General features: G+C 38.9%; 11 protein-coding genes, 3 long non-coding RNA genes and 2 pseudogenes across 26 annotated transcripts in view; 15 read left to right on the forward strand and 1 right to left on the reverse strand.

Annotated features, from left to right (window-relative positions):
- The window catches only part of LOC116330675 (myelin-associated glycoprotein-like), a 9,700-nt gene extending 1,594 nt beyond the window's left edge, over nt 1–8,106 (forward strand). The window contains exons 3-9 of one of the 3 annotated variants that reach the window (XM_039619424.1): nt 1–65; nt 155–448; nt 613–712; nt 820–855; nt 950–982; nt 1,329–1,343; nt 7,562–8,106. The exon at nt 1–65 is cut by the window's left edge and continues 343 nt beyond it. In XM_039619424.1, coding sequence (XP_039475358.1) covers nt 1–65; nt 155–448; nt 613–712; nt 820–855; nt 950–982; nt 1,329–1,341 — 541 coding nt within the window. In that variant the 3' untranslated portion in view covers nt 1,342–1,343; nt 7,562–8,106. Of the gene's footprint in view, nt 66–154; nt 449–612; nt 713–819; nt 856–949; nt 983–1,328; nt 1,344–2,494; nt 2,843–7,561 lie in introns of those variants that run through there. The other 2 variants (XM_039619423.1, XM_039619425.1) reach the window with 2 other exon arrangements.
- A 7,005-nt stretch (nt 8,107–15,111) lies between these two features.
- On the forward strand, nt 15,112–59,722 carry LOC116330676 (myelin-associated glycoprotein-like). Of its 8 annotated transcripts, none has more exons than XM_039619414.1 (10): nt 15,116–15,328; nt 16,422–16,471; nt 17,506–17,575; nt 17,689–18,084; nt 18,180–18,473; nt 18,645–18,744; nt 38,633–38,668; nt 38,763–38,795; nt 53,012–53,026; nt 59,178–59,298. In XM_039619414.1, exons 3-9 carry the CDS (start codon nt 17,530–17,532, stop codon nt 53,022–53,024), a joined length of 918 nt encoding a protein of 305 aa, XP_039475348.1. In that variant the 5' UTR covers nt 15,116–15,328; nt 16,422–16,471; nt 17,506–17,529; the 3' UTR covers nt 53,025–53,026; nt 59,178–59,298. The 8 variants fall into 8 exon arrangements, with proteins under 8 accessions (XP_039475345.1, XP_039475346.1, XP_039475348.1 ...); XM_039619416.1 differs by having other exon boundaries at nt 38,775–38,795; nt 59,178–59,297; XM_039619415.1 differs by lacking the exon at nt 59,178–59,298 and adding an exon at nt 54,178–54,549 and having other exon boundaries at nt 38,775–38,795.
- On the forward strand, nt 24,396–25,437 carry LOC120442612. Its single transcript, XR_005614819.1, has 3 exons — nt 24,396–24,441; nt 24,724–24,760; nt 25,341–25,437. It is a non-coding gene; the product is annotated as an uncharacterized LOC120442612 (long non-coding RNA).
- On the forward strand, nt 28,817–148,272 carry LOC120442609 (sialic acid-binding Ig-like lectin 12). The gene is made up of 6 exons (XM_039619429.1): nt 28,817–28,963; nt 36,199–36,329; nt 147,031–147,100; nt 147,214–147,609; nt 147,704–147,997; nt 148,169–148,272. Exons 3-6 carry the CDS (start codon nt 147,055–147,057, stop codon nt 148,270–148,272), a joined length of 840 nt encoding a protein of 279 aa, XP_039475363.1. The 5' UTR covers nt 28,817–28,963; nt 36,199–36,329; nt 147,031–147,054.
- Nucleotides 77,228–85,493, forward strand: LOC120442608 (myelin-associated glycoprotein-like). Of its 2 annotated transcripts, none has more exons than XM_039619428.1 (9): nt 77,228–77,388; nt 78,474–78,523; nt 79,587–79,656; nt 79,770–80,165; nt 80,261–80,551; nt 80,725–80,824; nt 80,934–80,969; nt 81,465–81,479; nt 84,960–85,493. In XM_039619428.1, the coding sequence occupies exons 3-8, from the start codon at nt 79,611–79,613 to the stop codon at nt 81,475–81,477; spliced, it is 882 nt and encodes a 293-aa protein (XP_039475362.1). In that variant the 5' UTR covers nt 77,228–77,388; nt 78,474–78,523; nt 79,587–79,610; the 3' UTR covers nt 81,478–81,479; nt 84,960–85,493. The 2 variants fall into 2 exon arrangements, with proteins under 2 accessions (XP_039475362.1, XP_039475360.1); XM_039619426.1 differs by lacking the exon at nt 84,960–85,493 and adding an exon at nt 82,198–84,297 and having other exon boundaries at nt 77,229–77,388.
- Nucleotides 100,190–107,285, reverse strand: LOC120442611. The gene is made up of 4 exons (XR_005614818.1): nt 107,205–107,285; nt 105,394–105,426; nt 100,905–101,064; nt 100,190–100,530 (listed from the first exon to the last, which is right to left on the reverse strand). It is a non-coding gene; the product is annotated as an uncharacterized LOC120442611 (long non-coding RNA).
- On the forward strand, nt 115,863–119,633 carry LOC120442610 (myeloid cell surface antigen CD33-like). The gene is made up of 8 exons (XM_039619430.1): nt 115,863–115,906; nt 116,947–117,016; nt 117,130–117,525; nt 117,621–117,914; nt 118,088–118,187; nt 118,297–118,332; nt 118,846–118,860; nt 119,321–119,633. Exons 2-7 carry the CDS (start codon nt 116,971–116,973, stop codon nt 118,856–118,858), a joined length of 885 nt encoding a protein of 294 aa, XP_039475364.1. The 5' UTR covers nt 115,863–115,906; nt 116,947–116,970; the 3' UTR covers nt 118,859–118,860; nt 119,321–119,633.
- Nucleotides 148,273–155,689: 7,417 nt separating the features above from the next.
- LOC116335420 (myelin-associated glycoprotein-like) lies at nt 155,690–167,422 on the forward strand. Of its 3 annotated transcripts, none has more exons than XM_039619420.1 (6): nt 155,690–155,841; nt 162,722–162,852; nt 163,975–164,382; nt 164,483–164,776; nt 164,921–165,020; nt 165,130–167,422. In XM_039619420.1, the coding sequence occupies exons 2-6, from the start codon at nt 162,753–162,755 to the stop codon at nt 165,167–165,169; spliced, it is 942 nt and encodes a 313-aa protein (XP_039475354.1). In that variant the 5' UTR covers nt 155,690–155,841; nt 162,722–162,752; the 3' UTR covers nt 165,170–167,422. The 3 variants fall into 3 exon arrangements, with proteins under 3 accessions (XP_039475354.1, XP_039475355.1, XP_039475356.1); XM_039619421.1 differs by having other exon boundaries at nt 155,696–155,841; nt 162,725–162,852; XM_039619422.1 differs by lacking the exon at nt 155,690–155,841 and adding an exon at nt 163,792–163,861 and having other exon boundaries at nt 162,720–162,852.
- Nucleotides 167,423–177,468: 10,046 nt separating this feature from the next.
- On the forward strand, nt 177,469–179,093 carry LOC116335421 (annotated as a pseudogene).
- Nucleotides 179,094–186,129: 7,036 nt separating this feature from the next.
- LOC116335481 lies at nt 186,130–191,275 on the forward strand (annotated as a pseudogene).
- An 11,227-nt stretch (nt 191,276–202,502) lies between these two features.
- Nucleotides 202,503–205,375, forward strand: LOC120442643 (myelin-associated glycoprotein-like). Its single transcript, XM_039619512.1, has 6 exons — nt 202,503–202,532; nt 202,655–202,724; nt 202,952–203,320; nt 204,150–204,440; nt 204,923–205,183; nt 205,284–205,375. Exons 1-6 carry the CDS (start codon nt 202,503–202,505, stop codon nt 205,373–205,375), a joined length of 1,113 nt encoding a protein of 370 aa, XP_039475446.1.
- A 157-nt stretch (nt 205,376–205,532) lies between these two features.
- LOC120442603 lies at nt 205,533–206,184 on the forward strand. The gene is made up of 3 exons (XR_005614812.1): nt 205,533–205,626; nt 205,764–205,833; nt 205,917–206,184. It is a non-coding gene; the product is annotated as an uncharacterized LOC120442603 (long non-coding RNA).
- Nucleotides 206,185–220,650: 14,466 nt separating this feature from the next.
- Nucleotides 220,651–224,212, forward strand: LOC120442582 (sialic acid-binding Ig-like lectin 14). The gene is made up of 9 exons (XM_039619273.1): nt 220,651–220,699; nt 220,862–221,212; nt 221,823–222,113; nt 222,530–222,778; nt 222,894–223,154; nt 223,259–223,349; nt 223,558–223,650; nt 223,796–223,865; nt 223,949–224,212. The coding sequence occupies exons 1-9, from the start codon at nt 220,651–220,653 to the stop codon at nt 223,982–223,984; spliced, it is 1,491 nt and encodes a 496-aa protein (XP_039475207.1). The 3' UTR covers nt 223,985–224,212.
- A 9,782-nt stretch (nt 224,213–233,994) lies between these two features.
- LOC120442511 (serine/threonine-protein kinase pim-1-like) lies at nt 233,995–236,870 on the forward strand. Its single transcript, XM_039619077.1, has 7 exons — nt 233,995–234,087; nt 235,261–235,355; nt 235,431–235,478; nt 235,589–235,810; nt 235,977–236,154; nt 236,266–236,439; nt 236,562–236,870. The coding sequence occupies exons 2-7, from the start codon at nt 235,293–235,295 to the stop codon at nt 236,681–236,683; spliced, it is 807 nt and encodes a 268-aa protein (XP_039475011.1). The 5' UTR covers nt 233,995–234,087; nt 235,261–235,292; the 3' UTR covers nt 236,684–236,870.
- A 16,031-nt stretch (nt 236,871–252,901) lies between these two features.
- Nucleotides 252,902–256,498, forward strand: LOC116335475 (sialic acid-binding Ig-like lectin 14). The gene is made up of 9 exons (XM_039619156.1): nt 252,902–252,994; nt 253,157–253,507; nt 254,107–254,397; nt 254,814–255,062; nt 255,178–255,438; nt 255,543–255,633; nt 255,842–255,934; nt 256,082–256,151; nt 256,235–256,498. Exons 1-9 carry the CDS (start codon nt 252,946–252,948, stop codon nt 256,268–256,270), a joined length of 1,491 nt encoding a protein of 496 aa, XP_039475090.1. The 5' UTR covers nt 252,902–252,945; the 3' UTR covers nt 256,271–256,498.
- Nucleotides 256,499–281,567: 25,069 nt separating this feature from the next.
- Nucleotides 281,568–288,358, forward strand: part of LOC120442541 (myelin-associated glycoprotein-like) — a 7,457-nt gene continuing 666 nt past the window's right edge. Inside the window, exons 1-5 of the mRNA XM_039619157.1 lie at nt 281,568–281,911; nt 283,851–284,141; nt 287,606–287,854; nt 287,937–288,197; nt 288,287–288,358. The exon at nt 288,287–288,358 is cut by the window's right edge and continues 16 nt beyond it. Coding sequence (XP_039475091.1) covers nt 281,734–281,911; nt 283,851–284,141; nt 287,606–287,854; nt 287,937–288,197; nt 288,287–288,358 — 1,051 coding nt within the window. The 5' untranslated portion in view covers nt 281,568–281,733. The remainder of the gene's footprint in view (nt 281,912–283,850; nt 284,142–287,605; nt 287,855–287,936; nt 288,198–288,286) is intronic.

Raw genomic sequence — 288,358 nt, forward strand, 5'->3', positions numbered from 1 at the left:
AGGCAATGAACCCACCAAGGACATGTTCTCCTTTGTTGAAGACTGCGTCGAGTTGAACATGATCTGTATGTCACCAACTTTCCATGACTTCAAACATCTATACCAGTTTTCATCACTTTGCCTCTTACTTTATGTCTGCCTTTTTCATTTTCAGCTAAGCCTCCAAAGCCTACATTGATCCAACCAAAGACAGCCACTCAAGGAGAGCCCTACACTGTCACCTGTTCAGTCATCCACACCTGCCCAAATCACGTTCCTAAACTCACATGGAATCTGGATATTACAAACATCATTGTGCATCATAAAGATATTAAACAAGGAAACTGGGAGACACAGTCCATCCTGACATTTATTCCTGAGGAGAAGGATGATAACAGAGAGATAACCTGCACTGCTGAATTTAATGGAGGGCTGAAATCACCTGAAACTTTCACACTCCATGTAAAACGTGAGATCCTTTCAGTAGTTTACTTCCAATATATTTTTTAACCCTTAACTTTGATTAAGAAAATGTTAATATCACTATTAAAAGTATGTTTAGATGAATGTTGTCTGTATTCTAAAGAAACAACAAAAAAAAACCCAAACAAATACCAACTCTGTCTCTTCCAGGTATTGAGAACTATAATCACATCATCATTCCTGCTGTAGTGGGGATTGGTACAGCTCTGCTCTTTGGCATCTTCTGCATTTTCATGGCAAAAAAATACAAGTGAGTCATTTTATAGAGAATCAAGCTTTCTGTTAACAAGGAGACATTTTTCCTCTCATCAGTTCTACAGTACGCTCTTTAATGTACGTTTTTTTGTTCTGTTTAAGGAACCGTATTGCAGAGCTTCAAAATCAAGAAGGAACGTAAGTAGAAAAATATTTTGGATCAGATGCAGTTGGTTTCTGAGCCTGTCATCATATATGATAACAATATAATGATTGTTTTTATTTATCACAGCATGTGGAACAGGCTTTCCAGATTATCTCGCAGGTGAGAAAAAAAACATGTTTCTTTTCTTTTGTTTTTACAGTTTGGAGCATTAAGTACGCATGCATGTTTTTTTTAATGCAAAGTCTTTGGAATTGTACATCCACATGTCTTCAAGATTACATTTCTAATTAAATTAAATCATTCTAAGCCATTCTGATTAAAGGCCATAGGGATTTTAAGTTTTTGATTCTCCACTTACTTCACCTCTACCTTTCCGTGCACAAATGCCTCAGTGGTCTCACAGTCATTTTAAGCAACAGGGCAGATGTATTTTTGTTGGTGGTTTTGATATTAAATTTAAAATTATATCTTATTTTCTGTTCTTGTTTTTCTGTGGTTTCATCAGGGGAAGACGCTGAAGGTGAGATATGAAAAATGAATGCTTTTTTAAGACACATTTATTATGTTATTGCTTAATTACTTATGTTATTACTCTGAATTTCATTTCTCTTGAAGTTAAAGCTCTTTTCAGCATTATTTACAGTCGTCTAAGGAGCTTGGAAAGAAAAGCGTCTGGACTTCTTTAAGTTGCTTGAAGACGTTTCACCTCTCACCGCTTCAGTTCTAGGGTCAAATGGTGGAGAGTCCCAGATTTAAACCCCGTGGGAGTTTCCCCCCGAAGACGGACACAAGGACCCCCTGATGATCCTCTGCCAAATCACATGAGCCAAGGCGTGAAAACGGGTGTGGGTCACAATCAGGCAGGGTTTTGGGTGAGCTCACTGTGAAACCTAGATCCACCCTACATGTGATTTCCTGAGGTCAGATGGCCCAGAGTGTGAGTGGGCGTTAAAGCGTCTGGGAAGGGATCTCAAAACTCTCAAAAAGTCATTGTGAAACTTAGCCCCACCCATCATGTGATTTCCTGAGGTCAGATGTCCCGAAACCCTGGCTGATTGTGACCCACACCCGTTTTCACGCATTGGCTCATGTGATTAGGTAGGGGGGACACTCCCACTGGGTTTAAATCTGGGACTCTCCACCATTTGACCCTAGAACTGAAGAAGCTTCTTGGATGAGAGGTGAAACATCTTCAAGCAACTTAAAGAAGTCTAGACGCTTTTCTTTCCAAGCTCCTTAGACTACGATGACCTGGATGACTGAGAACCTTCACAGACATTATTTACAGTCCTGATTTTATCATATTTTTTAAAATTATAAAAATTAAATACAAGTAAAAGAGTCTGATGAAAAGAGTCGAATTAGGTTTGCAGGAGTCCTCTTCGCAGTGGTTGATTTCACTTCCCCCTCATTTTACAAAGTCTTAGAAACTGATGTAGAGTTAGAGACAGTCTACATCTTCTTCTCTACATTTTCTTCTTAGTTGTTTTTCACTTTTTGAAAGTTCCTTGTGTCTCATGCTTTGTTTTTCCTCACATCTTTGAAGGCTCCGACTGGATCAAAGGACAGAAACAGAATAGTCCTGTTCCCGTCTGTTTCTGTGTCTTGTTCCTTTGCTTGAATTTAAAATCGTACAAATATACTTCAAACCTGTATTTTCTTATTTTTCAGGCAATGAAATGAAATCAAGAAGGGGACCAAATTCAAATGGTTACATTCTTCTTTCCATTTGCATATCAGCTTCAGGAAAACATGTTAGAAAAATGTTTAAAAAAACACAAAAATGTAATATAAAAAAGCTTTTTCTTCAACAGATAGCTTCTACCCTTTTTTATTAACTAGTATGATCCTTTCTCTTTGTATTCATGCTTGAAAGGATGCGCTATCATGTGATAGATGATTTATGCCAGAAATGTTAACTGAGCATGTAGCAATGTAAGCCCACCACTTCCTGTTTTCTAAACAGATGTATCAATACTGTAAGCCTATTTTTGAAGAATAAATCTTCATTTGTCTTGAGACTGAATTCATTGCTTGAACGATAAAGACCTTCAGTATTCAGTAAAATTTTAATTTAATTTACTCTCCCGGATCACTCAAAGTACTTTATACAACATGACTTGCACACCCATTCACACCCATTCGCGCAAGCACCTTCTTCTAAGTGCTTTCTGTCTAGCATTCACGCACATTCATACTCCATTTCATTAATGAATATAATTAAGGGGAAAATTATGGAAAATGTTGGGAAACAAAGACACTCTAAAGTTAAAGATGGATTTTAATTCTAATTGTAGAGCTATTTAAAGCTTTTAAAGAGAATCAAAATGTGATCTGTCATATTTTAAGGTGAACAGTAATAACTAATTTTAATGTGGAGATTTTGATCAGCACAGGAGATTGAAAAGAAGATACTCAATTGTGAAGAGGGAAGGGTTACTGAAAACAGGCCCTGTGATGCCACTACAGCACAAGACAGAGACAATTGTTTGTCTCACTATAAGTCTGTTAGTGTCAACTTGTGTGGAGGAAGTGAGATTACTATAAAAATCTGATGTATTTAAAGATTGTCTGTAGTCTTAACAGAGTCGTGAGTAATGGAAAACTAACTACTTGAAACATAAACCTTAAACTGTTTAGACTGTAGTTACTTCATTATTGGTTGATCGGTGTTACCTGTATACAGACCCTCCTCTGCAGAATGCTCGTGATAAAACCTGCTCATGCTTTATATTCTGAGTGATGGCATTACTTGAGTTTTGTTAAAACTTTTCTAAAAAATTGATAATCATGGTAGTTTATAAACACTTATAATGTTTATAAAAATTTGTATTTACTTTGATGAAAAGTTGATTCTGTTCATCTGAATGCAGCGTTTTCAGTTGGAGAAACATTTCATCACTCATCCAAGTAGGGATGGGTATCGTTTAGGTTTTATCTGATACTGGTGCCAAATCGGTACTTTTGAAACGGTGCCGGTGCTTAAAGCGGTGCTCGAACCGGTGCTTAAAGAATGGAGAACACAAACTTCGTCCAAAACCTCTCATGTTTTTATTTTTAGCAGTCTCTTTTTTTTCTGCAAAATGATAAGAACCGTAACAACATATAAACATCATCTGTGCAAAGATTTATGTTTTTAAAGTGAAACAGTGAAAAATTACAGCGCTGTCAATACATGAATATCCAGACGTTGTACAAAAATGTCCAATTCTTGCACACAATTGGACACTATGCCAATTGATTTTTTTAGGTATTTAAGAGCAGTCATTAATTAATTTTATTAACATGCCTAAAAATGCTTTTTTTTTTAAATGCGTTTTTGAAGAATTAACCATACATTTACATGGTAATGGGCCTTTTCTGCCATGGAGGGCTTCATTGGCCTCTGGCCGTTTCTTTTGGTCAATTTGCATGATTGACACCTCTTTTTAATTGTTTGAGCCAATAGAGTCACAGTAACGATGCCACGTTCACGTTACGTCAACCAGTCAGACATTGTAATGCCAAAACCCACGTGGGCCCAAATTTACTGCATGTGACGTCTGTCCAGTCACGTGTCTATAGGTGGGTCTAAAATGGAGGTTGTTGACGGAAAACGACTCTGATGCCGCTAGGTAGGCGTGGTAACTGCTGATAATCACATGGCTACCGGCTACCGGCGAAAATAACGGAGGAAATCTGGACGGGAAGCCAATTTCTGTCTTAGCGCATTTGCGCCGTTGTGTGTTTTTGTGGTCTTCTTTTGCGGCTCATTCAGTGAATTTTGGTCAGAGTGTGGTGAAACTTGGTGTTTGGAATTGGTGATAGCTCTGGAAGATAACCAGCCTATCTTTAGCCGGTTACATGAAGTCTGGAGAATTTTTGGTTCGCCTTGTTTGTTTAGCGGACTTGTGCGCATTTACATAACTGCTCGTTTAATCATGGCTTATTTTCGTTGAGTTTGGTGGTTGTAGAAATGGTTTATATGACATTTTAGCTGAGATTCAGAGGTTTCTGTGGATACACACATGTCTGGACTTATATTTCTCACCCGTGTTATAACCAATTAAACGTGATCTCCTCCTTTTTGCTCGCGGTACCGGGGGCGTGGGGCTTAAAGCACTTGTTGCAGGCTGCTGAGTTTGCATCTTTTGCTGTGATGTACAGCCAGACTTTTGACCGCTTCGCCTTGGGCATTTTTAATCTGTAGCTCTGCTCGAAAAGAACGTACGTACCTGGGCCCGCCTACTATCCTTGTAAAGGTAAAATGATTGGCTAGAATCCAACGTGTATGACATCTCAAGAAAAGAAAAAAGCACCTAAATAAAGCACCGAAATGTGCGCTGCTTTTCGGTCTGGTTACTACCGTTTATGTCAGATGGCACCGGAAACCGGTACCCATCCCTACATCCAAGTGACTTCTTCAGTCTCAGCTGGCTACAGGTTTCCCCAACCTTATAAACGGTACATTTGCATAATGACTGAAACTAGGGATCAGTTCCTTGATCATTACTAGGCAAATTGTCATGTCCATTGATCAATGACCATTAAGGTGCCCTGAAGGTGTAAATAGACTGTGGAGTCCTGGCCTGACAAGTAAGAGTTTCTGTGTTGTGCCATCCACTTATCCAGAAGCTGTTTGGTGTGTATAAATCATGGCAATCCTCCTTGCACTTAACAGCACACACTACATTACTCTGTTTGTGTCAGGGGACCAGATCCTTGGGGTGGACCAATTTATGTTTTGGGGATTGAAAGGCACAGAGAACAGGTCTTTAGAGAAAATGCATCTCAGCTCTTCCGATACTCCTGACACATACAGGATCACTAAGAGTTTTGGCTAAGGCAGCAGTTATCCTTCTTCTCTCCTGGATCACCTGGAGCTTTCTTTAGGTGCCTTTCCAGCTTTGACAAAAGTCCAGGTGGGATAACCGCATATGATGGTTTTCTGCTTCCCCAGCCGCTGTATCTGTGGAGATGGTTTTCAGTCTGTGTTGTAGCATCCTGATAACACCCAGCTTGTAGTTTACTGGATGATGAGAGCTAAAATCTTAAATACCTTCATTGGTTTACAGTACACATTCTCCATTGCTGATGGAAATCTCACAGAAAGCTAGAAGAAGGCTAGCCTGGCATTTTTCATATCCTCCCAGGTGAACTCGATGTGTTTGTCCACCGAGTTAATGTGATCAGTGAATTGTGATACAGTGGTAGCTTAAATTACGAGTGTCCCAACTATCGACTTTGTCAAGATATGACCAATCTCCCAGACATTTTTTTTTGCTTTGAGAGCTAAAATTTAGGTTGCGAGCCAGCTTTGGCTAACCCATCACTAGCTGGGGCAGCGAACGCCACAGTGAATGCAATAATTAGCTGGAGCTAATAAGTAGGGTTTTTGCTCCAGTCTGTTTCTGGAGCAAAACCCAGAAACAGACTTTCTATAGTTTAAGGTGTTTATTTCCAGAAACAGTGGTTACACAGGACATAGCTGCAATGAGAGGATTTTGTCCAGAGACACAGGGAGATCACTGTCAGTTACTGGAATGTGTTTGCAGGAGACTGAGAGCCTACTTACTTGAGGGTGGTAGCAAGGAAACACTGGAGGGAGCCACTGAGTTAGTCTCTGTAAGAAAAGTGAGCAACTGAAGGGTGGACAGATAGATGTGTTGAATAAGTCTTTAAAGGAGAATATCCGGAGAAGGGAAGCCAGCTAGTAGGCAACAGGCAAGACCAATGGATGCACAGGAACAGCACAGGGGATTGCAAATGTATGCACTGGGATAATATGAGAAGACGTTAGCGCTACAAAAGAACCTGATAACCACACTGGAGTAGAGAAAATGAGATAACAGGCCCACAGAGGAGGACAGCTCCGAGGTGGACGAGGGACAGGTCTCAGGACGGTCCATCGGCAGTGGAGCTGGCCATCCTGGAGTCCCTGAAGAGGACTGTTAGCGATAACAGGAGTCTCAAACTGCAGTCCTCGAGGGCCGGTGTTCTGAGACTTTTCCATGTGTCCTTGTTGCAACAGACCTGAATACAATTAGTAGGTCATTAGCAAGTGTATAGAACTTGACTGCATGCTGAAGTGGCAACCCCTAACCTACTCAAGTAAATTTAAGTAAATGTAGGTGTTTAGAAAAATGTACTTCTGAAAGTACTTTTATTGCACCATGTTCATTCACTCATGAGCTGCTTTAACATGAATCAGCAGTAGTCCTTTATTCATACCCATGCTAATATATACTAAACTATCTGCTTATACACTGAAAACATGGCTGTGGTATGCTGTCAGTAAATGCCGTCGGTGTTTACTGATAGCAAACTGTGATATGGAGATGACTGATTATAATATTTCTGTGATACTCAAAAGGTCTCATCAAGTCCTGATTTAATTCGATTTATGCTGTTATCAGTGTTTGCAATGATAGCATGGCTGTGGTGTCATATCAATGTATGCTCTCGGTGTTTGCTGATATCAAACTGTGGAATGAGGACCACTGTTGATAATCTTTGTAGTGATACTCAGAAGGTCTATCTTATAAAGTCCTTTTTTTTTTCTTTTTTTTTAGACCTGGTTTAATTCTGGTATAGAACCAGTTGAATATTTGTATATAATCCCTGCAGCTGTCAGACTCTATAACAGGGGTCACCAGCCTTTTTTAAAACTGAGAGCTAGATAAAATTGTGAACAGTTTGGTTCATCTTTAGTTATATGATAATAACAATTCTATCTTGATATGCTATGTCTTATCACAGGTTAATTTTCAAAAAAGGCCTGGGTCGTGTAGCAGCCAACAACTCCTCCAGAGAGGCTGTCCTGGTGAAGAAGTTCATGGCCCACTTCTCGGCGGAGGGAGCAGCGTCTTGGCAGCCAAAAGAATAGCCCATTTGAAGTCCCAGCAACTTCCCCACAATGGCTCTGAGCCACCCACAAACCTCTAAAGAGCGTTCCTGCCTTTTTAAAAATTTTCTTAATAAATGGAGCTTGCCTCCAAAAGAAAATAACCTCTCTTTATTCTCTTAAATAATTGGTCTTCACTATGTTCCTATATATTAGTATATTTTGTCATTAGTATAATATGAAATGCTTTGTTTTATTCTTTGCTTCGAGCCCTGTGTACAGGAGCTGCATGCTAAAAGATCTTTTGTTAAAAGGGTTGGCGTAATAAGCATATGCTTCAGCCAATACCTTTTCATTAGCCTTGTCTCGTGCTTTCTTGCTTTGTGGTAATCTTTATTCTGTATTCACTGAGATATTTGAATCAAATCAAATCAAATGAAATAAATTCTACATATGTCAAGTTGTGTGCCAATATTTGCTGTGTAGTGGAACTGAGACATTAGTCATTACAAAAATTATTTCAAATAATATTAAAATTCTCAAACAGAATAACATTAAACATAAATATATAAAATATAACTATTTACAGAGAGACAGGAATAAAAAGGACCCAGCTTAAAGTGGAAGAGCCTCAGGGAGAAGGAGGAGAAAAATAAGAACATTGTTTCTGCCCTGGAGAGCCTGCTGCCTCATCAGAAAACTACTGATTTCTAGGGTCCAATGTTTCCAAAGTTAACACAGCTGTGCTGTTTTCAAAAACTAATTTATAAATTTGAAATTTCACTAATTCTCTCGTCTGAGGCGGCATGCTCTCCAGAGCAGGAACAAGGCTGAGGAGGAGATGCTCCGTTGGAGACTGGCGTGGCCTCTTCAGGGACTCCAGGATGGCCAGCTCCACCGCCGATGGACCGTCCTGGGACCCGTCCCTCGTCCACCTCGGAGCTGTCCTCCTCTGTGGGCCTGTAAAACACAGCACAAAACAACACAAAGAAATGAGAAGGCTGCAACTAAATTTTCATTTTCAACACTGAAAAAAAACCAGGATATAATCAGATTGGTTGTAGATATTTAGTAAAGGTAATCGCAAGGGAATTCAAGCGAGTAAAAAGCTATCAGTGCTTGCTGTACATCTGTTGCTACAATTACATACCTGTGGGTGCAGCAGCAGGAGCTGAGGGACCAGGGACTGGGGAGCCAGAAGAAGCAACAGGGGATGGCTCTGCTGCAGAATCAGTTGGCTCTGTCAAGACAATATTGAATGTTAACAGGTTGAAAACAATAGACATAGAGAAAGTATATGCAGTGGTCCCTCATTTATTGCAGCAGGGGTTCTCAGAATAACTAGCCCCTCACCACGCACTTTATACACTTTTCGTCACACACACATGAGCATTACTCACAGTTCTCACAAGTTGATTCTCAAAGTGCAAACCTTGTAGATTTTAAAATGTAAAAGTATTATTATGCCGCGTTTTGTCTTCGTCTGCGCACCACTTTTGTGCGCCTTTTTCCCTCGGTGCAGGTGTGTATTTCCGAATGAGGGTCATAGTTATGGTTGTTTTGTGCTGTTTTTTCTATTGGAAGTGATGGTTATCAAAACCAAACATGATAAATTTGGTAAGCGCAGGAGACACAACACGGAGGAAATTTGTCAATCAGGCTGCAGAATGCAGTGCACATTGTTGAAAGTTGTACTGTGCAATAAAAAATTCTGCGAAAAAGCGAGGCAGTGACGGATGAACAGCGGGACCACTGTATACTGTTTATAAATTAACAATAACATATATTCCTATATGACAACATGCATAGCAGTAGGCGGGCTTGCTAGCTTTAGCGCGGCTTTCCCGGGTCAGTCAAAAAATTCAAAAGAGAAATGAATGAACTTACCAGGTTGCCCGAGCTCTTTGCATATCTTCCTCCAAGCTAGGTCCTTTTTATTCCTGTCTCGGTACAGAAAGGACCTGGTGTCATACAGCTCCGGGTGGTTTGCAACCGCGTTTATTAGCCTTTCCTCCATATTGAATGAAGAATGAAGGGCTTTGGCTGGACCTGCCCCTTTGAACTAGGTCCGAGCCACGTTACCAGGCTCCTGAGTGGTTGTCGCGGCGCGAATTGACGCTGGAGTTCAGATTTTTCCAACTCGAGCAGTAGACGCGATATGCGCGAATGCACAAAATGCACCACACAAACTGACGTGCGTATTTCGCGTCAGTCGCACTACTTGGACGCGTGACAGACGCGTTGTTTTCACGACGCAAATCTGCTTCTGAATTTTCACGGGACCCCCAGTCGCGCGTCATCGCACTTCTCCATTGACTTTACATGTAAACCTGACGCTCTGGTCGCGTCTATCGCATTCGGTGTCAACACACTGTAACAGCTTTTCCCATCCAGCGTGTCGAATAGCTGACATGGCTGCACCACCAACATGTGCCAGATGCTGTTCCTGCCATCCATGTTTACATCACCAGAGACAACCCCTGCCAGAACAGAAACTAAAAATCTGCGCCTGTTTTTTGATGCATTCTATTTATTAATGATTATTAGGAGCAAACTATGACTTTTTGCATTCTGTCTTTATTTTTTTTTCTTAATAATAGCCACACTCTAATTCACACTCAAACAGCAAGTAAGAAACCAAACCTCTTGGAAATTGCTGATTCTGTGACTTTATAAAGTCCTTAAGTAATCCAGGTAAAGGTTAACTTCAATTCCTGATTTATTCTGTAATCTCTGGTCATATCGTATTCCCCTCAGTTTATTTGCTGCCATTGTCCATTCTTTGTAATTGATTGTAATTCAATGTTTATACTCAGCTGCTGACTCAGTATTTTGAAATTTTTATGGACTTATCATAAATTGTCTTGAAATTCAGAAATTATTTATGTTCTCGTTCCTGAGTATATCATGTTTGAGTGCCTCTGAGTTTGATAGTTGTAGCTCTTGATTTCTTGTTATATGTTGCTTCTTCTTTTTGTGTCCAGTCTGTCCTTGTCTCCATGTCCTGTCTTCAGTATCTTTGTGCTTGTTTACCTTCAGTCTCTCCAGTCTGTCATATCCCCTGTATGGTTTCTCTGGGTCTGTGAAATGTCAGTCTTTGTTTCACTGTTGACTTACCTTTGGTTTGTGTCTAGTTTACAGACTACAAACTAAACATGAAACTATAATCTCTTTATATCGTGATCTCTCCTTAGTTTGCAATATTTAGTTATTTTATCATTGGCTTTGGTCATGTCTCTATGGTTGTCTGGTCTTCCTCTTATTCACATGCCTGTGTTTACTCCTTCCCTCTGGGTTTAAGTTCATGTGTCTGGAATCTGGGTCTATCTCTGTTTGTGTCCTGTCTTCTTTTGGTAGTCCCTTGTCCTGTGTGCATTGTGTTTCAGTTTTGTTGCCCTAGTCTTGTTATTGTGATCTAATTCACCTGTGTTGCTGTGTTCTATCTCCCTGATTAACTAATGATTATTTAAGTCCTTAGTTTCCTTCTTTCTTTTTTGCAACCTCCCTATAGGTGTCTGTCCTGTCTGTTTGGTGGTTTCCTGTGTATTTCCTTAGTTAGCATTTCCAAGAATATGTCCAATTCTCATGGTAGTTTGCCTTTTTTGCCGTGTTATCTGCCTTTTTGCTTTGCCAAAAGCCAGATCACATGAAGACCCGTTCAACAGCTCATTTGGAAGTACTGACATCTGCTGGTTATTCAATGTACAGCAGCCCTGCTGTGATATTACATGTGGGCTACATGCCAGTCGATATATAAATATAAAGATGTACCAAATTGCAGAATACCCATATGATGTCCTGAATAAGCCTATCTGTGATTGATTAAAGATGTATGTTATCATTGTGACATACTGTGCCAAAATGCTCCCTAACAGCTGATGTTTTTTTGCCTTTTTTTCACCTCAGATCCAGTTTAAGCAAGAAATCGATTTCCCGCATTTTCAACAGATCGAATCACATAAAGAGTTCCCTCATTTCAGTGAAACGGAGCCTCATTTATATTTGGTCACGCCATATTTTGTAACCTGATAAGGGCCTCGACATGGACTTCATTTGGACATGCCCCCTATGCTCAACACAGGTCTTGGGGTTTCAGTGTCAGACGCAGTGTCACTAGTTCCTTGAACTTCCTTTCCTTTGATTTCCAGCAATAAAGCTGTGGTTTAACTCTACTTACTCACCTGAGTCCTGCAATATTGGCTCCACAACTCTGCCTTCCATGCATAGCGTAACATGACATTCCTTTTGTCACTTGCCACATTGCAAGTTTGGGGGGGTTTCACATAGTTTTACTATAGTGAGTTGTCATGTTTTCAACTTTTGTCAGCAGCATGTTTTGACAAAGGAAATTCACATTAATACATTGACTTTATAGTCAGAATTATCTTGACAGTGTTTTACTGCATATAAAAGATGTCTTGATGACTGATTTATTACCTTTCATGAGGGAAAGTTTTAAAGTTCTGTATTTCAAAGCTGTAACAATATGAGATTTGCATTTATTTGTAAAGTTATTTTAGAAAATCCAAAGAAAATATGCAATAAAAAATTGTGTTAGCTGAATTCATGCATAACTTTTATTATCTAACATGCGTTATTAGTCTAAGTCATCATATAGGTAATTATACAGCGATATCATACAGGGATTAGTGTGCTCTATTGGCCAACAAACTTGCCTGACCTGAACCCCATAGAGAATTTATGGGGAAAGATGAGACATGAGAAGGAACAGTGCAGAAGAGCTGAAGGCTGCTATTGACTCATCCTGGTCTTCCATAACACCTCAGCCGTGCCACAAGCTGATAGCATCCATACCACGCCGCATTGAGGCAGTAATTCATGCAAAGGGGACCCAAACCAAGTACTGAGTACATATGTATGATTATACTTTTCAGAGGTCTGACATTTTTCTATTTAAAATCCTTGTTTTATTGATTTAGAGACTAGATTAGATTAGATTAGATAAAACTTTATTAATCCCTCGGGTGGGTTCCTCTGGGAAATTCTGTTTCCAGTAGCACAGCACCGACAGAAGTTGCAAAAGAATGTAAGCAGAAATAGAAATATACCATACATACACATATACACATATATATAAACACAGAGGCATATATAAATACAGAGTATATAATAGCGATAAATAGGATAATAGGAATGACCAGGGAATTGCACATTTCAACTATTTTGAGTCTATTGCACCGCTGAATATGAAAAAATATTGCACAATTAAAAGGGCACTGCAGATTAGTTGTTCCCGCCCTCCTTTGTCCCCCTGTTTCTCCTCCCTCTTCCCTCCAGCGAGGAGTTAAACAGTTTCATGGCGTGTGGGACAAAGGAGTTTTTAAGCCTGTTGGTCCTTGACTTTGGGAGAAGCAACCTGTCACTGAACAGACTCCTCTGGTTGTTTATGACCGTGTGCAGATGATGCCCAGCATTGTTCATAATGTCCAACAGTTTCTTTAATGTCCTCTTCTCTGCCACTGTCACCAGAATGTCCAGCTTCATGCCAACCGCAGAGCCAGCCTCCTGAGGAAATACAGTCTGCTTTGGCCTTTTTTATACAGGTGCTGCGTGTTGCATGACCAGCCCAGTTTGTTGTCCACCCACAGCCCGAGGTACTTGTATGTGTTGACCACCTCCACCTCCTCTCCCTCTATCTGAACCAGCAGTGGACATGGTCTGGACCTCCCGAAGTTCACAACCAGTTCCTTGGTCTTTGAGGTGTTGATTTCATGTAATATTCTAATTTTCTGTGATTTTGAATTTGGGGTTTTCATAAGCTGTCAGCTGTAATCATCGAAATTGTAACAAATAAAGGCGTGAAATACCTCGCTTTGCATGTAATGAGTCTATATCATATATTAGTTTCACCTTTGAGTTGAATTACTGAAATAAATGAAATTTTACCTACACTCAAAAAAATGAAATTGGGTGGTTGCTACTTGTACAAGATTCAAATTTGTAATTTGAACTAAATAATTTCATGTTTTTATGGTGAACATAATTAAATCATGTAGCATCTGCATGAAATTCAGCAACTTAATTTGTTCTTATTGAGATGACATGATACAATCTAGTAAGAGTGGTTAGTTGCCTGGACTCACGAAATTCACAAGATCACATTAGATGTCAAACTGCAGGAAAATTGCTGGAGTTTTAAGAGGAAGACAGCTACACCCACACCGCATGTATCGCTATTTATTGTGGTTTAACCTGTCAAGGACAAAAATGTACAGAAAATTCTGCATCATGCCTTGTAATCATAGCTTTCCTAGTTTTGTTAAGCCTTAATTGATAGCTTGGTGGCGTGATGGTTAGTGCTGTTACCTCACAGCAAGAAGGACCTGGGTTCAAATCCATAATCTGGCTGGTTTGCAGTGTGTAATTAGAGTTAGGTTAATTGGTGATTCTAAATTACCCATGAATGTAAGTGCAAATGGTTGTTTGCCTCTATGAAACCATCAACCTGCATATTGGTTCATTAAGCAAGACTAGCAGTAATTGCCTTGATTAACAAAGTAGTTGTTCAAACAACAAGATTTCATTGCTTTTTCCTAAAGTTTTTAACGTGTGTAGAATGAATTAAAACAAATTTCACTCTACATACTTACATAAATCACTTCAAGTCAATGTAAGTATACTACGTTGATCCAACATAATCTGAATTACATCAAACCACCAAATGCCAAATGTGTTGGTTTGACATGGTCAAAAATGGGTTATTGTACTTGGTTAAATCACGTAGAAAAAGGTGCCATGATTAAATTGTATTCATCCAACAACAGATTCTTTTGAGTGTAGGGTTAGGTTTAGGAATTCAGACATATGTAATCCATATTACACTTGCCGAATCTTACATAGGAATTTGTGTTAAAAGTGGATTTCCATTTAATATTCATATTCAACATCAGTCATCTAATTATATAAACACTTATCCACTCAGCGTTTTGTTGGGGAGTGAACAGATGGACCGGTCTCCATTCTATCATGGTCAAATTTGAATTTGGTTCAATCATACAAATGGAAACTAAAATCAAACTAGCATTTCTGAGTAAAAATAAATAGATGACTGAGTATATTCAAGGCCTCTTCATTTTTCCCTTTTATACCACATATTTTAAAGGTTTTAGTGAAGTTACATTGTCATGGTGAGATAAAGTTTCAGCGGATGTAAATATATATATATGTGTGTGTGTGTGTGTGTGTGTGTGTTATAAACATCAATAGCAGGCCTTTTCTTAAAGTATAAAATAGGGTTTGAATTCAAGTTATAGCAGACTGTTGGCACTCTGAAATGAAATGCAGCCCCCCTTTGGCAGACAGCTTAAAACAGGAATTGTACACGCCAAGTTCACCCAAAACATTGTGATTGCTGTGGACCATGCATCCATAGCAACCACCACAGCAATGTCTTTAAGAGCTGGAACCCCCTGTGTAATGTTATAAAATAGAGTCTGCCAAACAGAATCTTGTATAGGGCCTCAAAAAAGTTAGAAACGGCCCTGTCCCATTTCCAGTGAAGGATTTTTTGTATCCGCCATTTTATCCTGATTATGTTTTTGTATGTTAGTAAGACTGCTGTCCTTCTTTCTAGGATTCCAGTGAAGTGGGTGGTTCCAGCTGAAAGATTTGAAAATCCTCCTGAAAGAGATTTGCAGAGACAAACAACTGAGTAGAAGCAGGTAAAACAGTACTGTAATGACAATAGAATAGATCAGAGTATGAACTGTGGGACGGTAGCTTTGCGTTTAAGTTTTGTGCTGAGGTTGAAAGTGACCACCTCGATCATGAGCAGTAGCGGTCTGTCGTGATGAAGCGAGAGTTGAGCCGAAAGGCGACACTTTCAGTCTACATGTTAACCATGCTCGGCCCGAGGCAGGGCTGGACTGGTAATCTGGTAAACCGGGCATTTTCCTGGTGGACAGGCGCACTTTCGGGCTTATGGAAGCACTGGCGCCAGCCCGTTTCTTCATTTTCATTACTGACACTGGATTGCCCAATCAAATTTCTTACGAAAAAAAGTAGGAAAAAGTTTAGTTTGGAAGAAGTGGCAAAACGATGGAGAGAAAGGTTTAGTGCGTATTAGGGAATATTTCACGTCACTGCGAGCTGATTTAAGCCTAAACAGTAAGACATGATCTGTCTTACTGTCCTGTTCGTTTATTGATCACCAGGGGATGTCGCATAAAAAGAGATCAAAGAGGCACAATCGTGTGCCATAGTCAGGGGTCAAAGTCGGTTTTGTTTGTTTGTTTGTTGCGGTTTCGGTAATTCAGCATCCGCACTCTGCTGATTTGCACACCTGTGATTTTTAACTTAAATTTATACTTGATTTTTAATTTTAGTTTCATTCTCGTGTCTTTTCGGAAATTGCTCAGCAATACGCATTTCACTGCATGTTGTACTGTGCATGATCGTGTATGTGACAAATAAAATTTGCATTTGAATTTGAGCTAGCGCTAAAAAAGAGTAGCGAACATAAAGGGACGTTAAACTCAAAGGATGTTTAAGATGCAGGTAACTTAAAATGCAACGTTTCAGCCCAACAAACATCAGCAAACACACAAACTGTGTGTGTGCTATGGTCCCTGGGTCGTTTCCACAGTGTTTGTTGTTAATAGAGTTTTGAGTCTTGTTTATTCATTATTATGTTGTTTGTGTTATGTTTACTAGTTCTGCTTGCTTGTGCTTTTAGTTTATCAGTATTTGTATTTTAGGTTGTCTTTGTTGTTAATTGGTCCCATTCATGTCTTTGTTTTGTCTGTTTCCTTAAAGGTAAGGACTCCTCGGTGGGATCTGATAAACTGGAAATTTCAAGCTTACATGTAAGTCCTCATGTTTATAAATCAGATATTGGGTCTGTACATGTGACATTATGTTTTTCATATTGTGAAACCTGCTGCAAAACAAACTGAGTTAAACTGTGTCAATTAAAGATTCCATGAAAATGATCTGCAGGTAATGCAGGATAAACAGGTTAGTATGCTGCACTGTGATGGATTTAAAGTAAAAAAAAACAAATGAAAAAAAAACAGTCTGTGACTGGTGCACAGTGCCAGTCTAGTATAAAAAGTATACTGTCGGTGTGGAAAATGGAAATCAGGCAGGACAACTAAAGAAACATTGGCTTACATCTGGTTGAATTCAGGTGTATAAATCCACAAAGAGCAGCAGGTCGGCTGATCACAGCCTCTATGTTATGAAAATCTACTGGAGCACTCAAATTATTGTAAGTTATGCTGAAGAACTATTGCTGAGAACTACTTAAAGAGATTTTAAGAAAGTTTGCCTAAGAGAGTTCAGGCTGTGTTGGAGAATAAAGATGGTCATACAAAATATCGACTTTGTCTGTTTTTGCCTTACTTATTGTAATTCCATTTTTATTTGTATATTTCAATAAACCACTATTTATTTCCCATTTTCCCGGCAACATGAAATGAATGGTGGCCCAACACTTTTGCACAGTATTGTAGCCTATGTAATTTGCCAAGAAATTCACTGGCTCTGGCATGAGCTTCTCTCTATTTTTTTTTAAGTCACTGTAATGAAGCCTGAGATATTGATTGGGGACTTTAGGAACCCCTGATACTTTCTTGCAGTACGATGGCAAAGACATTAAAGGTAAATATACAGGGAACCTGACAAGTCAGGGATTTGCTGCTTTCAGAGGCAAATAGTGCAGGCAAAATATAAACTGCAATATAATAGTCCATATGAGAATATTAATTATGCCTGTTTATTATAAATATATTTTTAAAGTTGTCTAACTTCTAAAACTGTGTTGTAATTTCCATGTATTGAAGTGATTTTGATGCATTTATTTATTTATTTGTATTTTTTTCATGGAAAAATCCTGCAGTGTTTTGCGAGACCCTCAAGAAACATGGACAACGAAACAAAGTTTATGATAACTTGTATGCTTTTTACAGGTAACATAATGAGTCACCTGTTGGTTTACAATTGCTTTACAAACACTGTATACCTTTATAAGAAATGGCAGAGAAGTCATTATTTCAGTGACATTCCCTTAATTCTCTTTCAGCCATCTGTAGCTCCGTGTCCAGTGATGAATGGAAGGCCACTGTTGTAAAAAGCATTGACGCTCTGGTTACATCCTGTGTTGTGGTACCGTGTTCATTCTCCCATACTGGAGGAAACCTGCCCTCCTCCAGACTCAGAGGAATCTGGCATGAAAAAGATGACAAAAAAAGCAACATCTATCATGAGGATTATACACTGATTAAGGACAGCTTTAAGGAACGAACACAGATGTTGGGACGTCTGGGCCAGAACAACTGCACCTTAGAAATAACTGGAGTTAAAGATCATGACAACGGTCCTTTCTGTTTCCAGGTTGAACTAGTGCGAACAGAAAACAATGACCCCACCAAGTACAAGTTCTCCTTTGTTGAAGACTGTGTCGAGTTGAACATGCTCAGTATGTCACCAACTTTCCATGACTTCAAACATCTATACCAGTTTTCTGTTAAATCACTTTGCCTCTTACTTTATGTCTGCCTTTTTCATTTTCAGCTGAGCCTCCAAAGCCTGCAGTGATTAAACCAAAGACAGCCACTCTAGGAGAGCCCTACACTGTCACCTGTTCAGTCATCCACACCTGCCCCACTCATGTTCCTAAACTCTCATGGAATCTGGATAGTACAAACATCATTGTGCATCATAAAGATATTAAACACGGAAACTGGGAGATGCAGTCCATCCTGACATTTATTCCTGAGGAGAAGGACGACAACAGAGAGATAACCTGCACTGCTGAATTTAATGGAGGCCTGAAATCATCTGAAACTTTCACACTCCATGTAAAACGTGAGATCCTTTCAGTAGTTTACTTCCAATATATTTTTTAACCCTAAACTTTGCATGATTAAGAAAATGTTAATATCACTATTAAAAGTATGTTTAGATGAAGGTTGTCTGTATTCTAAAGAAGCCACAACAAAAAAACCCCAAACAAATACCAACTCTGTCTCTTTCCAGGTATTGAGAACTATAATCACATCATCATTCCTGCTGTAGTGGGGATTGGTACAGCTCTGCTCTTTGGCATCTTCTGCATTTTCATGGCAAAAAAATACAAGTGAGTCATTTTATAGAGAATCAAGCTTTCTGTTAACAAGAAGGAGACATTTTTACTCTCATCAGTTTCCAGATTATCTTGCAGATAAGAAAAAAAATCTTTCTTTTTAAATTTACAGTTTGGTGCATTAAATCTGCTTGTATTTTGCGTGTATTTTATTTTATTTTGTTTTGTTTTTTGTTTGTTTATTTGTTTATTTTTAATCCAAAATCTTTGGAATTGTACATCCACACAGGTCTTTGAGATTACATTTCTGGTTAAATCACTTTAAGTCATTCTGATTAAAGGCCAAAGGGCATTTTAAGTTTTTGGTACTACACTTGCTTCATAGATGGGCTAACTTTCCGTGCACAAACGCCTCAATTGTCTAACAGTGACTTCATGTTTTTTTCATGTTTATTTTTGTTGTTGGTTTAGATATTACATTTAAAATTATATCTTATTTTCTGTTCTTGTTTTTCTGTGGTTTCATCAGGGGAAGACACTGAAGGTGAGATGAAAAATGAATGCTGCTTAAATATCCACATTATGTTATTGCTTCTCTCGAATTTCCAGTTGTAGCTCTTGTCAGAATTATCTACATTCACAATGTTATCATACTCTACATATTTTTAAACATTAGAAAAATTAAATACAAGTAAAAAAAAGTCAGATTGAACAAGTTGTGTTAGGTTTTCAGGAGTCCTTCTTGCAGTGGTTATTTCACTTCCCGCTTATTCCCTCTTAAAAATTAATGTAGATTAAGATACACATTATTCATCTTGTTTTTCTTCTTAGTAGTTTTTCACTTTTTGAAAGTTCCTTGTGTCTAATGTTTTGCTTTACTTCCAATTTTGAAGTTTTCCAGCCTATTGTGTTTTCTCACCTATTCCTGTTACTTTCTGTTTCTGTCCTTTGTTTCTTTGCTTGAATTTAAAATCATATATACTTCAAATCTGTATTTTCTTATTTTTCAGGCAATGAAATGAAATCAAGGGGACCAAAGTCAAATGGTTACATCCTTTTTTTCCATTCGCTTGCAAAATACAAAAATTGAATATGAAAAAGTATCAAAATATAAAGAGGGGAATGGCTTTTTTTTCAACAGTTAGCTTCTAGCATTTTTTAATCAACTAATATGATGCTTTCTCTTTGTTTTCATACTTTAAAGGTTGCACTATTGTGTTTCCCAGAAATGTTAACTGCGCATGTAGCAGTGCGAGCCCACCACTTCCTGTTTTCTAAATCGATTTATCAATACTGTAAAACTGTTTTTGAACATTAAATCTTCACTTATGCTGAGACTGAATTTATTGCTGCTTATTGCTTGAACGGCAAAGACCTTCAGTATTCAGTAAAATTTTAACATCAACTTTTAACTTACAACTGCATAATATTCAACAGCGAATAAGTTAACTTATCATTCAAATAGATTGTGAATACAGTGTGTGTTGCATGTTACTGTTAAATTGAGGAGGAGATCAAATAACAAGATACCTGCTCTGTTATACACATATGTGTAGCTCTTAACTGTGATTTAAGAACACGTCACAAAGGTCATAAAGCTTCATTTATGATTTATTAAAGATATTTAAAGACAAAATATATGAATATACATAAAATGTTTGAATGAATTGTTTGTTTGTCTCACTCGTATTTTATTATTCGTAAATGGTAAATGGACAATATAAGCACTTTATACACCCATTGACACAAGCATTTCCTTCTATGCTCAAGTGCTTTCTGTCTAGCATTCACACATGTTAATACTTCATTTGATTAATGGTTATTATGAAGGGAAAAATTACATGTAGTGATTACTTAATTTTTGGTTAATTGGTGCTACCTGTATACACACCCTCTGCAGATGGCTTATGATAACACCTGCTGTATATTCTGAGTGACACCATTACTTGAGCATTGTGAAGCTTTAAGTTTTATAAACACTGTTTATATTTTGTAACATGTTTTATAAATGTATGTTATAAACACATTTTTATAAAACCGTAATCTAATTTCCCAAAATGTTGATTCTGTTCATTTAGATGTAGCGTTTTCAGTGGGAGAAAAATGTTGTCACTCATCCAAGTGCCTTCTTTAGTCTCAGCTGGCTGCAGGGAGATTCCCCAACCCTTAAAAACAATATATTTGCATAATGACTGAAACTACCACCACTGACAAACAATCGGCTAAGGTCAGTTTCATGACCATCAATACGCAAATTGTCATAACCCCCTGACCAATGATCATCGATCAATGGTCAACGGTCGCATGACTAAAAAATTGTCTCAAAATGGGCCAAGTGTATGCCTATCTTACGATGGTGAAAGATGTACCCTTAGGCCCCCTCCTTGATTCAGAGATGGTCTTTCCCTTTTCCTTGACTCCTCGCTCAAACAGTGTCCATTCCTGTGCTGCTTTGCACAGCTGTTGCCATGTCCCCTTTCACTGTCCCATCACAGCTCCATCATCTCTCCGGCCAGGCGCTCTTGTTGGTCTTTGGTGGCCAAAAGACTCACTCTGATTGGTCAAGGGCAGAGTCCTTCCAGGGCATGAACTCTCATGGGTGAGACTATTCAATGGTTGTGTCCAAATTCAGGGGCTGCATCCTTGCTGCAAAGACCGGAAGTGTAAAGCAGTCTCTGTTGCCTAGCAACCACAACATAAGCAGGTACAACTGTGGTGGACAGTATGTTTGACAGAAATACAGAAAAATCTTTATTTTATGGCATTTTTTTGTTTTATCTGTGAAAATTTTGTTATTTCGTCTGCATGTGATGTATGTGGGAGAACACCACAGCATGTGCTAAGTCCCTTTAGCCATCAGTGATGCTCAGTTTAGCTAGTATAGCTCAAAGATTAGTCTCATTTCATTTTGATGGTACGAATGTAGTAGGATTTATATTATTGGTATTTTAATGTATACACCTTGTACATTTGAAAAGAAAATACTCAGTAGTTATCTCAAATATTACATTTCAGTTTAAATTCAAGTTATATATATCTATTTCATATCATTTATTCCTGTGTGACTGTCTAACAGACAAATATTAATATACAATGACCACTGTCTGAAAGATTTAGTTATATTTAAGGGCAATATCCCAAAATAAACTAAAAAGATTTGAACCTTGTATTTTTCAGATAAAATGTAAGGCAAGCTGGTGCAGTAAATATTCTTTTATTGATGAGAAAACTGCAATATAATAAAATATAAGATATAAATATAAGATATCGGAACACTAAACAGGATGATGTTTCGGGGTCTAACAGGAGAGAGATGATACAGAAACATGACATCCTTATAAAATAGAAGAATAAAATAATCCTTTAATTGTCCCTCAAGGTGACATTTGGTTGTAACAGCAGCAAGAAAAACACATATAGCAGTACACAGGACACAGAACAGAAACATTCACAGTTTTTTTTTTTTTTACATATTTACATCAAGGACAATAGTTACCAAAAATAGAGTACTGTACAGTTAATAAAATTACATAAAACTAAATACAGATGAGAGGCAAACCCAGGTTGTAGTGTGATACTGAAATACTGACACACTTCATGAACGAACTTTTCACAGGTCTTTGAACTTTTTATTTAAAAGAACTGCACACTTTTCCCACTGAAACCAGAACAATATTTTAACTAAATATATATTATGGATAAATCAAAGCATTATCACAGTTTTCCATATAATATACAATAGCAGGAGCTATTCGTAGCAGATCTGAAGCAAGACCGAAAAACAGACTTGCCAAACTTTAAGGTGTTTATTTTCAGAAACAGTGTTTCCACAGAAGATAACTGCAATGAGAAGATTTTGTCTGGAGACAAAGGGAGATCAGTGTCAGTTACTAGAATGTCTTTATAAGTAATAATAATAATAACAACAACAACAATAATAATAATAACTTTATTTATAAAGTGCTTTGAAACAAAGTGCTGCACAACTATTTGACGATAAAAAAAAGATAAGTAAATAAAAGCAATACAAAAAAAACAATACAATTTAAAAATTGAAAACAATATAAAAACAAAGTGGGTTTTAAACTTTGCTTTAAAAACCTCCATAGAACATGCCTAGCTAAAATCCTGAGGGTTAGGGGTTGTTCCACAAAAATGGGGCACAAAAAGAAAAAGCACACGTCCCAATAGTTTGCAGGAGACTGAGAGTCTTCTTATTTGAGGCTATAGCGAAGACGTACTGAAAGGAGTCACTGGTTAAGGCTCTTTAAGAAAAATAAGCATCTGAAGGAATTCAGAGAGGGGGAATTTTTTTTTTATATACATATATTTACATACATACTGAAGACATCAAATATGTCAAGCAAGATATTTTAATTTAACTTTAGATTCCTCAAAGTAGCCGCCTTTTGCTTTTTTGAAGTGCTACAAGTCCTTGGGTCTAAGGAGTTTGGAAAGAAAAGTGTCTGGACTTCTTCAAATTCTTCTTTAAATTTCTTAAAGACATTTCACCTTCATCCGAGAAGCTTCTTCAGTTGAAGTGAATAAACTTTTCTCAGATTAGCACCTCAGATTAGAGCCCAGATAAATGACACACATACTTCCAGTAGCAAACACATCTCTGCATCAACTGTTCAGAGGAGACTGTGCAAATCAGGCCTTTATGGCCAAGCTGCAAAGAGCTGCTAAGAAAGCACTACTAAGGAAAAACAACAAGCAGAAGAGATTGTTTGGGCCAAGAAACACAAGGAATGGACATTAGACCAGTGGAAATACGCGCTTTGGTCTGATGAGTCCAAATTTGAGATCTTTAGTTTCACCCACTGTGTCTTTGTTGTGAACAGATGATCTCCAAATGCATGATTCCCACACTGTAAACCCCAACAGTCTACCTGACTTATAAAGTTTGTGGATATAACAATTGAAATTCCTCACAAAGTTGAAACAACTTAAAACTTTTCTGTTCTGTTAACGATTCAAACAGTTATAATTGTACATGGCTTAGAAGTTAAGAGTAAATACTGCTTTCTTAATTATGATTTTTGAGTAAATGTTTTTTTTCCGAGCTCCGCATGTGTACGCATGTGTACGTCAACTACGTCATGACGTTTTCTCTCTAACCTGAACGACGTTGACAGAAAATTCTGTTCAATCTGTTCCAGTCGCCCTTCTCGAGCGACTGGAGAGCACATTTGGAGAAACTTGTAAGTAAAACGGAACCTTCGTTATGTTTATTTTTTCCGTAAAAAAGTATGTTGCAGCCAAGAACTTCTTTTCGAATGTGCTGTTGTGTTAAAAAGCACAGACCCAGGTGGTGAATAGTTGTTCCCTGTTGTTCGCGCTCTTTTTCAAACATAGATTATGTCGTCAGTTTTACAGTTTTAACCGATTAAAACACAGTTTTAATAAGAATCACACATAAAGAAAGGGTCTTAGTGATATTTTAACGACCCCTTGCCAACGCAAGAAAGTTGGCATTTTTACAACAGCAGCCTCATTGTTCGGCAGGTTTTTTTTTTTTCTTCTCATTAGCATCGTTCAAAAGTGACTTAGCTAGCAGTGGCAATTTCTATCTAAAACAATTAAAAGTAATACCCAGATTGAAACATAGCAAGGTGTTGTATATTTAGTGTGCTGATAAGGTTTTCAATATTTTTATTTTTTCTTCCAAGGCTGAAGACCGAAGACAAAAAGACCGAAGGAAAAAAAATTCAGACTGCAAGTAATTTCAGGTGGAGACAGTAAACACAGGTGAGTTGAAAGATCTATTGAAGAGTCCTTTCTTCGTGGCCATTAAAACATTTTTAGGTTAAAAGACCTGTTTTTTTAAATCATGCCCCTGCTTTGTCACACTGAATCATGTTGAAAAGATATATTTTCATGGCTCCCCCCATTACCATTACCTTGTACTTCTTTCTACCAGTCTATTTTATTTTGTGACATTAACATCTTAAATGTACCCCGCCAGTTTAATTATTAATAGCTGTGTTAGTATTTATAATGCATTTTTTTTTTTTTTTTTATCATGTGCAGATCTACCAAGGGTCAGTGGCACAGTTCACCTTTTATGGTAAGTTATAACACTTCATATGTGGTCACATAAGTAAGTTGTTTCATCAGTTGTTCAGTTTTTATAAAATAATGTTGTATAATTGTACCAAATCACTGAGGATGCATCCAATGTGTATCTCCATTATCTTGGTTACTGAGTTTCCATTTTTGTAGGGCCAAATTTGTATTAAAAATTAATATTTTCATATGATGTGAAATGACTCAATCATTTTTAATTTTTAGTAGAAACCATTCATTAAGTCCCTTAAGGTGCAGATTTCATATATTGATAATGATAAAATTAACACAAATTGAAGGTTTCACTGATAAACACTCAATTTTTCCTTGCTATGAACCCCATGTTCTATATAGATTACAGCTCTGATCTGGAGAAGACTATTTTAAAATACTGTGTAGGATTTTTGTCAAATGATTAAGAAACAGGCTCTTTGTCATAAGAGACAGAAAGATTGTGTCTTAAAAGAAATGTCTCCAAAATTTAGTAGAGTCTGATGTCATGCAGTTTCATAAACATGTATTCTCCCAAAGAATGACACCTGAAAACTTTGTGTTAAATGAACTTTTCTTTTCCCTTTTAGGAGGCGCCTGATATCAACGTGAAACGCACTGCAGTACTTTGTGCCCTTCCTGTATACCTGTGGGAGGAGGACCCAGAATTCTTTAAGACATGTAATGTAAGTGTATTTTTGCATCACTTAAATTCTGCCAGTGAGATAAAATGCCATGGATTTTTTTAAATACAATTTAATACCGTAACAGCTACCAAATTGTACAAGCAAAATACCCTCTCTTTAGAAAACCCTCACACACAAACACACACACACACACACAGGGTCAGGAGCAGAGCACAGGCGTATCACAGCACTATGGCTACGCTGCAGGTGGCCCCACAACCAGGCTGAAGTCAAGATTTAGTTTCTTTTTGAGATAAAGTCATGAAATAAACAATTACTTTTTTTAGAAAAATAACAAACATACAAATTATGTAATGCAAGAAGCTAACAAGTTAATGTACATTTTTCAAATAAGTAGAGTACCCTAACTCGTTACAAAGTAACCCACTACACTGCTGAATGTTTTGCTAGATTACAGGTCATGCTTGTCACATTCTCTCAAACCAACCTTACTTATTTAATTGGGGCGATCGTGGCTCAAGAGTTGGCAGTTTGTCTTGTAATCGGAAGGTTGCCGGTTCGAGCCCTGGCTCCAACAGTCTTGGTCGTTGTGTCCTTGGGCAAGACACTTCACCCGTTGCCTACTGGTGGTGGTCAGAGGGCCCGGTGGCGCCAGTGTCCAGCAGCCTCGCCTCTGTCAGTGCGCCCCAGGGTGGCTGTGGCTATAATGTAGCTTGCCATCACTAGTGTGTGAATGTGTGGATGACTGAATGTGTAAAGCGCTATACAAATACAGGCCATTTACAGTTGATACTGTGTCTATTCCAGGAGGATGCATTGGATGAGCCGACCCTCATTGACACTCCAATTGCCCTTCTTACAGTGGTTAAGGACGGCGCTTCCCAGTCCAGTCCATTTTACTTCCTCAAGCATGGCTGTTGTGGTGAAAGGCGACTAGGTGATGCGTGATATTCCCAGTTTTGCAGATGCATTTGCTTTATTGTTTAGCTTGATCTATGCTCTGCATTTAGACTACCCCAGGAAGCTCGTTCACACATTTACCTTTGTCCAAAATATCTTCATGGGGCTTGATGACGGCAAACCCCTGAAACCCCTGCCTACATGCTCTTAAGGAATATAAGGCAATGTTTGTTAGGACATGCACTCTGTTACTGAGCACTTTGTTTGAAGCACTTTATTTAAAGCACTTTAAGTTTACTACAGGCTTTGGGTGGATTTAACTCCATCAGTTTATCTAATTTTCCTATACTTGACTGCCTGTTCTGGTTATTTGGAAGCTGATCGTCTTTCTTTGTACCCACTTTAAAAAATTGTTTTTCATTTCTATTTAAAAAAAAAAAGTGATTAGTATTTGACTTTTTGTTTTGCATTTTTGTGTATTTTGGGAAAGATACAATTAGGACTGATGTCGTCCTTTGTGATTTTATAAAAAGATACATGTTCTACACTGAATTTATAATGCTCACTTTATGGTGCCCATGTCCATGTTAGTGGTTTTATAAAAACATTTGTGATGTTTTTAAATTTCCATGAAAAAATGTTAAATAAACAAAATGTAAAGTAACTAAATTTCTGTACTTTTTTAGTAGTCTACACTCAGACATTGAAACATAAATATCTTTTAATTAATAATCATAATTTGAGTTTAGGTTGTAATATAATTGCATTGTGTTGCATCAAAATAAACTACAACAAACACAAAAATATTGAAATTAAAGTATACAGTCCTTGAGTAAAGCTCAATTGATAAAATATAATTTTAAATTTTTAGGTTAACAATAAATACAAATTTTGAGTACCCCCATACTTAGAAGAGATGAGTTTGTGTACTTAAATCTTTTGAGGTAATCGGTTTCCACAAAAGTTTTAAGTTCAGTCAACTTGTTCGGGTTTACAGTGCACCATGAAGCATGGAGGAGGAGTTGTGATGGTGTGGGGGTGTTTTCCTGGTGACACTGTTGGGGATTCATTCCAAATTAAAGGTGCACTGAAGCAGCATGACTACCACAGCATCCTATTTTGAAGAATCTTAAATATAAAACATATTTTGAGTTATTTCACTTTTCTGTTTACTACTATGATTGCTGTGGACTGTGTGTTTATAGCAACCACCAAAGCAACATCGACAAAAGGACTTAGAAACCTATTATGCTATGAAATGATTTACAAGCAAGTTCAATAAGGTTTAAAAAAAATGTTTACTTTCTGTTGACCAACACCTCAAGTTCCATAATAATAATCAGTCCATATTATGAAGCCAAATAGTTAAATTAATGAGTATTAGAAAAGCAAATTACCTTAAAAAAACATCCATGAGTCTATCATAGGGGAAGAGGCAGGGTACACCCTGGACAGGTCACAGGGCCACCACATAGACAGACAACCATTTGCACCTATGGGCAATTTAGAATTAGCAGCTAACCTAACCCCATGTCTTTGGGAGTGTGGGAGTAAGCTGAAGTAGAATCCATACATACACAGGAAGAATATACCACACAGAAAGACCCTGGACTTGAACCCAGGACCTTCTTGCTATGAGGAAACAGCCCTTACCACTGCACCACCATGCTGCCCTATCTGGCATTATATTATGTCAATTTGGACAGGAGCACTTATCCCCTGCAAGTGTCTCTAAAGAACTTGTGGTGTTTAGGTGGAACTGAAAATGGAGCTTCTAGCTCGGGAGCACATCTGTGGCTAATGTTTAGTTGCTCATTTTAGTGTGCAAATAACCCCCACTAGTTAGCTTTGGTTCCTGTTTGGTGGTCCGGGTGGGTCTGTCAGACCAAAGTCTTATGATGATGAGAAAAAAAAACCCTTGTCAGTACACAGCCTCAAATATTTCTTCTCCCACGTCTTCTGAGTGCGACCAGCTTTGTCTGTTGGTTTAAGAGACAATAAACCACACAAGAAGAAGAGGATTTATTCATTTTATTTGCATCATGCAGATTGAACGTGTTGCATAATGAGGTTGAATAGCCACAGCTACATATAGCAAATAACATTTAAGTGTTAAACATGTGTTCAACATTAATAAACAATTCAGCTTACCTTCTGTTTCCATGTCATTCCTCTCCAGTGTCAGTATATCGTATAGCATCTAACTGATATGTGAAGAATACTTATGTACAGTAATATAGAAAACATCTGGTCTTAAATCATTAAAATATAAATAGCTGGACCGACAGACATTGACTTTACTGAATATCTGGATGAACATGCAAAATATTTATTAGAATTTTAGACTCACATATCCAGCTCAGTATCTTCTTAAAGTGTAACAGGTTGATGCATAGCCACAGATTATCTTTGAACTCCCCTGTGTAATGTTATAAAATAGGGCCTCAAAAAAGTTAGAAACGGCCCTGCCCTATTTTCAGTGAGGGATTTTTTTTATCCGCCATTTTATCCTGGTCATGTTTTTGTATGTTAATAAGACGGCTGTGCTTCTCTCTAGGATTCCAGTTAAGTGGGTGGTTCCAGCTGGAAAGATTTGAAAATCCTCCTGAAAGAGTCAGAGATGATGTCAAAGAGATTTGCAGAGACAAGCAACTGAGGAGAAGCAGGTAAAACAGTACTGTTATGATAATAGAATAGATAAGAGTATGAACTGTGGGACGATAGCTTTGTGTTTGAGTTTTTTGAAGCGAGAGTTGAGCCGAAAGGCGACACTTTCGATTTCGAAATGCCCCAGGCAGGGCTGAACTGGTAATCAAGAATAACTGGCATTTTCCCGATGGAGAGACGCATTTTGCCGTTGCGCAAGCATACAAGCATTGACAGGAGCCCATTTCTTTTCATTAGTGTGGAAGAAGTAGCGAAATGGTGGAGATAAAAGCTGAGAAAAAAATAAAACGAACCTAAAAACAGATGCAGCAACATGTGTCAAATTAACAAACATGCTGTCGGGGCTCTGAGGTGGAAAATAATGACGTATAAATACGTTGTTACTGTACTTAAATCGAATTTTCAAGTATCTGTACTTGAGCGTTTTTTTTTTCCTGAAAAAAACAGGCTCAAAACAGGCTTGTTACTATTGGGTTAAGGCATATTATGGTAGCTACTATTTCATCACTGCGAGCCTTCAAACATCAAACCGATTTAAGCCTAAACAGAAACACATGAAAGGCAGTCCTGTTCGTTTATTAATCACCAGGGGATGTCACATAAAAAGAGATAAAAAAAAAACCACAACCATAGTTAAAATGGGTTGTGTTTTTTTTCGGATTTTTTTCTTTTTTTGTGGCACAACAGGTGTCGATGAATTGCGTTTGCGGTGCTTCAGCAATTATAGCTAGAAGACCAGCAAGCATAAAGGGAGTAATATTTTTTAATTTGCTGGTAATTTCAAATACAACAATTCTGTCAGCTCAAGAAAAGCTATGGCCTCATGGTCAGAGTTGGTTACATCAAGTGTAGCAGAGATTAATATGATTTATAGCTGATGATACTTAGATTGATTGACTGAATTCCACCTACCAACTTTATAGTGTCTACAAAAACGACAGCATAGTGTATTGTCAGTGTAGAGGATGGAAATGAGCCAGGACAACACATGAAACATTTGCTGACATCTGGTTGAATTCAGTTGTGTACATCCACAAAGAGTAGCAGATCAGCTGATCACATCCTGTACACCAAGATAACCTACTGGAACTCAGAAAATATTGTGTTGTGTTATACTGTTTAGACCCAAAGTCACAATCTACAATGCTATGGAACGCCAGGACTGCCATAATGAATTAATTAAATACACCATTAAATAATTAATTAAATGTGGCAATAATTAATTACATAAATATTTATGACACATGTAATTAATTAATTATTGACACATTTAATTAATTATTGACATAGTTAATTAATTAATGACACATTTAATTAATTATTGACACATTTAATTAATTTTTTGACATATTTAATTAATTAATGACACATTTAAATAATTATTGACATTTTTAATTAATTATTTAATGATTTATTTATTTAATTCATTTTGGCACTTTTGTCCCCTTCATCTCTCTCCTTGAAATAATTTTATTTGTCAGCCTCATCCATCAAACTAAGTGGGCGGGGTTAACGCTGCCCATGCAGCTTCTCTAACATTTGATTGGTTGCCGTGCAAAGTAAGTCAAGACAGGTCGATCCTAGATAATCGATTGCTTGTGTGGACTTGGGACAGCCCACAATGCATCTCAAATCACAGGCAGCAATGGTGGTGGTGTAAAGTTTTGAAATACCCCGTTTTTCTGTCACCAACTACACTTTTAATAGTGTTTTAGCCGCGAATGTCGTGGCGTAATCTTCACGTCTGGTCAGGTTGTCAACATAGAACATGTTTGCAAAAGTGCTCAGATGTTTTCAGAGATGTCACTAGCTCTGCTAACAGTCAGCTGACAGCCCCCGGTGTTCCAGCTTAACTGTTTTGGGTTTTTTTTGGGGGGGGGGGGGGGGACGTTAACCGGTTTGTTTACATATTCCACTCTCCGTGTCCCACATGTTGCATTCGCAGATTCTCATTTTCACCGAACGATCGTCTCTTTCCGCCTGGTCTTCTGTCTCTGTGCTTCTATAACATAAAGAATGAGCTGACATTTTTCTAATGACACCAGCGATCAGCTCAACAGGCCCTCAGTTTACCTGCATGCATCCTCCTCACCTGTCAGCTGTTTAACACCTGCTGCTAATTCAAGAAACATGCCCACGTTACCTGGTGATAGCGCAGAGCTGCTGGAGCTTGTTTCCCAACAGAGCACTTTATAGGCCAACCAGCTTTATCAGCGGCTGATGTCCAATCACTGGCACACAGCTTTGAAACCTCACCTGAGTTTTAGCTCTCAGTGGTTAAACGCTCGACTTAATTCACTCAGGTTCTGTCTGTCGGGTCACGTTTACTTCGCTGTTTTATTTACAACTGAGCAAATCGGTTTGGCTGAGGTTAAAGTTACGTTTCATAACTGCATAGTTTTACTGAAGTTTAATGGTTCACTGTGTTAGACTAAACCATTCGCTTTTCTTTATCTGGTGTGTTTTGGATTTAACAGTGAATTTTGAGATTAAACTGACTTTTAAAAATGTTTTTATACAAAGAGGAAAGAGAAGGCGTATTTCCACCGAGAGGAGCAGAGTTTGCAACAGCATGTTCATCGTGAAGACTGCAACCTGGACAGAAATATTACATCATCTGTTTTTTAATAGTTATTCAACTGTATTCTAAGCACCAGCTGTCTGTTAGAATTTTTAGAGTTTACTTAACTAAAAATAAATGAGGTTAACATATAATTTGTGTGATTTTTTTCTTTCTTTTTTTTTCTTTGCTTTTTCGGTCATGTTATGTTTACCTGCTTGTTACAAACTATGAAACACATCGTGCAGACTTCTGGATGTTAGAAGAAAACTAATACTGCTCATGAATGAGACTAAAGGCAGGAAGGTGTCCTTTAAAACTAAACATGTTAATAGGACCTCCCTATTTATATCATAGTTTATGATATAGCATGTGTATTTCAGTAATAGCCTACTTATTTCAGTGTAGTGGTGAACAGTCACACAGCTCACGTGGGCGTTATCTGTGATACTCCTTAACTATAATTTATCCAAGTTAACTTCAGTTAACCATTCAGACAGTTCTTTTGCAATGACAAACATAAACACTCATGTCGCCAGTAGGTTTCCGCAATGCCAGCTGTTTAAATTACAGCTGCTTATGCAGTAACCATGGTAACCACGGACTCTGAGTGGGTCAGACAACAATTTTACATATATGATCTTAAAACAGGACACAGCCACTATACGTGCTGGCCTCATATCAAATGTGAACGCAGACTGTGTCTATGTTTGACGTTTGTTTTCTATCTAATCTTCGCTCTCAAACATTTAAGCAGCGAGTCTGCAGCTGAAGGAATACAAACTCAAATTGTCAGAACAGGTTTGATCGTTTCTTGCGTGTATTAATTTAGTGATTTATTAAATCACCAAAATGTTATTCTAATCTGCTGCTGAGTCTCTTACGCTGATGAAAACGCAGATAACGCAGATCACGAACACCTGTTCAACCAATCACTTTCATTCCACTTTGATCTGTGACAAACTGATGCGTTCATCTCTGTTACAGTGTTGCATTAGACTGCTATAGTTTTTTGTTCTTTATGCTGTAGATTTTCACATCTCTGGAATAGTTGGCAGTAATAAGGATGATTTTCTGTAAAATCATATTGATATGACTCGTGACATATTCGTAGATGACCGTTAGATTAGTCAGCTGGGAAACTGGGTTAACTCAGAGAGCTGAAGATATCATATCAGCCCAACATCATGAAGTCTGTATGTGTTTCATAGTGTCGAACCACCTTTGTAACGTTAAAGCCAGCAGTTACTACATGACGGAAACACCAACGTTATCTCTTTTATGCGTTTATACACAGGTCACGCTGATTACTGAACAAAAACCCAAAGATCAGCTGTTAATCGAATTTATTTGCTCTCTCTCCTCCTTAAACATGTTTTTAATGTTAGTTATAATTTAGAATTGGCGACTGAAACACGTAGGACACATAAGAACATCAGGAAATAAAAACCCGATAAATATAACCTCAGTAAATGAAGTCAGTGTCAGCGGGGGTTATTACAGCTGTGTACCGGAGCCTGCACTTTGTCGGTGGTAATAAAAGCTCGATTGCTTGCGAGGCGAGCAGGTCTATCCCACGCTTTGCCGTGAGACTGGGCTGGGCAGTCATCTCCGAAATCATCGAAGCACTTTTGCAAAGAGGCTGCATCTTGACAAACCGACCAGACATCTGAAGATTAAACCACTACATTCTCGGCTAAAAAAATACTAAAATGGTATTTGGTGACACACAAACAGGGTTTTTCCAAAGTTCAGTTCTGTTAGTTTCAACATGCCGGATGTTGTGTGCTAAAAACAATGGCCACCAGGCCAAAGCAATGGTTTTGACTCGATCAGCGTTAACCCCGCCCCCTGAGTTTGATGGGTGAGGCTGACAGATAAAATGATTTCATGGTGAGACCTGAAGGAGTCAACTGTGCCAAAATGAATTAATTAAATACACCATTAAATAATTATTTAAATGTGGCAATAATTAATTAAAATGTGAAATAAATAAATAATTAGTTAAATGTGTTAACAATTAATTAATGAAATGTGTAAAAACTTTTAATTAATTATTTCCCATTTTAATGAATTATTTCCAATTTTAATTAATTATTGCCACATTTAATTAATTATTTAATGGCGTATTTAATTAATTCATTATGGCAGTCCTGGCGTTCCAGACCATGCAGGCAGCAGAAAACAGTTTTTTTTTCCTTCTTTTGTTTCAGTTGAGTATAATCAGAATTTTTTAAAAAGAGTTTGTATTCCAATCTACTGATATTCTTTTATTATCATGTTAATATAGCACATGATGCTTGACAGGAGCTTCTGTGTGGTACCGTGAATCATGTCAGGGCTTGGTGCTGTCTTCATACTGGATGTCTGCCACTGTGATGATTACTGGATCGTGTTCAGAGAGGTTGCTGTGGTGAACTCTTAGATCCAATAGCCACTGAGCATTACTGAGCGTTCTTCTCCGATATGCTCCTCCAGTATTAATACGTATATATATATATATATATATACATATATACATATACATCAGGGGCGAATCTAGGATCTGAGCTTTGTGGGTGCTGAGCACCCAGAGAGCTTCCCAGCCAGGCAAGATAAACTTTAGTCGTCACGATGAGACTTCTTCTCTGTCTCTGTCAGTCCCTGCATCCCTAAATGTCTCCATTTCCATTCTCTCTGTCTCTTTGGTGCATTTAAACCCCTGTTCCTCCCTGTCCTCGTCGTCTCTTGTCTTCGTTTCCGTTATCAGTCATCATAACTTTACCATCTCTGTGCAAGTCTGCAAATTTCTATATTAAATCATAAGATTCTTAAATTCATCAAGTCTCTCTGTGCCTGGGTCCTCGTCACAAAACATGACATCACTGTTTTGTACATTTTAACACAATTTAATCCCCACATTTGTGAAAGAAAAGCAAAACACTTTTTCAAAGTCTGTAACAAAACCATCAAATCTGATAAAGGTTATTTAAATGCTGCAAAAGAAGAATGGATTGGAATAAAAAAAAATACATATCCTAACCTTAATTACTGGGGGAGAATAATGAATGATGCTGATAGTGAGTAAAAAGTAAACTGAGTGCATTTTTTGGACAGAGATTCATTTTTAATGTGTATGTATAATATAATACAGATACATAAAAATACACTCCAAAAACAGAGTCCTTGAAATGTTCAAAAGTACAAAATATTAATAAAAAAATTATAAAAATGGAGGCAACTTTGTCTATGGTACAATGTATACTATGTATGAAAAGATCTTTACTGCAGATACTACTACGGCTCTGCAGATTTTTTCTTTTATTTTAACCTATGTCGCTTCACTTTGAGGTTGGCAAATCAGTCTATCACTTTTTGGTGGTCAACTCTCTCAAGCAGTTTAATAGTTTCTGTTTTGCCTGTCACTATTCCCTGTCTGTTTACTTACCTGGTTCTTCCTGACCTCGTTCTTTCTCCTCACGTTCCCTCTTTCCTCTCGCACTCTTTGGACCGACAATCATACACAAATAGATTGTATTCAATTAGATGAAAAAGTTACATTAATATGAAAAAAAACTATTAAGATCACTAATGAAAATGTCCTCTCTCAGTGTACTTTCAACCAAAAGGCAAATAACCAAACCACATGTACATCTAATAAAAGATATAAATATTGAAACACTGATCCAACATTATCCTTTATTGACGGGTCATTTGATTTTACACTTTTACCTGAATGTGGCTCCTTTTTTTGAAAAAACTTCATTATATCCATTATGAACCTGGCTGTCTCTCTGTACACAAACACACACACACACACACAACAGGATTTATAAGGTTAATGGGCATCCAATCAGTTAGCTAGTTAGCTCATATCGGCACATGCACATATGACAAAATAACCAGCTTCTCTCGTTCCATTTCAAACAGGACAGTGGTAACAACAGTAGGCTAAGGACAATTTCAAGCTTTAGATTTTAAATAGGCTATATAAATTTCAATGGGAGCAACAGGACGGTCAAATGTCGCTTATTTTACTCAATTACTGTTGATTTTACTACAGAGCAGGACAGATTGTAGATAGGGTAGCAAACATCGTTGGAAAACATGTTTTCAACACTGTATGTTACCTGGGTGTAATGTTTTTCAGCTAAAAAGAAAAATGGTCTGACTCCTACCTAACTATATAAAGAGTAACTAAAGGTTAAATGGAGCTAACATGTCCTGTTTTAAGCCAGAAACTCACACCTCCGCTCCGCTGTGTCTCAGCCACAGCAAGAGTAGGGGCGAGGCGAGCTGGAACTAATCATTTTTGGGGGCGGGGGGGAGGGATATCTATACTTTTGTTGTTAAAATATTATGTCTCAACCAAGTACTGTATGCTTTTTATATTTTTAGTAGTGTGTCACACAAACACCAAATATTGTCAAAAAAAAGTAAGAAATCTTTGGGGGTGCTTTGATTCATTTTTGGGGGTGCTGAAGGACCCCCAAAAATGGGCTAAAAACGCCCCTGATATACATATATATGTATATATATATATATATATATATATGTATATAGAGAGAGAGAGAGAGAGAGAGAGAGAGAGAGAGAGCTACAGCTACTTTTTAATACTTATGTTTTTGGAAAAATGCTTGGAAAAATATGTTTATGTTTTTGGCATTTTTAATTTATTTTTCTTGTCATCTTTAGCAGCAGCAAATTTCTCTTTGATTTTAAGTGAATGAATAAACTAAAATCATCTGGAAAGCCGGAAAGAGTCGGACACAGTGTCAAAGTGTTTTGTAGTCACAAACAACTCAGCCAGACGGGAGCAAAAGCAGGTAAGATATTTATGATTATAACAGAGATTACAGATTACTGTGCAAAAGTCACCCCTCATTTCTTTATGTTTTGCTTCCAAGCAGACAAATGTTCTTGAGCAGTAGTTTGCCAAACTTTCTGAACGTCTTTCTAAATTTTTGTTTGGACATTGCCTGCTTGTGCATTGACAGAAAATGGAACAAATGTCACCCAACATCAAATTAAGAGCTTTTAAATGTCACTCAGGAAGCCTGGAGAACTATTGCTGAGTACTGCTAAAAGAGATTTCAAGAAAGCTTGCCTAAGAGAGTTCAGACGGTGTTGGAGAATAAAGATGCTCATACCAAATACCAACTTTAAATTTGTTACAATTGTACAACCCTGATTTTGCTTTGTGTATTATATTTTCATTTTTGTTTATATATTTCAATAAACCACTATTTATTTCCCATTTTCCCAGCAACAAATAATGAAATGAACGGTGGCCCAACACTTTTGCACAGTATTGTAGCCTATGTATTTTACCAAGAAATTCAGTGTCAAAGTATTTACATTACTTCTGGCATAAGCGTGGCTATAACATTTTTGTAAGTCACTGTAATGAAGCCTAAAATAGTGACTGTGGACTTTAAAAACCCATGATACTTCCTTGCAGTATCAATGCAAAGACATTAAAAGTAGAAATACAGGGAACCTGGGAAGTGAGAGATTTGCTGCTTTCAGAGACAAATGGTAAAATAGAATAAATAAAAAAATTATAAAATAAATAAATAAAATATAAATGACAGAGGCACTGACAAAATACCAACAGAGTATATAGCAGTATGTATGGGAATAATAATTTTGCCTTTATTTCATATGAATATATTTTTTAAGTTGTCTAACTTCTAAAACTGTGTTGTAATTTCCATGTATTGAAGTGATTTTGATGCATTTATTTATTTATTTGTATTTTTTTCATGTAAAAATGCTGCAGTGTTTTACAAGACCCTCAAGAAACATGGACAACGAAACAAAGTTTATGATAACTTGTCTGCTTTTTGCAGGTAACATAATGAGTCACCTCTTGGTTTACAGCTGCTTTACAAATAATGCATACCTTTATAAGAAATGGCAGAGAAGTCATTATTTCAGTGCCATTCCATTAATTCTCTTTCAGCCATCTGTAGCTCCGTGTCCAGTGATGAATGGAAGGCCACTGTTGTAAAAAGCATTGATGCTCTCGTTACATCCTGTGTTGTGGTACCATGTTCATTCTCCCATGCTGGAGGAAACCTGCCCTCCTCCAGACTCAGAGGAATCTGGCATGAAAAAGATGACAAAAAAAGCAACATCTATCATGAGGATTATACACTGATTACGGACAGCTTTAAGGACCGAACACAGCTGGTGGGACGTCTGGGCCAGAACAACTGCACCTTAGAAATAACTGGAGTTAAAGATCATGACAACGGTCCTTTCTGTTTTCGGGTTGAACTAGTGCGAACAGAAAACAATGAACCCACCAAGTACAAGTTCTCCTTTGTTGAGGACTGCGTTGAGTTGAACATGCTTAGTATGTCACCAACTTTCCATGACTTCAAACATCTATACCAGTTTTCTGTTAAATCACTTTGCCTCTTACTTTATGTCTGCCTTTTTCATTTTCAGCTGAGCCTCCAAAGCCTATATTGATCCAACCAAAGACAGCCACTCAAGGAGAGCCCTACACTGTCACCTGTTCAGTCATCCACACCTGCCCCACTCATGTTCCTAAACTCACATGGAATCTGGATAGTACAAAGGTCATTGTGCATTATAAAGATATTAAACAAGGAAACTGGGAGACACAGTCCATCCTGACATTTATTCCTGAGGAGGATGACAACAGAGAGATAACCTGCACTGCTGAATTTAATGGAGGCCTGAAATCATCTTATACTTTCACACTCCATGTAAAACGTGAGATCCTTTCAGTAGTTTACTTCCAATATATTTTTTAACCCTTAACTTTGCATGATTAAGAAAATGTTAATATCACTATTAAAAGTATGTTTAGATGAATGTTGTCTGTATTCTAAAGAAGTAACAAAAAAAAAAAAAACCAAACAAATACCAACTCTGTCTCTTTCCAGGTATTGAGAACTATAATCACATCATCATTCCTGCTGTAGTGGGGATTGGTACAGCTCTGCTCTTTGGCATCCCCTGCATTTTAATGGCAAAAAATACACGTGAGTCATTTTATAGAGAATCAAGCTTTCTGTTTACAAGCATGAGACATTTTTCCTCTCATCAGTTCTACAGTACGCTCTTTAATATATGTTTTTTTGTTCTGTTTAAGGAACCGTATTGCAGAGCTTCAAAATCAAGAAGGAACGTAAGTAGAAAAATATTTTGGATCAGATGCAGTTGGTTTCTGAGCCTGTCATCATATATGATAACAATATAATGATTGTTTTTATTTATCACATCATGTGGAACAGGCTTTCCAGATTATCTCGCAGGTGAGAAAAAAAATGTTTCTTTTCTTTTGTTTTTAAAGTTTGGAGCATTAAGTACGCATGCATGTTTTTTTTAATGGCAAAATCTTTGGAATTGTACATCCACACGTCTTCAAGATTACATTTTGTGGAAAAGAGGAAATTGCTTTATTGCTACAATACATTAGATAGCATATTAATCAGCATTAATTTTATCTCGTATAGCTTTAAGCTGGCCAGGGGACAGTTAATACACGAACACCATAGCAATCATTTAACACGCTGACACCATATTAATCCTTATTACAGGTGCAGCATAACCACTTTCAGTATTATTATGTCTTTATACACACATTGCAGTCCTGTGCTCATAAAGAGTTGAAGCTTTCCCAGGTAATTAAAGGTCTCAAGCTTCATTCAGCGTGACTGTCTGGGTGACACATTGGTTAAGAAGCCGGGAGCTTAAGAAATATTGCACACATGCTTACAAAACACATATATCACATATAACCTAGAACTAGATTTAAGCATAGGCCTGAATGTACTGAGCAAACATGTTGCACTGGAGCTTTCTTGACAACAGGTGACGAGTGAAGAGGACCAGCCCCTGGAGACTGCAGAGGCCTGAGCCCATTGCCTTTTTTGGAAGAAGATGCCAAAAAGAGGAACCTCTATGTTGCACTTTATGCTTAAAATACATGAATGTTCTGTACATGCAAATTATGTGCTTGTAAACGCTAGAAGGGGCGTCATAATACCCTGATGCTATAAAAGCAGTCTGAAGTATAATTTTGGTGAAGACCCTTGCTGACATGTGCAGTGACTGTCTTCCCGCGCGAATACTTCAATAAAAGATCGCTTTACCCCAAATCTTCTGGACTGTCTTGCCTTTGTACTCTCCACCAATTCTGAACTCTTAACAATTGGTGCATTGGCCGAGGTTGGTAGGGAGAGACGGTGTTGGCATTGTAGACGTCCAAGGGGGGTCTCATAGACAGGATCCGGTGGTCAATCTGAGTGGACAAACGGGCAGCCCATCGCAAAAGGTAGGCACTACCTGTTGAATTATTCCGAAGTGTGCCGAATTGGATGTTTAAATTACTGTCTACTCATTAGATTACTGGTGAATGTTTGTGTTATGATCATTTAAGAAGTTGACATTCTGGGTAGCATATGCATATGGAGCAGTACTGAATATAAGAGTAAAAGGATTAAGAGAAGTTACAAATGGTTGTGAAGAAGAAATAACTGTAAAGGAAAAGTGAATTAAGACAAGTTAATGCGTTTATAGTGATATAGAGAATTTAGAATAATAGGTAATTGGTGAAGTTTGTGACATTGAAGTCTCAATTGAATATAAAGCCGGGCTTGGACACCGATATGGTGGGTTTGTGATTTTCGAGGTGTCTGCAAAATAATTAAATTGTAGAGAACGGGACTCTGGGAGTCTAACAAGTGCATTGTTCGGAGGTGACGCTCCCAATTTCCTGGTGACGACCAGGATCTTCCGTTAGACGGGATAGTTCGATTGGCAATCGTGGACAACTGAGGACGGTCCAAAATAGCTACTGACTGGGTCAGTTTGCCGTCCGGGGCGGTGGTTTGCACTTTTTTGGTCAGTAGAAACCGGGTTTCGGGCGTTTAACTTTTAACTTAACACTTAGGAGAAGCCTGGGAGGTGGAGTGTCCGCGTAACAGGACTTTTCGGGTTGAGTTGATTGATGCTTTTAAATTGTGTAGGGTTTTAGGTATTTGACCACGGCCCGGGGCCGAGACTGGTTACAATTGATTACAAAAAACTCAGGGAGTTTGTCGGTCGGACTGTTATGGTAAATTCTTTCTAAATTTGGTAGGTTGTTCGCTTTCAGGCCTTGTATATATATTTTTCTTTGTGAGACGTCGTTCGGATATAATTTGATACTCTGTATAGGCTGTGTATGGTTCTGACTGAGACGAAATAAGGAAGTTCAGTTTCAGAGTGTGTCTGTGTCTATGTAAATGAGGTGCCTGTGACTGATTTAGACTGACATTTCCTGTTTACTAATGAGTGACTAATGACTGACTGCAGAGCCTGGGTTAAGCAAGACGTGTGTTGGGGTTATCAGGGAAGATTCCCTTTGATTTGCACTTTGTTACAAATGATGAATGATCTATGATGTGTGTTTTGCTTTACACATCCCTGAATGCTGTAATACTTGCTGAAATTCATATGACTTGCGTTTTTGATTGTCTGTACTGACACTCTTTTAATATTGTGTAAAAGCTTCTGTACATACACATGTCGGATTCGGGATATTGTTTACTTCAATACACACGGGCAGGGGAGTTTTATGTCGTAACCTGTCGATGTCGCGTTGTGGTTTCGGGATTCCATATGGCTTTTCAGTAACTGCCGTAACAGGGTCATCAGAGGAAACTTGGGTTGATTTTGCATGTAGTAGTCTTGTTATCTTTCGGCCTTGACATTATACTGTAGACAGCATAGAAATTTAAACCCCACGGACGCCGAACAGGACTTTTCGGCCTTTTGTGGAATTGCTTTCAGGGATTTTGATATTCTGTTCGAGTGGAGAGGATAAGTGGCTGTCTCATTTTGCTCGTATGTTCGACAACGGCTCTTGTGTGGTTGAGTGTACCAGGACAGGAGGCGTTAACGCCACTTGTCGCTGTAACGCTGAGTTTTCTAACATTGAGTATGGCTTCACAGTAACTGCGGTAGTAAGGCGTTCACCACAACTGTTATTAGACTTTACCGCTCGTAGTCTTATTATATTTCGGGTGCTGGATTTATACTGTCATCCCGACAGAGGTCCCACTCCCGCTGACGCCGAACGGGATTTTCCCGCCTTTTGTGCTTCTGCCTTTCGGGGCTTTGATATTGACTTTCAGTGGACCCGATAGATTGCATTGCTGTTCGGCTTGATTTTGATCGGGACAATATTGTCTTGCACATACACTCAGGTGCAACCATTTGTAGATTAGATGGCTGAAAGACACTATACAGTTTTGGGGGAAGGGCGCAGGGATGTCACCGGCTTTACTTTCAGTCTTGTGTTGACTCCAGTAACGGACGGTCAAACATGGTGGGTGGAAACAGAGGTGCGTGTTTGCTGTGAAGTAGGGCTCACTGAGCGTGACTACACTATAATTGTGAACTTGACTGAAACAGAATTCCCCCTGTTATTACATGAGTGTTTGCGCTTGGTAACCACACTACGTGAGATTGTGGAAGAAAATAGTGAGGAGGCCGCAGACCTGTAAACTGATAAACATTTTCTCTTATACATTTGTGCTACATTTCCCATTTCCTGTTTTGTACTTTATTGTATTTGCCTTTGGTGTGCCACATAGCTGTGGTGTGCATATATAAATTTGATCTTGTGTTTCAACTGATACAATCTTACTGCATAAAGCGCACACATTAACGCAGTGACATGCTGACTTTTGGGCACTGCAGAATACAAATTACTCCCCTGGGAGAGGGCCAGTTCAGAGCCAGTCGTGTGTTTCGTGGAGAACGGGCAGACGCACCAGATGACCCGATTGAAATTGAATTCGCCACCACTATTACAGAATCACAAATAGCATGGTGGTTGACCACGACCTTTGCATTATTTAGTACAATGGTAGACCTGTGTGAGGAGGTCGACACGGTACAATGGGCCTCTCCGGATGAGGGGAGTGGAGAAGACATTTAGGAATGTTCATGTTGTGTTCCAATAGCTATGCATTTGGGGTTACTTTATGCATGTTGGTTTTATTGCTTTATACAGTTCAGTTTGACTGTTAGACAGTGGTGACATGCTTGGTCCCTGGAGGGCTAGGGTGTGGTTCCTGTTTGCTCACTACAGTGTGACAGGCAGCAGTTCTGTTTCCTGACAGGCACACCAGGGTCCCTTGAGGGATGTTAAGGTTTTGTACATATTGTTAAACATGTAATTACAGGCATGAAACTAAAATAAAAGTTTGTAAGGTATTGGTGGGGATTATTATTTCTAGGTTTAGGTTGTTGACGGGATCTGGGTTGTTGCTCAGGGGTTGACGGGGCAGATAATATTGTGTGGTGAGGCCTGAGTTCACTGTTCTCTGTGTCACCAAGCAGAATTAAGAAAAAGGGAAGTGACTGTTAGAGCGGGGAGACCAGCTCTGAGGCGGAAAAGGGAAGTGCCGGAGGGTGACTGACAGGGAGGAGCCGACAGCAGCCATTTTGAAGAGGTACGTGCTGTCTTGCAGGAAATCACAAAATGGCGGACAGCTCGGCCAATGGACAGAGACGTTACAAAGCATTGAAGGATCAGGTACAGGAGCTGAAAAAGGCCATAAGGATGGCCTGTACAGGTACGTCTAAAGCAGCCGAAAAGGAGTGCAGAGCCATGGAAGTAGAGGTAAGCAAAATTTTTGAATTACAACACAAAGGGACAGACGAAAGGACAGCTCTGGAGGTTGTGCTTAGAACAGAGGGAGAGAGATGCGAGAAGAAACTACAAAACTTACAGGATGAATCAGGAGGCCGCTCAGCCAATCGGAAAACAAAAAAGGAAATGACTGCTTTGAAGGCAATGCATGGCAACTGCTGCAAGTGGATGATGATGTGCAATGCAGTGTCGTCCTGGATGAAAGACAAAGTGGAACAGCCTGAGCCAGCAAAGGAAGAGGACACGGTGAGTATGATGAAATTACTGCAGAAATTACAGGAAGACAATGAAAAGCTGGAGGACAAAATGGCAAAACTCACGTTGAAGGGAGAAGAAGTAAATAACCCTCACACACCAGCAATATACCCGTGGATCCCACAACTTCCCAGCGCCCCGCCACAGCTGGGTGGACCGGGGACTCCTCCCCCTTATGTGATGCCAGTGATGTCCTTAGACGGAGGACAGGTGCAGGGCCCTGATGGACAGACGGGCATTGTGATAGGAGGACTCGTAAATGTCGAGTACCCAGACATGACCAGGACAACCCAACATGGAGAAATGACGGTGGTGGGACCCCAGAACAGGGAGAATGCAGGGACGCAGACGGCCTGCGCCACAGGTCCCGGTTTGGCATCGTGTAGCCGGGCCTGGACGACGCGAGACTCACTAGGAGAAGCAGCAGGGCCGGGGGTGCCTCACACCGAAGCCTCACCTGATGTCCTGACGGAAGAGGTGCCCTCGCAAGATGAGGAAGAAAGGAGGTCAGAATTGGCCAAGCTGCAGAACCCAGAAGGACAGACACACCACCAAGAAAGCAAGCAGATTACTAAGAAGCAGAATAGGTGGGATGGGCAGGTTTATGGGCAAATGCACGAGGACCGAGACGCTCTACTGGCAGTAGTAGAGACGCTGACCGTTGTAAAGCAGAAAGCCCTGAAGGAACTTATGGAAGAGGAACTAAAGCACTTGAAGACTTCATCCAAGGGGCATAAGCCCCCGAAGACAATTGTGGAGGATGACATGAAAGAGTGCAAGACTTCATCGGAGGAGGACATGGATGACGAAGAGGAGGAAATTAAAGGAAAACACAGCTGTGACCCGGACAAAAACTTGAACTTGCGTAGTAGAACGGTGCACAGACATCAAACTACAAAACTGAAGTCCGACGCCAGAGTGGAACGCAAATCAGTGTTTGACGCCCCAATGACCGGGGGGAAGACCAGCAAGAGCAGGGAAGCGGACGTTGAGGATGCAGTCGACAGAGAAGAGTGGAATATGCCGCTGATAGTGGGCCCCAAACATGAACCGATCTATCGGGCGTACAAGATAAGGGACCTGGAAGCACTGGCCAGACAACTGCCACCTGTCACAGAAGGAGGGGCAAGATGGCTGAGGAAGCTGGATGCGCTGACGGAAGGAGAGGAGATCGCCATTGGTGACTTCCGCGCCCTAGCGGGGAGGGCGATGATTGCATGTGGACTGGCGGACGTGGAAGAAATGGCAGGAACAACCAGCTACGCCAACAACATGCCATACCGCCAAGTGCGAAATGCCCTAGCGAACGCAGTGCGTGAGAAGTACCCGACCCCAAATACTGGAGCCATTCCTAAAATACTTTGGGATCCACAACACACCCCCCTAGAGCTTCTAGCGAGAGCAAAAGAGCAGTGGATGTCAGAGACAGGGATACATCCTGGCCAAGAAGGAGAATCACGAGCTTGGTTTAGAGCTGCGGTGCTGGCAGGGCTGCCTAAGCAGGTGAGAACTGATTTAGAGAAGAATCCAGACTTTGCCGTCGCGGACTCCACCCAGTGGGAGCGGCATTTAACACACCGGCTGACGCTGGAGCGGGATGAGGTGAACAAACAGAAGAAGGAGCTAGAGGAAGCGCAGGCGGCGCTCTTAAAATATCAGCTGGCAGAGGCAAGAATTAAAGTGGAGGATAAAAAGAAAGAAGCCAAAGAAGCCACAAAGAAAATGATGGTGGCAAAGCCACAGCCTGATCCCGTGCCTGAGTGGCCAGATCTGGACCCCAACCTGTATCCTGATGACCGTTGGCCCGTCAATGCACCAAGGCAGAGACAACCCGCGGGAAATTGGGGGGCGGCTGGACCATACAGAGGGCGTGGTGGTCACGCCGGGAGGGGACAGCGGGCTTGGCAGCGAGGCTACCAAACCCAGGCACGTGGAGCTCCCAGAGGAAGAGGTGCATACAGAGGCGGACACCAAGCTCCCAACCCAGGCGCAGCGCCTGTTGCCCAGTATCCAGTGGCAGACTGGGGCTGGGAGGGAGAGCAATATTGACGGGGCCCTGAGAAACCGGACGGTGTGGGACTGGCAGATCCCATGCTGTCTATGACTGTGGAAGGAACACCACTGACCTTCCTGGTGGACACTGGAGCGACCTACTCAACGCTTAGATCCACACCAAACAGTGCAACACTCTCAGACCACACTGTGAGCGTGGTTGGTTTCTCTGGGGTTCCCATGACTCTGCCACTAACTGATCCAGCACTGACCAAGCTGGGGAAACAGACTTTGAAGCACAGATATGTAGTGTCACCACAAGTACCTGTAAACCTCATGGGCAGGGATCTGCTCGTGAAACTGGGAGCTACCATAATGTGTTCTACAGATGGACTCACAGTTACTCTTCCGGGAGGCAGACAGTTCCCGTGCCTGGGGACACATTCCAAGACTCAATATCTGATCCAAGACTCTGAACAAGCTACTGCTGATATTTACTGGGGAAGGCTGGTGGAAGACGGCATTCTCAGACAATATGAGCTGTGGAGACCCTGGATAATGAGCCTGGCCGTCTACACCCCGCCGCGTGACCCTTACCACGTCACTCTGTTTTATGATAGGGACGACGATGACACGTACCGAGATCAATTTGAATCTGACCTCGAAGGTCAAATCTGGAATGTGCGTTGCCACAACATTTATGTTGGGCCGGAAGGAGTAGCAGCTGCGGTGAAATTAACGGAAGAACAACTGCCTTGGTACGAGATGGGTTCCGATTCAGCTCCCCATGTCACATTGGCGGTCCACATAGGTCATCAGGCTAGAGAAATGGGACCGATGGTCAAGCGGGCCCTGGAAAACGGCTGGTGGCAAAGTACTCAAATTCCAAACGTTTGGTATGCACCCAAGTGCAAAACCTATCGCATCACCTGTCTGTCTAACGATGCGGTGGTTGTAGAACACAAAGAAATTTCAAGAACACACGGCAGGGAAAAAACAGACCACCCTGACGCAGTTGCAGCGCTTTCACAGCTCCCTGACAGTTTGTGGTCAACAGGGCCCACGGATGTTGGCCTGGCTAATTGTTCACCCGTCCTGTTTCAGCTAAAGTCGGAGGCACCAATTAACAGACCACAGTACAGACACAAACCAGAAGCGGAAGAGGGAATTGCAGAAACCATTGAAGGGCTGTTGACAGTAGGTGTGCTTGAACCTTCACAGTCATTTTGGAACACACCTATCTTGCCGGTGGAGAAGCAAGGGACAGGGAAATACAGGATGGCACATGACCTGAGGGCCATTAACGCCATACTGCGCACTGACACTGTGCCTGTGCCAAACCCATACACGGCTTTAACCGCCATCTCATGGGACCAAAAGTGGTTTACATGCATTGATCTTGCTAATGCCTTCTTTTGTCTCCCTTTACATGAGTCACTGAGGGACATTTTTTCATTCACATACAGAGGCCAGAAATACAGATACACACGCCTGCCACAAGGCTTTGCACTGTCCCCAGGCATTTTCAATCAGGTGCTGAAAGATGCATTGTCGCCATGCCACCTGCCTGAAGGTTGTACATTAATTCAGTATGTTGATGACCTTCTCATTGCAGCCCCGTCGGCATCGGCCTGTACAGCAGCCTCGCTCGTGGTTCTGAACCGATTGGCAGAATGTGGGTTCAAAGTAAGTAAAGAGAAACTTCAGTTGGTCCGACCGGAAGTAACATTTCTGGGCCGAGTCATTGCACACAGGTCAGTGGGTTTGATGAACACACACAGAGACCAGATTCTGACACACCCAAAACCACGAACTGTAAAAGAGCTCCTTTCCTTTCTGGGGCTGACAGGTTACAGCAGACAGTTCATTCCTAACTATGCAGGCAAAACGGCCCCTTTAAGGGACCTGATAAAAAAGGTGGGCGTTCGAAACCTTAAGGCTGAATTGCCCTGGACGCCAGCCACAGAAACAGCGTTCATTTCATTGAAACAAGATCTGTCAAGGGCCACAGACCTGGCCACGCCCAACTATGACGAACCATTTTACCTTGATGTTTCTGAAACAAGTGGGGTGGTGAATGGGGTGTTGTTTCAGAAAAAAGGAGGAGGCAGAGATGTGCTTATGTATGTTAGCATAAGATTAAACCCAACAGAGGCCAGGCATCCCACATGCACACAACACGCAGCTGGGGTAGCAAAATCATCCAGAAAACAGCACATGTAGTGAGAGAACATCCACTTAAAGTGCTCACACACATAGTGTAGTAGCATACGTGAACTCACAAGCCTTCACCATGACACCACTGACACAACAGAGGTTAAGCAAAGTCCTAGATGCTCCAAATCTGACATTTACACATGAGGGAATAAACATGGCGGACTTAATGGGGTCAGGGGAACCACACGACTGCGCCAAAAGAGCTGAAGCTGAAGAGAAAGTTAGAGAAGATCTGAAAGCGGAGCCCATCCCCGGAGCTGAAGACTGGTTTACAGATGGCTGCTGTCACCGTGATGAAGAAGGACTGAAAGCAGGCTACGCTGTGGTTTGCAGAAGAGGACAACACTATGAAGTGAAAGAAGCAGGAAGAATCGAGGGCCAACAGTCAGCACAGAGAGCTGAAGTAATAGCTCTGACTCGAGCCCTCAGACTGGCCAAGGACATGAAGGTGAACATTTACACGGATTCAGCTTATGCGTTTGGAGCAGCTCACGTGGAACTTGCTCAATGGAAGAGAGCAGGTTTCAGAACAGCAACTAATGCCCCAATATGCCATAAGAGGGAAATGGAAGAACTGGAAGAAGCTCTGAAGGACCCAGGCGAGGTAAGTATCATAAAATGCAAAGGACACTCTCAAGAAAACACAATGGTGGCCAAAGGGAACCAGAAAGCAGATGAAGCCGCAAAAAGAAGCCGAGAGGCTACAGAGGACGAAGGCAAATGGTGGAGGTCACTGCAGGCGAGGAACCAAACATTGATGTCTTAGAGGAAGCCAGACAGGCTCAAGAAGAAGCCACCCAGGAGGAAAAGGAGGTGTGGGAGAGCCGAGGAGCCGAAAAGAAAGAGGTCTGTGGCGAGGACCCCACGGGCGATCGGGTTCTGACAGCTAAGCTGGCTGAAAAGAAAGTAAGCGAGGCGCATGGACTTGGCCACGTGGGAGTGACACAGATGGGAGAAACTTGTGCCACTGGTGGCACCCGGATCTGAGAAACATGATAAAAGAGAGAGCCCGAACCTGTCTAATTTATGGGCACACAATCCAAAGCCAGCGGTGAAGCCAGAAATAGGCAAGTTTCTCCTGCCAGAGAGACCAGGAGAAGAAATTGTGATTGATTTCACCGACATGGTAGATCCAGGTCCAGGAGGGGTCAGGTATTTGTTGGTATGTGTGGATGCTCTGACTGGTTGGCCAGAGGCATGGGCGACCAAAAGAGAGGATGCAAAGAGTGTGATTAAATGTTTGATTAACCACTACATCCCAAGACATGGGTTTCCTAAAAGAATTAGATCAGATAATGGTACCCATTTCAGAAATCAGGATTTAGCAGAGGTGGAGAGAATGTTGGGGGTTCAGCATAAATTCGGGACAGTGTATCACCCTCAATCGCAAGGGAAAGTAGAAAGAATGAACCTAAATTTGAAGAACAAACTGGCTAAGATATGTGCACAGACAGGGTTGAATTGGCTGGCAGCCCTGCCCATTGCTTTGATGACCATAAGATGCTCTGTTAACCAATCCACAGGTTTCACGCCTTACGAGCTGCTGACAGGACGGCAGTTTCCGGCGCCCTGGACGGTGGTCCTGGTGGAGCAGCCCAGAAAAAGTAACCGGTCTCATGCTGAATATTTTAATGAGTTGAAAGCTCTTGTGTCCAGTTTCACAAAACAGGTTACCTCTGGAAGACCCACAGCAGGAGGGGAGGTCCCAGACGCAAAAGCAGTGTGGCTGAAAGTCATCAAACGGAAGTGGAAAGAGCCTCGCTGGACAGGTCCGTACGAGGTAACCGCCAGGACGAACACAGCGGTCCGACTGAACGGGAAAGGCGACACCTGGTTCCACTGGACGCAGTGTGCTGCAGCGGACGAGAGCTTGGTAGACAACGACCCAGCTCCACCGAACACGGGTGCTGACGACAGCCAGAGGCAAAATAAATCCTCTCACCCGTGCAACGGGCCGAACAGCAGTCTACCTGGGAGGCCGAAGCAAGAAGAACAGCAAAGGAGGAGATCCCCACGCCAACGCAAAGGAGTGGTAACAAGTTAAAAAAAAAAAAAAAAAGAAAAAAAGAAAAGAATTTTTATGTCAGCAGCACACATTTCACATGACACCATGCACACATTTGACTTACAGGCACGTAGCAAGAAGCGTGAGGAGAGGAAATTGGTAAAAATGCTTCTCACAATAACATGGCTTCTATATAAGATAGTATTAGTTTTGGGCATTTGTCTTTTTCTGTATTTTTGGCAGACAGCCCGGCGCAGCCCGCCTGAGCACGGAGGTCAACCCAGCCCAACACTGACAGAAAAACCGAACACCGAAATGTGGCCGCTGAAAAGACCCAAGCGTGAGGTGTCAGGTAAAGGGGATGATTGTCTCAGCGCATATAATGGCATGGAACTGGACTATGTTAAAGGGTCCGCAAGTTCATACACGTTTGATCTATGTGAAGTGATTAACTGTGAAGGAGCAAACAGCAGCTGGAGGGGATATGACGTGTGGGTTTGCAGCCACCCTAACATTTGTACAAGGGGAGGGAATCCTCACTCCAGCCGGGGAATCCGCCCTGTGCTGGCGTCATACACAGCGGCACAGTGGTGCGCCCCTGGTTGGGGGAACGTGGTAAGTTGGACCGGAGTAGGGTGGCAACCACAGGTGCCTGAGGGATTGAAGGGAATAGCAATTCAGAGGGATTTTTCTACTGCACAGAACCCTATCACACTCTCTCTGGGTCCCTGGAACACCCTGCCCAGGTCACAGAGCCCAGGAAATGTGTTCTACCTGGTAATCGGGGCAGACGTCTCGGGTACAGATCCTATAGGAATACTGAGGATAAACTTAGTGAATCCCAGGTCTAACAATGTCACAAATTTTGTTACGAACATTACAGGAAAAGGAGGGGACGGGTCGCCAACCGCTACACCAGAGGAACATGAACCAAAAGGTAGACGAGTGCTGACGGTCGATTACACTAGGCTGAAGCCGCAGGATTTAATCGAGCGTGCCACCGGTTTCAGTGACAGTAACCTCTGGCTGGACTGGGTGGCCCAAAATGCTAAAGAACAACAAGTATCTAACTGTGTTGCTTGTGCTTCGGCTAGGCCGCGTTTGTTTACAGAGCCCGCCCCACTGTATCCAGGGGACAAATGGGGGTACGATTGTATGCTGCGACTTACGAGAGAAGCAGTGAGTACAGGCAACTGTTCAATCCTGGCCAGCCTCTTCCCACCAATTGACAAGCAGACACAGGTAGGACCATTCAGACCCAGAAAGGACAACTACACGTGCTTTAAGTTCTCTACAGACAAAGTGAGATACACGCTGGGAGATATCGACCCTAGTTGGTGCTCTGTGACACTCACAGGGAGAACCACCAATATGAAAAACCATTCAAATACATTAATAGGCAATTGGGCAAGAAGTGGGCTATATTATTATTGTGGGGAGAGAACCCTCCTGGTCCGTGTTCCTCTGGGAAGTGTCGGGACGTGTGCAATGGTAAGGTTGGGAGCTCCACTGACATTAATCGGCAACAAAGTGAAAGTCATGCCCGAAAGAAACACACGCACATTGGCAGCCAGACGTAAGAGACACATATTGAGTAAAAGAAGCACTCAGGGAACACATGTATACGATCCCAGAATGGATTCACCCACATGGATTGACTGCATAGGAGTGCCCAGGGGGGTCCCGAACGAGTATAAACTGGTAGATCCAATAGCAGCCGGTTTTGAAAACTTACCAATAGTCTCTGCTCTTTTTCCAGTGACCCCAAACAAGAATGTGGACAGGATAAACTATGTTCATTATAATGTGCTGAGACTCTCAAACCTAACCAGGGATGCCTTTGTGGGAGTAGTAGAACAGTTGGGTCCGACCTCATTAATGGGGGTCCAAAACAGACTAGCTCTCGACATGGTCCTCGCGGAAAGGGGCGGAGTCTGTGCTATGTTTGGTGACATGTGCTGTACCTTCATCCCAAACAATACTGCCCCAGATGGCTCAGTTACTCGAGCTCTGGAGGGCCTTAAAACTTTGTCCAGGACCATGCATGAAGACTCAGGGATTGAAAATCCCTTTGAGGGTTGGCTGACGTCCATGTTCGGGCAGTGGAAAGGGTTAGTGATGTCTGCAATGCTTTCTATATCTGCTTTTTTAGGGATTTTGGTCACCTGTGGATGCTGTCTCATTCCTTGTGTCAGAGGATTGTTGGAAAAGGTAATTACGAGGGCAGTGGATCCCGGGGCAGTTACCCCGGTGTCTATGATGCCATTGATGGAGATGGAAACGACTGAGTGGGCCGAGGAGTGACACAGCACACGGTGTTGTGACCTCTTGTGGTCAAGAGGTCAAAAGGAGGATTGTGGAAAAGAGGAAATTGCTTTATTGCTACAATACATTAGATAGCATATTAATCAGCATTAATTTTATCTCGTATAGCTTTAAGCTGGCCAGGGGACAGTTAATACACGAACACCATAGCAATCATTTAACACGCTGACACCATATTAATCCTTATTACAGGTGCAGCATAACCACTTTCAGTATTATTATGTCTTTATACACACATTGCAGTCCTGTGCTCATAAAGAGTTGAAGCTTTCCCAGGTAATTAAAGGTCTCAAGCTTCATTCAGCGTGACTGTCTGGGTGACACATTGGTTAAGAAGCCGGGAGCTTAAGAAATATTGCACACATGCTTACAAAACACATATATCACATATAACCTAGAACTAGATTTAAGCATAGGCCTGAATGTACTGAGCAAACATGTTGCACTGGAGCTTTCTTGACAACAGGTGACGAGTGAAGAGGACCAGCCCCTGGAGACTGCAGAGGCCTGAGCCCATTGCCTTTTTTGGAAGAAGATGCCAAAAAGAGGAACCTCTATGTTGCACTTTATGCTTAAAATACATGAATGTTCTGTACATGCAAATTATGTGCTTGTAAACGCTAGAAGGGGCGTCATAATACCCTGATGCTATAAAAGCAGTCTGAAGTATAATTTTGGTGAAGACCCTTGCTGACATGTGCAGTGACTGTCTTCCCGCGCGAATACTTCAATAAAAGATCGCTTTACCCCAAATCTTCTGGACTGTCTTGCCTTTGTACTCTCCACCAATTCTGAACTCTTAACAATTTCTAATTAAATTAAATCATTCTAAGCCATTCTGATTAAAGGCCAAAGGGATTTTAAGTTTTTGATTCTCCACTTACTTCACTGCTAACTTTCCGTGCACAAATGCCTCAATGGTCTCACAGTCATTTTAAGCAACAGGGCAGATGTATTTTTGTTGGTGGTTTTGATATTAAATTTAAAATTATATCTTATTTTCTGTTCTTGTTTTTCTGTGGTTTCATCAGGGGAAGACGCTGAAGGTGAGATATGAAAAATGAATGCTTCTTTAAGACACATTTATCATGTTATTGCTTAATTACTTATGTTATTAATCCTGAATTTCATTTCTCTTGAAGTTAAAGCTCTTTTCAGCATTATTTACAGTTGTCTAAGGAGCTTGGAAAGAAAAGCGTCTGGACTTCTTTAAGTTGCTTGAAGACGTTTCACCTCTCACCGCTTCAGTTCTAGGGTCAAATGGTGGAGAGTCCCAGATTTAAACCCCGTGGGAGTTTCCCCTCGAAGACGGACAAAAGGACCCCCTGATGATCCTCTACCTAATCACATGAGCCAAGGCGTGAAAATGTGTGCGGGTCACAATCAGGCAGGGTTTCGGGTGAGCTCACTGTGAAACCTAGATCCACCCTACATGTGATTTCCTGAGGTCAGATGGCCCAGAGTGTGAGTGGGCGTTAAAGCGTCTGGGAAGGGATCTCAAAACTCTCAAAAAGTCATTGTGAAACCTAGCTCCACCCATCATGTGATTTCCTGAGGTCAGATGTCCCGAAACCCTGGCTGATTGTGACCCACACCCGTTTTCACACATTGGCTCATGTGATTAGGTAGGGGGGACACTCCCACGGGGTTTAAATCTGGGACTCTCCACCATTTGACCCTAGAACTGAAGAAGCTTCTCGGATGAGAGGTGAAACATCTTCAAGAAACTTAAAGAAGTCCAGACGCTTTTCTTTCCAAGCTCCTTAGACTACGATGACCTGGATGACTGAGAACCTTCACAGACATTGTTTACAGTCCTGATTTTATCATATTTTTTAAAATTATAAAAATTAAATACAAGTAAAAGAGTCTGATGAAAAGAGTCGAATTAGGTTTGCAGGAGTCCTCTTCGCAGTGGTTGATTTCACTTCCCCCTCATTTTACAAAGTCTTAGAAACTGATGTAGAGTTAGAGACACTCTACATCTTCTTCTCTACATTTTCTTCTTAGTTGTTTTTCACTTTTTGAAAGTTCCTTGTGTCTCATGCTTTGTTTTTCCTCACATCTTTGAAGGCTCCGACTGGATCAAAGGACAGAAACAGAATAGTCCTGTTCCCGTCTGTTTCTGTATCTTGTTCCTTTGCTTGAATTTAAAATCGTACAAATATACTTCAAACCTGTATTTTCTTTTTTTCAGGCAATGAAATGAAATCAAGAAGGGGACCAAATTCAAATGGTTACATTCTTCTTTCCATTTGCATATCAGCTTCAGGAAAACATGTTAGAAAAATGTTTTAAAAAACACAAAAATGTAATATAAAATGCTATAAAAAATGAAGAGATGAATAGCTTTTTCTTCAACAGATAGCTTCTACCCTTTTTTATTAACTAGTATGATCCTTTCTCTTTGTATTTATGCTTGAAAGGATGCGCTATCATGTGATAGATGATTTATGCCAGAAATGTTAACTGAGCATGTAGCAATGTAAGCCCACCACTTCCTGTTTTCTAAACAGATGTATCAATACTGTAAGCCTATTTCTGAAGAATAAATCTTCATTTGTCTTGAGACTGAATTCATTGCTTGAACGATAAAGACCTTCAGTATTCAGTAAAATTTTAATTTAATTTACTCTCTTAATTTACTCTCCTGGATCAAAGTACTTCATACAACATGACTTGCACACCCATTCACACCCATTCGCGCAAGCACCTTCTTCTAAGCGCTTTCTGTCTAGCATTCACGCACATTCATACTCCATTTCATTAATGAATATAATTAAGGGGAAAATTATGGAAAATGTTGGGAAACAAAGACACTCTAAAGTTAAAGATGGATTTTAATTCTAATTGTAGAGCTATTTAAAGCTTTTAAAGAGAATCAAAATGTGATCTGTCATATTTTAAGATGAACAGTAATAACTAATTTTAATGTGGAGATTTTGATCAGCACAGGAGATTGAAAAGAAGATACTCAATTGTGAAGAGGGAAGGGTTACTGAAAACAGGCCCTGTGATGCCACTACAGCACAAGACAGAGACAATTGTTTGTCTCACTATAAGTCTGTTAGTGTCAACTTGTGTGGAGGAAGTGAGATTACTATAAAAATCTGATGTATTTAAAGATTGTCTGTAGTCTTAACAGAGTCGTGAGTAATGGAAAACTAACTACTTGAAACACAAACCTTAAACTGTTTAGACTGTAGTTACTTCATTATTGGTTGATCGGTGTTACCTGTATACAGACCCTCTGCAGAATGCTCGTGATAAAACCTGCTCATGCTTTATATTCTGAGTGATGGCATTACTTGAGTTTTGTTAAAACTTTTCTAAAAAATTGATAATCATGGTAGTTTATAAACACTTATAATGTTTATAAAAATTTGTATTTACTTTGATGAAAAGTTGATTCTGTTCATCTGAATGCAGCGTTTTCAGTTGGAGAAACATTTCATCACTCATCCAAGTAGGGATGGGTATCGTTTAGGTTTTATCTGATACTGGTGCCAAATCGGTACTTTTGAAACGGTGCCGGTGCTTAAACGGTGCTCAAACCGGTGCTTAAAGAATGGAGAACACAAACTTCGTCCAAAAACCTCTCATGTTTTTATTTTTAGCAGTCTCTTTTTTTTCTGCAAAATGATAAGAACCGTAACAACATATAAACATCATCTGTGCAAAGATTTATGTTTTTAAAGTGAAACAGTGAAAAATTACAGCGCTGTCAATACATGAATATCCAGACGTTGTACAAAAATGTCCAATTCTTGCACACAATTGGACACTATGCCAATTGATATTTTTAGGTATTTAAGAGCAGTCATTAATTAATTTTATTAACATGCCTAAAAATGCTTTTTTTTTTAAAATGCGTTTTTGAAGAATTAACCATACATTTACATGGTAATGGGCCTTTTCTGCCATGGAGGGCTTCATTGGCCTCTGGCCGTTTCTTTTGGTCAATTTGCATGATTGACACCTCTTTTTAATTGTTTGAGCCAATAGAGTCACAGTAACGATGCCACGTTCACGTTACGTCAACCAATCAGACATTGTAATGCCAAAACCCACGTGGGCCCAAATTTACTGCATGTGACGTCTGTCCAGTCACGTGTCTATAGGTGGGTCTAAAATGGAGGTTGTTGACGGAAAACGACTCTGATGCCGCTAGGTAGGCGTGGTAACTGCTGATAATCACATGGCTACCGGCTACCGGCGAAAATAACGGAGGAAATCTGGACGGGAAGCCAATTTCTGTCTTAGCGCATTTGCGCCGTTGTGTGTTTTTGTGGTCTTCTTTTGCGGCTCATTCAGTGAATTTTGGTCAGAGTGTGGTGAAACTTGGTGTTTGGAATTGGTGATAGCTCTGGAAGATAATCAGCCTGTCTTTAGCCGGTTACATGAAGTCTGGAGAATTTCTGGTTCGCCTTGTTTGTTTAGCGGACTTGTGCGCATTTACATAACTGCTCGTTTAATCATGGCTTATTTTCGTTGAGTTTGGTGGTTGTAGAAATGGTTTATATGACATTTTAGCTGAGATTCAGAGGTTTCTGTGGATACCACACATGTCTGGACTTATATTTCTCACCCCGTGTTATAACCAATTAGACGTGATCTCCTCCTTTTTGCTCGCGGTACCGGGGGTGTGGGGCTTAAAGCACTTGTTGCAGGCTGCTGAGTTTGCATCTTTTGCTGTGATGTACAGCCAGACTTTTGACCGCTTCGCCTTGGGTGTTTTTAATCTGTAGCTCTGCTCGAAAAGAACGTACGTACCTGGGCCCGCCTACTATCCTTGTAAAGGTAAAATGATTGGCTAGAATCCAAAGTGTATGACATCTCAAGAAAAAAAAAAAGCACCTAAATAAAGCACCGAAATGTGCGCTGCTTTTCGGTCTGGTTACTACCGTTTATGTCAGATGGCACCGGAAACCGGTACCCATCCCTACATCCAAGTGACTTCAGTCTCAGCTGGCTACAGGTTTCCCCAACCTTATAAACGGTACATTTGCATAATGACTGAAACTAGGGATCAGTTCTTTGATCATTAATAGGCAAATTGGCATGTCCATTGATCAATGACCATTAAGGTGCCCTGAAGGTGTAAATAGACTGTGGAGTCCTGGCCTGACAAGTAAGAGCTTCTGTGTTGTGCCATCCACTTATCCAGAAGCTGTTTGGTGTGTATAAATCATGACAATCCTCCTGGCACTTAACAGCACACACTACATTACTCTGTTTGTGTCAGGGGACCAGATCCTTGGGGTGGACCAATTTATGTTTTGGGGATTGAAAGGCACAGAGAACAGGTCTTTAGAGAAAATGCATCTCAGCTCTTCCGATACTCCTGACACATACAGGATCACTAAGAGTTTTGGCTAAGGCAGCAGTTATCCTTCTTGTCTCCTGGATCACCTGGAGCTTTCTTTAGGTGCCTTTCCAGCTTTGACAAAAGTCCAGGTGGGATAACCGCATATGATGGTTTTCTGCTTCCCCAGTCGCTGTATCTGTGGAGATGGTTTTCAGTCTGTGTTGTAGCATCCTGATAACACCCAGCTTGTAGTTTACTGGATGATGAGAGCTAAAACCTTAAATACCTTCATTGGTTTACAGTACACATTCTCCATTGCTGATGGAAATCTCAAAGAAAGCTAGAAGAAGGCTAGCCTGGCATTTTTCATATCCTCCCAGGTGAACTCAATGTGTTTGTCCACCAAGTTAATGTGATCAGTGAATTGTGATACAGTGGTAGCTTAAATTACAAGTGTCCCAACTATTGACTTTGTCAAGATATGACCAATCTCCCAGACATTTTTTTTGCTTTGAGAGCTAAAATTTAGGTTGCGAGCCAGCTTTGGCTAACCCATCACTAGCTGGGGCAGCGAACGCCACAGTGAATGCAATAATTAGCTGGAGCTAATAAGTAGGGTTTTGCTCCAGTCTGTTTCTGGAGCAAAACCCAGAAACAGACTTTCTATAGTTTAAGGTGTTTATTTCCAGAAACAGTGGTTACACAGGACATAGCTGCAATGAGAGGATTTTGTCCAGCGACACAGGGAGATCACTGTCACTTACTGGAATGTGTTTGCAGGAGACTGAGAGCCTACTTACTTGAGGGTGGTAGCAAGGAAACACTGGAGGGAGCCACTGAGTTAGTCTCTGTAAGAAAAGTGAGCAACTGAAGGGTGGACAGATAGATGTGTTGAATAAGTCTTTGAAAGAGAATATCCGGAGAAGGGAAGCCAGCTAGTAGGCAACAGGCAAGACCAATGGATGCACAGGAACAGCACAGGGGATTGCAAATGTATGCACTGGGATAATATGAGAAGACACTAGCGCTACAAAAGAACCTGATAACCACACTGGAGTGGAGAAAATGAGAAATCTTAGCGATAACAGGAGTCTCAAACTGCAGTCCTCGAGGGCCGGTGTTCTGAGACTTTTCCATGTGTCCTTGTTGCAACAGACCTGAATACAATTAGTAGGTCATTAGCAAGTGTATAGAACTTGACTGCATGCTGAAGTGCCAACCCCTAACCCTACTCAAGTAAATTTAAGTAAATGTAGGTGTTTAGAAAAATGTACTTCTGAAAGTACTTTTATTGTACCATGTTCATTCACTCATGAGCTGCTTTAACATGAATCAGCAGTAGTCCTTTATTGATACCTGTGCTAATATATGCTAAACTATCTGTTTACACACTGAAAACATGGCTGTGGTATGCTGTCAGTAAATGCCGTCGGTGTTTACTGATAGCAAACTGTGGTATGGAGATGACTGATTATAATATTTCTAGTGATACTCGAAAGGTCTCATCAAGTCCTGATTTAATTCGATTTATGCTGTTATCAGTGTTTGCAATGATAGCATGGCTGTGGTGTCATATCAATGTATGCTCTCGGTGTTTGCTGATATCAAACTGTGGTATGAGGACCACTGTTGGTAATCTTTGTAGTGATACTCAGAAGGTCTATCTTCTAAAGTCCTTTTTTTTTTTTTCTTTTTTTTTAAGACCTGGTTTAATTCTGGTATAGAACCAGTTGAATATTTGTATATAATCCCTGCAGCTGTCAGACTCTCTAACAGGGGTCACCAGCCTTTTTTAAAACTGAGAGCTAGATAAAATTGTGAACAGTTTGGTTCATCTTTAGTTATATGATAATAACAATTCTATCTTGATATGCTATGTCTTATCACAGGTTAATTTTCAAAAAAGGCCTGGGTCGTGTAGCAGCCAACAACTCCTCCAGAGAGGCTGTCCTGGTGAAGAAGTTCATGGCCCACTTCTCGGCGGAGGGAGCAGCATCTTGGCAGCCAAAAGACTAGCCCATTTGAAGTCCCAGCAACTTCCCCACAATGGCTCTGAGCCACCCACAAACCTCTAAAGAGCGTTCCTGCCTTTTTAAAAATTTTCTTAATAAATGGAGCTTGCCTCCAAAAGAAAATAACCTCTCTTTATTCTCTTAAATAATTGGTCTTCACTATGTTCCTATATATTAGTATATTTTGTCATTAGTATAATATGAAATGCTTTGTTTTATTCTTTGCTTCGAGCCCTGTGTACAGGAGCTGCATGCTAAAAGATCTTTTGTTAAAAGGGTTGGCGTAATAAGCATATGCTTCAGCCAATACCTTTTCATTAGCCTTGTCTCGTGCTTTCTTGCTTTGTGGTAATCTTTATTCTGTATTCACTGAGATATTTGAATCAAATCAAATCAAATGAAATAAATTCTACATATGTCAAGTTGTGTGCCAATATTTGCTGTGTAGTGGAACTGAGACATTAGTCATTACAAAAAATTATTTCAAATAATATTAAAATTCTCAAACAGAATAACATTAAACATAAATATATAAAATATAACTATTTACAGAGAGACACGAATAAAAAGGACCCAGCTTAAAGTGGAAGAGCCTCAGGGAGAAGGAGGAGAAAAATAAGAACATTGTTTCTGCCCTGGAGAGCCTGCTGCCTCATCAGAAAACTACTGATTTCTAGGGTCCAATGTTTCCAAAGTTAACACAGCTGTGCTGTTTTCAAAAACTAATTTATAAATTTGAAATTTGACAAATTCTCTCGTCTGAGGCGGCATGCTCTCCAGAGCAGGAACAAGGCTGAGGAGGAGATGCTCCGTTGGAGACTAGCGTGGCCTCTTCAGAGACTCCAGGATGGCCAGCTCCACTGCCGATGGACCATCCTGAGACCTGTCCCTCGTCCACCTCGGAGCTGTCCTCCTCTGTGGGCCTGTAAAACACAGCACAAAACAACGCAAAGAAATGAGAAGGCTGCAACTAGATTTTCATTTTCAACATTGAGAAAAACAGGATATAATCAGATTGGTTGTAGATATTTAGTAAAGGTAATCGCAAGGGATTTCAAGCGAGTAAAAAGCTATCAGTGCTTGCTGTACATCTGTTGCTACAATTACATACCTGTGGGTGCAGCAGAGGGAGCTGAGGGACCAGGGACTGGGGAGCCAGAAGAAGCAACAGGGGATGGCTCTGCTGCAGAATCAGTTGGCTCTGTCAAGACCATATTGAATGTTAACAGGTTGAAAACAATAGTCATAGGGAAAGTATATACAGTGGTCCCTCATTTATTGCAGCAGGGGTTATCAGAATAACTAGCCCCTCACCACGCACTTTATACACTTTGTGTCACACACATGAGCATTACTCAAAGTTCTCACAAGTTGATTCTCAAAGTGCAAACCTTGTAGATTTTAAAACGTAAAAGTATTAATATGCCGTGTTTTTTCTTCGTCTGCGCGCCACTTTTGTGTGCCTTTTTCCCTCGGTGCAGGTGTGTATTTCCGAACGAGGGTCATAGTTATGGGTGTTTTGTGCTGTTTTTTCTATTGGACGTGATGGTTATCAAAACCAAACATGATAAATTTGGCAAGAGCAGGAGACACGACACGGAGGAAATTTGTCAATCAGGCTGCAGAATGCAGTGCACATTGTTGAAAGTTGTACTGTGCAATAAAAAATTCTGCGAAAAAGCGAGGCAGTGACGGATGAACAGCGGGACCACTGTATACTGTTTATAAATTAACAATAACATATATTCCTATATGACAACATGCATAGCAGTAGGCGGGCTTGCTAGCTTTAGCGCGGCTTTCCCGAGTCAGTCAAAAAATTCAAAAGAGAAATGAATGAACTTACCAGGTTGCCCGAGCTCTTTGCATATCTTCCTCCAAGCTAGGTCCTTTTTATTCCTGTCTCGGTACAGAAAGGACCTGGTGTCATACAGCTCCGCGTGGTTTGCAACCGCGTTTATTAGCCTTTCCTCCATATTGAATGAAGAATGAAGGGCTTTGGCTGGACCTGCCCCTTTGAACTAGGTCAGATCCACATCACTAGGCTCCTGATTGGTTGTTGCGGCGCGAATTGACGCTGGAGTTCAGATTTTTCCAACTCGAGCGGTAGACAACGATACGTGCGAATGCACAAAATGCACCACACAAACTGACGCGCGTGTCAAACGCGTCAGTCGCACTACTTGGATATGAAACCTGACACTCTGGTCGCGTCTATCGCGTTCAGTGTGAACACACCGTAACAGCTTTTCCCATCCAGCGTGTCAAATAGCTGACAAGGTTGCACCAGTGTACTGTGATGTTTCACCAACATGTGCCAGATGCTGTTCCTGCCATCCATGTGGACATCACCAGAGACAGCCCCTGCCAGAACAGAAACTAAGACTGTAAAAATCTGTGCCTGTTTTTTTGATGCGTTCTATTTATTAATGATTATTAGGAGCAAACTATGACTTTTTGCATTCTGTCTTTTTTTTTTTAATCTTTACTAGCCACTCTCTAATTCACACTCAAACAGCAAGTAAGAAACCAAACTTCTTGGAAATTGTTGATTCTGTGACTTTATAAAGTCCTTAAGTAATCCAGGTAAAGGTTAACTTCAATTCCTGATTTATTCTGTAATCTCTGGTCATATCGTATTCCCCTCAGTTTATTTGCTGCCATTGTCCCTCCTTTGTAATTGATTGTAATTCAATGTTTATACTCAGCTGCTGCCTTTGACTCAGTATTTTGAATTTTTTATGGACTTATCATAAATTGTCTTGAAATTCAGAAATTATTTATGTTCTCGTTCCTGAGTATGTTATGTTTGAGTGCCTCTGAGTTTGATAGTTATAGCTCTTGATTTCTTGTTATATGTTGGTTCTTCTTTTTGTGTCCAGTCTGTCCTTGGGTCCGTTCTTCGTACCTCGCTTACTACATCCAAGATCAAATCATCGCGCTAACTTTGAGCTCGCTAATCCGGTTCTCCGAACACACCTGTTGTTGACGATTAGTATAGCTGGATGAAGTAATCTGAGATCACTGGGTGGCTTAAAAGGGGCTACGCATAGATAGTAGAAACATTGATCGGCAACCCTGTGATTGGTCGGCGAAGATGTCGAAGGAGCGCGCTCAGTATTTGACGGCAGCAGAGCAAGAACTCTTTATTGAGGGATATCAGGAGTTTCAGAGTTTAATCAAAACGCAGGGGAACACTGCAAAGGCTGCAAAAGCAAGGAGAGAGGGCTGGCAGAATGTCGCTGACAAATGTCAGGAATAGAAATATTGTCCTGCTATTAGTTGCTGCTATTTTTATAATCATCATTAACATTTCAGTGTTAATAGTGATGTTGCTTTCCTAGATGCATTCAGATGTTCAAACATATTGGTATTATATTAGCCTTTATTACAGGTCCAAAGAAGAACCATTTTAAATGGTTGAGTTGAATCTATAATTTAAATGTTATTAATGCTTTTATGATCTCTGTGTAGAGGGCAGAGACAGGAAAATACTCTCTGTGCTAAAATGAGACAGGAAACTAAACGCGCTCTGCAGAGCATGTTTTGCAGAAGCGAAAACCGAAAGCAGAAAGAGCCAAAGAGTTAGTATGCATTTATCTTTGATTTAAGCTTTTAGTAGAGGCTTTTGATCAAAACATTAATTCAGTAGAGTACACATATATAGTCTTGGTTCGGACAGACACGTAACCACACGCACACTTAGTTAGAGGAATCACTGATAGGGGAAAGTTCAGTTTAAGGTCAACTAAGGTTCAGAAAAGCAGATGCAAACTCTGCACGCACAGACAGACAAATAGTGAGAGGTCATGACACGCACGCAGTACACAGCAGGCACGCTACCGCACGTACGCACAGACACACATACACACACACACACTGTTAGGGGTGTAGGTGAAGGTTGACTGATGAAGCAGTAGATGCACGATGCGAGAGCTGAGCTGGCTTACGGAAACCACCGGGAGAAGATGGAAGCCAGTGTACTTTTAATTGTGCCTTGAGTTGTCAAATAGAACATTTGTGGTTTTGAAGCTGATGTATGTGATGACGCAATGAGGGGGCGTCACTAAATATACTCTGATGCATATAAAACTGTATTTTGATGTTAGGAGGATGAGATTGTGGGGCTGTCTGCTTACGGAGTCCGCTCATTCTCCCACGCGCGTGTCATTTCATTAAAATCATCGTCTTTACCCTTTGGACCAGTGTGGTTACTTGCATTCCTCCTGTGTTTCCTTCCCTATATTTTTGAACCTTAACATTTGGGGGCTTCGTCCGAGGGGAAGTGAGACAGGACTTAGAAAGGTCCGAGGCGTCAGGCGCTCAGGCATTGGTCAGTGGTCAAAGTGAGTGACAAGTCGGCATATAACAAAAAGGTAGGCACCACCTGTTGATCTTATGAACCAAAGTGTGTCAAATTGGGCTGTGTAAATTGAAAGTCTACTCACTGAAACTACTGGTAGATGTCTGCTTTGATTTTGGTGAAAAGTTGAAGGTTGAAGTAATGATAATGATAAGGAAGTATAAGTGACAGTACTGAGTAATGAGAATAAAGGAATGAAAAGAGAATTAAAGCAGTTGGACTGCGAAGTGAACTTTAGAAGGATAGGAATTTGGTCATTTTGTGGGTTCAAGTCCCGTTGGTCATTTTGTCTCACGATGTGATGGTCATTTTTGTGGGTTCAAGTCCCCTATGTCCACAACGGGAGATCTGCCTCAATCTTATCCGGCTCCGGGTGTAGATTGTTGTTTCAAATTATTGTAAATTTTTCTAGGACGACAGCGGCGTCTGTTAAGAAGCGCATTTTCTCCTTGGTAACGCTATGCTAAGACAGGACGCTGATCTTAGACCTACTAGGACAGTAGGGATAGTACCGTCGACAGCGGGGGAGAGGTTGGGAAACTCCGAAATTGCTAGGGGTTCAAGTCCCCTATTCTTGCGCTTATTGGGTATGCTGGCAAATTATGTTAGGTTTAGAAATCTGGACAGGACAGTCTGGGACCGCCCTGGTGAATTGAGCACAAAAAGTCTGGGACTGATCGGTTGGAGCCGTTATGTTCTATTATCGAAATTACATAGGAGTTGAAAAGGCCTAAAAATCTGTGCAGTTGTAATTAATAAGACGTCTGTAATATAAAATATGAGATCTATGAGTAAGATCAGTCTCTGTGTCAGTCATGCACAGCCGGATGTGCACTGATTGTGTGTGTAAATGCAAATGAGCAGCAGTGACGCGCAGAGAGGGTGGTTTCAGTTCTCGAGAGGACTGAGCGCTTTGCTAAATGCCTGTATATAAGAGGTTGGTTTTGCTTATTATGAGAGTGTAAATACAGTTTGAAATATTAGTGTGGATGCATAGTAAATGACTGAATTTTGATAGATGTATATTTCGTGAGCCATAAATGTTGGTGTGGTTTATTTTCCAGTTATGTGTGTGTGGGGAGAAGCTGCGAGACGATGAGAGGTTTCAGTTTTTCTTTTCTTTTTCTTTTGACTTGCTCTTTCTGATCATGGAAGGCATGTCCAAAATACTCGTATGAAAGCGTATTTTGTGTGATTTTAACTGTGTGAAGGCTGTCAGTATTTGATTTGAGTGACTCTGCATGATTTGTCTGAGTGAGTGGAAAATGGAAGTTTGAGAGAGAGAAGGCAGTGTGTGTGAGACGAGTCATGGCGTCTGAAAGAGGTTAGAATATTTAAAAGTGTGTGTAAGAGGAAGGTGTGTGTGACTGATGATGTCAGGGGAGCACCCAGAGAAATAGACAGAGTTAAATTCTAAGAAGATGAAGCGAATGCATGTTTTAAGAAAAAGTAATAAAGTAATAAAATTATATTAATTACAGGTTTTAGAAAAGAGACAGACTGAGAGAAATAAATACAGGAACTAACAATTACATTAATGAATTGAAAACGACGTACACAAACTGTTACATGTGAAATTATTGTTGAAAGTTTAAGAAAGAAAGCAGTTTACACTCCTTTAATTTCCAGAACCAGTGTGTCCCCTAGATCTGATAACACTCTTGCCCAGTTGGCCCCTGTAGTAGGCGGGCATGGAAGGCTGGACAGCCCATGACGGGTAAGATCCCACCTCGAAACCCTGGGACAACCTAAGGCAAGGCGCAGTCACGATTGCTCGAACCTAAGTCCCGGAGTGACCTTGGAGTCACTGGAGGAGACGGGATTTAACAGGTAAGGCCACTGGGCACAGACGAAGGGGAAATGTCATTAATAAGGACCAGTGATGAACCAGAGAGAGAAAATACACCCTGTCAAAGGAGTTTGAAACACTGCAAAAGAAACATTTACAAGATCACAAAGATCGTAAAGAAACATTTATAAAAACCACACATACAAACAGAAAATGCACTAACCTTACAGAGATAAGCTCATGAAGATTAATGAACAGATAATGATTTAAAACTTGGCTAAGAACACAAACGTATGTAATTAAATCAGCCTGCTGATTTCATGAGGGTTAAAATGGTGTGAATGTTGAAGAAAATACACTTAAAACACACTTGGATAAAATAGAGTTGTTGTGGAATAACTCAAACGAAGCTGTATGACAAGGGAGTGAGTTATGGAAAAAAACAAAACAAAACAAAAGAGAAGTGATTACTTAGGAGTGCTCTTGCACTGAGTTATCAAAGTAAGTGATTAGTATAGAAAGAAAATGAAAATGATTCAATAATGTGATAAGGTTTAAACATGTATTCCTCTTGTTAAGTTGGCTGTTGAGCTGTGGGTTTATGCAAATTAGCTGGAGTGAGTGAGTGACAAAGACACTTCCTGTGTGCGTGTGTGTCGGAGGCTTTCAGTTCAAGAGAGATCGGGGCTGTTGAAGAGTATTGGGAGAAATATATAATGGTAAAGTATCAGGATATTTGATTACGGTGGTCAGGTCTGTTCAGAGGGGCAGATTTGGACAGGAAATTTATAATTTAAGGATGATATGTGGTTGAAGTTGGTTTTATCTTGTGCTGAATGAACACATGGTAAAGTGAGGAAGGGTGACATGGTGCAAACAGTCTTTGATCTTTTGACGAGGTTTTCGTGTGTTGAACGGGTGAAATTTAAGATTGTTTCAGATTTTTGAGGCTGTTGTTTTATTTCCAGAGAGGGTGTTTGATTAGACATGGATATGTCTGAGAGGGGCCCCAAAAATTTTTTTGTAGTAGTGCACTCAGGAAAAAACCTGTCAGGTGATTTTGTTTTGTACTTTGATGAGCTAATAATCAGCTCTCTTTTCATTTTGTTCTAAGCAGGCCTGGAAGAGAGTGAACCGACGGGCGCTGACAAAATTACCAAGTACGAAAATCAGGTGGGCTTTACAGAATTATAATTGATTACAATCAGAGACTGATTGGCGGCAAGTCTCTGTCTAAAAATGGATTGTATCGATTCAATCCAGTCAAAAGTATAGAGAACTATTTTCCTAAACAGGAAAACGAAATAAAACGAATGATTGAGCTCATTTTGCTGATGTGGAGCATCTGATGACGTGCGCAGAAGGCTGCAGATCAGCAAAAAAAAAAAAAAAAAAAAAAATATCATGTGTGAATGCATGGGAGTGAATGCGAGTGGTTGGACCAAGGGGGGAAATAAATAAAAGGTTGACAAACAGGACAAGTGGGAGACTTAAATCTGGGGATGCTGATTTTGGGATATTGATGTTTGTTTTGAGAAAATTATTTACTGGGGTTGGATTATGTTATTACACTATAGAATGCTAAATGCTAAAAGGGGAAACATTGTTTGATGAGATTCAAGTTACCATTAACTGAGGTAACTCAGGATTAATAACTGTTTTGTTTAAGGTTATTTTTGTCATGACACAGACTAGATCATAAAGGGAGAGTTGAGTATGAAATGTAAGGCACAGGTTTTGTTTCCAGGAAGTTCCAAGGATCCAGACTTTCCATGGAGCAACGATTTTGAGGAGATTTGACATGATGATTAAATTGATTTTGTTCTTTAAACACAGGTTTTCAGGGCTGGAGCAAAACACCGGAGAGGAGAATTGCTGAGCTGTTCTGAGAAATGAAATGACTAACCTTTTTTCCTTTTGATTTGTTAAGCTTGGGTGAAGCATGTTGAGTTTTTTGCCACATGAGATGTGTCAAAAAAAAGAGAGGGATTTAAGATTTAATTTGTTTAATTTGAAAGGGGTTTTACTAGGATTTTATAATGATTGGGGTTGTTTGATAATCTAGATATAGTAAAACTGAGGACTTGTTAAAAGAAAGGATTAAAGTGAACTGAATTAGGTTTAGAAGATAAATTGCTGGTGTTAATAAGAAGTTGTACACCAAACTTAAAGGGGAAATTGTGGGAATAAAGGATATGCTTTGGGGGAAAATAGTGAACATTTTATGAGTAGAAAATGTGGGATTTCTTTTTGATTTTTAGGATAAGTTGTAACAGTGACATAATGCTAGAATGTTGTTATAATGTAGGGTAGAGGAGAGCTTTTTATGAGGATGTTAAGAGTGGTACGGACTCGAATGAATAATATTGGAGATTATATATGTAGAAATGATTTTTCATACACATTGCATTTTTGTGCCTTTGACGGAGTTGTGGCTCAGAGAGTCGTCTCTTGAGGGTCATAAACTTTTGGTTAACGTTATGATTAGCCAATCTACTGTGAGAATGACCTGAGTTATTGAAGGATTGCACACGCTTACAGACATATAGAGTTCATTAAGACCTGACAGTATTGATTCCAGGCAAAAGGCCTGAAACCCATTTAGCATTTAACTGAATAGGAGTTTCGTTTGTAACTAAATTGGGTAACATGTAAAATATGGAGATAACACATGCAGTTCTAAATTAGTCCTCTTATATAAAATGCAGTTGCAGGATAACAAATACTTGTTGAAGGGATCAAGTTTTTGCTTTAAACCAGGTCCAAGGGGGGAAAAGCTTATGTATTTTGGTTAAAACTGATAAAATATAATGACTGATAAAATATAATTAGAATGTACCATTACATTAAAAGCAGCAAAATGAAATAAAATGATATATTCAAACAGGTTATCACCCAGGAAATGGGAGTTCAAAATACAGTTAGAGTTCAGCTTTTAGCTATGATGAAGTTTATCTAGGAGCAATTAACTATGTGCTTACACTGAGTGATTAAAGTGATTGTTTTTCTTTGATCCTTTTAGTAGAATAAGCCCTTATAATGATTTTATGATGATTTTGCTTGTGATAGGTGACTTTAGATGAGAGGCACTTGCAGCAGCAGGGACAGTTTTGTGCACAGGATGTTGATGATCAGATAAGGAAAAACAGGAAACGTATGTCAGCAGTGCTGTAAGACTGTTAGAAAGCTGTAGATTGAGATGAGTGATGTTTAAGATTATATAGGAATAAAAGTCAAAAAACCAAATACAAAATTAGGTTCATGTTTTGAGTAATATTAGCTGGAATCAGGTTTGAATAAAGTAGGGAGAAAGTGTTTTCTATCCTTTACAGGAGGAGATTTCCACGAGAGAGGGACCAAGGACGAACCTGACTTTATCCATGGAGTGTTCTTAGGGGGAGCTGGCATTTCTAGAGAGGGTCAGAGTAATGTTATAAGTGTATGGTGACCCTTTTTAAGGGTCACCAAGAGAGGGAGTGTCAGGAATAGAAATATTGTCCTGCTATTAGTTGCTGCTATTTTTATAATCATCATTAACATTTCAGTGTTAATAGTGATGTTGCTTTCCTAGATGCATTCAGATGTTCAAACATATTGGTATTATATTAGCCTTTATTACAGGTCCAAAGAAGAACCATTTTAAATGGTTGAGTTGAATCTATAATTTAAATGTTATTAATGCTTTTATGATCTCTGTGTAGAGGGCAGAGACAGGAAAATACTCTCTGTGCTAAAATGAGACAGGAAACGAAACGCGTCTGCAGAGCATGTTTTGCAGAAGCGAAACCGAAAGCAGAAAGAGCCAAAGAGTTAGTATGCATTTATCTTTGATTTAAGCTTTTAGTAGAGGCTTTTGATCAAAACATTAATTCAGTAGAGTACACATATATAGTCTTGGTTCGGACAGACACGTAACCACACGCACACTTAGTTAGAGGAATCACTGATAGGGGAAAGTTCAGTTTAAGGTCAACTAAGGTTCAGAAAAGCAGATGCAAACTCTGCACGCACAGACAGACAAATAGTGAGAGGTCATGACACGTACGCAGTACACAGCAGGCACGCGCCCTCGCACGTGTACGCACAGACACACATACACACACACACACTGTTAGGGTGTAGGTGAAGGTTGACTGATGAAGCAGTAGATGCACGATGCGAGAGCTGAGCTGGCTTACGGGAAACCACCGGGGAGAAGATGGAAGCCAGTGTACTTTTAATTGTGCCTTGAGTTGTCAAATAGAACATTTGTGGTTTTGAAGCTGATGTATGTGATGACGCAATGAGGGGGCGTCACTAAATATACTCTGATGCATATAAAACTGTATTTTGATGTTAGGAGGATGAGATTGTGGGGCTGTCTGCTTACGGAGTCCGCTCATTCTCCCACGCGTGTCATTTCATTAAAATCATCGTCTTTACCCTTTGGACCAGTGTGGTTACTTGCATTCCTCCTGTGTTTCCTTCCCTATATTTTTGAACCTTAACACAAATTAAACTCGTAAGTGATCCATGATATTACATTATATCATGTGATATTATATTATACCACATTATATTATATTACATCATATCCTCTTCCACATTAGAGCCACAACAGGACCCACTAGAACATGGGAAAAAGTAAAAGTGAAATATAAGAATATTCCACAGAATGGTAATATTTATCACTTATATTGCTTTTACTCTCTTGAAAAGAGACCCTGAAATAATCTGTTTGTTTGTTTATAACAGCAACCAAGAAAAGGGCAGAGCAAATAAAGACAGGTGGTGGTCCTGCACCCCCTCATCACAGCCCTTTTTGTACAGTGACATTTATTGACATTGTGGGGTTTTTTGTATGTAGTTTGACATAACACTCCATCACTTTTACCTGTTCCCATGCAAGGGGTGACTGAAGCATGCACAGTAAGTTGGGAAATATATATATATATATATATATATATATATATATATATATATATATATATATATATATATATATATATATATATCGAGAGAGAGAGAGACAGAGAGTTTGTTAAGTAAATAATACCCTCACGGGAGAATCGATATCTCTCTATGAGCACACTGTCGCGCTGAGCTAAAGGATCCTGTCTATCCCGCAATATACGCTAAATTCTGTAAACTCTCCTTATCAATCTTGCACCTTCCTTGCTCGCGTACAAACGGACAGGACATGGCTGCGACAGACTTCCCAAATCCACCTTCGCTTTTATAGCCGTGGTCTCTCATCTTGATTGCACGAAGTAATTTACTATTACTACTCTAAAATATGAATTACATCTGACATGATCTACTACATGTAATAGAATGATTAATAGTACATTTCCCTTTTTTTCGGAAATGACCTGTATGTATCTGTATGAAATCAATAAAAGAATCAAATGCTGCATTATCTTTAGTTACATTGATAATATTTATTTATGGCAAAACAGTGGAGAAATATCGCTCTTACTTTCATATAACTGCAGCGGACATACCTGAGTGGCCGCGATCTAATCCTGTTTACATAAAGTAAACCTGCTCCCGAGCAGGTTTACGCTTACGGATCTGTTGCTATGACAGCAAGTCCCAGATGAGCTTCGGAGAACCGAACGATCCAAGATCACGCGAAATCGTCAACATTCAAATCCGGCTAACTTACTTAGCGAGGTACGAAGAACGGGCCCCAGATCTCTCCTTAGTTTGCAATATTTAGGCTACGTTCACACTGCAGGCGAAAGCGCATCAAATCCGATTTTTTCGCCCCTATGCGACCCATATCCGATCATGGTATGACAGTGTGAACGGCACAAATCCGATATTTTCAAACCGATCTGGGTCACTTTCGTATGTGGTACTGAATCCGATACGTATCCGATGTTTTAGAAAGCGACTGCTGTGTGAACGGTCAAGTCGCATTAAATCCGTCTTTTACGTCACTGACACAAGACAGACGCCAATTATCAGCGCCGGAGAAGCTCCCGATAGGACATCGCGAACGATTTCTTACCATCCGGTGAAACTGTTGGGAAGACAATGCTGGAGAAATGTGAACATTTTATTTTTACTGTATTTTCTGCAGATTCTGACAGAAATCTGCAACTATCCTTTGAAGCACCGCTCCTCTAAAACAGCAAAAAGGATCATTATTAGGTTATCTACATTATTATGTAAATAACAAAATAACTTAAAGCAAAAATCTGGAAACATAAAGTCCGAAGTCTTTATATTAAGGGCAATCAGTCAAACAATATTGTTTGCTCTGGGTCTAAACAGAGCGCGTTGTGTGTGACATCTTCTTTTGCGCATGCGGGCCGCTTTGAGCGTTCACACTAGAGCGCGTTTGATGTCGCATTTTATGTGTAGTGTGAACAAGCAGACAAAAAAATCGGATTTGATCAAAAAATCGGAATTGAGCATTAAGACCTGCAGTGTGAACGTAGCCTTAGTTATCTTCATCATTGGCCCTGGTCATGTCTCCGTATCTACTCTGTGCCCTGTCTCTATGGTTGTCTGGTCTTCCTGTTATTCACATGTCTGTGTTTACTCCTTCCCTCTGTGTTTATGTGTCTGGAATCTGGGTCTATCTCTGTTTGTGTCCTGTCTCCTTTTGGTAGTCTATTGTCCTGTGTGCATTGTGTTTCAATTCTGTTGCCCTAGTCTTGTTATTGTGATCTAATTCACCTGTGTTGCCTGGTGTGTTCTATCTCCTAATAACTAATAACTAACTAATAACTAATGATTATTTAAGTCCTTAGTTTCCTTCTTTCTTTTTTGCAACCTCTCTATAGGTGTCTGTCCTGTCTGTTTGGTGGTTTCCTGTGTATTTCCTTAGTTAGCATTTCCAAGAATATGTCCAATTCTCATGGTAGTTTGCCTTTTTTGCCGTGTTATCTGCCTTTTTGCTTTGCCAAAAGCCAGATCACATGAAGACCCATTCAACAGCTCATTTGGAAGTACTGACATCTGCTGGTTATTCAATGTACAGCAGCCCTGCTGTGATATTACAAGTGGGCTACATGCCAGTCGATATATAAACATAAAGATGTACCAAATTGCAGAATACCCATATGATGTCCTGAATAAGCCTATCTGTGTTTGATTAAAGATGTATGTTATCATTGTGACATACTGTGCCAAAATGCTCCTTTGTCACTTGCCACATTGCAATTTTGGGGGGTTTCACATAGTTTTACTATAGTGAGTTGTCATGTTTTCAACTTTTGTCAGCAGCATGTTTTGACAAAGGAAATTCACATTAATACATTGACTTTATAGTCAGAATTATCTTGACAGTCATTTACTGCATATAAAAGATGTCTTGATGACTGATTTATTACCTTTCATGAGGGAAAGTTTTAAAGTTCTGTATTTCAAAGCTGTAACAATATGAGATTTGCATTTATTTGTAAAGTTATTTTAGAAAATCCAAAGAAAATATGCAATACATAATTGTGTTAGCTGAATTCATGTAGAACTTTTGTTATCTAACATGCGTTATTAGTCTAAGTCATCATATAGGTAATTATACAGCAATATCATACAGGGATTAGTGTGCTCAACTGGCCAACAAACTTGCCTGACCTGAACCCCATAGAGAATTTATGGAGCATTGCCAAGAGAAAGATGAGACATGAGACGGAACAATGCAGAAGAGCTGAAGGCTGCTATTGATGCATCCTGGTCTTCCATAACACCTCAGCCGTGCCACAGGCTGATAGCATCCATACCATGCCGCACTGAGGCAGTAATTCATGCAAAGGGGACCCAAACCAAGTACTGAGTACATATGTATGATTATACTTTTCAGAGGTCTGACATTTCTCTATTTAAAATCCTTGTTTTATTGATTTAGAGACTAGATTAGATTAGATTAGATTAGATAAAACTTTATTAATCCCTCGGGTGGATTCCTCTGGGAAATTCTGTTTCCAGTAGCACAGCACCGACAGAAGTTGCAAAAGAATGTAAGCAGAAACAGAAATATACCATATATACACATATACACATATATATAAACACAGAGGCATATATAAATACAGAGTATATAATCGTGATAAATAGGATAATAGGAATGACCAGGGAATTGCACATTTCAACTATTTTGAGTCTATTGCACTGCTGAATATGAAAAAATATGGCACAGTGAAAAGGGCACTGCAGATTAGTTGTTCCCGCCCTCCTTTGTCCCCCTGTTTCTCCTCCCTCTCCCCTCCAGCGAGGAGTTAAACAGTTTAATGGCGCGTGGGACAAAGGAGTTTTTAAGTCTGTTGGTCCTTGACTTTGGGAGAAGCAACCTGTCACTGAACAGACTCCTCTGGTTGTTTATGACCGTGTGCAGATGATGCCCAGCATTGTCCATAATGTCCAACAGTTTCTTTGTTATTATTTTATTTTTTGCTTTTAAATTAAACACAACATGCTTATACAGATTCAACTGAGGACAATTACTACATTTAGCGTTTGTGAACTTATAAGCATGAAAAAAAAAGAAGGAGAAGGAAGAAAAAATTATAACAATATTAACTAAATAAGGAGTAAAATAACATAAGAAAATTCACGCGGAGTGTGAGGCACTAATTATGATCAGTTAATTTTTAAGAATTCTAGAAATGGCTGCCAAGTCATACAAAAACTCGCCAGTTTCCCCTTTCTATCAAATCTTATCTGTTCCACCCTGGCCCCAGACACCATCTCATTAAGCCACCTTTTAAAACACGGGGCCGAAGAAGACCGCTACTGTAAAAGAATAAGTTTCTTTGCAGCTAGCATACCCATTGTAATTATCTGTTTTTGTGAAAAGGAAAAAGATTTGATTGATGCAAATGATCCAAGTATAGTCAGTGTACCATCAAGTGGTACTTTTTTTCCTAAATTGGTTTGAAAACCACGTAAAAATATGGCTCAAAAAAGCTTTCAAGACAGGGAAATGCAAAAATAGATGTGCCAGGGAACCTTCACCGATATTACATCTATCACATAAGGGGGATACAGAATTATAGATCCGGTTAAGTTTAAGTTTAGAAAAATGTAATCTGTGAATGACTTTAAACTGGATTAATTTATATCTGGCATTTCTTGAGCCTTTCTGAATATTGGACAAACAGTTTGACCACTGGTCCTCAGACAGAGGGACACCAAGGTCTTCAGCCCATGTATTCTTAATTCGATCAGAATCAACTGGGATTGTAAAGCACTTGACAAACTGAGATATCAGATGTTTAAAATCTGCTTTCCGAATTATATCCAAGTAAGTATGACTTAGTGGCTTCAGTGGAAAGTCTGAAAAGTTTCGTTGAACAAAATTCCTTATTTGAAGATAACGAAAAAAATGTGATTGAGGTAACTGAAACTTTTGTTGAAGTTAAACGAAAGACACAAATTTGTCATCTATATGTAAGTCCTCAATGCATTTCAGTCCCTTTCCCCCCATTCTAAAAACACCCTATCCATTTTACCTGGTTTAAACAAGTAGTTATGTATTATTGGCATTCTAACTGAAAAGTCAGGTAGTTTAAGAGATTTCCTAATTTGACTTAATATCTTTAAGGAGTGTTTGACAACAAAATTACGACTGATCGAATTATTAGAAGAACCCATGTTAGAAAACAATAAGACCGGTAATGAGGCTTCAGATACTGTTGCTGCCTCTACCTGGAACCAGATCGGAAGCTTAGCATAACAATAATCAGTAGGCGAACCCCACTGCCAGTGCAATACAGCTCTTGAATTTGCTGCCCAGTAATAATGTTCAAACACAGGAGACCTAACCCCCACTGGAAGTATTTTTTGAAGATGAGCCTTGGATATCCGAGGGGGTTTTCCTGCCCAAATGAATGAAAGAATCAATGAATCAAGCTGCTTAAAAAATTTAAATGGCAAATAAATAGGAAGGTTTTGAAAAAGATATAAAAATTGTGGCAAAGACACCATTCTAACTGCATTTATTCGACCAATCAAAGACAGAGGAAGCAGTTTCCATTTTCTAATATCGTCTTTGAGCTTGTCCAGCATTTCCAAGAAATTCAATTTATAGAGGAGTTTGGGATTTTTAGAGATCTTAAGGCCAAGGTAGGTAAAAGATGTAGTCACTAATTTGAATGGGAGTGAGCTGAGAAACTTTGGGCATAGATTATCTGTTATTGGCATATATTCAGATTTGTCCCAATTGATCATATATCCTGATAATTTCCCAAAGTGTTTAATGCAATTTAAAAGATTAGGGAATGAAATTTCTGGTTCGGAAAGGCAGATCAGTAAATCATCTGCATACATATTAACAAGACTTTCAACATTCCCAAATTTAACTCCTGTATACCTGGGTGGTTTCTTATGTTAATGGCAAGGCTCCAGAGCTATATCAAAAGAAGCGGTGAGAGGGGATCCCCTGTCTCACTCCACGTTGTAACTGGGGAGGATTTATCTGTGTTAGTGAGAATGCAGGACACCGGACACAGATAAATCATTTTTAATCCAATCCCTAAAATATTCCCCAAAACCAAATTGTTTTAGAGTCTCAAATATATAAGGCCATTCAATCTGATCAAACGCATTTTGGGCATCCAGAGAAAGTAATGCTGTTTTAGCCTCTTTTCCATAACCTGAGCAACAGTTTCTTTAATGTCCTCTTCTCTGCCACTGTCACCAGTGTCCAGCTTCATGCCAACCGCAGAGCCACAGTCTGCTTTGGCCTTTTTTATACAGGTGCTGCGTGTTGCATGACCAGTCCAGTTTGTTGTCCACCCACAGCCCGAGGTACTTGTATGTGTTGACCACCTCCACCTCCTCTCCCTCTATCTGAACCGGCAGTGGACATTGTCTGGACCTCCCGAAGTTCACAACCAGTTCCTTGGTCTTTGAGGTGTTGATTTCACGTAATATTCTAATTTTCTGTGATTTTGAATTTGGGGTTTTCATAAGCTGTCAGCTGTAATCATCGAAATTATAACAAATAAAGGCGTGAAATACCTCGCTTTGCATGTAATGAGTCTATATCATATATTAGTTTCACCTTTTGAGTTGAATTACTGAAATAAATGAACTTTTCCCTAGGGTTAGGGTTAGGAATTCAGACATATGTAATCCATATTACACTTGCCGAATCTTACATAGGAATTTGTGTTAAAAGTGGATTTCCATTTAATATTCATATTCAACATCAGTCATCTAATTATATAAACACTTATCCACTCAGCGTTTTGTTGGGGAGTGAACAGATGGACCGGTCTCCATTCTATCATGGTCAAATTTGAATTTGGTTCAGTCATACAAATGGAAACTAAAATCAAACTAGCATTTCTGAGTAAAAATAAATAGATGACTGAGTATATTCAAGGCCTTCTTTGACTTCATTTTTCCCTTTTATACCACATATTTTAAAGGTTTTAGTGAAGTTACATTGTCATGGTGAGATAAAGTTTCAGCAGGTGTAAATATATGTGTGTGTGTGTGTGTGTGTGTGTGTGTGTGTGTGTTATAAACGTCAATAGCAGGCCCTTTCTTAAAGTATAAAATAGGGTTTGAATTCAAGTTATAGCAGACTGTTGGCACTGTGAAATGAAATGCAGCCTCCCTTTGTCAGACAGCTTAAAACAGGAATTGTACACGCCAAGTTCACCCAAAACATTGTGATTACTGTGGACCATGCATCCATAGCAACCACCACAGCAATGTCTTTAAGAGCTGGAACCCCCCTGTGTAATGTTATAAAATAGAGTCTGCCAAACAGAATCTTGTATAGGGCCGCAAAAAAGTTAGAAACGGCCCTGTCCCATTTCCAGTGAAGGATTTTTTGTATCCGCCATTTTATCCTGATTATGTTTTTGTATGTTAGTAAGACTGCTGTCCTTCTTTCTAGGATTCCAGTGAAGTGGGTGGTTCCAGCTGGAAGGATTGAAAATCCTCCTGAAAGAGTCACAGATTTGCAGAGAAAAGCAACTGAGTAGAAGCAGGTAAAACAGTACTGTAATGACAATAGAATAGATCAGAGTATGAACTGTGGGACGGTAGCTTTGCGTTTAAGTTTTGTGCTTAGGTTAAAAGTGACCACCTCGATCATGAGCAGTAGCGGTCTGTCGTGATGAAGCGAGAGTTGAGCCGAAAGGCGACACTTTGTAGACTGCCTCCAGCCCTGCCTCGGGCCGGACATGGTAATCTGGCATTTTCCCGGTGGACATACGCACTTTGGGGCTAATGGACCGACCAGGAAGCACTGGCAGCAGCCCGTTTCTTCATTTTCATTACTGACACTGGATTGCCCAATCAAATTTCTTACAAAAAAAAAGTAGGAAAAAGTTTAGTTTGGAAGAAGTGGCAAAACGATGGAGAGAAAGGTTTAGTGCGTATTAGGGAATATATTTCACGTCACTGCGAGCCGATTTAAGCCTAAACAGTAACACATGATACACATTCCTGTTCGTTTATTGATCACCAGGGGATGTTGCATAAAAAGAGATCAAAGAGGCACAATCGTGTGCCATAGTCAGGGGTTAAAGTCGGTTTTGTTTGTTTGTTTGTTGCGGTTTCGGTAATTCAGCATCCGCACTCCGCTGATTTGCACACCTGTGATTTTTAACTTAAATTTATACTTGATTTTTAATTTCAGTTTCATTCTCGTGTCTTTTCGGAAATTGCACAGCAATACGCATTTCACTGCATGTCGTACTGTGTATGATCGTCTATGTGACAAATAAAATTTGCATTTGAATTTGAGCTAGCGCTAAAAAGAGTAGCGAACATAAAAAAGGGACGTTAAAGTCAAAGGATGTTTAAGATGCAGGTAACTTAAAATGCAACGTTTCAGCCCAACAAACATCAGCAAACACACCAACTGTGTGTGTGCTATGGTCCCTGGGTCGTTTCCACAGTGTTTGTTGTTAATGGAGTTTTGAGTCTTGTTTATTCATTATTATGTTGTTTGTGTTATGTTTACTAGTTCTGCTTGCTTGTGCTTTTAGTTTATCGGTATTTGTATTTTAGGTTGTCTTGGTTGTTAATTGGTCCCGTTCATGTCTTTATTTTGTCTGTTTCCTTAAAGGTAAGGACTCCTCGGTGGGATCTGATAAACTGGAAATTTCAAGCTTACATGTAAGTCCTCATGTTTATAAATCAGATATCGGGTCTGTACATGTGACATTATGTTTTTCATATTGTGAAACCTGCTGCAAAACAAACTGAGTTAAACTAACTGTGTCAGTTAAAGATTCCATGAAAATGATCTGCAGGTAATGCAGGATAAACAGGTTAGTATGCTGCACTGTGATGGATTTAAAGTAAAAAAAAAAAAAAGATGAAAAAAAAAAAACAGTCTGTGACTGGTGCACAGTGCCAGTCTAGTATAAAAAGTATACTGTCAGTGTGGAAAATGGAAATCAGGCAGGACAACTAAAGAAACATTGGCTTACATCTGGTTGAATTCAGGTGTATAAATCCACAAAGAGCAGCAGGTCGGCTGATCACAGCCTCTACGTTATGAAAATCTACTGGAGTACTCAAAAGAAATTATTGTAAGTTATGCTGAAGAACTATTGCTGAGAACTACTTAAAGAGATTTTAAGAAAGCTTGCCTAAGAGAGTTCAGGCTGTGTTGGAGAATAAAGATGGTCATACCAAATATCGACTTTGTTACAATTATAAAACTTTGTTTTTGCCTTACTTTTTGTAATTCAATTTTTATTTGTATATTTCAATAAACCACTATTTATTTCCCATTTTCCTGGTAACATGAAATGAATGGTGGCCCAACACTTTTGCACAGTATTGTAGCCTATGTAATTTGCCAAGAAATTCGCTGGCTCTGGCATGAGCTTCTCTCTATTTTTTTAAGTCACTGTAATGAAGCCTGAGATATTGATTGGGGACTTTAGGAACCCCTGATACTTTTCTTGCAGTACGATGGCAAAGACATTAAAGGTAAATATACAGGGAACCTGACAAATGAGAGATTTGCTGCTTTCAGAGACAAATAGTGCAGGCAAAATATAAACTGCAATATAATAGTCCATATGAGAATATTAATTATGCCTGTTGATTATAAATATATTTTTAAAGTTGTCTAACTTCTAAAACTGTGTTGTAATTTCCATGTATTGAAGTGATTTTGATGCATTTATTTATTTATTTGTATTTTTTTCATGGAAAAATCCTGCAGTGTTTTGCGAGACCCTCAAGAAACATGGACAACGAAACAAAGTTTATGATAACTTGTATGCTTTTTACAGGTAACATAATGAGTCACCTGTTGGTTTACAATTGCTTTACAAACACTGTATACCTTTATAAGAAATGACAGAGAAGTCATTATTATGGTGCCATTCCCTTAATTCTCTTTCAGTCATCTGTAGCTCCGTGTCCAGTGATGAATGGAAGGCCACTGTTGTAAAAAGCATTGATGCTCTGGTTACATCCTGTGTTGTGGTACCATGTTCATTCTTCCATACTGGAGGAAACCTGCCCTCCTCCAGACTCAGAGGAATCTGGCATGAAAAAGATGGCATAAAAAAAACCATCTATCATGAGGATCCTACACTGATTAAGGACAGCTTTAAGGAAAGAACAAAGATGTTGGGACGTCTGGGCCAGAACAACTGCACCTTAGAAATAACTGGAGTTAAAGATTATGACTACGGTCCTTTCTGTTTCCGGGTTGAACTAGTGCGAACAGAAAACAATGACCCCACCAAGGACATGTTCTCCTTTGTTGAAGACTGTGTCGAGTTGAACATGCTCAGTATGTCACCAACTTTACATGACTTCAAACATCTATACCAGTTTTCAGTTATATGACTTTGCCTCTTACTTTATGTCTGCCTTTTTCATTTTCAGCTGAGCCTCCAAAGCCTGCAGTGATTAAACTTCAGACAGCCACTAAAGGAGAGCCCTACACTGTCACCTGTTCAGTCATCCACACCTGCCCCACTCATGTTCCTAAACTCACATGGAATCTGGATAGTACAAAGGTCACTGTGCATCATAAAGATATTAAACAAGGAAACTGGGAGACACAGTCCATCCTGACATTTATTCCTGAGGAGGATGACAACAGAGAGATAACCTGCACTGCTGAATTTAATGGAGGCCTGAAATCATCTTTTACTTTCACACTCCATGTAAAACGTGAGATCCTTTCAGTAGTTTACTTCCAATATATTTTTTAACCCTAAACTTTGCATGATTAAGAAAATGTTAATATCACTATGAAAAGTATGTTTAGATGAATGTTGTCTGTATTCTAAAGAAACAACAACAACAAAAAAACCCAAACAAATACCAACTCTGTCTCTTTCCAGGTATTGAGAACTATAATCACATCATCATTCCTGCTGTAGTAGGGATTGGTACAGCTCTGCTCTTTGGCATCCCCTGCATTTTAATGGCAAATAAATACAAGTGAGTCATTTTATAGAGAATCAAGCTTTCTGTTAATAAGGAGGAGACATTTATACTCTCATCAGTTCTACAGTACACTTCTTGATATATGTATATTTTTCTGTTTAAGGAACCGTATTGCAGAGCTTCAAAATCAAGAAGGAACGTAAGTAGAAAAATATTTTGGATCAGATGCATTTGGTTTCTGAGCCTGTCATCATATATGATAACAATATAATGATTGTTTTTATCACAGCATGTGGAACAGGCTTTCCAGATTATCTATTCTTTTTAAATTTACAGTTTGGTGCATTAAATCTGCTTGTATTTTGCGTGTATTTTGTTTTGTTTTATTTTGTTTTTTGTTTGTTTATTTGTTTAGTTTTTAATCCAAAATCTTTGGAATTGTACATCCACACAGGTCTTTGAGATTACATTTCTGGTTAAATCACTTTAAGTCATTCTGATTAAAGGCCAAAGGGCGTTTTAAGTTTTTGGTACTACACTTGCTTCATAGATGGGCTAACTTTTCGTGCACAAATGCCTCAATTGTCTAACAGTGATTTCATGTTTTTTTTATGTTGAGTTTTGTTGGTGGTTTAGATATTACATTTAAAATTATATCTTATTTTCTGTTCTTGTTTTTCTGTGGTTTCATCAGGGGAAGACACTGAAGGTGAGATGAAAAATGAATGCTGCTTAAATATCCACATTATGTTATTGCTTCTCTCGAATTTCCAGTTGTAGCTCTTGTCAGCATTATCTACATTCACAATGTTATCATACTCTACATATTTTTAAACATTAGAAAAATTAAATACAAGTAAAAAAAAGTCAGATTGAATAAGTTGTGTTAGATTTTCAGGAGTCCTTAAAAATTAAATACAAGCATCAGCAGATCTGAAGCATTACAAGCCTATAGCCTATATTGTAGTCAGCTCCCTCCTCCCCTACAAAACCGTCACTTTATCTATTTTAATTCTACATGTCTGCTACCTAGCTGCAAAAACATCTGCACCATAGTTCCTCATGTCTAGATTTACGATCCAAAATTCTTTTCCTGTTGTTCTCTTTCAGCAGTGCAAACGTAGGCGATGCTCTCTGCAACTCTGCACAAAGCTTCCTGTTCTGCACAGTTTCAGTCTGGCTAAGCAATAACCTATGACACAGTTTATAACTGAAAAGTGGCCTTTTAATATACTGGCCTGCATAAGACAAAATAAGCAGAAAATAAGTACTAGGAAATATATTTTCCCTTAACACTTCCAATTTTGAAGTTTTCCAGCCTATTGTGTGTTCTCACCTATTCCTGTTACTTTCTGTTTCTGTCCTTTGTTTCTTTGCTTCAATTTAAAATCATATATACTTCAAACCTGTATTTTCTTATTTTTCAGGCAATGAAATGAAATCAAGGGGACCAAAGTCAAATGGTTACATCCTTTTTTTTCCATTCGCTTGCAAAACACAAAAATTGAATATGAAAAAGTATCAAAATATAAAGAGGGGAATGGCTTTTTTTTCAACAGTTAGCCTCTAACATTTTTTAATCAACTAATATGATGCTTTCTCTTTGTTTTCATACTTTAAAGGTTGCACTATTGTGTTTCCCAGAAATGTTAACTGCGCATGTAGCAATGCGAGCCCACCACTTCCTGTTTTCTAAATCGATTTATCAATACTGTAAAACTGTTTTTGAACATTTAATCTTCACTTATGCTGAGACTGAATTTATTGCTGCTTATTGCTTGAACGGCAAAGACCTTCAGTATTCAGTAAAATTTTAACTTTAACTTTTAACTTACAACTGCATAATATTCGACAGCGAATAAGTTAACTTTTTCATTCAAATAGATTGTGAATACAGTGTGTGTTGCATGTTACTGTTAAATTGAGGAGGAGATCAAATAACAAGATATCTGCTCTGTTATACACATATGTGTAGCTCTTAACTGTGATTTAAGAACACGTCACAAAGGTCATAAAGCTTCATTTATATATTATTAAAGATATTTAAAGATACAATATATGAATATACACAAAATGTTTGAATGAATTGTTTGTTTGTCTCACTCATATTTTATTATTCGTAAATGGTAAATGGACAATATAAGCACTTTATACACCCATTGACACAAGCATTTTCTTCTATGCTTAAGTGCTTTCTGTCTAGCATTCACACACGTTAATACTTCATTTGATTAATGGCTATTATGAGGGGAAAAATTATGTGTAGTGATTAATTTTTGGTTAATTGGTGCTACCTGTGTACACACCCTCTGCAGATGGCTTATGATAACACCTGCTGTATATTCTGAGTGACACCATTACTTGAGCATTGTGAAGCTTTAAGTTTTATAAACACTGTTTATATTTTGTAACATGTTTTATAAATGTATGTTATGAACACATTTTTATAAAACCGTAATCTACTTTCCCAACATGTTGAGTCTGTTCATTTGGATGTAGCGTTTTCAGTGGGAGAAAAATGTTGTCACTCATCCAAGTGCCTTCTTTAGTCTCAGCTGGCTGCAGGGAGATTCCCCAACCCTTAAAAACAATATATTTGCATAATGACTGAAACTAGCACCACTGACAAACAATTGTCTTAGGTCAGTTTCATGACCATCAATACGCAAATTGTCATAACCCCCTGACCAATGATCATCGATCAATGGTCAACGGTCGCATGACTAAAAAATCATCTTAAAATGGGCCAAGTGTATGCCTATCTTACGATGGTGAAAGACGTACCCTTAGGCCCCCTCCTTGATTCAGAGATGGTCTTTCCCTTTTCCTTGACTCCTTGCTCAAACCAGTGTCCATTCCTGTGCTGCTTTGCACAGCTGTTGCCATGTCCCCTTTCACTGTCCCATGAGGGCTCCATCATCTCTCCGGCCAGGCGCTCTTGTTGGTCTTTGGTGGCCAAAAGACTCACTCTGATTGGTCAATGGCAGACTACTTCCAGGGCATGAACTCTCACGGGTGAGACTATTCATTGGCTGTGTCCAAATTCAGGGGCTGCATCCTTGCTGCAAAGACCGGAAGTGTAAAGCAGTTTCTGTTGCCTACTTACTTGAGGGTGGTAGCAAGGAAACACTGAAGGGAGCCACTGAGTTAGTCTCTGTAAGAAAAGTGAGCAACTGAAGGGTGGACAGATAGATGTGTTGAATAAGTCTTTGAAAGAGAATATCTGGAGAAGAGAAGCCAGCTAGTAGGCAACAGGCAAGACCAATGGATGCACAGGAACAGCACAGGGGATTGCAAATGTATGCACTGGGATAATATGAGAAGACACTAGCGCTACAAAAGAACCTGATAACCACACTGGAGTGGAGAAAATGAGAAATCTTAGCGATAACAGGAGTCTCAAACTGCAGTCCTCGAGGGCCGGTGTTCTGAGACTTTTCCATGTGTCCTTGTTGCAACAGACCTGAATACAATTAGTAGGTCATTAGCAAGTGTATAGAACTTGACTGCATGCTGAAGTGGCAACCCCTAACCTACTCAAGTAAATTTAAGTAAATGTAGGTGTTTAGAAAAATGTACTTCTGAAAGTACTTTTATTGCACCATGTTCATTCACTCATGAGCTGCTTTAACATGAATCAGCAGTAGTCCTTTATTGATACCTGTGCTAATATATGCTAAACTATCTGCTTATACACTGAAAACATGGCTGTGGTATGCTATCAGTAAATGCCGTCGGTGTTTACTGATAGCAAACCGTGATATGGAGATGACTGATTATAATATTTCTGGTGATACTCAAAAGGTCTCATCAAGTCCTGATTTAATTCGATTTATGCTGTTATCAGTGTTTGCAATGATAGCATGGCTGTGGTGTCATATCAATGTATGCTCTCGGTGTTTGCTGATATCAAACTGTGGTATGAGGACCACTGTTGGTAATCTTTGTAGTGATACTCAGAAGGTCTATCTTCTAAAGTCCTTTTTTTTTCTTTTTTTTTAGACCTGGTTTAATTCTGGTATAGAACCAGTTGAATATTTGTATATAATCCCTGCAGCTGTCAGACTCTCTAACAGGGGTCACCAGCCTTTTTTAAAACTGAGAGCTAGATAAAATTGTGAACAGTTTGGTTCATCTTTAGTTATATGATAATAACAATTCTATCTTGATATGCTATGTCTTATCACAGGTTAATTTTCAAAAAAGGCCTGGGTCGTGTAGCAGCCAACAACTCCTCCAGAGAGGCTGTCCTGGTGAGGGAGAAGTTCATGGCCCACTTCTCGGCGGAGGGAGCAGCATCTTGGCAGCCAAAAGAATAGCCCATTTGAAGTCCCAGCAACTTCCCCACAACAGCTCTGAGCCACCCACAAACCTCTAAAGAGCGTTCCTGCCTTTTTTTTAAATGTTCTTAATAAATGGAGCTTGCCTCCAAAAGAAAATAACCTCTCTTTATTCTCTTAAATAATTGGTCTTCACTATGTTCCTATATATTAGTATATTTTGTCATTAGTATAATATGAAATGCTTTGTTTTATTCTTTGCTTCGAGCCCTGTGTACAGGAGCTGCATGCTAAAAGATCTTTTGTTAAAAGAGTTGGCGTAATAAGCATATGCTTCAGCCAATACCTTTTCTTTAGCCTTGTCTCGTGCTTTCTTGCTTTGTGGTAATCTTTATTCTGTATTCACTGAGATATTTGAATCAAATCAAATCAAATGAAATAAATTCTACATATGTCAAGTTGTGTGCCAATATTTGCTGTGTAGTGGAACTGAGACATTAGTCATTACAAAAAATTATTTCAAATAATATTAAAATTCTCAAACAGAATAACATTAAACATAAATATATAAAATATAACTATTTACAGAGAGACAGGAATAAAAAGGACCCACCTTAAAGTGGAAGAGCCTCAGGGAGAAGGAGGAGAAAAATAAGAACATTGTTTCTGCCCTGGAGAGCCTGCTGCCTCATCAGAAAACTACTGATTTCTAGGGTCCAATGTTTCCAAATTTAACACAGCTGTGCTGTTTTCAAAAACTAATTCATAAATTTGAAATTTGACAAATTCTCTCGTCTGAGGCGGCATGCTCTCCAGAGCAGGAACAAGGCTGAGGAGGAGATGCTCCGTTGGAGACTGGCGTGGCCTCTTCAGGGACTCCAGGATGGCCAGCTCCACTGCCGATGGACCGTCCTGGGACCAGTCCCTCGTCCACCTTGGAGCTGTCCTCCTCTGTGGGCCTGTAAAACACAGCACAAAACAACACAAAGAAATGAGAAGGCTGCTACTAGATTTTCATTTTCAACATTGAGAAAAACAGGATATAATCAGATTGGTTGTAGATATTTAGTAAAGGTAATCGCAAGGGAATTCAAGTGAGTAAAAAGCTATCAGTGCTTGCTGTACATCTGTTGCTACAATTACATACCTGTGGGTGCAGCAGCAGGAGCTGAGGGACCAGGGACTGGGGAGCCAGAAGAAGCAACAGGGGATGGCTCTGCTGCAGAATCAGTTGGCTCTGTCAAGACAATATTGAATGTTAACAGGTTGAAAACAATAGTCATAGAGAAAGTATATACAGTGGTCCCTCATTTATTGCAGCAGGGGTTATCAGAATAACTAGCCCCTCGCCACGCACTTTATACACTTTTTGTCACACACATGAGCATTACTCAAAGTTCTCACAAGTTGATTCTCAAAGTGCAAACCTTGTAGATTTTAAAATGTAAAAGTATTAATATGCGCTTTTTTTTCTTCGCTCATGCGCCACTTTTGTGTGCCTTTTTCCCTCGGTGCAGGTGTCTATTTCCGAACGAGGGTCATAGTTATGGGTGTTTTGTGCTGTTTTTTCTATTGGACGTGATGGTTATCAAAACCAAACATGATAAATTTGGTAAGCGCAGGAGACACGACACGGAGGAAATTTGTCAATAAGGCTGCAGAATGCAATGCACATTGTTGAAAGTTGTACTGTGCAATAAAAAATTCTGCGAAAAAGCGAGGCAGTGACGGATGAACAGCGGGACCACTGTATACTGTTTATAAATTAACAATAACATATATTCCTATATGACAACATGCATAGTATGGAACGCCAGGACTGCCATAATGAATTACTTAAATACACCATTAAATAATTAATTAAATGTGGCAATAATTAATTAAAATGTGAAATACATAAATAATTAATTAAATGTGTCAATAATTAATTAATTACATGTGTCATAACTATGTATTTAATTAATTAATTCCCATTTTAATTAATTATTGCCACATTTAATTAATTATTTAATGGTGTATTTAAGTAATTCATTATGGCAGTCCTGGCGTTCCATATGGCTGGACCTGCCCCTTTGAACTCAGATCCACATCACCAGGCTCCTGATTGGTTGTCGCGGCGCGAATTGACGCTGGAGTTCAGATTTTTCCAACTCGAGCGGTAGACACGATACGTGCGAATGCACAAAATGCACCACACAAACTGACGCGCGTATTTTTATTCGCGTGTCAAACGCGTCAGTCGCACTACTTGGACGCGCGACTGACACTTTTTCGCGACGCAAATCTGCTTCTGGATTTTCGCGGGACCCTCAGTCGTGCGTCATCGCACTTCTCCGTTGACTTTACATGTAAACCTGACGCTCTGGTCGCGTCTATCGCGTTCAGTGTGAACACACCGTAACAGCTTTTCCCATCCAGTGTGTCAAATAGCTGACAAGGCTGCACCAGTGTACTGTGATGTTTCACCAACATGTGCCAGATGCTGTTCCTGCCATCCATGTGTACATCACCAGAGACAGCCCCTGCCAGAACAGAAACTAAGACTGTAAAAATCTGTGCCTGTTTTTTTGATGCGTTCTATTTATTAATGATTATTAGGAGCAAACTATGACTTTTTGCATTCTGTCTTTTTTTTTTTAATCTTTACTAGCCACTCTCTAATTCACACTCAAACAGCAAGTAAGAAACCAAACTTCTTGGAAATTGTTGATTCTGTGACTTTATAAAGTCCTTAAGTAATCCAGGTAAAGGTTAACTTCAATTCCTGATTTATTCTGTAATCTCTGGTCATATCGTATTCCCCTCAGTTTATTTGCTGCCATTGTCCATTCTTTGTAATTGATTGTAATTCAACCCCCCTCAGAGACATCTATACTGGCAGACTTCAGCAGAAAGCCAGCATCATCATCAAAGACCCCACGCACCCTGGACACTCACTTTTTTCCCCCCTTCCCTCTGGTAAACGCTACAGGTTCATCAGGTCAAAGACAAACAGACTCAACAGAAGTTTTTACCCACAGGCTGTCAAACATGCCCTACCTCCACCCTGATTGGAGGATAACTGCACTGCCAACACTCATGGACATTACACCTTATTTATAAATTGTATTTCTGTTTATACTTCAATGCAACCAACACCCTTACCTCTTTAAACTGTACTTATTATAACATTATTTAGTATAGTTCCAACAGCACCCCCCCACTCAATGTGCAATATCATCCTCCCCCCACACACTCAATGTGCAATATCACTGATCACACTGCACCTCTCAATGCACCTGCTAGTTACATGGCATGTATGTGTATGTATATACAGGGTGGGCCATTTATATGGATACACCGTAATAAATTGGGAATGGTTGGTGATATTAAAGTCCTGTTTGTGGCACGTTAGTATATGTGAGGGGGCAAACTCCTCAAGATGGGTGGTGACCATGGTGGCCATTTAGAAGTCGGCCATCTTGGATACAACTTTTGTTTTTTCAATAGGAAGAGGGCCATGTGACACATCAAACTTATTGGTAATGTCACAAGAAAAACAATGGTGTGCTTGGTTTCAACATAACTTTATTCTTTCATGAGTTATTTACAAGTTTCTCTTTGTTCACAGCCATTGACATGTCGAAGAGGTTAACACGTGAGGAGCGGATCGAAATTGTGTTGATATCTGGTGAACGCAGTAACCGGGTCATTGCAGCAGATTTTAATGCAAGACACCCTACGAGACCACCCATCTCCCATGCTACAGTTAGCAAACTGCTTGCTAAGTTTCGTGAAACTGGTTCAGTGTTGGATTTGCCAAAATGTGGACGCAAGAAAACTGTCACTAATGAAGAAACATCAGTGGCTGTCCTAGCTTCATTCAGCAAGAGCCCACAGCGTAGCACTCGCCGCATGTCACTGGAGAGTGGCATTAGTCGAACATCCTCGGGCGGATATTAGCTACTCACAAATGGCACCCTTACAAACTCCAGCTACTGCAGCATCTCAACGAGGATGACCCAGATCGGCGCACAGAATTTGCAGAATGGGCAAAACAAAATTGGAACAGGACCCTCAGTTCACGCAGAAGATTTTGTTCAGTGATGAGGCAAACTTTTATGTCAATGGTGAAGTTAACAAACAAAACCACCGCTATTGGTCTGACACTAACCCACATTGGATGGATCCTCCAAGACTGTTGGAACAACAAAAGTGATGGTTTGGTGTGGTATATGGGTACAACGATTGTGGGTCCATTCTTCATCAATGGAAACCTCAAGGCCACTGGATATTTGAAATTGCTACATGATGATGTTTTTCCTCTTTATGCACTGAAGCTGGCACGTTCCCTGAGTTTTTCCAGCAAGATGGTGCACCACCACATTATGGGTGCCAGGTCCGAGCATTCCTAGATGAACAGTTTCCTGGAAAGTGGATTGGTCGTCGTGGGCCAGTTGAATGGCCCCAAGGTCTCCTGATCTGACCCCTTAGACTTTTATCTTTGGGGTCATCTGAAGGCAATTGTCTATGGTGTGAAGATACGAGATGTGCAGCACCTGAAACTACGGATACTGGATGCCTGTGCTGGCATTTCTCCTGCGGTGTTTCTATCAGTGTGTGAAGAGTGGGAGAAGAGGGTTGCATTGACAATCCAACACAATGGGCAGCACATTGAAGACATTTTATAAGTGGTCAGAAACTTGTAAATAACTCATGAAAGAATAAAGTTACGTTGAAACCAAGCACACCATTGTTTTTCTTGTGACATTACCAATAAGTTTGATGTGTCACATGGCCCTCTTCCTATTGAAAAACAAAAGTTGTATCCAAGATGGCCAACTTCTAAATGGCCACCATGGTCACCACCATCTTGAGGAGTTTGCCCCTCACATATACTAATGTGCCACAAACAGGACTTTAATATCACCAACCATTCCCATTTTATTACGGTGTATCCATATAAATGGCCCACCCTGTAGATGTAAGCGTGTATGTGGAAATATGTGTGTGTATGCATGTACAGATGCAAATATGTATATATACATATATGTATGTATGTGCATGTATGTTTGCAGGTGTATGTATAACTTGTACATATCTTTCTTGTGTAAATGTAAATTTGTCTGTTATTGTGTAAATACTTACGCTATTGTGTACTCCACACACATGGAGAGATGCCAAACTGCCTTTCACTGTTCTTGTAACAGTGACAATAAAAAGCTATTCTATTCTATTCTATTCTATTCTATTCTATTCTATTCTATTCTATTCTATGTTTATACTCAGCTGCTGCCTTTGACTCAGTATTTTGAATTTTTTATGGGTTTATCATAAATTGTCTTGAAATTCTGAAATTATTTATGTTCTCGTTCCTGAGTATATTATGTTTGAGTGCCTCTGAGTTTGATAGTTATAGCTCTTGATTTCTTGTTATATGTTGGTTCTTCTTTTTCTGTCCAGTCTGTCCTTGTCTCCATGTCCTGTCTTCAGTATCTTTGTGCTTGTTTACCTTCAGTCTCTCCAGTCTGTCATGTCCCCTGTATGGTTTCTCTGGGTCTGTGAAATGTCAGTCTTTGTTTCACTGTTGACTTACCTTTGGTTTGTGTCTAGTTTACAGACTACAAACTAAACATAAAACTATAATCTCTTTAAATCCTGATCTCTCCTTAGTTTGCAATATTTAGTTATCTTCATCACTGGCCCTGGTCATGTCTCCGTATCTACTCTGTGCCCTGTCTCTATGGTTGTCTGGGCTTCCTGTTATTCACATGTCTGTGTTTACTCCTTCCCTCTGTGTTTATGTGTCTGGAATCTGGGTCTATCTCTGTTTGTGTCCTGGTAGTCTTCTTTTGGTAGTCTCTTGTCCTGTGTGCATTGTGTTTCAATTCTGTTGCCCTAGTCTTGTTATTGTGATCTAATTCACCTGTGTTGCCTGGTGTGTTCTATCTCCCTGATTAACTAATGATTATTTAAGTCCTTAGTTTCCTTCTTTCTTTTTTGCAACCTCCCTATAGGTGTCTGTCCTGTCTGTTTGGTGGTTTCCTGTGTATTTCCTTAGTTAGCATTTCCAAGAATATGTCCAATTCTCATGGTAGTTTGCCTTTTTTGCCGTGTTATCTGCCTTTTTGCTTTGCCAAAAGCCAGATCACGTGAAGACCCGTTCAACAGCTCATTTGGAAGTACTGACATCTGCTGGTTATTCAATGTACAGCAGCCCTGCTGTGATATTACATGTGGGCTACATGCCAGTCGATATATAAATATAAAGATGTACCAAATTGCAGAATACCCATATGATGTCCTGAATAAGCCTATCTGTGTTTGATTAAAGATGTATGTTATCATTGTGACATACTGTGCCAAAATGCTCCTTTGTCACTTGCCACATTGCAAGTTTTGGGGGGGTTTCACATAGTTTTACTATAGTGAGTTGTCATGTTTTCAACTTTTGTCAGCAGCATGTTTTGACAAAGGAAATTCACATTAATACATTGACTTTATAGTCAGAATTATCTTGACAGTCATTTACTGCATATAAAAGATGTCTTGATGACTGATTTATTACCTTTCATGAGGGAAAGTTTTAAAGTTCTGTATTTCAAAGCTGTAACAATATGAGATTTGTATTTATTTGTAAAGTTATTTTAGAAAATCCAAAGAAAATATGCAATAAATAATTGTGTTAGCTGAATTCATGTAGAACTTTTATTATCTAACATGCGTTATTAGTCTAAGTCATCATATAGGTAATTATACAGCGATATCATACAGGGATTAGTGTGCTCTATTGGCCAACAAACTTGCCTGACCTGAACCCCATAGAGAATTTATGGAGCATTGCCAAGAGAAAGATGAGACATGAGACGGAACAATGCAGAAGAGCTGAAGGCTGCTATTGATGCATCCTGGTCTTCCATAACACCTCAGCCGTGCCACAGGCTGATAGCATCCATACTATGCCGCATTGAGGCAGTAATTCATGCAAAGGGGACCCAAACCAAGTACTGAGTACATATGTATGATTATACTTTTCAGAGGTCTGACATTTCTCTATTTAAAATCCTTGTTTTATTGATTTAGAGATTAGATTAGATTAGATTAGATAAAACTTTATTAATCCCTCGGGTGGGTTCCTGTTAAGAGAATATTGTATAATATGATCAGCTATATGAAATGTATCTTTTTATCTTATTATTAAGCACATGTTTAAATGACTTTTTACCTAGTAACTTGTGTGATGAACCGATGCAGCTACTAACCGCTTCCTGTCTTCAGAGAACATTTAGATGTAGAGAAGAGGAAGCTCAGCTCTTTTACAAGAACATGCAAATGTAGAAAAGGGAAAAGACCCGCTGCCTTGAGTGATGTAATCTATGTAACACACACACACACACACACACACACACACACACACACACACACACACACAATACAGACAATCTTGTATAAATAAAGGTCGCAGACAGTCGTGGGGCGCAGTTTGTGCGTTCCATGACTGCCCCTCGCGAGTGAAAAACTTCTGCAGTGTTTGTGTGTTTTCTGACTCAGACGTCTCAGCTGAAGAACGGCAGGGTGATTTAAAGAAATCCTCTGTCATTAAAATTGGTCCTTCGAACCTAGCGATGGAAACAAGCAGACACGTTTCTGTGACTCCAATAAGGTCTGACTTCTGCATCCTGACGCCGTGGGTAAACCAGCACTGAAGTCTGTCGACAGCCCTCTCCAGGTAGAGGTGAGAGTCCTGGGCGCAAATTCGCATCCAGGCCGGTCCTGGTCCACGACACTGGGATCCAGATGACCTGAAGAACCAGCAAAAGACGACTGAGGGTGAGAAAACACTTTTTGGTTTTAAACCGCCGGAAGGGTTTAGAAGAATGCATAAAATAGGTTAGAAGTAGCCGGAATTACTTCAGGAAATGCTAAAGGTTGGAAGTAGCCGAATTACTTCGGGATACGCGTAAAATAGGTTAGAAGTAGCCGGAATTACTTCGGAAAACACGTGAAATAGGTTGAGTTCGCTGGAAGGAACTAAATTTAGGCTGGTTTTAGAGGTAGCCATAATTACCTCGTAATAAATTATATTTAGACTGGTTTCAGAAGTAGCGGAATTACTTCGTGACAAATTAGCATAAATGTCTATCTGTGTGTATGTATATATGTGTATGTGTTTGGAAGTAAGTTGATTTTACAGCACAATAAGCTGCTGAACTACTTCCATTGTTTTTATTGTTTTCCTTGTGTATCCTGCAAAAAGCTCAAGTACTGGTGACGAAGGGAAAAGGTTGGGCTTTGTCTCATAAAACTGACACCGCTCCAGGAATAGCCCAGAGTAGGAGGCCGTGTCAGCAACCACCCCGAGTCTAGTACCAGAGAAAGCTTTGCAGTTCTGTGATAATGGGGAATCAGCCCACAAAACTCACTGCTGACGAGCAGTGGTTAGAAAAGAAATGTCCAGGCGCCGGACAAATCAGTGCTTGTAGATGGAGAAATCCTAAAAAAACAAAATGTCCCACTTGGGAAGGGAAATGCAGCCCCTCAGCACTAACACAGTTGAAAGAAGCTCTTTTGAAAGAAATAGCGGAAACAAAAAACTTAAAAAAGAAAGGAAAACGCTCGCAAGAATCACAATATTTCTGGGCCTGGAAAGAAGAAGCAGCTAGACGAGAGGAGAATAAAAAGAAAAAACAAGAGAAAAAAGATAAAAAGTCAGAAAAACAGAACTTAACCGCCAGTTTAGTAAAACCAGAAGACGAGACACTGTGCAGTGCTCGCAATATGCGTATTAATCCACCACCATATGCACCGCCACCTCCCACTTCTGCAGCCACAGCTGCAGCATCACCCGCTTCTGCAGCTACAGCTACAGCACCACTTACTATACACTCACCCATATCAGGAAGAACTAGGTCACACACACATCATCATCCTTATGTAAAAGCACAGACAATGCTAAACGAACTTTCACTCAAAAATAACCCACAAGAAGAAATAGGTCGTGATCCCACTGGGACCGACATCTGGGGAGACACAGTCGACCCGCCAGCCACTGGTATCTACCCAATGGTAGCAGTAGCTAACCCCAGATTTGGCCTAATAATAGGGCCAGAAGGACAAGAAGAGCAAGATGACCGTCCAAACATACATATTTTTCGTCCGTGGTCACAAAAAGACAGACAAAATGTCCTGAAAGACGTTCCTCCACTGAATGAAGGTTTTATACCATGGAGGGATGCTGTAGAACTGATCAGAAGACAATGGTATTTAAACGGTCATGAAATGCTTCAAGTCGTGCAAGATTTACTAGGATTAAAGATAGGAACAGTTAGAGGAGATTATACCGGCTCAAACGCCGGGGGTGTAGCATACGCACCAGGAAGCACCGACCTAATCAATGCCCTAACAAATTTATATGAGAGAATTAGAGTACGGTTGGCCCCAAGGGCTGACTATGGAAAAATAGGAGAGGTGAAACAAAAAGAAGCCGAAACAGCTTCTGATTTTTTGGACCGCCTGTGTCCAATTTTTAGACAAAATTCAGGTTTAAATTATGAAGAGGGTCCAGAGACCCCATATCAGCAACAACTAAAGAATGCCTTTTTAAATGGCCTCCTACCACCAGTGAAATCACATGTAGAAAAACACTGGGTGACTATGAACACAGGATCACTGCCCGACGCACTGCAATATGCAGAGCATGCTGTCCGTGTTATAAAAAAGAAAAATGAGAATGTAGGCACATTCACAGTAGATCCAGAGACAGGATTTATTGCATTTTCGGGAGGACAGTTGCAAGGGTGTAGGAGAGGAAATAGAGGAAGAGGCAGAGGAGGTTACAGAGGCAGAGGAAATAACCGATCAGAACGTTTCGACAGGGAAAGAGACAACACCTGTTGGCATTGTGGAAAGGAAGGACACATTGCTAGAAAATGTAGATCAGGAAAAGACAGAGAAGGTAGAAATGAAGATTGACTAGACAGAGAACAAGGAAGTGAGGAAAAACAGGATGACACAGAAGTGTTTAATGTGTATGAACTAGTCACACTGTTAGAAGACAAACCCATACTAAAAATTCATGTAAATGGCCAACCCATGACTATGTTATGTGACACAGGTGCATGCAAAACTGTGCTAAATCAAAAACCTAAAAACCTAAAATGAACCGATGCAGCTACTAACCGCTTCCTGTCTTCAGAGAACATTTAGATGTAGAGAAGAGGAAGCTCAGCTCTTTTACAAGAACATGCAAACGTAGAAAAGGGAAAAGACCCGCTGCCTTGAGTGATGTTATCTATGTAACACACACACACACACACACACACACACACACACACACACACACACAATACAGACAATCTTGTATAAATAAAGGTCGCAGACAGTCGTGGGGCGCAGTTCGTGCGTTCCATGACTGCCCCTCGCGAGTGAAAAACTTCTGCAGTGTTTGTGTGTTTTCTGACTCAGACGTCTCAGCTGAAGAACGGCAGGGTGATTTAAAGAAATCCTCTGTCAGTTCCTCTGGGAAATTCTGTTTCCAGTAGCACAGCACCGACAGAAGTTGCAAAAGAATGTAAGCAGAAATAGAAATATACCATATATACACATATACACATATATATAAACACAGAGGCATATATAAATACAGAGTATATAATAGCGATAAATAGGATAATAGGAATGACCAGGGAATTGCACATTTCAACTATCGAAAGGAGCCAGTTGAGGTGGTTCGGGCATCTGACAAGGATGCCCCCTGGGCGCCTCCTGGGTGAGGTGTTCCGGGCATGTCCCACCGGGAGGAGGCCCCGGGGCAGACCCAGGACGCGCTGGAGAGATTATATCTGGCTGGCCTGGGAACGCCTTGGTGTTCCCCCGGATGAGCTGGAGGAGGTGGCTGGGGAGAGGGAGGTCTGGGCTTCTCTGCTTAGGCTGCTGCCCCCGCGACCCGATCTCGGATAAAGCGGATGAGGATGGATGGAACTATTTTGAGTCTATTGCACCGCTGAATATGAAAAAATATTGCACAGTGAAAAGGGCACTGCAGATTAGTTGTTCCCGCCCTCCTTTGTCCCCCTGTTTCTCCTCCCTCTCCCCTCCAGCAAGGAGTTAAACAGTTTAATGGCGTGTGGGACAAAGGAGTTTTTAAGTCTGTTGGTCCTTGACTTTGGGAGAAGCAACATGTCACTGAACAGACTCCTCTGGTTGTTTATGACCGTGTGCAGATGATGCCCAGCATTGTTCATAATGTCCAACAGTTTCTTTGTTATTATTTTATTTTTTGCTTTTAAATTAAACACAACATGCTTATACAGATTCAACTGAGGACAATTACTACATTAGCGTTTGTGAACTTATAAGCATGAAAAAAAAGAAGGAGAAAAAAGAGGAAGAAAAAATTATAACAATATTAACTAAATAAGGAGTAAAATAACATAAGAAAATTCACGCGGAGTGTGAGGCATGAATTATGATCAGTTAATTTTTAAGAATTCTAGAAATGGCTGCCAAATCATACAAAAACTCGCCAGTTTCCCCTTTCTATCAAATCTTATCTGTTCCACCCTGGCCACAGACACCATCTCATTAAGCCACCTTTTAAAACACGGGGCCGAGGAAGACCGCCACTGTAAAAGAATAAGTTTCTTTGCAGCCAGCATACCCATTGTAATTATCTGTTTTTGTGAAAAGGAAAAAGATTTGATTGATGCAAACGATCCAAGTATCGCCAGTGTACCATCAAGTGGTACTTTTTTTCCTAAATTGGTTTGAAAACCACGTAAAAATCTGGCTCCAAAAAGCTTTCAAGACAGGGCAATGCCAAAATAGATGTGCAAGGGAACCTTCACCGATATTACATCTATCACATAAGGGGGATACAGAATTATAGATCCGGTTAAGTTTAAGTTTAGAAAAATGTAATCTGTGAATGACTTTAAACTGGATTAATTTATATCTGGCATTTCTTGAGCCTTTCTGAATATTGGACAAACAGTTTGACCACTGGTCCTCAGACAGAGGGACACCAAGGTCTTCAGCCCATGTATTCTTAATTCGATCAGAATCAACTGGGATTGTAAAGCACTTGACAAACTGAGATATCAGATGTTTAAAATCTGCTTTCCGAATTATATCCAAGTAAGTCAGTGGAAAGTCTGAAAAGTTTCGTTGAACAAAATTCCTTATTTGAAGATAACGAAAAAAATATGATTGAGGTAACTGAAACTTTTGTTGAAGTTGAAGGAAAGACAAAAATTTGTCATCTATATATAAGTCCTCAATGCATTTCAGTCCCTTTCCCCCCCATTCTAAAAACACCCTATCCATTTTACCTGGTTTAAACAAGTAGTTATGTATTATTGGCATTCTAACTGAAAAGTCAGGTAGTTTAAGAGATTTCCTAACTTGACTTAATATCTTTAAGGAGTGTTTAACAACAAAATTACGACTGATTGAATTATTAGAAGAACCCATGTTAGAAAACAATAAGACCGGTAATGAGGCTTCAGATACTGTTGCTGCCTCTACCTGGAACCAGATCGGAAGCTTAGCATAACAATAATCAGTAGGTGAACCCCACTGCCAGTGCAATACAGCTCTTGAATTTGCTGCCCAGTAATAATGTCTAAACACAGGGAGACCTAAACCCCCACTGGAAGTATTTTTTTGAAGATGAGCCTTGGATATCCGAGGGGGTTTTCCTGCCCAAATGAATGAAAGAATCAATGAATCAAGCTGCTTAAAAAATTTAAATGGCAAATAAATAGGAAGGTTTTGAAAAAGATATAAAATTGTGGCAAAGACACCATTCTAACTGCATTTATTCGACCAATCAAAGACAGAGGAAGCAGTTTCCATTTTCTAATATCGTCTTTCAGCTTGTCCAGCATTTCCAAGAAATTCAATTTATAGAGGAGTTTGGGATTTTTAGAGATCTTAAGGCCAAGGTAGGTAAAAGATGTAGTCACTAATTTGAATGGGAGTGAGCTGAGAAACTTTGGGCATAGATTATCTGTTATTGGCATATATTCAGATTTGTCCCAATTGATCATATATCCTGATAATTTCCCAAAGTGTTTAATGCAATTTAAAAGATTAGGGAATGAAATTTCTGGTTCGGAAAGGCAGATCAATAAATCATCTGCATACATATTAACAAGACTTTCAACATTCCCAAATTTAACTCCCTGTATACCTGGGTGGTTTCTTATGTTAATGGCAAGGGGCTCCAGAGCTATATCAAAAAGAAGCGGTGAGAGGGGATCCCCCTGTCTCACTCCACGTTGTAACTGAAAGGGGGAGGATTTATCTGCGTTAGTGAGAATGCAGGACACCGGACACAGATAAATCATTTTTAATCCAATCCCTAAAATATTCCCCAAAACCAAATTGTTTTAGAGTCTCAAATATATAAGGCCATTCAATCTGATCAAACGCTTTTTGGGCATCCAGAGAAAGTACTGCTGTTTTAGCCTCTTTTCCATAACCTGAGCAACAGTTTCTTTAATGTCCTCTTCTCTGCCACTGTCACCAGTGTCCAGCTTCATGCCAACCGCAGAGCCAGCCTCCTGAGGAAATACAGTCTGCTTTGGCCTTTTTTATACAGGTGCTGCGTGTTGCATGACCAGTCCAGTTTGTTGTCCACCCACAGCCCGAGGTACTTGTATGTGTTGACCACCTCCACCTCCTCTCCCTCTGTCTCAGGGGTCGGCAACCCTAGGCACGCGTGCCACCGTCGGGCATACCGGACATTTGCTCGGTGGCCCGATGATTTTTTTTATTTATTTATTTATTTATTTATTTATTTATTTTTTGGTGGTGGTGGATTGGCCAGACGCTGGTCGGTCTGTAAAAATAACTCAGTTGTTTGGTGGTGGCTATGGCGTAGCTTCCACAGATTCAGTAAAATTAACAAGTGGTGGAGGCCAGCAGGTGAATGAGGGAAGGGGAGGCAGGAGGAGGAGAGACCCGAGGCGGCCGCCGGTCGGAGCGTCAGGTGAACTAAACTTCAGGTAAGAAGTTATGACCTGCAGTCTATCTGGGTCAGATATAAACCAAGTTTAGGTGGAGTTTATTTTCGTTGTGCTGACTTTTTACAGTCAGTTACAATAACTCGTACTGCGTACTAGCTAGCATGACGGAATTTACCCAGCCAACATTTATATGTGGGGCCCATATGGTTTGGAAATGGGCTGAAAAATGGGCCCCATATAGGATTGTCCGCGGGTTCCGTAATGGCCCCATATTAAATGCCCATATAGGTGTTATATTGGTAAAATCTGGGAACTAAATGGGCCCCAACTGGGCAAAGTACACAGAAACCCACCCGGGCCCCATCTTTCAAGTTTTTATGGGTACCATGTGGGTACCACAAAGGCTAAAAAGTGGGTTTTAAGTGGGATTGTCCGCGGGTTCCATAATGGCCCCATTTTATAAGCCCATCTCGGTGATATATTGGTAAAATCTGGGAACTAAATGGGCCCCAACTGGGCAAAGTACACAGAAACCCACCCGGGCCCCATCTTTCAAGTTTTTATGGGTACCATGTGGGTACCACAAAGGCTAAAAAGTGGGTTTTAAGTGGGATTGTCCATGGTTACATAATGGCCCCATTTTATAAGCCCATCTCGGTGATATATTGGTAAAATCTGGGAACTAAATGGGCCCCAACTGGGCAAAGTACACAGAAACCCACCCGGCCCCATCTTTCAAGTTTTTATGGGTACCATGTGGGTACCACAAAGGCTAAAAAGTGGGTTTTAAGTGGGATTGTCCATGGGTTCCATAATGGCCCCATTTTATAAGCCCATCTCGGTGATATATTGGTAAAATCTGGGAACTAAATGGGCCCCAACTAGGCAAAGTACACAGAAACCCACCCGGGCCCCATCTTTCAAGTTCTTAGTGGGTACAACATGAGGAAAACATGAGCTAAAAAGTTGGAATGGCATTATCAGTGGGTTCTGTAGTTGCATCTTACTTCTAGTTTGAATTGGCTAATTTCTGGCACTGAGTGGGCCCCATGTAGTAAAACAGTCACAAAATCAATTTTTCAGATAATACGGGTTCTGTGACACAAAGACACAAAATATATTAAAGCTGACCACAAACAAAAACTAGTTTGTAAATAAAACCATTTCAAAAATCACGAGGGTACACAAAACAACATTTTTCACATTTATTTTGTCCAACAACTGTGATTTTACGTAACTGTATTCCAAAGTGCGTAAACTTTTAAAAAACTAGAAATGTCAAACTACATCAAAATTCCTTAGATATTCGGAACTGTTGCAACAGTGAGAAAAAGTCAGATGGAAAACTCAAAAGCTTATCTTGAATCAGCAGGGTTTCTTTTTTTGTTTTTTTACAGAGCCGTAAGTCTATTTTGTACCCTTGCAGCCCTCGGTCCTCCTCTGTCTTTAGCTCCAGTGAACCACTTGGAGAGAGCCTTCTCTGCTTCTTGCAAGTTGACTTTTGATGTTAAATAATTCTTCTTCAGTGCCTCTGCAAATGAAGAAGAAAAATGGGCAAGCCAAAGTAAAGTTAATCTTAGCTTACTTAATTTTTTCTTTTTTTTATAACCTTTATTTAACCAGGAAAAGTCCCATTGAGATTAAGAACCTCTTTTTCAAGGGAGTCCTGGCCAAGAGGCGACAACACGTTAAAATTACAAAGTTACATACATATTATAAAATATGTAACAATAAAATAAATAACAATAATTTGGTGATGATTTGCAAAGAACAATGTTTATTTCACTTTATTGCCTCAAAAAATATATATAAATTGCATGATAACCACTCTGTTACACTTTCAAACACTTTATTAAAAAAGTTTAGTTTTCTAAAGTTCAAATGTCTCAAGTGAAACTAACTTACCATACACAACATTAAAAAGACGTAAATCTCTGAACTTTTTTTTCCCATGTCGGCCAAGCATGTTGTACTCCACAGCCAGCTCAGGTCATATGAGGAATTTCATCATCCTTCTTGTGGCATCGTCTACACTTGTTCCCTCTGTATCTGCTACCATGACAACCTGAGGGGAACATACAAAAAGGACAGATTAGATAATGGCATCTGGTTAGGATGCCTCCCTGGTGAGGTGTTTTGGGCATGTCCCACCAGGAAGAGACCCAGAACACCCAGGACATGCTGGAGGGACAATGTTTTTCGGCTGGCCTGGGACTGCCTTGGGCCAAGTGCCTGGAGAGAGCGAAGTCTGGGCCTCTCTACTTAGTACCGGATTGGGTTGAGGGGCAGCAGCCTAAGCTTAAAATAATGGACCGGAATGGAGGATAAATGGACGCTTTACATATTACTTAATGTTTACTGTGTGGTTATAAAAAAAATATGGTAGTAAACACAAGCTAAACTAAAAAAATTAATTGCGGTTCCTTAACCCTTTATCCCCAATAATGTTACGCAGGATAACCGGAATTATATATTGTTTTAGCTGTAAAAGTGTCATAAAATCAGCTGTGACTGTGTGTGCTTTTGTCCCTTTTTTCAGTATTACTACTACTTTACACATCTGGTAGGTTTTTTCCTCTACTGTATACTATATGAATGTAATCAAGGATTAATAACAGAAAAAAAAAAGAAATTGAAATTTTGGCATTTTTACTGAAGGCAATCAAAATGTACATGAATAAAATATTTAAATTAGTCATTTCAAATTAATAACTCTAAAACACTGAACAAAATCAAGTATTTGACCCTGTGGTTTATTTTCAGACATCTCTTTTCTTCTAAAAGTCCAGGCGTGTTGGGCCCCTGGTAGAGCTCAGGTTTGACGAGACAGGTTTGGAAAAACCTGTCGCTGGCGACTTTTTGGGGGCTGAGGGTTAAAATAAATAGGAATTGGCCAAAATTTGTATAAACTATCATAGCAGAACAAAAGTAAAAAAAACCCTTTATCTGTTATCAGAATCAAATATTTGATTAGAATAAAAAATTTAACTTTCTGGAAGATTTCTCGTTACATCTGTCATAAAAGTAACAACATCTCAGAAAAGAAACATGATAGCAACAGGAAAATATGATAGCGTGTGTGATGTGATGGTCCCTGGCCAGATTTATACACATATTATAAGCCCTGTGACACAAAAACCACTGAACTCTGACACGCACAGACTGTTTTCCTTCTTGGTAATGAAGAAAAATGCTGGTCTGGTATGTAAAAGGGAATTTATTCTTCCAGGACCTGAAGCTCCGTAATGCAGCCCTCCAACAGCCAAACCTATCTGTTGTCTGATTGTCTTGATGCATGCTCAATCATCCAGGTAAGTAAATCTCCAAAAGTTGATTCTGTTCATCTGGACGTAGCGCTTTCAGCATTTTCTCCTACTGAAAACGCTACGTCCAGATGAACAGAATCAACTTCTGGAGATGTTCTCTGATTGGATTGTTTAATTGGTGATTGACATGAAATTGACCAATCAGCTCAAAGGAAGAAAAATAGGGTCAAAATTTGGATGTGTAAGTATAAATCCACACACAGCCAGGAAAGCCGAGCGCAGAGTTGTTTGTAGCACCAATTCAGCCAGAGTGGAGCCAGATGGATTTTCCATCCATCCACACTGTAAAGTCTATAGACCAGCAAGTGATAAATTAACAGTGTTGTTGGTATTTTCTAAAACAGTTGTATGCAATAGGAATTGCTGTTTATAGTCCTCCTGTATATCTGCATACTGCCTCCCAATTAAAACCTGTGATAATGGAGATTCAAATTCATGTCATACCTATACCAACAGTTATCAAGTATCCGGATCGACCTTTACTGATGTGCTTAAGGGAAAATTGTTATTTCCATGTATTTTCCTGTTCTGCCTTCAATTTTGAGGACTTCCCCCCACATTTCTAGTTCTGACAGTGCACTACAACAAACAAATCTGCTGTGATTTACATTTGTTGAATGAGCAATTTTGTAAAATAGTCTATTTTTGTATGCGCAGTTTACAAATCTGTCCTGTAAAATGGTAAATGGCCTGTATTTGTACAGCGCTTTAATAGTCCCTAAGGACCCCAAAGCGCTTCACACATCCAGTCATCCACCCATTCACACACACATTCACACACTGGTGATGGCAAGCTACGTTGTAGCCACAGCCACCCTGGGGCGCACAGACAGAGGCGAGGCTGCCGGACACTGGCGCCACCGGGCCCTCTGACCCTGTACAGCATGGACTGATTGCATGCTAAAAAGTTGTTGCTTAAAAATAAAACAATAAATTTTTAATTAATAACATCAGCAGAAAGCCTCGTTATTAATTAGATGTACAATTTCTATAGAATACGAAACAACTCAGTTCATTTTTGATCATATCAATACCAGCATATTACACAACTAGTGATGGGATTTCCGGCTCTCTTTAGAGAACCGGCTCTTTGGGCTCGGCTCACTAAAAAGAGCCGGCTCTTTGGGCTCCCAACCGGCTCTTCAGGTTGTTTTGTTGCTTTAATTAATTTATTATTAACAACAATATAAAATTATGCACAAAAGGAATTACTAATGTAAAAAAAGAAACGTGGTTGTATTTATATATGTTTATATATAAATATATACGGTGGCCCCTAGAGACAAAACACGTACAAACCCTAAAACACATTTCTAGCGTTAACTGAACTTCCAAAACAGAGCTACCTAGATCACTTAAATTACACAATTGAAAGCATATGTGTATTGTTTGTGTATTTATACACAAGCACTCATATATATTCAAATAATTCCAAAAACTGTTCATTTACCTCTTACTACCACACACCAAATCCGGTCGTTGGTACTTCCTGGCTTGTGTAGCCACTAGGTAACAAAAGCTCAACACTGTGCCTAGCATCCTGGAGCACTTCTGTTGTGTTTTGTAAGTGCCTCGGAGTTTGTACGTGCTATGGAGTTTTTACGTGTTTTGGAATTTTTTTACATGTTTTGGGGTTTGTACGTGCTTTGTCTCTAGCGGGCACCGTAAATATACTTTTATTTATTCTCTCCACATAAAATGTAATAAATAAATCATATAATACAAAAAACAACTATTTACATTTCAACTTTTAACAATTTAAATTTTCAGCTTTTTCCTTTTAAACAAATTTAAAGTGAAACAACACAAAACACTGCAAACCACAACACAAATATAAATTAAAATATGAAAACAAAAAGAAGATGCAGATTCTCTGTCATATGGGCCTGCATGAATAAACTTTCTGAATCCTTTATCATCCGCAATTGAAAGTAGTTGTGGATGATTACTATACCTTTCTAATGTGACGTTGTTGTCCCTGGCTCTCTTTCGCTCTCTCTCCCTCCTGCTCTGTTACTGTGCTACTGCGAGTGTAACTACGCGCCTCCCCTCTTCCCAGCGCAAAGCACAAGGCTCGCGTGCGGAGTGAAGCGGAAAAAAAAAGTGCGAGAGAGAGGGTGAGAGAAAAAAAAAAAACGCGTCGTTCACTTCAAAGAGTCGGCTCTAAGAGCCGTTTCGTTTCGACCGACACATCACCAACAACTATGATGAAAAACGCTCATCTGCTTCCATCACGATCAGCTGATTAACATTGAGCTGCTGCAGTCAACACCATCAAACTAACTTAGTGTTTAATGTTATGTTATTTAATGCTTTTATTTTTAAATCTTTACCAGAGCTTAAAGACTGTAGATGTTCACACCTGGTGTTAGAAAACCGAGCTCACAGCAGTATTTTTTTTTTTATAACAGGAAATTTAAATTTTTATTGGTTACCGTGTTTATTACCACTTTTATCAGTAATGTACTTCCTATAAAATATAGATTTGATAAGTTACCGGTTTATTGAAATCAGCTAGTGAACACATCGATCACGTTATTGAACTACACGCCTTGCACTCTTGTGAGCTCTGGTTACTAGCAGCAGGTGTGAATGTTTGTAGTCCAAAACGCAGATAAAGATTAGAATAACAAGGCAATGTAAAATCAGTTTAATGCAGTTTGCAGTAGCAGCTCAGATGGAAATCAGCCAATTGTGAGGAGAGCAGAGGACCAAAACTGTCAGAGTTGTGGGACAAGTGAAGAGAACACTGTTGGCATTATTGTTAGCATAAAAGATGGAAATTTAAATAAATGTTAAATTTTAAAATTGATCATTGCCTCCTGTGCCTAAATAAAATATATATATATATATATATATATATATATATATATATATATATATACATATATATATATATATATATATATATATATATATATATATATATATATGTACTGAATACCAGTAAAAAAAAAAATGAAGTAATGCACTCCTTTCAAGGATGCCCCAAAGACCATCACTTTTCAAAAATAATAATAATAATAATAATAATAATAAGTAATACAAATAATATGAAAGTTACTTACATGTCAAAGATGGTGCTTGTGATCTTGAAGAATCTAAACGTGATAAGGAAATGAAAGAAAGTGCATGAGAAAAAAAAATACAAACATTTTCGTTTTTTCCCAGCATAATTCAATATAAAAGATTCTCTTACTAATGCACAAAATGAACAGTGTAATTAAAAGTTTGAAAGGCACTGCATGCGTTTATATGGTAAACTGACTAATTCAAGCAGCAAACACTAGCAGTGCAAAAATGTATCTAACTAGCTGACAGACTTTAAAGTCACAGGAAGATATATCAAAATGGTGACTTGTGCCAGAACAAATGTCTTGACAGACATAATTCCTAAATTCCTTTAAGTAAAAAATTGGTGACATAGTAATAAGTGGTCCCTAGTGGTTTTCAAATTATTACATGGCTTGTTAATTTTTTATTAAATTATTAAGAAGCCAGATGACTTCAAAACATTTACAAATTACTATAAAGCACTATCCAAACTTCAAAACAAGTGGCAAAATCTCCAAATTAAAAGTACTATAAACTATAAAAATTTGAATATACTTAAAAATATGCAAAAACTAATTTAGTGGAATTTTTACCTGCTCAAGAATACATTAAACATGCACTATTTCATTGAAAAGAACAAAATTTGTGTACTTTTAGAAAGAATTATTAAATATTTGGGGATACTAGCCATAAAGAGGGTCTCGTACATTTACGGGCATCTAATTTCCTGGATTTAATAGTTTAAAAGTTTAATAGGTCTTTGAACTTGATAATAAAATTGAGTCCATTATTAGCAAAAAGAATAAAAAAGAGCAAAAAATGCTTAATATATAATAATTGTTTTAAACTTAAGCTTTGTAAGTGTAGCAGATTTCATTATGTCTGTAATTTGTTATTTAGCCCCACAGTAGTAAAAGCCATAAATGGGAGTTAGATTTATTACTAGTATTTTTACACAGCATTCAGCTATAGTAACATGTTCTGCATTTTCCTACTTCACCATCTGATCTGAACAGCTGCACTCTCTTAATTAATTAATAACCTAACATTTCTCAGTAACCAATAACTAGATGGAACAGCACAGTATCTAAGAGATCAGACAGTGTTTGAGCTAAAGAAGCTGTGTGTTTCTTTTGGGGCTTTTTTGCACACTGATCCACCACGTTTTCCTATAGTACAATGCATATCTGGTAACATTACCGTAAACGTGACCAGTAGGTAGGTTCACGCTCAGATCAGAAAACTGTTTCAGCTGCAGGCATCTACTCCTGTAATTTAAACAATAACCTCATACACCTCATGTTTTACACCCCTATAAGGGGGCTTGCTAACTGCACATGAATATTACGTGACATGGTATGACTAGCTCATGTTCAAACATTTAAGATACTGTTCAGCCATTTTGTTTACTGGGTAGTGCATAATGGCCGAGTTAGCTGAGCGGAATCCACTAAAGCCAAAAAAAATAATATATATTTTTTAATTAATTACAAAAACCTTATAGGAAAACCTAAGAAACAGTTGCAGAAGCACAGAAAAAAAAACTGCCGTGTAAGTTATAATATGTAAATTCAAAAACTGTATAGAGAGAATGGCGCAATGAAAACAGAATAAGATAAGATGAATTTTTTCGAGTAGAATATAGGCAGTAAGAGTTTTGTAATTAACTTTAAATTATGTTTGCCCATGACAATGCAGTAAATTAACCCAGTTCTACCTGCTAGCTAAAGATGTTATGCTTCTCCCCTATTACCGCGTTTAGGACGACTATAGAAAGTTACTAAAATAACCATTGATGAAAACTTAGAAAACTTTAAGTATTTACCTTTGTCATAGTTTTCCATTCTTTGGTATCCTTTTGTCCTCCACATTCTCAAACACCAGGGAGAGAAAAGGCGCAACTAACGAAAGACCGCGAAGACTAGACACTAGGCGGTGCAATCTGCTCCTCCCTCTTTTTAAACGAGCCAATAGGAGCTGCTCACATTAAAAACAACTTTATTTAAAAAGTCATTTTACACCTGATACAAAAATTTTAAAAGTCAAACAATGCACAAGTTTAAAAGAACAATTTTATTTATTTAAGCATAGGGATGGTTAATATGTTTAAAAAATTAATACATAATATTTATCAAATAATTGTCACCCAAATCAACGTCATAATAAAAATATAATTAATAAAATATATAATAATGATAAGAAGAATAATAACAGTTTACCTAAAAGCTAACATTAGACTGCTTTTGAAAAGTTTCAATAGTGTCAATACACCATAAGGACAAGGGAGTTTCACAGTTGAAGTGTGACTGCTTTAAAGACCCCATTCCTCTCCTTTCCACTAGTTCAAAGAAAATATAAATTATTTCTGGTTATATAATTTGAGGTCACAAGTTTGAAGAGTAACATTTAACAGATCGGTAATATACTTCAGGAGCTTTACTGGATCTGATTAACCAAAACTTCCAACTTCCATGTAGCTAACTGTCTTTTCTCTAATACAGTAGAGTGTCTCTGATCTACTAAAATCCTCAATTGCATGTTTGCTCAAGTAAAAGTCTTAATTGTTTGAACAACCAGTAATCCTTAATTTGCAAATGCCAAATCTGGATTTTGTCTGTGTAATTCACTTTTATCTTAGGTTTTTTTATTTGTATTTTTGCTTTTCTTTTTTCTACTCTTGTGTCCGTTTTAATCACTTATTATTGCTGCTGTGACAAGTGAATTTATCTAAGAAGAATCATGAAGTCTTTATTTTATCTTATCTGAGCCTCACCATGCAGAGCGCTGAAAGTTCAAATTAAGTACTTAAAATGAAATCTAAAATTAAAAAGTAACCAGTTTCAAACCAGTTATTTGGAATAGTGTGCAGAGCGTTTTGAGTAACATTGAATGTTCAAAAACATCAAAGTTCCTATAGTCTCACTTGACAGCTGGGTTGTAGTGTCTGATAACACATAACATCTTGAGGTCTCAACGTGGACTTTAAGTACATTCACTAGCCAAGGCTAAATACTGAGAGGGTCAAAAATGAAGGGTAAAGAACATCTGACTGTATGTAAGGATAGCAAAAGTGATAGACTGAGGTTGTGCCAAATATGTTAAAGTTAGGGTGATTCGTTAGAGAATGGTACCCCATGGGTGCCGTCTGCAGGTTATAAAAGAGAGTTATGTTCATACTTTCTTTTGAGATTCTTTTTACAATTTGACTTTCAGAACTCCCTGGGTTGTGTGCAATCTGTGATGGGCTTGTTTGGAATAAATCCTCCTTTATTCAAATAACACTTTCTCAGGCTCTTCACAGAAGAAGAATCCTCACATAATGTGCTACCATTTTGAACCAATGTACACATTTACCATCACTGACCCAACTAGGACCTACATTGGATGCCCACCCATATGGATTTAATGTTAGAAACCCATGTGGGTCCCATATATACTAAACAATCTTGAGCCCATGTAAAATATATGCCCATATTAACTTAACATAACCCATTTGGGGCCCACATAGACATGTTTTCAGGGTCTGACTTGCATTTGCCCACGTGTGACACATATAGTTTGACCAGGTGGGCCCCACCTATGTCATCAGTACCAAAAATATATACTGATTACCTAACTTTGCCCCACCTGGGGCACACAGCAAATGCTTTTCTTTAAATGACTGTGTTTGCCCATGTCTCAACCCAGGTGAAAAACCCAAGTGGGTCCTACGTGTGTTTCCCAATTTGAACCAAGTGAAGTGTTTCCCATGTTTGACCCAGCCAGGACCTACTATATGTTTCCACTTGGTTTTGCCCATATGGCTTTCATGTGAGAAACCCAAGTGGGTCCCATATATACTAAACAATCTTGAGCCCACGTGAAATATATGCCCATATTAACTTAACATAACCCATATGGGGCCCACATAGACATGTTTTCAGGGTCTGACTTGCATTTGCCCATGTGCGACCCATATAGTTTGACCAGGTGGGCCCCACGTGTGTCATCAGTGCTAAAAAATATATTGACTACCTCACCTTTGCCCCACCTGGGGCCCACATAGACATGTTTTCAGGGTCTGACTTGCATTTGCCCATGTGTGACCCATATAGTTTGACCATGTGGGCCCCACCTGTGTCATCGATACTAAAACATATATTGATTACCTCACTTTGCCCCACCTGGGGCACACAACAACAGCCTATCCTTAAACGACTGTGTTAGCCCATGTCTATCCTAGGTGGAAAACCCAAGTGGGTCCTATGTGTGTTTCCCATTTTGGACCAAGTTAAGTGTTTCCCATGTTTGACCCAGCTAGGACCTACTAAAAGTGCCCACTTGGGATTGCCCATATGGGTTTAATGTGAAAAACCCAAGTAGGCACCATACAAAAAGCCCAGTTTGAGCCCATGCCCACATGATACCCATCCAGCCCGAGCAAAAACCAGGTGGGGCCCATATATACATGTTGGCTGGGTATATACTGCTGGGCGGGTGCTATGATTTTATTGATAGTGAACTTTATTTTATTCATAAGGTTAGTTAGTAAAGTTGCCAACCGTCCCGTACAAACGGAATTCAGAGAAATTATTACGCGTTTTGTGTTGAGCTGAGAAGGAACACAGTTTGTCCCGTACTTCAGCCAGGATGGAAAAAGACACAAAGCTGGAGTTATTGTGTCTTTGCTGCACAGCTGCCTCTTCTCCTCTCATTCTCTTCCCTCTCTCTCCTGTTGCTACTTCAATCAAGAAACTGATCAATGATCAGCTGATCAGCTTTTCTCTCTTGTTTGTTTATCGCTCACTTTGCGCCAGAAAGAGGAAACCGCCGGATGTCGCACTAAACAACAGCAGCACGTTTAAGCTTGGTCAGCTGTTGTTAGAATTTATTTAATATTAATTTCTAGTATCAGCTGAGGTTTTCTGGAGCCACAGCTGTAAAAGCTGCCGGATATGGGTTTGTATATCTGGTGAGAGGGAAACATGCAGATGAAACCAGGAGATGTCCTTACTGAATCATCAGAGCTGAACAGGTGATGGAGAAACAGGTTTACCCTTTTAGGTGACATGAATGAGTTGAAGGAAGTTATGAACTGTTTCTGAGAGACAAATAACACCAGGATCCTTTTCTATGTAGCTGACAGCTGGTAACTGTGCAGGGGCGGATCTAGCAAAGTTTTGCCAGGGGGGCCAGGTAGGGCATTAACAGGGAAAGGGGGGCACAAAGAAATACTTTCTTATTCTCATTTAAAATGTCTGGCTGTTATTAAATAATTATCTGAAGCTTACAACCAAAGTTTTTATCTGACGTAAAATGAATAGAAATCATACATTTACCAACAAGACAGTGTACATCACTGTCACAACAGCGTTTGTTTTCATTCAAAGGCTTTATGGCTTTAATATCTGGTGGGCCGGTCTTTAGTCAAAATGCATCCATAGACTCGAGACACAATGCATTTTGGGACTTTCAGGTGTATGGACCAATGTTTTATTTTCTGATCAAACCAGAAATCTTTAATGAGCAGCTAGATTTGTCTCGCATTAACTGGCTGAGTTAATGCCAGTTAATGCAACATCGAAGCAGCTGGAATCCACAGCTGTGCATGTTCATGGAGCTTGCATTTTCACCTGCTGGACATCACTACCTGACAAGTTTAACTGTCTTCAGAACATTGCAGAGGCCTTATTGACAGTATTTGGCTCTACATATCTGTGTGAGCAGATTTTCTCTCACATGAGTGTCCTCAGGTAGCCATCTGAATGCTGGACACTCGGAGACCTGTGTCTCTGAGTGGGAGACCAGAGATCACATTAACATGTGTGTCTCTGTATTAACAAACATACCATATTGGCCCAGTTTATTTTTCTTATCATTGTTGTGAGGAGACCATAAATAGCATTTGTATTTTCTGTTGTACAGTTCATTTGTTGTTATGGATAAAAAGTCTTTTTTTGTTTCAAAATAGCTGATAACTATTCGCTGATAGCTGCCAACATTTGCAAACAAATATAATTCTATAAAGTGGTTCTATATAATGTGTAACTGTTCATATAGAGCGTTATTAAATTTATTGCTAATGCAATCATATGGCACACTGACTTCTGAGGAAATTTTAAATGGCACTCGCCATCAAAAAGGTTGCCTACCCCTGCTCTATCTGAACCGGCAGTGGACATGGTCTGGACCTCCCGAAGTTCACAACCAGTTCCTTGGTCTTTGAGGTGTTGATTTCATGTAATATTCTAATTTTCTGTGATTTTGAATTTGGGGTTTTCATAAGCTGTCAGCTGTAATCATCGAAATTATAACAAATAAAGGCGTGAAATACCTCGCTTTGCATGTAATGAGTCTATATCATATATTAGTTTCACCTTTTGAGTTGAATTACTGAAATAAATGAAATTTTACCTAGGGTTAGGGTTAGGAATTCAGACATATGTAATCCATATTACACTTGCCGAATCTTACATAGGAATTTGTGTTAAAAGTGGATTTCCATTTAATATTCATATTCAATATCAGTCATCTAATTATATAAACACTTATCCACTCAGCGTCTTGTTGGGGAGTGAACAGATGGACCGGTCTCCATTCTATCATGGTCAAATTTGAATTGGTTCAATCATACAAATGGAAACTAAAATCAAACTAGCATTTCTGAGTAAAAATAAATAGATGACTGAGTATATTCAAGGCCTTCTTTGACTTCATTTTTCCCTTTTATACCACATATTTTAAAGGTTTTAGTGAAGTTACATTGTCATGGTGAGATAAAGTTTCAGCGGGTGTAAATATATATGTGTGTGTCTGTGTGTGTGTGTGTGTGTGTTATAAACGTCAATAGCAGGCCTTTTCTTAAAGTATAAAATAGGGTTTGAATTCAAGTTATAGCAGACTGTTGGCACTGTGAAATGAAATGCAGCCCCCCTTTGGCAGACAGCTTAAAACAGGAATTGTACACGCCAAGTTCACCCAAAACATTGTGATTGCTGTGGACCATGCATCCATAGCAACCACCACAGCAATGTCTTTAAGAGCTGGAACCCCCTGTGTACTAAACATCACAATCACTAATACTAGACCATGCAATCTGTTTGTAGTGGTGCACCTTGGGAAAAAAAATTGCTAACTGGTGAAATTGGTGCAAGGCACCATTTCCATTGAGAAAAATGGACATTCAAAGTTTGAATTTTTTTTCAAAAGAGCCATGGCTTGAAAAGTGAACACTGAACACTGCAGTAATAAAGGCCCCAAGTTGAAAAGTGCCAGAAAAATAAGTTTCACTATGTACTGCAACTTTACCAGTGCTGGCTTAAAAGAAAGGATGGTACATATTCGAAGAGGTAAACATGTTGTTCCCACATCATAACTGGAAAACTGTTCAATCGTACAGTCTGGTCCTGAAAACCTGGGCCTTCTTTGAAAGGCTGTCTTTTGAGCTCCATAAACAGTTTCTATAATACCTCCAAGGTATACTTTTCCAGTGGGTAGGTGAGGTTCAAAGTGTACATTAGTCCAAACAGCATTGCAGCTGCTAGGGTATAGTTATCCAAATCCTGCCAGACTCTCTGGCCTTCAAGGACTATCCCGATGTCCTCAGGGCTGCCATTGGTATCTCTTGACTTTATGATGTAAATTCCATGGTTGTTTCCTTATTAGATCGTTGGATAATGGCTTCATCTGGGGCCTAGAAAATGCAGAAACCAAAATTTAATTAAACAGAACACAGGTCAAAGAACATTATACCAAATCTTATTTTAATCTGTGTCACTATTCCAAAAAATGTTAACATTAACACATTAGGTGAACAAAAATGGATTCATTACAGCATGTGATTTGAGTCCTCAGAATGCTTAAAAAGGTAATGCATTTCTGAAGTGAAATCTCCATGCAAAGAAGCAGAATATTGTCAGAGCATAGAGAGGTGTTCAACTATGAACTCCACACATAGTTCTAATGCAGGTAAAAGAAAAAAAAAACCCGCACCCATGGTAAATTGTGAAAATCCCAGGTGATTTTCAACATACTCCTGGCATAGAGTGACAAGCAGCATTTGGTTAAAATTATTATTTTCCCTAAAGTGTATACACAATTTTTTTTTTTTTTTTTCTTACCTGGGCCGTGGGCTCCAGAATGTTCTGAAGTCTTCTTCCTATTTGTCCTCCTCGCCTTTTGAAGACCTTTATTAGTTTGTCAGATAGCACATCTATCTGCGAGAGTAATCTGGACTGCAGGGGCATGGAGGTAATGCGCTTAAACTCTGCATTTATCTAAAAGAGAAGTTGTCACATAAAAATGCTGTCAAAATCTCAGATCTCACAAGGTTACATCCACACAAAGTTGTTATTTTTGTCATATTACTATTTATTAGCTATGGGTCCCATGTTGCTGAGCAGTTCCATAGTTGCCCTTACTTCCATACCACCCAAAGCCTGTTTGCAACCACAGCAGTTGCCTCCTTCTGGCCATTTTGCAGTTCTGCCAAATGACCCAGAAACTACATCTATTAGTGTCATATACACATCAAGGTCTTTCATTAATACTTAGTTAAATTAATTAATTTGACCTTTCCAAAAATTTACCTTACAGAATGTGAGATAACATATGCAAAGCTTCACTAATAAATAAAATAATGTTATTAAAACCTTAACTGTAACACCTCTACGTAACAACGCTAGAGAATTGTTCTGAAGCAACACCAATCTGCCCTTCAGCAGGGATAAGCACCATATATCGATACAGAAAAATAAATTAAACCTATTTATATTGTCATTTTTTCTTATCTCTTTAAGCCCTCCTCTCAGTCTCTCTATAAATCAGTTAAAATAATTTGTTGGGTTTTTGTTTGTCTTTAACATGTTATCAGTACATTACATTCACTGCCCCAGAACATGAAATAAAGCCCCAAGTCATGCACTTCCTCTCCTAATGAGTACTGCATAGGTGTCATGCCCTAAATAAACCGACTTTAGTGAAGACCCCCTCCGAACACACACACACACACACACACACACAGAGCCCACCCATGGCAAACTAGCTTGCTTAACTGTTTAACTAAAACATTTTAGGTACAACCAGTTAACTAAATGGACACAAGTTAGTTAGTCTGTATTCACTGAGAAAAAAACAAGCGAATGTGACTGGGCACACACTGAAAAAAAGCTAATGCACATAATATTGTCCCGCAGCTTAAGCTAGCATTATCGTTAGTTAACTTAAGGAATGACTTGTTTTTTCCATTATGTTGCTCAACGGCAATTCATGAGAAAAACTTCCCCATCTAATGGATGTTCTCTTCGTTTCCTCTCAAACATGTAGTTTGAAGTTTACCTCGACAAAGTAAAGCTCAGCACCAAAGGTAAACAGGCGAAGACAAAAAATGGCGGACCGCCACAGTGAATTTTCCTCACAGAACACACCCTGGGGGTGGAGTTTCAACAGAAAACATAACTATTTTCTGTTATTTTGATATGACTGGTTTTAAAAGACTGAACATCTTTCTAAAACAAGTGAAAGGCGTGAGACTTAATTATGTTTAGACCAAAAATATAAATTATTCATGTTGGATATATTTATTGTATTTTTACTAATTTAACAACCTCATCATTGCATTAGCTTTATGCTATAGCATTACGCTTACATTAGCTTGAAGCTCAAGGTCGTCATTTTATTTAATTTCTTTTCTGGGCTTACAAACAGGACACACAACATTTAGATAACCGTTACACTGAATCTTGGGTCTGTGTTGAGTCTTCCAGCTGCTGACTACAGAAGCTAGATTGACCTTTTAGCATGTTTATAGCGGCTGTGGCTATGTGCTGGTAATGTTACCATGTGTGCGCAGTCACATTGGCAGCAGACATGTTTCAACAAACTAGTCATATCCCGGCCCTACATTAGCTTGTTTAATGGTTAAGACACTGCAGGTATCAGCACTTACTACAGACACCAATGCAAGTTTGTAATAGTCTGTTAATTTAGACTGAAAGAATATATAAACAATATTAACTCACATATGTTAATTACTAATTTGCTTATCGCATAATTTCGGTTACCATTAGCTAACTGGAGCCTAACATTGGCCTTTCCTGGTTTTCAATAAACAGCCCACATACCTGTAAAATAACAACACCCCAGTAAAAGTCCACATATATAAAGGGTCTACACTCTTTCTCACTGGTGTGTTAGCTTTAAAATCTTATTTACCTTCAAGTGTAAAACTCCAGATGGTAGTAGATTTTCCAAAGCGAGAGACAAAAATGGCGGACAGTGCAGCCGATTTTTCCTTTCCAGGGGCGGAGCTTGAGGATAAAAACACGACTAACTTGTTTCTTTTCAACATGATTTATTCTAAAAGAATGAATATTCTTAAAGAATATGTGAAAATTAAAAGACAAAAATATGTTTAGATGTGAAATTTAAATTAGTCATGCTGGATATATGAAGTAATTCTATGCAAATTCAACAACCACCCTATTGCATTTTTTTCAGTGTAAGGACTCCTCGGTGGGATCTGACAAACTGGAAATTTCAAGCTTACATGTAAGTCCAAATGTTTATACATCAGATATCGGGTCTGTACATGTGACATTATGTTTTTCATATTGTGAAACCTGCTGCAAAACAAACTGAGTTAAACTAACTGTGTCAATTAAAGATTCCATGAAAATGATCTACAGGTAATGCAGGATAAACAGGTTAGTATGCTGCACTGTGATGGATTTAAAGTAAAAAAAAAAAAAGAAAGAAAAAAAACCAGTCTGTGACTGGTGCACAGTGCCAGTCTAGTATAAAAAGTATACTGTCAGTGTGGAAAATGGAAATCAGGCAGGACAACTAAAGAAACATTGATCTTCAGCATAACTTACAATAATTTGAGTGCTCCAGTAGATTTTCATAACATAGAGGCTGTGATCAGCTGACCTGCTGCTCTTTGTGGATTTATACACCTGAATTCAACCAGATGTAAGTCTATTGCTGAGAACTACTTAAAGAGATTTTAAGAAAGTTTGCCTAAGAGAGTTCAGGCTGTGTTGGAGAATAAAGATGGTCATACCAAATATCGACTTTGTCTGTTTTTGCCTTACTTATTGTAATTCCATTTTTATTTGTATATTTCAATAAACCACTATTTATTTCCCATTTTCCCGGCATCATGAAATGAATGGTGGCCCAACACTTTTGCACAGTATTGTAGCCTATGTAGTTTGCCAAGAAATTCGCTGGCTCTGGCATGAGCTTCTCTCTATTTTTTTTAAGTCACTGTAATGAAGCCTGAGATATTGATTGGGGACTTTAGGAACCCCTGATACTTTCTTGCAGTACGATGGCAAAGACATTAAAGGTAGAAATACAGGGAACCTGACAAATGAGAGATTTGCTGCTTTCAGAGACAAATAGTGCAGGCAAAATATAAACGGCAATATAATAGTCCATATGAGAATATTAATTATGCCTGTTTATTATAAATATATTTTTTAAGTTGTCTAACTTCTAAAACTGTGTTGTAATTTCCATGTATTGAAGTGATTTTGATGCATTTATTTATTTATTTGTATTTTTTTCATGGAAAAATCCTGCAGTGTTTTGCGAGACCCTCAAGAAACATGGACAACGAAACAAAGTTTATGATAACTTGTATGCTTTTTACAGGTAACATAATGAGTCACCTGTTGGTTTACAATTGCTTTGCAAACACTGTATACCTTTATAAGAAATAGCAGAGAAGTCATTATTTCAGTGACATTCCCTTAATTCTCTTTCAGCCATCTGTAGCTCCGCATCCAGTGCTGAATGGAAGGCCACTGTTGTAAAAAGCATCGATGCTCTGGTTACATCCTGTGTTGTGGTACCATGTTCATTCTCCCATACTGGAGGAAACCTGCCCACGTCCAGACTCAGAGGAATCTGGCATGAAAAAGATGACAAAAAAAGCAACATCTATCATGAGGATTATACACTGATTGAGAACAACTTTAAGGACCGAACACAGCTGGTGGGACGTCTGGGCCAGAACAACTGCACCTTAGAAATAACTGGAGTTAAAGATCATGACAACGGTCCTTTCTGTTTCCGGGTTGAACTAGTGCGAACAGAAAACAATGACCCCACCAAGGACATGTTCTCCTTTGTTGATAACTGCGTTGAGTTGAAAATGCTCCGTATGTCACCAACTTTCCATGACTTCAAACATTTATACTAGTTTTCTATTAAATCACTTTGCCTCTTACTTTATGTCTGCCTTTTTCATTTTCAGCTGAGCCTGCAGAGCCTACAGTGATTAAACCAATGACAGCCACTCAAGGAGAGCCCTACACTGTCACCTGTTCAGTCATCCACACCTGCCCCACTCACGTTCCTAAACTCACATGGAATCTGGATAGTACAAAGGTCATTGTGCATCATAAAGATATTAAACAAGGAAACTGGGAGACACAGTCCAGCCTGACAGTTATTCCGGAAGAGAAGGACGACAACAGAGAGATAACCTGCACTGCTGAATTTAATGGAGGCCTGAAATCATCTGAAACTTTCACACTCCATGTAAAACGTGAGATCCTTTCAGTAGTTTACTTCCAATATATTTTTTAACCCTAAACTTTGCATGATTAAGAAAATGTTAATATCACTATTAAAAGTATGTTTAGATGAATGTTGTCTGTATTCTAAAGAAGCAACAACAACAAAAAAACCCAAACAAATACCAACTCTGTCTCTTTCCAGATATTGAGAACTATAATCACATCATCATTCCTGCTGTAGTGGGGATTGGTACAGCTCTGCTCTTTGGCATCCCCTGCATTTTAATGGCAAAAAAGTACAAGTGAGTCATTTTATAGAGAATTAAATTTCTGTTAACAAGGAGGAGACATTTTTCCTCTCATCAGTTCTACAGTACGCTCTTTAATATACGTTTTTTTGTTCTGTTTAAGGAACCGTATTGCAGAGCTTCAAAATCAAGAAGGAACGTAAGTAGAAAAATATTTTCGATCAGATGCAGTTGATTTCTGAGCCTGTCGTCATATATGATAACAATATAATGATTGTTTTTATTTAACACAGCATGTGGAACAGGCTTTCCATATTATCTTGCAGATAAGAAAAAAAATCTTTCTTTTTAAATTTACAGTTTGGTGCATTAAATCTGGTTGTATTTTGCGTGTATTTTATTTTGTTTTGTTTTTTGTTTGTTTATTTGTTTATTTTTAATCCAAAATCTTTGGAATTGTACATCCACACAGGTCTTTGAGATTACATTTCTGGTTAAATCACTTTAAGTCATTCTGATTAAAGGCCAAAGGGCGTTTTAAGATTTTGGTACTAAACTTGTTTCATAGATGGGCTAACTTTCCATGCACAAACGCCTCAATTGTCTAACAGTGATTTCATGTTTTTTTCATGTTTATTCTTGTTGGTGGTTTAGATATTACATTTAAAATTATATCTTATTTTCTCTTCTTGTTTTTCTGTGGTTTCATCAGGGGAAGACGCTGAAGGTGAGATGAAAAATGAATGCTGCTTAAATATCCACATTATTGCTTCTCTTGAATTTACAGTTGTAGCTCTTGTCAGCATTATCTACATTCACAATGTTATCATACTCTACATATTTTTAAACATTATAAAAATTAAATGCAAGTAAAAAAGTCAGATTGAACAAGTTGTGTTAGGTTTTCAGGAGTCCTTCTTGCAGTGGTTTATTTCACTTCCCGCTTATTTCCTCTTAGAAATTAATGTAGAGTAAGATACACATTATTCATCTTGTTTTTCGTCTTAGTAGTTTTTCACTTTTTGAAAGTTCCTTGTGTCTAATGTTTTGCTTTACTTCCAATTTTGAAGTTTTCCAGCCTATTGTGTTTTCTCACCTATTCCTGTTACTTTCTGTTTCTGTCCTTTGTTTCTTTGCTTGAATTTAAAATCATATATACTTCAAACCTGTATTTTCTTATTTTTCAGGCAATGAAATGAAATCAAGGGGACCAAAGTCAAATGGTTACATCCTTTTTTTTCCATTCGCTTGCAAAACACAAAAATTGAATATGAAAAAGTAGCAAAATATAAAAAGGGGGATGGGTTTTTTTTCAACAGTTAGCTTCTAGCATTTTTTAATCAACTAATATGATGCTTTCTCTTTGTTTTCATACTTTAAAGGTTGCACTATTGTGTTTCCCAGAAATGTTAACTGCGCATGTAGCAATGCGAGCCCACCACTTCCTGTTTTCTAAATCGATTTATCAATACTGTAAAACTGTTTTTGAACATTTAATCTTCACTTCTGCTGAGACTGAATTTATTGCTGCTTATTGCTTGAACAGCAAAGACCTTCAGTATTCAGTAAAATTTTAACATCAACTTTTAACTTACAACTGCATAATATTCAACAGTGAATAAGTTAACTTTTTCATTCAAATAGATTGTGAATACAGTGTGTGTTAGTAGTAATATACCTACAGCTTTTTGCCCCCCCCACCCCCCACACCCCCACCCCTACCCCCACACCCCTCCCTATCCCCCCTCGGCGTCCATGTGCTTGCGAGCGGACCTTGCGCGTGAGCGGACTTTTTGGCGTGTGAACGGACTTGCGAGTTCAGAGATCATATGTTTACATGTGTTTAATAGCGTTTTTATTTAATGAAACCATTATGTGTTTTAATTAAACTCTTTTTTTTAAAGGATTGTATAGGTCTCGGAGTTCTGTTATTTAGACACAGATGATTTAATTTAACTAGTTTAGGGGTATTTTTCTTTAGGGCTCTGAAACACACAGAGGCTAATAGTTTTTAAACAGAAAGTTTTTCCACCTTCTAAAAACACATATTCACACACAGAGGCTAATAGTTTCAAACAGAATACCACAAACAGCAGGCATTCCTTTAGAAATAAACAGGGATTCTTAATTCTGCAACATTTAGACAGGGGGGTTACAGTTAGACCCCCTACAGTCAGCAGAAGAGGCCATCCTTATCAACAGCATCTCAATTGTACTGCCATAGTTTTCAATACAAACAGTCTCCTTTATCTTATGGCAGAGGTCCGGCTGTGCTAGGTCCATCGGAGCCACTATAGCTTTTATCATGCCATTACACCTTTATCTCTACATCTCAGAGGCCAGCTGAAACCAAGCCCCACACCTATATAAAAATGCCCTAAGCAGCCACACTAACCCTTTACATCGGTCATTGAGAGCATAACACTTTCGTTCATCAGCACGAGCATTTTACTTTTAATTTAACTAGTTTAGGAGCATTTTGCTTTTCTTTACCGCTCTGAAACACACAGAGGCTAATAGTTTTCAAACAGTGTCACAAATAACATGTATTCCTTTAGAAATAAACTATGATACTTCTAAAAACAAACAAACACATATTCTTTCCTCATCACTAGCCAATTCACCATTTTATTTAAATATCTGAATTTTCGGAATAATGATCCAAGCGGGACACAGAGGCTGCTAGTTTAACGCACCAGAATGCAAATATAAATAAATGCATGACTATCCTGAGAGCTAGCTGCAGCGACACCTTTCTTTCAGGCGGATGCCTGGATGTGCGTTGGAGCCAACTGTGCTACCCGCACACAGCGTTTCTGACCCACGGGCGCTGCTTATACAACAGAGAAAAGCAACAATACAGCGTGTTTCTCTGCTCCAAGACATCGGCGGGCCTTTCACACGGTAAGCATGTCTGTTATACCCAGCGCATAAATGTCTGTATGTCAGTGCTGATTATACAAACCCTGTTTAAAATGTGACACATATGTTGTCCGAAAACAAATCCTCTAAATTTGCAAAGTTACTGATTTAAAAATATATTTTCGAATTTTTAGTTGCATGTCAAACACACGATAGACTCTTGAGCGTATTTATTTATATAGCTACATTCACAACGGTACAACCATGCTAAATAAAAAGATGACCAAGCACCAAAGCACTCTAATGCAAGCCTCTAAACTACATGCTGATAAGTGCATGAAGTTAACCTCTACAGCTGAAAACAGTTTGTATCCGCACTCTGAGGGTCTACTGAATTGTTTTTAATATTGCGCTTTTTTTTCACGAACTGCAGATGATGAATTCCTCTTTATTGGACATAATGTCCTTAAGCTATTGTTGCTCATACTTGCAGAGTTCCCTAGCTACTTCTTTACTATGTCAGTAAACTTTTCGAAAAGGAAGGTGTTGTAGATTTAAAGAAACATCCTAATTGAAGCAAAGGCAAAAAATTGGAATGAATTTTATGTGACTGTTCATATTAAAGCCAACAACAAGTGAAAATCCAAAACCGACTCCAATGCTTTGTATTAATGATCTCCCCCTCTCTCTCTCTCTCTCTCTCTCTCTCTCTGGGTGTGTGTGTGTGTGTGTGTGTGTGTGTGTGTGTGTGTGTGTGTGTGTGTGTGTGTGTGTGTGTGTGTGTGTGTGTGTGTGTGTGTGTGTGTGTGTGTGTGTGTGTGTGTGTGTGTGTGTGAGTGTGTGTGCCTTCACAGAAGGAAGGTCACAGCAGGAGCTTTTTCAAACGCGTTTCCAATCATTTTACAAGAAGTGTAGCTCATACAATGGTATTATTGTATTATTTGCGATACTTTATAAATATGAAACTCTAAAGATTTGGAGTTCATGCAAATTGTGAAACAAGAATCTAAATATTTGTGTCACAGTGATTTCTATAAAAGCATGTTGTTTATGGGGATAATGTAACAAATCTTTTGTGGCCCTATTAATGATCAATGGTAATTGAAGAGGAAGCTGAACCCGGCTCTGGACATTTTCAGGACAAGCGACAGCGCGAGACATCTACTAATGAGAGAACATGTTTTATCATCATAAACACTGTGATATGAAGTATCGTTAAAGTGTCACTTCAGTAATGTTTTTAATAGATGACTTTAAAACACTAAACTCTAATTTCTGTGGTTTATTTTAAGTTTACAGAATATAACATGTGGTAAGGCGACGAGTTTTACTTCTCACAAGTTGTGATATGTGTATCTATTATCATGTATGCTACTTTGCTCTGTGGACTGTAAAATGTTTCATTGTGTTCATGAAATAAACCAAACTTTCACCGTCTGCATCTTTTACTGTTTTTCTGCTTTTGTACACTCCAAGTTTGACAAACCCACAGACATCCAGAGTTAACTTGCTAACAATGTGGAGCAGTCTCAGTGTATTTAGCAGCTTTTCCCTAAACACAACCAACTGAGAGAAAGCGCTTGTAGTCCTCACTTTGGTCATTTTGAGCGTTGAAGGAGTTTTGTTCCATAGACACCTTATACTAGTGTTTCCTGCACTTAATCCATCACTACTATGTTCTATTTAAATTCAGATTCCTTTTATAGTTTGCAGTTTCTTTACTAACACATTTGTAGATAAGTTTATTGCTGAACCACACAGCTAGCAGTCTCACTCACTCTCTAGGTTTTGAAGTTTTGTGTGTAATGGTTTTAGTCTATCAAACCTTATCCTTTTCTCCCCAGTATCACAACAGTATGACTCCCAAAGTACGGATCAGCAAACAACCAATGATTCTAAAGCCAGAACAGAAAGATACAGTTGGAAGATGCATGATTGCGTTTTTATGAAGCGTAGTAAAACTGGCCCCTCTTCTTCTTCTCTGTGTTGTTGTTCTTGTGTGTGTGTGTGTGTGTGTGTGTGTGTGTGTGTGTGTGAGCCTTAGAAGTCAAATAATACATTAGCCACACTTAAAAAACAAAAACATTTGAATTTCATTTAGAACTGAGATTCTAAGTTGTAAGCAGAAATCTTGTGCTCAGCCACAAACATGTTTCCCCACTTTCACAATGCTGAGGTGTCAAATCCACAACCCCAACAAATGGTTTGTTACAGCGGGGGTGAAGGGCAAGCTTTACTTACACAGCCTCACACACAGTAGATTTTTAAAGTTTTTGGGTACAGTGGTTTAGCCACAGATGTAACTTCTACTTTTGATAAAGATCACTCCACCTGCATATTTCTTAAGAAATTAAGCATCTTTATTAAGCTCTTATTTATACATGTCTACACAATAATAGACACTGTGTGCTCTGTGACATTATAGTCTTCTACTTCAGCGTTCATTGGTTTGCATTTTAAACTCCCAACCTTTCAGGTTGTTATGAACGACTTATATTTCTAACATTTTGTGATATAAAAGTGAACCATGTGGGTTTTTTTTTAATTTTCTGTGTGATGGAATGACTTAAGACACAAGTTATTTAAACAATTCTAAATGAAAGTGTGATGGCCATAGTACTTTATGCTGGACCAAATATGTTAAGGATAATGTTTATCAACGTAAAATTGCAAAGAACCTTTGAATAGATTATAACATTTTGTAAACAGTTACCTCAGAACCTGTACTGTCAGCCCTATGTATGTAAGGTGAAACTTTCCACAGTACTTACACTTAAGTAACTAAACACATAAAGTCACCCTTTACCAATAATCCACTGCTCCTTGAAAAAAGTAGCACAAACAGACAACTGACTCAGCAATGATGAGTAGAGCTACCCGAGGCGAGACTCAAGCAGAAGAAAATTAAAAGTTTTGGTTTTTTGCGGCTCGAAAAATTAAAGAAAGTATGTTTAATAATTCAACAAGACCAGCACCTTCAACACGTGTACATTCAAATTTTGAATCAGACTAACATCGATGTTGTTCAATAGTTTTATCCGTTCAAAAAAAAGCCATTTTACGGCTTTAATGTTTCCAACTGATAAGGAGAATGAGTGCATTTCATCAAATGCGGCGTCCAAAGGCTTTAAACATCCGCTTTGTCTGTAAAGACAGTATCAAACTACAGAGCATTGTTTTTACTAAAATTCAACATTTTCAGATGAAAATTTGGCTGCTTTTTCACTGTAACACCCCCTCAATGCCATTTTAGGATATTCTCGGTGATCCCATTTTTATCATATTTATGCTTTTGGGACTGAGGGCATCTAATCGTCACGTCGTCACAGTGTATTGTACTACCAACTGTGAGGGCTCTGCTTTTGCTTTGAGCAGACTGTTTTTATTTTGTCTCCTGAGTGTGTGTTTTCAAACGAGATCCTCCTCCTCAGTTTGATTTTGTTACCACAAACTTTGTGTAAAGTTCACAACAGAGGTAAAGAGATTTAAACACACCAGTTTAAGGAGGCAGGGGTTGGACCAGCTGCACAGGGCAGGTGAAGCAGAGAGTGTCAGGAGATGTGCAACAGAAGCAGAGGAACATTTTACAAGATGATAAATGCCACATTTAGGTGATTAAGGATTTGTTGACAAGATTAAAAGACACGGCCGTCAGAGTTCAACAACATTACAGTTTGATTAAATAAAAAGTTTTAAACTACACAAGGTTCATTTCTCCTCTGATAGTAATCATATTAAACATGTCAAGAAAGAAAGAGTACAAAGAAAAATAGTAAATGTGTGTCTAATTCAACTCTTCCTGTGAACCTTATATGGTGAACCTTATATGGCGATGGCCAGAGGGGCCGATGGCGCGATATGGCAGCCTAGCCTCTGTCAGCCTCCCCAGGGCATCTGTGGCTACAACAGTAGCTTGCCGCCACCTGTGTGTGAATGTGAGACTGAATGAATAGTGGCATTGTAAAGCAATTTGGGTGCCTTGAAAAGCGCTATATGAAACCCAATCCATTATTATTATTATTATCATCCCTTAATATGTTCGGTGTTACAAACTTGAAGAATCAGAGAAAAGATCATCAGACATTAATCTAATCACTTTTCAGCCTTCATTCATTCATATTGAAAAGTTGGAAATCTTCCTGCTAGACCATAGTGTAGCGTTTAACACCGTTAGCCATAACATTTTATTACTGCTATTATTAAATGGAGGCCTCTTCACACACTGAGGTTAATTATGAAGCTCCACAGGCTTCTGTGCAAAGACCAGTTCTGTTTACATTATACGTGCTTTAGAAGACATAGCGTACATTTTCACTGCTATGCATATGATACCCACTTTTATTGGTTAAACTGCGGGATGTCTTAGACACATAATGAGCTTTAATTTTCTGCTTCTAAGTTCAGATAAAACTGAGGTTATCGTAGCGGGGTAAAAATCTTAGAAACACTGGCTAACAAAATCCTTACTCTGGACGGCATTGCCTCGAGTAGTCTGTTGTAGTGATTTGGCGCATTATAAGTAAAATTGAAACATACAATCCCATAGCACAACATCAACATTTATTTATATACAAAAATAAAAATGCTTTTTTACAGAAAAGAATTGTAACTTCATATTTTATCAACGATTCTGGCTGGTACATGTTTTAAAAATGCGTGTAGGATACATTCTTTGGTAAAAAGCAGGTTACACGTTTTAAGAAAGAAAAATCAGTCTTTCAGAGAAAACATTAGCAGCCTCCTTTGTAACACTCTGCGACCATCCGTAACTGTCTGATTTTCACCATGTCCAACCCCACCAGATTGGCGTATGCCTCGGCTATGGCGTCAAAGACTTTCCTTTCCGATTTCAGTTCGTGCAAGAGAGTTTCCGCCACCATGCGGACTTTGGCGTCGTCCATTTTGATGTTGCGAGCAATCAGAAGCCGTTGAATAGATGGAATGAAACGTGGGGTGAGAGTCTTTTCTGATGCTGTGATAATTTTCAGCGTAAAGTCATCCTCCAAGACTTGCACACACTCGTGTTGTTTCTGGCGGGGGTGATCGGACTTACAGCCGTTGCATTCGTCAGTGAGGTACCTGTTGATTACTAGGTTTACTAGATGATACACCGCGGTTTTCACGGTATCGATGAAAAAAGAAGATGCCCAACCGTCAAGCTCATCGGCTTGCTGCGGCTGCTTCTCCAAAGGCGATAGTAACCGGGCGTGTCGGTACTATCGTGCCCTCGGCCGCAGAACTTTCCTCCTCCTCAGTGTGGCGCAGGGCTGTAGAGGCCATCCTCTCTCTCTTTTTGAGCTAAAAAGGTTTGAAGGATTGAGACGGCGGTGTTCTTTTTAAAATAACGGGAGGGGGCGTGATCTGGAAGTGGGTTGATCTTAAAGGGTGTGGGTAGGAGTGGCAACAATTTTCAAAAACCGTAGAGTTGGCCACCTTGTCTCTCTAGCAGTTGCAACTTTGGAAAAGAGCGCTAATTTTCATCTGTTGGGCTTGAAATTCTCCATGAAAATGGCATCTTCCAGCCCTGCGCCACACTGAGGAGGAGGAAAGTTCTGCGGCCGAGGGCACGATAGTACCCGACACGCCCGGTTACTATCGCCCCTTGGAGAAGCAGCCGCAGCAAGCCGATGAGCTTGACGGTTGGGCATCTTCTTTTTTCATCGATACCGTGAAAACCGCGGTGTATCATCTAGTAAACCTAGTAATCAACAGGTACCTCACTGGCGAATGCAGCGGCTGTAAGTCCGATCACCCCGCCAGAAACAACACGAGTGTGTGCAAGTCTTGGAGGATGACTTTTACGCTGAAAATTATCACAGCATCAGAAAAGACTCCTCACCCACGTTTCATTCCATCTATTCAACGGCTTCTGATTGCTCGCAACATCAAAATGGACGACGTCAAAGTCCGCATGGTGGCGGAAACTCTCTTGCACGAACTGAAATCGGAAAGGAAAGTCTTTGACGCCATAGCCGAGGCATACGCCAATCTGGTGGGGTTGGACATGGTGAAAATCAGACAGTTACGGATGGTCGCAGAGTGTTACAAAGGAGGCTGCTAATGTTTTCTCTGAAAGACTGATTTTTCTTTCTTAAAACGTGTAACCTGCATTTTACCAAAGAATGTATCCTACACGCATTTTTAAAACATGTACCCGCGTAATCGTTGATAAAATATGAAGTTACAATTCTTTTCTGTAAAAAAGCATTTTTATTTTTGTATATAAATAAATGTTGATGTTGTGCTATGGGATTGTATGTTTCAATTTTACTTATAATGCGCCAAATCACTACAACAGACTACTCGAGGCAATGCCGTCCAGAGTAAGGATTTTGTTAGCCAGTGTTTCTAAGATTTTTACTCCCCGTTACGATAACCTCAGTTTTATCTGAACTTAGAAGCAGAAAATTAAAGCTCATTATGTGTCTAAGACATCCCGGCAGTTTAACCAATAAAAGTGGGTATCATATGCATAGCAGTGAAAATGTACGCTATGTCTTCTAAAGCACGTATAATGTAAACAGAACTGGTCTTTGCACAGAAGCCTGTGGAGCTTCATAATTAACCTCAGTGTGTGAAGAGGCCTCTCCATTTAATAATAGCAGTAATAAAATGTTATGGCTAGCGGTGTTAAACGCTACACTATGGTCTAGCAGGAAGATTTCCAACTTTTCAATATGAATGAATGAAGGCTGAAAAGTGATTAGATTAATGTCTGATGATCTTTTCTCTGATTCTTCAAGTTTGTAACACCGAACATATTAAGGGATGATAATAATAATAATAATGGATTGGGTTTCATATAGCGCTTTTCAAGGCACCCAAATTGCTTTACAATGCCACTATTCATTCAGTCTCACATTCACACACAGGTGGCGGCAAGCTACTGTTGTAGCCACAGATGCCCTGGGGGAGGCTGACAGAGGCTAGGCTGCCATATCGCGCCATCGGCCCCTCTGGCCATCGCCATATAAGGTTCACCATATAAGGTTCACAGGAAGAGTTGAATTAGACACACATTTACTATTTTTCTTTGTACTCTTTCTTTCTTGACATGTTTAATATGATTACTATCAGAGGAGAAAATGAACCTTGTGTAGTTTAAAACTTTTTATTTAATCAAACTGCAATGTTGTTGAACTCTGACGGCCGTGTCTTTTAATCTTGTCAACAAATCCTTAATCACCTAAATGTGGCATTTATCATCTTGTAAAATGTTCCCTCTGCTTCTGTTGCACATCTCCCCTGACACTCTCTGCTTCACCTGCCCTGTGCAGCTGGTCCAACCCCTGCCTCCTTAAACTGGTGTGTTTAAATCTCTTTACCTCTGTTGTGAACTTTACACAAAGTTTGTGGTAACAAAATCAAACTGAGGAGGAGGATCTCGTTTGAAAAACACACACTCAGGAGACAAAATAAAAAACAGTCTGCTCAAAGCAAAAGCAGAGCCCTCACAGTTGGTAGTACAATACACTGTGACGACGTACGTATTAGATGCCCTCAGTCCCAAAAGCATAAATATGATAAAAATGGGATCACCGAGAATATCCTAAAAATGGCATTGAGGGGGGTGTTACAGTGAAAAAAGCAGCCAAATTTTCATCTGAAAATGTTGAATTTTAGTAAAAACAATGCTCTGTAGTTTGATACTGTCTTTACAGACAAAGCGGATGTTTAAAGCCTTTGGACGCGCATTTGATGAAATGCACTCATTCTCCTTATCAGCTGGAAACATTAAAGCCGTAAAATGGCTTTTTTTGAACGGATAAAAACTATTGAACAACATCGATGTTAGTCTGATTCAAAATTTGAATGTACACGTGTTGAAGGTGCTGGTCTTGTTGAATTATTAAACATACTTTCTTTAATTTTTCGAGCCGCAAAAACCAAAACTTTTAATTTTCTTCTGCTTGAGTCTCGGCCTCGGGTAGCTCTACTCATCATTGCTGAGTCAGTTGTCTGTTTGTGCTACTTTTTTCAAGGAGCAGTGGATTATTGGTAAAGGGTGACTTTATGTGTTTAGTTACTTAAGTGTAAGTACTGTGGAAAGTTTCACCTTACATACATAGGGCTGACAGTACAGGTTCTGAGGTAACTGTTTACAAAATGTTATAATCTATTCAAAGGTTCTTTGCAATTTTACGTTGATAAACATTATCCTTAACATATTTGGTCCAGCATAAAGTACTATGGCCATCACACTTTCATTTAGAATTGTTTAAATAACTTGTGTCTTAAGTCATTCCATCACACAGAAAATTAAAAAAACCCACATGGTTCACTTTTATATCACAAAATGTTAGAAATATAAGTCGTTCATAACAACCTGAAAGGTTGGGAGTTTAAAATGCAAACCAATGAACGCTGAAGTAGAAGACTATAATGTCACAGAGCACACAGTGTCTATTATTGTGTAGACATGTATAAATAAGAGCTTAATAAAGATGCTTAATTTCTTAAGAAATATGCAGGTGGAGTGATCTTTATCAAAAGTAGAAGTTACATCTGTGGCTAAACCACTGTACCCAAAAACTTTAAAAATCTACTGTGTGTGAGGCTGTGTAAGTAAAGCTTGCCCTTCACCCCCGCGTGTAACAAACCATTTGTTGGGGGTTGTGGATTTGACACCTCAGCATTGTGAAAGTGGGGAAACATGTTTGTGGCTGAGCACAAGATTTCTGCTTACAACTTAGAATCTCAGTTCTAAATGAAATTCAAATGTTTTTGTTTTTTAAGTGTGGCTAATGTATTATTTGACTTCTAAGGCACACACACACACACACACACACACACACACACACACACACACACAAGAACAACAACAACAACACAGAGAAGAAGAAGAGGGGCCAGTTTTACTACGCTTCATAAAAACGCAATCATGCATCTTCCAACTGTATCTTTCTGTTCTGGCTTTAGAATCATTGGTTGTTTACTGATCCGTACTTTGGGAGTCATACTGTTGTGATACTGGGGAGAAAAGGATAAGGTTTGATAGACTAAAACCATTACACACAAAACTTCAAAACCTAGAGAGTGAGTGAGACTGCTAGCTGTGTGGTTCAGCAATAAACTTATCTACAAATGTGTTAGTAAAGAAACTGCAAACTATAAAAGGAATCTGAATTTAAATAGAACATAGTAGTGATGGATTAAGTGCAGGAAACACTAGTATAAGGTGTCTATGGAACAAAACTCCTTCAACGTTCAAAATGACCAAAGTGAGGACTACAAGCGTTTCTCTCAGTTGGTTGTGTTTGGGGAAAAGCTGCTAAATACACTGAGACTGCTCCACATTGTTAGCAAGTTAACTCTGGATGTCTGTGGGTTTGTCAAACTTGGAGTGTACAAAAGCAGAAAAAACAGTAAAAGATGCAGACGGTGAAAGTTTGGTTTATTTCATGAACACAATGAAACATTTTACAGTCCACAGAGCAAAGTAGCATACATGATAATAGATACACATATCACAACTTGTGAGAAGTAAAACTCGTCGTCTTACCACATGTTATATTCTGTAAACTTAAAATAAACCACAGAAATTAGAGTTTAGTGTTTTAAAGTCATCTATTAAAAACATTACTGAAGTGACACTTTAACGATACTTCATATCACAGTGTTTATGATGATAAAACATGTTCTCTCATTAGTAGATGTCTGCGCTGTCGCTTGTCCTGAAAATGTCCAGAGCCGGGGTTCAGCTTCCTCTTCAATTACCATTGATCATTAATAGGGCCACAAAAGATTTGTTACATTATCCCCATAAACAACATGCTTTTATAGAAATCACTGTGACACAAATATTTAGATTCTTGTTTCACAATTTGCATGAACTCCAAATCTTTAGAGTTTCATATTTATAAAGTATCGCAAATAATACAATAATACCATTGTATGAGCTACACTTCTTGTAAAAATGATTGGAAACGCGTTTGAAAAAGCTCCTGCTGTGACCTTCCTTCTGTGAAGGCACACACACTCACACTCACACACACACACACACACACACACACACACACACACACACACACACTCACTCACTCACTCACTCACTCACTCACTCACTCACTCACACACACACACACACACACACACACACACCCAGAGAGAGAGAGAGAGAGAGAGAGAGGGGGAGATCATTAATACAAAGCATTGGAGTCGGTTTGGATTTTCACTTGTTGTTGGCTTTAATATGAACAGTCACATAAAATTCATTCCAATTTTTTGCCTTTGCTTCAATTAGGATGTTTCTTTAAATCTACAACACCTTCCTTTTCGAAAAGTTTACTGACATAGTAAAGAAGTAGCTAGGGAACTCTGCAAGTATGAGCAACAATAGCTTAAGGACATTATGTCCAATAAAGAGGAATTCATCATCTGCAGTTCGTGAAAAAAAAGCGCAATATTAAAAACAATTCAGTAGACCCTCAGAGTGCGGATACAAACTGTTTTCAGCTGTAGAGGTTAACTTCATGCACTTATCAGCATGTAGTTTAGAGGCTTGCATTAGAGTGCTTTGGTGCTTGGTCATCTTTTATTTAGCATGGTTGTACCGTTGTGAATGTAGCTATATAAATAAATACGCTCAAGAGTCTATCGTGTGTTTGACATGCAACTAAAAATTCGAAAATATATTTTTAAATCAGTAACTTTGCAAATTTAGAGGATTTGTTTTCGGACAACATATGTGTCACATTTTAAACAGGGTTTGTATAATCAGCACTGACATACAGACATTTATGCGCTGGGTATAACAGACATGCTTACCGTGTGAAAGGCCCGCCGATGTCTTGGAGCAGAGAAACACGCTGTATTGTTGCTTTTCTCTGTTGTATAAGCAGCGCCCGTAGGTCAGAAACGCTGTGTGCGGGTAGCACAGTTGGCTCCAACGCACATCCAGGCATCCGTCTGAAAGAAAGGTGTCGCTGCAGCTAGCTCTCAGGATAGTCATGCATTTATTTATATTTGCATTCTGGTGCGTTAAACTAGCAGCCTCTGTGTCCCGCTTGGATCATTATTCGAAAATTCAGATATTTAAATAAAATGGTGAATTGGCTAGTGATGAGGAAAGAATATGTGTTTGTTTGTTTTAGAAGTATCATAGTTTATTTCTAAAGGAATACATGTTATTTGTGACACTGTTTGAAAACTATTAGCCTCTGTGTGTTTCAGAGCGGTAAAGAAAAGCAAAATGCTCCTAAACTAGTTAAATTAAAAGTAAAATGCTCGTGCTGATGAACGAAAGTGTTATGCTCTCAATGACCGATGTAAAGGGTTAGTGTGGCTGCTTAGGGCATTTTATATAGGTGTGGGGCTTGGTTTCAGCTGGCCTCTGAGATGTAGAGATAAAGGTGTAAACAAAGGTGATGCCTGTTTGGAGGATGGTCAGTACAAAGTGTAATGGCATGATAAAAGCTATAGTGGCTCCGATGGACCTAGCACAGCCGGACCTCTGCCATAAGATAAAGGAGACTGTTTGTATTGAAAACTATGGCAGTACAATTGAGATGCTGTTGATAAGGATGGCCTCTTCTGCTGACTGTGGGGGTCTAACTGTAACCCCCCTGTCTAAATGTTGCAGAATTAAGAATCCCTGTTTATTTCTAAAGGAATGCCTGCTGTTTGTGGTATTCTGTTTGAAACTATTAGCCTCTGTGTGTGAATATGTGTTTTTAGAAGGTGGAAAAACTTTCTGTTTAAAAAACTATTAGCCTCTGTGTGTTTCAGAGCCCTAAAGAAAAATACCCTAAACTAGTTAAATTAAATCATCTGTGTCTAAATAACAGAACTCCGAGACCTATACAATCCTTTAAAAAAAAGAGTTTAATTAAAACACATAATGGTTTCATTAAATAAAACGCTATTAAACACATGTAAACATATGATCTCTGAACTCGCAAGTCCGTTCACGCGCAAAGTCCGTTCACGCGCAAGGTCCGTTCGCGCGCACATGGACGCGGAGGGGATAGGGAGGGTGTGGGGTAGGGGTGGGGTGTGGGGGGTGTGGGGGGGTGGGGGGGGGCAAAAAGCTGTAGGTATATTACTACTTGTGTTGCATGTTACTGTTAAATTAAGGAATAGATCAAATAACAAGATATCTGCTCTGTTATACACATATGTGTAGCTCTTAACTGTGATTTAAGAACACGTCACAAAGGTCATAAAGCTTCATTTATGATTTATTAAAGATATTTAAAGACAAAATATATGAATATACATAAAATGTTTGAATGAATTGTTTGTTGTCTCACTCGTATTTTATTATTTGTAAATGGTAAATGGACAATATAAGCACTTTATACACCCATTGACACAAGCATTTCCTTCTATGCTCAAGTGCTTTCTGTCTAGCATTCACACACGTTAATACTTCATTTGATTAATGGTTATTATGAAGGGAAAAATTACGTGTAGTGATTACTTAATTTTTGGTTAATTGGTGCTACCTGTGTACACACCCTCTGCAGATAGCTTATGATAACACCTGCTGTATATTCTGAGTGACACCATTACTTGAGCATTGTGAAGCTTTTTGTGAGAAATTCATATTTTATAAACACTGTTTATATTTTATAACACGTTTTATAAATGTATGTTATAAACAGATTTTTATAAAACTGTAATCTAATTTCCCAAAATGTTGATTCTGTTCATTTGGATGTAGCGTTTTCAGTGGGAGAAAAATGTTGTCACTCATCCAAGTGCCTTCTTTAGTCTCAGCTGGCTGCAGGGAGATTCCCCAACCCTTAAAAACAATATATTTGCATAATGACTGAAACTACCACCACTGACAAACAATCGGCTAAGGTCAGTTTCATGATCATCAATACGCAAATTGTCATAACCCCCTGACCAATGATCATCGATCAATGGTCAACGGTCGCATGACTAAAAAATCATCTTAAAATGGGCCAAGTGTATGCCTATCTTAAGATGGTGAAAGATGTACCCTTAGGCCCCCTCCTTGATTCAGAGATGGTCTTTCCCTTTTCCTTGACTCCTTGCTCAAACCAGTGTCCATTCCTGTGCTGCTTTGCACGGCTGTTGCCATGTCCCCTTCCACTGTCCCATGACGGCTCCATCATCTGTCCGGCCAGGCGCTCTTGTTGGTCTTTGGTGGCCAAAAGACTCACTCTGATTGGTCAAGGGCAGACTCCTTCCAGGGCATGAACTCTCACGGGTGAGACTATTCAATGGCTGTGTCCAAATTCAGGTGCTGCATCCTTGCTGCAAAGACCGGAAGTGTAAAGCAGTTTCTGTTGCCTAGCAACCACAACATAAGCAGGTACTGTGGTGGACAGTATGTTCGACAGAAATACAGAAAAATCATTATTTTATGGCATTTTTTTTGTTTTATCTGTGAAAATTTTGTTATTTCGTCTGCATGTGATGTATGTGGGAGAACACCACAGCATATGCTAAGTCCCTTTAGCCATCAGTGATGCTCAGTTTAGCTAGTATAGCTCAGAGATTAGTCTCATTTCATTTTGATGGTACGAATGTAGTAGGATTTATACTATTGGTATTTTAATGTATACACCTTGTACATTTGAAAAGAAAATGCTCAGCAGTTGAATTAAACTCAGTTATCTCAAATATTACATTTCAGTTTAAATTCAAGTTATATATATCTATTTCATATCATTTATACCTGTGTGACTGTCTAACAGACAAATATTAATATACAATGAAAGATTTAGTTATATTTAAGGGCAATATCCCAAAATAAACTAAAAAGATTTGAACCTTGTATTTTTCAGATAAAATGTAAGGCAAGCTGGTGCAGTAAATATTCTTTGATTTATGAGAAAACTGTGCAATATAATAAAATATAAGATATAAATATAAGATATCAGAACACTAAACAGGATGATGTTTTGGGGTAAGAGGGTCTAACAGGAGAGAGATGATACAGAAACATGACATCCTTATAAAATAGAAGAATAAAATAATCCTTTAATTGTCCCACAAGGTGACATTTGGTTGTAACAGCAGCAAGAAAAACACACATACAAACAAACAGTACACAGGACATAGAACAGAAACATACACAGTTTTTTTTACATATTTACATCAAGGACAATAGTTACAAAAATAGAGTACTGTACAGTTAGAAAAATTAAATAAAACTAAATACAGATGAGAGGCAAACCCAGGTTGTAGTATGATATTGATATTGAAATACTGACACACTTCATGAACGAACTTTTCACAGGTCTTTGAACTTTTTATTTAAAAGAACTGCACACTTTTCCCACTGAAACCAGAACAATATTTTAACTAAATATATATTATGGATAAATCAAAGCATTATCACAGTTTTCCATATAATATACAATAGCAGGAGCTATTCGTAGCAGATCTGAAGCAAGACCGAAAAACAGACTTCCCAAACTTTAAGGTGTTTATTTTCAGAAACAGTGTTTCCACAGGAGATAACTGCAATGAGAAGATTTTGTCCGGAGACAAAGGGAGATCAGTGTCAGTTACTAGAATGTCTTTATAAGTAATAATAATAATAACAACAACAACAATAATAATAATAATAACTTTATTTATAAAGTGCTTTGAAACAAAGTGCTGAACAGCTATTTGACGATAAAATAAAATAAATAAAAGCAATACAAAAAAAAAAAATACAATTTAAAAATGGAAAACAGTATAAAAACAAAGTGGGTTTTAAACTTTGCTTTAAAAACCTCCACAGAACATGCCTGGCTAAAATCCTGAGGGTTAGGGGTTGTTCCACAAAAATGGGGCACGAAAAGAAAAAGCACGCATCCCAATAGTCTGCAGGAGACTGAGAGTCTTCTTACTTGAGGCTATAGCGAAGACGCATTGGAAGGAGTCACTGGTTAAGGCTCTTTAAGAAAAATAAGCATCTGAAGGAATTCAGAGAGGGGGAATTTTTTTTTTTATATACATATATTTACATACACACTGAAGACATCAAATATGTCAAGCAAGATATTTTAATTTAATTTTAGATTCCTCAAAGTAGCCGCCTTTTGCTTTTTTGAAGCGCTACATGTCCTTGGGTCTAAGGAGCTTGGAAAGAAAAGTGTCTGGACTTCTTCAAATTCTTCTTCTTTAAATTTCTTAAAGACATTTCACCTTCATCCGAGAAGCTTCTTCAGTTGAAGTGAATAAACTTTTCTCAGATTAGCACCTCAGATTAGAGCCCAGATAAATGACACACATACTTCCAGTAGCAAACACATCTCTGCATCAACTGTTCAGAGGAGACTGTGCAAATCAGGCCTTTATGGCCAAGCTGCAAACAGCTGCTAAGAAAGCACTACTAAGGAAAAACAACAAGCAGAAGAGATTGTTTGGGCCAAGAAACACAAGGAATGGACATTAGACCAGTGGAAATACGTGCTTTGGTCTGATGAGTCCAAATTTGAGATCTTTAGTTTCACCCACTGTGTCTTTGTTGTGAACAGATGATCTCCAAATGCATGATTCCCACCATGAAGCATGGAGGAGGAGTTGTGATGGTGTGGGGGTGTTTTCCTGGTGACACTGTTGGGGATTCATTCCAAATTAAAGGTGCACTGAGCCAGCATGACTACCACAGCATCCTATTTTGAAGAATCTTAAATATAAAACATATTTTGAGTTATTTCACTTTTCTGTTTACTACTGTGATTGCTGTGGACTGTGTGTTTATAGCAACCAACAAAGCAACATCGACCAAAGGACTTAGAAACCTATTATGCTATGAAATGATTTACAAGCAAGTTCAATAAGGTTTAAAAAAAAAAATGTTCCATAATAATAATCAGTCCATATTATGAAGCCAAATAGTTAAATTAATGAGTATTAGAAAAGCAAATTACCTTAAAAAAACATCCATCAGTCTACCATAGGGCAAGAGGCAGGGTACACCACATAGACAGGTCGCAGGGCCACCACATAGACAGACAACCATTTGCACCTATGGGCAATTTAGATTTATCAGTTAACCTAACCCCATGTCTTGGGAGTGTGGGAGTAAGCTGAAGTAGAACCCAAACACACGGGGAGAATATACCACACAGAAAGACCCTGGACTTGAACCCAGGACCTTCTTGCTTGAGGAAACAGCCCTTACCACTGCACCACCATGCTGGCCTATCTGGCATTATAGTGTGTCAATTTGGACAGGAGCACTTATCCCCTGTTAGGCTTAACAAGTGTCTCTAAAGAACTTGTGGTGTTTAGGTGGAACTGAAAATGGAGCTTCTAGCTCGGGAGCACATCTGTGGCTAATGTTTAGTTGCTCATTTTAGTGTGCAAATAACCCCCACTAGTTAGCTTTGGTTCCTGTTTGGTGGTCCGGGTGGGTCTGTCAGACCAAATGTCTTATGATGAGAAAAAAAAACCCTTTTCAGTACACAGCCTCAAATATTTCTTCTCCCACGTCTTCTGAGTGCGACCAGCTTTGTCTGTTGGTTTAAGAGACAATAAACCACACAAGAAGAAGAGGATTTATTCATTTTATTTGCATCATGCAGATTGAACGTGTTGCATAATGAGGTTGAATAGCCACAGCTACATATAGGAAATAACATTTAAGTGTAATGTTAAACATGTGTTCAACATTAATAAACAATTCAGCTTACCTTCTGTTTCCATGTCATTCCTCTCCAGTGTCAGTATATCGTATAGCATCTAACTGATATGTGAAGAATACTTATGTACAGTAATATAAAAAACATCTGGTCTTAAATCATTAAAATATAAATAGCTGGACCGACATACAATGAATTTACTGAATAGCTGGATGAACATGAAAAATATTCATTAGAATTTTAGACTCACATATCCAGCTCAGTATCTTCTTAAAGTGTAACAGGTTGATGCATAGCCACAGATTATCTTTGAACTCCCCTGTGTAATGTTATAAAATAGGGCCTCAAAAAAGTTAGAAACGGCCCTGCCCCATTTTCAGTGAGGGATTTTTTTTATCCGCCATTTTATCCTGGTCATGTTTTTGTATGTTAATAAGACGGCTGTGCTTCTTTCTAGGATTCCAGTTAAGTGGGTGGTTCCAGCTGGAAAGATTTGAAAATCCTCCTGAAAGAGTCAGAGATGATGTCAAAGAGATTTGCAGAGACAAGCAACTGAGGAGAAGCAGGTAAAACAGCACTGTAATGATAATAGAATAGATAAGAGTATGAACTGTGGGACGATAGCTTTGTGTTTGAGATTTTTGAAGCGAGAGTTGAGCCGAAAGGCGACACTTTCGATTTCGAAATGCCCCAGGCAGGGCTGAACTGGTAATCAAGAATAACTGGCATTTTCCCGATGGAGAGACGCATTTTGCCGCGGCGCAAGCATACAAGCATTGACAGGAGCCCATTTCTTTTCATTAGTGTGGAAGAAGTAGCGAAATGGTGGAGATAAAAGCTGAGAAAAAAATAAAACGAACATAAAAACAGATGCAGCAACATGTGTCAAATTAACAAACTGTCGGGGCTCTGAGGTGGAAAATGGTTAAGGCATATTATGGTAGCTACTATTTCATCACTGCGAGCCTTCAAACATCAAACCGATTTAAGCCTAAACAGAAACACATGAAAGGCAGTCCTGTTCGTTTATTAATCACCAGGGGATGTCACATAAAAAAGAGATCAAAAACCACAACCATAGTTAAAATGGGTTGTGTTTTTTTTTTTTTTTCTTTTTGTGGCACAACAGGTGTCGATGAATTGCGTTTGCGGTGCTTCAGCATCTAGCTAGAAGACCAGCAAGCATAAAGGGAGTAATATTTTTTAATTTGCTGGTAATTTCAAATACAACAATTCTGTCAGCTCAACAAAAGCTATGGCCTCATGGTTAGAGTTGGTTACATCAAGTGTAGCAGAGATTAATATGGTTTATAGCTGATGATGCTTAGATTCATTGACTGAATTCCACTTTCATACCAACTTTATAGTGTCTAGAAAAACGACAGCATAGTGTATTGTCAGTGTAGAGGATGGAAATGAGCCAGGACAACACATGAAACATTTGCTGACATCTGGTTGAATTCAGTTGTGTACATCCACAAAGAGTAGCAGATCAGCTGATCACATCCTGTACACAAAGATAACCTACTGGAACTCAGAAAATATTGTGTTGTGTTATACTGTTTAGACCCAAAGTCACCCTCGACAATGCTATGGAATGCCAGGACTGCCATAATGAATTAATTAAATACACCATTAAATAATTAATTAAATGTGGCAATAATTAATTAAAATCGGAAATAATTAACTACATAAATATTTACGACACATGTAATTAATTAATTATTGACACATTTAATTAATTATTGACATATTTAATTAATTAATAACACATTTAAATAATTATTGACATTTTAAATTAATTATTTAATGATTTATTTATTTAATTCATTTTGGCACTTTTGTCCCCTTCATCTCTCTCCTTGAAATAATTTTATTTGTCAGCCTCACCCATCAAACTAAGTGGGCGGGGTTAATGCTGCCCATGCAGCTTCTCTAACATTTGATTGGTTGCTGTGCAAAGTAAGTCAAGACAGGTCGATCCTAGATAATCAATTGCTTGTGTGGACTTGGGGCAGCCAGGTATCCCAGAATGAATTCTTAATCACAGGCAGCAATGGTGGAGGTGTAAAGTTTTAAAATACCCCGTTTTTCTGTCACCAACTACACTTTTAGCAGTGTTTTAGCTGCGAATGTTGTGGCGTAATCTTCACATGTCTGGTCAGGTTGTCAACAAAGAACATGTTTGCAAAAGTGCTCAGATGTTTTCAGAGATGTCACTAGCTCTGCTAACAGTCAGCTGACAGAGTGTACCGAGCTCACAGCCCCGGTGTTCCAGCTTAACTGTTTTGTTTTGGGGGTTGTTTACATATTCCACTCTCCGTGTCCCACATGTTGCATTCTCAGATTCTCATTTTCACCGAACGATCGTCTCTTTCCGCCTGGTCTTGTGTCTCTGTGCTTCTGTAACATAAAGAACAAGCTGACATTTTTCTCACGACACCAGCGATCAGCTCAACAGGCCCTCAGTTTACCTGCATGCATCCTCCTCCTCACCTGTCAGCTGTTTAACACCTGCGGCTAATTCAAGAAACATGCCCACGTTACCTGGTGATAGCGCAGAGCTGCTGGAGCTTGTTTCCCAACAGAGCACTTTATAGGCCAACCAGCTTTATCAGCAGCTGATGTCCAATCACCGGCACACAGCTTTGAAACCTCACCTGAGTTTTAGCTCTCAGTGGTTAAACGCTTGACTTAATTCACTCAGGTTCTGTCTGTCGGGTCACGTTTACTTCGCTGTTTTATTTACAACTGAGCAAATCGGTTTGGCTGAGGTTAAAGTTACGTTTCATAACTGCATAGTTTTACTGAAGTTTAATGGTTCACTGTGTTAGACTAAACCATTCGCTTTTCTTTATCTGGTGTGTTTTGGATTTAACAGTGAATTTTGAGATTAAACTGACTTTTAAAAATGTTTTTATACAAAGAGGAAAAAGAAGGCGCATTTCCACCGAGAGGAGCAGAGTTTGCAACAGCGTGTTCATCATGAAGACTGCAACCTGGACAGAAATATTACATCATCTGTTTTTTAATAGTTATTCAACTGTATTCTAAGCACCAGCTGTCTGTTAGAATTTTTAGAGTTTACTTAACTAAAAATAAATGAGGTTAACATATAATTTGTGTGATTTTTTTCTTTCTTTCTTTTTTCTTTGCTTTTTCGGTCATGTTACGTTTAACTGTCAAAGGCTTGTTACAAACTATGAAACACATCGTGCAGACTTCTGGATGTTAGAAGAAAACTAATACTGCTCATGAATGAGACTAAAGGCAGGAAGGTGTCCTTTAAAACTAAACATGTTAATAGGACCTCCCTATTTATATCATAGTTTATGATATAGCACGTGTATTTCAGTAATAGCCTACTTATTTCAGTGTAGTGGTGAACAGTCACACAGCTCACGTGGGCGTTATCTGTGATACTCCTTAACTATAATTTATCCAAGTTAACTTCAGTTAACCATTCAGACAGTTCTTTTGCAATGACAAATATAAACACTCATGTCGCAGGTAGATTTCTGCAATGCCAGCTGTTTAAATTACAGCTGCTTATGCAGTAACCATGGTAACCACGGACTCTGAGTGGCTGGATCGACGCAGGTCAGACAACAATTTTACATATATGATCTTAAAACAGGACACAGCCACTATACGTCCTGGCCTCATATCAAATGTGAACGCAGACTGAGTCTAAGTTTGACGTTTGTTTTATATCTAATCTTCGCTCTCAAACATTTAAACAGCAGCGAGTCTGCAGCTGAAGGAATAGAAACTCAAATTGTCGGAACAGGTTTCATCGTTTCTTGCGTGTATTAATTTGGTGATTTATTAAATCACCAAAATGTTATTCTAATCTGCTGCTGAGTCTCTTACGCTGATGAAAACGCAGATAACACAGATCACGAACACCTGTTCAACCAATCACTTTCATTCCACTTTGATCCGTGACAAACTGATGCGTTCATCTCTGTTACAGTGTTGCGTTAGACTGCTATAGTTTTTTGTTCTTTATGCTGTCGATTTTCACATCTCTGGAATAGTTGGCAGTAATAAGGATGATTTTCTGTAAAATCATATTGATATGACCCGTGACATATTCGTAGATGACCGTTAGATTAGTCAGCTGGGAAACTGTGTGTTAACTCAGAGAGCTGAAGATATCATATCAGCCCAACATCATGAAGTCTGTATGTGTTTCATAGTGTCGAACCACCTTTTTAACGTTAAAGCCAGCAGTTACTACATGACGGAAACACCAACGTTATCTCTATGCGTTTATACACAGGTCACGCTGATTACTGAACAAAAACCCAAAGATCAGCTGTTAATCGAATTTATTTGCTCTCTCTCCTCCTTAAACATGTTTTTAATGTTAGTTATAATTCAGAATTGGCGACTGAAACACGTGGGACACATAAGAACATCAGGAAATAAAAACCCGATAAATATAACCTCAGTAAATGAAGTCAGTGTCAGCGGGGGTTATTACAGCTGTGTACCGGGGCCTGCGCTTTGTCGGTGGTAATAAAAGCTCGATTGCTTGCGAGGCGAGCGGGTCTGTCCCACGCTTTGCCGTGAGACTGGGCTGGGCAGTCATCTCCGAAATCATCGAAGCACTTTTGCAAAGAGGCTGCATCTTGACAAACCGACCAGACATCTGAAGATTAAACCACTACATTCTCGGCTAAAAAAATATTAAAACGGTATTTGGTGACACACAAACAGGGTTTTTCCAAAGTTCAGTTCTGTTAGTTTCAACATGCTGGTTGTTGTGTGCTAAAAACAATGGCCACCAGGCCAAAGCAATGGTTTTGACTCGATCAGCGTTAACCCCGCCCCCTGAGTTTGATGGGTGAGGTTGACAGATAAAATGATTTCATGGTGAGACCTGAAGGAGTCAACTGTGCCAAAATGAATGAATTAAATACACCATTAAATAATTATTTAAATGTGGCAATAATTAATCAAAATGTGAAATAAATAAATAATTAGTTAAATGTGTTAATAATTAATTAATGAAATGTGTAAAACCTTTTAATTAATTATTTCCCATTTTAATTAATTATTTCCCATTTTAAGTAATTATTTCCAATTTTAATTAATTATTGTCACATTTAATTAATTATTTAATGGTGTATTTAATTAATTCATTATGGCAGTCCTGGCGTTCCATACCATGCAGGCAGCAGAAAACATTTTTTTTTTCCTTCTTTTGTTTCAGTTGAGTATAATCAGAATTTTTTAAAAAGAGTTTGTATTCCAATCTACTGATATTCTTTTATTATTATGTTAATATAGCACATGATGCTTGACAGGAGCTTCTGTGTGGTACCGTGAATCATGTCAGGGCTTGGTGCTGTCTTCATACTGGATGTCTGCCACTGTGATGATTACTGGATCCTGTTCAGAGAGGTTGCTGTGGAGAACTCTTAGATCCAATAGCCACTGAGCATTACTGAGCGTTCTTCTCCGATATGCTCCTCCAGTATTAATACGTATATGTATATATGTATATATACATATATATATATATACATATATACATATACATCAGGGGCGATTCTAGGATCTGAGTTTTGGGGGTGCTGAGCACCCAGAGAGCTGCCCAGCCAGGCAAGATAAACTTTAGTCGTCACGATGAGACTTCTTCCCTGTCTCTGTCAGTCCCTGCATCCCTAAATGTCTCCATTTCCATTCTCTCTGTCTCCTTGGTGCATTTAAACCCCTGTTCCTCCCTGTCCTCGTCGTCTGTTGTCTTCGTTTCCGTTATCAGTCATCATAACTTTACCATCTCTGTGCAAGTCTGCAAATTTCTTTATTAAATCATAAGATTCTTAAATTCATCAAGTCTCTCTGTGCCTGGGTCCTCGTCACAAAATATGACATCACTGTTTTGTACATTTTAACACAATTTAATCCCCACATTTGTGAAAGAAAAGCAAAACACTTTTTCAACATCTGTAACAAAACCATCAAATCTGATAAAGGTTATTTAAATGCTGCAAAAAAAGAATGGATTGGAATAAAAAAAAAATACATATCCTAACCTTAATTACTGGGGGGATAATGAATGATGCTGATAGTGAGTAAAAAGTAAACTAAGTGCATTTTTTGGACAGAGATTCATTTTTAATGTGTATGTATAATATAATACAGATACATAAAAATACACTCCAAAAATAGAGTCCTTGAAATGTTCAAAAGTACAAAATATTAATAAAAAAATTATAAACATGGAGGCAACTTTGTCTATGGTACAATGTATACTATGTATGAAAAGATCTTTACTGCAGATACTACTACGGCTCTGCAGATTTTTTCTTTTCTTTTAACCTATGTCGCTTCACTTTGAGGTTGGCAAATCAGCCTATCACTTTTTGGTGGTCAACTCTCTCAAGCAGTTTAACAGTCTCTGTTTTGCCTGTCACTATTCCCTGTCTGTTTACTTACCTGGTTCTTCCTGACCTCGTTCTTTCTCCTCACGTTCCCCTCTTTCCTCTCGCACTCTTTGGACTGACAATCATACACAAATAGATTGTATTCAATTAGATGAAAAAATTACATTAATATGAAAAAAAAAACTATTAAGATCACTAACAAAAAGTCCTCTCTCAGTGTACTTTCAACCAAAAGGCAAATAACCAAACCACATGTACATCTAATAAAAGATATAAATATTGAAACACTGATCCAACATTATCCTTTATTGACGGGTCATTTGATTTTACACTTTTACCTGAATGTGGCTCCTTTTTTTGAAAAAACTTCGTTATATCCATTATGAACCTGGCTGTCTCTCTGTACACAAACACACACACACAGACAACAGGACTTATAAGGTTAATGGGCATCCAGTCAGTTAGCTAGTTAGCTCATATCGGCACATGCACATATGACAAAATAACCAGTTTCTCTCGTTCCATTTCAAACAGGACAGTGGTAACAACAGTAGGCTAAGGACAATTTCAAGCTTTAGATTTTAAATAGGCTATATAAATTTCAATGGGAGCAACAGGACGGTCAAATGTCGCTTATTTTACTCAATTACTGTTGATTTTACTACAGAGCAGGACAGATTGTAGATAGGGTAGCAAACATCGTTGGAAAACATGTTTTCAACACTGTATGTTACCTGGGTGTAATGTTTTTCAGCTAAAAAGAAAAATGGTCTGACTCCTACCTAACTATATAAAGAGTAACTAAAGGTTAAATGGAGCTAACATGTCCTGTTTTAAGCCAGAAACTCACACCTCCGCTCCGCTGTGTCTCAGCCACAGCGAGAGTAGGGGCGAGGCGAGCTGGAACTAATCATTTTTTGGGGCGGGAGGGGGGAGGGATATCTATACTTTTGTTGTTAAAATATTATGTCTCAACCAAGTACTGTATGCTTTTTATATTTTTAGTAGTGTGTCACACAAACACCAAATATTGTCAAAAAAAAGTAAGAAATCTTTGGGGGTGCTTTGATTCATTTTTGGGGGTGCTGAAGGACCCCCAAAAATTGGGGGAGAGAGAGAGGGAGAGAGAGAGAGAGGGAGAGAGAGAGAGAGAGATACAGCTACTTTTTAATACTTATGTTTTTGGAAAAATGCTTGGAAAAATATGTTTATGTTTTTGGAAAAATAGTCCTCGGTTGGCATTTGGTAATTTATTTTTCTTGTCTTCTTTAGCAGCAGCAAATTTCTCTTTGATTTTAAGTGAATGAATAAACTAAAATCATCTGGAAAACTGGAAAGAGTCGGACACAGTGTCAAAGTGTTTTGTAGCCACAAACAACTCAGCCACACAGCAGCAAAAGCAGGTAAGATATTTATGATTATAACAGAGATTACAGAGATTACTGTGCAAAAGTCACCCCTCATTTCTTTATGTTTTGCTTCCAAGCAGACAAATGTTCTTGAGCAGTAGTTTGCCAAACCTTCTGAACGTCTTTCTAAATTTTTGTTTGGGCATTGCCTGCTTGAGCATTGACAGAAAATGGAACAAATGTCACCCAACATCAAATTAAGAGCTTTTAAATGTCACTCAGGAAGCCTGGAGAACTATTGCTGAGTACTGCTAAAAGAGATTTCAAGAAAACTTGCCTAAGAGAGTTCAGACGGTGTTTCAATAAACCACTATTTATTTCCCATTTTAGCAGCAACAAATAATGAAATGAACGGTGGCCCAACACTTTTGCACAGTATTGTAGCCTATGTAATTTACCAAGAAATTCACTGTCAAAGTATTTAAGATAAGATAAGATAAGATAACCTTTATTAGTCCCACATGTGGGAAATTTGTTTTGTCACAGCAGGAAGTGGACAGTGCAAAAGTTATGAAGCAAAAATTAGAATAAAATAAAATAAGAATAAATACAGTACACAACTGTACAGAATAGAATAAAATAAATTACTATATACAGTAGAATAAAATAGAATAAAATATACAATAAGATAAAAATAGAATACAAATGCTATATACAACTGAGTAAAAAATACAACGATGCCAGAAAAGATTATTGCACATTAGTGTTATTGCACATGTGTGGATGTGTGTGTTTGATCAGTTAAAGTCTTTGTTGTGGAGTCTGACAGCAGTGGGGAGGAAAGACCTCATGAAATCTCTCCGTCCCACACCGTGGGTGCCGTGAGTCTCCCACTGAAGGAGCTGCTCAGTGCTGTCACAGTCTCCTGCATGGGGTGGGAGATGTTGTCCAACAGGGATGACAGCTTAGCCGCCATTCTCCTGTCACTCACCACCTCCACTGGGTCCAGAGGGCATCCTAGAACAGAGCTGGCCCTTCGGATCAGCCTGTTCAGTCTCTTCCTGTCCCCAGCAGAGATGCTGCCGCCCAGCAGACCACACCGTAAAAGATGGCTGAGGCCACCACAGAGTCATAGAAGGTCTTCAGGAGTGGGCCCTCCACTCCAAACGACCTGAGTCTCCGCAGCAGGTACAGCCTGCTCTGCCCTTTCCTGTAGAGGGCGTCTGAGTTATGAGTCCAGTCCAGTTTGTTGTTCAGATGAACACCAAGGTACCTGTAGCTGTCCACAGCCTCAATGTGGACAGCTACAGTACTTCTGGCATAAGCGTTGCTATAACATTTTTGTAAGTCACTGTAATGAAGCCTAAAATAGTGATTGTGGACTTTAAAAACCCATGATACTTCCTTGCAGTATCAATGCAAAGACATTAAAAGTAGAAATACAGAGAACCTGGGAAGTGAGAGATTTGCTGCTTTCAGAGACAAATAGTAAAATAGAATAAATAAAAAAATTATAAAATAAATAAATAAAATATAAATGACAGAGGCGCTGACAAAATACCAACAGAGTATATAGCAGTACGTATGGGAATGATAATTTTGCCTGTGTTTCATATAAATATATTTTAAAAGTTGTCTAACTTCTAAAACTGTGTTGTAATTTCCATGTATTGAAGTGATTTTGATGCATTTATTTATTTATTTGTATTTTTTTCATGGAAAAATCCTGCAGTGTTTTACAAGACCCTCAAGAAACATGGACAATCAAACAAAGTTTATGATAACTTGTATGCTTTTTGCAGGTAACATAATGAGTCACCTTTTGGTTTACAGTTGCTTTACAAATAATGTATACCTTTATAAGAAATGGCAGAGAAGTCATTATTTCAGTGACATTCCCTTAATTCTCTTTCAGCCATCTGTAGCTCCGTGTCCAGTGATGAATGGAAGGCCACTGTTGTAAAAAGCATTGATGCTCTGGTTACATCCTGTGTTGTGGTACCATGTTCATTCTCCCATACTGGAGGAAACCTGCCCTCCTCCAGACTCAGAGCAATGTGGCATGAAAAAGATGACAAAAAAAGAAACATCTATCATGAGGATTATACACTGATTAAGGACAACTTTAAGGACCGAACACAGCTGGTGGGACGTCTGGGCCAGAACAACTGCACCTTAGAAATAACTGGAGTTAAAGATCATGACAATGGCCCTTTCTGTTTCCGGGTTGAACTAGTGCGAACAGAAAACAATGACCCCACCAAGGACAAGTTCCCCTTTGTTGAAGACTGCGTCGAGTTGAAAATGCTCAGTATGTTACCAACTTTCCATGACTTCAAACATCTATACCAGTTTTCTGTTAAATCACTTTGCCTCTTACTTTATGTCTGCCTTTTCATTTTCAGCTGAGCCTCCAAAGCCTACAGTGATTAAACCAAAGACAGCCACTCAAGGAGAGCCCTACACTGTCATCTGTTCAGTCATCCACACCTGCCCCACTCATGTTCCTAAACTCACATGGAATCATGATAGTACAAACATCATTGTGCATCATAAAGATATTAAACACGGAAACTGGGAGATGCAGTCCATCCTGACATTTATTCCTGAGGAGAAGGACGACAACAGAGAGATAATCTGCACTGCTGAATTTAATGGAGGCCTGAAATCATCTGAAACTTTCACACTCCATGTAAAACGTGAGATCCTTTCAGTAGTTTACTTCCAATATATTTTTTAACCCTAAACTTTGCATGATTAAGAAAATGTTAATATCACTATTAAAAGTATGTTTAGATGAAGGTTGTCTGTATTCTAAAGAAGCCACAACAAAAAAACCCCAAACAAATACCAACTCTGTCTCTTTCCAGGTATTGAGAACTATAATCACATCATCATTCCTGCTGTAGTGGGGATTGGTACAGCTCTGCTCTTTGGCATCTTCTGCATTTTCATGGCAAAAAAATACAAGTGAGTCATTTTATAGAGAATCAAGCTTTCTGTTAACAAGAAGGAGACATTTATACTCTCATCAGTTTCCATATTATCTTGCAGATAAGAAAAAAAATCTTTCTTTTTAAATTTATGGTTTGGTGCATTAAATCTGGTTGTATTTTGCGTGTATTTTTTTTTGGTTTTGTTTTTTGTTTGTTTATTTGTTTATTTTTAATCCAAAATCTTTGGAATTGTACATCCACACAGGTCTTTGAGATTACATTTCTGGTTAAATCACTTTAAGTCATTCTGATTAAAGGCCAAAGGGCGTTTTAAGTTTTTGGTACTACACTTGCTTCATAGATGGGCTAACTTTCCATGCACAAACGCCTCAATTGTCTAACAGTGATTTCATGTTTTTTTCATGTTTATTTTTGTTGGTGGTTTAGATATTACATTTAAAATTATATCTTATTTTCTGTTCTTGTTTTTCTGTGGTTTCATCAGGGGAAGACACTAAAGGTGAGATGAAAAATGAATGCTGCTTAAATATCCACATTATGTTATCGCTTCTCTCGAATTTACAATTGTAGCTCTTGTCAGCATTATCTACATTCACAATTTTGTCATACTCTACATATTTTTAAACATTATAAAAATTAAATACAAGTAAAAAAGTCAGATTGAACAAGTTGTGTTAGGTTTTCAGGAGTCCTTCTTGCAGTGGTTTATTTCACTTCCCGCTTATTTCCTCTTAGAAATTAATGTAGATTAAGATACACATTATTCATCTTGTTTTTCTTCTTAGTAGTTTTTCACTTTTTGAAAGTTCCTTGTGTCTAATGTTTTGCTTTACTTCCAATTTTGAAGTTTTCCAGCCTATTGTGTTTTCTCACCTATTCCTGTTACTTTCTGTTTCTGTCCTTTGTTTCTTTGCTTGAATTTAAAATCATATATACTTCAAATCTGTATTTTCTTATTTTTCAGGCAATGAAATGAAATCAAGGGACCAAAGTCAAATGGTTACATCCTTTTTTCCATTCGCTTGCAAAATACAAAAATTGAATATGAAAAGTAGCAAAATATAAAGAGGGAATGGCTTTTTTTTTCAACAGTTAGCTTCTAGCATTTTTAATCAACTAATATGATGCTTTCTCTTTGTTTTCATACTTTAAAGGTTGCACTATTGTGTTTCCCAGAAATGTTAACTGCGCATGTAGCAATGCGAGCCCACCACTTCCTGTTTTCTAAATCGATTTATCAATACTGTAAAACTGTTTTTGAACATTTAATCTTCACTTCTGCTGAGACTGAATTTATTGCTGCTTATTGCTTGAACGGCAAAGACCTTCAGTATTCAGTAAAATTTTAACATCAACTTTTAACTTACAACTGCATAATATTCGACAGCGAATAAGTTAACTTATCATTCAAATAGATTGTGAATACAGTGTGTGTTGCATGTTACTGTTAAATTAAGGAATAGATCAAATAACAAGATATCTGCTCTGTTATACACATATGTGTAGCTCTTAACTGTGATTTAAGAACACGTCACAAAGGTCATAAAGCTTCATTTATGATTTATTAAAGATATTTAAAGACAAAATATATGAATATACATAAAATGTTTGAATGAATTGTTTGTTGTCTCACTCGTATTTTATTATTTGTAAATGGTAAATGGACAATATAAGCACTTTATACACCCATTGACACAAGCATTTTCTTCTATGCTTAAGTGCTTTCTGTCTAGCATTCACACGCGTTAATACTTCATTTGATTAATGGTTATTATGAAGGGAAAAATTACGTGTAGTGATTACTTAATTTTTGGTTAATTGGTGCTACCTGTGTACACACCCTCTGCAGATAGCTTATGATAACACCTGCTGTATATTCTGAGTTACACTATTACTTGAGCATTGTGAAGCTTTTTGTGAGAAATTCATATTTTATAAACACTGTTTATATTTTATAACACGTTTTATAAATGTATGTTATAAACAGATTTTTATAAAACTGTAATCTAATTTCCCAAAATGTTGATTCTGTTCATTTGGATGTAGCGTTTTCAGTGGGAGAAAAATGTTGTCACTCATCCAAGTGCCTTCTTTAGTCTCAGCTGGCTGCAGGGAGATTCCCCAACCCTTAAAAACAATATATTTGCATAATGACTGAAACTACCACCACTGACAAACAATTGTCTTAGGTCAGTTTCATGATCATCAATACGCAAATTGTCACAACCCCCTGACCAATGATCATCGATCAATGGTCAATGGTCGCATGACTAAAAAATTGTCTCAAAATGGGCCAAGTGTATGCCTATCTTAAGATGGTGAAAGATGTACCCTTAGGCACCCTCCTTGATTCAGAGATGGTCTTTCCCTTTTCCTTGACTCCTTGCTCAAACCAGTGTCCATTCCTGTGCTGCTTTGCACAGCTGTTGCCATGTCCCCTTTCACTGTCCCATGACGGCTCCATCATCTGTCCGGCCAGGCGCTCTTGTTGGTCTTTGTTGGCCAAAAGACTCACTCTGATTGGTCAAGGGCAGAGTCCTTCCAGGGCATGAACTCTCACGGGTGAGACTATTCAATGGTTGTGTCCAAATTCAGGTGCTGCATCCTTGCTGCAAAGACCGGAAGTGTAAAGCAGTCTCTGTTGCCTAGCAACCACAACATAAGCAGGTACTGTGGTGGACAGTATGTTTGACAGAAATACAGAAAAATCTTTATTTTATGGCATTTTTTTGTTTTATCTGTGAAAATTTTGTTATTTCATCTGCATGTGATGTATGTGGGAGAACACCACAGCATGTGCTAAGTCCCTTTAGCCATCAGTGATGCTCAGTTTAGCTAGTATAGCTCAAAGATTAGTCTCATTTCATTTTGATGGTACGAATGTAATAGGATTTATATTATTGGTATTTTAATGTATACACCTTGTACATTTGAAAAGAAAATGCTCAGTAGTTGAATTAAACTCAGTTATCTCAAATATTACATTTCAGTTTAAATTCAAGTTATATATATCTATTTCATATCATTTATTCCTGTGTGACTGTCTAACAGACAAATATTAATATACAATGACCACTGTCTGAAAGATTTAGTTATATTTAAGGGCAATATCCCAAAATAAACTAAAAAGATTTGAACCTTGTATTTTTCAGATAAAATGTAAGGCAAGCTGGTGCAGTAAATATTCTTTGATTGATGAGAAAACTGTGCAATATAATAAAATATAAGATATAAATATAAGATATCAGAACACTAAACAGGATGATGTTTTGGGGTAAGAGGGTCTAACAGGAGAGAGATGATACAGAAACATGACATCCTTATAAAATAGAAGAATAAAATAATCCTTTAATTGTCCCACAAGGTGACATTTGGTTGTAACAGCAGCAAGAAAAACACATATACAAACAAACAGTACACAGGACATAGAACAGAAACATACACAGTTTTTTTTACATATTTACATCAAGGACAATAGTTACAAAAATAGAGTACTGTACAGTTAATAAAATTAAATAAAACTAAATACAGATGAGAGGCAAACCCAGGTTGTAGTATGATACTGAAATACTGACACACTTCATGAACGAACTTTTCACAGGTCTTTGAACTTTTTATTTAAAAGAACTGCACACTTTTCCCACTGAAACCAGAACAATATTTTAACTAAATATATATTATGGATAAATCAAAGCATTATCACAGTTTTCCATATAATATACAATAGCAGGAGCTATTCGTAGCAGATCTGAAGCAAGACCGAAAAACAGACTTGCCATACTTTAAGGTGTTTATTTTCAGAAACAGTGTTTCCACAGGAGATAACTGCAATGAGAAGATTTTGTCCGGAGACAAAGGGAGATCAGTGTCAGTTACTAGAATGTCTTTATAAGTAATAATAATAATAACAACAACAACAATAATAATAATAACTTTATTTATAAAGTGCTTTGAAACAAAGTGCTGAACAGCTATTTGACGATAAAAAAAAGATAAGTAAATAAAAGCAATACAAAAAAAAAAATACAATTTAAAAATGGAAAACAATATAAAAACAAAGTGGGTTTTAAACTTTGCTTTAAAAACCTCCACAGAACATGCCTGGCTAAAATCCTGAGGGAGGTTGTTCCACAAAAATGGGGCACGAAAAGAAAAAGCACGCATCCCAATAGTTTGCAGGAGACTGAGAGTCTTCTTACTTGAGGCTATAGCGAAGACGCATTGGAAGGAGTCACTGGTTAAGGCTCTTTAAGAAAAATAAGCATCTGAAGGAATTCAGAGAGGGGGAATTTTTTTTATATATACATATATTTACATACACACTGAAGACATCAAATATGTCAAGCAAGATATTTTAATTTAATTTTAGATTCCTCAAAGTAGCCGCCTTTTGCTTTTTTGAAGCGCTACAAGTCCTTGGGTCTAAGGAGCTTGGAAAGAAAAGTGTCTGGACTTCTTCAAATTCTTCTTCTTTAAATTTCTTAAAGACATTTCACCTTCATCCGAGAAGCTTCTTCAGTTGAAGTGAATAAACTTTTCTCAGATTAGCACCTCAGATTAGAGCCCAGATAAATGACACACATACTTCCAGCAGCAAACACATCTCTGCATCAACTGTTCAGAGGAGACTGTGCAAATCAGGCCTTTATGGCCAAGCTGCAAACAGCTGCTAAGAAAGCACTACTAAGGAAAAACAACAAGCAGAAGAGATTGTTTGGGCCAAGAAACACAAGGAATGGACATTAGACCAGTGGAAATACGCGCTTTGGTCTGATGAGTCCAAATTTGAGATCTTTAGTTTCACCCACTGTGTCTTTGTTGTGAACAGATGATCTCCAAATGCATGATTCCCACCATGAAGCATGGAGGAGGAGTTGTGATGGTGTGGGGGTGTTTTCCTGGTGACACTGTTGGGGATTCATTCCAAATTAAAGGTGCACTGAGCCAGGATGGCTACCACAGCATCCTATTTTGAAGAATCTTAAATATAAAACATATTTTGAGTTATTTCACTTTTCTGTTTACTACTGTGATTGCTGTGGACTGTGTGTTTATAGCAACCACCAAAGCAACATCGACCAAAGGACTTAGAAACCTATTATGCTATGAAATGATTTACAAGCAAGTTCAATAAGGTTTAAAAAAAAATGTTCCATAATAATAATCAGTCCATATTATGAAGCCAAATAGTTAAATTAATGAGTATTAGAAAAGCAAATTACCTTAAAAAAAAACATCCATCAGTCTACCATAGGGCAAGAGGCAGCCCACATAGCAAGACGACATTGAATCTATGTTGATTTTTCATCCGAACCGTCGTATATGGTCGGGGTTGAAATGCCAATGTTGTAACAACATTGAAATACTGTGGTAAACCGACGGTCTTACTATAGAGACGTTGTAACGATGTGATTCACCGTTGTTTTTTTGTCATTGATATTTGATCTATTTATAGTCGACCAAGTGACAACAACAACGTCGAGAAAACGTCTATTTATAGTTGACGATCATTCAGCTCCGGTCACCATCAAAAACCATCGATTTGTAGTTGAGAATTAAATTGCATTGCAACTGATCGGGTATAAAGTACCAGAGAAAGTAGATTTATTGTTCATTTGTTATCAATGACTTGGTCTAGTTCACCAGCTTTAAAAAATCGTGTCTACGTGCAATTTATGTATAGTTGACCGAAATTAAAGCAGCAATCACTTGGACTATTCCGCAGCACCCCTCTCACATTGGTACATCCCCCCAGGTATTCATTGTCTTCTACAGTAGAGCGGGACATTTGATTTACTCTCAGCGGAATTGACCGGAGAAGGCATCAGTTCATGCACTGCACTGGCCTGCATCACGATTAGTATAAGGTAAGAATGAATGATTTTTTTTTCCTACTCGTTATTTCCATGTTTGCATTTGAATAACAGTAAAAAACTCGTTAATGTTGTACATTAACGAGTTTTTTTTTACTGTTATTTACGTTGCTCCCACAAAATGTGGGAGCCCGAAATTGTGTCTACTTCTTACAATCCGGCAACAAATAAATTGCACTGCGAACAAAGTATATCAACAAAGAAAACATTTTCGTTTCATTATTTCTTCGTTATATTCCCTTACAAAGCTAGCTTTAACGCTTCGAGGTTTCCTTTGTTCTTGCCGTTGCCTCGGCGCTTGACCCAGACTTTCGCTCTGTAGTTGCTTAGTACTACAAAAAATTCTAAATCTGTGATATATGATTGATAAACGTAAAGTTAACTGTATAAACGTGTTCAATGACTTTGTTACTTTTGATGATTGGAGAGCACTCGCTTCAATTCAGGGTGTACCCTGAGTGTCCAGGGTGTACCCTAGGGTACACCCTGGACAGGTCGCAGGGCCACCACATAGACAGACAACCATTTGCACCTATGGGCAATTTAGATTTATCAGTTAACCTAACCCCATGTCTTGGGAGTGTGGGAGTAAGCTGAAGTAGAACCCAAACACACGGGGAGAATATACCACACAGAAAGACCCTGGACTTGGAACCCAGGACCTTCTTGCTTGAGGAAACAGCCCTTATCACTGCACCACCATGCTGCCCTATCTGGCATTATAGTGTGTCAATTTGGACAGGAGCACTTATCCCCTGTTAGGCTTAACAAGTGTCTCTAAAGAACTTGTGGTGTTTAGGTGGAACTGAAAATGGAGCTTCTAGCTCGGGAGCACATCTGTGGCTAATGTTTAGTTGCTCATTTTAGTGTGCAAATAACCCCCACTAGTTAGCTTTGGTTCCTGTTTGGTGGTCCGGGTGGGTCTGTCAGACCAAATGTCTTATGATGATGAGAAAAAAAAACCCTTGTCAGTACACAGCCTCAAATATTTCTTCTCCCACGTCTTCTGAGTGCGACCAGCTTTGTCTGTTGGTTTAAGAGACAATAAACCACACAAGAAGAAGAGGATTTATTCATTTTATTTGCATCATGCAGATTGAACATGTTGCATAATGAGGTTGAATAGCCACAGCTACATATAGCAAATAACATTTAAGTGTTAAACATGTGTTCAACATTAATAAACAATTCAGCTTACCTTCTGTTTCCATGTCATTCCTCTCCAGTGTCACTATATCATATAGCATCTAACTGATATGTGAAGAATACTTATGTACAGTAATATAGAAAACATCTGGTCTTAAGTCATTAAAATATAAATAGCTGGACCGACAGACATTGAATTTACTGAATAGCTGGATGAACATGAAAAATATTTGTTAGAATTTTAGACTCACATATCCAGCTCATTATCTTCTTAAAGTGTAACAGGTTGATGCATAGCCACAGATTATCTTTGAACTCCCCTGTGTAATGTTATAAAATAGGGCCTCAAAAAAGTTAGAAACGGCCCTGCCCCATTTTCAGTGAGGGATTTTTTTTATCCGCCATTTTATCCTGGTCATGTTTTTGTATGTTAATAAGACGGCTGTGCTTCTTTCTAGGATTCCAGTTAAGTGGGTGGTTCCAGCTGGAAAGATTTGAAAATCCTCCTGAAAGAGTCAGAGATGATGTCAAAGAGATTTGCAGAGACAAGCAACTGAGGAGAAGCAGGTAAAACAGCACTGTGTAATGATAATAGAATAGATAAGAGTATGAACTGTGGGACGATAGCTTTGTGTTTGAGATTTTTGAAGCGAGAGTTGAGCCGAAAGGCGACACTTTCGATTTCGAAATGCCCCAGGCAGGGCTGAACTGGTAATCAAGAATAACTGGCATTTTCCCGATGGAGAGACGCATTTTGCCGCTGCGCAAGCATACAAGCATTGACAGGAGCCCATTTCTTTTCATTAGTGTGGAAGAAGTAGCGAAATGGTGGAGATAAAAGCTGAGAAAAAAATAAAACGAACATAAAAACAGATGCAGCAACATGTGTCAAATTAACAAACTGTCGGGGCTCTGAGGTGGAAAATAACGACGTATAAATACGTTGTTACTGTACTTAAATCGAATTTTCAAGTATCTGTACTTGAGCGTTTTTTTTTTCCTGAAAACAAAAACAGGCTCAAAACAGGCTTGTTACTATTGGTTAAGGCATATTATGGTAGCTACTATTTCATCACTGCGAGCTTCAAACATCAAACCGATTTAAGCCTAAACAGAAACACATGAAAGGCAGTCCTGTTCGTTTATTAATCACCAGGGGATGTCACATAAAAAGAGATCAAAAAACACAACCATAGTTAAAATGGGTTGTGGTTTTTTTTTCTTTTTTTTTTTCTTTTTTTGTGGCACAACAGGTGTTGATGAATTGCGTTTGCGGTGCTTCAGCATCTAGCTAGAGGACCAGCAAGCATAAAGGGAGTAATATTTTTTAATTTGCTGGTAATTTCAAATACAACAATTCTGTCAGCTCAAGAAAAGCTATGGCCTCATGGTCAGAGTTGGTTACATCAAGTGTAGCAGAGATTAATACGATTTATAGCTGATGATGCTTAGATTCATTGACTGAATTCCACCTTCATACCAACTTTATAGTGTCTAGAAAAACGACAGCATAGTGTATTGTCAGTGTAGAGGATGGAAATGAGCCAGGACAACACATGAAACATTTGCTGACATCTGGTTGAATTCAGTTGTGTACATCCACAAAGAGTAGCAGATCAGCTGATCACATCCTGTACACAAAGATAACCTACTGGAACTCAGAAAATATTGTGTTGTGTTATACTGTTTAGACCCAAAGTCACCCTCTACAATGCTATGGAACGCCAGGACTGCCATAATGAATTAATTAAATACACCATTAAATAATTAATTAAATGTGGCAATAATTAATTAAAATCGGAAATAATTAATTACATAAATATTTACGACACATGTAATTAATTAATTTTTGACACATTTATTTAAATATTGACATATTTAATTAATTAATAACACATTTAAATAATTATTGACATTTTTAATTAATTATTTAATGATTTATTTATTTAATTCATTTTGGCACTTTTGTCCCCTTCATCTCTCTCCTTGAAATAATTTTATTTGTAAGCCTCACATATCAAACCAAGTGGGCGGGGTTAACGCTGCCCATGCAGCTTCTCTAACATTTGATTGGTTGCTGTGCAAAGTAAGTCAAGACAGGTCGATCCTAGATAATCAATTGCTTGTGTGGACTTGGGGCAGCCAGGTATCCCAGAATGAATTCTTAATCACAGGCAGCAATGGTGGAGGTGTAAAGTTTTAAAATACCCCGTTTTTCTGTCACCAACTACACTTTTAGCAGTGTTTTAGCTGCGAATGTTGTGGCGTAATCTTCACATGTCTGGTCAGGTTGTCAACATAGAACATGTTTGCAAAAGTGCTCAGATGTTTTCAGAGATGTCACTAGCTCTGCTAACAGTCAGCTGACAGAGTGTACCGAGCTCACAGCCCCAGTGTTCCAGCTTAACTGTCGCCGTGTCCCACATGTTGCATTCTCAGATTCTCATTTTCACCGAACGATTGTCTCTTTCCGCCTGGTCTTGTGTCTCTGTGCTTCTGTAACATAAAGAACAAGCTGACATTTTTCGCACGACACCAGCGATCAGCTCAACAGGCCCTCAGTTTACCTGCATGCATCCTCCTCCTCACCTGTCAGCTGTTTAACACCTGCTGCTAATTCAAGAAACATGCCCACGTTACCTGGTGATAGCGCAGAGCTGCTGGAGCTTGTTTCCCAACAGAGCACTTTATAGGCCAACCAGCTTTATCAGCAGCTGATGTCCAATCACCGGCACACAGCTTTGAAACCTCACCTGAGTTTTAGCTCTCAGTGGTTAAACGCTTGACTTAATTCACTCAGGTTCTGTCTGTCGGGTCACGTTTACTTCACTGTTTTATTTACAACTGAGCAAATCGGTTTGGCTGAGGTTAAAGTTACGTTTCATAACTGCATAGTTTTACTGAAGTTTAATGGTTCACTGTGTTAGACTAAACCATTCGCTTTTCTTTATCTGGTGTGTTTTGGATTTAACAGTGAATTTTGAGATTAAACTGACTTTTAAAATGTTTTTATACAAAGAGGAAAAAGAAGGCGCATTTCCATCGAGAGGAGCAGAGTTTGCAACAGCGTGTTCATCATGAAGACTGCAACCTGGACAGAAATATTACATCATCTGTTTTTTAATAGTTATTCAACTGTATTCTAAGCACCAGCTGTCTGTTAGAATTTTTAGAGTTTACTTAACTAAAAATAAATGAGGTTAACATATAATTTGTGTGATTTTTTATTTTTTTTTTTTGTTATTTTTGTTTCGGTCATGTTATGTTTAACTGTCAAAGGCTTGTTACAAACTATGAAACACATCGTGCAGACTTCTGGATGTTAGAAGAAAACTAATACTGCTCATGAATGAGACTAAAGGCAGGAAGGTGTCCTTTAAAACTAAACATGTTAATAGGACCTCCCTATTTATATCATAGTTTATGATATAGCATGTGTATTTCAGTAATAGCCTACTTATTTCAGTGTAGTGGTGAACAGTCACACAGCTCACGTGGGCGTTATCTGTGATACTCCTTAACTATAATTTATCCAAGTTAACTTCAGTTAACCATTCAGACAGTTCTTTTGCAATGACAAATATAAACACTCATGTCGCCGGTAGGTTTCCGCAATGCCAGCTGTTTAAATTACAGCTGATTATGCAGTAACCATGGTAACCACGGACTCTGAGTGGGTCAGACAACAATTTTACATATATGATCTTAAAACAGGACACAGCCACTATACGTCCTGGCCTCATATCAAATGTGAACGCAGACTGAGGCTATGTCTATATCTAATCTTCCTCTCAAACATTTAAACAGCAGCGAGTCTGCAGCTGAGGGAATACAAACTCAAATTGTCGGAACAGGTTTGATCGTTTCTTGCGTGTATTAATTTAGTGATTTATTAAATCACCAAAATGTTATTCTAATCTGCTGCTGAGTCTCTTACGCTGATGAAAACGCAGATAACACAGATCACGAACACCTGTTCAACCAATCACTTTCATTCCACTTTGATCTGTGACAAACTGACGGTTCATCTCTGTTACAGTGTTGCGTTAGACTGCTATAGTTTTTTGTTCTTTATGCTGTAGATTTTCACATCTCTGGAATAGTTGGCAGTAATAAGGATGATTTTCTGTAAAATCATATTGATATGACCCGTGAATTATTCGTAGATGACCATTACATTAGTTTGATGCTGCCGACACTTTCATGTGACCCAGCTGGGAAACTGTGTGTTGAAGATATCGTGGATATGCTGACCTCGCTCCGTGGTGTACAGGGCCATTTACCCTCATGATTAATATTCATAATAAAAATATTAGCCCAACATCATGAAGTCTGTATGTGTTTCATAGTGTCGAACCACCTTTGTACAGTTAAACCTAGCAGTTACTACATGACAGAAACACCAACGTTATCTCTTTTATGCGTTTATACACAGGTCACGCTGATTACTGAACAAAAACCCAAAGATCAGCTGTTAATCAAATTTATTTGCTCTGTCTCCTCCTTAAACATGTTTTTAATGTTAGTTATAATTCAGAATTGGCGACTGAAACACGTAGGACACATAAGAACATCAGGAAATAAAAACCCGATAAATATAACCTCAGTAAATGAAGTCAGTGTACTGCAGGGGTTATTACAGCTGTGTACCGGGGCCTGCGCTTTGTCGGTGGTAATAAAAGCTCGATTGCTTGCGAGGCGAGCGGGTCTATCCCACGCTTTGCCGTGAGACTGGGCTGGGCAGTCATCTCCGAAATCATCGAAGCACTTTTGCAAAGAGGCTGTATCTTGACAAACCGACCAGACATCTGAAGATTAAACCACTACATTCTCGGCTAAAAAAATATTAAAACGGTATTTGGTGACACACAAACAGGGTTTTTCCAAAGTTCAGTTCTGTTAGTTTCAACATGCTGGTTGTTGTGTGCTAAAAACAATGGCCACCAGGCCAAAGCAATGGTTTTGACTCGATCAGCATTAACCCCGCCCCCTGAGTTTGATGGGTGAGGCTGACAGATAAAATGATTTCATGGTGAGACCTGAAGGAGTCAACTGTGCCAAAATGAATGAATTAAATACACCATTAAATAATTATTTAAATGTGGCAATAATTAATTAAAATGTGAAATAAATAAATAATTAGTTAAATGGGTTAATAATTAATTATTAATTAATTAATTAATTAAATGTGTAAAAAAACTTAATTATTTCCCATTTTAATTAATTATTGCCAATTTTAATTAATTGTTGCCACATTTAATTAATTATTGCCACATTTAATTAATTATTTAATGGTGTATTTAATTCATTCATTATGGCAGTCCTGGCGTTCCATACCATGCAGGCAGCAGAAAACATTCTTTTTTTCCTTCTTTTGCTTCAGCTGGGTATAATCAGAATTTTTTAAAAAGAGTTTGTATTCCAATCTACTGATATTCTTTTATTATTATGTTAATATAGCACATGATGCTTGACAGGAGCTTCTGTGTGGTACCGTGAATCATGTCAGGGCTTGGTGCTGTCTTCATACTGGATGTCTGCCACTGTGATGATTACTGGATCCTGTTCAGAGAGGTTGCTGTGGAGAACTCTTAGATCCAATAGCCACTGAGCATTACTGAGCGTTCTTCTCCGATATGCTCCTCCAGTATTAATACGTACAGTTAAGCCCATAATTATTCATACCCCTGCCAAATATTGACTTAAAGTTACTTTTGTTCAATATGCAAGTTCTGTTTTGAGCAGAAATGACACAGGTGTCTCCCCAAAGATAATAAGACGATGTACAAGAGGCATCATTGTGGAAAAAAATATTTCTCAGGTTTTATTTATATTTTAGCAAAAAGTATCATGTCCAGAATTATTCATACCCTTCTCAATAATCAATAGAAAAAAGCCTTTATTGGCTATTACAGCAATCAAACGCTTCCTATAATTGCAGACCAGCTTTTTGCATGTCTCCACAGGCATTTTTGCCCATTCATCTTTAGCAATGAGCTCCAAATCTTTCAGGTTGGAGGGTCTTCTTGCCATCACCCTGATCTTTAGCTCCCTCCACAGATTCTCAATTGGATTCAAGTCAGGACTCTGGCTAGGCCACTGCAAAACGTTACTGGTGTTGTCTGCTAACCATTTCTTCACCACTTTTGCTGTATGTTTTGGGTTATTGTCGTGCTAAAATGTCCACTGGTTCCCAAGGCCAAGTTTTTCTGCAGACTGCCTGATATTGTTGTTGAGAATCTTCATGTATTGCTCTTTTTCATGGTGCTGTTTACTGTGATTAGGTTCCCTGGTCCATTGGCTAAAAACACCCCCAAAGCATTAGGTTCCCATCACCATGTTTGACAGTGGGGATGGTGTTCTTTGGGTTGAAGGCTTCTCCATTTTATGCCAAATGATCACAATGATGCCAACATCATTGTGACCAAATAATTCAATTTTTGTTTCATCTGACCATAACACTGAAGACCAGAAACCTTCTTCTTTGTCCAGATGAGCATTTGCAAAGGCCAAATGAGCTTTTGCATGCCTTAGAAGTGCCTGGAGAAGTGGCGTTTTCCTTGGTCTGCATCCGTGGAACCCAACAGTGTCCGTTGGACTGTCTGCCTTGAGACATTGCCACCAGCAGAGCCCAGATTCACCAGAATGGCCTTGGTGGTGATCCTTGGATTCTTTTTCACCTCTCTCACTATTCTCCTGGCCAGCACAGGTGTCACTTTTGGCTTCCGACAACGTCCTCTGAGATTTTCCACAGTGCGGAACATCTTGTATTTTTTTAATAATACTTTGCACTGTAGCCACTGGAACTTGAAAACATTTGGATATGGCCTTGTAGCCAATTCCTCACTTGTGAGCAGCCACAATGCACAGCTGCAGGTCCTCACTGAGTTCCTTTGTCTTAGCCATGACTGTCCACAGACCACCTGCAGAGAGCTGCTGTTTTTCACCTGTTGAGTTGATCAAAACAGCTATTTCCAATTAATCAGGGTAATTGGGATGCTTTAGAACAGCTTTGACTATTTGGAATGGTATGGAACTTTGGATTTTCCCAGAGACTGTGACAGTTTGTAAAGGGTATGAATAATTCTGGACATGATACTTTTTGCTCAAATGTAAATAAAAGCTGAGAAATATTTTTTTTCCACAATGATGCGTCTTGTACATCATCTTATTATCTTTTGTGAGACGCCTGTGTCATTTCCAGTCAAAAAATAACTTGCTAGTTGAATAAAAGTAACTTTAAGTCAAAATTTGCCAGGGGTATGAATAATTTTGGGCTTAACTGTATATATATATATATATATATATAGAGAGAGAGAGAGAGAGAGAGAGAGAGAGAGAGAGAGAGATACAGCTACTTTTTAATACTTATGTTTTTGGAAAAATGCTTGGAAAAATATGTTTATGTTTTTGGCATTTGGTAATTAATTTTTCTTGTCTTCTTTAGCAGCAGCAAATTTCTCTTTGATTTTAAGTGAATGAATAAACTAAAATCATCTGGAAAACTGGAAAGAGTCGGACACAGTGTCAAAGTGTTTTGTAGCCACAAACAACTCAGCCAGACGGGAGCAAAAGCAGGTAAGATATTTATGATTATTACAGAGATTACTGTGCAAAAGTCACCCCTCATTTCTTTATGTTTTGCTTCCAAGCAGACAAATGTTCTTGAGAAGTAGTTTGCCAAACTTTCTGAATGTCTTTCTAAATTTTTGTTTGGGCATTGCCTGCTTGTGCATTGACAGAAAATGAAACAAATACCACCCAACATCAAGCTTTGAAATGTCACTCAGGAAGCCTGGAAAATTATTGCTGAGTACTGCTAAAAGAGATTTCAAGAAAGCTTGCCTAAGAGAGTTCAGACTGTGTTGGAGAATAAAGATGGTCATACCAAATATCAACTTTAAATTTGTTACAATTGTACAACTCTGATTTTGCCTTGTGTATTGTATTTTCATTTTTGTTTATATATTTCAATAAAAAAACTATTTCCCATTTTCCCAGCAACACATAATGAAATGAACGGTGGCCCAACACTTTTGCACAGTATTGTAGCCTATGTATTTTACCAAAAAATTCACTGTCAAAATATTTACAGTACTTCTGGCATAAGCGTGGCTATAACATTTTTGTAAGTCACTGTAATGAAGCCTAAAATAGTGATTGTGGACTTTAAAAACCCATGATACTTCCTTGCAGTATCAATGCAAAGACATTAAAAGTAGAAATACAGAGAACCTGGGAAGTGAGAGATTTGCTGCTTTCAGAGACAAATAGTAAAATAGAATAAATAAAAAAATTATAAAATAAATAAATAAAATATAAATGACAGAGGCGCTGACAAAATACCAACAGAGTATATAGCAGTATGTATGGGAATGATAATTTTGCCTGTCTTTCATATAAATATATTTTAAAAGTTGTCTAACTTCTAAAACTGTGTTGTAATTTCCATGTATTGAAGTGATTTTGATGCATTTATTTATTTATTTGTATTTTTTTCATGGAAAAATCCTGCAGTGTTTTACAAGACCCTCAAGAAACATGGACAATCAAACAAAGTTTATGATAACTTGTATGCTTTTTGCAGGTAACATAATGAGTCACCTCTTGGTTTACAGTTGCTTTACAAATAATGTATACCTTTATAAGAAATGGCAGAGAAGTCATTATTTCAGTGACATTCCCTTAATTCTCTTTCAGCCATCTGTAGCTCCGTGTCCAGTGATGAATGGAAGGCCACTGTTGTAAAAAGCATTGACGCTCTGGTTACATCCTGTGTTGTGGTACCATGTTCATTCTCCCATACTGGAGGAAACCTGCCCTCCTCCAGACTCAGAGCGATGTGGCACTATAAAGGCAAAACACCAGATAGTAAAGGAAACAACATCTTTCATAGTGATGCTACACTGATTAAGGACAACTTTAAGGGCCGAACAAAGATGTTGGGAGAGCTGAGCCACAACAACTGCACCTTAGAAATAACTGATGTTAGAGATCATGACAATGGCCCTTTCTGTTTTAGAGTTGAACTAGTAAAATCAGAAGGCAATGAACCCACCAAGGACATGTTCTCCTTTGTTGAAGACTGCGTCGAGTTGAACATGATCAGTATGTCACCAACTTTCCACCTTCCAATTCCAAATATCTATACCAGTTTTCTGTTAAATCACTTTGCCTCTTACTTTATGTCTGCCGTTTTCATCTTCAGCTGAGCCTGCAGAGCCTACATTGATTCAGCCAATGGCAGCCACTCAAGGAGAGCCCTACACTGTCATTTGTTCAGTCATGCACACCTGTCCAACCCATGTACCTACACTTACATGGAACTGGAAGACAGAAGGGATCATTGTGTACCATAGACTAATTCATTCTGGCAACTGGGAGACACAGTCCATCCTGAAATTTATTCCTGAGGAGAAGGATGATAACAGAGAGCTGACATGCACGGCTGCATTTAATGAGAAGAAGACATCCTCTTCAAAATTAACACTCAGTGTAAAACGTGAGATCCTTTTAGTAGTTTACTTCCAATATGTTGGTTCACCTTAACTTTGCATGATTAAGAAAACGTTAATATCACTATTAAAAGTATCTTTCAATGACTGTATGCATTCTTAGTGATGTCATAAATTCTGTCTCTTTCCAGATATTGAGAACTATAATCACATCATCATTCCTGCTGTAGTGGGGATTGGTACAGCTCTGCTCTTTGGCATCCCCTGCATTTTCATGGCAAAAAAATACAAGTGAGTCATTTTATAGAGAATCAAGCTTTCTGTTAACAAGAAGGAGACATTTTTCCTCTCATCAGTTCTACAGTACGCTCTTTAATATATGTATCTTTTTCTGTTTAAGGAACCGTATTGCAGAGCTTCAAAATCAAGAAGGTTTCTGAGCCTGTCATCTGTGAGATTATTATACTATCTTATGCCACCTTATACTTCTAATCAAAGAATTGTTGAATCATTATATGGCTATAGGCCACATTATGCCTTGGATTAAAGATTGGGAAATCATTACACTGTTTTATGATGCATTATACTGCTGATTTATAAGAAATGCTGTTTTCAGAGAATCATGGCCTTATTTGTCTGATTAGAAAGAACAGAACATACTGCACAGGAAGCCAAGGTCATAACTTAGGCTCAATGAGAGAGAAAGAATGTGAATGTTTAGGTTTTATGACTTTGGAGGGGGCTGAAGCTATAAGAATGTGAGAAACGGTCAGACACTTCGAGATCTGGTGGACACCCTCCTGTCCACATCTCCTGTCCGGATGTTTATGCTCAAAGTGTTGTATGGAATAATGAGAATTGTTGTTTGAGCATTTATACACCGAGTGTTGTTCTTCCTTCAGCCCAAAGATCAAAGAATTGGGATATTTAAGACATCATATATGATAACAATATGATTGTTTTTATTTATCACAGCATGTGGAACAGGCTTTCCAGATTATCTTGCAGATGAGAAAAAATGTTTTGTTGTTTTTACAGTTAAGTAAAAACACAATATAAGAAAAGTACACATGCATGTTTTCTTTTTCTTTTCTTTTTTTTGTCTTTAATGCAAAATCTTTGGAATTGTACATCCACACGTCTTCAAGATTACATTTCTAATTAAATTAAATCATTCTAAGCCATTCTGATTAAAGGCCAAAGGGTTTTTGGTTTTTGGTTCTCCACCGCTAACTTTCCGTGCACAAATGCCTCAATGGTCTCACAGTAATTTCAAGAAAGAAGGCAGATTTATTTTTGTAGGTGGTTTTGATATTAAATTTAAAATGATATCTTATTTTCTGTTCTTATTTTTCTGTGGTTTCATCTTTCTCTTGAAGCTACAGCTCTTGTCAGTATTATCTACAGTCCCAATTTTATCATATTTTTAAACATTATGAAAATTAAATACAAGTAAAAAAAAGTCTGATTGAACAAAAGTAAAATAAAAAAGTATCAAAAAGTAAAGGGAGGGATGGCTTTTTTTTCGACAATTAGCTTTTAGCCTTTTTTTTATTAACCAGTGTGATGCTTTCTCTTTGTTTTGATGCTTGAAAGGATGATTTTGATTTGATTTATGCCAGAAATGTTAACTGAGCATATAGCAATGCAACCCCACCACTTCCTGTTTTCTAAACAGATGTATCAGTACTGTAAGCCTATTTTTGAACATTAAATCTTCATTTGTCCCGAGACTGAATTTATTGTTTGAACGATAAAGACCTTCAGTGTTAAGTATAATTTTAACTTAATTTAGAAGTGCCTTTTTTTATTCAGACCACATAGATTGTGAATACAGTGTGTGTTGCATGTTTTTGATAATTTAGGAGAGCATTAAATAACAAGAAACCTGGTCTGTTATAGGCATATTTGAAATTCTTAACTATGATGTAAAGAAAATGTTTCCATTTATTTTAAGATTCCATCTTCATTTGTCAATGGTTAGGTTATTAGAGATATAGAGAAGACATAATATGTTAATAGACATGACATGTTTGAATGAATTGTTTGTTACCCATCTCACTCATATTTTATGATTTGATTCTTATATACCGGTAGTGCTTTTCTGCTCTCCCGGATCACTCAGTCACTTTCTTCTGTGCTTAAGTGATTTCTGTCTAGCATTCACACACATTCATTTAATTAATGGTTATAATTAAGGGAAAATTATGGAACATGTTGGGAAACAAAGACTCTCCACAGTTAAAGACTTTAATTCTGATTGTAGAGCTCTTTATAGCTTTTAAAAAGAATCAAAATGTGATCTGTCATATTTTAAGGTGTACAGTAATTGCTGATTTTAATGTGGAGATTTTGATCAGCACAGCAGATTAACAGGAAGATACTCAGTTGTGAAGAGTGAAGGGTGACTTAAAACAGGCCCTGCAATGTCACTCAGCACAACAGAAATAGAAATGTGCAAAAGACTGAGCATTAAATAACAAAACATGAAGAGTTTCCAAATTCAACAGGAAATATTTTACTATATTTTACTATATGCATGTTCAGTTTTATTACAAAACATGCAACAGTTGAACTCTGGAGTCAGCATTTATTTAACTTTTTTGTTTTTGTTTTCTTGTCAAAGCATTGTTGAGTGTGCATGTAACAAAATGTAGTACTGATTTCACAATAAACTACATCTATAATTGCTATTCTTGTCTTGTTTTTTTTTTCTCTTGTTTAATTTTTTTTCACTGACAAACTGAAAGTTTGTGGGATATTATGAGTAAAAATTAAATTAAGAGGAGCTCAGTTTAATTTATTCGAGTACTCCAAAAACTGTAGACTGGATTGGTTTAACTTGGGTTTTTAGAAATCAAAACAAGCCATACTGGGTCTCATAAGTGTTTGCTCATTTCGGTTGACTTACCACTATGCGTTGTGGTAACTACACGACTTTAGAACGGGAGTCGGAAGTTCGGTTCCCGCCTGAGGCGTCTGGGTCCTACGCTAGACCTCCCATCCTAAACTAAGTCTACCGCAGACATGAGCGAGAAACATAAATATGAAGCCATACCCCATTAATCTGTATGTCAAGAGTGAATGAGACATCGATTCACCAGGATATACAGCAATGACATCGGAATGTCATTTGGATGGTAACAAAGAGAGGGAAGGTAGTCAGAACTGAGAGGATCGAACTACCAGAAGGCAACATTGCAGACATAGAGGACAGCTACAAGTACCTGGGAATCCCACAGGCAAATGGAAACCATGAAAAGGCCTCTATGAAAGCTGCAACTAAGTACCTGCAGAGGGTCAGGCAAGTCCTGAAGAGTCAGCTAAATGGGAAGAACAAGATCCGGGCTATCAACACCTACGCCCAGTCTGTGATCAGGTACCCTGCCGGGATAATAAGCTGGCCAAAAGAGGAGATAGAAGCCACTGACAAAAAGACCAGGAAGCTCCATGGAAGGTTTCACCCCAAGTCCAGCACCTTGAGACTGTATTGTAAGTGGAAAGAAGGAGGCCGGAGACTGGTGAGTGTCAGTACCGCACACCAGGATGAGACAGCAAACATCCACGAATACTTCAGGAAGTTTATTGTTGTACTCCATGAGCAGTGTCTATTTATAGACAGTGTCAATGATGCTGTTACTTTTCTTCCGCAATCCTAACCACCCGTTCAGGATCTTTTTTGTAGCTGGACTTGTAGTAAGTCCGGATGAAAAAAACCCCCACACAGCTGTACAGTGTGAATTGCTGACAACATAACTGTGTTCGCGAGTGATGGGAGAAGGAAGCCGGAGATCGACAGACGGATTGGTGCTGCGGCTGCAGTGATGCGGACGCTGCACCGGTCCGTCGTGGTGAAGAGGGAGCTGAGTGTAAAAGCGAAGCTCTCAATTTACCGGTCGATCTACGTCCCGACCCTCACCTATGGCCACGAGCTGTGGGTAGTGACCGAAAGAACGAGATCGCGGATACAAGTGGCAGAAATGAGCTTCCTCCGAAGGGTGGCTGGCCTCTCCCTTAGAGATAGGGTGAGAAGTTCGGCCATCCGGGACGGGCTCAGAGTAGAGCCACTGCTCCTCCACATCGAAAGGAGCCAGTTGAGGTGTTTCGGGCATCTGACAAGGATGCCCCCTGGGCGCCTCCTGGGTGAGGTGTTCGGGCATGTCCCACCGGGAGGAGGCCCAGGGCAGACCCAGGACGCGCTGGAGAGATTATATCTCTCGGCTGGCCTGGGAACGCCTTGGTGTTCCCCCGGATGAGCTGGAGGAGGTGGCTGGGGAGAGGGAGGTCTGGGCTTCTCTGCTTAGGCTGCTGCCCCCGCGACCCGACCTTGGATAAAGCGGATGAAGATGGATGGATGGATAACTGTGATTCACTAATGACTGGACACCATGAACAAAAAAGAATGAAAATCAAAATAATGACATGGTCAAACTGTGGTTGCATAAGACACTGTGTAATGCCACCACACTGTAATTTCATATTTAAAATAAAACATTAATGGAAGCATCAGCTTTATGAAATTCAGACAACTGAAATTCACTGTAATTTACCGGGAAATGAAGAACAGAATGAAACTGTAAAATATCTATATTTATATAGTTGTCTTTTTATATTCCTATACTCTAGCTTGAGCCTTTTTCCACAGTCTAAAGACATGCAGTTAGTAGGGTTAGTTTAACTGCTGATTCTGAATTGCCCATACGTGTGAGTGTGAATGGTTCTCTGTCTCTCTGTATAAACCCTGTGTGAGATTGGTGACCTATTTTTGCTGGGATACACCCCCCACAATTTCCAAAAATATGTGGACAGTGGCTAAAAGTCAGGAATGTGTGTGGAAAAAAGCAACAGTTTTTAATAAACTCAACCAACTGAGACTGGAAGATTGGTTAAATCAGACTAGAACTATACCAGAAACTTGCTGATTGTTGTCAAGGAGCATTTAACAAGAAATAATGCTCTTTGCTTTTTTCTCTAACCTGAGTACTTATTAATTTTAGAAATCCAAAAAATAAACAAAGACTTGTGCACCAAATTCTTGATTTTTATATTTATTTACTTTTTATTCTCATGATGTCTCATGGTGTCCTTCTCTTACAGTTTATACTGTAGAACATGAGCACCTGACCACATATTATTTTATAATTTTATATTACTTTTAAAATATGATTTATTATATGTTTTCACATTGTGGTTGTGGCTATTAATAAGAAAAATTATAAAGCACAAAGACACTGGCAGTAGCAATAAACGGGAGCATTGTGTTGTGGAAGAGTCACACTGCAGATTATATTTATAATTAAAAAGTAACTGTTATGCGATCCTCAGCAGGAAGTTTGAGTAGATATACTGAGGAAAGAAAACTTGATGAGCAAAATTTTATGAACTCATTTTAACTGTGAACACTTCCCTGGTTATGATCCATTAGTTGTGTTTGTGTTGTTGTTTCTTTACATTGTGTTGCTTTTTTTCATTATATGTGATTAATTTTTGTATTTGCAATGTTTAGCTTAGGAAATGACATATTAGTCTTTAAACAGGCAACAGTGAAGCAATGTACTATATGTTACAGTAACATGATAATTACACACATGAGTGGTTTAAAATTCATAATTCTATAAATTATAAAAAGTGAGATGAGATTGGTTTCCTGACACCAAAGCTGGAAAAAAATCTAATGCAGTTGCTTCTTTAAACATATACAGTATGGATAAAAGTATCTGGCCAAACCTTTGAATTCAGGAGTTTTCAGTCCCATTGCCACAAGTATATGTAATCAAACACCCTGCCATGCAGTCTGCCTTTAGTGATCAGAGAGGTTTGAAGTGTGTGTGGAGCACCAGCCACTCATCTCTCCAAACTGAAGTTCAAACGTCACAGTTGAAGTTGAAATCATCACAAACTTACAGAAGTCTGGTTGCCTTGTTTTAAAGCAATGAAGACAAGCTTGCAGAGACTTATCCAAGAAAACATAAGTCAGATTCTGTTTTGAATGCTTCACAGGAAACAGAATTAATTTCAAATTAAACAGCAACAATGATTGTGCCAACTTTCTGCAAAAAAAAAAACAAATGATGAAAAATGATGAAGTTGTTACAAACTAAATTAAGTTTTTATAAAATGGAGACATATCCCTTTTCACTTCTTCCTACATTAGCTGTTTATGTTTTTTTCCCCAGTTGTGGGCTTCTTGTGTCAATTTCCAATAGTGCTTTCATGTTAGTGCATGGTTTGACTGATTAAATATCCCCATCACTCAATGCTTTCAGAATGGTAAATTATAGGTTCTCGCAATCCCTGCTCCACCACATCTGGTTCATGTGATCAGCTGGGTATTTAATGCTGCAGCTCTCTGATATAAGATGATCATTTGCTTTTCCCTCCCCCCGAAACAATGGACAAAGCTATTATGTTTTAGTAAAATAACTTAAAATTTGTCTTTAAAAAAAGCAAATACATTTTCTTTAATGAATAATGTTATTTAAGTTTAAACATATAAAAATGATCTTAATCTTAGTAGCTGGTCCTTCATCCCATGCAGCTTTGGTTTCTGCAAGCATCGCTTCACCTTCAACTTAAATCTCTTCTACTCTTTATTTTATTAATCTTTTGAAGTAGGATAGGGCACCAAGACATGGTAAATGCAACATGTGTCTTTAAAATAGGACTTTAACTGCATCTAAAGTGAGAAGTTAAATTGTGCAGTTGGTATCTGTTTATCAAGCTTTTCATTTCTATTTAAATTTAAATATATCCCATAAATATAACATTCCAGTTTTAAGTGAGACTACTTCATTCCAAATCTTTGATAAATAACATGTTTATTTTTGTAGGTTGTTTTGATATCTTGTTTGTAAATTTTAAATTGTATCGTATCTTCTGTTCTTTTTCTGTGGTTTTATGAAGGGAAGACACTGAAGGTGAGATATGAAAAATGAATGCTGCTTAATGTCGACATGTTGTTCATCTGGGTTGCATTTACAGTTATAACTCTTGTCAGAATAATAATACAGAAAAATAATACAAAATTACATGCAACTAAAAAAAATTAAGAAAGAAAATTAAGTTAGATTTCCAGGAGTCCTTCTTGCAGTGGTGGATTTAACTTTCTCCTGTTTCACAAAGCATTAGAAGCTAATGTTTTATTTTACTTCTTTTTCACGTTTGTTTTACTGTTTTGTTTAGGCTTCCAGCCTATTTGGTTGCATTACCTATTCCTGTTCCTGTCTGTTTCTCTTCTTTGTTTAATTTACTTGGATTTAAAACACTTAAATCATAATAAATCCCAATTATATCACATAAAAAATAAAAACTTTATTTTCTTATTTTTCTGGCAATCAAATGAGATGAAGATGGGAACCAGAGTCAAATGGTTACATTCTTACTGCCATGCACTTATCTGGCTCATGAAAATAAAATGAAAATTATATGGTGCTTGTTTGATTGTGTGAGAGTCACCACCTCTGTTCAAAGATGGTCATTCACAGTGGGCATAAATAGCTTCTTTCACTCCTAGGAGTGACCCTTCCCAGACGCCTTAACGCCCACTCACATCCTGAGCCATTTGACCTCAGGAAATCACATGATAGGGTGGGGCTAGATTTCACAATGAGCTCACCCGAAACCTTGGCTGATTGTGACCTACACCCGTTTTCACACCTTGGCTCGTGTGATGAGATAGAGGATCATTAGGTGATCCATTGTCCTTTTTGGGGGGACACTTAAAATCTGGGACTCTCCAACACGTGACCCTAGAACTGAAGAAGCTTCTCGGATGAGAGGTGAAACGTCTTCAAGCAAGTTAAAGAAGTCCAGACGCTTTTCTTTCCAAGCTCCTTAGACTACGATGACTGAGAACCTTCACAGACATGTCTTTAACTCTGCCAGTTCCAACTTTGCCTCTTGTCTTTTGGTTAGTGCCACTGTCTCCAAACCTTACATCACAGCAGGGCTCAGGATGTTGGCCAGACGATGGTGCTGTCAGACTATTAAAAGGAAGGGGAAAAAAAGATCATGCTGGAACAGCATGATCAGGTGTTTTGAGGCTTCAGATGTAATGACATTAGTCTGAGTGAAGTTTTAACAATGTGCTCTGGAAACTTCAGTTGCTTGCCCAGCTTGACCTGCATCTGCAAGTCCACAGCTGGAGTGGAGTAGGCCTGTATTTTTTGTTGTTGTGGGACTTCTTTCTAGCTTTAATAAAGGATATGGTCAGGATATGAGCATTTTTGCTGGTAATCAGTGTCTGAGAGTTTAGCCAGCCATGTTGTTTATTATTAATAGTCTTTGCTTTTGTGCTGTTTAGAGTTCTTAGTCTTTTGGTTTCTGTGTTCCATGTTTGCTCTGTAACCCCCCCTGTCAAGTCTGTGTCTGTATTATATTTCCTGTTTTACTCTGACAGTCTGTGTCGAATGTTAATATTTCTAGTTTTGCTTCCCTTGTCTCGTCCTGCCTAATCTCTCCCAGCTGTGCTCTCCTTCTGTCTCATTTCCCTCATTATCCTTCAGTGTATTTGAGCCCTGTGTTTCTCTTTGTTAGTGTTGCATCCTCCCTCATAGCTGTGTGATTCTCCCTGTGTTTTCATGTATGATTTATTATTAGTTTTCCCAGTTAAGTGTTGTTCTTTGTTTCCCTTCCACGTCTGCAATAAAGCAGTGCTTTTGAGTTCACGTTTGTCTCGATGAGTCTTGCGTTTGGGTCCTTCTCTTGCTTGTACACAGCCGTTTTGTGACAGTATTCTATATTTTCCTTCTTTCTACCTTCTATTCTTGGTGCAAATCACAGTTGGGCAAATGAATAGCTTTCCATGCGCTGCTCCTTATCAGCAACATGATGAAAACTTGTGGCCATAGTATACAGTGTACAGTATTCTGGAACTTTTTTGTTACATTCTTACCCTTACAACCACTTTCTTTTGCCCTGCTAATATTCAGTTTTAGTTTTTTTCCGATAGGTTTTTTTTTTTTTTTTAATTTGTTGACTTATTATTCAAAGCGCTGCCACTGATCTTTGCGTTTTATTATCTCATAACACTTGTTTAATCAGCTACCATCTCTCCTAAGAAGTTTTTAATTCCTGCAGTCTCAAATCCACACAGCCCTGCCCTCCAGCACTATTAGCAGCAGGAGCAGCAGCAACCCCTCAACAGCAGTTGCACCCCATCAAGTAAAACATAAGCAGCGTTTGCTTTGCATTGTCCCCACCTGATGACAGTGATATAGTATGATGTGATTCTGTATTACATTCTTGATCAATGTGGGTTGTTGTTATTCAGCTTTGTTCTATGTACCCCTTTTTAACATTGAGCACCTGCCCCTTCACACATCTCTGCACAGCCCTGCTCAGAAGCAGGGCTGTGCAGAGATGGCTTTTCCACTTAATAGAGGGCCCGGTGGCGCCAGTGTCCGGCAGCCTCGCCTCTGTCAGTGCGCCCCGGGGTGGCTGTGGCTACAATGTAGCTTGCCATCACCAGTGTGTGAATGGGTGGATGACTGAATGTGTAAAGCGCTTTGGGGTCCTTAGGGACTAGTAAAGCGCTATACAAATACAGGCCATTTACCATTTAATAATAAACACCTTCATTTAGAAGTGCAATTTGTGTGTACTTGTGTTATCTTTGTCTAATATTTAAATTTGTTTGATCATCTGGAACATTTAAGTCTGGCAAACATAAGATAAAAAAAAAAAAGGGAAATCAGAAGGGGACAAACACTTTTCACACCACTCTCTGTTTGTGTCACAAAGGACATTCAGTGTAAAAGTCTGCCAAATCAAATATAAAGAGCTACTTGTGTTTAGTAGTCAGTCAAAACAGCTTTATTTAAATCTCATGGCTTAGTTTTATGTGTTCCTTTTCTTTTTATGTAATATAAATACTTATGGCAACATGAAAATAAATTACAAGACTGAAAGAAGATTTCTTCTAGAGGACCAGGTACAAAATATTTTTTGTTTAGAGCCACTTTATAGTCCTTCTCTGAGTGTGCACTCAGGTTCTCCAGTGTTCTGAGTATGTGACTTATGTGGTTATGTATTGATCACATAAAGCATATGGGACCATTTCATAGATGAATACCGCTGTTTCTTTGGCTTGATGTGTATCAGGACATACAAAGCTGTTTTATCTTAAAATAATAACCTTGAGGTCATTCTTCCTTTTTTGGTTAGGGTGCTGAAGTCTTTTTTGATAACTGAGTGACTTTAAATTTCAGCTTTCACACAACAGTGCATCACTGGGCTCACAGTAATTTCCCCACATGCTTGCAGAAATAGTGTTTATTTGTGATGGCCTTATCAGAAGCAGGCATTTAACACAATAAATGAGAAAAAATGTATATTCAGCATATTAATATATTTTACAATGAGTTCAGATGTTTTCAAATTTATTTTAAAATCACATAGAAAAGTAATTGTTGGCCTTGTAGTGGCAGAAGAAACTCTACAAACTGTATCTGGATATATTTACTTATCTGGATGTCACCTGATAAAAAGCAAGTTCCTCCTTTGCCTCTGAGTTAATTTCAGGATATTTTATTTTCATCTTGCTCATTTTCAAAATATCATTGCACCCTCGAAGGTACCTGAATGCATTCTGTTCCTTTAACACAGGAAGAAGCTGCCCTTATGCTTTTGTCAGATTTTAGGAATTTACCCACACAGAACCACGCCTAGCTCTTGCGCAGTGAACCAGTCACTTCCTGTGGATACACAGTAAGCCGTTAAAATCAAAAATAGCTCACTGGTTCAAATGTGCCATTTCAGAATGGCAGGAAGACAAGTTGAATACAATATATGTCTTTAAAGTAGACATTGAATTGAATCCAAACAAGTGAAAAGTTAAACTGAGTTTGTGTCTGTTTCTGGGCCACATGTTCTCATCCCAAAACGTAACATATTACGCTATGTGAAAAGTCATCGGTATGTTACGCTTTCGGCCACCCAGCACGTCTCTATGTTGCGCGTTCGGAAACTTGAGAACTGTTTGGACTGAATCTACACATTTACATTTAATTTACTTTCTCATCATGAATTGCATCATTCTATTGGATTCCAGCGTATCATAAGGAAACACGAAAGATTACTTTTCGCGTTCCTATGAGACGCCTTATGACGTGACAAATCGTCGGTATGTCATGCGTCATTTGGAGTTTGGATTATCTGAAAAGTTTTAACTATATTATTATTATTATTGTTATAATTATTATTATTATTATTATTATTATTATTATTATTATTATTATTATTATTATTATTATTATGCCATCCATGTTCTTCTGCTCATCTACTTTAGGCCTATCCCAGCTGGGGTATAGAGGTGGGGTGCAAACTGTACAGTTCACCAGTCTATCAGAGGGCTAACATAGAGAGACAGACAGCCATTTGAACTCACATTCACACCTAAAGTCAATTTTAGAATCACCAATTAGCCTAACATGCAGGTCTTTAGACTGTGGAAGGAAGGCACAGAACTCACGTGGGTACACGGAGGGCATGTACCTGTACACACAAAGGCCCTGGCCAGTGTCTGGATTTGAAACTAATGTGGTGGGTAACAGTGCATACCAATAACTGTCCCACCCATTGTTATTTATTAATTTAGAGTTCAGTAAAACACATATAAGGTAAATATATAAAATATAAAATAAAATCCATGTGTTACATATTGAATGTAATGTGCAATATGTTGGTATCCTTATTAGTTTCTGGTAACACTTCTCAGGAATGAGCCTTTGCTCCATGGCACACTGATCTATTCTCCACAGATGTTTTGGTGTTTTACAAATAAGCAATATTTTGAAAGAAATATGGAATCATATTAAGATATCACTATCTTACTTGTTGTTAGTTCAACTGGAAAAAGAAAAAAGGTAAAAATTATTGTGGTGAGATAAAGGAAGTGTTCGTGGAGAACTGAAATGAACTAACATGTCACAAAGAAAAGCACATTTTATGTTTTTAAAAACAATTAGAAGGTTGTGCTTCTGTCTGCAGTCAGAGGTAAGTGGGTGGTCCCTTTGAGGGGGATTTGAAAATGAAAAACTGAAAGACTCAGACACACTCCAAAAGTGTTTTGTAGCCCTGTATTAATCAGCTGGACAGCAGCAAAATCAGGTAAGATATTTATATATATTTATATGATTATATGTGTATTAGATTACAGATCACACTATATGCTGAATTTTGTAATATGCAAAATTCTTGAGCCACCCTTCATTTTCTTAATATTTGGCTTCCAAGCTTCCAGATTAATTTTTTTAATTGGTCTTGAAAATATGAGAAAGGAACAAGAAAGCTTACATAAGAGAGTTCAGGCTATGTTGGAGAATAAAGGTGTTAATACCAAATATCAACTTTAAGTTTGTTAGAATTGTGAAAAAAAAACCAAACTTATTTTTGCCATGTGTATTGTATTTTCACGTGTTTGTACATGATTTAGTAAATATTTGCACTTATTTCCCATTTTTCCAGAAAACTATAAAGAAATGAAGGGTGGCTCAAAACTGTTGTGCAATACTGTAGCTTTTGTAACTTAGAAAGAATATGACAATACTGAATAATGTCAAAGCATGTACAGCTCCTCTGGGATACTGTCAGAGTTGAAGCTCTGACCTGGGCGTGTCTGTGAAAGTCTTTTTTATACTTAATAGTCACTGCACTGAAGATTCTAAGAACCCTTGATACCTTCTTGCCAAATGGCAAAAAGTTTAAATATATAAAGACAAGGAACTAGTGGGGGTAGTGACGGATTTGCTGCTTTCAAGGAAAAATAAAACAGGTAATGACAAGGCAGTGACAAAATACGGAGAGTATAGTAATACATATGAAAATCTTAATTATTTGATTTTCATATGAATATATTTTTCAACTTGCTTCACTTTTGACAGCTAATTTGTTCAGTTTATTTATTTTTTCAGTGAATTACACAAAGAAGAAGCATGGACAAAGAGACAAAGTTTATGATAACTTATCTGCTTTTTGCAGGTAATGAGCCAGTTTTTTATTTACAATTGTTTTATAAGTGCTCTATACCTTTATAAATGACATTCGCTTAATTCTCTTTCAGTCATCTGTAGCTCCGTGTCCAGTGATGAATGGAAGGCCACTGTTGTAAAAAGCATTGACGCTCTGGTTACATCCTGTGTTGTGGTACCGTGTTCATTCTCCCATACTGGAGGAAACCTGCCTACATCCAGACTCAGAGGAATCTGGCATGAAAAAGATGAAAAAAAAAAAAAACATCTATCATGAGGATCCTATACTGATTACGGACAGCTTTAAGGACCGAACAAAGATGTTGGGAGAGCTGGGCCAGAACAACTGCAGTTTGGAAATAACTGATGTTAGAAATCATGACAATGGCCCTTTCTGTTTCAGAGTTGAACTAGTGCGAACAGAAGGCAATGAACCCACCAAGGACATGTTCTCCTTTGTTGAAGACTGCGTCGAGTTGAACATGCTCAGTATGTCACAAGCTTTCCATGACTTCAAACATCTATACCAGTTTTCTATTAAATCACTTTGCCTCTTACTTTATGTCTGACTTTTTCATTTTCAGCTGAGCCTGCAGAGCCTACATTGATCCAACCAATGGCAGCCACTCAAGGAGAGCCCTACACTGTCATCTGTTCAGTCATGCACACCTGTCCAACCCATGTACCAACACTTACATGGAATTGGAAGACAGAAGGGATCATTGTATACCATAGACTAATTCATTCTGGCAACTGGGAGACACAGTCCATCCTGACATTTATTCCTGAGGAGACGGATGATAACAGAGAGCTGACATGCACAGCTGCATTTAATGAGAAGAAAACATCCTCCTCAAAATTCACACTGAACGTAAAACGTGAGATCCTTTCAGTTCTTCACTTCCAATATGTTGGTTCACCTTAACGTTGCATGATTAAGAAAATGTTAATATCACTATTAAAAGTATCTTTCAATGACTGTATGCATTCTTAATGATATCATAAATTCTGTCTATTTCCAGGTATTGAGAACTATAATCACATCATCATTCCTGCTGTAGTGGGGATTGGTACAGCTCTGCTCTTTGGCATCTTCTGCATTTTCATGGCAAAAAAATACAAGTGAGTCATTTTATAGAGAATCAAGCTTTCTGTTAACAAGGAGACATTTTTCCTCTCATCAGTTCTACAGTACGCTCTTTAATATACGTTTTTTTGTTCTGTTTAAGGAACCGCATTGCAGAGCTTCAAAATCAAGAAGGAACGTAAGTAGAAAAATATTTTGGATCAGATACAGTTGGTTTCTGAGCCTGTCATCATATATGATAACAATATAATGATTGTTTTCATTTCTCACAGCATGTGGAACAGGCTTTCCAGATTATCTCGCAGGTGAGAAAAAAACGTTTCTTTTCTTTTGTTTTTACAGTTTGGGGCATTAAATACGCATGCATGTTTTGATGTTTTTAATGCAAAATATTTGGAATTGTACATCCACACGTTTTCAAACTTTCATTTCTAACTAAATTACTCACGTCCTTCTGATTAAAGGCTTTAAAGTTTTTGGTTCTCCACTGACTTCACTGCTAACTTTGCGAGCACAAATGCCTCAGTGGTCTCACAGTCATTTTAAGCAACAGGGCAGATTTATTTTTGTTGGTGGTTTTGATATTAAATTTAAAATGATATCTCATTTTCTGTTCTTGTTTTTCTGTGGTTTCATCAGGGGAAGACGCTGAAGGTGAGATAAGATAAATGAATGCTGTTTTAATATGCACTTCATTATGTTATTACTTAATTACTTTTCAGCATTATCTACAGTCAAAATTTTATCATATCTTTACACAAACAAAGAGTTGAGTTAGGTTTGCAGGCGTCTTCCTTGAAGTGGTCGATTTTACTTCCCCCTAGTTTCAAAAGTCTTAGAAACTGATGTAGAGTTAGAGACACATTATGCATTTTGTTTTTCTTTTTAGTTGTTTTTCAGTTTTTGAAAGTTCCTTGTGTGCCATGTTTTGTTTTCCTTCCCATCTTTGAAGGCTTCCAGCCTACTTGTTCAAAGGACAGAAACAGAATAGTCCTGTTCCCTTCTGTTTCTGTATCTTGTTCCTTTGCTTGAACTTAAAATCGCACATATATACTTCAAACCTGTATTTTCTTATTTTTCAGTCAATTAAATGAAATCAAGAAGGGGACCAAATTCAAATGGTTACATTCTTCTTCCCATTTGCATATCAGCTTCAGGAAAAATAAATGAATAATAGGAAAATTGTAAAAAAAATACAAAAATTTAATATAAAAAGCTATAAGAAAAAAGGAAGAGAGGAACAGCTTTTTCTTCAATGATTAGCTTCTACCCTTTTTCATTAACCACCGTGATGCTTTCTCTTTGTTTTCATGCTTGAAAGGATGCGCTATCATGTTTGGTTTATGCCAGAAATGTTAACTGAGCATGTAGCAATGTAAGCCCACAACTTCCTGTTTTCTAAATAGATGTATCAGTACTGTAAGCCTATTTTTGAACAATAAATCTTCATCTGTCCTGAGATCGAATTTATTGCTTAAACAATAAAGACCTTCAGTATTCAGTGAAATTTAAATTTAATTTACAATTACATAATATTCAACAGTGAGTAAAGTACCTTTTTTATTCAGATCAAATACAATATGAATACAGTGTGTGTTGCATATTACTGTTAAACTGAGGAAGAACTCAAATAATAAGAAACCTGGTCCCTGTGGTGGTAGACAAACAGAAGAAGACGGCCGTAGTGATAGATGTAGCGGTTCCCAATGACAGCAACATCAAGAAGAAGGAACAGCTCAAGAAATAACAAGGACTCAGAGAAGAGCTCGAGAAAATGTGGAGGGTGAAGGTAACAGTGGTCCCAGTGGTAATCGGAGCACTAGGTGTGATGACTCCCAAACTAGGCGAGTGGCTCCAGCAGATCCCGGGAACAACATCGGAGATCTCTGTCCAGAAGAGCGCAGTCCTAGAAACAGCTAAGATACTGCGCAGGACCGTCAACCTCCCAGGCCTCTGTTAGAGGACCCGAGCTTGAAGGATAGACGGCCCGCAGGGGCGAGCGAGGATATATATATGTATATATACAGGGGAGGCGTCTGCCTCCCTTGCAATGGCACCGCAGACCACACCCTGCCACACACTGTTACACAGACTAAGGAACAGTACACACACACACACACAGGGTTCTGGGCTGCAATTTAAGTGTACTTTGTAAAAATTATTTTGTTTTTACCCTTCCCAGGCTGATGTTTCCCACCCAGCTCCTGCTCTGTCTGGGAAAATAATTCCCTAGGTCCTTTTTGGCACCAACAACTGGTTCTGCTCATCCTGTGTGCAAGTGTCACGACTCACAAGATATAATTTTCAGGTTGTGTAGCAAAAGACTGGACCCAGTCACTTACTGAATGATAATGGTAAGGTTAATTACATTTAAAAAAACAACAAAGTGTAAACAGTTCCCAATGAATCGTGAATCGCTCCATGGCGACAATCTCAGCTTCCCCTGCAAATAATCAGTTTCTGACACAAATTCTCCACAGCTCCCAAATAAATATTTAGAATCGCTTACAGGACCCTCCAACACTCTCCGGGGTTTCCTGAGCACAACAAATCACAGCAATTATTTTCCTTCACCTTCACAAGATATCAGACAATTTCACCTCTTGCATCAGTCAGAGAAGCACTGACTATTGTCACTCGACAATCCAGTGCTGACTGAAGCCCAGCCATTTGGTTAAATAGTACGCCCTCTCAGGCCCCGATGCTGCACAAAGACTAGGATACAGGCAAACACACAAACACACAGATAGGGGAGGGAGAGACAGGGAGCTATAGGGAAAAAAACAGAAATGGCAGGTTCAGCCAGCAAGGTCAGAGGGACCGTGACAATACAGTTACAATATTATAACTGATAACTGAAAATATATCAGCTTACAACTACTTATAATCATTACAAAATGCAGAAGCCGTAGTGCTACGTCAGGGCACACCACTTGACCATCAGTTTTTATCAATTGGTCAAACGCGTGGATACAATTATATCTGGCCCTCGGATTCATTGGCTGGTGACATTTGCCATTCCTCTCGGCAGCCTCTCCATAAATACTCCACCCTCCATTGGGCCGGGTGGCATAGCAGGCTGGAACAGCTTTTCCTATCCAGCATGTCAAATAGCTGACATGGCTGCACCAGTGTACTGTGATGTTTCACCAACATGTGCCAGATGCTGTTCCTGCCATCCATGTTGACATTACCAGAGACAGCCCCTGCCAGAACAGGAACTAAGACTCTAAAAATCTGTGCCTGTTTTTTGATGGTTTCTATTTATTAATGAATATTAGGGGCAAATTATGACTTTTTACATTTTGTATGTCTTCTTATCTTTACTAGCCACTCTCTAAATCACACTCTAACTGCAATTAAGAAACCAAAATTCTTAGACATTGTTGATTCTGTGACTTTATAAAATCCTCTAGGTAAAGGTTGACTTAATTTCCTGATTTATTCTGTAATCTCTGGTCTTTCTGTACTTCCCTCCGTTCATTTGCTGCCATTGTCCATTCTAATTGATTGTAATTCATTGTTTATACTCAGCTGCTGCCTTTGACTCAGTATTTTGAATTTTTTATGTACTTATAATAAATAGTCTTTAAATTCACAAATTAATTATGTTCTTGTTCCTGAGTATATTATGTTTAAGTAACCCTGAGTTTGTTAGTTATAGCTCTTGATTTCTTGTTATATGTTAGTTCTTCTTTTTGTCTTCAGTCTGTCCTCGTCTCTGTGTCCTGTCGTCAGTAGAATTATACTGTGTAGCATCTGATTGATATGTGAGGAATACTTATGTAATAGGATAACAAACATCTCATATCAAATAATTAAACTATAAATAGCAGGACACTGAATTTACTGAATAGCTGGATGAACATGAAAAATATTTCTTTCAATTTTAGATTCACATATCCAGCTCATTTTCTTCTTAAAGTGTAACTCACTGATGCATCACCACAGATCATCTTTAAGAGTTGTAACCCGCGTGTGTAGTGTTAAATAGGGGCTGCCAAACAGAATCTTGCACAGGGCCTCAAAAAAGTTAGAAACGGCCCTGTCCCATTTCCAGTGAAGGATTTTTTGTATCCGCCATTTTATCCTGGTCATGTTTTTGTATGTTAGTAAGACACTGTCCTTCTTTCTAGTATTCCAGTGAAGTGGGTGGTTCCAGCTGGAAGGATTGAAAATCCTCCTGAAAGAGTCAGAGATGATGTCAGCGATTTGCAGAGACAAACAACTGAGGATAAGCAGGTAAAACAGCACTGTAATGACAATAGAATAGATCAGAGTATGAACTGTGGGACGGTAGCTTTGTGTTTAAGTTTTGTGCTGAGGTTGAAAGTGACCACCTCGATCATGAGCAGTAGCGGTCTGTCGTGATGAAGCGAGAGTTGAGCCGAAAGGCGATACTTTAGGTCTACATGTTAGCCATGCTCGGACCGAGGCAGGGCTGGACTGGTAATCTGGCAAACCGGGCATTTTCCCGGTGGACAGGCGCACTTTGGGGCTGATGGACCGGCCATGAAGCACTGGCAGCAGCCCGTTCCTTCATTTTCACAAATCAAATTTTTCACGCAGCTTGTAGAAAAAAGGTTTAGTTTGGAATAAAGTGGAGAGAAAGGTTTAGGGAATTTTTCACGTCACTGCGAGCCGATTTAAGCCTAAACAGTAACACATGATACGCAGTCCTGTTTGTTTATTAATCACCAGGGGATGTCGCATAAAAAGAGATCAAAAAGGCAAAACCGTGTGCCGTAGCCAGGGGTTAAAGTCGGTTTTGTTTGTTTGTTTGTTTGTTTTCAGTATTGTTGAAGTTCATTCTTTTCGGGACTCGCACAGCAATAAGCATTTCACTGCATGTCGGACTGTGTATTATTGTAAATGTCACAAATAAAATTTGAATTTGAGCTAGCGCTACAAAAGAGTAAAGGATGTTTAAGTTGCAGGTAATTTCAAGTGCAACAAACATCCGAAAACACACAAACTGTGTGTGTGCTAGCGTCCCTGGGTCGTTTACACAGTGTTTGTTGTTAATAGAGTTTTGAGTCTTGTTTGTTCATTATTATGTTGTTTGTGTTATGTTTACTAGTTCTGCTTGCTTGTGCTTTTAGTTTATCAGTATTTCTATTATAGGTTGTCTTTGTTGTTAATTGGTCCTGTCCATGTCTTTGTTTTGTCTCTGTTTCCCTGAAGGTAAGGACTCCTCGGTGGGATTTGAAAAACTGGAAATTTAAAGCTTGCAGGTAAGTCCTCATGTTTTTAAATCAGATATCAGGTCTGTAGAATTTTTTTTTTTTTTTTTAACTATGTACAGCACTTTGGTCAACCTGTGTTGTTTTTAAATGCGCTTATAAATAAATTGATTGATAGATTGAATGACATTATGTTTTTTATATTGTGAAACCTGCTGCAAAAACAAACTGAGCTAGACTAACTGTGTTATTTAAAGGTCCAATGAATATACTCTACAGGTAATGCCGGATAAACAGGTAGGGCTGCCACGATTAGTCAACTAGTCACGATTACTTCGACTATCAAAATCATCGACGACTAATTTAATAGTCGACGCGTCGTTTGAAGCTTTGTAAGATCCTGAAAGACGCAGGAATAAATGGCCTGTGGCCTGTATTTATATAGCGCTTTACTAGTCCCTAAGGACCCCAAAGCGCTTTACATATCCAGTCATCCACCCATTCACACACACATTCACACACTGGTGATGGCAAGCTACATTGTAGCCACAGCCACCCTGGGGCGCACTGACAGAGGCGAGGCTGCCGGACACTGGCGCCACCGGGCCCTCTGACCACCACCAGTAGGCAACGGGTGAAGTGTCTTGCCCAAGGACACAACGACCGAGACTGTCCGAGCCGGGGCTCGAACCGGCAACCTTCCGATTACAAGGCGAACTCCCAACTCTTGAGCCACGATCGCCCCCAGAATAAGTAGTAGGATTTAAGAGTGTAATACCGGACTGAAACAGAAGATGGCAGCAATGCATGTACAAGGATGCCAGCTGCCGTTAAACCCCAAAGAAGAGGAAGCAGTCTCCGGTATCGTAGCGGTGTCCAAATCCAGAGGCCGCATCCTTCAGAGGCCGCATTTATAGGCCGATTATGTGACAGCAATGCAACAAAGGCTGTCCAAATTCGAAGACTCCTCCAAATGCAGCCGACAAATGCGACCTTCATTTCCCCAGATTTGAAGGATGGGTCGGGTGTATCCTTCATGGCCCAGCCCATCCCAGAATTCATAGTGCGGCCCAGCCAACTCCAGATTCCAACAATGGCGGCAGCTACTTAGTTTTAATATTACTCTTTCTGGGTCACAAAATAAACTTTTAAGATATTTCCAGGCGAGGATGTAGCTGTGTAAACTTCAAATATCTGCTCGATTTATCAAGACATCACATATTTGCAAAAGTGCTCCGACGTTTTCGGAGACGAGGGTCACTAGAGCCGATGAGAACAGCGAACTCCCGGCACATCATTTTCAGACCCCCCCACGGGCTTTCGCTACTCGGTTTAAACATGATATATAAGTCACTTAGCTAACTTAAAATTGTTATTGTTTGGCTTTTTTCAGTGTTTGATTTGTTCCTGAATAAATCGGTTTGGCTAAGATTAAAGTTATTGTTTTCACACAGCTGAGCAAACATCAAAGGCAAAACTGATTAAACAGAAATGTGATATGGTAGAATTTACTCCAGTGTCCTCTTAAATTTTATATAGCAAGAGGCAGACGGCTAAGTTTATTTAACTCCACCGAGACAATCTGCAAATTTCATTAAAAGTTTAAAAAGCTATCATGTTGTCTTTATTTTTAGTTAGCACTAGGGATGGGTACCGGTGTCCGGTTCTGACATAAACGGTAGTAACCAGACCGAAAAGCAGCGCACATTTCGGTGCTTTATTTCGGTGCTTTTTTTTTCCTGAGCCAATTCTAGCCAATCATTTTACGTTTCCGAGGATAGTAGGCGGGGCCAGGTACGTACGTCCTTTTAGAGCAGAGCTACAGATTAAAAATGCCCAAGGCGAAGCGGTCACAAGTCTTGCTGTACTTCACAGCAAAAGATGCAAACTCAGCAGCCTGCAACAAGTGCTTTAAGCTGATACTGTGATACTGTCAAAGGAGGTAACACCTCAAATCTGATCAAACACCTGGCGACGCATAGCGTTTTTTTTTTTAAAGCCGAGAAATGCGCCGTGTTTGATAGCTTGCCGCGAGACCTCACACCGTGCACATCTACTGCGGGTGTGGTGCCTGTTATCGGACCCGGAGTTAGCAACATCCCCCAAAAACCCGAAGAGTAGAGTCCTGGCCCCTAGCCCTGTCAGTGTAGCAGAAATGATGACGGATGATGATGGCAGCAGCAGCCGTTCTCCTCTGCGTGAGTAGCTTCATGTTGTTCGTGTGTAATTAACGTTGAGTACGCTAACCACATTATTACATTAATGCATGTAAGGTGAACTAGCAAACACTGTCGTAGTTACATGCGGCTGTCTTCTTGTTTGATGGCAGATACTCCCTTCACCCTGGCCAAAAGGCTAAAATGACCAAAGAAAAGTGGAAAACAGTTAAACATGAGAGGTTTTGGACAAAGTTGTGTTTTTTCCATTGTTTAAGCACTGCTTCCAGGCAAGAGTGATACCATATATGCCCTGTAGCTGCAGAAAAGGCTAACATTGTTATCTTTTTACAAAAAAAACAGCTAAACATGAGAGGTTTTTGGACAAAGTTTGTGTTTTTTCCATTGTTTAGGCACTGCTTCCAGGCAAGAGTGATACCATATATGCCCTATAGCTGCAGAAAAGGCTAACATTGTTATCTTTTTACAAAAAAAACAGCTGAACATGAGAGGTTTTTGGACCAATTTTGTGTTCTCCATTCTTTAAGCACCGGTTTGAGCACCGTTTAAGCACCGGCACCGTTTCAAAAGTACCGGTTAGGCACCGGTATCGGATAAAACCTAAACGATACCCATCCCTAGTTAGCACATACCTTAAACACTTCAAGCTGTTATCTAATTATAGTTATATAAGAGCAGATGCATGCTGGTGCAATAAGCTGCACCTTTTACGTCCAATGGATGCTGATCTGATTAGTCGACTAATCGCAAAAATAATCAGTGACTTGTTGACTATCAAAATAATCGTTTGTGGCAGCCCTAGTTAGTATGCTTTACTATGGTGGATTTAAAGTTTAAAAAAAAAAAAAAAAAACGGTGTGTGTGACTGGTGCACAGTGGCCGTCTAGTATAAAAAGTATACTGTCAGTGTGGAAAATGGAAATCCAGGACACCTCAAGAAGCATTGGCTTACATCTTGAATTCAGGCATATAAATCCACAAAGAGCAGCAGGTCAGCTGATCACAGCCTGTACATTATGAAAATCTACTGGAGCACTCAAAAGAAATTATTGTGAATTGTGCTGAAGAACTATTGCTGAGGAGTACTTAAAGAGATTTCAAGAAAGCTTGCCTAAGGGAGTTCAGGCTGTGTTCAAGAATAAAGATGGTCATACCAAATATTGACGTTAAATTTGTTGCAATTATAAAACTCTATTTTTGCTTTACATATTGTATTTCTAGTTTTGTTTGTATATTTCAATAAACCACTATTTATTTCCCATTTTCCCAGCAACACATAATGAAATGAACGGTGGCCCAACACTTATGCACAGTATTGTAGCCTATGTAATTTACCAAGAAATTCGCGACACTGAATGATGTCAAAGTATTTACAGTACTTCTGGCATGAGCTTCTTTCTATATTTTTTTAATGAAGCCTGAGATAGTGATTGGGGACTTTAGGAACCCCTGATACTTTCTTATGATGGCAAAAACATTAAAGGTAGAAATACAGGGAACCTGGGAAGTGAGAGATTTGCTGCTTTCAGAGACAAATAGTACAGGCAAAATATAAACAGCAATATAATAGTACATGTGAGAATGTTAATTATGCCTGTTTTTAATATAAATGTATTTAAAAAGTTTTCTAATTTCTAAAACTGTGTTGTAATTTCCATGTATTGAAGTGATTTTGGTGCATTTATTTATTTATTTGTATTTTTCTTCATGGAAAAATCCTGCATGGTTTTACAGGACCCCTGGGTAGCATGGACAATGAAGCAAAGTTTATGATAACTTGTCTGCTTTTTGCAGGTAACATAATGAGTCACCTCTTTATGTAAAATTGTTTTACAAACTCTGTATACCTTTATTAGAAATATCAGAGGTCATTATTTCAGTGACATTCCCTTAATTCTCTTTCAGCCATCTGTAGCTCCGTGTCCAGTGATGAATGGAAGGCCATTGTTGTAAAAAGCATTGACGCTCTGGTTACATCCTGTGTTGTGGTACCATGTTCATTCTCCCATACTGGAGGAAACCTGCCCATGTCCAGACTCAGAGCGATGTGGCACTATAAAGGCAAAACACCAGATACTAAAGGAAACAACATCTTTCATAGTGATGCTACACTGATTAAGGACAACTTTAAGGGCCGAACAAAGATTTTGGGAGAGCTGGGTCAGAAAAACTGCACCTTAGAAATAACTCCTGTTAGAGATCACGACAATGGCCCTTTCTGTTTCAGAGTTGAACTAGTGCGAACAGAAGGCAATGAACCCACCAAGGACATGTTCTCCTTTGTTGAAGACTGCGTCGAGTTGAACATGCTCAGTATGTCACCAACCTTCCATGACTTCAAACATCTATACCAGTTTTCTATTAAATCACTTTGCCTCTTACTTTATGTCTGCCTTTTTCATTTTCAGCTGAGCCTCCAACGCCTACATTGGTCCAACCAATGGCAGCCACTCAAGGAGAGCCCTACATTGTCATCTGTTCAGTCATGCACACCTGTCCAACTGATGTACCTACACTTACATGGAACTGGAAGACAGAAGGGATCATTATGTTCCATAGATGAATTCATTCTGGCAACTGGGAGACACAGTCCATCCTGACATTTATTCCTGAGGAGAAGGATGATAACAGAGAGCTGACATGCACGGCTGCATTTAATGGAGGGCTGAAATCATCTGCAACTTTCACACTCAGTGTAAAACGTGAGTAGTTTACTTCCAAATTGTTGTTTCACCTTAACTTTGCATGGTTAAGAAAATGTTAACATCACTATTACAAGTATGTTTAGATAACTGAATGCATTCTGGATGTTGAGGTTGTCTGTATTGTAAAGAAGCAAAAAAAAACAAATATAAACTCTCTTTCCAGGTATTGAGAACTATAATCACATCATCATTCCTGCTGTAGTGGGGATTGGTACAGCTCTGCTCTTTGGCATCTTCTGCATTTTCATGGCAAAAAAATACAAGTGAATCATTTTATAGAGAATCAAGCTTTCTGTTAACAAGGAGGAGACATTTTTCCTCTCATCAGTTCTACAGTACGCTCTTTAATATATGTATATTTTTCTGTTTAAGGAACCGTATTGCAGAGCTTCAAAATCAAGAAGGAACGTAAGTAGAAAAATATTTTGGATCAGATGCATTTGGTTTCTGAGCCTGTCATCATATATGATAACAATATAATGATTGTTTTCATTTCTCACAGCATGTGGAACAGGCTTTCCAGATTATCTCGCAGGTGAGAAAAAAAAATCTTTTTTTTTTTTCAATTTACAGTTTGGAGCATTAGATATGCATTTATGCAGGCATTTTGTTTTGTCTTGTTTTTTGTTCATTTGTTTGTTTTTTTTAATCCAATATCTTTTTGGAATTGTACATCCACACAGGTCTTGAGATTATTTAAGTCATTCTGATTAAAGGCCAAAGGGCGTTTTAAGTCTTTGGTACTTCACTCACTTCAGAGATGGTCTAACTTTCCGTGCACAAACGCCTCATTGTCATTGTCTAACAATGATTTCATGTTTTTTTTGTTGGTGGTTTTGATATTAAATGTAAAATGATATCTTATGTTCTGTTCTTTCCTATGTTTTCATCAGGTGAAGATGCTGAAGGTGAGATATAACAAATTAATGTCGTTAAATATCCATGTTATGTTATTGCTTGTCTTGTAACTCTTGTCAGCATTATCTACATTCACAATTTTATCATACTCTACATATTTTTAAACGTTATAAAAATGAAATGCAAGTAAAAAATTCTGACTGAATAAGTTGTGTTAGGTTTTCAGGAGTCCTTCTGCAGTGGTTTATTTCACTTCCCCCTTATTTCCTCTTAGAAATTAATGTAGATTAAGATACACATTATGCATTTTGTTTTTCTTCTTAGTAGTTTTCGAAAGTTCCTTGTGTCTCATGTTTTGTTTTACTTCCCATCTTTGAAGTTTTCCAGCCTATTGTGTTTTCTCACCTATTCCCGTTCCTTTCTGTTTCTCTCCTTTGTTCCTTTGCTTTAACTTAAAATCATACATATATATTTTAAACCTGTATTTTCTTCTTCTTTTTTTTCAGGCAATGGGTGAAATCACTCACAACTGTGAGTAATTAGGCTGCAGACTCTTACGACCAGCGCTCTCAAACACTCATCGCCAGAACGTCAACTAACCCTCGTTAGTGAAGGCTTCACAGTCAGAGATCCTCATTTGTACTAACCTTGTTTTCCTCTGTTCTCAGTAGTCTGTCGGATGCCAGGACCTCACCGACATAAACCTGTCTTCATACAGCCGCTGGTCTGCTCATAGCATCTTCATTTCACGCACCTGCTTGCCTAACTGCCCAGCTTGCTACGGAATAGTGTTTTCGGCCATTACTCATGCCTCACCCGGACCCTTTCCTTCCCCCTACGCTTTGCCTCCCCCTGCACCACGTAAGACTGTTACTAATTACTACCCATCTCTGGATCTACACCTGGAGCTCTTTTTAATCCCTGTCTTCCTTGTTTCAGTGGCTCAGGGAGCCCCGCTTTGCAATCCTCCCTTGCCCTGCAGTACAGGGTTCCAGCTCTGGAAAATACCCAGTGTCAGGTTCCCTGGCTGCTGCCCCTGACGACAAGAGACTAATTCACTGGACTCTCCCACAGCACAATTCTTGTTCATAGCTCATGGTCACGGTTTACATTGTTGTGCCTTTCTTAGCGCTGTCTAGTTAAATCTTAGTATATACTAGTTCATTGCTTGCCATAGAAATGTTTGAGTTGTTTTCATAGTGTTAGTGTTTGGCGCTCCACAGAAAGTATTGTGAATATTTTCATAGCGTAACTCTAGTGACCTGTGCTCCTCAGTATCATTGAAGTTCATAGTTTATTCTAGCATTTGTTTTTTAATTTCCTCCAGAGGTTATATTAGTGCCTCTCGCTCTTAATTCATGGTTTTTGTTTTTTTGCGATTAACTACTCCCCACTGTGTGTCACACCTTGTTTTCTGCAATAAACAATCGCGTTACATTCACACTGCGTCTCGGAGTGTTGTCTGCGCCCGAGTCCATTCCCCTGTGTTGGCCACCCGGCCGTGACACAAAGTCAAATGGTTACATTCTTTTTTTTACATGCAATTCAATTCAATTCAATTTTATTTATATACCGCCAAATCACAACAACAGTCGCCTCAAGGCGCTTTATATTGCACAGTAAATTGTACAATAATAGATACAGAGAAAAACCCAACAATCATATGACCCCCTATGAGCAAGCAATTTGGCATCACTGGGAAGGAAAAACTCCCTTTTAACAGGAAGAAACCTCCGACAGAACCAGGCTCAGGGAGGGGCGGGGCCATCTGCTGCGGCCGGTTGGGGTGAGAGAAAGAAGACAGGATAAAGACATGCTGTGACACGCTTGCAAAACACAAAGTGAATATGAAGAAGTATCAACATATAAAGAGGGGAATGGCTTTTTCTCGACAGTTAGCTTCAAGCATTTTTTAATCAACTAATATGATGCTTTCTCTTTGTTTTCATACTTTAAAGGTTGCACTATTGTTTCCCAGAATGTTAACTGCGCATGTATCAATGTAATCCTACCACTTCCTGATTTCTAAACAGATGTGTCAATACTGTAGACCTGTTTTTGAACATTAAATCTTCATTTGTGCTGAGACTGAATTCATTGCTGTTTATTGCTTGAACGGTGAAGACCTTCAGTATTCAGTAAAATTTCAACTTTAACTTCAAACTTACAATTGATAATATTCAACAGAGCAAAAGACCTTTTTTATTCAGATAGGTTGTGAATAGAGTGTGTGTTGCATGTTACTGTTAAATTGAGGTGAGATCAAATAAGATACCTGCTCTGTTATAGGCATATGTGGAACTCTTAACTATGATTTAAGAAAAGGGTTCTAATTATTTTAAGTTTTCTTTTTCACTGGTCACAAAGCTTCATTTATGATTTATTAAAGACATTTAAATACACAATATATGAATATACATAAAATGTTTGAATGAATTGTTTGTTACCCATCTCAATCATATTTTATGATTCGTAAATGGTAAATGGACTGATTCTTATATAGCGCTCTCCTACTCTCCCGGAGCATTCAAAGAACTTTAACATGACTCATACACCCATTCACACAAGCACTTTCTTCTATGCTTAAGTGCTTTCTGTCTAGCATTCACATATATTCATGCTTTATTTGATTAATGATTCAGTAAAAGGACTAGATGTTATAGTCCCTGATAATGCATTGCTTTAAAATGGCGAGAATCTTGAGGGATGGCTGTTATGAGGAAAGGCAGCCCAGAAACTTTACCAGCAGCACACATCATTGTGTGCCTCAACTTTCGGTCTTTTACCCAAGCTAATCTGCCATTTTTTGGGGGGGATTAGAGATCTGATCTAGATTATCATATTAAGATTTGGGACACATCATCAGTAGTGGACCTTGGATTCATCGAGTGTTTCGGCCATTATCACTAGACACCCTCATCCAAGGAGGCCCTGTCAGGGTTGATCAGGCCCTGGAGTGTGTCACTGGTTTATGTTAAATTGTTATTTCTCTTCTTCTTTCTTCTGTTTAGTTTTCTACAGTTTATTTTCTCCTATCTATTCACTGCAACTGAGAAATAATACTGATAGAGAGAAGTAACACAAAAGGGACAAGATAGGAGAGAGCAGAGAGGAGAGCCGGAAGGGGGGCGCCCGATCTGGCTTCCCACACCTCCCCGCCGGATCGGGCTGTACGCTCTACCTCCCCACTGCCTCCCAGAAAAGGGAAGAAGAGCAGAGGGGAGAAGAGCGGAATATTTTCTTTTCTCTCGTGGTTAGCTGACTGCCTTAGCTGCCCAAGTGATGTCAGCCCTTTTTAGCTATAGCCAGTGACTGGTCCTCTCACTAGTGTTAGCTAATTCCCTTATAGCCTGCCGTTGCGCTTGTCCTCTGATCCCAATCTCTCTAAGCAGTTTTGCTGTTGTACTGGCAACAAAGCCCCTGCACCCCACATCCAGCGGGCGCACCTTGATCCTCCAGCCTCTGTCCTCAGCCTTAGCTGCCAAGTTGGCATACCGCAGCTTCTTACGCTCAAATGCTTCCTCAATTCCTCCAATGGTACCGTCAGCTCAATGACGTATGCAAGTTTTTGGGAGTTAGACCAAAGGACGAGGTCTGGTCACAGAGTAGTTGTTACGATCCCTGTGGGAAAAGAGCAGATTTGGCCTGTAGCACAGATGTGGCTGGGGTCCACTTTTTCCCCATTGCTAGGGTGGGAGCAGTGCCTCTCACTATGGGGTCCCGGGAGTCCGTGAGTGACATCTCAAGCCTCACTTTTGCACATTTAAACTCCTCTACCAGGCTAGGGATAGGCAATGACAGTATCCCGTCGCTATAGAGTCAAACGCTGCTGAGGCATTTGGGAAGTCCGAGCCACCTCTTAACATAGGAGCTCACTAGCCCTTTCTAGTCGATTGGCATAATTGAGTGAGACCTCATACATTGTCAACGGCCACATGGTTCTTATGAAGGGAAAAATTAAGTGTAGTGATTACTTAATTTTTGGTTAATTGGTGCTACCTGTGTACAGACTCTCTGCAGATGGCTTATGAGTGACAGGATTACTTGTGCTTTGTGAAACCTTTTGTGAGAAATTCATATTTTATAAACACTGTTTATATTTTATAACACGTTTTCTAAACGTATGTTATTAACTCATTTTTATAAACGCATAATCTACCGTAGTTTTCGGGTCATAAGCTGCTACTTTTTTCCCACACTGTGAACACTGCGGCTTATACTGACGTGCGGCTAATGCATATTTTTTTTCATGTGGCCAAAAACATTTTGCCTGGTAACAGTAGACCAATAAAATTGATAAGTAGTATATATACGGTATATATTTTTACCGGTTGTTAAGAGACGTTGTAATGTTGTTTGTGCACTGTTCCGTAAAAAAACCATAAGCAACGTAATTTGTGTGTTACCGATACGTACGTATACTTAAAGGTAGCCGTGTTACCAGGCGCCGTTCGAGGAAAAAAAGCATTTGCAGTATGTATTTTTGTATGTTACCATAACGTTTATGTTACCATGTTTATGTTGCCTTATGGATTAAATTAAACGTTAAGAATCCTCACGTGTAATATTTCTGCGTAAATATCTCATATTGCAAGTGAAACGCATACGGCTTAAAATCCGGTGCAGCCTGTACAAGTACAAAATTGATTTTCTTTCTACAATTAGAGCATGCGGCTTTTCATCAGGTGCGCTCTGTAGTCCGGGATTTACGGTACTTTCCCAAAAAGTTGATTCTGTTCATTTCGATGTAGCGCTTTCAGTGGGAGAAAAATTTTGTCACTCATCCAATTGACTTCTTCTGTCTCAGCTGACTGCAGAGATTCCCTGACCTTAAAAACAATATATTTGCAAAATGACAGAAACTAGCACCACTGACAAACACTGGGTTGAGGTCAGTTTCATGATCATCAATATGCAAATTGTCATAAACCCTGACCAATGATCATCAGTCAATGGCCATGAGTACCATTCACAGAGAGTTGGGGAATGGTTGTAATCACAGCATTGTAAGATGGTGAAAGATGTACCCTTAGCCCCCCTCCGTGGTTCAGAAACAGTCTTCCCCTTTTCCTTGATTCCCCGCTCAAATCAGTGTCCATCCCTGTGCTACTTTGCATTTCCTTCAGTCTTGCCAGTCTGTCATTTCTCTCTGTCTCTGTAGTGCCTGTCTTTGTCTCAGTTCAATTCAGTTTTATTTACACAGCGCCAAATCACAACAACAGTTGTTTCGAAGCGCTTTATAGTGTAAGGTAGACCCTACAATAATGCATACAGAGAAAAACCCAACAATAATATGACCCCCTGTGAGCAAGCAATTTGGCGACAGTGGGAAGGAAAAACTCCCTTTTAACAGGAAGAAACCTCCGGCAGAACCAAGCTCACTTAGGGGCGGCCATCTGCCACGATGGCAAATAGTTGCCATGATAAAAGATCGTCTCAGTGTTGACTTACCTTTTGTTTGTGTCTAGTTTATAGTTTCATGCTTAATTCATAGTCTGTAATCTTTTTGATCTCTCCTTAATTTCCATTATTTAATTTTCCATTATTATTTATCTTTGGCCCTGGTCATGTCTCCATGTCTACTTTTTGCCCTGTCTCTGTGGTTGTCTGGTCTCCCTGTCACACACATGTCTGTGTTTACACAAAATTCAAGTTTATGTGTCTACAATCTGGGTCTGTCTCTAGTTGTTTCCTGTCTTATTTTGGTAGACTCTTGTGTGCATTGTGTTTAGTTCAGCTGCATCACTGTCTGCACCGTATCGGATCGAAGAAGATCATTGGAGCCTCTCTTCCCACCATCACGGGCACTTATAACACCCTCTCCATCCGCAAAGCCACCAGCATTGTGGAGGACCCACACTCTTCACACTCCTGCCTTCTGGAAAGAGGTACCAGAGCATCACTGCCAGACTACGGAACAGTTTCTTCCCCCAAGTTGTCAGACTCCTGAACACTCAGTGACTGGAATGACACACACACATGCGCACCTTCATACACGTCACTACCAAGCACTTATCTGCAGTATCTCTCTCTCTCTCACACACACACACACACCAAGTTACTCAGCATTTTGCACATTTTCATTGCACTGTCTTGTGTCTGTCTTGTCCTGTTTATTTTTAAAATTTTTGCACATTGCACTTCATGTAGTCCTGTGTTTGTCCGTTATATGTCATATGTAGCACCAGGGTCTCATTTTACTCTGTACTGTACCACTGTACATGGTTGAAATGACAATAAAAGCCACTTGAACTTGAACTTGATTATTTAAGTCCTTAGTTTCCTTCTGTCTTTTTTTGCAGCCTCCCTATAGGTGTCTGTCCTGTCTGTTTGGTGGTTTCCTGTGTATTTTCTTGGTTAGTGTTTCCAAGAATATGCCCAGTTCTCATTATAGTTTGCCTTTTCTCTTTGCCAAAAGGCAGATTACATGAAGCACCAATCAACAGCTAATTTGGAAGTACTGACATCTGCTGGTCATTTGATGTACAGCACCCCTGCTGTGATATTACATGTGGGCTACATACCAGTCGATATATAAATGCGGAATCAAATTGCAGAATACCCATATGAGGTGCTGTAAAATCCTCTCTGGGATTGATTTAAGATATATGTTATCATTGTGAGATGTTGTATCAAAATGCTCCCTTACTGCTGATGTTTTTCACCTTTTTAGTGGCTCCATAATCTGTTTAAAATCTCTTTGCAATTTCGTGATGAGCCTCAGAATCACCTCAGATCCAGTCTAAGAAAAAAACAAATCGCGGCATTTTAAACAGCTCGAATCACATAACAAGGCAGTCATTTCAGAGAAACGGGGCCTCATTTATCTCTCGACAGCTTCATTTGGACACGCCCCCTTTGCTTAACACAAGCCTCAGGGATTCAGTGTCAGACGTAACATCATTGCCCAGTTCAGTTCCTAGCATTGCTGTTCCTTTACCTTAGTCCAGCAATATTTGCCCCATAACTCTGCCCTCCCCACACAGCGTAACATGACCTTCATTTTGTACCTTGCCACACTGCTTTAAGTTTTGGGGGTTTTTTAAACTAACATTTCATTTTGGTCTCTGTATGCATGACCCCATGTGGACTGTTTTGTGAACTGCTTTTATTGTTCACTTCCTCTTCTTGACTAGAGATTTTGATTTTTGACCCAGCCTCTGTGTGTCTTGCATGTGGGTCTTCTTCCTCTGTGAATATGTTCCGGATACTGATGTTTCATTTTTAATAACATAGCTTTACTGTAGTGAGCCATCATGTTTTCACCTTTTGTCAGCAGCATGTTTTACAAAGAAATTACAGTGACTTTATAGTCAGAATTTTCCTGAGAGTGTTTTACTTCATATAAAGCAGGGGTGTGGAACTCCAGGCCTCAAGGGCCGGAGTTCCCCAGGTTTTAGATATCACCTTGGGTCAGCACACCTGAATCACATGATTAGTTCATTAACAGGCCACGAGAACTTCAAGGCCGTTTATCAATGCCCAAGTACGCCAGTACGTACTCGCGTGCTCGGTGAGTACGTACTCGCCGAGAACGCACGGGAGTAAGTACCCGCCGAGAACGCGAGCACGGACTCGTGGGCCGTTTCTCAATTTTCAAGTACGCGAGCACGGACTCGTGATTTGTACAGTCGGAACACCAGCGTACGTGATGATGTCACAGGTCCGGAGTTTTTACTGCCGTCCCCTCCTAATTTAACTGTGAGTAACATGTTATGAAGCTTAACTGTAATCACAGCCAAACCGGTTTACTCAGGAACAAATAAAACACTGAAATAAACCAAACATTAACATTTAGAAGTGATCTAAGTGACTTATATATCATTTTTGACCTCAGTAGTGAAACCTCTATTAATAAAAATAGTGTACATGTACATACGTGTACATACCTTAATAAAAACAAGCAGGTGAGATGTTAGAATGCTTTTATTTCTATTCTAGTGGACGCTCAATACTATAGACAGCTGCTGGGGTTTCTTTAACCTGAGTAGTGAGAAGTCCGCGAGCGGGAGGGGGGGACGATGTGCCGGGAGTCCGCTGTTGAGTTTTGGACGAAATGCATTCTGGGATATATAGCTGTCCCAAGTCTACACCGATGCATGCTCGATAAAATGGGCGGATCGAGAACACATCCGGGACTTTTTCGCGTTCTCGGCGTGATGCGTACTTCGAATTGGAACAGTACTTGGTCTCCGACTGATGACGTATCATGAGTACATGAGAACGCAAGTACGCACAAGTACGCATATTGATAAACGCCCCGCGACATGTTGAAGAGATAATTTAGCCATTTAAATCAGCTGTGGTGGATCAAGGACACATCTAAAACCTGTTGGACGCTGGCCCTTAAGGCCCCCACCCTTGATATCGAGGGTGTCTTGAAGACTGATTTATTACCTTTCATGAGGCAAAGTTTTAAAGTTTTGTATTTCAAAGCAGGACCAATGAAGAATCATCATATTGGCATTGGGACTGCAACACTATGATATTTGCACTTATTTGTCATTAACTCCCTTTGTGTTTCCAAGTCCCAAGTTTTTCATGTTCTAGGTTTTACGTCTTGGGTTTTGAGGTCTTAGTTTCCTATTTTTTAGTTGCTTCCCAGTTTAGGTTTTGTTAGCTTAGTCTTTGTCCCCATTTTGCTTTTTGTTTGTTTCTCTCAGCCATGAATAAAGGCTCACTTTCAATTACAGCTCCATCTCTAGTGTCTGTGTTTGGGTCCATTCTGTCTCTGTTTCTCGCCATCTGCTAGCACAGACTTGACCAGACTCTGGAAGGATATGATTTTCGTTTATGTGACCAGTGGCTGAAAAGGTCCAAACAGCAGTTACTCACAGACTTCAAAGCCTGGTCTCAGACCTCCCCTCCCACGTTTGGGTCGACTCTCTCTCAGCTCCTCGTCGTCTGCCAGTGAAAATTTGATACAATCCAAGGCATTGCTGTTTGTTTAGCAAGGGTTAGGTTTAGCAATTAAGACATATGTTATCAATATTACTCTTGCTGAATCTTACAAATACCTAGGAATTTGTGTTATAAGTGGATATCAGTCTTCTGTGCTCCTAAAAAATTTGTACCTAGTGTTATGCAGTTGCTTCGTTAAACATGAACTCTATGGATAAAAGTATCGGGCCGCACTTCATTGAATTCAAGTGTTTTCAGTCCCATTGCCACAAGTATATATAATCAAGCACCCTGAAATGGAGTGTGCCTTTAGTGATCGAAGAGGTTTGAAGTGTGTGGAGCGCCAGCCACTCATCTATCCAAACTCGAGTTCAAATGTCACAGTTGAAGTTGAAATAATCACAAACCTACAGAAGTCTGGTTGACTTCTTTTAAAGCAATGAAGACAAGCTTGCAGAGACTTATCCAAGAAAACATAAGTCAGATTCTGTTTTGAATGCTTCACAGGCAAACAGAATTAATTTCAAATTAAATGGTAACAATGATTGCGTCAACTTTCTGCAAAAATAAAACACTACAGAGAATGGAGAACAGAAAAAATGATGAAGTTGTTACAAACTAAATTAAGTTTTTATAAAATGAAGACATTTCCCTTTTCACTTCTCCAGCTTTTTTTGTTTGTTTGTTTGTTTGTTTTGTTTTGTGAGGTTGATGTTGGACACTCAAATGACATTAGCTGTTTATTTGTTTTTCCAGTTGTGGGCTTCTTGTGTCAATTTCCAATAGTGCTTTCACGTTAGTGCATGGTTTGACTGCTTAAATATCCCCAGTGCTCAATACTTTCAGAATGTTAAATTAGAGGTTCTCCTAATCCCTGCTCCACCACAGCTGGTTCGTGTGATCAGCTGGGTATTTAATGCTGCAGCTGTCTGATATAAGATGATCATTTGCGTTTCCCCTCCCCCTAAAGCAATGGACAAAGTTATTATGTTTTAGAAAGTCAATTAACTTAAAATTTGTCTTTAAAAAAGCTAAAAAAATTTTAAATGAATAACGTCATTTAAATATAAAAATATAAAATATCTTAAGCTTACTAGCTGCTGGTCCTTCATCCCATGCAGCTTTGGTTTCTGCAAGTATCGCGTCACCTTCAACTTAAATCCCATATTCTCTTCTACTCTTTCTTTTATAAATCTTTTCAATAATAATAGGACACCAAGACACAGCTGAATGCAACATGTGTCTTTAAAGTAGGACTTTAACTGAATCTAAAGTGTGCCTGAAAAGGCACCTCATTTCTGGAAACACAAACACACAAAATACAAATATCTTTTATCTGAAATTGTATACACTTTGGTATATAATCATTAAAAAAACACCACACCACCAATAGCACCACAGGGACTGTCTGTCATTATCCCGTTACACATCACAACTGAGTAGCTTGTTGTTGGTCGAATTGTTCATAGTGCTTAGTTCTCCAATTAGGGAGGACTGTGTCCTTCACCCTCCACATGTTCTCTAGCTCCTCGCTAAGCCCTTGGTATTCCTCAAGCTTCTCATGTTCCTTTTCTCTAATGTTGCTACTAGCTATATCTATCACTATGGCCTTCTTGCTCTCCTTGTCCAACACTATGACTGGTGACTGGCAGGACGTCATCTGACTACACTAGTTCAGTCCAGAAAGAGAAAGGGCCATTGCCATGGTTTGTCATGTCAGTTATTTCTAAGATGCAATTGTTCTGACCCAGATGTTCCAACAAATAAATAAATAATAAAAACTCATAGTAATTACAGATTTAGCTCTTATATTCAAACCAGTGATACTTTTGTTATATCTGACCAATGCCAAACGGCTTATACTGTGTTTACTGTGTTTGTGTTTTTCTGGCTGACTTGTGACAAATGCTGGTTGAACAATGCCCTCCTGAAGCAGTGTGTGACCATGCTGGTGAAGGTGCCAGGCTGTTGTGGCTGTGCATAATTCGTCTACATGCTACTGACACCCCTGCTTGTTCAATGAATAAATTATGACGTTGCCAGTATGTCTTGTTTCTTCAGACTTCAGTCATAAATACAATACACAACACCAAATGAGATTCAATAATTCACAAATACCATAGCACATATAAATATTAATATGCTATACATGTTGTCATCCTCTGTGTCAATTCAGTTATTTTAAGTTTTATTTATACAGCGCCATATATGTATTTGTTAACCTTCCTGTAGTCTTTTCTTTATCCTATAGTCTTTTTTAATTTCTTCAACCCCAAAAAATGTCCAAAGAGATATTAGGAAGAAGATACTCAGTTGTGATGAGTGACGTTGTATGTGTATGTGAGGTATGTGAAGGCCCCTTTGTAGAATCTCTCCTTAAGGGTGTTTTTTCTCTCAACTTGTAAAGAGGAAATGACAACAATTAACAGTCAACCTGGGTCTGTAGTTATATTAAGAGTGTGAAAACTAAAGTGTGAAGTCAGTCATGTGACTGTCTATATAGGCACCAACTAATAAAGAAAATCATGGTTTGACAGCTCTGCACCAACAATAGCCACGTATAACATAAGGTTCAGTCGTTCTTCTTAGAGATAAAAATTTTTTTTTAACTATATTTAAAATATTTTTTCTCTTTATTAAATTAATGCAATTCATGCCTTGTTTAAAGAATGCTGTGGATTACTTTGCATGCAAGTATGAGATATTGATCTAGACAGTGGCCTGGTGGTAGAGGAGGACATCTGCTAATCGAGAGGTTGGTGGTTTGTTTGTTTCGGTCTGCAAATATCCTTGGGTAAGAAGGATGATGTGTGTGTATTCATGTTAGATAGAAAGTACTTATGTAGAAAAAAATGCTTGCGTGAATGAGGTAAGTGCTTTGAGTGCTCAGAGAAGAAAAGCGCTATATGAAAACCAGTCTGTATATTCTACATATTCAGTGATGTTAGACCATGATTTACAGTCGCAGGTGGTGATTAGAAAAGTACAGTTGAGCACAAAGGTGTAGGAGACAGGAGGAACCTTTGATAACTTCAGCTATTTGTGCTTAAATTTGAATGACTTCTTAAAGAGCTTTCTTTAATTAATTTAACAGATCCATTTTCTTCCACCTATGCAATCCACTACCTCAGGCAGCTGAAGCATATCCCAGCTGTCATAGGGCAAGAGGGAGGGTACACCCTGAAAAGGTTCAAAGTCTGTTGCAGAGATGACAAACAGAAGAATACAACTAGTTTTAGAGTCATCGATTAAAATAACTCCTGAAGGATTTTGGTTTGTGTGAGGCAGCCAGAAGGTAATTCAATTCAATTCAATGTTAATTTATTTATATAGTGCCAAATCACAACAAATAGTCACCTCAAGGCACTTTATAATATGATGAGTCATTGGTATCAAAGCTGGAGCCTATTCCAGCTACCACAGGGAGAGAGGCACCCCTGGACAGGTCACAGGGCTAATACAGAGAGACAGACAACCATTCACACTCACATTCACACCTGTGGTGTTTAGAATTACCAATTAACGTAACCCCACTAAGTGCATGTCTTTGGACTGTGGGAGGAGGCCGTAGAACCCATACACACACGGAGAGAACATACCACACAGAAAGGCCCTGGACTTGAACCCAGGACTTTCTTGCTATGAGGAAACAGTGCTTACCACTGCGTCAACTGTTTTTTGTTTGTTCATTTGTTCGTTTTTTAATTTATCATTAGAATGATTATTTTAGCAACTGTAACAAAACAACTTCTCATATTAGCAAAATAATTATGTTTTTATTTGTATTTTTTATCTTGTTTCAGACCTCCTATCTGTTCTTCTGTTAATCTCATAACTCCCCTTTTATAAAACCATGATATGGGTGAAAATGTATGCATTTTGATACATGTTGCCATGAAGATTGATAAAACAGACTTCCCCATTGTACCATATATGAAACAATATTGAGACTTTGAGACATAATAAAGCTGAATGCAAACTAACAAGTCACTTCTCACCACAAAGAAATAATAGCACCCTAACATATCTGTGTCACTTTCTTTTAGATGCGGCAAAGAGAAGAAGAGATGAATCCTTTAGAGTGGATTTTGTTTTTCATATGCGTTTGCTTCAAAGGTATGATGCTGTTTGTACAATGTATATATTTAGTGATAAGCTGTACAACACAAAAACTCTAAAATGTAAAAGTCTACTTTTTTTAAATCTTACGACGTGGTTTATTTTTCAAGCAATTTTTGTGAGGAATTTGTATTTTGTTTTATGCATTTACACTTTCTTTCTCTGCTTGATTGTCCTGTTTCTGTACTTCATTTAATCATTGTTTGTTGCGTAATTTGTTACAGTTACTCAAACAAAAGCCTCATCTTGGACCACTGATGTGCCATCCTCAGTTACAGGTCTCCGTGGCTCATGTGTGGTCATCCCATGCTCTTATGACTACCCAGCTGGAGAAGACCAAAAAGTCAATGTATTCACAGGGATTTGGAAGACCACTGAGAGAGACCAAGTCATCTATCATCCAACTGAATCTAAAATTCTGGAGCAACATAGGAGACGAACAAACCTAGTGGGAAACATCAGAGAGAAGAACTGTTCTCTGATGATTCAAAACCTTCAAGAACCTGATGGGGGGTCTTTTTATTTCAGGATAGAACTTAAAGGATACGCTAATTTTTCCTATTTAACTAAAAAAGTTGTTATTTCAGTGACTGGTAAGTAAAAAAATTAGTAAATACTGTGCACAGATCAATAACACTTTAACCTCCTAAGACCTGAACTCTTTCATGGCATGCATTTTTAATTTTTCTTTGCTATTTGGGCTGATTGGGACATGATGAATTTAAAAACAAAGAATTATCGTTTTACCTGATGTAGTTTATGAGAAGAGGATATCAGGCCCCTGAGAGCAAAATGTAGCATTGTGGACTTGACAAAAAAGTGATGTCCACATATGTTGACGCCAGGTCATAGGAGGTCAATAATAATAACGCATTTGTGCAAAACTACAAATCAGCCTACAAGATCACTTTAATATCAATATCATGCAGCAGTGTTTGTTTCTATGGCTCACTTCATAAGTGTATAACTATGTAAGTGTAAAACTAAGACAGGTTTTCAGTTAATACAGACATGTTTATGTAATTGTGTATTTTTTCATCCTAAAGCTCAAAAAGCAGGAAAACATGTGGAGACATGAAAAGACAAAATTGTACCAAATGAAGTTCCCATTATTTTCATTTTATATTTTTAACCAAATCTGATTCATTTTTTTGTGGATAAAAGTCAAACAAAAAAAGAAAAAAATTTCTTCCTATTCTTTCACCCCATATTTATCTGCTAGTAATACATCTGTGTTGGGTGTTGGAAAGCTCAGCAGGATGATTTAAAAAATGAAGAAATTATATACATATCATTAACATAAAAAAGAATGTCCAGAATTCAAAGCTTTATAAAATATAACATCAGTTTCACAGTACGTTAAGTGGTCTCCATGTTGCATTAAAGTGACTATAATGTTCCTGATTTATCTTGTTAACACAGATGAACCAAACCCCATCAGTTTATCTATGAAAGAAGAGGTAAAGGAGGGTGAAAACGTGTCTGCTTCCTGCTCTGTGTCTCACTCCTGCCCCACATATCCACCTGATTTCCACTGGAGTCACTCTGGAGAGCAACATGATCAAACACAGCAGCTTCATGAAGGCCAGTGGAATTCAACATCTACTCTGACCTTTCGCTCAAACCGCACGGATCACAACAAACCTTTACAATGCAGTGTTACATACCACGGTGGAAAGCAGCGGGAACAATACAAGATCATTAAAATAAAATGTAAGTATTTAATTATAAATACATGCTGATGATAAAAAAAATTCATTCAAACACTGTAATTTATTTTTTTTATATATATAAAGATGGGATTCAGTGTCGTATCCCTTTCACGCATAGTGGTCACTACAGTGGACAGCTATTCAAAGGCTGTTTCCTTGCATTTGTGTCAGTGTTGATGATATACTTGCACATAAATCACTACATTGGACACTGATGTGTCACTCCAAACCCTGACACCCACTGGTTGTTTAATGTTACTATAGATGAATGACATGTTTCACTGTAATTTATTGTTATTCATTGTTATTTAACCCTGTCATGCATGAATGATGATAACCTCAATCAGGATTTTTGTCTTAAGTATTTTTATTCATCTTTTTATGCCGAAAGATGAATAAAAATACTTAATTAAAAGATCCCGATTAAGGTTGTCATAACTCTGTTTAACTCTGTTTAAATAAATAATTTGGCTGTCCTTCCAGATGCCCCTGACATTAAGACTTCTTCTAAGTGCTCCTCATATGATGGCATAGTAACATGTGAATGTATCATAGATTCTGAGCCTCCCAGCACGGTCCTTTTTGTTCTTGGTGACAAAGTGCTGCAAAGCAGCAAAGTAGAGAAAAATGGCTCTGTTACTACTGAAATTCTGCAGGTAGACTTTGGGTCTTTCAAGTTTGTGCACTGCCTGGCAAACAACATGCTGGGAAATGCTAACCTCATGCTTTCATTATCTGATAAAGGTAAGAAAATTTTTGAGTCTCAGGAATACTGCATAGATTATTATCATTCTATATTTACGTGACAAAATACATTCAGTATCCTTTCTTTCTTTTGGGACAGACAACATGCAAATTATTCTTATTGCCTCTGGGGCAGGTGTGATTTTGTTGATCATTTTGATAGCCACAGGAGTGGGAGTTGAAAAATGGTGAGTTGTTAAACAAAATATCCAATGTTATTAAGGGGAAGTATAAAAGCAGAGACTTTTTTAAAAAAGATCTTGACAGCTGATGTTTAACTTCAGAGGCTGTGAAAAGTATCAGCTGTTTTTGTAACATTGTAAATAAAAGAAAAAAAAACTTTCTGCCAGGACTAAAAAATCAGGAGCAACACAAACGTCTGACACGAGCACCATGAGGTCAGATGGACCTGTGGAGCTCCGTAGTTCTGCCCCAACAAAAAGGTTTGAATTTTTCATCTCAGTTCACAGACAAATAAGAGTACTCATAATTATTATGATTAAAGATGATTTGTGATTTTATTTCATTTCCATATAGAAAAACAAAAGAAATCTTGTTTGCCTTTCCATCCTTTTTGCAGGAACGAGGACTATGACAATGTCCACTGCAATGACCTTTACAACAGTGATCATGTATATGGCAACACAGGGGTTGGTAAAGTTTTCTTCATTCATTCATTCGGTGTATGCATGAAAGAAGGGAGTGAATTCAACTTTTTTCTTTTTTTAAGCAGAGTGATTCGGCTGAGCAAGTATATGCCAATGTGTAACCTGTGGAAGACCAGCTGCCATGTGTCTCAGATAAGAGTCAGGGAAATGTGAAAAGATCCTAGTCCTATTTTTATCTTGTCGAACTTAAGTATTATATTCCAGTTTTTGTATTTTCTGTCATTCAAATTTCTTTGTAAAACATAGTCAGTATATAGGAAAGGCCAATTTGTGCTTTGCCTTGATGTGATATGCTTTGAAAATTTACCATTTCAATATTTGTTGACCAGTGAATATGTTTAATAAGTGTTTGATTATTATTAATTTTGTTATTAATTAGCCAGTAACAACAGAGGATGTGCCTTTTGTCTTTATGAGAATGACAAAACACGTAACTCTTAATGTTTTAACCCGAGTAAATATATATATAGAAATATATGTGGAAATATAATCTGTAAATGTATGTTAGAAATATTGTTCTTTGTGTGTGCTACATGAATATGTGGCATCAGCATTAACACCTTCACAGATATGGGTAACCACATGTCCAAATTTAATGTGGGATTACACTGAATTTTTATCTCCATCCATCCATTAATGCATTTTCAACCACCCTAGGTGGCAGGACAAAATGTGACATTTTGGCCTCTGGATTTCCAGGCCATACTCGGCACAGATTTATGGCACTCCATGTACACACATACAATCTACATTCAATCTATATTCAGCAACAACTTCATTAGATACACCTGTTAGATTAGATACACCACGACTCATCAGGCCTCCAGTCACCAGATCTCATTATAGAGTCCTTGGGATGTGCTTGAAAGGCAAATTTGGATTGGAAGCTGTGACACAAGACTCAATTTTCTATTTGTTGCAAGAAAACTTCTGACAGTGTGCTACTGTGCTTCCTCTTTCATAGATATTTGAACAAAAAGTTTGAAGTAATGTGATTGAAAACACCAAAGTAATGCTGGACAGTATTGAGAAAAGTGACCAATCTAGAGCTGTGACTGACAAAAGTGCAAATTGTTTTAATGAGTTGTCAGCTGCAAGTGAGAAATGTAACACAATGAAAAATATATGTAGCAGCGAAATCGTAGTTGTTTCTATGAGAATGTCTGATGTGGGTGAGGAAATATGTTAGTGATTTGAGAACTGGTGAAGACCAGTGAGAATGAATATTCTGCTGTGAGAATTGAGCCAAAGCGATTGAGTAAAACTGTAATGCCTTCTGTGTGGAGAAGAGTTATCGAACTGAATTTTTTTTTTTTTTTTTTTTTTAATTTGTTCATTTCAGGCACAACAATAAAGTTGAACATAAAGTGCACAAAAACAAAAACAAACAACAAAATGTACCTGAAAAGGGTGGGATGAAGAAAACTTATTAAATCCCACCCCTATATTCACTTATCAACAGAAACAATAAACTTCCGCAGCTACGCCAAGCAAAACAAATAGAACCTTCATAACTGAATACAGAATATATTAATTATAAATTGCGTTACCACAGGTAACAGGCAATAATAATTACAAGTAACAAACACACATACATATACATACATACATATGTATCTACACACACATGTACATATATATACATACACACAAACTTTTTTTTTTTTTTTTTTTTTTTCCCCTTGGAATCCATACCAGCAATGGTAAGAGAACAGACATTTCAGAGCACACTAACACCATCATTGATTATACTGTGACCAGACCAACTGTTTGTAGAGAAATTTAAATCTATGAATATTTTTGCATTGTTTCAGTTGTAAACTCAGACTGTTCCAGATTTTCACACCACATACAGACACACAAAAACCTTTACGGGTTGTTCGAGTTCTGGGTAATTTGAATTGTCCAAAGCCTCTCACATTATAAGCCCTTTCTCGAATTTCAAATATAGATTGTAAATTTGCAGGTAGAAGTTTATTAAAGGCTTTGTATAAGATTATGGATGTATTGTAATTAACCAGATCCTGGAATTTAAGTAACTTTGCCTGAAGAAAGAGTTTGTGAGTATGATCTAGATAACCAGCCTTGTGAATAATACGCAGTGCTCGTTTCTGTACTGTGACTAATGGATTAGTTGTGTTTTTATATGTGTTTCCCCACACTTCCACACAATATGTAAAATATGGAAGACCAGAGTACAGTACAGAGTACGAAGTGCATCTTTATCAAGGTATGGTTTCACTTTATTCAAAACTCTGCGAGGCTTCTGGAAATTTTGGTTTTTATGTGTCTGACGTGGGGTTTCCATGAAATTTTGTTATCAATTATGACTCCCAAAAATTTGTTTTCACTCACATTATCAATGGGTACACCTTCTATAGTAATTGGTAATTCTATATTATATTTTAAATTACCAAAAACATTGCCTTAGTTTTATTTATATTTAATGATAATTTATTTATATCCATCCATTTTTTAATTAATTTTAGCTCCCTGTTTACGGTCATTACAAGATCGGTATAATCATCGCTACTGAAAAATATGTTAGTATCATCTGCGAACAGTATGAGTTTAAGTACCTGAGAAACATCAAAATATCATTTATGTAAACATTGAAAAGTTTTGGTCCCAACACTGACCCTTGGGGAACACCACATGTAATACCAAGTTTCTCTGAATGGTAATGCCCTATACTAACATATTGTTCCCGACCCGTTAGGTAACTTTTTAACCAGTTTCCAGCTTTCCAAACACACCGTATCTTTCCAATTTATCCAATAAAATTGAGTGATTGATTGTGTCGAAGGCCTTCTTGAGATCAACAAAAATACCGACTGCATATTTATTTTTATCCAGTGCATTGGTAATTTCTTCTACTGCCTCAATTATCGCCATAGAAGTGGTTCTTATGCGTTCTGAAACCATACTGACCAACATTTATTATTTTATGTTTTTCAAGGAATTTTTCTAATCTTGAATTAAAAAGTTTTTCTAAAATTTTTGAGAATTGAGGCAGTAGTGAAATAGGCCTATAATTGGTAAAACTGTGTTTGTCATTACTTTTGTATAGTGGTATTACTTTTGCAATTTTCATTTTTTCGGAAAACAACCAGACTGAAATGATAAATTACAGATATATGTTAAGGGACTAGCAATGTTCAGAATAACCTGTTTAACTACAGACATATTTATGTCATGATAATCCATTGAAGACTTACTTTTACATTTTAATGTGATATTTATTACTTCTTGCTCATTTGTAGCTGAAAGGAACAGTGAAAAGGGATTTGGTTTTATATTACTGATATTTTCATTTTTTTTGACACGGGATGTCCGCTGCTAGTTCAGGGCCAACATTTATAAAAATTTATTGAACCCATCAACAATGTTACTCATGTTGTAATTTACACCATTTGCATCAATGAAATATTCAGGATATGATGTTCCAGAAGATCCTTGTTTAATTAAGTTATTTAACACATCCCAAGTTCCTTTTATATTGTTTTTATTATCATATAATCTTCTTCTATAATAAAGTTGTTTACTCGTTCTTATAATATCAGTCAATTTATTTCTATATGCTTTATATCTTTGTTCCACTTCTTTTGTTTTTACTTTGATGAACTGTTTATACAGATTTTTTTTCTTTTTGCAAGCATTGATAATTCCTTTTGTAAGCCAAGGACTTTTTATTTTTTTCTTTGTCCTGTATTCGTTTACAGGACAATGTTTATTGTACAACATAGTGTGTAAATATCTAGGAAATTTTCATAAGCCTTGTCCACCTCTGACTCTTCATACACCGAACTCCAATCTTGTTGTGCTAAATCGAAATTGAAGGCATGAATTGCTTCTTCATTTATTGTTCGCTTTTGCTATCGTAATCTTGGTATCTATTATTTTTTAAATCACAGTCATACAAAGTAAAAACTGGTAAGTGGTCAGTTATGTCACAGACAAGCAGGCCACTATTAATTTGGAAATCCATGACATTAGTAAAAATGTTGTCAATAATAGTGGCGCTATGTGATGTTATTCTGCTTGGCTTTGTTATTGTTGGATATAGTGATAAGCTATACATCGTGTCAGTGAAGTCATCAATGGCTTTTATCCTTGTTGGGTTTAGCAAATCAATATTGAAATCCCCACAGATGAATAGTAATTTTTGGTTCATCAAGAAAACACTTTTTCTATCCATTCATTAAAAATGTCAATACTTGAACTGGGTGTCCGATATATACAACTTATTATAACATTTCTCTTTTTTTCATTCATGATCTCAATAGTCAAACATTCCAAAATTCCATCAATAGCCATAGACATAGTTGTGACAACATTATATTTTATAGAGTTATGAACATATATAGCAACCCCGCCACCCACCTTATTTAATCTATTCATGTATTTTAAATCATATCCATTCAAACAGAAATCTATTCCTTTATCGACATTAAACCAAGTTTCAGTGATGGCTATAACGCTAAAGGGGCGAGAAAATTGTTGCAAGTAATCCTTAATGAAATCAAAATTAGAGTACATACTTCTACTGTTAAAGTGAATTAATGAGAGCTTCCGTCTAGGTTGATTTTTTTTTTCATATTGTTCCTGTGTGAAATAATTACAATTTTTAACAAAAGAAGAGAGAAAATTACTTTCAGAATCTATTTCTGGGTCTATTATATTATGCTCCTTATATTCACAATCTAGATCAATTACTTTCTGTTGGAGAATTGATTTCAACGTGTCCATGTCATTTCCTGGTGTAATTAGAGATGTTGGTGTATTTATCATCTTTGAATTAGAGTTATATATTACCTCGATACATTGTGTGTCAGTTGTACTTGTCCAGATCCTCCATGTTCCTCACTATCAGTACTTTTGCCTCTTCTGGTGTCCCGTTTAGCTTGATGAAAATCTTGCAGTTTGTTACCCATGTATGTTGTATTTTACCGTTCTTCTTCAGTTGCCTTGCCTTCCTCGCGATGTCTGCGTTTTTTCGTGTCAGATGCTCATTAATGAAAACGTCCGTGCCTTTCAGTTTGCGTCCTTGTTTCAGCAGTGCGACCTTGTTTTTCCGATTGACGAATCTCATAATGACGGCCGGCGGTCTGTCGCTCCTCCTGGGCAGTGGGTGACATGCTTCTACATGCTCCAAGTCCATCTCTATCCCTTTGCTTTGGAGGAAGGACGCCACCTGTTGCTCCACCGAGCGGTTCTCCTCATCGCTTGGCTCCCCGACGTTCCCGGCCACCGCGCGCGATATGAGCGCGGCTTGATTTTAATACCGCTGATGACCACGTCGTTCGTACGGGTGTACTGCTCCAGCTCATCCACCCGCCGCTCGAGATCCATGATTCGTCTATCCTTCTGGGCATTTTGGAGGCGTAGCTGTTTTACCTCCTCCAGAAGTCCCAGAAGCAGCTCCTGCTGCGCCCCTGACTGCGGCCACATCTCCACACAGCGCCCGAGGGAGGTTTTATGTCCTCGACCTCCTCTGGTGTTGGGCCTTTCTTGGGTGGCATACTGGGTAACCAGCCTTTCCAGTCCAGGGTCCTTTTTTATTTAACTGGCGAGCTAGCAGTTGCTGGTAGTTAATTGTACAACTTGCTAGCTATCTCCCGGTTAGGGAGCGCAGCCCGAAACACTTCGATCGATAGAACTAGTAGGATGTTGGTTGTCCTCTTCTTAACCAAAGTCCTGTTTGCCGTTTTAGAAGTTACAAAAGTTACAAAAGTCATTGCCCGTTGATAAGCAGCGACTGTAGAAAGCTGTAGAAAGCTAGCAGTTCAATCCAGTGTCTTTTCCACAACCGGCCTCCGCCATTCCATGAACCGGAAGTGACCGGTTTCAGTTTGAATTCAACAGAACAGATCTTCAGTTGTGATGAGTGAAGGGGTAACAGCAAATAGTCCATGTGGTGCTAGTACAGCTTTGTGAAGGCTTCTTTGTCCAATCTCTCTTCAGAAGGCAGTTGTCTCTCTGAACTTATGAAGAGGAAATGAGACCAGTTCTTTTTAGAATTGATCTATTTAAAATATACTGGGTCAGAGGTTTTTGAGCGTGCAAAGAAGTGTGAAAACAAATCATGCAACACAACATGTCATTTGACTGTATGCTGGCAAGTAAGTAAAAGAAATCCAGTGCTGACACCTCTGCACAAACAATATGAGGTCCAGTCTTTGTTGTTATAGATTAAAATGAATTTTGTACAATAAAAATAAAAATATGTTTATCGCCATTCCTCAAAAGGTGTGCTCAAAAGTTCCTTTCAATCCACTCAGAATACAGATAACTGAAGAAACTTTGTAATGCAAGTAACAACATAATTATAATCTTAATATAATTACTGAATTTAGTACATTAATGTGTTACGTTACTGCGTTACTATAAAATGTGATGCAGTTACAGTAACTTATTATTTGGGAATCTGATACACCCAACACTAGAGGTCATCTGCCTTAAAGGATGTGAGTTGAAGTAATTTCGGCCAGGATATGTGGGGGATATGATGTCCTACACTGCATTTATCTCCTTCAGGGAACAGAAGTTGAAGACATAAGACTCACTCACAGCTTCCCTTTTAATGAACTACATAGTCAAGTGAGTAACAAATACATGTGGAACACTTAACCTTGCCTTTGGAAGGTCCACAAAATTCACAAAATTCACAGTGAACCATGCTATCCGCAAAACAGGTCAACAAGAAGATATTAGATTGCGATGAGTGATGAGCCAACGGCAAACAGGCCCTGTGGTGCTAGTACAAGTACGTAAAGTGTTGGTCATAGTATCTCTCATCAAGGGTGGTTTTCTCTCTAAGCTCATAAAGAGGAAATGAGACTAATTTACAAATTTGAAATAGATGACACCTATTTAATTTTTTTTGTGAAAAAGAAGCAGAAGTTAAAAAGATTCTGTTTTTGGCATTGTGCACGAACCATTTTGACACTTAAGAACATTGTCACAGAGATTTTTTGTTAATTTTCTTTGGTTAGTTGACAGAACAAACCTAAGCAAACATTTGTATAGTTTGTTTGTTTAGTTTTTTAAAGTTTGTAAAGTTGCGTTCACCATTAGTAACATGTTCCACTTTGTCTCACTCAAACAAACCTTTCCTTCTGGTCATCGATCAAGATGTATGTGCTTTGTTGAAGAAAAAATAAATAAAATAAGGAACTGATCATCATGACTGATAAATAAAACCCTGAACCAACTGTATTTTAACAAGAAACAAAGCCAACTCTTAAAATTCTTGGTCACTACTGTTTTTCTTTGTCACTCCTCTGAGCACATTTACTTAACATAAGGACAAAGGTAAAGTTCTTTTATTTAATTACAAAACATACAACCTTTTGATGACATGCATGAGAATAGTAAAGAAAATCAGTAACATTGGTTGGGAGAAAGTCAAATGAAAAAATCAGGAATATCCAGAAAAAAATAACTGATGTGATTATAAAGACTCCACAAGAGTGAATCTGCACCATTAAAATGATTTCTTACAAACTAAAAACACAAAAAGGCACAAACAATAGCACTGAACTTTATCCAAAAACAAATCTTGTAGGCAGACACATTTTGAATAATTGATCATTAGAGGTGATGAAGGTCAAAGGGTGAACTTGTTAAATACTCTATTTCTTAAGTGACAACATTGAATTTTCTTACAGTACTATCTAGACATAATTTGTAGGCCATAAAGTCAATTTTGGTCCAACACTATGTCTCTCTTATCATGCAGAGTGTCACCACTTCTGAGCCCTCAGTTTGTATGGCTGGGGTGGCGACCTGCCTCATGTGGTTGATAGTAATGCTGGGGCACCACATGGGACGGTCCAGTCTTCATTCCTGTTTATTTTGTACACGTCATTCCCAGCATAACAGCGCAGTGCAGAAGTTTTCTGATGACACTGCAGTGGTTGAGTGTATTGAAGGTGGGAGTCAAAGTACAGGGAGCTGGTGAAGAGTAGAAATAAAGTTGCCCTTGAATGGTGAGGAGGTGGAAACAGCTACAGGTGCTTCAGCGCACCTGAATGACAGACAGGATGGGAATACCAACAGTGATGCTGTACAACAAAAGGTTTAGCAGAGTCGACTTTCCGAGGAAGTCCTTTAATTTGTGTCTCTGGCACTTTTACTTTATGTTGTTTATTTACGGTAGAGGTATCACAGACATTAATGTTTAAATAAACTGGCCTCCTTCAGTAATCTGTCAAAAACTGTTACTGTCCAGAAGATGGTAGTGTAATACAAAGAAAACAATTAAAAAAAACTACAAAAAGTTTTAACAATGAATTATTTATTTATGTCAATTAAAATGTAATAATGCATATATAAACTGACTGTTTTAATTGCAATACATAAGTAAGGTGAATGCAAGAAATATTTATGAACAGAGTCTACAAGTGAATATTTTTGTGTTACCGAGTTATGATGATGCAAAGTGTTGTGTAAGAGGGGAGAGATGTAGTATTTGCCCTAAAGGTGTTGTGGTTGTTGATTCTTGATGTTATTGGGGTGCAGAATGGAATAAAAGAGGTAGGTAGAGAGTGTCACGTGTGTGGCTTAAAGTTCAGACAGAGTTCTATGTGCAGAGTAATCACACACAATCCCTGAAAAAATTGTGTGCTTTCACTTAAATTCGCTTTTGCAATACTTGTAATGGGTTTTTCTGAAGTTTGTATTTTTAGTCAAAAGATAAGAATACATCTTTCACTACTACATGGGAAAGAAGACAGACAGGAAGAGTGTAGATCACAAAAACCTGAAGGTTTCCACAGCAGACACAAAGCTGTTGAGTAAAGTGAGGCGGGATAATGGAGAAGGGCCACTCCTGCAGTCCACTGCCATCACTACAGTTTTGAGCATACTCGGCTTGGTTTTAACTGCACCACGGAGCCAGATGGTGAACCCTACATCAGTCTGCTGACTCATTGCAATCCTTGATGAGTCAGATGTGTCAGATGACTATTATTGTGCTATCTACTGTACAATATAAAGCGCCTTGAGGCGACTTTTGTTGGGATTTGGCGCTATATAAATAAAATTGAATTGAATTGAATAGATGACCATCATGGCACACACACTTGACTATTTTGACAGACAATGGATGGATGGGTCTGTTGAGGTGTAGTCATTTGTGTAAAGCAGGGGTGTGAGATGTATGGCCCATCCAGCCCTTGAGCTAATTTCACATGTCTTCAATTCAACTATTAATCGCACGGTGGGTTTATGTTGGAGCTGAATCTTCAGTCCTGCTGAGAATCTGGGTAGACAGGGGTGGGACTTTACTTTGATGGGCACAGCATGTGGCCAATCATATGCAAAGGCAGACTGGGTTTTTATTTTCAACCATTTTCTGTTGTGGAGGGCAAAAGACATTTTTTCAAATAAGGCCTTTTATGAAATAAAATATTTAGTATTGAATAAAAAGAAACTATATACAAAGTGTCTTTGAATGGCAGAAATGCAGGAATGTCTGGATGTACCACAAAGCCATGACTCAGTGTCTGAGTGTCTAAAGGAGTCTCGCAGCCCTGAATGTGCGCTTGAAGCCGTTTGTAACTTGTTTCATCTCCTGCTCACCACAAACAAGCACTAGCATAATTTTTGAACTTTTAATTGTATTCTCATATGTTTTACAGCTTTTTCTACTGATAAAAATGTCCCTTATGGCCATTCATACTACATAAAGTAAATAAGCAATAAACAATTAAAGCTGACATCTATCTCCCCAACCATAATTTACTGAACCATTCATGCCACAGAGACGAAAATGCTGGTGTTGTCTCTCAGAGATGAAACTCCAGGTTTCATTTCTCCCCAACTAAAATTAGCTGAACCAGCAGCATAAAAAGACCGAAACTATGCTTCATATTTGAAAACCACAGCTCTCTCTCTCTCTCTCTCTAAGTGTTCTTCAAGACCAGTTTCCCATAAAAAATCTATATTTACTGCCTTATTCGCTTGCGTATTACTGTTGTGCACAGTGTTGTCGGCCATTGTTGTTTTTTTCCCCCAAAAGCTACCTCTGACAAGAAAGCCTAATTTCTGCTATTCAATACCAAAGATTTTTAAACTTTTCCTATATAATGACAAGTTGCAAAATACTTCTCTAATAAAACCTCTGTTTTTCACAATGTAAAATGAGTTTGACACCCTGGCGTAAAAGTATCATCCACTACAGTGGAATATCTTTCATGGAGCGAGTCACCAGAACCAATGGAATTTCCTCCTTCCCGGAGTCAGTGTCTGCTGATGTCACATCACCACTGAGCACAGCGCAGACACTCCATGTCCCTGCCAGTTAAGAGTGCACCCCTAAACATTACCCCATTAACATATTAAACCCAGGCAAATCCATTCCCAGGATTAATGGGTATGTAAGGCAAGAGCTAATTACAGCTGTAAGTCTATAATTTTGCTCTTGAACTTAACTTGCAGTGGCACTAGAGAATACTTGCAAATATCCCCATGCACACATTTATTTTCCGCCCATTCTGCCTCTCCCAAACCTCCCAGTGGGATACAGTTGGGTTAGTGTGAGTGTGAATAAGTCTTTCTCTGTGCTCACTGTGTCTAACACCTGCAATACTCACCTGTTGGAGATCCAGGCTAATCTACAGGCAGTATTTAAGAACAGCGGCAACATCTCTTCTTCACCAGTTGGTCAACTAACCACACGTTTGTAGCAGGCCTTTTGCTTCTTGTGCTTAGTTCCATGTTAAACTTATCTTGTTCCCTTGTGACCTTTGTAGTCTCTCAGATCACCACTCTAATTACCTGGTAGTTTGCATTCCTCCCTGGACGCTCTTTACCACCAATTGGATTCCTCATGCTGCCTCTTATGAACTGACTCACTTTTCACCACCTGCCTGCCCTCCTGTCTTTGTTAGCTCTGGATCTCCGGATCAGTCAGGTTGGACTCACTCTGCACTCTCACCTTGTAGGACACTCACCTGGCCAACACTACGTCCCCCGATGCCACTGCCACTCCACCTGTCAAGTAAGCCATAAATTCCATCTGTCTCACCATCCCCAAACCCTGTTATTTTTAATACCATAGCTTTACTATAGTGACCTCCCCATACCTCTGTCAACCAGCCTCTCCCTCTGTTCACAGAACCCTCACGTTTGGGAACCAAGCTAAACATTCATTCACTGTGCCTTAGCTTTACATTGTGTCATTTAAAAAAGATTGTGAGAACACTTTATCATTGTTTCCTGTGGTTGAATCAATCTGCATTTAGGCCCACATCCACATACTGGCTTCTTGGCCCATCTAACACTTATTATGCTAGAAAAGTCGCACTTTCTAGTTAAGGACTAGAGGGTAGCTCGTGCACATCAAAAGTATAAGTAGTAATAATAATAAAGGGCCATAAATCAATAGCATAATAATTGAATATCATTCCATAGATGAAAAGCACATTAGATTACCTTATTAGGAGTGGCTGGAAACCTCATGGTTACAACTCCGTCCTGGAAACCTAGTAGTGTTAACAAAGGGACTCTCAAATGTACAGACCAGTTGTTTGGATTAAGTCCATATAAACTGGTTGTCTGGTCAGGTGTGTCATGATAAAAGAATAAAATAAAAAAGGACAGAGAGAAGGAACAAAACTGTTGCAGTAGAAAAATAAAATGTTTACTATTAATAACTGCCAAATATGGGCCACTGCTGAAGCAAACCACAGCCTGCAAATCTGGAAGGACAAAAGAGCAAGAGGGTTCTTACTGGGGATGTTAAACTTATGGTCACAAAGGCCCCAGAAACAAAAGAGGACAAAGGACTTTAATTTTGAGGACAACTAGATGTAAAGAAATGCAAGTCTTAGTTTGAAAAAGGAAGCCAAATGCTGCCATTGTCTGTTGTCCGTTACTGATTGAGTATATTATGTTTTAGTACCGCTGAGTTTGTTAGTTATAGCTCTGGATTTCTTGTTTTATGTTGATTCCCCTTTTTGTGTCCAGTCTTTCCTAGTCGCGTCTCTGTGTCCTGTAGGACACTGGCCATCGAGGCCTGGAGTTCGACACCTGTGACGCAAAAATTGCAAAAAACCCAAAACAAAGACAGTGCAACATCAGACATAACAGAACGACACAGACACAAGAAAGTGCAGACATAACAGTGCATAAGAAAAGTGCCAAAATGACAGTGGATTGTGCAAAAAGTAACTTGATGTATGAAGGTGTGCATGTATGTGTCAGTCAAGTCACTATTAGTTTGCAATATTTAGTTATCTTAATCTTTGCCCCTGCTCATGTCTCCGGGTCTACTCTTTCCCCTGTTTCTATGATTGTCTGGTTTGCCTGTTATTCTGTGTTTACTCATTTCCTGTGTCAAGGTGATGTGTCTGGAATCTGGGTCTTTCTCTGTTTCCTGTCTCTTTAGATAGTCTCTTGTGCTGTGTGCATTGTGATCGGTTCCGTTTCCCTTTTCTTGTTACTCTGATCTAGGTCACCTGTGCTCCCTGGTGTATTCTGACCAGGGCCGTGCAGAGATGTTTAAAGGGGAGGGTGCTCAAGGTTAAAAAGGGGCACAGAACCAGGCTGAATAACAACAACCCAACAATTCACTGTCACAGTGGTGCTGCATGGCAGACAGAAGTAGGACCCAAATGCAGGACTCTGAGACAAAAGAATTAACGGAGGCAGCTTTTATACGTGTATGTTTGTACTTCCAACAAAATCATTGTAAGTATAAACATACAAAAACTAAGAACTGGGAACTGAAACTAGGAACTTGGGATAAACCAGGGAGAGACAGCAAAAGTGGATGACATGACAAAGAACAGAGGGAGACTGATGACTTAAATACACACACACAGGATAATGAGGGGATGTGCAACAGGTGGGAAGACACGAGGAACAAATCATAACATGACAAAAAAAGAGACAGGGGAAGCGATACTGAACACAATGCATGTGAGACAAAGACTGCCAAAATAAAATGGGAAACACAACACAGAGACAGAGAGCGAAAAAAGAAACATAGATAACCATGTCATCAAAGTAACCAAAGATGACCAAAGCTATGCTCCATGTTTGAAAAACACTGTCATGAATTCCCTCTTACTTTGGCTGTCTTGCTTCCACCATGATAAATTCGCACTTCCTGCACAGCTCTATTTCTCATTGCTTTTTACATGCCAGTCTATCGTTGCATACAGTTTGTTTTTTTTCAAAAAGTGACCTCGGACAAGAAGGTCGGTATTGAAATTCTGCTATTCAACAATTTTAGCTTTCACAAATTATGGCAAATTGCAAAAGCAATGAAACCTCTGTAACTTTGTGACAGAAAAGTTTGTGTTGTTTATTTTTTCCCTTTAGAAATTTCAGTTTTTTACAATTACAGTTTAAAAAAAACAAACAAACATAAACTGGTCAGTCTAGTCAATGAGCTACCAGAACTTTTTCTCTAATTTTAAACATTTATGTTTTACAATTTCACACCTACAAGACGTACTGACATATTTCTTTTTTTTCTCTTACAGCTTTTTTTTTTTTAATCATTTAGAACAACTGTTAAATGTGCAACTTTACACTGGAGTTTTACTGGCCTGTCCTACTTCAGCTCAAAGTGGGCTGTATGTGCCCCGGCATATAAAATGAGTTCGACACCCCTGGTGTGGAGGGAGAAGAGCAGAGGAGAGTGGACACAGAATCCTAGTATATGTACAAGGGCAGTCACTTCTTTTAACTTACTTAGTAATTCACCTGTCTTCAAACTGACGTCCGAGTTGTGGGGCATACTCTCTGACAGCATTCAATATCATACCTTTGATTTCCAGCAACATCTGTATTCGCATACAATCAACATAACTGCTACTCTATTTCTCTACCTATCAAATCAACATCCAATACTTCTGCCTTTGCTTCCCTTCCAACTAGTGTCCTGCACACACAGTATATTTAACCTCCTTCTGTCCATCATCTGCCAATCATAACACATTGCACATAACATTACACATATTACACATTCCACACTCTTAGCTTTCCTTCTCTTTTTGTGGCAACAAGGTGTATCCATACATGTGTGAAAAACTTTTTTCTAAACGAGGATCCATAAATGACTATGTGGCCATTTAACATTAACAGCTCCACAAGAAGAAACCTAGTTGTGATGCATAAACAAAAGCAGCCTTGGTGCTGCTAGTACAAGTATGTGAGTTGTCTCTTCTCTCAAAATGTGAAGAGGAAATGAGGACGCGCCAGTTTAACACGTCAATTTAAAACTAACAACTTTTTTTGTGAAATGAAAGCAAAACAATTTTATTCCTTTTTTGGGATTGTGTAAGAACCAGTTAAACACACGACACAGTGTACTGTTTTAATTTGATGCTTTGGTAATTTGCTGTTAGTATTTGACACACATTGGTTTACTGATGCTTCTATACATTATACTGCGTATATCATACATGGTCTGTAAAATGTAAGCATGCTTACTAAACAGCTATATACTGTAAAGCCTGTCCTTTGCGGCTTTGTTGGTCTCATAGTTTGTGATCTATTGCTTTGTGTGTGTGTATCATAACTCTTCTTATTTAGCTCAAAGTGAACTTTGAAAACTGAGCTTATACTAACAAATTGCTCTGTAGAAGTGTTAAAACTACTAATCAATGCAGTGAAGACTCCATTGATAAATTAATAAAACAAGCTTTCCCCATTATACATGCATGAGACTTTGTGGTAAAGTGAACGCAATGGCTAATACAAGCAGGAAGGAAGCCAAACTTTTCACTTCTACCCTGGAGGAAATGAAAGCACCCACACAGTCTTTTTTTTTTAGAAGACGAGATGGATGCTTTACAGTGGCTCGTGTTTTTCATATGCATTTGCTTCAAAGGTATGATATGTCCTGCGTTTTGTATGAATTTATTTTCAGAAGTTCTAGAACTAATTCAGGGGAATGTGCATTTTGTTTCATGCCTTTAAGCGTTCTTTCTCTTATCGATTGTCCTGTTTCTGTGCCTCACTTCACTCCATTTTATTGTGCAATTTATTGCAGCCACTCAAACGGAATCATCCTGGACAGTTGATGTGCCGTCCTCAGTGGAAGGTCTCCTTGGCTCATGTGTGGTGATCCCCTGCACTTATAACTACCCAGATATAACGGTCCATACATTCACAGGGATTTGGAGGAGTGATGACCGTGTCATCTATCATCCAACTCAGTCTAACACTGTGGAGAAGTATAGGGGACGAACAAAAATTCTTGGAGACCTCAGCAAGAAAAACTGTTCTCTGATGATTGAAAATCTTCAGCAAAGTGATGGAGGGCCTTTCTTTTTCAGGATTGAACTAGACGGTACAAACATGTTTTCCTACTTCAGTAACAAAGTCTCTATTTCAATGATCGGTAAGTAAAATGTGAGTGAATACTGACAATAAAATTACATTTTGTAGGTCTCATAAGCCTTTCTTTATTTCTAGGCTTTATTTCTAGGCTTTTTTTTTCAGAAAGAGATGTGTTCAATTAATATAAATTAATTTTAAATGTTTTCAAGTTCTTCATTTGTGGTATTAAAATAGGGTTAATCAATCACCTTTTTTTTTTAACCTTTTTTTTCTTTAAGCAGATGTGTGATGTTACCACCCAGTTAAGAAGTTTAATTTATATTTTGGTTGGGAAAAGTGCAGACACAGTAAAAAAAATCATGCCAAATGAAGCCCCTACTTTTTTTTTAATCTTATATTTTTAAGCAAAAGAAATTATTTATTTATTTATTCCTGCCCAAATGAGGCAGGAAATACCTTTCTTATGTTTTCTGTCCCGCATTTTTCCTTCTTAGATTTTGTTAAAAATCTAATGTTTTTTGTGTTGGTCACCTCAATGGACTCTTATTCATGTTTTATCAGTAAAGACAAGCCCAGTCTTCATAAAACATGACATCAACTGCCACATGCATCAAGTGCCATGTGTTGCATTACAGTAGTCATATGATGTTCATGTGTTCTCGTTTAAACAGGTGAACCAAATCCCACTGATTTCTTTGTGCAAGAAGAGGTAAAGGAGGGTCAAACTGTATCTGCATTCTGCTCTGTGTCTCACTCCTGCCCCACATATCCACCTGATTTCCACTGGAGTCACTCTGGAGAGCAACATTTTCAGACACAGAAGCTTCAAAATGGCCAGTGGAAAGCAACATCTACTCTGACCTTTCACTCAGACCGCACTGATCACAACAAACCTTTACAATGCAGGGTAACATACCACGGAGGAAAGCAGCAGGAAACATCCAAGACCATTAAAGTAAAATGTAAGTGTGCAGCTTTAAAAACATGTTAAAAACATGTTAAAAAAGAATCCCTTAAATATTGTAAATGCTGTAATTTAGTAAGAACTTTTAAATACGGGACATAGTTTTATATAAAGTTTTAGTTGTTGTTTTTTTATCAGGGGGAAAAAATGTAATAATGAAACCAAAGAGACTGAAAATTAAATGTTTTAAAAAAAATCTGAACAGAAAAAAATCATAAAATGTTTCTGGTTGATATGTGACATTACCTTCAGTATTTTGTCATAACATTTATGTTTATCCCTTTGGTTTCTGAAGTTTTCTTTTATTGCTACATCATGTCAGAGTATTGAAACAAGCTCAGCTTTGACCTGAATGTATGAAAAATAAACTAAAATGCTGCACAGTAACATTAAGGGTTAAATGTTTCTATGCAGATGCTCCAGTGAATGTGAAGGTTGAGTACCAGTCAGATGTGAATGAGGGAGAAACTGCACACCTGAAGTGCTCCAGTGATGCAAACCCTGTCAGCAGCTATGAGTGGCACAGTGAAACTGGAGCTCTGCTGAATAAGGGACAAACCTACACAATGTCAAATGTCTCCAGACACTCAGAGGCCGTGTACTGCACTGCTGTCAATGAGGAAGGGCGTGTCAGATCAAGCACCGTGAAGCTCAATGTGTTATGTAAGTAAACAATACAAGAAATATAACAACAGAAGAGATTTTTCTTTTCATTCAAACATATAAAATAAATGTATGGTTATCTGTTAGATCCTAATTATATCTGCTGTCTTAACAGATGCCCCTGTCATTGAGACTTACTCTAAGTGTTCCTCATATGACGGCATAGTAAAGTGTGATTGCATCGTACAGTCCAAGCCTCCCAGCATGGTCCATTTTGTTCTTGGTGACAGAGTCCTGCAAAGCAGCAAAGTAGAGAAAAATGGCTCTGTTACTACTGGGACTCTGCAGACAGACTTTGGGTCCTTCAAGTTTGTGCACTGCCTGGCAAACAACACATTGGGAAATGCTAATCTCACACTATCGGTACCTGCTAATGGTAAGAAAAAAAACTTTGAATCTCAAGAAAACAGCATAGATTATTATCACTCTATATTTACATGGCAAAACAAAAAATATTCAATGTGTTTTCTTTTTGAACAGACAACATGCAGAATATTTTCATAGCCTCTGGAGCAGGTGTGATTTTTCTGATAATTCTGATAGCCATTGGAGTGGGAACTGTTAAAAGATGGTAGGTTGTTAAGGATAAGTTACACACCATAAAACATTAACAGGTATAAGTTCAAGTCATGTAAAATGTCAATACCTGTTTTAAATATGATCATAAAATAAAACAATATTTATCTGCTTCTAATTGTTGTTGTGATGTTATGCTAATGTTATATTTTTGTTATATTTTTGGAAAGTCTTAGTTTTTCTCCTGATGTTTTAAATTTCAGCAGGGGGCAATCAGATGGCACACCAAAATCTGACTTAAGCACCATGAGGTCAGACAGACCTGCGGAGCCCCCTCGTTATGCTCAAACAAAAAGGTTTTAATTCTTCAAATCAGTTAAAAAAAAAACCCCAAAACAAAACACACTTTATTCATTATTAAACATGAATGATGAATATTTGATATAATTTGTGTGTAGAGGAAAAACCCAAACTTCTTTGCTTTTTGCATTCTTTGTACAGGAAGGAGAACTATGAGGATGTCCATTGCAATGACATTTACACCAATGACAGTGTGTATGGGAACATGGAGGTAGGTAAAGTTTTGTATTTTTTAAAATTTAATCTAATCATGCGTCAAAGACTGGAGTGAACTAAGCAGTCTTTTCTGTGCAGACTGACTGGGATGAATCAGTATACACCAACATGTAATATATGTGGAAGACCAGCTGCGGTCAGGTCGGAGTCAAGGAAAAAAGAAAAATCCTAGTGCTATATTCATCTTATACCACATACATATTATATCTCAGTTTTCCTGTCATCTGTCATTCACATTTCTTTGTAAAATATTGTAAGTAAGAGAAGTTCTGTTTTGTACTTTTGTTTGTCTGATCAAATAATGTGCTTTGAAAAATTACCATTAAAGTTTTGCAATAATTACAAAGTTGTCAAGTTACTGAATATGTTTATTAGCTGTTTTATCGCTATTGTTTTTGTGATTAGTTATTGAACAACAGTACAAGCGTTGCCTATCCTCTTTATAAAAAATGACATTTAACATGTCTAGCTAACATAGTAGCTGTTAATGTTTTAACTGGAGAAAATACTCAGGAAAGCGTGTAAATTTTAAAACTTATATTAACTACATTGTGAGTTAATTAAATGTGCATTACAAATAAATGGTATCAATGCTTACAAACAGCCTAACAGATATGGGTGATCACATCTCCCACTTTATGTGGGACTAGACTGGATGCTTATCTCTCATCTCATGGCAGTGTGTTGTGATCTGGTCACCCTGGTCTGGTCTGTTTATTCATTAATCAGCAACAACCATCGAGATAAAAACCAAGAAATGTGTGCTGTGCTCAGGTCTAAGGAGCTAAAAAAATCAACAAGAAAAAAAAAATCAATAATAAGATAGAGTACGCTGATTGTTGGCATGGCTGAAATGACTACACTTTTTACATTACCCTCAATACAAACATGTTTGTTGAGGTATAGCCAGAATCCAATTGTTTTAAAAGTCTGTGTCACTCCTTTCAAGAAACTCTTCATTTTAATTACAAGGCATATAATTCAGACTAACTTATTTTCTTTTCCACAATCCTAACCACCAGCTCAGATGTTCAGTTCGAGGGTCTGTGTAGGTGCAGAAGATATTTTTATTTATCCCAGTTGATTGGAAGCAATTGGTTGTGCCAAAGAAAGCTTATTTTAAACATAAGTTACCACAGACAGCAAGAACAAAGATCCTTAAATAAACTGGCCTCCTTCAGTACTCACTGAAATATTAGTACGGACCAGAAAATGACAGTGCAATACAAAATGATCATCAACTGTGTGTGTGTGTGTGTGTGTGTGTGTGTGTGTGTGTGTGTGTGTGTGTGTGTGTGTGTGTGTGTGTCATCCTGGAGAAGTTGGACTATGCAACCTCTGTAGGGCGGGTCCAGGTTATCACCTCATGCTCAGTGACACTGACCCTACTCAAACTTAAAACTAGTGAAAAAAAAGGTCAGAAAAGATGAGAGGATAAAACAGGGCCATCTAAACCACTTCTTTTTGGGGGTTGTGTCCTTGTTGCCCCTCTCATCCTCCTGTCTTTGCCCATTAAAAATCATAAAAGAAACTCATGTGGAAAGATTTATACTGATGGTATATACTATTTGAAGACTGTTTCACATCCCATATGTTTATGTGTAAGTCAGTGTCTTCTTTTGAGTGATCACATTTAGCATTTAAGCACTGCTAAAAAAAAAAAAAAAAAAAAAAACCAGAATTGCAGTTTTCCATTTTAAAATATCAAACAATACATTAAAGATCAGAAATCCCACAGTTAAGTCCACTACGGTTCAGTTGCTAGGTGAAAATTATTACTTCGGACAGGTATTGGACTAAAACATGTTAACTTCTAATCTTACTTTGTCATTTTTATAATAAAACTTATTAAAAAATGAATTTACTTTTAATTTGATTTACTCAAGAACAAGTGGTGTTTAAAAAAAATTAATCAAAGGAAAAGGGTCAATGCAGTGATTCATTCATATGTCACTTAAAATGAAGTCCATAGTGGCCCATAGTGTAATAAATATTTTCTTTTTGCAGAGTTCAATGTCAGGTGATAAATGTGCCTATTTTATTAAACTTTATGACATATGACAACATCAAAATGAAATAAACTTTCTGGAGAATACATAAACTTAAACCTCACAACTAAAAACTGTTTGTTTTGGTTATTTTCATCAAGATTTCAAAACCTTTAAAATGGTGATCGCATTTTCCAGTAATTGATTGATTGATTGGTTTATGTTAACTACTATGAGATACACTTCAATTGTTACTGTTTGATGACTCTTAAATGTTCCATCAATAACAGACACGGTCAGGCCTTTAAAATAGACCAGATCAGCCATCATTCAGCATTCGTTGCTTCAGTAGAAAGACCCAGCAGCTGTTTTAGTGACCAGGTAAAACAAAACAAAACTCTGTTCTGCAAATTCTTCACTCATACATTCATACATGTATTTATTTACTAGTGGTTTGTTGTTTTCTTCTTTTTAATTTACAGATTTGCTCCTTGGTATCATGGGTAATTCAGCAACCACTGGCTTCAGCATTCCCAAGAAACTGTCCTGGGGAAGCCAGAAAGAGGACACAGTCAGGATGCAGGACTTATTGGTAAATCGTGACGATGATCTCTGGAGTGTTACAGGAACACACAGCTTAAGTATGGAGGAGATTGACCTCGCTCACAACTACCCTTATGCGGAATTACCTGTTCAGGAGCGCAACAAAGTGTATTCATACACATGTGAAATACTCAACCCTGCTTTTGTTGGAACAGAGGATCCAGAAATGAGTGATTTTTCTGTGGACAATTCAAGCAACACAACAGAACAACAACAAGATACTCAGTTCTGATTAATAAGGTGGTAACAACAAACAGCCCCTTAAGTGCGAGTGCAAATATGCTTCTTGGTATCATATTTGCACTCCTAAAGGGTGGTTTTCTCTCTCAACTTGTGAGAGGAAGTAACAACAAGATGCCTGCATATGATGACATACAGGCATTGACTATGTAAAGGAATTCCTGTGCTCTGCAGAAACAATAAGTTTCAGTCATTCTCTTTACAGATTAAAAACTGTATTTAAAATGTGTTTTCCTTTTTAAACAAATGTAATTCATGTCTTCTTTTGTGAAAACCATGCATATAAACAACTTTGCACTTTGTTGTTGCTTACAGTTCCATCCTTGTGTGACACTTAAACACATGGTACTGGAGGTATTATGTAACAGAGGTATTAGATTAACAGTCTGTAACTAAAATGTAAGCCTCCTTGCAGAAGTGAAAGGACATACACTCTGATTTCCATGTACTTCTGGTTTGGCCTCTTGGTTTATGGTCTAATGGTGAGTCTATTTTGAGATTTCTCTGCTCAGCTGATAAAACAAATGAATATTTGTTATGCATCTAAGAACCCATCACCAAAACTAGTATTGACAAAATATATTTTTATAAGATATTTTGTCTTTGATTATCTTTTTATAATAAACTTAAATGTAAATAGGTCTGGTATGGAGCAAGAGGCAGGGTACACTCCGAACAGTAGGTCAATCGGTCAAAGGGACCGATTGACAGCAAACCATTAATACTCACATTCACGCCTACGGTCAAGTTTAGAACCATCAGTTAATCTAACATGATAGTTGAATTTGAACTGTGGAAGGAAGCCAGAGTACCCTGACGTAACTCATGAAAACACAGGGAGAATATACAATAAAAGGCCAGACTGGATTCAAACCCACGACCTTCTTGCAGTGAGGCAAAAATGCTAGCCACTGTACCATGCAGCATTTTGAATTATGCATAGTTCAGTGTCAGTGTCCAGTATCTACTTTTGTCCGTGCAGTGAATTCTTCTGTCTGTTTTATTTTTTAGGGGGTTTTTTGTATCTTATTTTTTCATGTTTCCCTTCATTTCTGGACTCTTTGATTTTATTTATACTTTGTGTTTTTATACTTGAATGGATGTGCAGTCTTGTGTCAAGGTGTAATTTATGCCAGATATCTTTATAGACCAGATTCATAACTTCCTGTTTTTAGTGCCTCTTTTTGAGCATTAAACATTTATTTACACACAGGCTTCAGCTGCTGCTTCATCATTGCTTAATCAAGTTTTTCTGTGTCGGGAAATATGGAAAAATCATTCCCGGTCACTTCAAAGTGGGAAAAATAATTTTTTTTTTTTTTTTTGCACCAAAGAAATATTACTTTGAACACGACTTACTGGCGACTACAGCCAGGAATATTTGAACAAACTCACCAGAAGATGGTGCTGAAAGACTATAATGAAAGAAAAGCCTCCCAACTACAAGGCCTTAGGTCATACTTGGAACAAGTGATCAGTGGTTATATTTAAGGTATATACTTAAAGACCTTTTCTCCTCACATATGTTTATGTGTAATTTGAGTGTCTTGTTGTTATGTACGCTTCATGCTTTAAGAAAAAGAGGGAAAACAGCAGAACCACTATTTTCTATTATAAATATCAAAAAAACATTGTGTTACAGATTCCTTCTAAGAAGAAAAAGAAATTCTGCAAACACACTTCATTGTGTTTTCTCTCATTTTGTGTTGTTCAGGATGTTCAGGTTGACAATGTATGTCAACATTAAAGCTTAAGCAAAAAAGACAGCAGCAAGAAAAGGAATCACTGTGAGATTTTTTTAGTGAGGTTTAAAAAAAAACTGAAAGATTTGCTCCATGCTCTCAGCAACCGTTGGCTTCGACACTCCCAAAAAACTATCCTGAGGGAGTCAGAAAGACAGTCAAGATGCATTATTTATTTTCATGATGTTAAGTTTATCTATGCAGGAGATAGGCTGTGAGTGAAGTGAAATCTTGAAGTTATCTTAACTGTTGGAAGTGAGGGCCTGGCAGCTTCCTCTCCACAGGGACCTTCTTCTATCAGGTGGGAAGGGAGAAGATTCAACCAGGCCAAGAGCACTGGTGGCTGCATGCTTACCTTGTGAGCAACGAGTTTGCCCCAAAGAGTGTTCGCAAGTATTTAAAATGCTAAGCCTTCATGTGCTAAAGGCTTGTATGTTTTTTCAGAGATAAAAGCTTTTAAGCAGTGGTGCCAGGACCCAAATGTTATCCTGTTCCAGGGCTCTATTGCAGATGTTCTGACAATGCTGTAGGAGCTGTTGGATAAGAGTCTTTCTTTGTCTACCAACAAGCTTTATTTGGCAGCTATATCTGCTTCTCATATTGGCTTTAACGTGGTGCACATCCCTTTGTTGTGACAGGAGTTTGCAGGCTGAGACCTCTTGTTAGGCCTGGCATCTCTTCATAGGACTTGACTTTGGTGCTGGAGGCCCTTTGCGGACCTTCTTTTGAGCATGTTGAGACTGCAGATATGTAGATAGTTTAATCTTTGTGAAAGCTGCTTTTCTGTCAATGAGCACAAAACCAAGTCAAGCACTCAAATGTCAGCACTTACTCACCTGATGTCCCCACCACACAGTAAAGTAGGAGATATTAAAAATTTGAACAACAGAACCCAGGAAAACAATCCCAAAGCATTTTCTGGATTTCTTTTTTGAATAAAACAGTAAACAAAATCATTAACACGTAAAAGCACAAACTAATATCTGAAGCACAACTGGTCTGAAAGAAGAATCTTTTTGCAAACATCAGGAAGTGTGAGCCACAGAGAGAGAGAGCTCCGAGCAGGTAGAAGCCACTGTAAAGACAATGGCTTTTTATTTTATTTAGTCATTTTTTATGAGATTTCTTGATTTAACAGATCTGGCAGTATTTAGGACTGGGTGTGGCTTATGAAATTTAGTCAACTTCCCAAAATAAATGTAGTTAATTGAAATAATAATTGCATGATTGAAACAGATGGCAACAGCCTTTTCACTCTGGACCAAGTAGGTTTGGATAACTTTTTTTCCACTTAATCAATGAAATCATAACTTAAAAACTACTTTTGGTATTTTCCAGGGTTTCTTTGTGTAAGATTAAAATTTGTTTGATTATCTGAAAACTGTGTGACAAATATACCAAAAAAAAAGAAAACGAGGAGAAAAATATTTTATCACTTAACAGCAGTGATGTGTCAGATGCTACACTTTTTAAAGTGACTTTTGGTTTATTTCTTTTCCTAAGGAAAGACATTCAGCCTGGTTATTCCTCTTTTTTAAGGCCTGAGTTGTTGAAGAAGACTTGGTAAACTCTGGTTTGGTCAAAGTTTTAAGATTAGCAGATTTGTATTTAGAAAGGTGTTCTTGTAGAAGCAAAATTGATGTCATTGTCAACTCTGTGTTGCATTTATTTATTCTGAGACCAGAGGAGACCAAAGCAGGGGTAGCAGAAGCGCTAACTCATATTACACTCATCAAATAGACAGAATCAAAACACCAAATGAAAGCTAACACTTCTGGATGTGTAAATGTGCAGCTGTTGCTCACAGAAAATATTTGCCATGTGAAATGCTGATATTCAGTTGAACAGTATTTCTGTTGACCCCATCTTCCAAAAACTACATCTGTGAAACTTTAAAATGTAGATTTCTTTTTATTTGTGAAAGAAGAATAGAGAATAGAAATTTCATTTCATAAAAGTGTGTAAACTCTTCATACTGGTATTCTGTATGCATGTATTTCTGTTTGTGGCCATTTCATACAGTTTCTGTGTACTGAGGGATTTAAGAGAGGATATTATACCCCTTCTGTCAAAAATATTCATGAGCTTTTTGAGTGTTAGTTTCTATGAATTATTCATGAGCTCAGTAAGTAATTAAATTATGATAATTAAATTCTGATAATTAAATTCTGATATTCATAACAATTATGATTTTCATAAAAATATGATATTCATAAAAATTATGATTTTCATAAAAATATGATATTCATCCAAAATATGCTAGTTCATTGCTTTTCTTCCCCCAAAAATAAGAACTAATTGCTTATTTTAGAAAAGTTTTATATCAAATAGCATTCTTTTTTTTTTTTTAATCCATTAAAAACTTTTCCTTTTTCCCTAAAAAGAAACGCCAGCTGGTGGTGGGTCAGCGCATGACAGCGCATGAGTGCACAGGGCGCGCACGAGCGCGCCTGTGTGTCTAGGCGCGCTCGTGCGCGCGCCTGACTCGGGACCGTGCTTCTGTGGGGGGCTCCGTGTTTATGGGTGAAAATGTGTTAAACCAGTATAAATGTGTTTAGTTAAACTTGTGCTTTTGTAACGTTCAGAATGGCCAGACATACAGGGTGCATGCCTTGTGGGAAAAGTTTATTTCAATTTATATGCATTTGTTTAATCCGAACAAAGAAATTTAAAATCAAAGTCCGAGTCGCAAAAAACTCTCGCGACCATAAATGCCCCGCGGCTCCCAGCGGCTTACAGCAAAAAACAAACAACAACAAAAAAAACCTCCTGAAAAACAAAAGCCTTAGTCTTTTTTCTTCAAAAAAACAGCCCTATCACTAGCTCCGTCTCTAAGTTCTTACTAGCGATCCTTAGGAAAATAAGCAGGGAGAAACTCCTGAAAAAACCCTAACCCTTTTCTCCAAAACCCCTAGAAATAACCTGTAGTCAACCTCCTATCCCCAAGCCTTATATTCGATAACAGGGCAAAATCCTGAAACCAAATCCTTAGTCTTTTTTCTTCAAAAAAACAGCCCTATCACTAGCTCCGTCTCTAAGTTCTTACTAGCGATCCTTAGGCAAATAAGCAGGGAGAAACTCCTCAAAAACCTCCGCGGTTTCTCTCCAAAACCCCTAGAAATAACCTGTAGTCAACCTCCTATCCCCAAGCCTTATATTCGATAACAGGGCAAAATCCTGAAACCAAATCCTGCGGCTCGGAGCGAAGGGAGAACTTAGACTCTGAGCGGGATTTGAGAAAAAATGCCTAAGGATTTGGTTTCAGGATTTTGCCCTGTTATCGAATATAAGGCTTGGGGATAGGAGGTTGACTACAGGTTATTTCTAGGGTTTTGGAGAAAAGGGTTAGGGTTTTTCAGGAGTTTCTCCCTGCTTATTTTCCTAAGGATCGCTAGTAAGAACTTAGAGACGGAGCTAGTGATAGGGCTGTTTTTTTGAAAAAAAAAGACTAAGGCTTTTTGTTTTTCAGGAGGTTTTTTTTGTTGTTGTTTGTTTTTTGCTGTAAGCCGCTGGGAGCCGCGGGGCGTTTATGGTCGCGAGAGTTTTTTGCGACTCGGACTTTGATTTTAAATTTCTTTGTTCGGATTAAACAAATGCATATAAATTGAAATAAACTTTTCCCACAAGGCATGCACCCTGTATGTCTGGCCATTCTGAACGTTACAAAAGCACAAGTTTAACTAAACACATTTATACTGGTTTAACACATTTTCACCCATAAACACGGAGCCCCCCACAGAAGCACGGTCCCGAGTCAGGCGCGCGCACGAGCGCGCCTAGACACACAGGCGCGCTCGTGCGCGCCCTGTGCACTCATGCGCTGTCATGCGCTGACCCACCACCAGATGGCGTTTCTTTAGGGAAAAAAGGAAAAAGGTTTTAATGGATTAAAAAAAAATAAAAGAATGCTATTTGATATAAAACTTTTCTAAAATAAGCAATTAGTTCTTATTTTGGGGAAGAAAAGCAATGAACTAGCATATTTTGGATGAATATCATATTTTTATGAAAATCATAATTTTTATGAATATCATATTTTTATGAAAATCATAATTTTTATGAATATCATAATTTAATTATCAGAATTTAATTATCATAATTTAATTACTTACTGAGCTCATGAATAATTCATAGAAACTAACACTCAAAAAGCTCATGAATATTTTTGACAGAAGGGTATAATATCCTCTCTGATTTACAGTGTTAAATTTGGAAAAGAACCCAACCCAGTATGTTTATCATTCATCTTTTGACTCCTTAAGACCTTTTAATAAAAATATTTGAAATAAGTGTTTGTTTTCTTCCTTTGCATTGTTCAATCTTGTGTATTTGTGAACACACGGAATGGAACCCGAGTCATCACCTTTAAAACATAGCAACTCAGAACACACAGTTCACTCACTGCAGCACAGCAACGTCAGAAAAGCTCAACTTAGCATCGATATATTTAAAGTCAAGCATTTTCTCAAAGTGTGATTGCGCAAATTTACCAAGAAGATGGTCTCTGAGACAATAAAGAGTGGAGATCTCGTGCCCTCTGATAGAAGCTCAGGTAAGTCACCCTCTGATTTTCATCCACTGCAGACAGCTTCAAACTGAGTTTTTGTCTGTAATTTAGTGTATTTGTACACTAAAGTTTTTCAAATGTAAATAATTTTATTTTAAGTATTTTTTTTTTTTATTTATTTGCAGTTAGCATCATTTTCTTGGTTTTGTGCAGAAAAATGCATTTTCTTCTTTGCATTGAAAATACAACTGGTTGTTATTGGAAACGGATCAACTGTATTCTTAATTTTCTGCTGGAGTCTTTACTTTTTACTATTTGCAGTATGATGTTATTGTGACTTTAAAGCCTGGTTGTGTAGACTAAGTTAAAGGACAAAAACACATCTCTGTACTTTTGAGTGTTGTTATATTACAAATATAATGTCATATCTTCGTCATATAGTTATGAAGCAAAATTTGGACAAAATAGAAAATACCTGAATAAAGACATAAAGTAACTGGACTTCACTGCATTCTTAGAGTAAATGTACATAGTTACTTTCAACCAGCTGGATATGTTGTAGAAAGTCTGACTTTGACACAGACCTACTAAACCCCAAAGCTTCTCTAAACTTTAGCTGTATTAATTAGTTAAGTATTTTCAAATTTGTAAAATGGTGAACATTAAAACTAAGTGGCACTGAACATCACACAGACTTCTTGGTTCAGTGGAAATCAAACTGCATGCTGTCATCAGCTTAATAATAACTGGGATTATCTGATTTATAGAGAGCCGTGGCAGCACCACTAAAGCCACATGTAGCTTGGAAAAAAGAGGAAAGCCAGCACTGCATCAGAGTCACCTAGAAAAAGGCTGAGGAGTGGCTGTGGACCTGCTCAGTTGGCAGTAGACACTGTGCCAGTAAAGGGTGTGAAAAGAAAGGCCAGCACCTCGAGAGAGACACCAGCTAAAAGACAGGAGAGAGGCACCAGTATCAGACAATCACATGAGGAGGACAGAACTAAGCAGCTGCCAGGAACAGAAACATCTAGACAGGCAACCAGGAAAATGACTGTGAGCCCTCGCCAGGATGCAGCAGTCAATCAGCTCCCATTTACAACAGTGGGAACACGTCCCTCCCATTCAACAGAAACAGAGGTAAACTAAGTAAGATCAGTGGTAGATGACTATATAGGACCAAACTGTATGGTTAGGCTGTGGATTTAGGATTTAAGGTAGCTTAAGTTTGTTTTGTTGCTTTTAGGTTTGCAAATTCTTCATTGAGTTTCTTTCACTAATGGCAATTATAGCAACGTCATGCAAACAGCAGTCATTTTCAGAACCGGTGTGTTAGGTCAGTAAGCGGTGCTAGTATGCAGTCATTTCCTAGTTGTAATATCAGTCTCCTCCACAGTGGGACACACCAACAGTGTTGTGGAGCTGGGTTTAACTTCCAGCTCTTTAGTAGCTGATGGAAACTTTTTAATCACTTTGATACAAAATACTAAACAATGTATACGATATAATCGCCGCTCTATTTAACATCAGCAAGCCCTAACATACTGACTCAGACACAAATGTATAAAAATGGCTAAACTCCATGATGCAGCTGTGTACCGAGGAGTTGAAATATTGTGAGAGGATGTGCAATTTTCTCTTTGTTTAAGAAATGTTTTGTTAACAATAACAGATTTAAATTTAATGAGACCTAATCACTTCAATCTCAAAAGTAGCATGTCATATTATTCCGTTTACGGTAATACCAATACAATATTAGGCAATGATAAGAAAATGAAATATCGCGATAGAATAAATGCACATGCGCAGTGCCTTTGTTTTCATACGCACATGGTGGAAAGGAATTTGCATTTGCACTATTACATTTTTATATAGCTTTAATGCACATAAAAAACAGCTGCTTGTTAAAGTGAAAATAAATTGATGGGTTTTTTTGCACTAATAAAGTTGTGGAGTTGTAAAGTATTTTGTCTCGCATCAATTATATCGTCAGTTGTATCGTAATCGCAAATTTTCAAATATATATCGTGATAAATATTTGTGGCCATATTGCCCTGCCCTACTTCTTACAGCAACAAAGTAAATACTCTGAAATGCTAATACTTGACTTGTTGAGCTTCCTTCTACACTCTTTCCAGTTACCTGCTTCAGCTAAACAAACCAAATTGAGTATTTCTAGTAGTGAAAACATTTAGAAATGTACTATTTCCTACGTTGTGCTACGCTTGAGAAAACAACAAGATATTTGTTCCATTTATCCCACATTATCCGAAGTTCACATGCAAAAATATGTATCTCTCTCTGTCTGTGTAGCCTTCTTTGAGGCCAAATACGAAGAGCTTGAAATGCTCGGGGAAGGAGGCTTTGGTTCTGTTTATGCTGGGAGAAGAAAAACAGATAATTTACCAGTGAGTACAACTCTTAATGATATATCTCTCTTACCATTGCCTGTAATAACCAAAATACTACTGACTGGCCTGTAGGTGGCGATCAAACACATCAACAAAGATGATGTACAGCGTGAACAAGTGGTGAGTGACTTGTAGTGTTAAAGATGTTTCACCTTCATGTTGCTGTGGAAATCAAATGAGGAAACCACACAGAAAAACTCATCCACTCTTTCACATTTCTTCTTTTTTAGCGCTTCCGGGGGAAAACTTCTATGGTTCCACTGGAAGTTCTACTAATGGTGACAGTGGGTAGTGGACCATCTTCTGTAGGGAAATCTGCAGCCGTCTCCATACTGGACTGGTATGATCTTGCGGAAGAGGTTCTTCTTGTAATGGAGAGACCAGTCCCCTGTGTGGACCTGCTCACTTACATGAAGATCAATGGTGGGGCCCTGCAGGAGGACATTGCTAAGGTACTGAAGCTGGGTGAAGGAAGGTTGTTTTTTTTAGTTTTATGACTTTGAGGGGTATTTAGACTATTCCAGAGAAGCTGCAAAGAGTTTGTTTGTTTGATAGCTACCACACTAACAGGAATCAGGCTCTTCTTCAACTCTGTAATTGTTTCTCTTTGTGTTTCAGAACATCATGAAACAGATGGTAGATGCAGCCATACAAATGCTTCGCAACGGTGTTTTCCATCGAGACATCAAAGTGGAAAACCTACTTGTTGAAACTGGCTCCCATGAACATCGTGTTAGAGTCATTGACTTTGGCTGTGGCTGCTTGGTGCAAGAACAACCATACTCTGAATTCTCTGGTATGGCATTCGTCATCTTCTCTTGATTCATCTGTTGAATTGTGGAGTGATGATTTTTCATATTTAGTCTGACCCTGGTCCTCATGCTTTCTTCCTGTCTTTGCTTTGGAGGAACCGAAGATTTTGCTCCTCCAGAGTTTTTCACAGACGGGAGATACGAGGCTGTCCCGACCACAGTCTGGCAGCTGGGAACACTGCTGTATGAAATGTTGGATGGAAAGCAACAGTTTAGCACCTCCAAGTTTCTCCGCCAGAGGGTTTCTTTCAATATTGAGATGTCCCAAGGTGAGACAATGGAAGGACAGCTGTGTTTTGGTGTTAACTGTGTAGAACAATTTCCCTACAAATTCCAAGCTGTCACTGCAGTTTCCATCCTGATTGTTGTTTTCGATCCTTTCTCCTATCAGACTGCAAGCATTTTTTGCAGATGTGCTTGACACGAAGGCCAGAGAAGCGAGCTACCTTGAAATTAATTCAGGAGCACCCCTGGCTGCAGAATCCAACCAAAAACAAACCTTGTGAGACCTAACGACATGGGCCGGGGAGTGAATAAGCCTTATTCAGGGTTTGAAATCAGCTATTGTCTCCACCTGATGCCCACTAAACATTTGACATCAGATAGACCTGATGATGGTTATATTGGGTCTGTCTGTTCATGACCAATTCTGGACATTTATACGAAGCCCAAACTAGGTCCACAGTTTAGATCTAGTGTATTTATTCAGTACATGTGAGGGTTTTTTTGTGTGTTATTTTTGATTTTCCTGTTTTTCTTTATTCATTTAAATAAATTAACTCATTTGTTTCTAACCAGGTTTAAACTGTCATTCATTGTTGAAATATTAAAAACATTGAAATACACGGTAAAATGTGAAATATTACATTGAAAAAGTTTGGAATTCCTTTTAAAACGAGTACAATGTGTAGGTTCAAAAGAGCATTTCCTTTATATACGTTTCGTTTTTACAAGTATACAAGTTTTATTGTGAAGAGCTAACTATAAGGGGAAGTGAATGTGGCTATGATCAGCTGAACTCCGAAAAGTTTGTGCAATTGTCTATGTATGAACTGCTCGACAATCTTTGTCGATGCACACATTTGGCAGTCTGTGAGAAACTGGAGACATTTTTGCTCCAAATCCACCGTTTTTGTTTTAGCAGTAAGAGCCTGCACCATCTTGGAGATGTCTGCTGATCAATCTTTAGTCCTCCACATGTAAGTGTTTCTGTACAGAAAACATGTCCTCCACCCCCTGGAAACATTGGACTACAGGTCCTATAGAAGCAAAATAAAACAACATCTAAATTGACTCTAAGTTTGACACTGAAAAGATGTGCACACCACATTTGGAATACAAATAGCCCGAACACAGACATCCCAGCGATGTCAACACTAGACGTTCAGCAGAAGGCTGCTGAGAGGGCTGCCAGCAGATTATTTTTGCTGATGAAAAAGAGGTGAATAATGAGATGGACGACAGTTTAATGTCTCGCTTCTGCCTGATCATTATTTACACACATTCATGTCTTCCAAATATGCTAGAAATGCATCTTAATGTCAATATAAACCCAAAAAATATCAACAAAATTTAAAGATTTTTACAGGACAAACATTCATTAGTTAAAACTTTCTAATGGTGTATCTGTGTAGCGGAAATGTAACACTAACATAGCAAAGCTAACAGAATTAATATTACATTGACCCATTGTAGACAATTATTGTGCCAGCATACAATGTAAAATTGTGTGTCTCAGCAATGTACAAATGTTTTAAAGTTTAGAAAAAAGCCCAACATGACTGCCACACATTACTCCAGCGTATGTGGTGAGCTAAGTTAGCTCCTTCTGTCTTAGTTACATTTCAAACACGTTACATTTCAAAACACAAAGCAAATACAAATCCCACTAAAGTAGCATAACTTAGAATTACTCTACACTTAACATTAACAAAAATCACAATTAAGGCACTTATTTAACAAAATACACAGTATGGAAAGTTGTGGCCGCACATTACAGTTTGTCACATTGCACATTATAATGCATTTAAAGAAAAATAAATGAACATAATGTATAAATATCTATGTTTAAGTTAAGCAAATATAGCATATTTGTCTGTAACTGTTACATTACATCACAATGTATGTTTAACCTGAGTGTTTAACTTTACCTTAGCTGTAATGTTTAACTTCAGCTGTTCATGTGATAAAAAAAAAAAAAAGGATTTCCAGTAGGGGGCAATCAGGAAGTATCATTATTCCCAAACAAAAAGGTTTGGGAATAATTTGGGAATAATTCCTCACCTCAGTTTGCAAACAAACGAAACCTCCAAAAGTTGAATCTGTTCATCTGGACGTAGCGTTTTGTGGGAGAAACGTTTCGTCACTCATCCAAGTGACTTCTTCAGTCTCAGCTGACTGCAGGTTTCCCCAAACCTTATAAACAGGTTTATAAGGTTTTCAACGATGAGGATGTACACATCCTGGACAGGGAAGAACGCTGGTTTGAGCGCGGAGTCAAGGAGGCCATTTACGTGAAAAGGGAAAGAGCATCTCTGAATCGAGGAGGGGGCCTAAGGGTACATCTTTCGCCATCTTACAATGCTGTGATTGCAGCCATTCCCCAACTCTCTGTGAATGGTACTCATGGCCATTGATCAGTGTTCTTTGATCAGTGGGTTTTGGTCAGTGATTGTTGATCAATGGTCATGGGAATTTGCATAATTATGATTGAGGAACTGACCTCACATTCCATTGTTCCTTCAGTGGGCTGGTTTCAGTCATTATGCAAATGTACTGTTTATAAGGTTTGGGGAAACCTGCAGTCAGCTGAGACTGAAGAAGTCACTTGGATGAGTGACGAAACGTTTCTCCCACAAAATGCTACGTCCACACAGCAAAAACTCCAGTGTTAAATTAACACTGGAGTTTTTGCTGTGAGATGAACAGATTCAACTTTTGGAGATTTACTTTCCTGGATGATTGAGAATGCATCAAGACAAACAAACGAAACTACTCATAATTAAATATCACTGAAGACTTATTTCATTTCATTCATGTATATGTATAAAAATAATGATAATTTAAATAAAAAAATTAATAACAGATGTAACAACAGCTAAAAAAAAATAACAGTTTATAAAAATAGTTTAGTTATTGCAATAGACAATGAGAAACCACAAGTATAGAAAAGCATCTTGAGGTGACTTTTGTTGTGATTTGGCGCTATATAAATTACACTTAATTTAATATTCTTCACTTGATTGATGCAGGGTTTGTTTTATATTATTAATACTGTTGTTTACAGCGATTGAGACAGCATATGTTTCAACGTGGCTTCAGGCATTAGTAACGTGTCCTACTTTGTACCATATGAGTTTCTTGTGATCTCGTCACCTTATTCACAGACTATGTTAATTCGTTAATTAAAAATAAAATTAAGGTAAACACACAGTGGTCCCAGTATACTACTGCATAAAATAGAGAGGCATAATTAGGTGATGTCTACCAGCTGAGCCAAAAACCACACCCTGCCACCACAACAATTTCCTGTGTTCTAAACAGAGCAGTAATGTAAACCTCTTTTTGAACATTAAACATTCATTTACACTCAAACTGCAGGTTTTGCTTCATCATACTTCTTCTGTGTCTCCACAGCTGTCATGTCAGTGGGGGCATCCGAGGGTTTGTCTGTGAATTTTTTCTTTCCATACAGAGTGTACAGCAGACACTAATGTTTATGTCACTTTTTACGGAATCAAATTCAAAGTAATGTCAGTACTTCCAAGCTTTAAACGCCACATGGTTGTACTCTCTCCCACACTCTTGTTAATCAACACATGTCTGTTGCTGCCACGGACGTTAGTGGTGTGCGATGCTGCATATTTTGGTATCGATCCGATACCAAGTAAATACGGGCCAGTATCGCCGATACCAATACCGATACTTTTCAATAAATACGGTGGATGCGTCATGAATTGCTAAATCGCAATTAATTTTCATGACCTTAAGTGTTTTTTGTGATGTTTCCTTTTTTATTATTAAATAGTTAAAACCCAGAACATAATTAGGAGAAATTATTTATTTATAATTAAATTAAAAAATGCTTTATTATTGTGGCAGGTCGTGGTCTGCGATGCCGCTGCAGGTGAGATGGACTCACCTTCACGGCATCTATAATCATGCCTCGCCGGCTTAAAACCTGTGCGCTGCTTGTGCTGTTGTTGTTTTTGATGGTGATGTGTATGGCTGGCAGCAGGAGAGCTGCAGCCGTTGAATGTACTGTTACAGCAACCGTGTGATTACTGTAAGGGTGGACAGCGTGCGGCTCGGGGTGAGCCTGAGGCTGGCGCGCCAGCGGGACCTGCCGAGCTGGAGACGGAGGTCGAGGTGCGCAGGGGTCCTGCCACGCCCGAGGGTGGCGTGCTGTCCGCTTCGGCCTCCTCCGGTTGGACACTTCCCCGTCGCTGGGCCGGGGCATGGGGCGGCGATGGTCCAGGCTGAGGCTACGTCCACACGTACCCGGGTATTTTTGAAAACGCGGATTTTTCTATGCGTTCGCACCTTTCGTCCACACGTAAACGGCGTTTTCAGTCACTGAAAACGGAGATTTCTAAAAACGCCTGCCAGGGTGGATATTTTCAACAACTCCGTTTTTGCATTTACATGTGGACGAGAAAAACAGAGAAAACGCAGCGTCAAAGGTGTGCGCCTTTTTTGACGTCACACTGTGCGCCACGTTATTGTTTCGGGTCGTGTCCAAATTCATGGGGCGTTTCTCAATATGCATACTTGTGCGTACTTGCGTTCTCGTGTACTCGTGATACGTCATCAGTCGGAGACCAAGTACTGTTCCAATTCGAAGTACGCATCAAGCCGAGAACGCGAAAAAGTCCCAGATGTGTTCTCGCTCCGCCCGTTTTATCGAGCATGCATCGGTGTGGACTTGGTACAGCTAAATATCCCAGAATGCATTTCGTCCAAAACTCAACAGCGGACTCCCGGCACATCGTTTTCAACCCCCCCCCCCCGCTCGCGGTCTTCTCACTACTCAGGTTAAAGAAACCCCAGCAGCTGTCTATAGTATTGAGTGTCCACTAGAATAGAAATAAAAGCGTTCTAACATCTCACCTGCTTGTTTTTATTAAGGTATGTACACGTATGTACATGTACACTATTTTTATTAATAGAGGTTTCACTACTGAGGTTAAAAATGATATATAAGTCACTTAGATCACTTCTAAATGTTAATGTTTGGTTTATTTCAGTGTTTTATTTGTTCCTGAGTAAACCGGTTTGGCTGTGATTAAAGTTAAGCTTCATAACATGTTACTCACAGTTAAATTAGGAGAGGACGGCAGTAAAAACTCCGGACCTGTGACATCATCACGTACGCAGGTGTTCCAATTGTACAAATCGCGAGTCCGTGCTCGCGTTCTCGGCGGGTACGTACTCCCGTGGGTTCTCGGCCAGTACGTACCCGCCGAGAACGCGAGTACGTACTCGCGTACTTGAGAATTGAGAAACGGCCATGGGCTGCATCCTCCTGAGGCCGCATTTGTAGACCGATTACGTCACAGCGACGCGCCGAAGGCTGTCCAAATTCGTAGACTCCTCCGAATGCAGCCGACAAATGCGTCGTCCTTTTCCCCGAATTTGAAGGATGGGTCGGGTGTGTCCTTCGTGGCCCACCATATCCCAGAATTCATAGCGCGGCCCAGCCAAACTCCAGTTTCCGGCAATGGCGGCCGCTACTAAGTTTTAAAATTACTTTTATTAATCTTTCTGGGTCACAAAATAAACTTTTAACATATTTTCAGGCGAGAATGTAGCTGTGTAAACTTCAAATATCTGCTCGGTTTATCAAGGTATTGCATATTTGCAAAAGTGCTTGACGTTTTTGGAGGCGTCTGTTACCCACCAGCTTGATAGCTAACCGAGAGCTCGAGGGTCACTGAAGCCGCCGAGAACAGCACAACTCCCGGCACATCATTTTCAGATCACCGCGGACTTTCGCTACTCAGGTTAAACGTAATATATAAGTCACTTAGACAACCTAAAAAGGATATTGTTTGGCTTTTTTCAGTGTTTTATTTGTTCGTGAGTAAATCGGTTTGGCTGAGATTAAAGATATTAGATTAGATTAGATAAAATAGAACTTTGTTAATCCCCGGGTGGTTTTTCACACAGCTGAATAAACGTCAAACAGAAAACTGATTAAACAGAACTGTGAGATGGTCGAGAATTTATGCCAGTGTCCTGTTATATTTTAGATAGCAAGGAGCAGACGACCGAGTTTATTAAACTCCACCGAGACAGCGGTGACGTTAATCAGAAGGCTAGACCGTCCAATTTCACAGCCGTTTACTTCCGGCCTACCCGACCTTCTGAGGACCCGGCCCACGTAGACCGCGAAGGCCGGGTCCTCAGGAGGATGCAGCCCATGAATTTGGACATACGACTTGGTTCTGCTTCTATGCCCCATCTTTGTTTACTATTTCCTACCGAGGCTTCTAGACTTCTGATTGGCCAACATTTCTACACGGTTAGGACTATATCGCCCCCTGTTGTTTTGGTATGTTCCTAGCAGCATTTTCCTTCATTTCTGTGTTTACATGTGGACGGGATTATTTTTTTAAACGAAAACGGAAAATCTCCGTTTTCAAAAATACCCGTGTACGTGTGGACGTAGCCTGATTCCCTCGCCTGCTCGCGGAGTGGGGAGTAGGTTCGGCAGGATGGCTCCCCGGCCTCAAGCGGGCGATGGGGGTATGTGGCGGGGCGTGTTCTGCGATGCCGCTGCAGGTTTAGTGGTGGTGATGTTTATGGCTGGCAGCGGGAGAGCTGCAGCCGTTGAATGTACTGTTACAGCAACCGTGTGATTATTGTAAGAATAAATGATGCTGAGAAGCATGAAAATGCCATCGGGTCTGCCGTGGTGGCGATCTCTCTTTTTTTTTTTTTTTAAATCTTAAGCGCACGCAAACCAGTAAGCAAATTTAAACAAATACTGTTGATAAACTATAATACAAAAATTATAATTAAAATTCTCAACAACAAAAACAACTGGTAAAAATATAACTAATATGTAAACAACTTAACAACCCCCAAAGTGTCTAAGTCACGTGAAGGGACAGCGCAACACCGAAACATAAGAGTGGTGGAGAGGCAGCAAAGTGTGCCTGCTCTTCGCTGATACCGAAAGCACAGCGTTGTAAACGAGCAGAACTCAAAGTAAAGAATCGATCTCACCAGGCTAGTATCAAGTATCGATCCGATACCGATGCTGACTTGGTATCGATACTATCGATATTTGGATCGATCCGCCCACCACTAACGGACGTCACATGCTCTTAAGCTGGGCAAACACTGTGCGATTTTTTCAGTCGCGTTATTCAGCTCCTGCTCAAACTGTATGTATGACTCACAGGGGTTAGAATTTCATAGGTCACGATGCAGGGTCTCACACTATACGGCCCGATGGTCTGATGCGACCTGAGTGCTCACACTGTGCGTCCATAACATGAAGCTTATAACACAAAATCTGTCTCTCGCTCACCCTCTCTTTCACTCACACAGACACACACACCACCACCATCAACTTTGCTAAATTGCTAATAAAAAACAGTAATCAGGCAGCTGTGATTGAGCAGCAGTGTCCATCCAACTATTTTCACGGTTGTTGCGGTCGTGATAATTTTGTGAGGCTACATCGAAAAGGCTCAGATGAGCTTGCCAAGTTCTACAAGTTGTGCTTTCATCGCTTGTGTCCAGATCAAACGCTGCCCTGCCGTGCTGCCCCGTCTTTTCACTTCCATTTCTGTGTTTGCGCGTGCGCAGTGTAAGAGGCGAATCTCGAGCAAATCACCAAAACAGTCGCACCAAAATCAGCTCAAAATGGGCCAAAAATCGCACAGTGTATGCCCAGCATTACGTGATTGCCATGAGACACTCTCACAAACAAAATCACAGTTTAGTAATGCAGTAACGCAGCATGCTTACGGGAAAGCAACAGTAATTTAATTACTTTTTTGCAATAGAAATACCTTAGTTTACTTGTTACTTGAAAAGTCGCATTGCATGTTACTGCCCATCTCTGCTTAGTTCTAAGAAAAACTACAAATGAGAAACTAACTAAAGACAGCTGCCAGCAATATTTTAACACACTCACTAGAAGATGGTGCTGAAAGACTATAATGAAAGAAAAGCCTCTAACCAACTAAATGTCATAAATGTCATATTTATGAACTAGCTCATTCAACAACAACAACAAAATCTTACTCATAAAATTTAAAAAAATGAGAAAAAATGCCGTGTGTATTACCCCTAATACATTGTTTGGTTTTGAACAAAGGATAACAGATGTTGAGGAGAGACTTTGACTTTGTGTTTACGTTTAACTTATAGCTTAGGAGTATCACAGATAACGCCCATGTGAGCTGTGTCCTTGGAAATCTGGACTCGTGTGTCCTTTCCAAGGACAAACTCTTAAAATTCTTGGCCACTACTGTTTTTCTTTGTCACTCCTCTGAGCACATTTACTTAACATAAGGACAAAGGTAAAGTTCTTTTATTTAATTACAAAACATACAACCTTTTGATGACATGCATGAGAATAGTAAAGAAAATCAGTAACATTGGTTGGGAGAAAGTCAAATGAAAAAATCAGGAATATCCAGAAAAAATTAACTGATGTGATTATAAAGACTCCACAAGAGTGAATCTGCACCATTAAAATGATTTCTTACAAACTAAAAACACAAAAAGGCACAAACAATAGCACTGAACTTTATCCAAAAACAAATCTTGTAGGCGGACACATTTTGAATAATTGATCATTAGAGGTGATGAAGGTCAAAGGGTGAACTTGTTAAATACTCTATTTCTTAAGTGACAACATTGAATTTTCTTACAGTACTATCTAGACATAATTTGTAGGCCATAAAGTCACTTTTGGTCCAACACTATGTCTCTCTTATCATGCAGAGTGTCATCACTTCTGAGCCCTCAGTTTGTATGGCTGGGGTGGCGACCTGCCTCATGTGGTCGATAGTAATGCTGGGGCACCACATGGGACGGTCCAGTCTTCATTCCTGTTTATTTTGTACACGTCATTCCCAGCATAACAGCGCAGTGCAGAAGTTTTCTGATGACACTGCAGTGGTTGAGTGTATTGAAGGTGGGAGTCAAAGTACAGGGAGCTGGTGAAGAGTAGAAATAAAGTTGCCCTTGAATGGTGAGGAGGTGGAAACAGCTACAGGTGCTTCAGCGCACCTGAATGACAGACAGGATAGGAATACCAACAGTGATGCTGTACAACAAAGGGTTTAGCAGAGTCGACTTTCCGAGGAAGTCCTTTAATTTGTGTCTCTGGCACTTTTACTTTATGTTGTTTATTTACGGTAGTGGTATCACAGACATTAATGTTTAAATAAACTGGCCTCCTTCAGTAATCTGTCAAAAACTGTTACTGTCCAGAAGATGGCAGTGTAATACAAAGAAAACAATTTAATTAAAAAACTACAAAAAGTTTTAACAATGAATTATTTATTTATGTCAATTAAAATGTAATAATGCATATATAAACTGACTGTTTTAATTGCAATACATAAGTAAGGTGAATGCAAGAAATATTTATGAACAGAGTCTACAAGTGAATATTTTTGTGTTACCGAGTTATGATGATGCAAAGTGTTGTGTAAGAGGGGAGAGATGTAGTATTTGCCCTAAAGGTGTTGTGGTTGTTGATTCTTGATGTTATTGGGGTGCAGAATGGAATAAAAGAGGTAGGTAGAGAGTGTCACGTGTGTGGCTTAAAGTTCAGACAGAGTTCTATGTGCAGAGTAATCACACACAATCCCTGAAAAAAATTGTTTGCTTTCACTTAAATTCGCTTTTGCAATACTTGTAATGGGTTTTTCTGAAGTTTGTATTTTTAGTCAAAAGATAAGAATACATCTTTCACTACTACATGGGAAAGAAGACAGACAGGAAGAGTGTAGATCACAAAAACCTGAAGGTTTCCACAGCAGACACAAAGCTGTTGAGTAAAGTGAGGCGGGATAATGGAGAAGGGCCACTCCTGCAGTCCACTGCCATCACTACAGTTTTGAGCATACTCGGCTTGGTTTTAACTGCACCACGGAGCCAGATGGTGAACCCTACATCAGTCTGCTGACTCATTGCAATCCTTGATGAGTCAGATGTGTCAGATGACTATTATTGTGCTATCTACTGTACAATATAAAGCGCCTTGAGGCGACTTTTGTTGTGATTTGGCGCTATATAAATAAAATTGAATTGAATTGAATAGATGACCATCATGGCACACACACTTGACTATTTTGACAGACAATGGATGGATGGGTCTGTTGAGGTGTAGTCATTTGTGTAAAAAGCAGGGTGTGAGATGTATGGCCCATCCAGCCCTTGAGCTAATTTCACATGTCTTCAGTTCAACTATTAATCGCACGGTGGGTTTATGTTGGAGCTGAATCTTCAGTCCTGCTGAGAATCTGGGTAGACAGGGGTGGGACTTTACTTTGATGGGCACAGCATGTGGCCAATCATATGCAAAGGCAGACTGGGTTTTTATTTTCAACCATTTTCTGTTGTGGAGGGCAAAAGACATTTTTTCAAATAAGGCCTTTTATGAAATAAAATATTTAGTATTGAATAAAAAGAAACTATATACAAAGTGTCTTTGAATGGCAGAAATGCAGGAATGTCTGGATGTACCACAAAGCCATGACTCAGTGTCTGAGTGTCTAAAGGAGTCTCGCAGCCCTGAATGTGCGCTTGAAGCCGTTTGTAACTTGTTTCATCTCCTGCTCACCACAAACAAGCACTAGCATAATTTTTGAACTTTTAATTGTATTCTCATATGTTTTACAGCTTTTTCTACTGATAAAAATGTCCCTTATGGCCATTCATACTACATAAAGTAAATAAGCAATAAACAATTAAAGCTGACATCTATCTCCCCAACCATAATTTACTGAACCATTCATGCCACAGAGACGAAAATGCTGGTGTTGTCTCTCAGAGATGAAACTCCAGGTTTCATTTCTCCCCAACTAAAATTAGCTGAACCAGCAGCATAAAAAGACCGAAACTATGCTTCATATTTGAAAACCACAGCTCTCTCTCTCTCTCTCTCTCTAAGTGTTCTTCAAGACCAGTTTCCCATAAAAAATCTATATTTACTGCCTTATTCGCTTGCGTATTACTGTTGTGCACAGTGTTGTCGGCCATTGTTGTTTTTTTCCCCCAAAAACTACCTCTGACAAGAAAGCCTAATTTCTGCTATTCAATACCAAAGATTTTTAAACTTTTCCTATATAATGACAAGTTGCAAAATACTTCTCTAATAAAACCTCTGTTTTTCACAATGTAAAATGAGTTTGACACCCCTGGCGTAAAGTATCATCCACTACAGTGGAATATCTTTCATGGAGCGAGTCACCAGAACCAATGGAATTTCCTCCTTCCCGGAGTCAGTGTCTGCTGATGTCACATCACCACTGAGCACAGCGCAGACACTCCATGTCCCTGCCAGTTAAGAGTGCACCCCTAAACATTACCCCATTAACATATTAAACCCAGGCAAATCCATTCCCAGGATTAATGGGTATGTAAGGCAAGAGCTAATTACAGCTGTAAGTCTATAATTTTGCTCTTGAACTTAACTTGCAGTGGCACTAGAGAATACTTGCAAATATCCCCATGCACACATTTATTTTCCGCCCATTCTGCCTCTCCCAAACCTCCCAGTGGGATACAGTTGGGTTAGTGTGAGTGTGAATAAGTCTTTCTCTGTGCTCACTGTGTCTAACACCTGCAATACTCACCTGTTGGAGATCCAGGCTAATCTACAGGCAGTATTTAAGAACAGCGGCAACATCTCTTCTTCACCAGTTGGTCAACTAACCACACGTTTGTAGCAGGCCTTTTGCTTCTTGTGCTTAGTTCCATGTTAAACTTATCTTGTTCCCTTGTGACCTTTGTAGTCTCTCAGATCACCACTCTAATTACCTGGTAGTTTGCATTTCCTCCTGGACGCTCTTTACCACCAATTGGATTCCTCATGCTGCCTCTTATGAACTGACTCACTTTTCACCACCTGCCTGCCCTCCTGTCTTTGTTAGCTCTGGATCTCCGGATCAGTCAGGTTGGACTCACTCTGCTCTCTCACCTTGTAGGACACTCACCTGGCCAACACTACGTCCCCGATGCCACTGCCACTCCACCTGTCAAGTAAGCCATAAATTCCATCTGTCTCACCATCCCCAAACCCTGTTATTTTTAATACCATAGCTTTACTATAGTGACCTCCCCATACCTCTGTCAACCAGCCTCTCCCTCTGTTCACAGAACCCTCACGTTTGGGAACCAAGCTAAACATTCATTCACTGTGCCTTAGCTTTACATTGTGTCATTTAATAAAGATTGTGAGAACACTTTATCATTGTTTCCTGTGGTTGAATCAATCTGCATTTAGGCCCACATCCACATACTGGCTTCTTGGCCCATCTAACACTTATTATGCTAGAAAAGTCGCACTTTCTAGTTAAGGACTAGAGGGTAGCTCGTGCACATCAAAAGTATAAGTAGTAATAATAATAAAGGGCCATAAATCAATAGCATAATAATTGAATATCATTCCATAGATGAAAAGCACATTAGATTACCTTATTAGGAGTGGCTGGAAACCTCATGGTTACAACTCCGTCCTGGAAACCTAGTAGTGTTAACAAAGGGACTCTCAAATGTACAGACCAGTTGTTTGGATTAAGTCCATATAAACTGGTTGTCTGGTCAGGTGTGTCATGATAAAAGAATAAAATAAAAAAGGACAGAGAGAAGGAACAAAACTGTTGCAGTAGAAAAATAAAATGTTTACTATTAATAACTGCCAAATATGGGCCACTGCTGAAGCAAACCACAGCCTGCAAATCTGGAAGGACAAAAGAGCAAGAGGGTTCACACTGGGGATGTTAAACTTATGGTCACAAAGGCCCCAGAAACAAAAGAGGACAAAGGACTTTAATTTTGAGGGACAACTAGATGTAAAGAAATGCAAGTCTTAGTTTGAAAAAAGGAAGCCAAATGCTGCCATTGTCTGTTGTCCGTTACTGATTGAGTATATTATGTTTTAGTACCGCTGAGTTTGTTAGTTATAGCTCTGGATTTCTTGTTTTATGTTGATTCCCCTTTTTGTGTCCAGTCTTTCCTAGTCGCGTCTCTGTGTCCTGTCTTCAGCATCTTCATGCTTTTTTACCTTCAGTCCCAGCAGTCTGTCATTTCTCTGTGCTTCTGTAAATGGTAAAATGGCCTGTATTTGTATAGTGCTTTACTTGGTCCCTAAGGACCCCAAAGCGCTTTACACATTCAGTCATCCACCCATTCACACACACATTCACACACTGGTGATGGCAAGCTACTCTGTAGTGTCTGTCTTTGTCTCAGTCTTGACTTACCTTTAGTTTGCGTCTAGTTTATAGTTTCATGCTTAGTTAGTAGTCTGTAATCTGTTAATATCTTGATCTCTCCTTTGTCATGTCAAGTCAAGTGGCTTTATTGTCATTTTAACTATGGGCAGTGGTACAGTACCCAGTGAAGCGAGACAACGTTCCTCCAAGACCATGCTGTTACACATAACATATAACAGACAATCAACACAGGGCTACATAAAGCAGGGGTGTCGAACTCCAGGCCTCGAGGGCCGGTGTCCTGCAGGTTTTAGATATCACCCTGGGTTAACACACCTGAATGAAGTGATGAGTTCATTACCAGGCTTCTGGAGAACTTCAAGAAATGTTGAGGAGGTAATTTAGCCATTTTAATCAGCTGTGTTGGCTCAAGGACACATCTAAAACATGCAGGACACTGGCCATCGAGGCCTGGAGTTCGACACCTGTGACGCAAAAATTGCAAAAAACCCAAAACAAAGACAGTGCAACATCAGACATAACAGAACGACACAGACACAAGAAAGTGCAGACATAACAGTGGATAAGAAAAGTGCCAAAATGACAGTGGATTGTGCAAAAAGTAACTTGATGTATGAAGGTGTGCATGTATGTGTCAGTCAAGTCACTATTAGTTTGCAATATTTAGTTATCTTAATCTTTGCCCTGCTCATGTCTCCGGGTCTACTCTTTCCCTGTTTCTATGATTGTCTGGTTTGCCTGTTATTCTGTGTTTACTCATTTCCTGTGTCAAGGTGATGTGTCTGGAATCTGGGTCTTTCTCTGTTTCCTGTCTCTTTAGATAGTCTCTTGTGCTGTGTGCATTGTGATCGGTTCCGTTTCCCTTTTCTTGTTACTCTGATCTAGGTCACCTGTGCTCCCTGGTGTATTCTGACCAGGGCCGTGCAGAGATGTTTAAAGGGGAGGGTGCTCAAGGTTAAAAAGGGGCACAGAACCAGGCTGAATAACAACAACCCAACAATTCACTGTCACAGTGGTGCTGCATGGCAGACAGAAGTAGGACCCAAATGCAGGACTCTGAGACAAAAGAATTAACGAAGGCAGCTTTTATACGTGTATGTTTGTACTTCCAACAAAATCATTGTAAGTATAAACATACAAAAACTAAGAACTGGGAACTGAAACTAGGAACTTGGGATAAACCAGGGAGAGACAGCAAAAGTGGATGACATGACAAAGAACAGAGGGAGACTGATGACTTAAATACACACACACAGGATAATGAGGGGATGTGCAACAGGTGGGAAGACACGAGGAACAAATCATAACATGACAAAAAAAGAGACAGGGGAAGCGATACTGAACACAATGCATGTGAGACAAAGACTGCCAAAATAAAATGGGAAACACAACACAGAGACAGAGAGCGAAAAAAGAAACATAGATAACCATGTCATCAAAGTAACCAAAGATGACCAAAGCTATGCTCCATGTTTGAAAAACACTGTCATGAATTCCCTCTTACTTTGGCTGTCTTGCTTCCACCATGATAAATTCGCACTTCCTGCATAGCTCTATTTCTCATTTCTAGATCAGTTTCCCATCAAAAATCGATATTTTCTGCCATAATCAGTTGCTTTTTACATGCCAGTCTATCGTTGCATACAGTTTTTTTTTTTTTTTTTCAAAAAGTGACCTCGGACAAGAAGGTCGGTATTGAAATTCTGCTATTCAACAATTTTAGCTTTCACAAATTATGGCAAATTGCAAAAGCAATGAAACCTCTGTAACTTTGTGACAGAAAAGTTTGTGTTATTTATTTTTTCCCTTTAGAAATTTCAGTTTTTTACAATTACAGTTTAAAAAAAACAAACAAACATAAACTGGTCAGTCTAGTCAATGAGCTACCAGAACTTTTTCTCTAATTTTAAACATTTATGTTTTACAATTTTACACCTACAAGACGTACTGACATATTTCTTTTTTCTCTTACAGCAGCTTTTTTTTTAATCATTTAGAACAACTGTTAAATGTGCAACTTTACACTGGAGTTTTACTGGCCTGTCCTACTTCAGCTCAAAGTGGGCTGTATGTGCCCCGGCATATAAAATGAGTTCGACACCCCTGGTGTGGAGGGAGAAGAGCAGAGGAGAGTGGACACAGAATCCTAGTATATGTACAAGGGCAGTCACTTCTTTTAACTTACTTAGTAATTCACCTGTCTTCAAACTGACGTCCGAGTTGTGGGGCATACTCTCTGACAGCATTCAATATCATACCTTTGATTTCCAGCAACATCTGTATTCGCATACAATCAACATAACTGCTACTCTATTTCTCTACCTATCAAATCAACATCCAATACTTCTGCCCTTGCTTCCCTTCCAACTAGTGTCCTGGACACACAGTATATTTAACCTCCTTCTGTCCATCATCTGCCAATCATAACACATTGCACATAACATTACACATATTACACATTCCACACTCTTAGCTTTCCTTCTCTTTTTGTGGCAACAAGGTGTATCCATACATGTGTGAAAAACTTTTTTCTAAACGAGGATCCATAAATGACTATGTGGCCATTTAACATTAACAGCTCCACAAGAAGAAACCTAGTTGTGATGAGTAAACAAAAGCAGCCTTGGTGCTGCTAGTACAAGTATGTGAGTTGTCTCTTCTCTCAAAATGTGAAGAGGAAATGAGGACACGCCAGTTTAACACGTCAATTTAAAACTAACAACTTTTTCTGTGAAATGAAAGCAAAACAATTTTATTCCTTTTTTGGGATTGTGTAAGAACCAGTTAAACACACGACACAGTGTACTGTTTTAATTTGATGCTTTGGTAATTTGCTGTTGGTATTTGACACACATTGCTTTACTGATGCTTCTATACATTATACTGCGTATATCATACATGGTCTGTAAAATGTAAGCATGCTTACTAAACAGCTATATACTGTAAAGCCTGTCCTTTGCGGCTTTGTTGGTCTCATAGTTTGTGATCTATTGCTTTGTGTGTGTGTGTGTGTGTGGGGGGGGGGGGGGGGGGTGTTCACTGAAGAAAAACACACACATTTTTTATCATAACTCGTCTTATTTAGCCTAAAGTGAACTTTGAAAACTGAGCTTATACTAACAAGCTACAGTTTTAACACTCTGTAGAAGTGTTAAAACTACTAATCAATGCAGTGAAGACTCCATTGATAAATTAATAAAACAAGCTTTCCCCATTATACATGCATGAGACTTTGTGGTAAAGTGAACGCAATGGCTAATACAAGCAGGAAGGAAGCCAAACTTTTCACTTCTACCCTGGAGGAAATGAAAGCACCCACACAGTCTTTTTTTTTTAGAAGACGAGATGGGTGCTTTACAGTGGCTCGTGTTTTTCATATGCATTTGCTTCAAAGGTATGATATGTCCTGCGTTTTGTATGAATTTATTTTCAGAAGTTCTAGAACTAATTCAGGGGAATGTGCATTTTGTTTCATGCCTTTAAGCGTTCTTTCTCTTATCGATTGTCCTGTTTCTGTGCCTCACTTCACTCCATTTTATTGTGCAATTTATTGCAGCCACTCAAACGGAATCATCCTGGACAGTTGATGTGCCATCCTCAGTGGAAGGTCTCCTTGGCTCATGTGTGGTGATCCCCTGCTCTTATAACTACCCAGATATAACGGTCCATACATTCACAGGGATTTGGAGGAGTGATGACCGTGTCATCTATCATCCAACTCAGTCTAACACTGTGGAGAAGTATAGGGGACGAACAAAAATTCTTGGCGACCTCAGCAAGAAAAACTGTTCTCTGATGATTGAAAATCTTCAGCAAAGTGATGGAGGGCCTTTCTTTTTCAGGATTGAACTAGACGGTCCAAACAAGTTTTCCTACTTCAATAACAAAGTCTCTATTTCAATGATCGGTAAGTAAAATGTGAGTGAATACTGACAATAAAATTACATTTTGTAGGTCTCATAAGCCTTTCTTTATTTCCAGGCTTTTTTATTTTCAGAAAGATAGGTGTTCAGTTAATATTAATTTTAAGGTTAAGTTCCTCATTTGTGGTATTAAAATAGCCTTAATACATTACTTTTTTTTTTCTTTAAGCAGATGTGTGATGTTACCACCCAGTTAAGAAGTTTTAATTTTTTACAAAAATTATAGTTTGGTTGGGAAAAGTGCAGACACAGTAAGAAAATCATGCCAAATGAAGCCCCTACTTTTTTTTTATCTTATATTTTTAAGCAAAAGAAATTATTTATTTATTTATTCCTGTGGACAACAACCCAAATGAGGCAGGAAATACCTTTCTTATGTTTTCTGTCCCGCATTTTTCCTTCTTAGATTTTGTTAAAAATCTAATGTTTTTTGTGTTGGTCACCTCAATGAACTCTTATTCATGTTTTATCAATAAAGACAAGCCCAGTCTTCATAAAACATGACATCAACTGCCACATGCATCAAGTGCCATGTGTTGCATTACAGTAGTCATATGATGTTCATGTGTTCTCGTTTAAACAGGTGAACCAAATCCCACTGATTTCTTTGTGCAAGAAGAGGTAAAGGAGGGTCAAACTGTATCTGCATTCTGCTCTGTGTCTCACTCCTGCCCCACATATCCACCTGATTTCCACTGGAGTCACTCTGGAGAGCGACATTTTCAGACACAGAATCTTCAAAATGGCCAGTGGAAAGCAACATCTACTCTGACCTTTCACTCAGACCGCACTGATCACAACAAACCTTTACAATGCAGGGTAACATACCACGGAGGAAAGCAGCGGGAAACATCCAAGACCATTAAAGTAAAATGTAAGTGTGCAACTTTAAAAACATGTTAAAAACATGTTAAAAAAGAATCCTTTAAATATTGTAAATGCTGTAATTTAGTAAGAACTTTTAAAGACGGGACATAGTTTTATATAAAGTTTTAGTTGTTGTTTTTTTATCGGGGGGAAAAAATGTAATAATGAAACCAAAGAGACTGAAAATTAAATGTTTTAAAAAAAATCTGAACAGAAAAAAATCATAAAATGTTTCTGGCTGATATGTGACATTACCTTCAATATTTTGTCATAACATTTATGTTTATCCCTTTGGTTTCTGAAGTTTTCTTTTATTGCTACATCATGTCAGAGTATTGAAACAAGCTCAGCTTTGACCTGAATGTATGAAAAATAAACTAAAATGCTGCACAGTAACATTAAGGGTTAAATGTTTCTATGCAGATGCTCCAGTGAATGTGAAGGTTGAGTACCAGTCAGATGTGAATGAGGGAGAAACTGCACACCTGAAGTGCTCCAGTGATGCAAACCCTGTCAGCAGTTATGAGTGGCACAGTGAAACTGGAGCTCTGCTGAATAAGGGACAAACCTACACAATGTCAAATGTCTCCAGACACTCAGAGGCCGTGTACTGCACTGCTGTCAATGAGGAAGGACGAGTCAGATCAAGCACCGTGAAGCTCAATGTGTTATGTGAGTAAACAATACAAGAAATATAACAACAGAAGAGATTTTTCTTTTCATTCAAACATATAAAATAAATGTATGGTTATCTGTTAGATCCTAATTATATCTGCTGTCTTAACAGATGCCCCTGACAATGAGACTTACTCTAAGTGTTCCTCATATAACGGCATAGTAAAGTGTGATTGCATCGTACAATCCAGGCCTCCCAGCATGGTCCATTTTGTTCTTGGTGACAGAGTCCTGCAAAGCAGCAAAGTAGAGAAAAATGGCTCTGTTACTACTGGGACTCTGCAGACAGACTTTGGGTCCTTCAAGTTTGTGCACTGCCTGGCAAACAACACATTGGGAAATGCTAATCTCACACTATCGTTACCTGCTAATGGTAAGAAAAAAAACTTTGAATCTCAAGAAAACAGCATAGATTATTATCACTCTATATTTACATGGCAAAACAAAAAATATTCAATGTGTTTTCTTTTTGAACAGACAACATGCAGAATATTTTCATAGCCTCTGGAGCAGGTGTGATTTTTCTGATAATTCTGATAGCCATTGGAGTGGGAACTGTTAAAAGATGGTAGGTTGTTAAGGATAAGTTACACACCATAAAACATTAACAGGTATAAGTTCAAGTCATGTAAAATGTCAATACCTGTTTTAAATATGATCATAAAATAAAACAATATTTATCTGCTTCTAATTGTTGTTGTGATGTTATGCTAATGTTATATTTTTGTTATATTTTTGGAAAGTCTTAGTTTTTCTCCTGATGTTTCAAATTTCAGCAGGGGGCAATCAGATGGCACACCAAAATCTGACTTAAGCACCATGAGGTCAGACAGACCTGCGGAGCCCCCTCGTTATGCTCAAACAAAAAGGTTTTAATTCTTCAAATCAGTTAAAAAAAAAAAAACCCAAAACAAAACACACTTTATTCATTATTAAACATGAATGATGAATATTTGATATAATTTGTGTGTAGAGGAAAAACCCAAACTTCTTTGCTTTTTGCATTCTTTGTACAGGAAGGAGAACTATGAGGATGTCCATTGCAATGACATTTACACCAATGACAGTGTGTATGGGAACATGGAGGTAGGTAAAGTTTTGTATTTTTTAAAATTTAATCTAATCATGCGTCAAAGACTGGAGTGAACTAAGCAGTCTTTTCTGTGCAGACTGACTGGGATGAATCAGTATACGCCAACATGTAATATATGTGGAAGACCAGCTGCGGTCAGGTCGGAGTCAAGGAAAAAAGAAAAATCCTAGTGCTATATTCATCTTATACCACATACATATTATATCTCAGTTTTCCTGTCATCTGTCATTCACATTTCTTTGTAAAATATTGTAAGTAAGAGAAGTTCTGTTTTGTACTTTTGTTTGTCTGATCAAATAATGTGCTTTGAAAAATTACCATTAAAGTTTTGCAATAATTACAAAGTTGTCAAGTTACTAAATATGTTTATTAGCTGTTTTATCGCTATTGTTTTTGTGATTAGTTATTGAACAACAGCACAAGCGTTGCCTATCCTCTTTATAAAAAATGACATTTAACACATAGTAGCTGTTAATGTTTTAACTGGAGAAAATACTCAGGAAAGCGTGTAAATTTTAAAACTTATATTAACTACATTGTGAGTTAATTAAATGTGCATTACAAATAAATGGTATCAATGCTTACAAACAGCCTAACAGATATGGGTGATCACATCTCCCACTTTATGTGGGACTAGACTGGATGCTTATCTCTCATCTCATGGCAGTGTGTTGTGATCTGGTCACCCTGGTCTGGTCTGTTTATTCATTAATCAGCAACAACCATCGAGATAAAAACCAAGAAATGTGTGCTGTGCTCAGGTCTAAGGAGCTAAAAAAATCAACAAGAAAAAAAAAATCAATAATAAGATAGAGTACGCTGATTGTTGGCATGGCTGAAATGACTCCACTTTTTACATTACCCTCAATACAAACATGTTTGTTGAGGTTTAGCCAGAATCCAATTGTTTTAAAAGTCTGTGTCATTCCTTTCAAGATATGTATTTAAAGTAGATGCTAAATTAAAACTCTTCATTTTAATTACAAGGCATATAATTCAGACTAACTTTTTTTTTTTTCCACAATCCTAACCACCAGCTCAGATGTTCAGTTCGAGGGTCTGTGTAGGTGCAGAAGATACTTTTATTTATCCCAGTTGATTGGAAGCAATTGGTTGTGCCAAAGAAAGCTTATTTTAAACATAAGTTACCACAGACAGCAAGAACAAAGATCCTTAAATAAACTGGCCTCCTTCAGTACTCACTGAAATATTAGTACGGACCAGAAAATGACAGTGCAATACAAAATGATCATCAACTGTGTGTGTGTGTGTGTGTGTGTGTGTGTGTGTCATCCTGGAGAAGTTGGACTATGCAACCTCTGTAGGGCGGGTCCAGGTTATCACCTCATGCTCAGTGACACTGACCCTACTCAAACTTAAAACTAGTGAAAAAAAAGGTCAGAAAAGATGAGAGGATAAATCAGGGGCCATCTAAACCACTTCTTTTGGGGGGGGGGGTTGTGTCCTTGTTGCCCCTCTCATCCTCCTGTCTTTGCCCATAAAAAATCATAAAAGAAACTCATGTGGAAAGATTTATACTGATGGTATATACTATTTGAAGACTGTTTCACATCCCATATGTTTATGTGTAAGTCAGTGTCTTCTTTTGAGTGATCACATTTACCATTTAAGCACTGCTAAAAAAAAAAAAAAAAAAAAGCCAGAATTGCAGTTTTCCATTTTAAAATATCAAACAATACATTAAAGATCAGAAGATCCCACAGTTAAGTCCACTACGGTTCAGTTGCTAGGTGAAAATTATTACTTCGGACAGGTATTGGACTAAAACATGTTAACTTCTATTCTTACTTTGTCATTTTTTATAATAAAACTTATTAAAAAATGAATTTACTTTTAATTTGATTTACTCAAGAACAAGTGGTGTTTAAAAAAAATTAATCAAAGGAAAAGGGTCAATGCAGTGATTCATTCATATGTCACTTAAAATGAAGTCCATAGTGGTCCATAGTGTAATAAATATTTTCTTTTTTGCAGAGTTCAATGTCAGGTGATAAATGTGCCTATTTTATTAAACTTTATGACATATGACCACATCAAAATGAAATAAACTTTCTGGAGAATACATAAACTTAAACCTCACAACTAAAAACTGTTTGTTTTGGTTATTTTCATCAAGATTTCAAAAACCTTTAAAATGGTGATCGCATTTTCCAGTAATTGATTGATTGATTGGTTTATGTTAACTACTATGAGATACACTTCAATTGTTACTGTTTGATGACTCTTAAATGTTCCATCAATAACAGACACGGTCAGGCCTTTAAAATAGACCAGATCAGCCATCATTCAGCATTCGTTGCTTCAGTAGAAAGACCCAGCAGCTGTTTTAGTGACCAGGTAAAACAAAAACAAAACTCTGTTCTGCAAATTCTTCACTCATACATTCATACATGTATTTATTTACTAGTGGTTTGTTGTTTTCTTCTTTTTAATTTACAGATTTGCTCCTTGGTATCATGGGTAATTCAGCAACCACTGGCTTCAGCATTCCCAAGAAACTGTCCTGGGGAAGCCAGAAAGAGGACACAGTCAGGATGCAGGACTTATTGGTAAATCGTGATGATGATCTCTGGAGTGTTACAGGAACACACAGCTTAACTATGGAGGAGATTGACCTCGCTCACAACTACCCTTATGCGGAATTACCTGTTCAGGAGCGCAACAAAGTGTATTCATACACATGTGAAATACTCAACCCTGCTTTTGTTGGAACAGAGGATCCAGAAATGAGTGATTTTCTGTGGACAATTCAAGCAACACAACAGAACAACAACAAGATACTCAGTTCTGATTAATAAGGTGGTAACAACAAACAGCCCCTTAAGTGCGAGTGCAAATATGCTTCTTGGTATCATATTTGCACTCCTAAAGGGTGGTTTTCTCTCTCAACTTGTGAGAGGAAGTAACAACAAGATGCCTGCATATGATGACATACAGGCATTGACTATGTAAAGGAATTCCTGTGCTCTGCAGAAACAATAAGTTTCAGTCATTCTCTTTACAGATTAAAAACTGTATTTAAAATGTGTTTTCCTTTTTAAACAAATGTAATTCATGTCTTCTTTTGTGAAAACCGTGCATACAGGGAGTGCAGAATTATTAGGCAAATGAGTATTTTGTCCACATCATCCTCTTCATGCATGTTGTCTTACTCCAAGCTGTATAGGCTCGAAAGCCTACTACCAATTAAGCATATTAGGTGATGTGCATCTCTGTAATGAGAAGGGTGTGGTCTAATGACATCAACACCCTATATCAGGTGTGCATAATTATTAGGCAACTTCCTTTCCTTTGGCAAAATGGGTCAAAAGAAGGACTTGACAGGCTCAGAAAAGTCAAAAATAGTGAGATATCTTGCAGAGGATGCAGCAGTCTTAAAATTGCAAAGCTTCTGAAGCGTGATCATCGAACAATCAAGCGTTCATTCAAAATAGTCAACAGGGTCGCAAGAAGCGTGTGGAAAAACCAAGGCGCAAAATAACTGCCCATGAACTGAGAAAAGTCAAGCGTGCAGCTGCCAAGATGCCACTTGCCACCAGTTTGGCCATATTTCAGAGCTGCAACATCACTGGAGTGCCCAAAACCACAAGGTGTGCAATACTCAGAGACATGGCCAAGGTAAGAAAGGCTGAAAGACGACCACCACTGAACAAGACACACAAGCTGAAACGTCAAGACTGGGCCAAGAAATATCTCAAGACTGATTTTTCTAAGGTTTTATGGACTGATGAAATGAGAGTGAGTCTTGATGGGCCAGATGGATGGGCCCGTGGCTGGATTGGTAAAGGGCAGAGAGCTCCAGTCAGACTCAGGCGCCAGCAAGGTGGAGGTGGAGTACTGGTTTGGGCTGGTATCATCAAAGATGAGCTTGTGGGGCCTTTTCGGGTTGAGGATGGAGTCAAGCTCAACTCCCAGTCCTACTGCCAGTTTCTGGAAGACACCTTCTTCAAGCAGTGGTACAGGAAGAAGTCTGCATCCTTCAAGAAAAACACGATTTTCATGCAGGACAATGCTCCATCACACGCGTCCAAGTACTCCACAGCGTGGCTGGCAAGAAAGGGTATAAAGAAGAAAAACTAATGACATGGCCTCCTCGTTCACCTGATCTGAACCCCATTGAGAACCTGTGGTCCATCATCAAATGTGAGATTTACAAGGAGGAAAACAGTACACCTCTCTGAACAGTGTCTGGGAGGCTGTGGTTGCTGCTGCACGCAATGTTGATGGTGAACAGATCAAAACACTGACAGAATCCATGGATGGCAGGCTTTTGAGTGTCCTTGCAAAGAAAGGTGGCTATATTGGTGGCTGATTTGTTTTGTTTTGTTTTTGAATGTCAGAAATGTATATTTGTGAATGTGGAGATGTTATATTGGTTTCACTGGTAAAAATAAATAATTGAAATGGGTATATATTTGTTTTTTGTTAAGTTGCCTAATAATTATGCACAGTAATAGTCACCTGCACACACAGATATGCCCCTAAAATAGCTAAAACTAAAAACAAACTAAAAACTACTTCCAAAAACATTCAGCTTTGATATTAATGAGTTTTTTGGGTTCATTGAGAACATGGTTGTTGTTTAATAATAAAATTATTCCTCAAAAATACAACTTGCCTAATAATTCTGCACTCCCTGTATAAACAACTTTGCACTTTGTTGTTGCTTACAGTTCCATCCTTGTGTGACACTTAAACACATGGTACTGGAGGTATTATGTAACAGAGGTATTAGATTAACAGTCTGTAACTAAAATGTAAGCCTCCTTGCAGAAGTGAAAGGACATACACTCTGATTTCCATGTACTTCTGGTTTGGCCTCTTGGTTTATGGTCTAATGGTGAGTCTATTTTGAGATTTCTCTGCTCAGCTGATAAAACAAATGAATATTTGTTATGCATCTAAGAACCCATCACCAAAACTAGTATTGACAAAATATATTTTTATAAGATATTTTGTCTTTGATTATCTTTTTATAATAAACTTAAATGTAAATAGGTCTGGTATGGAGCAAGAGGCAGGGTACACTCCGAACAGTAGGTCAATCGGTCAAAGGGACGATTGACAGCAAACTCAATAATACTCACATTCACGCCTACGGTCAAGTTTAGAACCATCAGTTAATCTAACATGATAGTTGAATTTGAACTGTGGAAGGAAGCCAGAGTACCCTGACGTAACTCATGAAAACACAGGGAGAATATACAATAAAAGGCCAGACTGGATTCAAACCCACGACCTTCTTGCAGTGAGGCAAAAATGCTAGCCACTGTACCATGCAGCATTTTGAATTATGCATAGTTCAGTGTCAGTGTCCAGTATCTACTTTTGTCCGTGCAGTGAATTCTTCTGTCTGTTTTATTTTTTAGGGGGTTTTTTGTATCTTATTTTTTCATGCTTCCCTTCATTTCTGGACTCTTTGTGTGCTTTGCGTTTTGATTTTGTTTGCATGTTTCCCAGCTGGTTTTGTTGTCTGTGTGGGGCTCATTTTGATCTTTTTTCACAGTAGTTCTTTGTGTATGTGTATTCCAGTCCATATTGTCTGTTGTCTGTGTGACTGTTTTTACATCATTTGCACTAAACCTGCATTCTTTGATTTTATTTATACTTTGTGTTTTTATACTTGAATGGATGTGCAGTCTTGTGTCAAAGTGTAATTTATGTCAGATATCTTTATAGACCAGATTCATAACTTCCTGTTTTTAGTGCCTCTTTTTGAGCATTAAACATTTATTTACACACAGGCTTCAGCTGCTGCTTCATCATTGCTTAATCAAGTTTTTCTGTGTCGGGAAATATGGAAAAATCATTCCCGGTCACTTCAAAGTGGGAAAAAATAGCACTTTTTTTTTTTTTTTTTGCACCAAAGAAATATTACTTTGAACACGACTTACTGGCGACTACAGCCAGGAATATTTGAACAAACTCACCAGAAGATGGTGCTGAAAGACTATAATGAAAGAAAAGCCTCCCAACTACAAGGCCTTAGGTCATACTTGGAACAAGTGATCAGTGGTTATATTTAAGGTATATACTTAAAGACCTTTTCTCCTCACATATGTTTATGTGTAATTTGAGTGTCTTGTTGTTATGTACGCTTTATGCTTTAAGAAAAAGAGGGAAAACAGCAGAACCACTATTTTCTATTATAAATATCAAAAAAACATTGTGTTACAGATTCCTTCTAAGAAGAAAAAGAAATTCTGCAAACACACTTCATTGTGTTTTCTCTCATTTTGTGTTGTTCAGGATGTTCAGGTTGACAATGTATGTCAACATTAAAGCTTAAGCAAAAAAGACAGCAGGAAGAAAACGAATCATTGTGAGATTTTTTTAGTGAGGTTTAAAAAAAAACTGAAAGATTTGCTCCATGCTCTCAGCAACCGTTGGCTTCGACACTCCCAAAAAACTATCCTGAGGGAGTCAGAAAGACAGTCAAGATGCATTATTTATTTTCATGATGTTAAGTTTATCTATGCAGGAGATAGGCTGTGAGTGAAGTGAAATCTTGAAGTTATCTTAACTGTTGGAAGTGAGGGCCTGGCAGCTTCCTCTCCACAGGGACCTTCTTCTATCAGGTGGGAAGGGAGGAGATTCAACCAGGCCAAGAGCACTGGTGGCTGCATGCTTACCTTGTGAGCAACGAGTTTGCCCCAAAGAGTGTTCGCAAGTATTTAAAATGCTAAGCCTTCATGTGCTAAAGGCTTGTATGTTTTTTCAGAGATAAAAACTTTTAAGCAGTGGTGCCAGGACCCAAATGTTATCCTGTTCCAGGGCTCTATTGCAGATGTTCTGACAATGCTGTAGGAGCTGCTGGATAAGAGTCTTTCTTTGTCTACCAACAAGCTTTATTTGGCAGCTATATCTGCTTCTCATATTGGCTTTAACGTGGTGCACATCCCTTTGTTATGACAGGAGTTTGCAGGCTGAGACCTCTTGTTAGGCCTGGCATCTCTTCATAGGACTCGACTTTGGTGCTGGAGGCCCTTTGCGGACCTTCTTTTGAGCATGTTGAGACTGCAGATATGTAGATAGTTTAATCTTTGTGAAAGCTGCTTTTCTGTCAATGAGCACAAAACCAAGTCAAGCACTCAAATGTCAGCACTTACTCACCTGATGTCCCCACCACACAGTAAAGTAGGAGATATTAAAATTTGAACAACAGAACCCAGGAAAACAATCCCAAAGCATTTTCTGGATTTCTTTTTGAATAAAACAGTAAACAAAATCATTAACACGTAAAAGCACAAACTAATATCTGAAGCACAACTGGTCTGAAAGAAGAATCTTTTTGCAAACATCAGGAAGTGTGAGCCACAGAGAGAGGAGAGCTCCGAGCAGGTAGAAGCCACTGTAAAGACAATGGCTTTTAATTTTATTTAGTCATTTTTTATGAGATTTCTTGATTTAACAGATCTGGCAGTATTTAGGACTGGGTGTGGCTTATGAAATTTAGTCAACTTCCCCAAATAAATGTAGTTAATTGAAATAATAATTGCATGATTGAAACAGATGGCAACAGCCTTTTCACTCTGGACCAAGTAGGTTTGGATAACTTTTTTTCCACTTAATCAATGAAATCATAACTTAAAAACTACTTTTGGTATTTTCCAGGGTTTCTTTGTGTAAGATTAAAATTTGTTTGATTATCTGAAAACTGTGTGACAAATATACCAAAAAAAAGAAAACGAGGAGAAAAATATTTTATCACTTAACAGCAGTGATGTGTCAGATGCTACACTTTTAAAGTGACTTTTGGTTTATTTCTTTTCCTAAGGAAAGACATTCAGCCTGGTTATTCCTCTTTTTAAGGCCTGAGTTGTTGAAGAAGACTTGGTAAACTCTGGTTTGGTCAAAGTTTTAAGATTAGCAGATTTGTATTTAGAAAGGTGTTCTTGTAGAAGCAAAATTGATGTCATTGTCAACTCTGTGTTGCATTTATTTATTCTGAGACCAGAGGAGACCAAAGCAGGGGTAGCAGAAGCGCTAACTCATATTACACTCATCAAATAGACAGAATCAAAACACCAAATGAAAGCTAACACTTCTGGATGTGTAAATGTGCAGCTGTTGCTCACAGAAAATATTTGCCATGTGAAATGCTGATATTCAGTTGAACAGTATTTCTGTTGACCCCATCTTCCAAAAACTACATCTGTGAAACTTTAAAATGTAGATTTCTTTTTATTTGTGAAAGAAGAATAGAGAATAGAAATTTCATTTCATAAAAGTGTGTAAACTCTTCATACTGGTATTCTGTATGCATGTATTTCTGTTTGTGGCCATTTCATACAGTTTCTGTGTACTGAGGGATTTAAGAGAGGGATATTATACCCCTTCTGTCAAAAATATTCATGAGCTTTTTGAGTGTTAGTTTCTATGAATTATTCATGAGCTCAGTAAGTAATTAAATTATGATAATTAAATTCTGATAATTAAATTATGATATTCATAAAAATTATGATTTTCATAAAAATATGATATTCATAAAAATTATGATTTTCATAAAAATATGATATTCATCCAAAATATGCTAGTTCATTGCTTTTCTTCCCCCAAAAATAAGAACTAATTGCTTATTTTAGAAAAGTTTTTATATCAAATAGCATTCTTTTATTTTTTTTTTAATCCATTAAAAACTTTTTCCTTTTTTCCCTAAAGAAACGCCATCTGGTGGTGGGTCAGCGCATGACAGCGCATGAGTGCACAGGGCGCGCACGAGCGCGCCTGTGTGTCTAGGCACGCTCGTGCGCGCGCCTGACTCGGGACCGTGCTTCTGTGGGGGGCTCCGTGTTTATGGGTGAAAATGTGTTAAACCAGTATAAATGTGTTTAGTTAAACTTGTGCTTTTGTAACGTTCAGAATGGCCAGACATACAGGGTGCATGCCTTGTGGGAAAAGTTTATTTCAATTTATATGCATTTGTTTAATCCGAACAAAGAAATTTAAAATCAAAGTCCAGTCATAAAAAACTCTCGCGACCATAAAGCCCCATGACTCCCAGCGACTTACAGCAAAAAAACAAACAACAAAAAAAACCTCCTGAAAAACAAAAAGCCTTAGTCTTTTTTCTTCAAAAAAACAGCCCTATCACTAGCTCCGTCTCTAAGTTCTTACTAGCGATCCTTAGGAAAATAAGCAGGGAGAAACTCCTGAAAAAACCCTAACCCTTTTCTCCAAAACCCCTAGAAATAACCTGTAGTCAACCTCCTATCCCCAAGCCTTATATTCGATAACAGGGCAAAATCCTGAAACCAAATCCTTAGTCTTTTTCTTCAAAAAAAAACAGCCCTATCACTAGCTCCGTCTCTAAGTTCTTACTAGCGATCCTTAGGCAAATAAGCAGGGAGAAACTCCTCAAAAACCTCCGCGGTTTCTCTCCAAAACCACTAGAAATAACCTGTAGTCAACCTCCTATCCCCAAGCCTTATATTCGATAACAGGGCAAAATCCTGAAACCAAATCCTTAGGCATTTTTTCTCAAATCCCGCTCAGAGTCTAAGTTCTCCCTTCGCTCCGAGCCGCAGGATTTGGTTTCTTTGTTCGGATTAAACAAATGCATATAAATTGAAATAAACTTTTCCCACAAGGCATGCACCCTGTATGTCTGGCCATTCTGAACGTTACAAAAGCACAAGTTTAACTAAACACATTTATACTGGTTTAACACATTTTCACCCATAAACACGGAGCCCCCACAGAAGCACGGTCCCGAGTCAGGCGCGGCGCGCGCGCCTAGACACCTGGCGGCGCGCGCGCGCGCCCTGTGCACTCATGCGCTGTCATGCGCTGACCCACCACCAGATGGCGTTTCTTTAGGGAAAAAGGAAAAAGTTTTAATGGATTAAAAAAAATAAAAGAATGCTATTTGATATAAAACTTTTCTAAAATAAGCAATTAGTTCTTATTTTGGGGAAGAAAAGCAATGAACTAGCATATTTTGGATGAATATCATATTTTTATGAAAATCATAATTTTTATGAATATCATATTTTATGAAAATCATAATTTTTATGAATATCATATTTTTATGAAAATCATAATTTTTATGAATATCATAATTTAATTATCAGAATTTAATTATCATAATTTAATTACTTACTGAGCTCATGAATAATTCATAGAAACTAACACTCAAAAAGCTCATGAATATTTTTGACAGAAGGGGTATAATATCCCTCTCTGATTTACAGTGTTAAATTTGGAAAAGAACCCAACCCAGTATGTTTATCATTCATCTTTTGACTCCTTAAGACCTTTTAATAAAAATATTTGAAATAAGTGTTTGTTTTCTTCCTTTGCATTGTTCAATCTTGTGTATTTGTGAACTCACGGAATGGAACCCGAGTCATCACCTTTAAAACATAGCAACTCAGAACACACAGTTCACTCACTGCAGCACAGCAACGTCAGAAAAGCTCAACTTAGCATCGATATATTTAAAGTCAAGCATTTTCTCAAAGTGTGATTGCGCAAATTTACCAAGAAGATGGTCTCTGAGACAATAAAGAGTGGAGATCTCGTGCCCTCTGATAGAAGCTCAGGTAAGTCACCCTCTGATTTTCATCCACTGCAGACAGCTTCAAACTGAGTTTTTTGTCTGTAATTTAGTGTATTTGTACACTAAAGTTTTTCAAATGTAAATAATTTTATTTTAAGTATTTTTTTTATTTATTTGCAGTTAGCATCATTTTCTTGGTTTTTGTGCAGAAAAATGCATTTTTCTTCTTTGCATTGAAAATACAACTGGTTGTTATTGGAAACGGATCAACTGTATTCTTAATTTTCTGCTGGAGTCTTTACTTTTTTACTATTTGCAGTATGATGTTATTGTGACTTTAAAGCCTGGTTGTGTAGACTAAGTTAAAGGACAAAAACACATCTCTGTACTTTTGAGTGTTGTTATATTACAAATATAATGTCATATCTTCGTCATATAGTTATGAAGCAAAATTTGGACAAAATAGAAAATACCTGAATAAAGACATAAAGTAACTGGACTTCACTGCATTCTTAGAGTAAATGTACATAGTTACTTTCAACCAGCTGGATATGTTGTAGAAAGTCTGACTTTGACACAGACCTACTAAACCCGCAAAGCTTCTCTAAACTTTAGCTGTATTAATTAGTTAAGTATTTTCAAATTTGTAAAATGGTGAACATTAAAACTAAGTGGCACTGAACATCACACAGACTTCTTGGTTCAATGGAAATCAAACTGCATGCTGTCATCAGCTTAATAATAACTGGGATTATCTGATTTATAGAGAGCCGTGGCAGCACCACTAAAGCCACATGTAGCTTGGAAAAAAAGAGGAAAGCCAGCACTGCATCAGAGTCACCTAGAAAAAGGCTGAGGAGTGGCTGTGGACCTGCTCAGTTGGCAGTAGACACTGTGCCAGTAAAGGGTGTGAAAAGAAAGGCCAGCACCTCGAGAGAGACACCAGCTAAAAGACAGGAGAGAGGCACCAGTATCAGACAATCACATGAGGAGGACAGAACTAAGCAGCTGCCAGGAACAGAAACATCTAGACAGGCAACCAGGGAAAATGACTGTGAGCCCTCGCCAGGATGCAGCAGTCAATCAGCTCCCATTTACAACAGTGGGAACACGTCCCTCCCATTCAACAGAAACAGAGGTAAACTAAGTAAGATCAGTGGTAGATGACAATATAGGACCAAACTGTATGGTTAGGCTGTGGATTTAGGATTTAAGGTAGCTTAAGTTTGTTTTGTTGCTTTTAGGTTTGCAAATTCTTCATTGAGTTTCTTTCACTAATGGCAATTATAGCAACGTCATGCAAACAGCAGTCATTTTCAGAACCGGTGTGTTAGGTCAGTAAGCGGTGCTAGTATGCAGTCATTTCCTAGTTGTAATATCAGTCTCCTCCACAGTGGGACACACCAACAGTGTTGTGGAGCTGGGTTTAACTTCCAGCTCTTTAGTAGCTGATGGAAACTTTTAATCACTTTGATACAAAATACTAAACAATGTATACGATATCATCGCCGCTCTATTTAACATCAGCAAGCCCTAACATACTGACTCAGACACAAATGTATAAAATGGCTAAACTCCATGATGCAGCTGTGTACCGAGGAGTTGAAATATTGTGAGAGGATGTGCAATTTTCTCTTTGTTTAAGAAATGTTTTGTTAACAATAACAGATTTAAATTTAATGAGACCTAATCACTTCAATCTCAAAAGTAGCATGTCATATTATTCCGTTTACGGTAATACCAATACAATATTAGGCAATGATAAGAAAATGAAATATCGCGATAGAATAAATGCACATGCGCAGTGCCTTTGTTTTCATACGCACATGGTGGAAAGGAATTTGCATTTGCACTATTACATTTTATATAGCTTTAATGCCCATAAAAACAGCTGCTTGTTAAAGTGAAAATAAATTGATGGGTTTTTGCACTAATAAAGTTGTGGAGTTGTAAAGTATTTTGTCTCGCATCAATTATATCGTCAGTTGTATCGTAATCGCAAATTTTCAAATATATATCGTGATAAATATTTGTGGCCATATTGCCCTGCCCTACTTCTTACAGCAACAAAGTAAATACTCTGAAATGCTAATACTTGACTTGTTGAGCTTCCTTCTACACTCTTTCCAGTTACCTGCTTCAGCTAAACAAACCAAATTGAGTATTTCTAGTAGTGAAAACATTTAGAAATGTACTATTTCCTACGTTGTGCTACGCTTGAGAAAACAACAAGATATTTGTTCCATTTATCCCACATTATCCGAAGTTCACATGCGAAAATATGTATCTCTCTCTGTCTGTGTAGCCTTCTTTGAGGCCAAATACTGAAGAGCTTGAAAGCGCTCGGGGAAGGAGGCTTTGGTTCTGTTTATGCTGGGAGAAGAAAAACAGATAATTTACCAGTGAGTACAACTCTTAATGATATATCTCTCTTACCATTGCCTGTAATAACCAAAATACTACTGACTGGCCTGTAGGTGGCGATCAAACACATCAACAAAGATGATGTACAGCGTGAACAAGTGGTGAGTGACTTGTAGTGTTAAAGATGTTTCACCTTCATGTTGCTGTGGAAATCAAATGAGAAACCACACAGAAAAACTCATCCACTCTTTCACATTTCTTCTTTTTAGCGCTCCGGGGAAAACTTCTATGGTTCCACTGGAAGTTCTACTAATGGTGACAGTGGGTAGTGGACCATCTTCTGTAGGGAAATCTGCAGCCGTCTCCATACTGGACTGGTATGATCTTGCGGAAGAGGTTCTTCTTGTAATGGAGAGACCAGTCCCTGTGTGGACCTGCTCACTTACATGAAGATCAATGGTGGGGCCCTGCAGGAGGACATTGCTAAGGTACTGAAGCTGGGTGAAGGAAGGTTGTTTTTTTAGTTTTATGACTTTGAGGGTATTTAGACTATTCCAGAGAAGCTGCAAAGAGTTTGTTTGTTTGATAGCTACCACACTAACAGGAATCAGGCTCTTCTTCAACTCTGTAATTGTTTCTTTGTGTTTCAGAACATCATGAAACAGATGGTAGATGCAGCCATACAAATGCTTATAGCGGTGTTTTCCATCGAGACATCAAAGTGGAAAACCTACTTGTTGAAACTGGCTCCCATGAACATCGTGTTAGAGTCATTGACTTTGGCTGTGGCTGCTTGGTGCAAGAACAACCATACTCTGAATTCTCTGGTATGGCATTCGTCATCTTCTCTTGATTCATCTGTTGAATTGTGGAGTGATGATTTTTCATATTTAGTCTGACCCTGGTCCTCATGCTTTCTTCCTGTCTTTGCTTTGGAGGAACCGAAGATTTTGCTCCTCCAGAGTTTTTCACAGGCGGGAGGTGCGAGGCTGTCCCGACCACAGTCTGGCAGCTGGGAACACTGCTGTATGAAATGTTGGATGGAAAGCAACAGTTTAGCACCTCCAAGTTTCTCCGCCAGAGGTTTCTTTCAATATTGAGATGTCCCAAGGTGAGACAATGGAAGGATAGCTGTGTTTTGGTGTTAACTGTGTAGAACAATTTCCCTACAAATTCCAAGCTGTCACTGCAGTTTCCATCCTGATTGTTGTTTTCGATCCTTTCTCCTATCAGACTGCAAGCATTTTTTGCAGATGTGCTTGACACGAAGGCCAGAGAAGCGAGCTACCTTGAAACTAATTCAGGAGCACCCCTGGCTGCAGAATCCAACCAAAAACAAACCTTGTGAGACCTAACAACATGGGCCAGGGAGTGAATAAGCCTTATTCAGGGTTTGAAATCAGCTATTGTCTCCACCTGATGCCCACTAAACATTTGACATGAGATAGACCTGATGATGGTTATATTGGGTCTGTCTGTTCATGACCAATTCTGGACATTTATACGAAGCCCAAACTAGTTCCACAGTTTAGATCTAGTGTATTTATTCAGTACATGTGAGGGCTTTTTTATGTGTTATTTTTGATTTTCCTGTTTTTCTTTATTCATTTAAATAAATTAACTCATTTGTTTCTAACCAGGTTAAAACTGTCATTCATTGTTGAAATATTTAAAACATTGAAATACACGGTAAAATGTGAAATATTACATTGAAAAAGTTTGGAATTCCTTTTAAAACGAGTACAATGTGTAGGTTCAAAAGAGCATTTCCTTTATATACGTTTCGTTTTTACAAGTATACAAGTTTTATTGTGAAGAGCTGACTATAAGGGGAAGTGAATGTGGCTATGATCAGCTGAACTCCGAAAAGTTTGTGCAGTTGTCTATTAGAGCTGGGCGATATAAGATTTTTTCATATCACGATATGTTTTTCTCATTTCAGGCGATAACGATATATATCACGATATAAGCCAAATAACTATATTTGTAAGATTTAAATGTGCCTTGCTCACAAGTAAAATGTGAAATAATTAGCAGCTTGTTTTAATTAAAATATTTATTTCCAATAATAAGTTCAACAGGGTAGATGTACTTAAGGAACATGAGACTTCAGTTTCAGATAAATAAAGGCAAATATTGCAAACTACACAAAAGGCAGCCGCTAAAGCGTTTAAGTTTCAAAATAGAACAAACAAAACAGACTACTAAATTGTCAATTCCACTTAGAAACAAAATATTAATTCTAAAAATAAATCTTAGGTCGTTTTACAGAAGAACAGACAAAATTGACTAACTTTTGTCAATATCAAATAAACTGAGAACTAAAAGGAAATTCTCAATCTCTCCTTGTTGTATAGCTTAGCTTTTCAAACAGTTTTAACAGTTACTTTAGTCTGACAAAAGCCGAATGACGAATTAGCACTTTCAGTCAGAGATTGAGCATGCACCGCTTTATTGTATTTCCAGACTTGCTTTCGGCACAATTTACAGTGCGCGCTACTCTGTTTTTGTCAGACTTGAAATAGCGAAATACCTTCACACTACGGAACTTCTGTGGCCCTTCCGTTCGACAAGCTCTCCGAATTGGAACCATCATCTGTTTTTTTCTTGGTAACCTTCACTCACGCTCTCGGTTGATTTTTCTCTAGTCGGCAAACTCATTTCCTTCATTACCCGGGCTGCACGGCTGCAAAAACAAATACACATGTGCGCCTTGGCGCTTGTGCTGTACGTAACAAGTCACGTGACGTGACGCTGCGGCTGTGATTGGTTCGGCCCTGCGTTACTTAATTTGGTTGGCTGTTCTTTTTTTTTTTTTTAAGAGGACAAGAGAGATGAGGCCTATCACAATAGTTTAATTTTTCTATCGAGAAAAAGTTATTTCGCAATACATATCGTTATCGTTCTATCGCCCAGCTCTATTGTCTATGTATGAACTGCTCGACAGTCTTTGTCGATGCACACATTTGGCAGTCTGTGAGAAGCTGGAGACATTTTTGCTCCAAATCCACCGTTTTTGTTTTAGCAGTAAGAGCCTGCACCATCTTGGAGATGTCTGCTGATCAATCTGTATTCCTCCACATGTAAGTGTTTCTGTACAGAAAACATGTCCTCCACCCCCTGGAAACATTGGACTACAGGTCCTATAGAAGCAAAATAAAACAACATCTAAATTGACTCTAAGTTTGACACTGAAAAGATGTGCACACCACATTTGGAATACAAATAGCCCGAACACAGACATCCCAGCGATGTCAACACTAGACGTTCAGCAGAAGGCTGCTGAGAGGGCTGCCAGCAGATTATTTTTGCTGATGAAAAAGAGGTGACTGATGAGATGGACGACAGTTTAATGTCTCGCTTCTGCCTGATCATTATTTACACACATTCATGTCTTCCAAATATGCTAGAAATTCATCTTAATGTCAATATAAATCCAAAAAATATCAACAAAATTTAAAGATTTTTACAGGACAAACATTCATTAGTTAAAACTTTCTAATGGTGTATCTGTGTAGCGGAAATGTAACACTAACATAGCAAAGCTAACAGAATTAATATTACATTGACCCATTGTAGACAATTATTGTGCCAGCATACAATGTAAAATTGTGTGTCTCAGCAATGTACAAATGTTTTAAAGTTTAGAAAAAAGCCCAACATAACTGCCACACATTACTCCAGCGTATGTGGTGAGCTAAGTTAGCTCCTTCTGTCTTAGCAGCATACATTACATTTCAAAACACAAAGCAAATACAAATCCCACTAAAGTAGCATAACTTAGAATTACTCTACACTTAACATTAACAAAAATCACAATTAAGGCACTTATTTAACAAAATACACAGTATGGAAAGTTGTGGCCGCACATTACAGTTTGTCACATTGCACATTATAATGCATTTAAAGAAAAACAAATGAACATAATGTATAAATATCTGTTTAAGTTAAGCAAATATAGCATATTTGTCTGTAACTGTTACATTACATCACATGAGTGTTTAACTTTACCTTAGCTGTAATGTTTAACTTCAGCTGTTCATGTGAGTTACTGTCCCTCCACACATACGACTTGGTTCTGCTTCTATGCCCCATCTTTGTTTACTATTTCCTACCGAGGCTTCTAGACTTCTGATTGGCCAACATTTCTACACGGTTAGGACTATATCGCCACCTGTTGTTTTGGCATGTTCCTAGCAGCGTTTTCCTTCATTTCTGTGTTTACGTGTGGACGGGATTATTTTTTTAAACGAAAACGGAAAATCTCCGTTTTCAAAAATACGTGTGGACGTAGCCTGATTCCCTCGCCTGCTCGCAGAGTGGGGAGTAGGTTCGGCAGGATGGCTCCCCGGCCTGAAGCGGGCGATGGGGGTATGTGGCGGGGCGTGTTCTGCGATGCCGCTGCAGGTTTAGTGGTGGTGATGTTTATGGCTCGCAGCGGGAGAGCTGCAGCCATTGAATGTACTGTTACAGCAACCGTGTGATTATTGTAAGAATAAATGATGCTGAGAAGCATGAAAATGCCATCGGGTCTGCCGTGGTGGCGATCTCTCTCTCTTTTTTAAAAAAAATCTTAAGCGCACGCAAACCAGTAAGCAAATTAAAACAAATACTGTTGATAAACTATAATACAAAAATTATAACTAAAATTCTCAACAACAAAAACAACTGGTAAAAATATAACTAATATGTAAACAACTTAACAACCCCCAAAGTGTCTAAGTCACGTGAAGGGACAGCGCAACACCGAAACATAAGAGTGGTGGAGAGGCAGCAAAGTGTGCCTGCTCTTCGCTGATACCGAAAGCACAGCGTTGTAAACGAGCAGAACTCAAAGTAAAGAATCGATCTCACCAGGCTAGTATCTAGTATCGATCCGATACCGATGCCGACTTGGTATCGATACTATCGATATTTGGATCGATCCGCCCACCATTAACGGACGTCACACACTCTTAAGCTGCAAACACTGTGCGATTTTTTCAGTCGCGTTATTCAGCTCCTGCTCAAACTGTATGTATGACTCACAGGGGTTAGAATTTCATAGGTCACGATGCAGGGTCTCACACTATACGGCCCGATGGTCTGATGCAACCTGAGTGCTCACACTGTGCGTCCATAACATGAAGCTTATAACACAAAATCTGTCTCTCGCTCTAGCCGCTGATAAAGTGCTCTGCAGTTTTCTAAGTCTCCATCACTCTCTGTTTAAATCCCATTTGTTATTTTTAACCCAGGCCAGTCACTCAAAAGGAACAAAAGCAACTTTGCGCCCAGGAAACAAACTACATTTTCTTTTCTTGTGCACAGTATTGTGCTGACATTGCATTATATCGAGCTGCAGCTGCCCACGTTAAACTGTGACTATCACCAGGTAACGTAGGCGTGTTTCCTGAATCAGCAGCAGCTGTTAAACAGCTAACAGGCGAGCAGGATGTATGTAGGTTAACTGAGGGTCCGCTGATGGTGTCACGGATTGTCTCGTGGTGTTACGGAGACATGAGACAAGGACGATTTTTAATTAAAATTATTTCATTGTTGTCTGAAGATAATACTGATGCATGTATGCATTTGTATGAGCTGGACAGGATGGAGACCTTTTTGCTGAAGTCTTTAATCTTGTTAAACTGCATGATGACACACTGATAGAAGGAGACAATCGTTAGGTGAAAAATAAAAATCTGTGATTGCAACATCTGGAACATGGAGAGTGGAATATGTAAACAAATCTAACCGGTTAACGTAAAAAACAGTTAACCTGGAACACCGGGGCTGTGAGCTTGGTACACTCTGTCAGCTGACTGTTAGCAAAGCTAGCGACATCGCAGAAAACATCGTAGCACTTTTGCAAACATGTTCTATGTTGACAGCCTGACCAGACGTGACGATTACGCCACTATATTCGCGGCTAAAATATTATTAAAAGTGTAGTTGGTGACAGAAAAACGGGGTATTCACGTCACTCATGGCTTTGCTTATGTTGAATTAGCTGTTCAATAGAGCAACAAGGTATATTGATATACATGTGAAACACTTAACCCTGCCTTTTTTGGAAAGGAGGATTCACAAATAACTGAATTCACTGTGGACTATTAAATCAAGCTCAACAAAAAGATAGTCATTTGTGATGAGTGACGGGGAAATGGCAAACAGTTTGGCACGTTCTTGTACAAGAACATGATGAGTTGTTCATAGAATTTCTCATCAGAGGTGGTTTTGTCTCTGAACTCATGAAGGGGAAACAATAACACATTTTTTTGACATTGTGTATCAACAATTTAAACAATTTTTTTATTGCATTAGTTTGGTGTCTTAGTAATGAAATTGTGAGATATTATAAGAGCTTAAGCAGAAATCGTACAAGACAACATATCATGTAAATGCCGAAAGGTATCAACTAAGTAAATGAAATCCTGTGTTGACAGCTCTGCACCAACAATCTCCAGGTACAACTTAAAACAATGAGGCGAATAAGTAAAAGGTACAGTCCATCCATCCATCCATCCATCCATCCTCATCCGCTTTATCCGAAGTCGGGTCGCGGGGGCAGCAGCCTAAGCAGAGAAGCCCAGACCTCCCTCTCCCCAGCCACCTCCTCCAGCTCATCCGGGGGAACACCAAGGCGTTCCCAGGCCAGCCGAGAGATATAATCTCTCCAGCGCGTCCTGGGTCTGCCCGGGCCTCCTCCCGGTGGGACATGCCCGAACACCTCACCCAGGAGGCGCCCAGGGGCATCCTTGTCAGATGCCCGAACCACCTCAACTGGCTCCTTTCGATGTGGAGGAGCAGCGGCTCTACTCTGAGCCCCTCCCGGATGGCGAACTTCTCACCCTATCTCTAAGGGAGAGGCCAGCCACCCTTCGGAGGAAGCTCATTTCTGCCGCTTGTATCCGCGATCTCGTTCTTTCGGTCACTACCCACAGCTCGTGGCCATAGGTGAGGGTCGGGACGTAGATCGACCGGTAAATTGAGAGCTTCGCTTTTACACTCAGCTCCCTCTTCACCACGACGGACCGGTGCAGCGTCCGCATCACTGCAGCCGCAGCACCAATCCGTCTGTCGATCTCCGGCTCCCTTCTCCCATCACTCGCGAACAAGACCCCGAGATACTTGAACTCCTCCACTTGGGGCAGGAACTCATCCCGACCCGGAGTGGGCACTCCACCCTTTTCCGGCTGAGAACCATGGCCTCAGATTTGAGGTGCTGATCCTCATTCCTGCTGCTTCACACTCGGCTGCGAACCGTTCCAGTGCGAGCTGGAGGCCCCCACCGATGAAGCCATCAGAACCACATCATCCATAAAAAGCAGAGATGAGATTCTGAGGCCACCAAGTGGAAGCCCTCCGCCACTTGGCTGCGCCTAGAAATCCTGTCCATAAAAATTATGAACAGAATCGGTGATAAAGGGCAGCCCTGGCGGAGCCCATCACCCACCGGAAACAAGTCCGACTTATTGCCGGCAATGCAGAACCAAACTCTTACAACGGTTGTATAGGGATCGAATGGCCCGTAGCAGTGGGCCAGACACCCCATACTCCCGCAACACCTCCCACAGGACACCCCGAGGGACACGGTCGAATGCCTTCTCCAAGTCCACAAAACACATGTAGACTGGTTGGGCAAACTCCCATGCACCCTCAAGTATCCTCGAGAGGATAAAGAGCTGGTCCAGTGTTCCGCGACCAGGGGCGAAAACCGCATTGTTCCTCCTGTATCCGAGGTTCGACTAACGGACGAACTCTCCTTTCCAGCACCCTGGCATAGACTTTCCCAGGGAGGCTGAGGAGTGTGATCCCCTGTAGTTGGAACACACCCTCCGGTCTCCCCTCTTAAAGATGGGGACCACCACCCCGGTCTGCCAGTCCAGGGTACTGCCCCTGATCTCCACGCAACATTGTAGAGGCGTGTCAACCAGGACAGCCCTACAACGTCCAGAGCCTTCAGGAACTCGGGCGGACCTCATCAACACCAGGGCTCTGCCACCGAGGAGTTGTTTAACTGCCTCAGTGACCTCGACCCCAGAAATTGGCGGGTCATTCCCTCATCCCCAGACTCTGCTTCCTCCTCGGAAGACGTGTCAGTGGGATTAAGGAGGTCCTCAGTATTCCTTCCACCGCCTGACAATTTTCTCAGTCGGCGTCAGCAGCGCACCGCCAGCACTATACACAGTGCAGGTAGAGCACCGCTTTCCCCTCCTGAGACGCCTGACGGTTTGCCAGAATCTCTTCGAGGCAGTCCGAAAGTCTTTTTCCATGGCCTCTCCGAACTCCTCCCACACCCGAGTTTTTGCTTCAGCCACTGCCCGAGCCGCATTCCGCTTGGCCTGTCGATACCTGTCAGCTGCCTCTGGAGTCCCACAGGCTAACCAAGCCCGATAGGACTCCTTCTTCAGCCTGGTGGCTCCCTTCACCTCTGGTGTCCACCATTTGGTTCGGGATTACCACCACGGCAGGCACCAACCACCTTGCGGCCGCAGCTCAATGCAGCAACCCGGCAATGGAGACGCTGAACATGGTCCATTCGGACTCAATGTCCCCGTCTCCCTCGGAATGTTGTTGAAGCTCTGCCGGAGGTGTGCGTTGAAGATCTCGCGGACTGGGGCCTCTGCTAGACGTTCCCAGCACACCCTCACACGGCGTTTAGGTGCACCGGGTCTGTCCAGCGTCCTCCCCGCCACCTGATCCAACTCACCACCAGGTGGTGATCAGTTGACAGCTCAGCCCCTCTCTTTACCCGAGTGTCCAGAACATATGGTCGCAAGTCTGGTGATACGATTACAAAATCGATCATCGACCTGCGGCCTAGAGCATCCTGGTGCCACGTGCACTTATGGACACTCTTATGTTCGAACAAGGTGTTCGTTATGGCCAAACTGTGATTTGCACAGAAGTCCAATAACAAAACACCACTCGGGTTCAGATCAGGAGGCCGTTCCTCCCAATCACGCCCCTCCAGGTCTCGCTGTCGTTACCCACGTGAGCATTGAAGTCTCCCAGTAGGACAACAGAGTCTCCAGGTGGGGCACCTTCCAGCACCCCCCAGGGACTCTAAGAAGGCTGGGTACTCTGAACTGCCACTCGGCGCATAAGCGCAGATGACAGTCAGGACCCGTTCCCGACCCTGAGGCGCAGGGAACAAACCTCTCATCCACTGGGAAAAACCCCAGCGTGCGGCAGCAAGCCGGGGGATATTAGAATACCCACCCCAGCCCGCCGCCTCTCACCAGGGGCAACTCCAGACTGAGACAGAGTCCAGCCCCTCTCCAGGAGACTAGTTCCAGAGCCCAAGCCATGCGTGAGGTGAGCCCGACTATATCTAGCCGGTACTTCTCAACCTCACGCACTAACTCAGGCTCCTTCCCCACCAGAGAGGTGACATTCCATGTCCCTATTGCCAGTCTTGGCAGCGGGATCGGTCCGCCAGGGCCTCCGCTCCTGGCCGCCGCCCGACACACATTGCACCCGACCCCTATGGCGCCTCCTGCGGGTGGTGGGCCTGCGGGAGGATGGGCCCATGTCTCCTCTTCGGGCTGTGCCCGGCCGGGCCCCATGGACTAAGGCCCGGCCACCAGGACGCCGCCCTCGGGCACCCTCCCCGGGCCTGGCTCCAGGGCGGGGCCCCGGTAACCCTATCCCGGGCAGGGTAAACTGTTCCCTCGATGTTCTTTTCATACGGGTCAATGCACCAACTAAACTGCAGCTGAACTGACTGCTTCATTCCCTTCTATCCATGTTGTACTCCCCTGTCACTTAATGATGTGTGCCACAATGTCAAATGCCCTGCTCTTTTTGGAGTAGCACTAGGTATTTTAGATGTTTTTTGTTTTATATTTTTATATTCTAAAGCCCAAGATTCATGCCACACTACAGTTCTTGGCAAAATCAAGAAGTTTTAGGTACAGTCATGCTTCTCAAATTACAAAAGAAATGAAAATGTCTTTCCTCTTTGTTAACTAAACTCCTCATTGATGCAGTTGTTGATATAACTAAGCATTTTTATTACTTTGCATCCATGTGCTAATCTTGATGTTATTTGAATGGATACTAGATGCAATATGATATAGTCTGTCACTCTATAACATAGATCTCATATTGCTTCACTATAACTTCTATACATATTAGGGGAGGTGTCATAATAGTTTATATCTAAAATGTAAATGTGCTTGCTGAATAAGTACAATCAGCCTCCCATTTATGACTAGGTTGTGCATCTAAAAAGCTAAACTTTTTAAAAATACTAAATTAATGACCTCACTCACATATACTACGGCATAACTGCTTTTTTCCTTATATTTCAAATGTCTTCTCTTTTATTCAACTCAAGATGAACTTTTACAAGCTCTGTAGAAGTACTAAGAGATGAATGAGTTGTAGTTCACCTCTATTAATATCACTGCAATAAAGAGCAAAGAACATCTGGCAGAGCCGGACTAGAGTAACCACGGATGTTTGTGCTCAGTGGAAGATGAGAGGCAAGTGTATAGATTAGAGATGGACCGATCCGATATTACGTATCGGTATCGGTACGATACTGACGTAAATTACTGGATCGGATATCGGAGAGAAATAAAAAATGTAATCCGATCCATTAAATATCAAAAAAGCACCTCACAAAACTTGCGACACGGCATAACTGGGCTCATAACCGTAGCACGTCGGAGCAGTGTGCATCATGTGGCATTTCATCTCCGAGGAAGTTATCCCAGAGAGAAGTAAAGCAAGTGTGTAAGTTCATCTGAATGTTTGTAAAGCGTTCCCACGTTAACAACCGATATATGGAGCGAGTGCCTCTTGATACTTCAATCATGAAACTGATCAATGATCAGCTGATCGGCTTTTCTGTCACGAGTCCGTCTCTCTTCTTTATTTTTGGCCCACTTTGCACCAGAAAGAGGAAACCAGCGGCTGAACAACAGCAGCACGTTTAAGCTTGATAAGCTGTTGTTAGAATTTATTTAATATTACTTTCTACACCAGGATCCTTTTCTACGTAGCTGACGGCTGGTAAATGTACAGGGGCGGATCTAGCAAAGTTTAGCCATGGGGGCCGATAGGGCATGAACAGGGAAAAGGGGGCACAAAGACATACTTTTCTTTCTTATTCTCATTTAAAATGTCTAGCTTTTAATAAATAATTATCTGAATCTTACACCCAAAGTTTTAATCTGATGTAAAATGTATAGAAGTCCATTACTAAATATAGTAACTGTTAAGTCTAATATAACCTAGTAAGCTATAGTACTTTTTCCTTTGGGAAGATACCATCTGTGAATTCTGCAATTCCGTAGAAGAAAGATGTTGAATCTGTTTAATTATTCTTGAAAAATAATTTATTTCTGTGCATTTTTTTTCACCCTGCATCAAATTAAAGTTGATTACGTCGATTAAGCATCATGAGGTGGAGGGTGGGGGGTGGTTCCCTTTTTTTTTTTTGCTGGGAGTTTGCAACCCTATTAGTTAGGTTGCTTAATATTTCTGCTAAGTACTCTTTAAAATACCAGAATAGGGAGGATGGAGTAGGTTTAAGTTTATTAGATTGATCAGTGTTGCTGAACTATGAAATATTTTGGGTGCAGTGTATTTTTTTTTTTTTTTACACACAGGTATAACAGAATAGCTTTAGTGTTGTTGTTTATGTAAACTTGAGTATGAACTTATACAAATTGCAGCAAGATATTTAAAAAAACAGTTTTATTGATTAAAAAACACACTATATCGGATTCATATCGGTATCGGCAGATATCCAAATTTATGATATCGGTATCGGTATCGGACATAAAAAAGTGGTATCGTGCCATCTCTAGTATAGATACAACATAAGCTTAAAGACATGACAAATACCTCGTACATCATTCTTCTTATTATTATCATTATTATTATTGTTATTGTTATCATTATTATTAATACGTTACATATGAATGCTGAAATTCAACTTTTGAAAAATAAAATGTGTTATTTTATAATCTTATCTAATTTCTACAAGTCCATAGCAGTTCTTCTGTTATTTTCTTAACATTCCTTTGATAAAACCTTGGCAAATCATTCAAATAGGATAAATATTGATAAGTATGACCTGCTTCCCCATTATACACTGAGACGTTGTGGTAAAGTGGATCAAGTGAGTATTAAAAGCAGAATGGAAACTTGACATCACTTGTCCATAGAGGAAATAAAAGCACCCACACACACACATTTGTTTTGTTTCTTTTAGATGTGGAAATAAGAAGAAGCGATGGATGTTTGGCAGTGGCTTTTGTTTTTCATATGCATTTGTGTCAAAGGTATGATACATTTTGTACAATGTGTATAAATAGAGGTAATGTTTACTTACTTATTTGCCAGTTACAGAACTGAAGAGTCAGTTTTGTGTCTTATAATGCATCTTTTGTTGTCCAGGCGGTTTTTAGGGGAATCAGCATTTTGTTTCATAAATTTAAGATTCCTGTCTCTCATTGATCAACCTGTTTCTGTGCTTCATTTCTTCACACTTTGGTGTGCATTTTATTACAGTTACTCAAACAGAAGCGTCATCTTGGACTATTGATGTCCCATCCTCAGTAAAAGGTCTCCTTGGCTCATGTGTGGTGATCCCTTGCTCTTATAACTACCCAAATGCAAAGGTCCAAACATTCACAGGGATTTGGACCAATGATGGGAATCAAGTCATCTATCATCCAACTGAGTCTAAAATGCTGGAGCAATATAGGAGACGAACAAAACTTCTTGGAGACATCAGCAAGAGTAACTGTTCTCTGATGATTGAAAATCTTCAACAAAACGATGGAGGGCCTTTTCACTTCAGGATTGAACTTGGAGGCTACAACAGTTTTTCCTACTTAAATAAGAAAGTCTCCATTTTAATGATTCGTAAGTAAAATGTTAATTAATATTGCCAATAATAAAATCGCATTTTCCAAGCTTAGTATTGTCTCTGTTTGTTCAGTGTTGTTGCTAGTTTTCTGGTCTGACCTGATTCATTTGTACTAATAACAGATACGCTTTTGCTTTGTTACCTAACTCATTCAAACCTAAGCTCTGACAATGCATTTATGAACCAGCAAGTCAACCGATAAGAGCACTTTATTATCAGTATTATCCAGCAGTGTTTGTGGCTTTTTTCCTCACATTTTGCTTCTGAAAGCCCAATGTAACTAATTACTTAGAACCTTGAAAGACGGGCTTTGTAGTTAATACAAACTGATTTGGTTTAGAGGGGTTTTTTTCTTTAATATTTCTGTTTTCATGTTCCTCATTTGTGCTATTAAATCAGGCTAATTCATTTTATCTTTCAGTATATGAGTTTATGTGTGATGTTGTGTCCAATTCTTTTTTTCCCTACATTCTAAAGCTTGAAATCAGACTGAAAGTACATCTTGCATCGGTTTGGAAACATGCAGACATGGAAAGATTAAATCATTCCAAATGAAGCCACCACTCTTTTCCTGTTATATTTTCTAACCACAGCTGATTCTTTTTTCATGAACAGCAACTCAAACAAAACAGGAAATATCTTTCTTCCTATTCTTTCCCCCCATACTTCCTTGTAATATGTGTTAGTAATATATCTGTGTTATGTATTAATAACCTCACTAGACTCTGCTGGTGATTTTCAACATTTTTTTCATGTTTGATGTATTTTCTGCATTATAAGGTGCACCTAAAATCCTTTAATTTTCTCAAAAATCGAGAGTGCACCTTATAATCCGGTGTGGCTTATGTGTGAATTCTGGTTGTGGTTACTGACCTCGAACCGATTTTATGTGGTACGCTCAAAAATCTGTCAAAAAGTGTTTTAGTACAAAGCTTGATACGCTTGATGGACTGTCAGAGAATTACGGCTACTGTAGTCAGGAGCCTCGCGGAGTAAGCTGGGTCCAAACTCTGCTTCAGGTCCCAAAGTCAAACGAACACTGCAGCATCACTGAGAGTTAAAAACTGAGTTAAAGAATTGTTTCATCTTTAATAAAATGATCTGCGTTGCTGCTTTACCAGGTGTAACAATTAAGTTTAACATCCAGGCATCCATGAAAACAGAATTTATGAAATGTAAGGAGTCAGAATTTAGCAGGAAGTTAGCGCGCTAGTTTCCACCTAAACATGATATAGCATGTTCTGACTGAGAGATTTCTGAAAAAATTAAATCGTACAGCTCTGCTATCACTTCCAACATAAACGAAGACAGAAAACTGAGTAGCGGTGACTTTTGTAGGGTTACTGAAGTTGAATTAGCTGGTACATAATGATTTGCTACATAATCGCTAGCGGCACAGCTATGTTAGCATAACATAAACACAGTGAAGCTGGAGGATGAACGCAAAATTTTTTCCACTCATTAATGGGAGGGTTCCCGATGGTTAGGGACAAATGCAATCGCAACGCAGGATGCTGTAAACGGACCAAACTTCAGTCAGGAGAACAACTGAGATAATCCATCCACAATATGAGGTTAGTCATTAATATACTGCAACAACATGGGAATAGAGCAGATGCGAGAGAATTCAACATTAATGAATCAATGGTACGGAAGTGGAGGAAGCAAGAAGAATGAGTTGAGTAAGGTTTGACTTATCTGACTGTTTTGTTTCGCTTAATGCGTCTTATGTATGAAAACAGACCCGTTCATCGACAGTGCATCTTATAATCCGGTCCATATTATGGTCCGAAAAATACAGTATCAACAAATTTCATTAATATAAGGAAGGCAAGTTCATAAGTCAAAGCTTTATAAAATACAGTATCAACTGCCGAGTACATTAAGTGTTCTCACAGAAAACTTGATTATTCATGATCTTTCTTGTTAACCCAGGTGAACCAAATGCCATTGATTTTTCTGCGCATGAGGACATAAAGGAGGGTCAACCTGTGTCTGCATCCTGCTCTGTGTTTCACTCCTGCCCCACATATCCACCAGCTTTTCACTGGAGTCACTCTGGAGAGCAGCATTTTCAAGCACAAAAGCTTCATGATGGCCAGTGGAAGGCAACATCAATTTTAACGTTTCGCTCAAACCGCACTGATCACAACAAACTGTTACAATGCAGAGTTACATACCATGGAGGAAAGCACCAAGAAACATCCAAGACCCTTAAAGTAAAATGTAAGTGTGCATTTCTAAATATATGTTGATGATAAAAGACAAATTCCTCAAGCATTTTAAAACTAAAAATTGTGGAGTATTTTTTGATGTATCATTTACATGTTTAAACAGACAAAAGAAAGCCCAAATCAAAAGAAAGGGGATTATATGTAAAACAGAAGCGAAGAGGGAAATCACATTACTCACACTCTCATTACACATACATATAGGATCTTGGGGGTGTGAACGCTACACGGAATCCAAATTACCATCAGGGTGTACACCTCACCCCTGGCGTCGTTGCCCACCTCTCAATTTTAAATACACGTAGACATTGAGGGCTAGCAGGAGGGGCTATGCGCTTACCTGCTGCTCTCTGGCAGGTAGCTCCATGCCCTCCTGGGTTTTAAATGCACCTTAGAACACACATGCATCAACACTACATATGAGCGGGTGGAGGGAGGTTTTGGAGTCTTCTCACACCCCCATTCTCTGCGGCCTGCTGGAGCGGGGGGGCTAGGAGGAGGAGTTGGCCGTCCGACTGGGGTCTGGAATGTGGGGCCTCCCTGCAGCTGTGGAGTCGGGGCGGTCTGCTTCTCCCCACCGCAGGGAAAAGGGTAACACCACCTGGGTCTGGGTGCAGCTTCCCCCTCCAGGGGCAAGGGTACCTAGACCCGGTTCTTAGAGTACGCTTGGGGAGTGTGATTGTGTGTACAGCGTCTCTTTATGTCTGTCTTCACGTTGGTTGAGTGTGGAGTAATTGCTTATGAGAGCATGAGGGTGGGAATGGATGTTTGTATCTGTGTGTGCCTGTATGTCTGTGTCTATATGTCAGGTTGGGTATCAGACGCCACCTCTCTGGGGACATCTCAGGCCCTCCAAGGTTTGGAGTCCTATCTCCCCCCACCACTTCCCCTGCCGGTGGCGGACGCCCTCAGACATCGGTGTGTTGGTGGTTCTTTGTGTGCGGGGATGGGCGCCCAGGCACACACCGGCTCACTCCTTGGTGGCTGCTTATCGGGGCCTGGAGCCTGGAGCTCACTTGGGCCACTTCGGGGGTGGGGTGCCCTCGGCCTCTCGGCCTGGGGCTCGGTCACTCAGGCACAGCTGGCTGCCGGCGGAGCTCACGGGCACGTCACTGCAACCCCGCCTGGCTTCTGCTCCGCGGCTGCTGAGTGACCCCTCATCTGGGACTCTCCTCAGCTCTTTCTGGGATAGTGGCGCGGCTGCCCCTCTGTTGGTCTTCCTTGGTCTCTTGTGTTCTGAGGGCCTCTGGATGTCTGGAGTTTTGAACTCCTCCATACCTGCTTCATGCCCTGGAGGACGGGGCAGTGGCTCCCCACACCCTCTAGCAGATCATTACATGAAGGAACCTTTTAAAAAAAACAAGCACGTCCATGCTCACAGGTGTACACACGGGTGATCACACACACAAACTACACCCTTTTTGGCTCCTACCTCAAAGCACACTGTGCGCTGTCGATCTTACGTGCTGCACCATAATGTTTAATATTTAGTATTTACTGTCATATTCCCATATATCATTGTGATGTTGTTTATTCTATTACTCTCATTTTCTTCTGCTTGTTTTCTTTTTTCTTTCTCAACAGGTGATCCAGGTGATCGATATATGTATTTTTTGTCTGCTTATTCTGTTGGTTTTTGTTTTTTGCCCTTTTTCCCTGTCCCTCTTCTCAGCTGTTTTTCTTTCCCTCTTTCTTTCTCCCCTTTCTTTCCACCAGTCAAGTCTGTCCCGTATTCAGCAAGTGAAAATAAAATAAACAATAAAAGGTGAATCAAATGGACCATTACGGCAAGGCTGGGATGGTCAATTTGGTAAAGTAAATCCGTTGGGCATCTGTCTTCGCCTCTAGACAATAATTCTGATGGCAAAAGAACCAAACGGGACAGGCAAAAAAAAAAAAAAAAAAAAATTTAAAACTAAAAATTGTGGAGTATTTTTTGATGTATCATTTACATGTTTAAACAGACAAAAGAAAAGCCCAAATTAACAGAAAGGGGATCATATGTCAAACAGAAGCTAAGAGGGAAATCTGGTCAAATGTTCCAGCGTGATTGGTGATGTAATACATTTCATTTCAGCAGTGAATGTGAAGTTGTGTTACCATTTTTAAAAAAAAATTATTACAGTCTAATTTTTGCAGCTTCTGCATCTCGCTTCAGTCAGAGTCACAGGATTCACAGTCATCATGACTCATATAGATTACAACCACAGTCAGCAATAAGATGTCTGGTATTTTCACTGGATGGGCATGTGACAGAAAGAAGAGCAAATTCCGTCTGTGTCTGCGTTTATAAGTTATGACTTTATAATCATTAAATTGACTACTAATTTTTTTTTAATTCGTATTTTCATTCTTTTTTTCTTTAGCGTTTCTTAGTCAATAGTGATGTTAGTCTAGCAGTCTATCTGATCTCCATTGACCGAAATATATCAAATATTAGATGGACTACTTTGATATTTTGTCAGTTCATGGTAGGGTTGGGCGATATGTAAAAATTTTCCAACCGACAATCGTTAGTCCAATAATCGACGATGTATTCGCACATGGGCAGACTTTTTGATGGGCGGAGCAATGTAATCATGCACGGACTGATTTGCGCGTTTACAACACAGAAGAAGTTGAAACATGAACGAACTAATTTCCCAAAAGATTTAGAGCTGGCAGCGATAATGCAGCGTTAACGTGGTCATCACGATTAACGAGGTTAAAATTTTTAACACGCTCAACCCATCTGGAGCGCAGAATGAACTAACTTTGGACAAACTGCCCAAAATGTGTTGTCAGATCATTTCAGGGATTTTGACTCAGTCTGCGCTCCAGATGGGTTAATTGTTAATCGCGTTTGTCGTGACGCTGACAGCAGAAAAAAATATATAAAGGCTTTAAACCACATGAAGGAGGTAAACCTAAGTGTGTAACGAAAGTGATTAAATGTAACCAAAGCGGTGTGCCGCGTATAGTGCTAGCAAAGTACTTAAACATGACTAACTTGCATGACTATGTACGTGTCCACCAACATACGGCTGAGTATGCTAGGCTATCACCAGCTTCTGCAACTCCATCAACAAGCCTTTCGGCGAACTCTGAGGAGGGTGCATTTGCTTGCAGATGAAAGAGGGTGCTGTTAAAACAGTGCTGTTTTTTTCTGTTGACTGCTTCTATTAGCTCCATCATTATTAGCAAACTTAGTCAATGGCAAATAAATAAATAAATTGCCTATCGCCGATGGGCTCAGCCTATCGTCCATAGTCGATATATTTGTCCAATCAGCCAACCCTAGTTTTTGGTTCCTATGAGGTGTGAAGAATATATAATAGAGAATCTTGCTGACTTTGGCGACTGCTTGAAACTTTCCTCTTGTACTACCATTGTGTCAAAATCCTTGATGAAACTCAGCTTTTACCTCACTGTGTAATGATACAAAATGCTGCAGAGTAAGGATTAAATGTTTCTATGCAGATGCTCCAGTGAATGTGAAGGTTGAGTACCAGTCAGATGTGAATGAGGGACAAACTGCACACCTGAAGTGCTCCAGTGATGCAAACCCTGTCAGCAGCTATGAGTGGCACAGTGAAACTGGAGCTCTGCTGAATAAGGGACAAACCTACACAATGTCAAATGTGTCCAGACACTCAGAGGCCGTGTACTGCACTGCTGTCAATGAGGAAGGACGAGTCAAATCAAGCACCGTAAAGCTCAATGTGTTATGTAAGTAAATAATAGAACAAATATAACAACAAAAGATGAATTCATGGATATATGTTTCTAATTATATTTGCTGTTGTTACAGATGGCCCTGACATTGAGACTTACTCTAAGTGTTCCTCATATAACGGCATAGTAAAGTGTGATTGCATCGTACAGTCCAGGCCTCCCAGCATGGTCCATTTTGTTCTTGGTGACAGAGTCCTGCAAAGCACCACAGTAGAGACAGCTGGCTCTGTTACTACTGGGACTCTGCAGACAGACTTTGGGTCCTTTAAGTTTGTTCACTGCCTGGCAAACAACACGCTGGGAAATGCTAACCTCACACTCTCTTTACCTGTTAATGGTAAGTAAAAATGTTAAGAATAGAACATAAATTCTTTTTGTTCAACATTTACATGACAAAAAACACAGTATGTTTTTCTTTTTGAACAGACAACATGCAATATATCTTTATTGCCTCTGGAACAGGCGTCATTTTGCTCATTATTTTGATAGCCACTGCTG

The sequence above is a fragment of the Oreochromis aureus genome, linkage group 11 (assembly GCF_013358895.1).
Source record: "Oreochromis aureus strain Israel breed Guangdong linkage group 11, ZZ_aureus, whole genome shotgun sequence".
Lineage (NCBI taxonomy): Eukaryota > Metazoa > Chordata > Actinopteri > Cichliformes > Cichlidae > Oreochromis > Oreochromis aureus.

Coding starts and splice junctions, on each gene's coding strand:
- LOC120442643 (XM_039619512.1), top strand. CDS start 202,503: ATGAAGATTGATAAAACAGACTTCCCCATT. Junction 202,533..202,654: donor ATAAAACAGACTTCCCCATT/GTACCATATATG, acceptor ACTTTCTTTTAG/ATGCGGCAAAGAGAAGAAGA. Junction 205,184..205,283: donor GCTTTCATTATCTGATAAAG/GTAAGAAAATTT, acceptor CTTTTGGGACAG/ACAACATGCAAATTATTCTT.
- LOC120442608 (XM_039619428.1), top strand. CDS start 79,611: ATGGACAACGAAACAAAGTTTATGATAACTTGTATGCTTTTTACAG. Junction 80,166..80,260: donor TGTCGAGTTGAACATGCTCA/GTATGTCACCAA, acceptor TTTCATTTTCAG/CTGAGCCTCCAAAGCCTGCA. Junction 80,552..80,724: donor TTTCACACTCCATGTAAAAC/GTGAGATCCTTT, acceptor GTCTCTTTCCAG/GTATTGAGAACTATAATCAC.
- LOC120442609 (XM_039619429.1), top strand. CDS start 147,055: ATGGACAATCAAACAAAGTTTATGATAACTTGTATGCTTTTTGCAG. Junction 147,101..147,213: donor AACTTGTATGCTTTTTGCAG/GTAACATAATGA, acceptor ATTCTCTTTCAG/CCATCTGTAGCTCCGTGTCC. Junction 147,610..147,703: donor CGTCGAGTTGAAAATGCTCA/GTATGTTACCAA, acceptor TTTCATTTTCAG/CTGAGCCTCCAAAGCCTACA.
- LOC120442511 (XM_039619077.1), top strand. CDS start 235,293: ATGCTCGGGGAAGGAGGCTTTGGTTCTGTTTATGCTGGGAGAAGAAAA. Junction 235,356..235,430: donor GAAAAACAGATAATTTACCA/GTGAGTACAACT, acceptor ACTGGCCTGTAG/GTGGCGATCAAACACATCAA. Junction 236,440..236,561: donor CAATATTGAGATGTCCCAAG/GTGAGACAATGG, acceptor TTCTCCTATCAG/ACTGCAAGCATTTTTTGCAG.
- LOC120442610 (XM_039619430.1), top strand. CDS start 116,971: ATGGACAACGAAACAAAGTTTATGATAACTTGTATGCTTTTTACAG. Junction 117,017..117,129: donor AACTTGTATGCTTTTTACAG/GTAACATAATGA, acceptor ATTCTCTTTCAG/CCATCTGTAGCTCCGCATCC. Junction 117,915..118,087: donor TTTCACACTCCATGTAAAAC/GTGAGATCCTTT, acceptor GTCTCTTTCCAG/ATATTGAGAACTATAATCAC.
- LOC116335420 (XM_039619420.1), top strand. CDS start 162,753: ATGAATAAACTAAAATCATCTGGAAAACTGGAAAGAGTCGGACACAGT. Junction 162,853..163,974: donor CCAGACGGGAGCAAAAGCAG/GTAAGATATTTA, acceptor ATTCTCTTTCAG/CCATCTGTAGCTCCGTGTCC. Junction 165,021..165,129: donor TTCATGGCAAAAAAATACAA/GTGAGTCATTTT, acceptor TTTCTGTTTAAG/GAACCGTATTGCAGAGCTTC.
- LOC116330676 (XM_039619411.1), top strand. CDS start 17,530: ATGGACAACGAAACAAAGTTTATGATAACTTGTATGCTTTTTACAG. Junction 18,745..38,632: donor TTCATGGCAAAAAAATACAA/GTGAGTCATTTT, acceptor GTTCTGTTTAAG/GAACCGTATTGCAGAGCTTC. Junction 38,796..59,177: donor CTTTCCAGATTATCTCGCAG/GTGAGAAAAAAA, acceptor GTCTTATCACAG/GTTAATTTTCAAAAAAGGCC.
- LOC120442582 (XM_039619273.1), top strand. CDS start 220,651: ATGGATGCTTTACAGTGGCTCGTGTTTTTCATATGCATTTGCTTCAAA. Junction 222,114..222,529: donor CAAGACCATTAAAGTAAAAT/GTAAGTGTGCAG, acceptor GTTTCTATGCAG/ATGCTCCAGTGAATGTGAAG. Junction 222,779..222,893: donor CGTGAAGCTCAATGTGTTAT/GTAAGTAAACAA, acceptor CTGTCTTAACAG/ATGCCCCTGTCATTGAGACT.
- LOC116335475 (XM_039619156.1), top strand. CDS start 252,946: ATGGGTGCTTTACAGTGGCTCGTGTTTTTCATATGCATTTGCTTCAAA. Junction 255,063..255,177: donor CGTGAAGCTCAATGTGTTAT/GTGAGTAAACAA, acceptor CTGTCTTAACAG/ATGCCCCTGACAATGAGACT. Junction 255,439..255,542: donor ACTATCGTTACCTGCTAATG/GTAAGAAAAAAA, acceptor CTTTTTGAACAG/ACAACATGCAGAATATTTTC.